This window comes from Thalassophryne amazonica, chromosome 5, assembly GCF_902500255.1.
Source record: "Thalassophryne amazonica chromosome 5, fThaAma1.1, whole genome shotgun sequence".
NCBI classification, from domain to species: domain Eukaryota; kingdom Metazoa; phylum Chordata; class Actinopteri; order Batrachoidiformes; family Batrachoididae; genus Thalassophryne; species Thalassophryne amazonica.
Window position 1 is genome coordinate 56,397,221 of NC_047107.1, and position 251,515 is coordinate 56,648,735.

The following is a 251,515-nucleotide window of genomic DNA, read 5'->3' on the forward strand; positions in this document are numbered from 1 at the left end:
GTAAAATAAAAAAAAAACACATGGCTAACTAACATTTTACACAAAAAAGGTTTACCAACTTTATCTGTGGGTGTATCCTTTATATTATCTTACGCAATCCAATCACTAGCCATGTTCCTCCAAATATCCCAGTCCACAATAAATAACTCATGATCAATTAGCAATCAATTAGCAATTATAATTCAAATGCTGTTATAACTTCATTTCAGTAACAGTTGAAAAAAAGGAACACTTTATAAAAACATGTTTATATTATTCCCTAACCTAACTATAATAAGTTAAATTGCTTGTTCTTAAATAAATCAATATATGAATTCCTTTAGTAATAACCATTAGGACAAAGCCCTACTTGTAAAACCTTAGAGATCAGAACAAAAATAAAGGGTCTATGCTTCTGGAATGTAAACTGTCTTCGAAAAGTCAACTACAAAAACAAATAAACAAAAAATTAAATAATAACTTCTTGCTAACTCACAGACAGAGATCACACATGCCATCAAAGATGTCCGTACAGAGACAAATAGCACCCTGCTTTTAAGAGCTGCAACTTTATTCCAGAGGTGTCCGTGATCCACCAGTGCTCTTGTGACAAATCTGCTCACTCCTCCAGCCACATTTTGGACAGATGTTGGAAGAATCATATTGTGTGAGATAGTTCCCCACAGATAATGTTCATATTTTTCAAGCTTGCGGCGAGTTTCAAACCAGTTTTCCTCTGTTGGCTTTTGAACATCCACCCAAATTGACACACAGGGTAGAGATCCATTCACTTGCTGTGAGCTAAGGGGGTTCACCATCTGAACTTGTTGGGTGAAGTCAACTCCTCTGCCTCTGGAGTAGACAACTAGTCTTTGGACAATTTTGTACACAGTCCTATTCATCCACCAGGACAAAAAAGGGGATAAGAAACGGTGGGGCCTCAGGGAGGATAACTATGCATGGTTACTACAGGTCAAATTTCCGTTCTCCCTGCCCCCTCAGTGCCAAAAGAGGGGCTAAGTGAAGCAGTGGTCTGGGGTAGATTGGGGTGGGTGCTTTGCTACATCGGGGGTACAACCAGGCCCGTCATTGCTGGAGAGAAAAAATACACAAAATCTATGATTCTAATCGATCTGATCTTGCATTATTGTACATCCAGCAATTTTTGTCTTGTTCGGTCAAAGCTTATCGTGTGGTTAGTACAAGGGGTTAGACTGCATTGGTGAGTTCAGAGAGCGGGGTCAGATAGTGAGTTGGATGGCTACCTCTGAAGCTGTTTCCCCCTGAGGCGGGGCAGGCGGGGGAGGGGGAGCCCTGGGGCCTGAGGACAGGAGCAAAAGCGCTCTTCTGTTTAGCAGCAGACGGGAAGGAGGAGAAAGGCAAAAGGGATGAAGAGGAGCTGGAACTTCCCGGTATAGTAGGACTGGACGGCATTACTGTGGAACAGACAGCAATGATCAGCCTTAACATTCATATCATAAATCACCAATGTGAAGCTAATTATTTGTTTCCTAAATGGTGTCATATTCCCTGAGATTATTTTTGCTTCAGCCAAGGAGGATATGTTTTCAGTACTGTTTCTATGTTTGTCTGTTAGCGGGATTATTCAAAAAATAAATACCAATGTTCTTGAAACGTGGTGGAAACGTGGGGTATGGACCAAGGAGGAAACAAGGAGCGGATTTAATGTTTTTTTTAACATTACAAGATAGGATGATTTATTGGATTTTTTGTCAATTTCCCTGATTCAGTTTTTTTCTCTCTGTTTAAGGTGCAGCTCCATCCAGAGATGGGAGTTGTATTTGTGCCGGCAAACCTCCTGTCCTGTGCACCAACAGCATTTCCTGTATATTCATTTTGTGAATTGTTCTGTAATTTATGTCTGAAGCATGGCCCAAGAAGAGGGTCACCCCTTTGAGTCTGGTCTGCGTGAGGTTTCTTCCTCAGAGGGAGTTTTTCCTTACCACTGTTGCTCTGGGGGTTAGTCAGGTTAGACCTTACTTGTGTGAAGCGCCTTGAGGCAACTCTGTTGTGATTTGGCGCTATATAAATGAAAATAAATTGAAATTGAATTGAAAAATTGAAATTGAAATTCAATTTCTTAGAAATTAAGACATAGACGATCGTGGGAAACAAAAATCAGGTATTCACATTATGAGACATTTCAACAATATATTTAATTTCAACAATACGAGGTCTGTTAGAAAAGTATCCGACCTTATTATTTTTTTCAAAAACCATATGGATTTGAATCACGTGCGTTTTTTCATGCCTGTCGGTTGCTTCATTCGCCTGTGAGCAGGCTTTGAGTGAGGTGTGGTCTACCCCTCTCGTCTATTTTTTATTGTGAATAAATGTCTGAACGATTTGGAGCTTTGCTGCATCAATTTTTTTTCCAGAAACTGTGAGAGACCTTCAGGTGGACACCGTTCGAAAAATTAATATGGCTTTCAGGGACGATTTTATGGGGATTAAACAGATTACGGGGTGTTACTGCCCCTTTAAGGCCGGCCCACAAATGCGCGCTCCCAGCGCCATTGGACAGGCTGACACCCCGCACAAACAACCAGATCATTTCCAACGTGAAAGCTTTGTTGATGCAGGACCTCGTCTGACTTTCACAAAAAGGCAGAACATGTGGACATCAGCACTTTTTCCGGCACATTCCACCGTTACAGGAGGTTTTTTTTCATGGAAAAAGAAGCCAAGGGACGCGCCATGGAGCCGTTCATTACGCGGGACAAAACCACCTCGGTGTTGGTCTCACAGGACGGCTTTCAGGTGGATTTCAGATGGATTCCGGTTGCTTTCCAGTCGTGTGAATATCCGATTGTGATTGTGCATGAGCTGGACATGCCAGAACATGTCCTGTGAGGCTTCATCACGGCGTTTCTTTTCACCATGCAGCTCCGCCGCGACACGCGGAATTCCTCCGCCTTGTTCCTCTTTCCATGACAAAAACTCCTGTAACAGTGAAATGTGCCGTTCATTTCTAAACTGGACGCTGTCTTGATCTGGTATGTCCTCTGACTAGCACAGGAATTGTGAAAAGACGTGGACGTCGCGGCGGAGCTGCATGGTGAAAAGAAACGCCGTGATGAAGCCTCACAGGACATGTTCTGGCATGTCCAGCTCATGCACAATCACAATCGGATATTCACACGACTGGAAAGCAACCGGAATCCGTCTGAAATCCACCTGAAAGCCGTCCTGTGAGACCAACACCGAGGTGGTTTTGTCCCGCGTAATGAGCGGCTCCGTGGCGCGTCCCTCCGCTTCTTTTTCCTTGAAAAAAAAACTCCTGTAACGGTGGAATGTGCTGGAAAAAGTGCTGATGTCCACATGTTCTGCCTTTTTGTGAAAGTCAGACGAGGTCCCGGATCAACAAAGCTTTCACGTTGGAAATGATCTGGTTGTTTGTACGGGGTGTCAGCCTGTCCATCGGCGCTGGGAGCGCGCTGCGCTCTCAACAGTTGTGGGCCGTCCTTAAAGGGGCAGTAACACCCCATAATATGTTTAATCCCCATAAAATCGTCCCTGAAAGCCATATTCATTTTTCGAACGGTGTCCACCTGGAGGTCTCTCACAGTTTCTGGAAAAAAATTGATGCAGCAAAGCTCCAAGTCGTTCAGACATTTATTCGCAATAAAAATCCGACGAGAGGGGTGGACCACACCTCACTCAAAGCCTGCTCACAGGCGAATGAAGCAACCGACATGCGTGAAAAAACTCACGCATGCGCACGAAGGTTCAAGCTTGGCTGACGCAATCACACGTGATTCAAATCCATATGGTTTTTGAAAAAAATAATAAGGTCGGATACTTTTCTAACAGACCTCGTATATTTAATTTGGTGAAGATGCCTATCAAGATCCAGATTTTATGAATCAAAATATGAATTTTAATGGAATGCATTTCTATTAGGTGTGTGTAATTCAACAAACTGTTCAAGAAACCTGCAACTCTGTTTTTTCATATATTCTGTGTGCATGCAAACATAATATTTATTTCTGATGGAGGGACCACAACAAAGTAATTACGTAAACCTTAATGATATTTCATGCCCTGTATCCTCAGAGAATATTTGACAGAAATAGTGTTGTAGGTTTCTTGCCCAGTTTGTTTTTAATCTGTGCACTCACCCAATATAAGTGAGGTTTAGTCACTTTCAGATCAATGTCCTCATTGCACCAAGAAATTCCAGCATGAGATTCCTACAGTTTTACTCTCCCTCAGAATTCTCTTTAGGGAACCTGTTGTTAAAATTTGTACTTCAGTGTTGGTGAAGTTATGTGCTCTCCGGGCACTTCATGCTGCCTATGTACCTGTTAAATGAATGGTTTATCACAGCTGTTTTTATTTATTTATTTGTTTGCTTTTAAGGATACATCATCTCAGGGTCTGTGGAACATTTTTCATTACAAACTTCAATATAAGTTTTTAAAACAACAGTTTATCTGCTGATAATTGCTAAAAATGTGTGTAATATGATTTAATTTAATTTAATTTCAAAAACATTAGAATTTAAACAATATAAGATCTTACTGTATGGAGATCCTGTGGGAGATGCACTGCTGAAACCAGGAGAGCCAGGAACTCCTAGGCTTGTCATAGGAACTGTCCCATAACCTCCAGTCATCCCTCCGCCACCGCCGTAGCTTGACTGTTGAGGAGTTGAGGCTGAAGGGTAACCCCTAGGAGACAAACTGCTGGAATTCCGTATGTAACCTGCAAAAGAAAACATCTGATCACATCTGATCTCCAAATCCCGAAGAAGCTATGCTTCTTGAGTCTTTTCGCTCACCTTGGCTGCTCTGTCCTGGCTCCCCAATGCTGACACCTAACTGCGACGGGTAGGAGCCCAGGCCCATGACACTGCCGTGGGCTGGTGAACTGGGCAGCGCCTGCAGCTGACTGTGAGGACGAGGAACGCTGTACAGCGCCTCAGCAATGTCAGCAGCACGTTTCAGCAACATGTCCTGCAGGAGATACAACATGAACATTAACAGGTCTTCCAATGTAGAAGACCAGCTGAGGTTGCATATAAGTCTATGAACTGTGGTTTGATAGAAATGTAAAGATGAGAATATGTTTCCATAATGTTCTGTAGTGGTTGCCAAAGGGTTTTTTAGAACCTTCACATTCCAAGAACTGACAATAGGCTAGAATAGATCATAGAGGTGATAAAAAGACTAGAGTGGGCAGCATCATTAGCTGCATCAGCACCACACTGCTCAGCGTGGCACTCTCATTGGAGCAGCATCGCTGCTATTTTGGCATTGTGGGATAGCTCCCTGGATTACTTTCGCCATACTGTGACGCATGCCACTAGCTCAGCAAGAGTGCCACGCTGAGCAGTGTGCCTGTGGGCAACATGCAGAATGTGTCTCTTCCCAGATAGATCTCTTTCAGTGCAGCTTCTTGTTCTGACTTTAACACGAAGTTAACACCCAAGAGATGATGAGATATACTCATTATCTCACAGAAATATATCACAATTATCTGGGAACTACTTTTTGTGCAGGAATGCATCAAGCACATCGGCCACGGGCATGTACTAACACAGAATCCCCAGAAACTGTATATCGTTGTTTGGCCAAAACAAGAGCGTCCACTGCCTGAGCTAGTGGTGCGCATGAGAGTATGCATCAGCAGAAGTAGCTGCCATCTTGTTACAGATATTGAATAACTTTACACAACATAAACAAATCAAATCAAATCAATTTTATTTATATAGCACCAAATCACAACAAACAGTTGCCCCAAGGCGCTTTATATTGTAAGGCAAAGCCATACAATAATTACAGAAAAACCCCAACGGTCAAAACGACCCCCTGTGAGCAAGCACTTGGCGACAGTGGGAAGGAAAAACTCCCTTTTAACAGGAAGAAACCTCCAGCAGAACCAGGCTCAGGGAGGGGCAGTCTTCTGCTGGGACTGGTTGGGGCTGAGGGAGAGAACCAGGAAAAAGACATGCTGTGGAGGGGAGCAGAGATCAATCACTAATGATTAAATGCAGAGTGGTGCATACAGAGCAAAAAGAGAAAGAAACACTCAGTGCATCATGGGAACCCCCCAGCAGTCTAACTCTATAGCAGCATAACTAAGGGATGGTTCAGGGTCACCTGATCCAGCCCTAACTATAAGCTTTAGCAAAAAGGAAAGTTTTAAGCCTAATCTTAAAAGTAGAGAGGGTGTCTGTCTCCCTGATCCGAACTGGGAGCTGGTTCCACAGGAGAGGAGCCTGAAAGCTGAAGGCTCTGCCTCCCATTCTGCTCTTACAAATCCTAGGAACTACAAGTAAGCCTGCAGTCTGAGAGCGAAGCACTCTATTGGGGTGATATGGTACTATGAGGTCCCTAAGATAAGAAGGGACCTGATTCTGTTCTAGAATTAACAGGAAGCCAATGAAGAGAGCCCAATATGGGTGAGATATGCTCTCTCCTTCTAGTCCCTGTCAGTACTCTAGCTGCAGCATTTTGAATTAACTGAAGGCTTTTCAGGGAACTTTTAGGACAACCTGATAATAATGAATTACAATAGTCCAGCCTAGAGGAAATAAATGCATGAATTAGTTTTTCAGCATCACTCTGAGACAAGACCTTTCTAAGTTTAGAGATATTGCGCAAATGCAAAAAAGCAGTCCTACATATTTGTTTAATATGCGCATTGAATGACATATCCTCATCAAAAATGACTCCAAGATTTCTCACAGTATTACTAGAGGTCAGGGTAATGCCATCCAGAGTAAGGATCTGGTTAGACACCATGTTTCTAAGATTTGTGGGGCCATGTACAATAACTTCAGTTTTATCTGAGTTTAAAAGCAGGAAATTAGAGGTCATCCATGTCTTTCTGTGTGTAATGTTGTGTGGGCCGCTGAAGAGGAGGTACTGCTGGCCCACCACCACCAGAGGGCGCCCTGCTTGGAGTGCGGGCTCCAAGCACGAGAGGGCGCCAGACCTAGAAGAAGTGACAGCTGTCATTCATCCCCTGCACCAGCTGTCACTCGTTCATCATCATCACCACCATAAAAGCCGGACTGCAACTCCACCTCCTCGCCGAGAAATCGACTACCAGTACCAAGGTAATTTCTCTGCTGACTAACACTGTGTGTGTAATAACTTGAACTTCTATTGCAGCCGTTTTCCTGGAGTGTTGCCTTATCTGGAGGATTGGCGTTTGGTGTGACAGCGACGGCTTCGCCTCACACCCCATCTCAGATAAGTGGTTGACCAGGAGCTGCACGAGTGTGTGTCATTTGGAGGTGGAGGTGCTCCCTCCCAACTGTGTTTGGACTGTGAATTACTGAGTGTGCGGACTCACACTCACACATCATATCTCTGCTTTCTGCCAGCAGTACCAGGAGGAGACGTCGTCCCCATGCTTCACTGCCAGAGAGCTCCGTGTGGCTACAGCTCCCCCTGCTGAGGAGGCTATGGACACGAGCAGGGCCAAATTAAAATCAAATATCAGACAAAGGAGGCTGGCCCGTGGGGAGTGTTTTGTCTGCGGCTCTTACGAGCACATGCAGAAGGACTGCCCTAAAACGGTCAAACTACAACGCCCGTCCTTAGAAACTGGGCTAAGGGTGGGCCATAACACACACGCGGGAAAACCCCGCAAATCGGCACGAATCCCAGTAACAATCCTTTGTGGGGATTTAACCCTTCACGCCCCAGCACTGGTAGACACGGGGTCGGAAGGGAATCTGCTGGACAGCAGATGGGCAATGGAAGTAGGGCTCCCCCTGGTGGCTCTGCCGGCACCCTTGCAGGTGCGAGCACTAGATGGCACCCTGCTTCCATTAATCCTACATCAGACACAACCAGTGCCTTTGGTTGTGTCTGGGAATCACAGGGAGGAGATGGTGTTCCATGTAACACCATCTACCTCCCGAGTGATTTTGGGCTTTCCATGGATGGTGAAGCACAATCCCCGGATAGATTGGCCGTCCGGGGTTGTCACGCAGTGGAGCGAAACCTGCCACCGGGAGTGTTTAGGATCCTCGGTTCCTCCCGGCATTACGGCTAATGAGGAGGTCAAAGTTCCCCCCAATCTATCGGCGGTGCCAAAGGAGTACCATGATCTTGCTGACGTTTTCAGCAAAGATCTGGCGCTCACTCTTCCCCCGCACCGACCGTATGATTGCGCCATCGATTTGGTCCCGGGCGCTGAGTACCCGTCCAGTAGGTTGTACAACCTCTCACGTCCGGAACGCGAATCAATGGAGACCTACATCCGGGACTCCTTAGCTGCCGGGCTGATCCGGAACTCCACCTCCCCGATGGGTGCTGGTTTCTTTTTTGTGGGTAAAAAGGACGGCGGACTCCGTCCATGCATTGATTACAGAGGGCTGAACGAGATCACGGTTCGCAACCAATACCCGTTACCTCTGTTGGATTCAGTGTTCACGCCCCTGCATGGAGCCCAAATCTTTACGAAATTGGATCTTAGAAACGCGTACCACCTGGTTCGGATCCGGAAGGGAGACGAATGGAAGACGGCATTCAACACCCCGTTAGGTCATTTTGAGTACCTGGTCATGCCGTTCGGCCTCACTAACGCCCCCGCGACGTTCCAAGCTTTGGTAAATGACGTCTTGCGGGACTTCCTGCATCGGTTCATCTTCGTATATCTGGACGATATACTCATCTTTTCCCTGGACCCTGAGACCCATGTCCAGCATGTACGTCAGGTCCTACAGCGGTTGTTGGAGAACCGGCTGTTTGTGAAGGGCGAGAAGTGCGAGTTCCACCGCACTTCTTTGTCCTTCCTGGGGTTCATCATCTCCTCCAACTCCGTCGCCCCTGATCCGGCTAAGGTTGCGGCGGTGAGAGATTGGCCCCAACCAACAAGCCGCAGGAAACTACAGCAGTTCCTCGGCTTTGCAAATTTCTACAGGAGGTTCATTAAAGGTTACAGTCAGGTAGTTAGCCCCCTGACTGCCCTGACCTCCACCAAGGTCCCCTTCGCCTGGTCGGATCGGTGCGAAGCCGCATTCCAGGAGTTGAAACGCCGGTTCTCGACTGCACCAGTTCTGGTGCAGCCTGATCCTGATCGCCAGTACATAGTAGAAGTGGACGCCTCTGACTCAGGGATAGGAGCCGTGCTGTCCCAGAGCGTGGAGGCTGATAAAGTTCTCCATCCTTGTGCCTTTTATTCCCGCAGGTTGACCCCAGCTGAACGGAACTATGACGTCGGCAATCGGGAACTTCTTGCGGTGAAGGAGGCTCTTGAAGAGTGGAGACACCTGCTGGAGGGGGCATCGTTGCCCTTCACGGTTTTCACGGACCATCAGAACCTGGAGTACATCCGGACCGCCAAGCGGCTGAACCCCAGGCAAGCCCGCTGGTCTCTGTTCTTCGGGCGCTTTGACTTCCAGATCACGTATCGCCCCGGGACCAAGAACCAAAAATCAGATGCATTGTCCTGGGTGCACGAAGAAGAAGCCAAAGTGGGGCTGTCGAACCCCACCGAGACCATCATCCCCGAGTCCACTGTCGTGGCCACCCTCACCTGGGACGTGGAGAAGACCGTCCGGGAGGCCCTGACAAGAAGCCCGGACCCGGGGACTGGCCCCAAGAACAGACTGTACGTCCCACCAGAGGCAAGAGCTGCCGTATTGGACTTCTGTCACGGGTCCAAGCTCTCTTGTCATCCCGGAGTGCGTAGGACCGTGGCAGTAGTCCAGCAGCGCTTCTGGTGGGCGTCCCTGGAAACCGACGTCCGGGACTACGTCCAGGCCTGTACCATCTGCGCCAGGGGCAAGGCAGACCATCGGAGGACGACGGGACTCCTCCAACCCCTGCCAGTGCCTCATCGCCCCTGGTCGCACATCGGCCTGGATTTCATCACGGGCCTCCCGCCGTCCCAGGGCAACACCGTGATTCTCACGATAGTGGACCGGTTCTCCAAGGTGGCCCACTTCGTGGCCCTCCCGAAGCTCCCGACGGCCCAGGAGACGGCAGACCTCCTGGTCCACCACGTCATGCGGCTGCATGGGATACCATCGGACATCGTTTCAGATCGTGGTCCCCAGTTCTCTTCACAGGTGTGGAAGAGTTTCTGCAAGGAGCTGGGGGCCACCGTGAGTCTCTCGTCCGGGTACCACCCCCAGACAAACGGCCAGGCAGAGCGGGCCAACCAGGAGTTGGAGCAGGCCCTCCGATGTGTCACCTCCGCGCATCCGGCAGCCTGGAGTCACCATCTGGCCTGGATCGAGTATGCCCATAACAGCCAAGTTTCGTCTGCTACCGGTCTCTCCCCTTTTGAGGCTTGTCTGGGGTACCAGCCCCCATTGTTCCCGCTGGTGGAGGGAGAGGTCGGTGTGCCCTCGGTCCAGGCCCACCTCAGGAGGTGCCGCCGGGTGTGGCGGACCGCCCGCTCTGCCCTGTTAAAGGCCCGGACGAGGGCCAAGGCCCATGCGGACCGCCGGCGTTCCCCGGCCCCCACGTACCAGCCCGGGCAGGAGGTGTGGCTCTCGACCAAGGACCTCCCTTTGTGTGTCGACTCCCCAAAATTGAAAGACAGATTCATTGGACCCTTTAAGATCCTCAAGATCGTCAACCCGGCCGCAGTGAAGCTTCAACTCCCGGCTTCACTGCGGATTCACCCTGTCTTTCATGTTTCCCGTCTCAAGCCTCACCACACCTCGCCCCTCTGTACTCCGGGACCTATGCCGCCTCCTGCCCGGCTCATTGACGGGGAGCCTGCCTGGACAGTCCGCAGGCTCCTGAACGTCCGTCGTATGGGCCGGGGTTTCCAATATCTGGTGGACTGGGAGGGGTATGGACCTGAAGAACGCTCCTGGGTGAAGAGGAGCTTCATCCTGGACCCGGCCCTCCTGGCCGATTTCTACGCAAGACATCCGGATAAGCCTGGTCGGACGCCAGGAGGCGCCCGTTGAGGGGGGGGTCCTGTTGTGTGGGCCGCTGAAGAGGAGGTACTGCTGGCCCACCACCACCAGAGGGCGCCCTGCTTGGAGTGCGGGCTCCAAGCACGAGAGGGCGCCAGACCTAGAAGAAGTGACAGCTGTCATTTATCCCCTGCACCAGCTGTCACTCGTTCATCATCATCACCACCATAAAAGCCGGACTGCAACTCCACCTCCTCGCCGAGAAATCGACTACCAGTACCAAGGTAATTTCTCTGCTGACTAACACTGTGTGTGTAATAACTTGAACTTCTATTGCAGCTGTTTTCCTGGAGTGTTGCCTTATCTGGAGGATTGGCGTTTGGTGTGACAGCCACGGCTTCGCCTCACACCCCATCTCAGATAAGTGGTTGACCAGGAGCTGCACGAGTGTGTGTGATTTGGAGGTGGAGGTGCTCCCTCCCAACTGTGTTTGGACTGTGAATTACTGAGTGTGCGGACTCACACTCACACATCATATCTCTGCTTTCTGCCAGCAGTACCAGGGTCGACAGCCGAAGACAGAGGCCACCTGGGGACTCGGGACTTGGCGGCTCCGGTGTTCTTCAGACCGTTGGTGGTGGAGGCCGTGTGGGACGCGGCTTCTCTCTCGTCGGGGGTCTTCTATCTTCGAGCCTGCCCACACGTCACCTGGTGTTTATTGACTGTGAAGATTCCTGCACGTTTCGTTGTGTAACAACATTAAATTGTTACCTTTTGGCTTACTCATTGTCCGTTCATTTGCGCCCCCTGTTGTGGGTCCGTGCTACGACACCTTCCCAACATGTAAGACAATCCTGCAGTTTAGCTAATTGTTGTGTGTCCTCTGGCTTCATGGATAGATAAAGCTGGGTATCATCTGCATAATAATGAAAATTTAAGCAATTCTGTCTAATAATACTGCCTAAGGGAAGCATGTATAAAGTGAATAAAATTGGTCCTAGCACAGAACCTTGTGGAACTCCATAATTAACCTTAGTCTGTGAAGAAGATTCCCCATTTACATGAACAAATTGTAATCTATTAGATAAATATGATTCAAACCACCGCAGAGCAGTGCCTTTAATACCCATGGCATGCTCTAATCTCTGTAATAAAATTTTATGGTCAACAGTATCAAAAGCAGCACTGAGGTCTAACAGAACAAGCACAGAGATGAGTCCACTGTCTGAGGCCATAAGAAGATCATTTGTAACCTTCACTAATGCTGTTTCTGTACTATGATGAATTCTAAACCCTGACTGAAACTCTTCAAATAGACCATTCCTCTGCAGATGATCAGTTAGCTGTTTTACAACTACCCTTTCAAGAATTTTTGAGAGAAAAGGAAGGTTGGAGATTGGCCTATAATTAGCTAAGATAGCTGGGTCAAGTGATGGCTTTTTAAGTAATGGTTTAATTACTGCCACCTTAAAAGCCTGTGGTACATAGCTAACTAATAAAGATAGATTGATCATATTTAAGATCGAAGCTTTAATTAATGGTAGGGCTTCCTTGAGCAGCCTGGTAGGAATGGGGTCTAAAAGACATGTTGATGGTTTGGAGGAAGTAACTAATGAAAATAACTCAGACAGAACAATCGGAGAGAAACAGTCTAACCAAATACCGGCATCACTGAAAGCAGCCAAAGAGAACGATATGTCTTTGGGATGGTTATGAGTAATTTTTTCTCTAATAGTTAAAATTTTATTAGCAAAGAAAGTCATGAAGTCATTACTAGTTTAAGTTAAAGGAATACTTGGCTCAATAGAGCTCTGACTCTTTGTCAGCCTGGCTACAGTGCTGAAAAGAAACCTGGGGTTGTTCTTATTTTCTTCAATTAGTGATGAGTAGTAAGATGTCCTAGCTTTACGGAGGGCTTTTTTTTTTATAGAGCAACAGACTCTTTTTCCAGGCTAAGTGAAGCTCTTCTAAATTAGTGAGACACCATTTCCTCTCCAACTTACGGGTTATCTGCTTTAAGCTGCGAGTTTGTGTGTTATACCATGGAGTCAGGCACTTCTGATTTAAGGCTCTCTTTTTCAGAGGAGCTACAGCATCCAGAGTTGTCCTCAATGAGGATATAAAACTATTGACGAGATAATCTATCTCACTCACAGAGTTTAGGTAGCTACTCTGCCCTGTGTTGGTATATGGCATTGGAGAACATAAAGAAGGAATCATATCCTTAAACCTAGTTACAGCACTTTCTGAAAGACTTCTACTGTAATGAAACTTATTCCCCACTGCTGGGTAGTCCATCAGAGTAAATGTAAATGTTATTTAGAAATGATCAGACAGAAGGGGGTTTTCAGGGAATACTGTTAAGTCTTCAATTCCCATACCATAAGTCAGAACAAGATCTAAGGTATGATTAAAGTGGTGGATGGACTCATTTACATTTTGAGCAAAGCCAATCGAGTCTAACAATAGATTAAATGCAGTGTTGAGGCTGTCATTCTCAGAATCTGTGTGGATGTTAAAATCGCCCACTATAATTATTTTATCTGAGCTAAGCACTAAGTCAGACAAAAGGTCCAAAAATTCACAGAGAAACTCACAGTAACGACCAGGTGGACAATAGATAACAACAAATAAAAGTGATTTTTGGGACTTCCAATTTGGATGGACAAGACTAAGAGTCAAGCTTTCAAATTAATTAAAGCTCTGTCTGGGTTTTTGATTAATTAATAAGCTGGAGTGGAAGACTGCTGCTAATCCTCCGCCTCGGCCCGTGCTACGAGCGTTCTGGCAGTTAGTGTGACTCGGGGGTGTTGACTCATTTAAACTAACATATTCATCCTGCTGTAACCAGGTTTCTGTAAGGCAGAATAAATCAATATGTTGATCAATTATTATATCATTTACTAACAGGGACTTAGAAGAGAGAGATCTAATGTTTAATAGACCACATTTAACTGTGGTGCAGTTGAAGGTGCTATATTATTTTTTCTTTTTGAATTTTTATGCTTAAATAGATTTTTGCTGGTTATTGGTGGTCTGGGAGCAGACACCGTCTCTACGGGGATGGGGTAATGAGGGGATGGCAGGGGGAGAGAAGCTGCAGAGAGGTGTGTAAGACTACAACTCTGCTTCCTGGTCCCAACCCTGGATAGTCACGGTTTGGAGGATTTAAGAAAATTGGCCAGATTTCTAGAAATGAGAGCTGCTCCATCCAAAGTGGGATGGATGCCGTCTCTCCTAACAAGACCAGGTTTTCCCCAGAAGCTTTGCCAATTATCTATGAAGCCCACCTCATTTTTTGACAAACAAAACAAAACTGCTTCCTACTTAATACCAGATACCTTTGGGGATGGCAACAGACTGTCATCCAGCCTACAGGCTAACTACTGAATGCTTTAGATTCAGAATCAGAATCATAACAGGTACGGTCGGACATCCGGGTCCCTGATGCATGCGCACATAGCAACACGCATAGTAACCAGTGAGCCGCTGAAAACAAACCGCTGTTGCACTCATTTCCTATTTGACGTCCATCACGCTCACATCGTTCTGCCATGTTTTTTTTCTACTTAATATACATCAGTTTTCACAGAGAATGCCATGATCGTGTGTTGCAGTTGGCTGTACCAACCAAGATAATTTAAAAGATCGAAAAGTGCGTTTTTTTTTTGTTTGTTTTTTTTTAGCTCCCAAGGCACCACAAAAGTCCAGACAGAAGGGATAAATGGCTGGCTGCTACCAGCCAAGTAAACAAGGATGGTCATGGGAATAACGCCGCCGGCTCGCTAGTTGGCATCATTTATGGTTGGAACTACGATGGTATCTGATCGTCTTTGAACCTCCGACTTTCATTCTTGATTAATTAAAATATTCTTGGCAAATGCTTTTGCTTTCGTCCGTCTTGCGCCGGTCCAAGAATTTCACCTCTAGTGGCACATGATTAAGAGGGACGGCCCCGGCCGCCCCTCTTGATCATGGCCCCAGTTCAGAGGAAGAAAACCGACAAAATAGAACCGTTATCCTATTCCATTATTCCTAGCTGGGGTATTCAGGCGACTGGCCTTCTTTGAACACTGATTTTTTCAAAGTAAACACTTCGGACCCTGCGGGATACTCAGCTAAGAGCATCGAGAGGCAGGGGCTGGGACAGACGGCAGCTCGCCTCATGGTGGGGCGTCAGCTCAATCTCGAGAGCCAACTACGAGCTTTTAAACTTCAGCAACTTTAACTTTAACTGCAGCAACTTTTGCACACCTATCAAGGCTCTACACATCGGTAGGCCTTTGCGAATAAACAGTGGTAAAGACGACTATATCAACAATGGTTGTGAGTGTGCGTACAGTTTTCAGCAGTGATCTAAAATGGCGGCCAAAGTGACGTGGGCCGACCGTACCTATACCAAAGCCATTGTCTGGGTGACAGCAGAGACAACTAAAGGTTTGAAGCAATCAGTGATAAATGTCCAAGTTCAATGAAGTAGAACACTGTTATCAAAATCATATACCTTATGTAGAGTTATTTAACGTGAAAGCTACGGGATTCCATTGACATTCAATGTTCACCCATAAACCAAATGCAAACCAGAAATTGTGGAAATCTCTTATACAAGATGGCAGACAAATGTATTATGGAAATTAGCTGACTGTCTGCTCTAGTCTTTTGTCACCTCTATGCCACAAACTGACAAAGTATTTGCTCCTTTATGTATTCTCCACTCTTTTCTGAAAGCAGTAACAACCAAATGTCATGCATCTTGGTAGATTATATGAAACCCAGAGCTTCATGGACTGGACCAACACAAGAGGATTTATACTTATAAAGTACTTACAACTGCTTTACTACAAGTTTTAATTTTATATAAAGAAAAACACCCACTAAATGTTTGTTGTGATGAATACCTGACTCAAGCAAGCTTCAAATGTCTGCATTTTAATTTTCAGACTACACAGGAATTAATTGTAAAAAGAGATACCTGAATTATAGAGAGGCTATAACTGCAGTAATATAAAATACTCAGTTTTCCAGAGGGGCTCAAACATGCTTATGCTTTTATAAACAAGTAACACACATGCACACACTAACCCTGTGCTGACTGCTGCCTTTAAATACAAAATTTAATATTTGATATAGATGCACATTCCTGAACTGTCCAGCAGGTGCCAGTGTTCAGTAGCTGGCAGCACAACATGTGATATGTTACTTTTCATGCAGCCAGCAGATAACATTAGAAACATGGGTGTTTTAAAGGTTTAAAAACATTCTGGAGCTTTTTTTTCTACCAAGTTAGCCATCACTAATTTACAGTATCTATGAAAAGTTGCTATATCATCTCCAGCCACACATTCCATTATTTAATTCCAGTTTTAGTTTTGCCTTCTGCTGTGTATTTTTCCCATATTTGTCCACGTAGTGAGCATGATGTTTCTCCCTGTGGCTGTTAAGTTAACATGTTAGCTAATGCTGATATAAAGGTTGGAGATGAACAAACAAGTCCAGTTTTATAGGCGGGGGCAGACAAACTGTCTACTGAACCACAGTTGTTCATAATTTTCCATAATCCATACAACATCCCCTCACAGTCCAGCAGGTGGCAGACACATATGTGGGATATTACACAGGCAAAAAATAGTTTCTTATTTGATTGAGCTTGTGCATCAAAGTTCACCACAAACTAGTTGAGCCATCCTCATTATATCTTCTTTTTAATTTGGTAAGTTACAAAATCACAGCAGTTTTTGTTTGTTTGATTGTTTAACCCGCTCACCCACTCATCTACTATTACCAGCTCACAGAACATGTGCATGTGCTATTTATGCTTCTATGCAGATTAATCAAAGCACAGTTTTTTGAGATATTTACCTGATTACTGTGTGGATTTCCATACAGAGCCTCCACAAGATCTGCTGCTCTCTTTAAGAGGATCTCCTACACAGAGATATACACTTGTGAGTTTAATATCTTAGTAATACTGCTGCAGGCAGAATGTAACAATACATCAACATGTACATATGTAGAGTAATTGAAGATTGAGGAGGTTTTTTTGTTTTTTGTAATTACCTTTGCTAACTTCTCTGGGTCACCAGGATGTCGAGGAATGACCTTCTGGAGCCGCTGAAACCCATAGTCTATAGTTGGCTCATTCAGGGCTAAAATTAACAAACATCATACATAGATCACTGGTACATAAAAGAGCCCACAATTTAAAAAAGCTCTGGGAAATTTGGATGCAATTATAATGTTTATAAAAAGGTGGTCATCACCTGTGTAGATGAAGCGTCCAGGTGCTCCCTTGCAGAACTGCTTCGACTTATAAGACAGGGTGACCTCTACGACCCCAGGGATGTGGCGAGGAGGAGTTTGGACACGGATAGCATGGGGCGTGATCAGCTGAGGGGAACAGCACAGACATCATCTTACAAACAACAACAAAAAACATAGTTCACCTGTGTTCTGTGCTACTGAGTAAAAAATAAGATGTTTTTATAATAATAAAAAAGATGGTAAAGATTCTAAACTTTTATGTACGGATTCATATATGCAGACCACACATCAATACCATGTCAATAATCAAACAAGCCATAAGACAGAGCCACTGTTCTCCATGCGTCCAGCATGACGTCTACACCAGTCATCTGAGTGAGTGTCTCCACGTTCTTTCAAATACACTAACTCTAAAATTAATAATGCTTGCATCTTATTAGTCACTGTGTCACATGTTAGTATGTAAGAGATGATGTGATTAACCTTTTATCAATATACAATGAGGAAAATAAGTATTTGAACACCCTGCGATTTTGCAAGTTCTCCCACTTAGAAATCATGGAGGGGTCTGAAATTTTCATCTTAGGTGCATGTCCACTGTGAGAGACATAATCTAAAAAAAAAAAAATCCAGAAATCACAATGTATGTTTTTTAATAATTTATTTGTATGTTACTGCCGTAAATAAGTATTTGAACACCTGTGAAAATCAATGTTAATATTTGGTACAGTAGCCTTTGTTTGCAATTACAGAGGTCAAACGTTTCCTGTAGTTCTTGACCAAGTTTGCACACACTGCAGCAGGGATTTTGGTCCACTCCTTCATACAGATCTTCTCTAGATCTTTCAGGTTTGGAGTTTCAGCTCCCTCCAAAGATTTTCTATTGAGTTCAGGTCTGGAGACTGGCCAGGCCACTCCAGGACCTTGAAATGCTTCTTACGGAGCCCCCCCCCCCCCCCCCCCCCCCCCTTTAGTTGCCCTGGCTGTGTGTTTGGGGTCATTGTCATGCTGGAAGACCCAGCCATGACCCATCTTCAATGCTCTTACTGAGGGAAGGAGGTTGTTTGCCAAAATCTCACAATACATGAACCCATCCATCCTCCCTTCAATACAGTGCAGTCGTCCTGTCCCCTTTGCAGAAGAGCACCCCCAGAGTATGATGTTTCCACCCCCATGCTTCACGGATGGGATGGTTTTCTTGGGGTTGTTCTCATCCTCTAAACATGGTAAGTGGAGTTGATTCCAAAAAGCTCTATTCTGGTCTCATCTGACCACATGACCTTCTCCCATGCCTCCTCTGGATCATCCAGATGGTCACTGGTGAACTTCAAATGGGCCTGGACATGTGCTGGCTTGAGCAGGGGGACCTTGCTGCCCTGCAGGATTTTAAACCATGACAGCATCATGTGTTACTAATGTAATCTTTGTGACTGTGGTCCCAGCTCTCTTCAGGTCATTGACCAGGTTCTCCTGTGTAGTTCTGAGCTTTCTCAGAATCATCCTTACCCCACAAAGTGAGATCTTGTATGGAATCCCAGACTGAGGGAGATTGACAGTCATCTTGTGTTTCTTCCACTTTCTAATAAATAATCATAACAGTTGTTGTCTTCTACCAAGCTGCTTGCCTGTTGTCCTGTAGTCCATTCCAGCCTTGTGCAGGTCTACAGTTTGGTCTTGGCTATGGTGGACAGGTTGGAGTGTGATTGATTGAGTGTGTGAACAGGTGTCTTTTATACAGGTAACAAATTCAAACAGGTGCAGTTAATACAGGTAAAGAGTGCAGAATAAGAGGGCTTCTTAAAGAAAAATTAACAGGTCTGTGTGAGCCAGAATTCTTGCTGGTTGGTAGGGGTTGAAATACTTATTTGCAGCAGTAACATACAAATAAATTATTAAAAAAATCATACAGTGTGATTTCCGGATTTTTTTTTTTTAGATTATGTCTCTCACAGTGGACATGCACCTAAGATGAAAATTTCAGACCCCTCCATGATTTCTAAGTGGGAGAACTTGCAAAATTGCAGGGTTTTCAAATACTTATTTTCCTCACTGTAGGTGCTGGGTAATATGTTCAAATATTGATAGACTGAATTTATAACCACCTATTATGAATGTTGCTGGTAATGGAAGTACAAGATGCTGCCTGCTAGTCTTCACCAAGATTTGGAAATACTGGCTAATACCTTATTTTCCAATCTATCATACAAGTCCTCCATAGGGGTGTGCTAAAGGTTACAAAGGGTGCCTGCGGTTTTGTCAGCGCTGAGTTTATCACAGTTCAAAATTCCTGTATTAAATAAAGTCATAATGACACACCTACTTGACACGCAAAACTATTTAAAATATCTTCTTTGGATGAACCAAAGAAAAAAGTGGTGGAAACCTCTCCTGTCGATTTTTATTTTCACCAAATACAGTAAAGAATAAATAAATATTACAGTCAAACAGGGAGCTTCCCTTGCTGTCCAAACCATGATGCAATATTTGCACTGAGTGAAATTCTCATCTTATGTAATGTTGTATGCTAATGGTGGGCAGCATAGTGTGTTAGTGGGTAGCACTGTTGCCTCACAACAAGAAGGTCGTGGGCTCAATTCCCACGTGGGACCTTTCTGTGTGGAGTTTGCGTGTTCTCCCCATGTTTGTGTGGGTTCTCTCCAGGTGCTGTGGCTTCCTCCCACATCCAAAGACATGCAGGTTGTGAATGTGTTTGTGTATGTGGCCCTGTGACAGACCGGTGTCCTGTCCAGTGTGTATGGTGCCTCACACCCTATGATTGGTTTGATAGCCTCCAGCCCCCGTGATTCTTAATTGAAGTAAGCAGGAATAGCAGATGGATGGATGCTAATGGCATTAGCACATTTAGCAACTATTGGTAGCCTGCTCTGTTAAGCTCATTAATGTACGACTATTGAGAAAATAAGCAACTCGTAGCTTTTAATATCCACACCAAAGCTAATCATGAGAACCGCTGCACAGTCCACAAAAAAAGAACCCTGTTTGATTTAATAAACACCTGAACTGGGGTTAGCCTGTTAGCTTAGTTGGTTGAGATTAGAAGAGAGGGGCGTGTTCAGGTTTCTTTAATGACACGTGAATTAGCGTGGCAGGGGCTGCCAACATGGTGACACCCAGATAGGAGCTTCATATCAACTGTTCCGGTGTCGCCAACTGAACGGTCCCCTCTAAAAATTGGTCCACCTTGCCTTCACTGCACATGCGTCTGAGACTGACTCTGAGTCTGACTCTCTACACCCAAAGCAAACAAAGGGGATAATGTGGTTATTAACCATCAGATTACAAAGTAAAACCTCTTAAATCATTCTGAAGTCAGTTTTAAGCAGAAATGAGGCGATAATCTGTGAATCGCTGCTGAAGCTCCAAAATGACGTAGGTGCAGCAGCACGACAGACTCAGACGTGCTGCTGCACCTACAGTACTGGTCCCACAGTATAAAAATGTCACATGACTCCCAAAAGCAGTCTAAGACTAGTCAAAAACAATCAAACCAGTTCAGCTGCCAGCTACATAGGCCCACATTAGTGAACAATCCAGAATTACAATGAGGAAAAAAGACATGATCTGTGCAGCCGACAGGCCTGTACATCACGAGTTTAACTATACCTCTTTGGAAATGTTGAAAAATTCCCTACCTCACTCCAGACCAGCATGCTGCCAAACACCACCTGCAGCCCGTCAAAGAAGTTCTCCCCAATGACGATGACCATAGCTCCGCCGGTTGTCCAGCCCTCACTGGGACTGATGGCTTTGATACATGGTGTAGCTGACAGCAAAGAAAAGCAAGATTTACACTGATGGTTTCAACACAGGATGTTCGACACAGAAGCACAGAACGTGCTTCTCGTTATCTGCCTCTGTGGTAATGTGGTGAAGATGGCCTTTAGTTCAGGGGGGTGATTATTAATGACTGACACACACACACACACACACACACACACACACACACACACACACACACACACACACACACACACACACACACACACACACAGAGAGAGAGAGAGAGAGAGAGATTAAATAGAATGTTGCAAGTAAAACTGTTGAAGAACAGTTTTTCCAAGTACTTTAATGATATATCCTTGAAATTATTTATGGTCATGAGGAGCGTAAAGTGTGTGCTGGTAATATACACCTTAAAAAGACCCTGGATCAAAAAATTTGTTTTTACATCAGGACATAGCAGTAATATACACAATAAAAATACACATTATCTCTATATTATGCATCCTTAATAACAGAGGTCTCAAACTGGTTCCAGAAAGGGCAGAGAGAGTGCAGGTTTTCTTTGCGCCCACCCACTCCACCAGGTGATTTCACTGATTAACATCACTTTGAGCAGGTGGAATCAGTTAATCCACTGATAAGTGGATTAACTGATTCAGTTAAGCAACTAATAATATGCGATGACTGCGATGACTCTTGAACTCAGACGCAAATTGGATGACATCTTGGAGCAGATGCGTGTCTTGCAGTTGAAGTTGAAGATTTCAGAGGCCTGTGAATATTCTTAATTCATAATTGGGAATATTCTTAATTCATAATTGGGATTTGGTTGTTCAAGTGGAACTGTTAAAAAGTGTTTTTCACTGCTCAAACCATAACATTACAGGCTTATCAAGCCTGAAGGTTTGCCCGACTGTTTTCCTCCAGAGGAATTTCTTCGGCCTGGGGATCATTTGGCTGTTTCTTATCTCAGCTCACAAAGACAATAAACTGCTTTTCACAGGACTGAAGCATGCTCCATTCCCTCCCCCCCCCACCCCCTCCTATCCCCCATCAACACTTCCCACACCGGCGCCTGCTCACGTCACTCCTTTCCCCTTCTGCGGGGGCTGGTGCAGTTTTAGCTGCAGCCCTTGTTACTCCCCCCAAGCCGATGGCAGCGCATCTGAGGGTTGCTGCGTGGCCTTCACCCACTTGCCTCAATTCGGATAATGGACTTCTTCAAACTTAGTGCACATAGACAATGTCAAATGTGTATGTGCTGTCTTTAATTCTGATGTGTGCCATTATTATGGTAAACAAGTAATAATTGTTTACTAATTGCTGTCTGAGGTAACTGGAGTGTAAACATAATTTCTCCACTGTGAGATCAATAAAGTATATCTCAACTCATCTCATCTCATCTCGATTAAATTAGGAATACATAGGACATGAAATTTTGTATATAATATTTTCAATCAAGTTTTATTCACCTACACCGTCTTTGATTGTAATGTGGTTTTAATAGTTCAGGGGCCCATCTCTACTATAATAATAATAATAATAATAATAATAATAATAATAATAATAATAATAATAATAATAATAATAATAATAATAATAATAAACAATATTATTATTATTATTATTATTATTATTATTGTTATTATTGTTATTATTATTATTATAATGAATTTATATATATTAATATTTCCATGTGCTACATGTACTTGTAGCTGACAATTTCATGTGACTCTGACCTGAACCCTAAACTATAATTTGGTCTCTGCTGCTTGTGAAATGATATGATAATAAGAACACAAAATGTCATTGGAATTTTGCTGTATCTGTTTCAGGTCAGGTTTTGGGACCATGTGATGCCGCATCCACCACACTATGGAACCTTCCTGGGTCCTGGATGGCAACCACCCAGGCAAACAAACAGTCCATCTCTACCTCTCAAAGGAAACATCTATTTGTCAAAATCAGGTAAAACTTGGGCTTGGGAAATATGCAGTGCAAAGTTGCTATAATAATAACAACAACAACAACAAATATTTGAAAGAAAGGTCAGCAGAGTGTGCATTGTAATGTTGGCCTTACCATATTCCATTGTGTTCTCAACCGACTCCCCTGGTTCCAGCCTGCGGGCTCTCCGACCATGTTTTGAGTTGTTGTGCACAAACATATTGTCAGATACTGCGAGGATGTGGCCGTCTACACTCACCGTGCTGGACAACACCACCTGATTACAAGGAGAGACATAAGACACTCTTATTAGTGAATAAGATACATCCATCCATTTTCTAAACCTGCTTACTCCAATTGAGGGTTGTGGGGTGGGGGGGTGGAGCCTATCCCAGCAGTCATAGGGCGTGAGGCTGGGTACACCCTAGAGAGGAGAAAGGACGCCAGTCTGTTGCAGGGCCACATACCTGTATAAACAGACAAGCACATTCACACACCTACGGACAATTTAAAGTTTCCAATTCAGTGTCTTTGGATGTGGGAGGAATCCGGAGCACCCAGAGAGAACCCTTGCAAACACGGGGAGAACATGCAAATGCCACACAGAAAAGGCCATAGGTTGGAATCAATCCCATGACCTTCTTGCTGTGAGGCAGCAGTGCTAACCACTAATCCACCGTGCTGCCCTGAATAAGATGCAGTTCTTACACAAAAAATCAATACATAAATAACAAGTTCAACATAACTTAAAACTGATGTGGCTTGATTACAAAAGCCAAAAGCCCCCCCTCCCCCCCAAAAAAGGAATGGAGAATGATGCATGAGTGCAGGACAACATACTGCCAGTCACAGTGTTTGGTTACAGTGCTGCAGTCCCTGAGCTGCCGTTTGTTTCAGCATACAGGTGATAGTCGTATTTCTCAATAGGTAATGTGACGTCTGTGGATTCCTGTTATATGTCTGTGGTGATGACACTCCTTCACTCCTCCATCAGGTCTCCATTTGGGCTCTCCACAGCCTCTTGCTTAACTTTTTGATTCATGCAGTGGGATGATAGTTGCCTCCTCCTGGTCCTTCAATGACACCAAACATATGGACCAAATCTCCCATTTTAGCCGCCTGTTAAAGGAGTGGATGATATATGGTGGCTGTAAGTTGATGTTCTGGGCACAGCACATGCACTCCACATCTGCTGTGCATAGACGGCAAGTACAGAGTTAATAAGAGGGTTTTTTGTTTATTATTTTTCGATGTTTTTAGTCACCTTGAAAGAGAAGGTAGAGTGCCTTTAACCTTTGTAACTCATAAGAGATATGAAATTTCCAGCCCAGTCTTTTTTTTTCTGTGTGCTCCAGTCATGAATAGCTGACTCATTGCATGTTTTTTTTTAACTCACTATTACTAACCCTACTCCTTCCCCCAACCCTAACTTTAACCACCCAACCCCCCTCTTCACTTTTAATTTCGTGCAACAATCATGGAATATATTACAATGAATTCTTGCTGCTGTGATGAAAATGAGGCGCTTTTCATCACAATATCACAAACCATTAGATTAATGTATATTTCATGCTGCTGAATCACGACTTGCAGTGAGACCAGGTTGGAAATTTCATGTCAGAAATCACTTCATTTGACCATTTTAAAAGAGGCTGCCATGAACCACGGCAATACACAGCACCATGTTTTCACCAGTGTCAGCCTCAGCCCTACTGTTCGATCCAGCAGTTAGCACAGTTCAGCTAATCAGCTAACAGCTAATTAGTACAACTAGTGTTTTGGTTTTCAGCTAACATTTCCAACCATTATTGGGCCAATTAGCTTCCACTAAATTTAGTTTCACTAACTTTATGTCAGCTAACATTGGTTTGAATAAATCTTAACGGCCAAAAACATATGTAAATCCTATACTTATGCTTGAAGCTTATCCGCTAATTAAACTGGACACATCGCATGAAGGCAATGAGCATCGCCTCAAGGATATGGAGGAACAGGAGGGCAAGCCAGAGGAAACGCATTCATTCCATTATTAAAATTATCTTTGATGTGTATTTTTATTTTGTAATATTTCTTATTGATCTAATACATTTCTGTACTATGAATAACGATGGTGAATGTAAACTACTGTTTCATTTAATTTGTTTATTTAATTATTTATGCACATTTTGGTCATCTGATCTAGCTAGCATGCTGAACCGTTTGCGGCAACCTCCATGTTTACTCTAAAACGTATTAAAATTTCCGCTCTTTAGGGTTTTTAAGGGAAAAAATAAATAAAAATACCGAAGCCACAACTAATTCATACAATAAAAGTTAGTAGTTAATGGTTAGCAGTTAGTAATGATGTTCATCAGTTTAGCATTATCACACTTAACTTTGCAGTTAGCGGATTAGCAGTTATCAAAGCTAACTTTGCCCACCACTGGCTGGATCTGAAAATAAAGTGATTCAGTCATTTCAACAGAAACTGCCTCACTGTGCAATGGGAAAATAATTATTTTTCTGAATTAAAGTATATTCACATGTGTTACATTAAGTTAGATCACCTTGGAATGGATACATGAAATAGACTCCATTTTAATTAACCTGTAATGTGTAAATTATTCAAAATATGCAGTTTCATCAAAGCAGACAGCTAAGATAAAACCTGTGCACCCTTCAAAATAAACACATGGTAGTAATTTTCAGGTGAAGAAAACAGGAGAATGCATATGTGTTATAGGTGATGCAGCAAGAGTGGAATCTGAAGGAAAATAACTGTAAATTATCAATCATGCAGCTGACTGCTGTTCAGCGCTGACCACCTTTTAACCCAGAGATGAGAGTGTTGGACCGCCAGCGTGCCCATAAGTTCTCCGCATGTGTCACACTGCAGGAGTTAAAGCAAACACGGTGGAAACGACTGGAGCAAGTTGAAGGGAAAGGAAGATGACAGAGAGAGAAAATGCCAGACAGGGCCACTGGTGCTGAAAGACAGCAGAGGAAGTGAGGCGGGAGTGTCCCCTGTGACCACTTCCTGGGTCACGGAGCATGACCTCCTCCATCTGGAGCCAATCACTCAATTCTTGACAACTTCCTGAAACACCTCAACCTATTTCCTGCACCATCACTGTGTCTCCCACACATATAATTCTGTTTATCTCTGTCAGTCCTTATTGGTTTTAACTTTACTTTTAAACATCCATTTCCATATCTCCTATTAATTTGGACTGCACAAGTAATGGTTGAGAGTTGTTAAAACACTTTTTATTCAGCTTTTGTTTTGTTTTGGGGTTTTTTGTTGTTGTTGTTGTCGTCATTGTTATTTATTTATTTATTTTGTTTTAAGAAAACAACACTCCCTCTCCAAATACTCAGTATGTACTAATATGTACTGTCAGCTGGAACCTACTACCCAATCTTTACTGTCGCATGTATTAGAAGTAAGTTAGCAGTAGGGACACAATTAAGACATATTACAGCTCTGCCATCTGACCTGTCCTTTGACCCAGAAGTTTACAGATGATGCGCATATTCACATATGTTGCAAAAATTTATATTTTGCAACAGCAGCCTTCTTTAAGCAAATCCTGATGTATATTTGTGCAATACCACAGCCCCTTGGACATAGTAACCACTTTTCATGTCCATTATCTTTGAATTTTCCCAGAAAGTTCTTCTCCAGCTGACTCATGAGATAATATAGTGTCATCCCTTTGCGCATCATAGACATAGTTAATCATCCGAGTATCATTTCAGTAGTACTAAATGCGTACTGAGTATCCGGATACCCTACAAATTATGATGTACTGCATTTTACCTGAGACGTGGCGACACACTGCATACATGGAAGGATACTGTAACTAAGAGGCCAGAATAGCAGAAGTGCAGGTACAATATATGCAAAAAGATAGACATGAAAAGAAAGGAAGATGATAAAACATGAAACGTCAAGTGTTGTGAGAAGAGAGTTTTGATAGGAAATAACACCAAGTGAATCATTTGACAAAAGTGTTTGTCACTGATAGATTACTTGACTTTCATCACGATTACATATCTATAGCTGTTATATACATAACTAGTTACTACATCTCTTGACATTCCTCTTGCAATTAGTAAAAAGTAAATAAGTCCCTTCAGCTGCTCCCTTGTTTGCACTCGGGGTTGCCACAGCAAATCTAAGGTGGATCTGCATGTTGAATTGGCGCAAGTTTTACGCCGGATGCCCTTCCTGACGCAACTCCACATTACATGGAGAAACGTGGCAGGGGTGGGATTTGAACCCAGAACCTTCTAAACTGAAACCAAGTGCATTAACCACTTGGCCACCACCCCTGATCTTGCAATTAGTATTTAGTCATATTAAGTCATAGGCATATATGTATATTTTGCCTACTGTGCAGTAAGCTGCAATGAGTATTTGAATGTGGACTGGGAAGAGAAGTAATGTAGTGACTGAACAGTCATCTGCTGCTTCCCATAAACTGTCTGAACACGTCACGCATAGCAAAAACCTAAAACAAGCCATGTCAGGACCAGAGTTTGGTACGGCGCCGTAGTTTCCACATGCAGACATACTGTAGAACTATGGAAGTGTAGCTGTTTAAACATTTGAACTAAGTGGTCCTTAAACAGAAAGCCTGTAAATACCAAAACATGTCTTAATGCAAAGCTTCTTATTCTCATTAGATCACACGACCTTCCAAAACTATAATAACCAAATATGCGTTTGACTGGAACATATGTCTCGAGTCTTGACATATGTTCCATTCAAACACATACTTGGCAAATTCACTCAGCTGACCACCGACAAAATGGCCAATTTCCACCAGTTAGCGTTACATCATATTAAATGCATTTGTGACATGTGGCTCCATTTGCCCTATTGACGTTTCAAATCCCGCAAAACTTCGAAGAGGTCGCCACGCTGCGAGATCTCAGTAACATTGAGAACTGCATTGAGACGCTCTGATCAAGCTGCACTTTAACCGCTGCACATGGACAACAGCATTAACATCGCAACATAAAACTATTTTTATATTGTGCCTAAAACTCTCATGAATATATTCTCTGGGTTTATAGACGTTATTGTGTTTGTTTTATGTAAACATGCGAGAATCACAAGCTGTCTGTTATTTTCAGTGGGAGCTGCTGTGAGCTACGCTTGCTTCCCGATCATGTCATTCTGGGGGAAAGTGAAGTTTGCTCTTTAACGTCTTTATTATTATTCTTTACAACACTGTTTGTCCTCTTTGTTCCAGACTACTATATATAATATGTCTGAAATTCGGTTGCGTTTATTAAATTCCATGCAGATTAAACGTAACAGACACGGATTATTTGTTATAATTGTTTTAGCACGTTTTCAGGGTATCATGCATGCAGTCTCTTATTAACGTGATGAAAAGCATAAAAAAATTACATTTTTGTAGTATAATATTCATTTACAATTGTCATCATGTGGATTCTCTATGTTTGACTGCAGCGTCTCTTTGGTGTGCAAGGGATTATGGGATACGTCAATAGGGTGAATTAATTCTTTCTGAGCCATTTCTGTGGTTGAACCATATTTTCTGGAGTATAACTCACATTTTTTGTTTGTTTTGTTTTTGTGAGAGTTTGAGTTTTGCTAGTTTTGTATTATTGGGGTTTTGGTTTGTTTATTCTCTTGTTGTGATTTTTCTGCTTGGGTCTGTCTGTCTCTGTTTCTCTTGTCTCTCTCTTGGTTCTTGGTGATGGTTGTTTCTCTCTCTCTCTGGCCACACCATGCTTCTGGTGCTTTCCATGCACACCTGTTCCTGATTTACTGATTACCACCTGGGGTTTTATAAACTCACTGGGTGGTTTTGTTCCTCACCAGTTTGTTGTGCCTTGTGCCTTCATTCCAGCTCTGTACCAGTGTTCTTGTTCCTGCCTGCCTCATAGCGTGTACCTGACCTGCCTGTTGCTTTGACCACGCCATATTGCCTGATAATTTCTGTACTGCTGTTTTAGTTGGACTGCCTACTCATGTACCGACCTCTGCTATCCACTTCAGTAAAGCCTTCTAAAAATCACAGCTGCCTGCTGGAGCTGTGCATTTGTGTCCTACCATTCCTGAACATCCCGCCTGACAGTTTTTACTAGTTTGGGAGATCCTGCGACGTATATTCCAAAGTGATGTATAGAGGTTTCGGCTGAAAAGCCTTCATTGTGGTTATTTCAGTAATAAGCAAGATACTGAAGTGAAACTGGTTTGAGAATAATCCTTTACTTATGGACTATCGCTACACCAAATGGTTTTCACTTGCAATTTCAGCCGTGCAGAATCATCTTCAGTGTAACACATGTGCATAACAGTCTGTAAACAAGAACAGTCAGAGATTTGTGACGTCTGCCAATCCCGATCCGGTTCACCTCCAAAAGTCAGTGGAGTCTTCCATGCCCTAATATGTATATGGAATGAAAGTTTGGTGACAATCCATGAAGTAGTTTTGATGTAATTCTTCAAAGCTTATACAACCCCTGGCAAAAATTATGGAATCACCGGCCTCAGAGGATGTTCATTCAGTTGTTTAATTTTGTAGAAAAAAAGCAGATCACAGACATGACACAAAGCTAAAGTCATTTCAAATGGCAACTTTCTGGCTTTAAGAAACACTATAAGAAATCAAGAAAAAAAGATTGTGGCAGTCAGTAACGGTTACGTTTTTAGACCAAGCAGAGGAAAAAAATATGGAATCACTCAATTCTGAGGAAAAAATTATGGAATCACCCTGTAAATTTTCATCCCCCAAACTAACACCTGCATCATATCAGATCTGCTCGATAGTCTGCATCTAAAAAGGAGTGAACACACCTTGGAGAGCTGTTGCACCAAGTGGACTGACATGAATCATGGCTCCAACACGAGAGATGTCAATTGAAACAAAGGAGAGGATTATCAAACTCTTAAAAGAGAGTAAATCATCATGCAATGTTGTAAAAGATGTTGGTTATTCACAGTCAGCTGTGTCTAAACTCTGGACCAAATACAAACAACATGGGAAGGTTGTTAAAGGCAAACATACTGGTAGACCAAGGAAGACATCAAAGCGTCAAGACAGAAAACTTAAAACAATGTCTCAAAAATCGAAAAATGCACAACAAAACAAATGAGGAACGAATGGGAGGAAACTGGAGTCAACGTCTGTGACCGAACTGTAAGAAACCGCCTAAAGCAAATGGGATTTACATACAGAAAAGCTAAATGAAAGCCATCATTAACACCTAAACAGAAAAAAAACAAGGTTACAATGGGCTAAGGAAAAGCATTCGTGGACTGTGGATGACTGGATGAAAGTCATATTCAGTGATGAATCTCGAATCTGCATTGGGCAAGGTGATGATGCTGGAACTTTTGTTTGGTGCCGTTCCAATGAGATTTATAAAGATCAATCAATCAATCAATTTTTTTTATATAGCGCCAAATCACAACAAACAGTTGCCCCAAGGCGCTTTATATTGTAAGGCAAGGCCATACAATAATTATGTAAAACCCCAACGGTCAAAACGACCCCCTGTGAGCAAGCACTTGGCTACAGTGGGAAGGAAAAACTCCCTTTTAACAGGAAGAAACCTCCAGCAGAACCAGGCTCAGGGAGGGGCAGTCTTCTGCTGGGACTGGTTGGGGCTGTGGAGGGGAGCAGAGATCGATCACTAATGATTAAATGCAGAGTGGTGCATACAGAGCAAAAAGAGAAAGAAACAGTGCATCATGGGAACCCCCCAGCAGTCTACGCCTATAGCAGCATAACTAAGGGATGGTTCAGGGTCACCTGATCCAGCCCTAACTATAAGCTTTAGCAAAAAGGAAAGTTTTAAGCCTAATCTTAAAAGTAGAGAGGGTGTCTGTCTCCCTGATCTGAATTGGGAGCTGGTTCCACAGGAGAGGAGCCTGAAAGCTGAAGGCTCTGCCTCCCATTCTACTCTTACAAACCCTAGGAACTACAAGTAAGCCTGCAGTCTGAGAGCGAAGCGCTCTATTGGGGTGATATGGCACTACGAGGTCCCTAAGATAAGATGGGACCTGATTATTCAAAACCTTATAAGTAAGAAGAAGAATTTTAAATTCTATTCTAGAATTAACAGGAAGCCAATGAAGAGAGGCCAATATGGGTGAGATATGCTCTCTCCTTCTAGTCCCCGTCAGTACTCTAGCTGCAGCATTTTGAATTAACTGAAGGCTTTTTAGGGAACTTTTAGGACAACCTGATAATAATGAATTACAATAGTCCAGCCTAGAGGAAATAAATGCATGAATTAGTTTTTCAGCATCACTCTGAGACAAGACCTTTCTAATTTTAGAGATATTGCGTAAATGCAAAAAAGCAGTCCTACATATTTGTTTAATATGCGCTTTGAATGACATATCCTGATCAAAAATGACTCCAAGATTTCTCACAGTATTACTAGAGGTCAGGGTAATGCCATCCAGAGTAAGGATCTGGTTAGACACTGCCTGAAGAGAACATCTAAATTTCCACAGTCATTGATGATATGGGGCTGCATGTCAGGTAAAGGCACTGGGGAGATGGCTGTCATTACATCATCAATAAATGCACAAGTTTACGTTGATATTTTGGACAATTGAAAGGATGTTTGGGGATGTTTCAAGATGATAATGCATCTTGCCATAGAGCAAAAACTGCGAAAACATTCCTTTTAAAAAGACACATAGGGTCAATATCATGGCATAGGGTCAATGTCAACGAGTAGATCTGATTTGATGCAGGTGTTAGTTTGGGGGATGAAAATTTACAGGGCGATTCCATAATTTTTTCCTCAGAATTGAGTGATTCCATATTTTTTTCCTTTGCTTGGTCTAAAAAAGTAACCGTTACTGACTGCCACAATCTTTTTTTCTTGATTTCTTATAGTGTTTCTTAAAGCCAGAAAGTTGTCACTTGAAATGACTTTAGTTTTGGGTCATGTCTGTGATCTGCTTTTTTTCTACAAAATTAAACAACTGAATGAACATCCTCCGAGGCCGGTGATTCCATAATTTTTGCCAGGGGTTGTATACGTAAAGTGAAATATTAATCCATAATCTGGATCCGGATCACCATCAGTGGAGTATGCCTTGATATCTATCAAATTTGGTGAGAATCTGTGAAGTATTTTTGATGTAGTCCTTCAAAGCCTATATAAACTGAAATCTTGATCCAGAATCCGGATCTGGATCACCTCCAAAATGTCCTGGTGTCTTTCATGGCCTAATATCTATCTGTGGTGAGACGTTTGTCAAAATCTGTGGAGTAGTTTTGACATAATCCTTCAAAACCTACATAAAGTGAAATCCTGATCCAGAATCCGGTTCCGGATCACCTCCAAAATTTAATCTCACGCCCTCTGACTTATTACTTTTTTCCCAAGCTGAAAGAACACCTGAAGGCACACAATACACTAGTGATGCAGAGGTGCAAGCAGCTGTGCATAACCGATGCTGAGAGAAGACACTCGATTTCTTCCCCCAGAAACCTGTTTGCCGTTGGTGTGTGTGGAAAGCGCAGGTGACTAGGAAAAGTAATGACAATGCCTGATAGACAACATTAAAAGCTTTAAGCAGATTTGTGATTCATGTATCTTGCTTCTTATTGAAATATCCATGCAGGAGGCAGAATTTTTCAGCCGTCCCTCGTAATAATAGCTGAGTTCGCCACAGGCTTTTGAAAAAAATAAGTGCAATAATTCTTTACTGGGAAAGAAAATCATGAGATAGAATCATGATTTCAAGGAAGAAAATCATCATTCTCATTTCATCCAGAACCAGGATGAAGCACAATGCAGAAATACACTAATGTAGACATGTTAAAGTCAAGGATCACAATTCTGTGTGTGTCTGGCAAGACTGCCACCAGTGACTCTGTTCATTTACAATCTGGAATTTCAAAGCATCCAATGCTCAGGTTAGGATAAGCTTACCTTGAATCAAAGGGCTGTCAAGTTGGATTTAGGACCAGGTCAAGTTTGCTCAAAACAGTTTCACTGGACATTTTTGGACCAAACCATACTCAGCCAAAACTAAATCCCTGTAGTGTTATGGTGTTTTCACACTGAAAGTCCAAAACAAGAACTGCACCAAGGTTGATGTTGTCATGCGTTTGTTCCGGTTAGCTTGGTTCCACATTGCAATTTTGTGTTCACACTAAAGAACTTTCCACGACATACTTGCATCCTGCTGTCATCATCTCTAAATTGGCTCGCTGTCAATTTGATGGGCAGTTTAGTTTGAAAACGTCATCTCCTCCCCTCCCCATGTGCTTCCATTGTTAAATTTTTCAACTTTTGCGTTTTTTCTTCTACTGTCTAATGGAGTGTTATTTCTTCTGTTTCTTATCTTCTTCTGCTGATAAATATGGATGGGACAAGACCTCCTATATCGAGTCTGATCAAGACTAAGACCTGAAAGAGTTGATTGGAAGTCAAGACCAAGACCTTTGGGACACTGGAGTGGTCAACAACAAGTTAAGAATAAGTCTTTAGAGGAGGTGAGAGCAAGTCAACAAAAAAAGTATACAACTGACAGCTCACATTAGAGTGTGTGAATAATTGTTTATATAATAATTATTATTCTAATTTTTAATTAATGTATATACTTATTCTAGTCTGAGACAGCGTCAAGCTCAAGTAGAATAAATTCCTGGACAAGACAGAGTCGGTGAAAAGACCAGACTTGAGTACTACAAAACAGGGTAATAACTTGTCGCAGTTTCCTTAAGTTATCTAAGAGTTCAACCTATCCAAAAATGTTTTCACACAGAAAATGAACCAGGTCATGATTTGGTTTGATCTGGACCGAGACCAACTCTTTTGACCAAATTTTGGTCTGTTGGGCTGGACCGTGGTCTGAAGAACCTTTCACACCTGCTATTTTGGTTCACAGTAAACTGAAAAGTCCTAAATTTGGGCCAAACAGTAGGTGGGTCGGTATGAAAGCACCACAAAAAGAAGCTACAATGTGAGTGTGCCACACAGAACAAAGACAGGCTCAGTGGCTCTCCTGACAAGGATTATTTGTTTGTTTGTTTGTTTTTACATACATAATGGAAGTGTACAATGGGGTGATTCAGGCCAAAATTTTATGTTTCTACAATCCAAAAAAATGAGTCATTGGATTTCAATATGTGTAGGATTTCCATCCAATTAATATATGTGTCCCCAAATCATTTAAAGTAAATGTTCATTGTTTGAGTTGGGGTTACGTATAACAATTGGATTTTGGATGAAAATAAATATTCTTTTTCTTGTTTTTAATTTTAATTAAATTTTATTTATTTATTATTTTGTGAGTGTAGCAGTGAAGCACAGTCACAAAATTGTGGGATTTTAAAGATGTTTCAAAGGAAACTCCAGCCACATGTTCCTGTCAAAAGGAACCAATTTTGTGACCCCTCAGTAAAACTGTTTAACTTGTGTCTATGAAACATGTGCCTGTTTGACACATAATATTACATCTTGTAAATATACAACTTTAATTCAAAATAATCACAAATAGTGCAAGTACAGCATTTAAGAATTTCCCCATTTGTGTATCCAGAATTGTATTATTGTGGTACTGTTTGGTATAAAACACTTGGAATATGCCAGATAAAGAATAATTTTTCACTCATTAAGGGCCCTGAAGGTGGAAAAGTAAGTTTTTATACAACTACTTTGTGTGATTGTGTGTGTGTGTGTGTGTGTGTGTGTGTGTGTGTGTGTGTGTGTGTGTGTGTGTGTGTGTGTGTGTGTGTGTGTGTGTGTGTGTGTGTGTAACATATTCAGTCCCATGTGTCATTATTCTTCCCACTCACACACACACACACACACACTGTATATTCATACCTGAAATCTCCTCATGTCCCTCGGGTTTCCGGCTGTCTTCAAACAATTCTGGTTGCACTTCAGGAAAAACTTCAAGAAAAATCTGCAAAGATAAATAAGAGGACACACATTTGTACATCAGTGAGTCAGAATCAAAGATTTTTGTATGAATGTTAGTACTCTAAGGAGGATATTCATTCATTCACAGGGAGTTGGGTTTTACATGTACAACTGTGATATCAGCCACAGCTGTTGAGGTCGATACAGTCAGGTCCAGGAGTATTTAGACAGATAATTTTTAAAAAATATATATTGTCTGAGTGTTTTAGTGACTTCCGTCATTAGTCTCCTTCTTGCCTACTTCTGATGGATTCACCATACAGTATCTCTCTCTTTCTGTGTGTTTGCAATAGGGCACTGCAGTCTTGTTTGAACCCTGCGTGATATTGCGGGATTTGACCACTAATGGGGACCTCAGCTCCGTTGCACAATATATACACAACATAACTTCACATAGACAAATGGTGTACTGTTTTGTTTTCGGGTGCAATCACTGAAGCAGTCGCGAAAAAGTTTTTTTCCGGTTCTTAGTGGAGAAGAAAAGACAAGGCAGATGGAAGACGTCGTGTAAGTGCTAGCCTACACAGCCAACCAAAGTAGTTGCATTCTCTCTCCTACAAAACCGCCTCGACACGTTTGTGCTCCGGGTCATAAACATACCACAACACATGTCCACTTTTCCACCACATCGTCACTTTTTCTTGGCATTTTCACTTTTTTTGCATGTAATTTGCCCATTGAAAATGCTGTGGTTTGTCCCCCGGAAGTAGATAAATTAGCGCCCGGCCTCAAACGAGACTGAGGTGCCCAATTGGGGTACATGGAGTATAAAAGATACTCAGTGACTTAGAAATGTTCTTATATCCAACCTCTAACTTGTCTAAAGAAAAACTGTCTGCAAAAGCGATGATGCGACAAAATAATCCTCATTAAATTACTCGTGGCCTCTAAAAATGGAGGCACTGGGTATAGAAATGACCATGATTCCTTAATGGTCAATGTGATACTTTTCTTCAACCCCATAAATTAAACCTGAAAGTCTACACTACAAGTACATCTTGGTTATTTCATAGCAACTCCATTGTGTGGGTGTACAGAGGTAAAATGACAAAAAGTGTGTCAGTATCTTAATACTTATGGACCTGACTTTAAGTCAATGTTATTTCACTTTAAATGAAGTGATGAGAATTTGAAGCACAGTCCAGTGAAATGTGTTGCCGTGTTTCAAAGCAAAGTGGAGACAGTGATGTATGCCAGGAGGCTCGAGAGACTGTAGTATCCCACAATGCCGCATTTGAAGTCCCACATGGGAATGGAGAACGAAACAAAGTCGAGGTAGTGTAACTACTCCAGAGGAAGTGAAATGAAGAGGTAAAAAAGGAAAGTAGCAATGGAGACAGAGCGCTGGTATGGACATGAATTTCGTTTTCAAGTCTATGTGTCTCATTATATATGTGAGTTTTCTTTTGAGGGCGATAGACCGAGCAGACAGAAAGATGGAGAGAACAGAGGGAAAGAGGTGCTGATAGCCTGCGCTGCACCAAAGAAAGCCTGGGAGAAAGGTGGAATAAATAGGAGAGCTGGAGACTATGGAGAGAGACTTCAAATCCCAGGTGTACACAGTTCGGCAACACAGCACGCTGCCATGGCAACACAGCTCTGCCGCAATCCCAAAGTCCCCATGCTGAGAGGCGAAGGTGGCAATGGGAAGGAGGAGGCAACAACAAGAACACATTCCATCACTAAAATACAGAGGGGAGGGAGAAGAGTGAGAGTTAGGAAGGTGAGATGAAAACGAAATAAAGAGGGCAGGTGTAAATGAAGCTGGAAGAGCTCCACGAGCTCACGGCGAAGAAAACTGGGCACAAATAATGCACGCAAGTGAAAAAAGAACAAGAACAATGTGCAGTTTTCATAAATTGGTCAACCAATCAGTCTCAAAGTTTAGAAGAAGGAACAGAACTGTGTTTTAGGAATAAACACAACCAACAAAGCTCAAGTTCAACAAACAACAACAACAATAGAGAAGACAAATGCTACAGAGGGAAGCTGCATTTTGGGGCTACATGGGTAGTTCCAATCCCACCCACGCTGTGCTCTCTGCAAATATAACTCATCCTAATGGGGAGATGGTATTTGGAGAGCAAATTCATATTGGCCCCTCAGCCCTCCCATTGAATCTGTCCCTAAGTGTCAGTTTTTACTCGTGATCATTCCATCACTCTCTCTCCAGCTTCCTCCCTTGTGAACAGGGCCTGGCTTACTACAGGCTCTTGGTCCAAAGACTGTATCCAATTTTTCATGATTTCAGCTATTCCACTGGAGGACAATCAATATTGTTGTTGGCAGAGGGCGATTATAATTTATCGGTGAGAGCTCGAACCTCCAACCTCAAAGCTGTGTTGGACTTCATGTCATGCTGGAAACATGCAAAAGGGCACTTCTGCACCTCTCCCACTTCCTCCTACCATTCCTCTGGCTGATTTTGTCATCTTGCTTTACAATCTGTGCAGAGATATAACATTGGTTGCTGACGATGGAGAGTATCATCTTCACAGTGTTCTAGTTCATTTTACTAGGTCATACAATATCCATATTTTATTGTTGACAATATATCTGACATTATGACTTATTTCAATGTTTGGGGCCATATAGAATCCCCAGCAAATCCCCTAGCCCTCACTCCAAATCAGGTCATTCATTTAATATGCACCAACAGTTTATGTTTGTGAATATATTTTATTCCTTGTCACACTTTCCGCTCTTTGGTACCATGGTGTTTGGTTTGGTTGGATGCACTATGGTCGGCCTTGGACACAAACAAACACATCAGCAACCAAATGGATGCTTCAAGATGTTTTTTAAACTTTTCACAAATGGCAGAAGGTTTCTGACGTGGTTTTATCAAACAGTGCATTTAAATTTCATATGTGGTTGTGGAAAATTTCTCCAACTTGGCATTAAATCCACTCATTCATATACACACCTCTCCCTCTCTACCTCCTCTCTGGGCTGCTCTGTCTTTCGATCGCTCCCCCTTTCAGTTTCTATCAATTTCGTCAATACACTGCCCAGCAGCCAGCCATCAACTGTGGATTAATAATGAGAATAGCCAAGACAATTTGAAACACTGACAGCACAGTGGATGATGTGATTACTCCTGCAACTCATAAAAACAATTCCTGAACTTGACTATTACCACCCACAACAGATACACAGACACATTTATTTTATTTTATTTATTTTGTTTTTTATGTTTTGCTCTGAGACCAGCTATGTTGTACAACTTAGAGACAGTGGTACTAAGAAAAAGACAGGAGGCAGAGATGGAGGTGGCAGAGCTGAAGATGTTGAGATTCTCTTTGGGAGTGATGAGAATGGACAAGATTAGGAATGAACATATCAGAGGGACAGCTCAGGTGGGACGGTTTGGAGACAAAGTCAGAGAGGCGAGACTGAGATGGTTTGGACATGTGCAGAGGAGGGACCCAGGGTATATAGGGAGAAGGATGCTGAGGATGGACCCACCAGGCAGGACAAGAAGAAGGAGGACAAAGAGGAAGTTTATAGATGTGCTGAGGGAGGACATGCAGGAGGTTGGTGTGACAGAGGAAGATACAGAGGACAGGGTGAGATGGAAACGATTGATCTACTGTGGTGACCCCTAACAGGAGCAGCCGAAAGAAGACAGACAGACAGAAGAAGAAGAAGCAGCAGCTTATCCCAGCAGCCATAGGGTGTGAGGCAGGGTACACCCTGGACAGGACTCCAGTCTGTCACACGGTCACATATAGACAAACAAACACATACACACCTGCAGTTATTTTCAAAAAAATTTAAACTCTGCTCAGTAGCAAGGTAGCTTTTTCAAGGCAGAAAGGCTTGAAAAAAATTAGGGTGTATCATAGTCAAATGTTCTATCAAACAACAAAGTTTGGTGATGATCAGATCCGGATTCCGGATCTGGTGATCCAGAATATGCAAAAATATAGGGAACATAGAAAATGTGTCAGTGTGAGGTGACAAATGAAGCTAGAGATGCACAACTAACACCAAATTGTAGCTGAATCTGTACTGATTCAGTAAGGTGTCATCAGATTTGATGTAGCTTCAAATGTTATGGAGCTAGATCCAGAAGAAAACCGAAACATTATACAATAATGTTTGAACTAATAAAGACATAAAAGTGATTCCAAGTTCTAGTGGTATGTTTTCATGGTCAAGGATGTCAAATATAAAGGAAAGAAAAGTGTATGTATCATAGTTTTGGTTGTAACACTGAATTGTTGAATAGATCACTGTGCCAAGGAGGGAATCTCTTTAGGGTCAGTGACCCTATGGCCTTGGCGGAGGTTTGCACTCTCTGAGTGCTTCTAGTTCATAATAAAATACTAGAAAAGTGCAAACCTCAGTCAAGACAGCACAACTCCTTTTAATTTAAATGAAGTTCCAAATCAAATTTCAAGCCTTAGTCCTCTCCACCACCCCCGGCCAAACATACATTTTTGTCTGACAGTTACGGCGCATTATTTGCATCTGGAGTGAGCACTCCCCTTGATCCTGATTGTTGGCCATTGTTCCTGACCCTTTTATACTGGTTACGGATTTGATTCTCATCACTCACGTATGCTCCTGATCTTTGATCATGATCGCTCATTTTTGTTCCTGATCATGGAACGTTTGTCACAATTGCTGATTTTTCATGCTGACCTAGGAGCCTAATCACTGAGATTTGATACTGACTGATGATTGCTTTGATTCCTCTCTATAGGTTATGTATGTGTTTGTCTGTCTGCCAGTTTGTCTGTCTGTCCGTTTTTGCTGGCTGACTTTGATCTGGGAAGGGATTAGCATTAAGAGGCAGATCCTAACATTTGCTCTTTCTCACTAAATAAATCACTGATCCTGAATAAAGAATTCAAGGAATCTGTTCAAGTTTAAAGATCAAAGGCAGGATAAGAATGACAGATCAAAGACCATGGACCCTATCTTTGCTTTATCATTGTTAGTTTTCACCCAACACAGCTATCATTTTCACATCCAGCACCCATGTTCTTTATATAGCAAGTCCACTAGCACTCATGTGTGCACCCATGGCGCCAATCTAAGGCGTTGTCAGGGACCGTGTCGGTTCAATCCCTACATGTGGCAGCAGAAAGACCAACATCAACCTGGAAATGTTCTACAGTTTATACAGCACACTGTTTACATAAATAGGTGAGTCCATGATGTGTGTGCATTCTGCTTATACACACACAGGAAATCTACAATGAAAATGAATTGAAAACAAATCCAAAAAAAGAAAAGAAAATATTGAAAATGAAGTAAAAGAAAAAATGAACAGAAAAATACAAATCTTTAAAAACTTTGTACCACATTTTTTTTTTTGTGTAGTTTTCTTTCACCCAAAACAGTGCTGGCCATGGGATGGTGCAGGTCTGGTGTTTGGGTGGTGGTGGTGGTGGTGGTGGGGGCATGTATTACTTTCTTTGCTAGGTATGTCACGTAGGACATCACTTGGCTGGAGAAGGAGGAGGTGTTGCAGTGCAGTAATGATTCACTTCAGGATGTATCCTGTGGATGACTGCACCTTCATCCACTGGGTGCAAAAGCCTTTCCTTGAAAATGTGTCATTGCTGAGTTCTCCATCGAAATAGCAATTCACCAGCTGCTTGTGCATTTGCCTCTTAAAGACAATGACAGTTTACAATTAAGCCTAGACCTCCTTCAGAGTTGTCTAGAGTGTTTCCTTGCAAGGTCTTTCAGTTTTTGAGAACTGCTTACTCCAGACAGATTTACCATCCAGTGCAACACAGATCACATTTCTCATTATGATAGTACGTGCACTCTAATTGGCTACTTTCCGGTCTGATATTTCCCATATCAGACCGTTACCATGACAAATTGTCCGGATCGCGTATCACATTTGCGGCTTTGTTTACAATTTTCACAGCTCAAAATAAAACAAAACATAAAGCAAACAAAGAAATTATGAGCAAAGAAGAGGACCATTCTCCGAACGAATTTTATTACACTGATGAGTTTAAATTGAAGGAATTAATAGCAAACAAGCTCAGAGAGGACGTGCAAAGTGAAGAACAACAAGATGAAAACACAGCTCCGAACAGCCATATAATAAACAAATTATTAACCTGATATACGGGGATATCTGACCTATATGGGAATATCAGACCTCGGTCTTTTTGTAGGGATTGAGCACAGCGACCTCAATCTGATACTTTCCCATACAGATCTCGCACTCGGTTAATAATTCTTTAATATTTGATGTAAATCAGGGATGTACAATTTTTTGGCCCAAGAGCAATGCTTGGCCTGTGATTTATTTCTGCGCCAGCAGTTGTCTTCTGTGATAGTCCTTGTATTTCATTTTCTTTAGAACTCTTATTTGAATGAACACTGCCATCTAATGGCCTCAGGAAAAAACATCTAATTCTTCATAAGGCCTGTTTAGCCAATACGTCATTGAAAAAAAATGTTATGCAAGGTTTGTCTGCGCCATTTTGTGATGTGTCACTATTTGTTACTGTGCATTGCCATTTAAGCCATTTTTCAACATTAAGTGAAATTTTAATTTTTTGAAATTAAGGCAGACATCATAATTGTTTTTAACTTCATTTTCCAAAGAACTTTGTATGCACATTCTGCCAGGAAGATGTCTTTCCTTTGAAATATCTTATTTAAAAATAAGCATATGGATGTTTTATCATCATTGCAATCAGCACATTAATAAAATCCTGCAAAGAGATTACGTAGACCTTTATGTTATACTGAAATTTAGTTTTAGATTTCAAATGTTAATTTTGTAGAAAACATAATGTACTTATATGTAATATTAAAATTTATTTTTGGCATGTGGCCCTCAACCCAGGCTCATTTTTGTCCCTTCATTGGAAAGAATTTTGGACCCCCTGATGTAAAAGAAGTCTGAAGTGTATTCAGTGAACAGTTCATGTATCTATCCCATGACTTGTTTGAAGAAAACTATCAATTAAAAAAAAAAAATCCTCATGTTTAGTTTGTCTGATTAATTAGGTCATCTGAAAATGGAAAAAAAAAGTGTATAAAAATGGTTGTAATTCCTAAATGGTTAATATAATAGTTTTGTTGAACCCTCTGAATTAAAGCTGAAAGTCTACACTACACACACACACATCTTGAATGTGTAATTCAAGAATTCAACACTCTAATACGATGATGTACAAAGGCAAAATGAATGACTTATGAGCCTCATGCCATTTGCTCATTGTCCATTTAAAGATAATCTGATGAGCAGTCGTCACTCTTTCGACTGACTGACATGATAAACTGCAATGATGCAAAAGATAGTTAAACTACAGTCCTAATTGATCGGTTGTCTACATCCATTTGAGGCTTTGTACAGTTTTTGACGTTTCTTGACCTTGTTTGTTGACTTTGTCTCATCATTCCCTGCGTATGTGACACCAGATGCCACACACACACACACACACACACTGACACCCCCCACCACCACCCCCACCTTTGCCCCCTCCAAAAAACTCCCCCCCCAAAAAAACCATTGAGTCAACTTTTCGCCCCCCCCCCCCCCCCCCCCCCCAACCCCCAGTTCGGACGCACACAGCTGCAAATGCTGAAATTAAAGCGAGACATTGACGCATATATTAGCATGTATTAGCCGCTTCCCCCTGCCCACTTAACATGCAAATCTCCCAGCCCCATCGCCTCGCACCTTCTGCCACACATTCATTTGCTGAATTATAATTAGACTAATCTTGCATAATTAATAAGAAGTCGAGGACCCTCTGTTTTTTATCCCCTCCTTTATTGTGGTTGCAAAAGTTTAATATTGCTGTTGTTTGTTTTTGTTTTTGTAATGTAATACACCCACACAGCTCCCCGTCCACAGGGGGAGAGATAAGAAGAACTGAAGAAGGAGCTGGAGGTGGTCTACATGTTACACAAAAGAGCTACTTTCAAAAAATTTGGCTCCATATATTATGCTTATATTTCATCTGAGCCATGTACATTACAGAATATTCTGTCCCATAAAAATGATAAATTTGTTGGATTAAAACAGCAGTATCACAGTGCAAACTAGACACATAGAGCACAAACCTCCACCAACACCAGTTTCCAATTTCACAAATTTTTACCTTGGAAAAATTTTTCAAGGATAAAGTTCTGTAGACGTGGCTTTTCATAAGCCTAAATATAACACAAAATATAGCTCAGAAGGGCTTTTTCGATGTGAAAATCAAATATCCGCTAAATCCGCAGATGCGGATCACACTTAGCCCATTCATTGAGAGTCACAGTTTGCACCTTATTGTGACAAATGAGAGTGATTGAGGCACTTTTGATTGAGATAAAATGCCAAATGTACAACAAATGGACTTTTCAATATTAAATTCAGATGTCCACAAAATCCACAATCCAGATCAGATCCGCTGTTGCAGACTGAACAGTCCCCCCCCTAAAAATTGGTCTGCTCTGCCTCCACTGCACATGCATCATTTGTGACCACAGCAGCTCGTCTGAGACAGTCTCTTCACCCAAAGCGATCAAATAGATTAAGATGATGTTAACCATCAAATGACAAGATACAACCTCTTAAATCATTCTGAAGTCAGTTTTAAGCAGAAACAAGGCCATTTTAAGCAGAAATGAGGTGAGAATCTGTGACACTTTAAAATGCTGGGGGTGCAGTGAACGTAGCAGCTAGCAGCTCATGGTGCACACTGCTCAGCGTGCCGCTCTCGTTGGAGTGACATCTCTGCTATTTTGGCATTGTGGCATAACTTGCCAAACTACTTTTGCCTGACCCAGCACTGAATTTGCCGACATGAAAAGATGCTGCTGGATGAGTGTGAGTATTGACTTATGATCATTTAGGGGTAAAAACACATGAGATACACAAGTTCTTGTGCCAAATATGGGTTGCCGTGGATACTTCAGATTGGTCACTTTTGGTGAAGTGGCCAATCCGAAGGCGAGAATTCGTACATCTGCGACTGGCTGCCCGATGAAAACAAACTGGTTTTGTTTTGTCTCTAGCTTGCTTCTAACAGCCAGCTGACAGCTCTCACTGCCTAGAAGGACAAGATTTATACACCAAGCTGAGCTGAAATGAACCATTGTACATTAAATTGACTTTATTGACAAGTCTGACTAGTGCTGGGTATCGAGAACCTTTTCGGGTATCGTTAAGAAATGATTCGATCCACCGATATCAACAGTCTTTTTGCTTAATGATTCCCTTATCAGTCTTTCAGAGTTTTTGAGGGTGTTTGTCGGCAAAATTATCATTTCTCTACATTGATTACAGACCCTGCAGTGGCTTTGTAATCAACTGCATCTGCAGCGCGACTCCACTTTGAAGTGTGAACCAATGAAGCAATGCTTTGATCCACTGGCTCATTGGTTCTTTGATATGCTGCTCTTCAGAAGCAGCAAGTCCACTTCTTAACCCCTCTCAACGTAGCGGCTGCACTCTGCGTTGTGTTGTTATGACTCCGCCCATTCGCGCCCCTCGGGATGCGAACTCACGATCCTCGGCATGGGAGTTGGACCTCTAACCAGAAGGCTAAAACCCAGGGCTCTGGCCTTGTGACCAGAGAATCCTTTTGAGCTGTTGAGAGTGAGGTTTACTAACTACATCTGCACAGCGACACCTGCTGGCCTCCATTACATCAAAGCCATTAAAATATGTTAATCGTGAGTCACTTTTGTGTGGATTAAAGTCACTAACTGGGACTCTTGTCTTGCTGAACTCAAGAAACGAGAATCGTCCTCCGTTCCGTTGGCACAGCTCCAAATGCTGCGCGGATCTCTGTCGAGACAGAGTCCGGTTGGAAATAATAACTTCAAAACGAATTGCTGCTTTAAATAAAATGACAATTCCAAAAGCTGGAATACAGATAATAAACTGCAATCAACTAAAATGTTTTTTTACTCCCAAAATGAAATGTCCTGCATTCTTTATGAATTACATCCTGATGTGCAGCACAGCCAGCTGCAAGAGGTCAGCTCAGATGTATGGAAAGACATTCATGCCAATAATGTCTGAAAGGCGTCATAATTTCGGTCGGATCTGGGCTTTGATTCAGGTTTTCCTTCTTTCTTTTGTCCCCTTCACGTGCCCCAGCCTTGATTTACTAATTATTTTATTTTCATCATGTGGTTATTGTTGTGTGGGCCGCTGAAGAGGACGTACTGCTGGCCCACCACCACCAGATGGCGCCCTGCTTGGAGTGTGGGCTTCAAGCACGAGAGGGCGCCGGAGCCACTGGGAGTGACAGCTGTCACTCTTCATCAACACCAGCTGTCACCCAGCCAACTCATCACCATCTCCATAAAGGCCGGACTGCGACTCCACCTCCTCGCCGAGAAATCAACTACCAATCAGGTAATTTTCTCTGCTGAACAAAACATTGTGTAATAGTCTGAACTTCTTTTGCAGCCGTTATCCTGTGGTGTTTGCCTTATCTGTGGGATTGGCGTTTGGTGTGATCAGCGACGGCTTCGCTTCACACTCCAACCAGATAAGTGGTTAGACAGGAGCTGCACGAGTGTGTGATTGGAGGTGGAGGTGCTCCCTCCTAACTGAATACAGACTGTGGGATTACTGAGTGTGCGACCTCACACTCATCAGGACTGTCTCTGTTCTCTGCCAGCAGTACCGGATCTGACTGCTGAAGACAGTGGCCACCTGGGGCGCAGGGCTTGGCGGCTCCGGTGTTCTTCAGCTCCGTTGGCAGTGGAAGCTGTGTGGATCTGGCTCTTCTCTCGCCAGGCGTCTTCTATCGTCGAGCCTGCCCACACGTCACCTGGTGTATGATTGACAGTCACTATATTGTTATTGTCTGTACGTCGTTGTGTGATTCACAACATTAAATTGTTACTTTTGGCTTATCCATTTTCCGTTCATTTACGCCCCCTGTTGTGGGTCCGTGTCACGACACTTTCACAACAGTTATTCTCTGTTCTATTTTGATTTGTCACTTTGTTTCTTTGTTACTTTTGTTACTTTGGTCATGGTTTGGTTCTTGTTTTATTCAGTCAGTCTGTGTTGTCATTGTTTATCATTTGTTTTTTGTTGTTCCCATTGCTTATATGATCTTTTGTGCTTTAATATCAGGTTTTGTTTATCACTTAGTCTTAGTCTTATTTTCTGATCTGTTTAGTCATTTTTGTTTTCTTAGTCAGTTCCTGTTCAGTTTTGTCTTAGTGTTTATTTTGTTATCAGTTCTCATGTAGTTTCTTCAAGTTCTTATGTTCATGTCTGATTTTAGTTCCCGTTCATAGTTATATTCTGTCCTAGGTTTCTGTTCTGATCTCTGTTCTCAGTTTCTCCTTGAGCCCATCTTATTATGTTCACTCCATGCACTGCACCTGCCATTATGTCTTTGTCCCTCACTTATATCTGATTTAATTAAATTAAATTTAATTAGCTTATAATGCGCCAAATCACAGCAAAAGCCGTCTCAAGGCGCCTTACATAAAACAAGTCAACATAAAATTGAATAAATAATTAAAAATGAATAAAAAAATTAAAATGCATAAATAAAAACAGAAGTAAAAGAATACAACAAATAAAAATTGATCAACTGATTGTGTTGTCACTTCATACCACTTCACTCATGCTCTTGGCACCTGTTCACGTATCTTTGTCTTTTCTTCACTCCACCTTGTGTTGTCCTCCCTCACTGTCTTGTACCACATTTAATCTTCCTTCACTGGCCACACCCTTTTCTAGATTGTTCCTCACATGCACCTCATTAACACCAACTGTCCCTCGTTTCACACAAATTAGTCCACCACCATTTAAACCCTCACAGTCTCACAGTCCCTTACTAGTTTGTCATTGACTCCAGCACACATTTCAGCCTTCTTGTATTGGGTACTGATTTGTCTTGCCGTGTACCAGTATCTTGCTCTGTGTTTCTCGACCGCACCTTTTGCCTCAGCCCTGATGTCATTGTTTGCTCGTGCCTCCAACCCCTGCCTGGATTTGACTGTGTTTTTGCCAAACCCTGTCTGTACCTCTGCTCTGCTGCCTGACAACCTGTGTACCGAATCCCAGCCTGGAATAAACACAACAGCTACTTTTACTCCAAAGTCTGGTCTGGGAGTTTGTACTATGGGTCCACCCTCTCCAGGTGCCGGGCTCCCGCCCGCCCTGACAAAAGGAAATGCTTTTGACAGTAACTACAGATTTTGTTTATTTCTATTTATGTCCAGAGATCAAGGATCCACCATGTAGAGTTTTTTATGTCCAGAGTTTAAGGATCCAGTGACCAATTTCATATTTATTTACTTTAAGACTCAATAAAATGTTGCTGACATAGAAAACCTGCAAGGCCTACTTTTAGTACACAGAAAATTTACAAGAGGTATCGATAAGGGAATCGATAAGGAATTGGATCGATAAGCGGAATCAATAATGGTATCGATAGCAATTAAATCTTATCAGTCCCCATCCCTAAGTCTGACCCCTTTGAAAAGTGACCAAATTACATGTATTTGTATTGAGCTCAGCGATGTTTTCATCGACCAAAAATGGCCACAAGAAGGCGCTTGGTGTAAAATCTGCAGCAAACCATACTCCTGATGTTTTTGTTACCCATGAAAACACAATGGCATCGCAGGTCTGGGAACTACTTTTTCCACAGGAATTTATCAAGCACATCGGCCGTGGATGCGTACTAGCACAGAATATACAAAACTGCATAGTTGTTCGGCCAAAACGAGAGCAAACATTTTTAGCTTGCCATAATCTAAACTAGTGGTGCGTGTGAGCGTATGCTCGTCCTGCTGTGGCACTCTGATTGCTTTCTTCATCTTTTATGATGAAATAATGCTGAATTTATGTGGAAATGATTGTTGTACAAAAGCTTCAGATATCTGTTGCCGAGATAGATGTTGACTGGAGTGCAGTTTGAAGCAGAAACGAGGCGATAATCGGTGAACTAATGACGCATGTGCAGTGAAGGCAGGGCGGACCGATTTTTAGGGAGGCCTGTTCAGTGGGCCACACAGGATCAAATTTTTTTTCAGGTGCTAGTGGGTGCCAGTCTGCACCTCACTTTCAAATATGAGAGTGATCGGGGCATGTTTGATTAAGATATAATGTAAAATATACATTAAATGGGGTTTCAATGTTAAATTTAAATGGCCTCAAAATCTGTAATATGGATCAGATCCGGATCAAACTTTGTCAGGTGATAGTGAGTGCCAGTCTGCACCTCACTTTCAAATATGAGAGTGATTGGAGTACGTTTCATTAAGATATATTGTAAAATATACAGTAGTGTTCAGAATAATAGTAGTGCTATGTGACTAAAAAGATTAATCCAGGTTTTGAGTATATTTGTTATTGTTACATGGGAAACAAGGTACCAGTAGATTCAGTAGATTCTCACAAATCCAACAAGACCAAGCATTCATGATATGCACACTCTTAAGGCTATGAAATTGGGCTATTAGTAAAAAAAAGTAGAAAAGGGTATGTTCACAATAATAGTAGCATCTGCTGTTGACGCTACAAACTCAAAACTATTATGTTCAAACTGCTTTTTTAGCAATCCTAGTGAATCACTAAACTAGTATTTAGTTGTATAACCACAGTTTTTCATGATTTCTTCACATCTGCGAGGCATTAATTTTGTTGGTTTGGAACCAAGATTTTGCTCATTTACTAGTGTGCTTGGGGTCATTGTCTTGTTGAAACACCCATTTCAAGGGCATGTCCTCTTCAGCACAAGGCAACATGACCTCTTCAAGTATTTTGACATATCCAAACTGATCCATGATACCTGGTATGTGATATATAGGCCCAACACCATAGTAGGAGAAACATGCCCATATCATGATGCTTGCACCATCATGCTTCACTGTCTTCACTGTGAACTGTGGCTTGAATTCAGAGTTTGGGGGTCGTCTCACAAACTGTCTGTGGCCCTTGGACCCAAAAAGAACAATTCTACTCTCATCAGTCCACAAAATATTCCTCCATTTCTCTTTAGGCCAGTTGATGTGTTCTTTGGCAAATTGTAACCTCTTCTGCACGTCTTTTATTTAACAGAGGGACTTTCTGGTTATTCTTCTATCCATTTTGATGGTTGTTTTCCGTTTTCTTCCACGCGTCTGTTTTTTTTTTTTTTTTTTTTTTTTTTGTACATTTTAAAGCATTGGAGATCATTGTAGATGAACAGCCTATAATTTTTTGCACCTGCGTATAAGTTTTCCCCTCTCCAATCAACTTTTTAATCAAACTACACTGTTCTTTTGAACAATTTCTTGAACGTCCCATTTTCCTCAGGCTTTCAAAGAGAAAAGCATGTTCAACAGGTGCTGGCTTCATCCTTACATAGGGGACACCTGATTCACACCTGTTTGTTCCACAAAATTGACAAACTCACTGACTGAATGCCACACTACTATTATTGTGAACACCCCCTTTTCTACTTGTTTTTACTAATAGCCCAATTTCATAGCCTTAAGAGTGTGCATATCATGAATGCTTGGTCTTGTTGGATTTGTGAGAATCTACTGAATCTACTGGTACCTTGTTTCCCATGTAACAATAAGAAATATACTCAAAACCTGGATTAATGTTTTTAGTCACATAGCACTACTATTATTCTGAACACTACTGTACATTAAATGGGGTTTTCAATGTTAAATTTAAATGGCAAGAAAGTCTGTAATCTGGATCAGATCAGGATCAAACTTTGTCAGTCGATAAAGGATACCATCATACATAACACTCTCAAATATGAAATAATTTTTTTGACAGAATTATGAATTTTCGAATATTCATTCAGTGTTAAAGAAAGGGATTTTTCCAGTTTTCCAAGATTTTTCCTGACTTGATCCATGTCCTGGAACATTGAGTCAGTTGTTGTCTATCAGGATATGAATCTTCAGGAAAAATTTCATAATGATGGATGAAAAATTGTGGGCTCCAGGCTGTACAGAAACAGACAAACAAACAAACAAATGGGTGAAAACATAACTTCCACCGAGCTTTATTGGCGGAGGTAACAAAGCTAATGAGGAGCACATTTCAATTTTAAAATGCTCATACAGTACATCTCAGGAACATAGTTGAATGTTGAAAAACAACTTATGAGTAAATTTTAAAAATAGACATATTTCAAGTGAAATGAGATTGCTGATTCATGTGCCTTTAAAGCTACAGTATGTAAGATTTTGGGATGGCATACATAGAATTTATAATATCTGTTCTTCCGTGTATAATTACCAGCAACAATGAGTCAGTGTTTTCATAGGTTTAAAAGGAGCCCTTCATGTCTACATGGGAGCTGGCCCCCTCGCGGAGGCCGCCATATTGCACCGCCATGTTGATACAGTATCCCAAAAGGGACATACTTATTCTACGTTTTGCACTTTGCAGTGTGGCCTTAAGGCTGAAGAAAAACAAAGAGTAATCAGTGGTTTCTCCCCTATACATGCCCACTGGTTGCTAGTGCAGGCTAAGGCTAACAAGTTTGATAATGCTCATTTTTGTGAAATGGGGCCTCATAATTATAACATGAGAAGGCAAAGGAGCATGAATTCCCATTGCCATAGAAGTGAAAACATGAAGGGAAACAAAATTGTGAGTGGTGACAGCATACTGCAGTTTGCAACCTCTCCAGTAGATGCCATTAAATCCAGCACACTGCAGCTTTAAAAGCTGATACAATTAAAGCCTGTATAATCACGAGCTGTAACACACGGTGACATCTACCCTCCACTGACACACTTATAGCAGGAAAGACAAACAGAGTCGATTCTTAAACCCACAGGATCATTTTCCACACTGGCTCCACGGGGAATCTGTTTTCTCTTCTCTGTCTTCACTTCTCCATCTAAGTCAGCGCCTCCAATCCCTTTTGTCTGCATCTGCTCCACTTCCCAAGACTAAACACAGACCTCACAGCATGAGGGAGCTTTCCCAGTGGTGACAACTTGCTTAACTAAAACTAGTTCAGTATCCAGCAAGCAAGTGGCCACACCAACAACAACTGCAAAGAAGATGGTTTTGTTAATCAACCCGGTCTCACGGCAAGTCGTGATTCAGCAGCATGAAATATACATTAATCTATTGGTTCATGATACTGTGATGAAAAGCGCCTCATTTCCATCACGGAAGCACAAATTCATTCTAATTCATTCCGTGATGGGTGCAAGAAATTAAAAGTGAAGTGGCGGGGGGGGGGGGAGTTAAGGTTAGGGTTGGGGGTAGGAGTAGGGTTAGTAATAGTGAGTTTACAAAAAAACCCGTCACGAAAATTTGACTTATTTCGTCACAGGAGCATGGAAAAAAAAACAAACAAAACAAAAAAAAAACGTGAGACTGGGCTGTTCACTTCTCAGTGTGGAAATCCAGTTTCACATTTCTCACGTTAGGCATCTGTTACAAATAAGTGATAAACGATGCTTTACATGTGGAATTAATCATGGAAGCAAGCACATCAGCAACACAGGATCCCCAACAAAAAAATCATAGGCATTCATCAGCACTAATCACTGCTGACATAAACTGCCGTTTCACATAGACGTAAAACACATCACTCTCTGTGCTCATTGGACAAGAAGGCAGCAGCTTCCAATGCATGTGATGTAGTTTGGAAGTTATTTAACAAAGCATGGCTACTCTTCCTTACAAATGTGTGCAGATATTTTAATGGAAAATCTGATTTTGTTCAGAAGATATCCAGATCCCCTCCTGCTGTTAGTCAAACAAGAGAGGTAAAGAGATCAGAACAAAATGATATTTGTAGGCCACTTTCAAATTGCCACGGTATGCCTTCATATTGCGGTGTCATGTTTGAAAAAACAACATTTCTGTAAAAGTAATACCACCACTTTGCATGTCTGAACACACCTGTCAAAACCTTCACAGCACAAGTCAGAGTCAAAATACACATGATTTAAAGGGGTCAAATGATAAACTTTTCAGAAACCCAATATAAGTCACCTGGGTCCTGATTTATACAAGGTTGGTGTTTTAAAAAATGTTGCAAGCACCATAGCAAAAAAAAAAAAAAAAAAAAAAGAAACAAAAAAGGAGCACATTGAGGATTAAGTCTTTCAAATGTGCAAAACAGCATGTATTGCCTTCATAAATATGCAGGGTTTGTCCACCTGACTGCGCAAAGTTGTTGGAGGGAACCTGCAAATAAATGGAGTTTGCACACACAACACGATTTATCAAGTCTCAGGATGCACAGCACAGGAACATGCTCAGTTATGTGACAGAGCTCATGCATAACAAAGCACAAAGCGCATATTCCTGCAAGTGGCTGATTAAATTTCATTTTGCACTTGCATTTTGCACAAAATCTTCATTTACATACTACTGTCTATGTCATGTTATCAGGTGCGATAAACTGCATAATTTATTTTAGTAAGTCTATCTCCATCCCAGTGTGCAAAGTTTGGATTGCCCACACAATTTTGGACTTGTTATCGGGCTCTTATTGCATCACACCCACCAGTTATGGCTCTTGCTTCTCATGAAGAAGGCCACTAGTTCTATCCCACCCATGCCCCATTCTCCTTCTACATCTACAGTTGCATCAGGAATTCCAGTTGGCATGAAAATTGTGTGAAATCAACATGCAGCTCTAGGGATGGGTATTGAGAACCGGTTCCTTTCGGGTATTGTTAAGAAATGATTCGATCCACCGACATCAATAAACTTTGTGCTTAACGATTCTGTTATTGGTCCTTCAGAGTGGCCATTGTTTTGGGGGGTGTTTGTCAGTTAAATGATCATTTCTCTACATTGATTACAGACTCTGTAGCGGGTCCGTAATCAACTTTTCTGCAGCTTTTTCTGCAGCTTTTCTGAACCTTGAACCAATCGAAGCAGTGGTTCGCAGATTGAAGCAATGCTTCGATCTATTGCTTCGTTTATTCTTTCTTTCTTTCGCTTAATTTTCCCCCGCTAAAACCCTAAAGAGCATACATGTGTGAGTATTATTTACCTTTTCTATGTTAAACCGACCTGTTATGGTCTTCTGAAACAGTTGATAGATGTATTTTATAACTTAAAAGCGGGAGTGATGCTAACGCGTTAGCATGTCTATGGCATTTTCAATGTTAAAAGTTAGCATTAAGCAGTTGCAGCTGTCATCAAGTTCGGGTGCATTTGTTTTCAAATTGTAATATTTCTTAAATTTATTTTGATTTATATATTAATAATCTAATGATTATTATATACAATTTTAGAGAAAGAGACAAAAAGAACCTGAATAGAAACACAACAGAAAATATAAAACCAACTAACAATGAACATAAATAAATAAATAAATACATACATACAGAAATAAATAAGTGTTTCCTGTGAACACCTAGTGACTCTCACACCTCCATTTCATCCCTGTCCTATTTAAGTTTAATGACAGTTTGTTTCGGTCAAACCATATTTTCAGTTTGTTAATTTATTCAGTGATTTCCTCCAGAACTATCTGCCAAACTAGAAAACTGCTGCATCCTAGTAAGAGCAGAATACTACTGGAATGAATTTGAATAAGGAAAGTTGTATTTTTTTTTCTCACCTAAATGGATTCAGCACTCACTCCAGTTTATTGTCTGGAATAGTCCCAGATTGCATTTCAGAGCTTCTAGAATTGAAACATTTTCGTGCAGGTGGTGTTGGGAGGTAATTTTGGGTTTCAGCTTTTTTTTGTTTTTCACCACTTTCATCCCTGAATATGAGTTGTGATTCACTTTTGTGCGGATTAAAGTTACTAACTGGGACTCCTGTCTTGTTGCGAGAAAGAAACGAGAATCATCCTCCGTTCTGTTCACACAGCTCCAAACGCTGCGCGGCTCTCTGACAAGTCAAGATAGAACGATAGAATTCAGTCTGAATTAATAACTTCAAAGTGAAACACAGTTTTGTTTATTTTTATTTATGTCCAGAGATCAAGGATACAGTGACCAATTTCATATTTATTTACTTCAAGACTCAATGAAATACATAGAAAACCTGTAAAGCCAACTTTTAGTACAAAATTCACGAGGTATCGATAAGGGAATCGATAAGGAGTCGGATCGATAAGCAGAATCGATAATGGCATCGATATCAATAAAATCTTATCAATACCCATCCCTATGCAGCTCTATGTCAGATTTGCTGTGGTGACCCCAACCCCAGCACTTTCCAGGAATGAAGCACAGCAGTCAAATCTTTCGCAACTCAAGTCAAAGTCAAAATTTGTATAGCTTAAATGGGTCATATTATAAACTTTTCAGCACAAGTTATCTGTTTTTTTTATTAAATCAAATTAAAATTTGTAGCAAAATCCATTACAACCACGCACTATGGTAATGCAAGTGGTCAGAATGCTTGCTTAGCTCAACAGTTCATGTCTATCCCAAAGGCCAAGTGGGCATGCCACAGAGTGTCAATATGAACATCTGTGACATATGTTATGGAAATAAAAAATGGGCTATTTCAGGCCTAAATATTACTTAAAGTAGGCCCACACACAGAATTGTGGGATTTTAAGGATGCCTGATCTGAAACATGACCCCAACCATATTTAGCTGTAAAACTCCATAATGCACTATTGAACCTCTTTAATCCAACCTTACACCTCTGATTGTTTTCATACATTCCCTGCACTCCATTGCTTGTGTGTCTGAAGAAACATGAATTGTGCCATAGTGAATGAATTAATGAATGACAGTTCTTTTTGTATATTGTTTATTTCATCTTTGTTATTTTTAGTATGACCTAAGCAGTTGGTCACCCCACTGAGTCTGGTCTGCTTGAGGTTTCTTCCTCAAAAATGCCCGAGGGACATTTTCCTTACCACTGTTGCTTGATGAACTGGGTTGGTAAGGTTAGTCCACAGCCTTGTGAAGCACATTGGGGCGACACATGTTGTGTTTGGTCCGTATACACTCACCAGCCACTTTATTAGGTACACTTGTTCAATTGCTTGTTAACACAAATAGCTAATCAGTCAATCACATGGCAGCAACTCAGTGCAGTTAGGCATCTAGATGCAGTGAAGATGACTTGCTGAAGTTCAAACAGAGCATCAGAATGGAGAAGAAAGGGGATTTTAGTGACTTTGAAAGTGGGACGGTTGTTGGTGCCAGATGGGCTGGTCTGAGTATTTCAGAAACTGCTGATCTACTGGGATTGTCATGAACAAACATCTCTATGGTTTACAGAGAATGGTCCAAAAAAGAGAAGATATCCAGTGAGCGACAGTTGTGTGGACAAAAATGCCTTGTTGATGTCAGAGGTCAAAGGAGAATGGGCACATTGGTTGAATGGGTGACTGCGTGATGCTGTCATGTCAGTATGGACCAACATCTCTGAGGACTGTTTCCAGCACATTGTCGCATCTATGCCACAAAGAATTAAGGCTGTTCTGAAGGCAAAAGGGGGTGTAACCTGGTACTAGCAAGGTGTACCTAATAAAGTGGCTGGTGAGTGTATAAATAAATTCAATTAAATTGAATGAATGTCTATGAATAGAACACATTTGTTTGCTTTATATGACACCTAAATAGATCCTAGTCATATGATATTTTACGTGTTTCTTTTTGGAGCAGGAAGTCAAAAGCAGTAGTTCATGTGAGCCGCTGACACACTGCTGAGCTCAGCAAAAGCTGGTGAGGACCAAAGTGGAGTCTGGGGAAGCACACGTCTGCTTTCCTCATATCTAGCAAAAAATCTCAATCGGTAATTTTCCCATTCTTCATCTGGTAGCACTTCTATGATGAATAAAAGTGTCCCCAAGAACACTGGGTAAGTTTTTAATTGGCTATAGAATACTGGATTTAGCCTTCTCATATCATAGACACATTTTTACAAGAAGGTAGTGGAGACGTTCAGTGGAGCGAAACGTATGGAACCAAACTGCACGTAAAATTATGTCAGCCATATAAAGGACAGCTTTTCTATACAATGGAACAAATAATCAATGACATACAATCCACCAACCAAATGACAAGACTCTAATTAGGTTTTATATAAACTTGAGGAAATGTTTTCAGACAAGGAAATAGCCCGTAGTTACTGCTGTAGATTACTGAAAAAGAACCATTCAACATGACAAGAGAAAGAAGAAAGGATGCAGGGAGACAGAGAGAAAGAAAGAGAATGTTGTTGCCCTGTGTTCAGAGCCATTGCTCATCAGACGTCCCCCCCCTGAAAAAACAAAACAGTGTCCTGACATAGTGGTGAAGGGAAGTTATGGGGAGGGCAGGGAGAGAAGGAAGAAAATTAGGAAACCAGATGTGAAGCATTAAAACATACTGACATGCTGAGGGCCTTCCTCTGCCACACTCTGAGAGCATTAACTCATACAGCAGGCCCAAACACACGCAGCATATTCATGCAGAAGTCACAAGTGTTACACATATGCATGTAAAATACACAATCACTGATTTGCAAGCAAAAGAATGAAGTGTGTGTCGCTAATCATTCCAAAGAGACATTTGCCAGCTTTTGAAAAAAAATGACTCCTCAAACACAAAAAGTACATGCTTGTAGGTGCAAGATGAATTTCACTGAAATACTTAAGTCATGGATAAAGTACATGCTGCAGCTCTGGTCTGGATACACCAGTGTTGACCTAAGAATGTTTCACAAATCTACACATGGGTCATCATGCATCAGTGTGTGGATATGCATCCAATTAGTACATGTACTCAAGACGAGGAAGGGATGGGGTGGGGGGAGGTGTTTTGTTTTCCTCCATGGGGAGAGCTGCAGTTGGGGGGGGGGGGGGGGGGGGGATAGTAATAAATACCCCTGGACCAGGGTCCCCTGGTAGACTGGAAGCTAGACTGGTCACTGGGGTTAACACCCGGGGCACATGACCTTTGACACTGCTAATGGGGCACAGAAAACCCTTCACGAACTGATACTGCCTCTGTCACATACCACCAGAGGACCTTTCACACCAGCCTCCCAGTCCACCCCCTTCTAAAATATACATGGACGTCTCTGGTATCGGCTTCACTGTTCACTATTTCTTGATGCAAAATTTGTTTTACATGTCATCAGTTAACCAGGTTACACATGGCAGCTGTCTTCAGTTGGGAAGACGCTGTTACAGCTGTTATAGATCAACACTTTAACCTGACGTTTAAAGATCTGTCAAGGGAATATATTTGTTATAGGTGTAGTGCGATATCTAACCGCACAAGATTAATAGAAGTTGGACTCTTTTATAAATTTGCCTGGTGGATTGTGGCCCTCTGGCCTCTTTGCCTCCCAGGCTGGTTTCACCCCTGCAACCTCAGCTCCAGCCCACCCCGCCTCAGAACCTGAGACCTGTGACAAAGCCAAACATTTAAACCACTAGCAGTGATTTATAGAGCTTGGACGCCCTGTAAAACCGTCAGTTTTGCCACCTCAAGAGTGACACAGGCCCGACCGTACTGTGAGGAAAAGAGGCTGGAAATGAGTGGAGTACTTGAAAAGACACACATCAAGCACTCAGGGGTTTAAACACGGTTTCTCCTGGGTGGTAAAGACATTATTTTAATGAAATAATGTTTCAAGGAGTGATATTGTACAAAATCTGTGTATACCTACCTTATTGTAATTAATAACAAGAGGGGCACAAGTACAGCAGCCTGTTCAAACCAGCACAGTCTCACACGATTAGATTCTGATACCGTCACAAAATGTAAAAGACTTTCGTGATGGGGTTATCTAACCCTAACAAAACCTATAAGCCAAATGCACGTCAGCAACCCAACCCCCACCCCCTGTGGTCTATTATTTCATGATACCATCAACAAATTCCTTTGTGATAGCATCACGGAGATCTGTTACATTTTGGAATAGCATCATGAAATAGCGTGAGATATGATTGGTCAAACATACACTCAACAAAAATATAAACGCAACACTTTTGGTTTTGCTCCCATTTTGTATGAGATGAACTCAAAGATCTAAAACTTTTTCCACATACACAATATCACCATTTCCCTCAAATATTGTTCACAAACCAGTCTAAATCTGTGATAGTGAGCACTTCTCCTTTGCTGAGATAATCCATCCCACCTCACAGGTGTGCCATATCAAGATGCTGATTAGACACCATGATTAGTGCACAGGTGTGCCTTAGACTGCCCACAATAAAAGGCCACTCTGAAAGGTGCAGTTTTATCACACAGCACAATGCCACAGATGTCGCAAGATTTGAGGGAGCGTGCAATTGGCATGCTGACAGCAGGAATGTCAACCAGAGCTGTTTGCTCGTGTATTGAATGTTCATTTCTCTACCATAAGCCGTCTCCAAAGGCGTTTCAGAGAATTTGGCAGTACATCCAACCAGCCTCACAACCGCAGACCACGTGTAACCACACCAGCCCAGGACCTCCACATCCAGCATGTTCACCTCCAAGATCGTCTGAGACCAGCCACTCGGACAGCTGCTGAAACAATCGGTTTGCATAACCAAAGAATTTCTGCACAAACTGTCAGAAACCGTCTCAGGGAAGCTCATCTGCATGCTCGTCGTCCTCATTGGGGTCTCGACCTGACTCCAGTTCGTCATCGTAACCGACTTGAGTGGGCAAATGCTCACATTCGCTGGCATTTGGCACGTTGGAGAGGTGTTCTCTTCACGGATGAATCCCGGTTCACACTGTTCAGGGCAGATGGCAGACAGCGTGTGTGGCGTCGTGTGGGTGAGCAGCTTTCTGATGTCAATGTTGTTGATCGAGTGGCTCATGGTGGCGGTGGGGTTATGGTATGGGCAGGCGTCTGTTATGGACGAAGAACACAGGTGCATTTTATTGATTGCATTTTGAATGCACAGAGATACCGTGACGAGATCCTGAGACCCATTGTTGTGCCAACATCCAAGAACATCACCTCATGATGCAGCAGGATAATGCACGGCCCCATGTTGCAAGGATCTGTACACAATTCTTGGAAGCTGAAAATGTCCCAGTTCTTGCATGGCCGGCATACTCACTGGACATGTCACCCATTGAGCATGTTTGGGATGCTCTGGACCGGCGTATACGACAGCGTGTACCAGTTCCTGCCAATATCCAGCAACTTCGCACAGCCATTGAAGTGGAGTGGACCAACATTCCACAGGCCACAATTGACAACCTGATCAACTCTATGCGAAGGAGATGTGTTGCACTGCATGAAGCAAATGGTGGTCACACCAGATACTGACTGGTATCCCCCCCAATAAAACAAAACTGCACCTTTCAGAGTGGCCTTTTATTGTGGACAGTCTAAAGCACACCTGTGCACTAATCATGGTGTCTAATCAGCATCTTGGTATGGCACACCTGTGAGGTGGGATGGATTATCTCAGCAAAGGAGAGGTGCTCACTATTACAGATTTAGTCTGGTTTGTGAACAATATTTGAGGGAAATGGTGATATTGTGTATGTGGAAAAAGTTTTAGATCTTTGAGTTCATCTTATACAAAATGGGAGCAAAACCAAAAGTGTTGCGTTTATATTTTTGTTGAGTGTATAAACTCCACCTAACCCACTCCAGATTAAAGCTGCAAGAGACCAAGTGGAAGGGAAGTAAGAGCAGGAGCATCGGCGGTGGGTTCAAGTTGTTGTACCATGGTGAGGACAGGAAGAGAAATGCTGTTGGGGTCATTTTAAAGGAAGAGTATGTTAAAAGTGTGTTGGAGGTTAAGCGAGTGTGTGACAGGGTGATGAGTGTGAAGTTGGAAATTGAAGGGGTGATGATGAATATCATCAGTGCATATGCCCCACGGGTAGCTTGTGAGATGAAGGAGAAAGAAGATTTCTGGACTGTGTTAGATGAGGTGGTGGAGAGTGTGCCCAAGCATGAAAGAGTGGTCATAGGAGCAGACTTCAATGGGCATGTTGGTGAAGGGAACAGGGGTGATGAGGAAGTAATGGGTAGATATGGTATCAAGGATAGGAATGGGGAAGGACAGGTGGTAGTTAATACTGCAAAAAGGATGGAAATGGCTGTGGTGAATACCTACTTTAAGAAAAGGGAGGAGCCCAGGGTAACATATAAGAGTGGAGGAAGGTGCACACAGGTGGACTACATTCTTTATAGGAGATGCAAGCTAAAAGAAATCAGAGACTGTAAGGTGGTAAGGTGGTGGCAGGAGAGAGCATCGTTAGACAGCACAGGATGGCTGTTTGTAGGATGACTTTAGAGGTAAAGAAGAAGAAGAGAGTGAGAGCTCAACAAAGGATCAGATGGTGGAAGCTGAAGGAGGAAGACTGTTGTGTGAAATTTAGCGAGCAGGTGAGAGAAGCACTGGGTGGAGGGGAAGCAATTTTGGACAACTGGAAAAGTACTGCAGATGTGGTGAAGGAGACAGCTAGGACAGTACTGGGTGTGACATCTGGACAGTGGAAGGAAGACAAGGAGACTTGGTGGTGGAATGAAGAGGTCCAGGAAAGCATAAGGAGAAAGAGGTTGGTGAAAAAGTTTTGGGATAGTCGGAGAGATGAAGAAAGTAGACAGGAGTACAAGGAGATGCGGCGTAAGGCAAAAGGAGAAGTGGCAAAAGCGAAGGAAAAGTCATATTGTACAGCTGTACAAGAAGTTGAATAGTAAGGAAGGAGAAAAGGACTTGTACTGATTGGCCAGACAAAGGGACAGAGCTGGAAAGGATGTGCAGTAGGTTAGGGTGGTAAAAGATGCACATGGTAATGTGCTGACAAGTGAGAAGTGTGTGCTGAGAAGGTGTAGGGAATATTTTGAAGAGCTGATGAGTGAAGAAAATGAGTGAGAGAAAAGGCTGGATGATATGGTGAGAGTAAGTCAGGAAGTACAAGAGATTAGTAAGGAAGAAGTGAGGGCTGCTATGAAGAGGATGAAGAGTGGAAAGGCAGTTGGTCCAGATGACATTCCAGTGGAGGCATGGAAATTTCTAGGAGAGATTGCAGTGGAGTTTCTAACCAGATTGTTTAATAAAATCTTGGAAAGGGAAAGGATGCCTGAGGAGTGGAGACGAAGTGTGCTGGTTCCTATTTTCAAGAACAAGGGTGATGTGCAGAGCTGCAGTAACTACAGAGGCATATAGTTGATCAGCCACAGCATGAAGTTATGGGAAAGAGTAGTAGAAGCTAGGCTTAGAAAACAGGTGAAGATCTGTGAGCAGCAATATGGTTTCATGCGGAGATAGAGCACTACAGATGCAATGTTTGCTCTGAGAATACTGTTGGAGAAGTACAGAGAAGGTCAGAAAGAGTTACATTGTGTGTTTGTGGACTTAGAAAAAGCTTATGACAGGGTGCCAAGAGAAGAGCTGTCGTATTGTATGAGGAAGTATGTGAGGGTAGTGCAGGACATGTACAAGAATAGCGTGACAGCAGTGAGATGCGCAGTAGGAATAAAAGACTCATTCAAGGTGGAGGTGGGATTACACCAAGGATCAGCTCTGAGTCCTTTCTTGTTTGCAGTGGTGATGGACAGGTTGATGGATGAGATCAGACAGGAGTCTCCATGGACTATGATGTTTGCAGATAACATTGTGATTTGTAGTGAGAGTAGAGAGCAAGTTGAGTCTAGTCTGGAGAGGTGGAGATATGCTCTGGAGAGCAGGGGAATGAAAGTCAGTAGGAGCAAGACAAAGTACATGTGTGTGAATGGGAGGGAGCTCAGTGGAATAGTGCAGTTACAAGGAGTAGAAGTGGTGAAAGTAGATGAGTTTAAATATTTGGGGTCAACTGTTCAAAGTAATGGAGTGTGGTAGAGAGGTGAAGAAGAGAGTGCAGGCAAAGTGGAGTGGGTGGAGAAATGTGGCAGGATTGATTTGTGACAGAAGAATATCAGCAAGAGTGAAGGGGAAAGTTTACAAGACAGTAGTGAGACCAGCTATGTTGTACGGTTTAGAGACGGTGGCACTAACAAAAAGACAGGAGGCAGAGCTGGAGGTGGCAGAGCTGAAGATGTTGAGATTCTCTTTGGGAGTGACAAGAATGGACAAGATTAGGAATGAACATATCAGAGAGACAGCTCAGGTGGGACGGTTTGGAGACAAGGTCAGAGAGGCGAGATTGAGATGGTTTGGACATGTGCAGAGGAGGGACCCAGGGTATACAGGGAAAAGGATGCTGAGGATGGAGCCACCAGGCAGGAGGAGAAGAGGGAGACCAAAGAGGAGGTTCATGGATGTGCTGAGTGAGGACATGCAGGTGGTTGGTGTGACAAAGGAAGATACAGAGGACAGGGTGAGATGGAAACGATTGATCTGCTGTGGCGACCCCTAACGGGAACAGCCGAAAGACAAAGAAGAAGAAGAATTATCATTTTTTATTACTTCTGTTTTTTTTTACTGACATTTCATGTACATAATCATATCTTGTAAAATTCCTGAACCAACAAATTTTATCCAGTTGTCTCCAAAAATGATTACTTTCTTCCTAGACCCATGCCCCACCTTTCCACCGAATTTCATTCAAATCAGTTGTTCAGTTTTTCCTGTAATCCTGCAATTTCACAAATAAATAAAGAACACAACAGATATGGATTCCAAAAAAAGCCTGAATGATGGAGGAATCACTGAATATTTATTCAACAGAATACTGTTAAGTTGTTTTACACAATAGAGAAAATAGCCACATGGATGTACAGCCAGTGCAAATGGAGTGCTGGTCTCATGCCCAGAAATTGAGGAGAGAAGAAATAAGCATACTCGATACATTTTATCAAATTTCAGCCACATTGGGTGCACAAGCCAGTGCATTCAGAGTGTCAGTTCCAAACCTGAATAAAGTAAGTCCCTTCAGCTGCTCCCTTGTTTGCAATCATGGTTCCCATAGCAAAGCCGAAGTCGATCTGCATGTTGAATTGGAACAAATTTTACACATGGCATCCTTCCTGACACAACTCCACATTACATGGAAAAATGTGGCAGGGGTGGGGTTTGAACCAGGAACCTTCCACACTGAAACCAAGTGCACTAACCACTTGGTCATCACCCAGCCTGAATAACTGATCAGAAATCAAGTTTCCATAGTCTATAACAGGATACCATGAAAATTGGACTATAGTTGGAAGAAGAAGAGGCAGGAAACATGTCTGGAAGCATCTGGAGAGGAGAAAAGTTAGACGTGTGAACGTGAGAATTGGGACTTTGAATGCTGTCAGTATGACTGGTAAAGGTAGAGAGATGGCTGATATGATGGTGAACACAAAGGTAGATATTTTGTGTGGACAACAGACCAAGTGGAAGGGCAGTAAAGGTCAGGAGCACTGATGTGTCATGGTGTGGATCGGAGAAGGAAAAATATTGGTGTATAATTCTTAAGCAAGAGCATATTAAGAGTGCTTTGGAGGTTACGCGGGTGTCTGAGAGGGTAACGATTGTTAAGTTAGAAACTGACAATGCAGGTTGGGTGATGATGAATGTCATCAGTACATATGCCCTACAGGGGGGATGTATGATGGAGGGTGACTTAGATTGCGTGGTTGTGAGTGTACCCAACTATGAAAGAGTGGTGATTGGAGCAAACTTCAATTGGCATGTTGGTGAAGGGAACAGATGTGATAAGGAAGTAATGGTGAGATATGATATCAAGGTGATGTAGAAGAATTTTTAGGTCCATATTTGAACTGTGATGAACTATCAAGTGTCCTGATCCGAACTGTATGTCCTCTGGTTGAACTAGCAGGTGTTCAACCCAAAAAAAGGGCTCTATTAGTCATTTAGTCTGTCAGGGGCTTTCCAAGGCCTTTTAGGTGCTTTCCCGCAGGCCGCGTGCAGGGGCCTCAGGCCAGCTGTACGTGTGGCTGAGGCCACGTGCGGAGGGGGCCTCAGGCCAGCTGCACCTGTGGCTGAAGGTCTTTTAAAAAAATCAGTTGTAAATCCTTCATGTTTTAATGGGAGCGTTTGTCACATTGAAATAATGGTCTAACACCTGCTTAGGGTTCACTAGAGGACGCTTCCAATAGAAAACCATGTCTTGGGAATGAAATAAATAAAAAAGTTGAAGGAGGAGCGATGCCCGCGGGTCTCCAATAAATAGACGAGCGCGGTTGTCATAGTCAGTCTCTCTAGAGGACTCAGTTTGTCTAAGCTTTGTGTCGAAGGCTTAAATAAACTTAAAAACTCTGTGCATTTTATCTTGCTTAAGGCTGAATTATTATAAAGTGTTGTGTCATTTTCTAGCATATCACTTGCAATTAGTTTGTGTTATCTAAAAGACGACATCCTGAGAAGACTAAAGACGAGCCGCGACAGAACTTGGCGAGCCAGCCAGGAGGGTCCAGGGGCATTCCGGCAGCCTGGGGCAGTCCAGCTCATCCCTCCAGACCGTAAATAACAGTGATCACGACTAAAAGGTAAGCAGAAACCTTTTATAATTTCTGCACGATCTGGAGGAGTGAGTCGGGATTTCCGCCCAAGTTGACAGGTGATATTTTTTAATTGCCTCTTACCCAAAAGAACCTGGACTAAGAAAATTGATAAGAGACTAAAAAAGATAAGATTGAAAATTATCAGGCCTTGTAGATAAAATGCTCAGAAGGTGTGTGTGTTCCCGGGAAAAAGAATGTCTGTGTGAGTGAAAGGTCAGGAATGTTCATGAACTCTGGTGTGGAAAAAGAGTGCGTGAAGAACTAACCTGAATGCTTGGAGAATAATTGGTGTTGAAATTCGTTACTAACGTGCCGGCTGATAGCATGCGCTGTAGGGGTTAATTTAGGGGAGTATACTGACAAATAGATACAAGGTAATACAAGGTTATTTAAAGAGTTTAACAGAGACTGAAGTGAAATAAGTGAGAAAAAGAGTTTAACAGAGAATACGTGCAGAGGAAGCACAAGATAAGCGCCTGAGGGGGCGCAGTAGAAATACCGTACGAGATAAAGAGATTTAAAAGTGCAAAGTGGCACAGCTGACAGTAAGTAAAAGAGCTCAATAAAGGACGTCATTTTTTAAGAAAAGAGAAAAACTATAAAAAAAAAAATAAAAAAATAAATGAAGAGTTAGTGCAGAATACATGAGAATTAATGAAGCAGAAAATAGTGCAGTAAGGCACCAGATACACGCTTGTGGGGCGTGGGAGAAGAATAAGTAATTAAGTACACAGTAATATGAGTTTTTTTATAAGAAAAGAAAAAGAGAATATTTTCAGTGCAAAGGCACATTAAGCTCACGAGGAGCTCAGTAAGTGAAAAAAAAAAGGTAGAAGAAAGTGCAGAAAGGCACAGGATACGCACGCGAGGCGCGGTAAGGCGTAGAAATAAATGAAATATTGTATGCTCAGAAAGGAGCTTGTGAAAATAATATAGTAGGCACAGGATACGCACGCGAGGCGCGGTAAGGCGTAGAAATAAATGAAATATTGTATGCTCAGAAAGGAGCTGGTGAAAAATAATATATTAAGCACAGGATACGCACGCGAGGCGCGGTAAGGCGTAGAAGTAAATGAAATATTGTACGCTCAAAGAGGGCTTGTAAAAAAGTAATATATGAAGTTGCTGACAGCGCCGGAGAAGCTGTCTAACGTGAAGAAGAGATACATGCTTAAACAGAACACATTGGTGTTAAGTGAATAAAAAGGTTGTTTAAAGCCGCGGAGTGAAAAGTGGCAGAAGTCTAGATAGGGATATATAGAAAGTTGTTTTTAATAATTTTTGTGTATAAAGCTGTTGAAAATTGTGTGTGGGAGAGTGGAGAGTAAGCGGGGAGGTGCAAGCAAAAAGCTGTGAGGGCTTGCAAGCTGGCTGACATACAAGATTAATGTGAAAGAGTACGAGGGGGAGGTATTTAGACCCAACAGGAGGACTTGGGAGGTGCATGACAGGCAGAGAGGAAAGTGTGAAACAGAGACAGTGAAGAAAAAGACAGGAGAAGAGTGCTATGTAAATACAGAGAAGGTAGATATTATTTCAAAGAGAGAAAACTAATAAACAAACATAGCAGAAAAAGACGAGAAGCAGAAAGTTAAAAAAAAAAAATTAGAAGGGAAATAGAAAGTCGGGAGCAAAGACATTAGGAGGTGTTAGGGTTGTAAGAGGATTAAATAAATAAAGTTGGTTATAAATCAAAAGAGTTAAAGCTTAGATTATAGTGAAAAAGCTGACAGACTGATCAATGCTTGGGACAGTCATTGATGGGAGACTTAAGTGATGATGAAATAATACTCCCAGAACATTACTTGACTGACGGAGACATCGAAACCCAGGGAATCAGGACACATTTTTGGCTGGAAAGGACCTATTTTGACAGGGTAGGAGCAGAACATTGGCAGGACGAACAAGAGATCAATCAGAAATTATGACAGATTACTAAGGTAATCAATCTGAAGCAAAAGAAAGAACAATTCCCTCTAATTAATTGGGAGCTGCTGATAAGACGTCTGTGGCATCAGGGTTTAACCCCGTGGCTGGAGCTGCTTTGTGCTGACCCTAATAAAGAACTTAGCATACCATTAAATCATTTAGTAACACTACCAACCGATCCAGGTGAAGAACTGTTTCCTAGGTTGACTCTGACTGTGGTCCCAAGGAGGGTTCGGTGGGAAACAGGTAAATTTTCATATTTAGTTAAAGAAAAAGAAGACGGGCATAGCAGTTGGAAATTTAATCCTTTTAAGGGTTTAAAATACAAAACAGGTGTTACAGCCAGCAAGTTATTGGTCTGGATCAGGACAGCCCCTGAGGGACTACCAGAACACCATAGAAACACCTCACATAGCGTTTGTCAGGGTTACATGGGTAACTCTCAAGGTCAAGGTCGGGAAAGTACCCCGCTAGACTTAGTACTAAGAAAATATCCAGGAAAACGCACTAAGGCCAACCAATGTATGAGAAAGTGGCACAAAAGGTCACATGGGGGCAGGCAATGGCCTTTGGAGAGATCATTTGATCCGGTGATGTGTGAAGCAGTTGCGGTAGAAATACAGAAAAAAGAAATTAAAGATCAGCAGAAGAACGGAAAAAACAACAAAAAACGCACTGAAGAAAAAGAAGTTTTGGCCTTGTTCAAGCAGGAAGCACAGAGGCTACAGCAGAAAAGAGAAAAAATGACAGAGGAAAGATCCAAAGAGACTAAAGCCAGTGCACCGAGCTGGGAAGCAGAGCCACCCCCATATAAACGTCATGATATGGGAAAGACAGCTGGACAATTTGTATTAGGAACTCGTGAAGAGGACCAAGACATGGATGTGGAGGGCAAATTCACACTGACACTAAAAGCTCGAGAGCCACAAGGAGACAGGTCCTCAGTCTGTCAAATGGATCATACAAGGTCTCCAAGTCCGAAAGTAAGTGGTCGCACACCACGACCAGCAGGGGGGGCCACAAATAACAGTGACACGGAGGCAGACGAGGATAAAGAGAGAGACCTGAAGGCTCCGCCTGCACATCGAGGTCCACTGAAAACCGTCCCCTCCCACCATAAGTCAGCCGACTGGACCTTCACAGGCTATAGAGGCTCCGAAGAGTGGCACAAGAGCTTCTGTGACACACTGGATCTGGCCAGAAGAGATAATGAAGAACTAGCTGAGCAACTTCGGCTAGCGAAGGAAAGAATACAAAGACATAGGGACGCCGAGGAAAGAAGAATATTACAACAATCGACGCCCAATCAAGGGAATCACATTATAGAGCCACCCACCCGAAAAATTTCTGGTGAGATCATCATTGAGAGTGCAAAAGAGGCCCGACTCAGGCAAAGACAACAATGTGTAGCCAAAGACATAGCGGCTTTAGAACAGAATATAACCGACTGGATGGACTGCCTGGAACCAGTCAGTCGCACTCGATCTGGAAGACAGTATGGAGCCCGCACAGAAGAAGAGGAGGACGAAGACCTCATATGCCCATTGGTGGTTAGAAATGGTCATCATGTGTATACCCCATGGAGCTGGACAGACATGGTGGGGCTGGCCAACAGACTGCCAGACATCACCCAAGGAGCTGGGAGATGGATAACTGCCTTAGAAGAAGGCACTGCAGGGGTAACCTTGTCTTTAGGTGACATAAAAGCCTTGCTAATGCATGTCATGGGAAAACATGACACTGAAGAATTAGCAGGAAAGGTTGGACTAACACAAATGATGGGCACTAATCAACATGATGAAGTCCCCTTTAATCGCTATAGAAACTCCATGTGGGAAGGACTGAGAAGAAAGTACGCTGAGGTCTTGGATCCCTCTAAATTGGATGATGAGGAGTGGACACCTGAAGAGTGCCCAAAGAAGTTCCTGCACCGATTCCAGAAGAGATGGGCGGAGGAAACAGGAAATGCATGGAACTATTCTCCAGCAACTGAAATCCTGTTTAAAATAACTGTAAAAAAAGCTCTACCAGATGAGGTTCAGAAAGCCCTAGATGGAGTCGTGGGACTATCAAAAATGAATTGGGCTTTATACTCTGAGCATATTTGTCACCATCTTGAAATCTACAAGAAAGAAAAACAAAAAGAAGAAGATGCAGCAAAATCCCTGACGAAAAAATTGGTGCAGATGCAGTTGGGAGAGCTAACCAAAGTCAAGAAAGAAAAAACAAAGACCCAGGCACCAATGATGACCCCTGTTCCTTCTGAGTCGGCAAGCCTAGGCCCTACGGCAAACACTGCTGCCACCATACAGGCACCTGTGGTAACAGCCACACAGAGCCCCCAAGGAGCAGCAGGAAGCACTCCTACAGGAGAAGTCTCAGCACCAGTGGAGCATCACTATCACTACCATAGCACTGGCACACCCGGAAATGGACCCACCTACAGTCATGGGTGGAGAGGAGAGTCACGGAACTTTCAAGGTCAAAGAGGAGGGTGGTGAAGAGGATCTCGCCAACCTTCATTTGGAAGCAGATTCCAAAACTCAGCTCCCAGGAACAGTCAAGCGGGACCGCCTATGGGACCAACACCCCCAATAGGGGATCAACCCTCTAATGAGTGTTGGAGCTGTGGACAACCTGGACATCGAATGAGAAATTGTCCGGCCCGACCTTGGGTTGGACCCTCTGCCTATTGGCAATAGGGAGGCCTAGAGAAGACAGAGGGGGAAACGGTGGCATTGGCTATTTCGATGATACCTAAGGAAGAGCCAACCATCACTGTTAATATACAAAACAGAGATTTCCCTTTCATGGTGGATACAGGGGCAACATACTCTTGCATAGGGAAAATGGGCGCTCATCTCCCCCTCTCTGGGTCTGTAATTAAGACCATCGGCTTCTCTGGGAAGACTCAAATAATACCGTTTACACGCCCACTTCCTGTAACGATTGTAGGAAAAACAATTGAAGCACCCCTGTTATACTCACAAAATACACCTGTGAATTTGCTGGGAAGAGACATTTTATGTAAGCTACAAACCCAGATAGTGTGTACCCATCAAGGACTGCAAATACACTTTCCTGACGAAGCACTCGCCAACATTATGGTGCTTATGGACATGGAAAACAAGGGCCGACCTGTGCAACCCATGGTATACTGGCTGAAGTTACAACCAGAAAATTCAAATCTCCAACTGGAATGGGAAAAATGGAAGCCCTGGGCAGAATAACACTATGAAGCAGTATGTACACCTAGTTTACCTTTACATGTCACCCTGATGTTCGACGCCAAACAAGAACAAACTGACTATGCATGCTGCTGGGATGCATTGATGAATCAACGGCTGTTTCACATAACCACCACAGAAATTTATTTAGGCCCCCAAGGGGCCGCAGCTTCTGTCAAGCTAACTTCAGCTGAACAACAATGGTATCAAGTGCCGAATGCCACACCTCATGTGACCCTTTTAGTCTCAGAAAAGTACGAATCCCATGACCTAGGTCCAATGGTAAAGACAGCCTCAGAAGTTGAAGAATGGCAAAACATGGAAAGTCCACAAGTACATCTGTCAAAAGACCAGCAGTTTATACGAATTAATTTAAAAGTAAATGATGAGGCTATAGCTCAAAAAGTGGAGCTCAATCCTAGACCAGAGGGACAGATGGTGTTATCGGCCCAACAAGAGAAATTGTTAGAGCAAATACCACCAGTGGTGTGGTCCAAAAGCAAAACGGATGTAGGACTAGTAAAAACAGCCTTACCAGTAAAAATAAAAGTAAAACCGGGAGCAAAACTGCCTCACCAAAGGCAGTATCCATTAAAACCTCAGGCTATTGAAGGCATAAAACCAGTAATTAAGGGACTAATGGCAGCTGGAGTTCTAATAAAAACTGCAAGCCCATGCAATACTCCTATCTATCCTATCCCTAAAAACAATACCAAAGAGTATCGGCTGGTACATGATTTGCGTCCTATCAATGCAATAATAGAAATGGATGCACCTATAGTACCTGATCCGCATACTATACTATCAAGCATCCCTGCTGGAGCAAAATGGTACACAGTAATTGATCTGTGTTCAGCCTATTTCAGTGTGCCTGTGCACCCAGACTCACAACATTTGTTTGCATTCACATTTCTGGGACAACAGCTAACGTATACACGGCTACCTCAGGGACTGAACCTGTCCCCAGCCATCTTTAACAAAGTCCTGGCTGAAGATTTACAACACCTTGATATACCCAGTACATTGGTGCAATATATGGATGATCTCCTTATTGCATCAGAGACTCAAGAACAGTGTGAAAAAGATTAATTAATTGTATTGCATGCATTGGCAGATGGAGGTCATAAAGTAAGTAAGGACAAATTGCAGTTCTGCAAACAACAAGTAGAATACTTGGGAAGACAGTTGTGTGGGACCACGCGATGTATAGCCCCAAGCCAAGTGGAGGCTATAATCAAGGCTCCCAAACCCCAAACAGTGGGACAGATGCTTTCATTCCTTGGGATGGCAGGGTACAGTCGGCCGTGGATTTGTGATTATGCTATAAAAACTGCACCTTTGCGTGCCATGATTAGAGCAGTGGGGCAAACAAGCAATGCAGCTCTCCTCGTCTGGACAGATCAGGCAACGGGAGCTTTTGAGGCCCTAAAAACAGACATGCAATCTGCTCCCGCGTTAGGTAACCCAGATTATGGGAAACCTTTCCATTTGTATGTTACTGAAAAAGCTGGTTATGCTTGTGCTGTACTAATGCAGGAAACACATGAAGGAAAACAACCATTGGCCTATTATAGTACAAAGCTTGACAACATTGAAACAGGATTGCCACCATGCTATCAGGGTCTAGCAGCAGCTGCCTTTGCATTTCAAAAAGCATCATCCATAATCATGGGACATGCAGTAACGTTGTACACGTCGCATCAGTTACATGCCCTGCTAACCAGTCAACGTTTTGTCTTAACACAAGCTAGACGCACTGGATATGAAGTTGTGTTGTCCGCCCCAGAAATAACAATACAACGTTGTCACACGGTGAATCCCGCCACCAAATTGACCACACCGTTAGATGGTACTCCACATAACTGTGTGGCAGAGACAGAGAAATTTTTGAGAGCCAGAGAACATTTGTATAATCACGCCATAGATGCAGATCTAACCCTGTTCGTGGATGGCTCATGCTTTCGGGATGCCGCGGGATTGCATGCGGGTATGGGGATTGTTAAACTAAACACGGATGGCGAGACCTTTGAATTACTGGAGTCCCAAGGAATTGATCAGCCTTGTTCAGCCCAACTGGCAGAAATCAAAGCCTTAACTATGGCTTGCCAGATAGCTAAAGATCAACGTGTTAATATCTACACACTCAGCCTACGCTTATGGCGTATGTCATGTACATGCAAACATTTGGAAACAAAGGGGATTCCTGAGAGCAGATGGCACCCCTGTCACTCATGGAGAAGCGATTTCCCAACTGTTACAAGCTCTCCAATTACCGTCTGAGGTAGCCATCATTAAATGTGCAGGTCATCAAAAGAATAATAACATCATAGCTCAAGGTAACAACCTAGCAGATGACGCAGCGCGCAAAGGAGCACAAGGAGAAAATGTGTTTCCCCTGCTAACCATCCAAGATTGTGCCCCACTGGTTTCACTTGACGCACTGATAGTGGCTCAAAGTAGGGCCAGTGGAGAAGAAAAACGAATGTGGGTTAAACGAGGCGCTATTGAGACACGCAGTCAGGGGCCAGCAGACAAGCTGTGGCGCAGTAGTCATGGACATTTTGTGTTACCCACCAATTTATTACGACATGCAATCATTTGGGCCCACGGACCCGATCATTGTTCGCGAGTCCAAATTATGAACAAACTAAAAGCTGTCTGGTGGTCACCATATATGGCAGCTACAGTGGACCGTTTGTTGAATGAGTGTGAGGTATGTGCACAGTACAATGTCCGGAAATCATTCACAGCCCCTTTAGCCCACATTCCGGTCCCTGATGGGCCATTCAGACATCTTATGATGGATTTCATAGACATGGGAGCTGAAAATCGAGTTAAACGAATGAGATATGTTTTGGTAGTGATATGCAGATTCAGCCGATGGATTGAGGCAGTAGCCTCTGCAAATCAAGACCATAAAACGGTAGCCAAATTCTTGTGCCGAGATGTCTTTCCAAGATTTGGCATTCCAGATACTATCTCATCTGACAACGGTAGGGCTTTTGTAGCCAAGGTTACACAAGAAACATTCAAACAATTGGGTATCAAACAGAAGTTTGGGTGTGTTTATCACCCTCAATCAAATGGGGCAGTGGAACGGGCTAATGGCATTTTAAAGAACAAACTAGCAAAAATCATAGCAGACAGCAATGGCAAACTAACCTGGCTGGATGCGTTGCCGCTTGCTTTATTGTCAATGCGCTCACAAACTAACTGACTAACCCATTTGACACCATTTGAAGCTCTTACAGGTCGGCCGATGCCTATTCCATACCTGAGAGGACCCTACGAAGGACCATCGCTGGAGCAGCTACAAGACGAATGGCATAATTATCTGAGACAGTTAACCCAAATACACAAAACTATCTTTTTGCAGGTCAAAGGTGCTACAGAGAGAAGCAGAGATTCCACTTGAAAATCAGAGCATCCAGCCTGGTGATCTGGTTTACGTCAAGGTGTTCAAAAAGAAGTGGGACAGGCCCCGCCGAGAAGGTCCTTTCAAAGTTATTCTTGCCTCACGTACAGCAGTCAAAGTAGACGGTAAGGACACTTGGTTTCATTTAAACCACTGCTGTAGGGTTGGTGGCCCAGCGCCCCTGCGGCCTCGGCAAGCTCGTCTTGGCAGAGCCGCCGGGCCAAGGGGGGAAGCAGGAGAAGCCAGAGACCCTACAGCAGCACCGAGGGACGGCCACGCCTCCCTGCAGCCAGAAGAAGCACCGAGGGAAGGCCACGCCTCCCTGCAGCCAGGCGAACACTGGCCAAGGCGCTCACAGAGACTGATTGAACAAAGACGACGCACAGCTTCAGAGAGTAGTGGATCCCTGCCAGATAGAGCAGCGACAGACTCAGATGCAGACTCAGAGACAACTGGAGACGCAGGCCAACAGACAGACAGAAATACAGACCGACAGATAGACAGGCCACAGGAGACATCAGACTCGGACAGCAACTCAGTAGATTTACCGACAGAAGAACCGCAGGAAGTACAACCCAGACAAAGCACAGATACACCACACATCCCTAGTGACAGCTCATCTAGTGACGGCTCACTTAGTAGCACATCTAGTAGCACATCTCAACAGTCATCAGAGCAATGATTAAGGAATTATTCAAGGGATTGACAATACTACTGGTGGTCAGTATGGGAGAAAATAGACATCCAAAACATACAACGGACTGTGCCGTGGCCATGGCCGCAATAGCAGCTAAACAAGGCATTCTAAACACAGGAAAAACATATAATTTGGTATACATTAAATCAAAAGCCTACAAGAACATAGGAATACAGGGAAAGCTGGGGGATTACATATTAGGCGAAGCCATTAGCATCAAATGTGAAGAGGAGGGAACACTCAACATAGAGGTAATTTGTGATAAAAGAGGATGCAGGGAAACCAAGCAAGACGTAACTGTTACAGTACATGAAGCCACAAAATGGGTAAAAATCAAACCAAGGAAAAATAGGACAATTAGAAGCCTAGAAACAAGCAGTCACTTAGGGAGATGGGATCCCAGTACAGACCTAGCCCGCACACAAGGGTTGAAGACCAATTTATTTTACCAATGGTTGAAATTTTCGGCTAGGCAGATCAGTGAAAAGCCTTGCATAGCCTGTCACCGGAAAGGTGTGATACCTCAGGCTAAACCCCTACCTGATATCAACAACTGTTATAGGAGTCCCCAACATAACTCAGACCAAGCAGAATGCTATACACAATGTGTTATGAAAATGGCAGTAGGTGATGAAAAATATGCTGCCGACAGTAAACTTTGTCCAGTGCCCCTAAGTACAGAAGGAACCGTTCCACCTATGATTAAAATAGAGAAAGGGATGATACACCCATTCTGTATAGCTAAAGGCTTAGTAGCACAATACATAAGCGATTGGCAGGTAGGGACGACCCAGCCAAAACACCACATACAGTGTATGCAAAAGCAGCAAGAATACAAACCGGCCAAAACAGCATGGAACATTACCGTCTGTCACACCCTGCCAGCAGCAGGCATACAGTGTGAACAAATAGTACCGGCCACAGGGGGGTCTGTAATTGGACTGAATCTCACCCATGCTTCATGGGTATCTACTCCAAATTTAGCTAAGGGAACGGTACCCTTAGCTGACATCTTTTGGATATGCGGACAAAAAAGGAAACTCCTGTCATCGCTGTCCCCGAATTGGAAAGGCCTTTGTGCTCCTGTGATGCTCACAGGAGCAATAACAGTAATTGAAATGCCAAATTCAATACAACCCATGCCACAGAAACTTCGTAAGAAAAGAGGAATAATGACGTTTAAAACAGACTACAACATCACAGTAAGAAACGGGATACCAGAAGGGATACCCCGACAGTTAGAAGCCATAGACAGTAGCAGAGTTAAAGCAGATGAAGATGCGGATAAATGGGGATGGGCATTGGCTCTGTTTGGGGTTACTCCAAAAATCCGTTCTAGGTTCCAGGAGGTGCAGTGGATTAATTACTTGTGGTATAATCAGCAAAGATACCTGAACTGGACATTGGCAGCAGTAGGAGCCTTAACCGAACAACTGCACGCCACCTCGCTAATGACAATGCAAAATAGATTAGCTATCGAGATGATGATGGCTGATGAACAAGGAGTTTGTATTATGATCAAAGCCACCGAATGTTGCACAGCTATTCCCATGCATACAGGGGAAGACGGAAATTTGACAGAGCTCTTAATCACACTTGAAGAGATGCAACAGGAACTGTTAAGTAACTCCATAGGAGGGAGAAATGAAACTGACGATTCTGGATACATTGTAGGGAATGGAATGAATATTGGCCCACTGTTTTCACTGTTTGGGACTCTAAGGAGAGGGTGGATATCATGGAAAGACTGGTTATACCAGATAGGTGTAATCTTGGCACTAACAGGGGTGGCGGTCTTGCTGGTAATATGTTGTGGTATTCCCTTGATAAAATTTCTGGTCAATAAATTGATTTCATCCACAGTAGGACAGCTCCCACTGTTAGCCATCCGAGCCCTGGAAGAAAGCACAAACGAAACAGACAGAGAACCAGAATATATGGAAATGGATGAAATACCAATTATCCTCCCCGACAGCCCCCAGCTCCCTAATATTGTGGCGTACACCCCAGATAGGGAGGACTGGGACGGACCGTGCTTGGTGATATTGTAGACGAGGAAGAAGACATGCACGCACATTTACATTCACACACATGCACCCACAAAAATGAGGGATAGGATAGACAATATCTGAAAGAATGACATGGAGCTGTAATAATGAACGTATATGTATATTACTAGGACACAGGAGTATGGCTGAGAGACCAGACTCCCCTGATCAGGGACCTATGCCTGATCTGCCTCTATCAAGTCTGATTGGACTCTCAGAACTGTTTGGAGAAGAGGATATGCAGGAGGGATGGTCGAGACATGATTGGTCGCCACAGCCGCCTTCCATCCAGCAGCTAAACCAGTTGGCAACAGAAGGATCTTCATCGTTCCAGCACCTGGCGATGACGGCTTCACAGAATCTGCCTGCAGCAAGAGTCGGCCCGAGGACTCCACCATCACCTGAAGGACCCTTTGGACTCAGGAACACACCCCTTCCGCAGATGCCATGGAGACAGTCACATGTGCCAGTGGCAACGATACCCTCCAGGGGAGGCAGCCAAGGTCGGCCATATGCAGCAACCGCCCGAGTGCATCCTAGACCCAATTCACTGCTAGGACCTGTCCCCAGCTTTCCACCCCCAAGGCAGGAGAGATATTCTGATCAGCCCAGTACCTCTGGAGGAGGATCAGCAGGAGTAGACCTTAGCCGAACTCACCCACCAGGACAGAGGGGAGCTTTGTACAGGCTGCTAAATGCCCAGAGTGTCCCACCCACTTGCCTGTGCGACATCAACAATACTCCCCCCACACACGAAATGCCTTCCCCCTTGTACTTCCTGTCCCCTGGACTGCACAACCTTAATCTGGTCATGGTCACCCCACAGGACATGGCAATCTTGGTTCGAGAGCTTCGTCTTCCACAAGAGTCTGTTCCAAAAACCTTGGAGCAGCTCCTGCCCCTCACAAATCACATTCCCCATGAGCTATTTGAGGAAATCATGCCACAACTAAGTCAGACAGCTGCATACCTGTTCAGGATACACCGTGACAATGCCAACATCTCTTGTGCTCAGGAGGGCCTCCATACTCAATTGTGTGGTCTTCAGTCTAGTATGGACATGCTAGCCAGCATGATGGAGCATATGGAAAGGGAGCAGCTAGGACTGGCCACCACCACCCTGAATGTGGGCAAGAATTCTCTGGGGGCCCTGTACAACCTGGCCAAGCAGCACAAGGAGCTGGAAAGATCCATCAGAGAACTGCACGACTGTCTGAAAGCCAGAATTCCTGATCCTTCCCCCACTACCCCTGAAAGGCCAACCTCCCCATGTTCCCCAACTTCTCCCAAAACTTCAGATGCTGAGTAAATGCTGAGGAGCGCGGACTGACGTAATGGCACTGAACACGGACTATGATCTTGGTTCTTGAGTTTGAATTGCGGACTGGTTTCAGAAATCTGAGTGTAAATAAAACAAAGAAGGATATATGTTAGTAAGGAAGGTTGGGTAAATGTCTGTCCTTACCATCATCTGCGTAACACAGATAAAGCTAAATGCATACACATAGATATCACATTGCAAAGTTATAAAAAGGGGACCCTTACACGGCGTGTTTGTAGATTTAGTAGTAAAGATGCACCATAGGGACCCTTTTTTTTCTTAAATTATAGCATGCCTCAAGAGACATGCATTGCCTAAATTTGGTGTCTGGCCAAAACGGGCATTAGAAAACAAGCTGAAAAAGAAGAAAAACAAAGTGGAGAATGTTGAGAAATGGCCTATAATGAAAACCATTATACGATTGACTAAGGCAAATGACTTAAGGACGGACATGAAGGGAAACCATTTATTGTGTTTATCATTTAACTAGACATAGCTGCGCTAACCTTAGAATAGTTACTTGATTGGTTGACTAAATAGTGGTAACGTAGGGGTTATTTGATGCATTTAAATAATAAATGTGTGACGCTTTAACAAAATAATATGTAGAACCAAGTATAATGGGTTGGAGCCTCTGGTTGAGTGAGTCAATAGATGCCAGAAGATGATTGGTTGCACTGATGTCAATGTGAAGCCTTTACTTTGCCATGATTAAGAGGTTGATGTAACTTGTTTTATGTGGCCATTTTAAGTGCCTTGAATTACACCAAAACTCAATGTTTGAATGTAACCTTGTGTTGATATAATCCAGCTAATTGCTCACCTTGTGCCTTAGTATGTAGGTTCACCTGCACTGCAATATATTTACCGTGTGAAGTATCACTGATATTCATATCCGCACCAGAGTTATCAGTAAGTCGAGTGCTGTGTTTTTCTTTTTTATTGCGATGCACAAATGAGGATGTCTTGTCAGTAAACAACCCAAGAGTATAGTTGATGTAATGGGACTCTTTCGAGTCCCAGAGGAGGGACTGTAGAAGAATTTTTAGGTCCATATTTGAACTGTGATGAACTATCAAGTGTCCTGATCCGAACTGTATGTCCTCTGGTTGAACTAGCAGGTGTTCAACCCAAAAAAAGGGCTCTATTAGTCATTTAGTCTGTCAGGGGCTTTCCAAGGCCTTTTAGGTGCTTTCCCGCAGGCCGCGTGCAGGGGCCTCAGGCCAGCTGCACGTGTGGCTGAGGCCACGTGCGGAGGGGGCCTCAGGCCAGCTGCACCTGTGGCTGAAGGTCTTTTAAAAAAATCAGTTGTAAATCCTTCATGTTTTAATGGGAGCGTTTGTCACATTGAAATAATGGCCTAACACCTGCTTAGGGTTCACTAGAGGACGCTTCCAATAGAAAACCATGTCTTGGGAATGAAATAAATAAAAAAGTCGAAGGAGGAGCGATGCCCGCGGGTCTCCAATAAATAGACGAGCGCGGTTGTCATAGTCAGTCTCTCTAGAGGACTCAGTTTGTCTAAGCTTTGTGTCGAAGGCTTAAATAAACTTAAAAACTCTGTGCATTTTATCTTGCTTAAGGCTGAATTATTCTAAAGTGTTGTGTCATTTTCTAGCATATCACTTGCAATTAGTTTGTGTTATCTAAAAGACGACATCCTGAGAAGACTAAAGACGAGCCGCGACAGTGAGAAATGTGGAAGGGAAGATGATGGCAGATTTTGGGGGAAAAAAAATTTAAATAACTGTTGTGAATAATTATTTCAAGAAGAAGGAAGCAAGACTCACAACGCAAGAGCTGTGTTTGGGTTCTCGGCAATAAGTCAGACTTCTTTCCTGTGGGGGTTGGCCTCCGCCAGGGTTGCGCCTTGTCACCAATCCTGTTTGTGATATTTATGAATAGAATATCGAGGTGTGGTCGGGGGGAGCAGGGACTTCAGTTTGGTGGAATCAGGGTCTCATCACTGCTTTTTGCAGATGATGTGGTCTTGTTGGCTTCCTCAGCCTGTGACCTCCAACACTCACTGGATCAGTTTGCAGCCGAGTGTGAAGCAGCTGGGATGAGAATCAGCACCTCTAGATCTTAGGTCCCTGTCCCACTGGCGTTTAGGAAGATTTGCATATGGATTGCGCACAAAATTGGCCCATATTCGCCAAACATCCGCAATATCCGTGTAACATTCCTGTATGAGTCGGCCGTCAACCGAACATGCCCGTGATCATCCGCAGAGGCACACATGTCCGCAGCCAGGATTTTTGAGCTGTTCAAAAATCTGAATGCGGATGACATCCGCCTTACATACTCCATATATACGCAATTCATACACAATACATACTCACTCTATGCGCTGTATATCTGCCGTTAACCGCTGATATCCGCAACTGACGGGGATTTGCGGCTTGACAGCGGACCGGGACAGTGTGTAAAACAGATATATATCATGCTCATCATGTCCACATCACAAACTAAAATATGTTGTAGCGAATGCATACAAATTGGCCATGAATAAAGAGTTTTTATTACATCTGCTTTGCAGACAATTTGTGAATGCATAACAAACACGTCACGTAAGCCCAAAGTACTATATGTGGCAGAAAGCGACATACCTGCCAGTCAGTGACAGTCCGACTGTGTATATCCACAAAGACGTAGCTTCTGCAATCCAGAACTTTTATTTAACACCAACAAAAGCAAGAGTTGCTGTTTAGCCACAACTCAAGCTGAAGTCTGTTTTCTGTAACACTCTCAAAAAAAAAAAAAAAAACACTGTCTCACACCCGAGCGGCTTCCCCCCTCCCACTCCCCAAACTCATGAACACTTAGCCCTCGCATGACAAAATGAACATTGACTCTGTGATCAACTTGTCCAAGTCCAGCAAATGCTCCAGAGGCTGTATTGCTGGTGTGAATAGTGATGCTGATGGCCCGAGTGCGCTTATTTTATGACCGCAATGCAGATGCAACACGTGCACGATGCATTCATAATAACTGGAAATAACTGGAAAACTACTGCAGATGTGGTGAGGGAGACAGCAATCAGGGTATTAGGTGTGACACCTGGTCAGAGGAAGGAAGACAAGGAGAAAATAGATAAGAGTTCAAGAAGATGCAATGTCAGGTTAAAAGAGAAGTGGTAAATGCTAAGGAAAGACCATATAGTGAGCTGTACATGAAGTTAAACACTAAGGAAGAAAAAAAGAAAAAGGACTTGTACCGATTGGTCAGACAAAGGGATAGAGCTGGAAAGGATTTGCAGCAGGTTAAGGTAGTAAAGCCTGCAGATGGAAATGTGCTGACAAGCCAGGAGAGTGTGTTGAGAAGGTAGAGGGAGTGTTTAGAGGAGTTGATGGAGGAAGAAAATGAGAGAGAGAGAGAGAGAGAGAGAGAGAGAGAGAGAGAGAGAGAGAGAGAGAGAGAGAGAGAGAGAGAGAGAGAGAGAGAGAGAGTGACAAGTGACAAGTGACAAAGTTTTTATTCGGCACACAAATATTCAAATAGAAAAAAATGAACAATTCCACAAACAAACACAGACAAAACTAGTGAGTCCGAAAGGGTGTGGGCTGAAGCAGAGAGAGAGAGAGAGAGAGAGAGAGAGAGAGAGAGAGAGAGAGAGAGAAGGTTGGATGATGTGGAGAGAGTAAATCAAGAAGTGCTGGGGATTAATAAGGATGAAGTGAGGACAGCTATGAAGAGGATGAAGAGTGGAAAGGCAGCTAGTCCAGATGACATTCCAGTGGAGGCATGGAAATTTTATGAGCGATGGCAGTGGGGCTTTTTACAAATTGTTCCATAAAATTATGGTAACTGAGAGGATACCTGAGGAGTGGAGAAGTGTACTCTTTCCAATGTTTAAGAACAACGGCGATGTGTAGAACTGCAATAACTACAGAGGCACCCACGTTTGCTGCTGTATAGGTGCTATATAGGTGCTGTATAGGTGCTATGCTATGCTAAGGAGATCAGTGCTGTTGTTAGAACAGGTTTCTTCCAACTCCTCTCCTAGCCAAGTGCAAGCCATATTTCTCTAGGACTGACCTTGAGAAGGTTATCCATGCCTTCATCACAAGTAGACTAGATTATTGTAACTCTCTGTACGTTGACTTGGACCAGACCTCTCTAAACTGCCTTCAGCTTATTCAGAACACTGCTGCTCATCTTCTTTTGCGAAAGAAAATGTCTGACCACATTATGTCGGTCTTGGCTACTCTTCACTAGCTTCCAGTCTGTTACCGTGTTGATTTTAATCTTCTTTTAATTGTTTTTAAAGCCCTCAATGGCCTGGCCCCAGTGTATCTTTCGGAGCTTCTTTTTCCTCACACCCCAACCAGAGCCTTAAAGTCTTCTGACCAACTGTTGTTGGAGATGCCTAAAACCAGATTAAAGACTAGAGATGACAGAGCCTTTGCAGTGGCTGCCCCCAGGCTCCCCTATAATATCAGATCATCCCTGTCCATAGAGACTTTTAAATCCTCTTTAAAAACCTATTTCTTTTCTCTGGCATTTCCTAAATGAGCGATTACGTCTCTGTTTCAGATGAGTATTTCTGTTTTTCCTGTTGCTTAACGCTGACAAATTATACTGTATTTGTTGTCTTTCTGCCGCCTGATTCAATTTTTTGTCTTTGTTTGAAGTGCAGCTCCATCCAGAGGTAGGAGTGGGTGTCTTCTTCTGCAGGCCTCCCATCCTGGACACCAGCAAGGACTCCCAAAATTTCCTGTATATTTGTCTAGTGTGTCGGTAACATGGCCCAAGCAGAGTGTCGCCCCTTTGAGTCTGGTCTGCTTGAGGTTTCTTCCTCAAATCATCAAAAGGAGTTTTCCTTACTACTGTTGCCTATGTGCTTGCTCGAGGGGTTGGTAAGGTTAGATCTTACTTATGCGATTCGCCTTGAGGCAGCTGTGTTGTGATTTGGAGCTATGTAAATGAAATAAATGAAATTTAATTATTTCCTACTATGTGACAGACTGGCGTCCTGTCCTGGGTGTACCCCGCCTCATGCTCTATGACTGCTGGGATAGGCTCCAGCCCCCCGTGACTCTTGATTGGACTAAGCGGTTGAAGATGAGTGTGTGTGTGTATTTCCTACTATTTTTTCTCTTTATTTCACTTTGTCTTTTATTTATTTTATTGCCTGTTGCAATTCTATTATTTTTTATTCATTTATTTACGAGCTCTATTAGAAAAGTATCCGACCTTATTATTTTTTTCAAAAACCATATGGATTTGAATCACGTGTGATTACATCAGACATGCTTGAGCCCTCGTGGGCATGCGAGAGTTTTTTCACGCCTGTCGGTTACGTCATTCGCCTGTGGGCAGTCTTTGAGTGAGGAGTCGTCCACCCGCTCGTCGATTTTTTTCATTGTTTAGGAATGGCTCAGAGACTGTTGCTTTGTTTGATAAAAAAATGTTCAAAACTGTAAGGCACAACTGAGTGGACACCATTCAATAAATTCAGCTGGTTTTCGGTAAAAATTTTAATGGCTGATGAGAGATTTTGGTCTGGTAGTGTCGCTTTAAGGACGGTCCACGGCGCCTGACGGCGATCTGCGCTTCGAGGCGGCAGCGTCTCGCCGTTTCAAGTTGAAAACTTCCACATTTCAGGCTCTGTTGACCCAGTAAGTCGTCAGAGAACAGAGAACTTTCAGAAGAAGTCGGCATGAGGAGTTTATTCGGACATTCCGTTGTTAACGGTCATTTTGTAATGAAAGAACGTGCGGGCAGAGTCGCATGTCGGGCTGGACCCGACCGCGGGGGGTCGCGGCAGGAAAAACACCTCCGTTGGAAATCTTAACGGGCAAGTTGGAACATGCCCAAGCTGTTAAACAATTTCTCGGTTACTCACTTGTTGAAAGCCATTAAAAGCCGCCTGAATTCTACAAATGGTTTTCAACACGGAGGTGTTTTTCCTGTCGCGGCGCACACAGATTTGCCGAGTCGTCACGGAAACGACTCGGCGAATTTGCGCGTACGTCTTTCATTAAAAAAATGTCCTTAAACAGTGGAATGTCCGCATAAATTCCTCATGCCGGCCTCTTCTGAATCTTCTCTGTTCTCTCACGATGTCCTGGGTGAATTAAGCCTTAAATTAGGATGTTTTCAGCTCGAAACAGGCCGACGACAGCGCCTGGAAGCGCTGCAGGACGTCCCGCTCCGTGGGAAGTCCTTACACCGACAGAAACACCCCATAATCTCTCATCAGCCGTTAAACTTTTCACAGAAAACCAGCTTAATTTCTCGAATAGTGTCCACTCGGATATTCCTCACAGGTCCAGAAAAAATTTTGATAAAGCAACGCGCGCCGTCTCGAGCAGCGTGTGAAACAAAGGAATTCAGCCGAGAGGGCGGGACCACATCTCACTCAAGGCCTGCCCACAGGGAAATGACGTCACCGACACGCGTGAAAAAACTCACGCATGCGCACGAGGGTTCAAGCATGATTGGTGTAATCGCATGTCATTCAAATCCATATAGTTAAAAAAAAAATAAAAGGGTCGGTTTATTATCTAAGAGACCTCGTATTTACGGTTGGGGGTAACTTGGTTCCCATTTTAAAATTATTTAGAGCACTTTAGTTGACTGCTGTTGTTTTAAACGTGCTTTAGAAGTAAAGGTTGAGTTGAGTTGCTATGTAGCGGCTATAGCAGAGCTTGAGATGGCAGAGTTGAAGATGTTGCAATTTTCTTTGGGAGTGACAAGGATGGGCAGGATGAGGAATGAACATATCAGAGGGACACAACAAGTAGGATGATTTGGAGACAGAAAGGCGATGTTTAGGTGATTTGGACATGTGGAGGAACGCAGTGTATATAGTGAGAAGGATTCTGAGGATGGAGCCACCAGGCAGGAAGATAAGAGAGACGCCAAATAGGAGATTTATGGATGTACTGATGGAGGACATACAAGTGGTTTCTGTGACAGAGGAAGATGCAGAAGACAGGGTGAGATGGAAACCGTTGAGCTGCTATAGTGACCCTTAACAGGAGCAGCCAAAAGAAGAAGAAGAAGAATGAAAAAAATGCTGTTGAGAAAATACTTTAACAAATACTTTGAATTGTAACATAATGATCTATTCCTGCCATTAATTCAGCCTACATATGGGGTGTCAAGGAGAGTAAAAAAATAGTTTCATATATATATAGTTTTATATACGAGGTCTGTTAGAAAACTATTTCTTTTAAAAACTATATGGATTTGAATCATGTGCGCTTGCATCAGCCAAGCTTGAACCTTCGTGCGCATGCGTGACTTTTTTCACGCCTGTCGGTTGCGTCATTCGCCTGTGGGCAGGCTTTGAGTGAGCACTGGTCCACCCCCCTCGTCGGATTTTCATTGTCAGGGAAATGGCTGAGCGATTGGAGCAGCGCCGAATCAAATTTTTCCAGAAACTGTGAGAGACAGCCAGGTGGAAACCATTTGGAAGATTCAGACGGCTTTCGGTGAGGATACTCTGCGCGTCACACAGATTAAGGAGCATTACAACCGGATTAAAGACGGCCCACAGCAGCGGAGGGCGCGCCGCGCTCCGAGCGGCCATCGACAGGCTGAAACGACCAGATCATTTCCAAAGTGAAGGCTGTGTTGATCCGGGACGTCGTGTGACTACCAGAGAAATTGCAGAAGAGTTGGACATAAGCACTTTTGCAGCACATTCCACTGTTACAGGAGATTTTGTAATGAAAGACGTGCGGAGGAATTCGCGCGTCGGGACGGAGCCGCAATGGCGCACAACAAAAAGCACGTCCGTGTTGGAAACCATTCGGAAGATTCAAACGGCTTTCGGTGGCTTTTCAGTCGAGTGAGTATCCGAGAAATTGTGTAACAGCTGGGCATGTCACAACTTGTCCTGTGAGATTTCCGACACGGACGTCTGAATCTTCCGAATGGTTTCCACCTGGCTGTCTCTCACAGTTTCTGGAAAAATTTGATTCAGCGCTGCTCCAATCGCTCAGCCATTTCCCTGACAATGAAAATCCGACAAGGGGGGTGGACCAGTGCTCACTCAAAGCCTGCCCACAGGCGAATGACGCAACCGACAGGTGTGAAAAAACTCACACATGCGCACGAAGGTTCAAGCTTGGCTGATGCAAGCGCACATGATTCAAATCCATATAGTTTAAAAAAATTAAAAGGTTGGATAGTTTTCTAACAGACCTCGTATATATATCTATATATATATATATAGATGTATATATATAGCAATTAAGTGATTCATATTTATTATGTCCGCCAAGAATGTAATAAAATCATTGGCGTTTATTTATTTATTTTGACAAACTTTCACCACAGATAGATGTTAGACCAAGTAAAAATCCATTAAATTTTGGAGGTGATCTGAATCCGGATCTGGATTCTGGATCAAGTTTCACTTTATATAGGCTTTGAAGGATTACTGTTAGCAGGATTACGTAAAATATCCACACTATATGTATAGAACACACAGTACCATACCATTTTTGTTTATAAAGCACTTTACTACAACCAAAGCTGACACAAAGTGCTGTACACTAAAACATACAGTTAAAACATTAAGACATATATTTAAAAATGTTAATAAATATAGCTCACGCACACACAAACACATACACACAGACACAATAGTATGCAAAGAAACATATGTTTAAGAAACATAATGAAAATGAGGGGCCTATAATGTCTGCCACCTTTCTCAAATCTCTTTTGTACAAACTAGGACATAAATATAAAGAGTGGCAGATAGGAATCAACAAAATAATATAAATGTAGCATGAAATTGATAAATATGATTATTTGAAACAGTGTGATTCTCACAGGACGAGCAGCTCGGCAGGGAAAGAATTAATAAAAATGTGTTCAAATCATTTTTATTGGCTAAATATTACAGCAAAGTGGTTTCAGGTTTTAGTAGCATGAAGAATGAGTCAAAATTTAGAGTCCCAACTGGTGCTGAACTATATGGCAATTGACCCAACAATAATGTTGTGTGGGCCGCTGAAGAGGAGGTACTGCTGGCTCACCACCACCGGATGGCGCCCTGCTTGGAGTGCGGGCTTCAAGCACAAGAGGGCGCCAGAACCACTGGGAGTGACAACCGTCAATCATCCTCAACACCAGCTGTCACTCATTCATCTCATCATCATCATCACCATAAAGGCCGGGCGGCGACTCCACCTCCTCGCCGAGAAATCTCCTACGATTCAAGGTAAACCTCTTGCTGTAATTATTGCGAATAATAATCTGATCTGTTTTGCAGCTGTTTTTCCTGGTGATATTCCTTATCTGGAATTTTTGGTGTTTTGGTGTGACTGCGACGACTTCGCCTCACATCCCAAAACCAATAAGTGGTAAACCGGAGCTGCACGTGTGTATGATTGGAGGTGGAGGTTCTCCCTCCAAGAAGAATCATTAATCAAGGTTGCTGGGTGTGAGGATTCACACTCACCACCTTCTGTTTCTGTCTGCCAGCAGTACCAGGGCCGACAACGGAGGACAGAGACCACCTGGGGACTCAGGGCTTGGCGGCTTCGGTGTTCTTCAGGCCGTTGGTGGTAGAAGCGGTGTGGGTCCCGGCTCTTTGTTCATCCGAGGTCTCCTATCTTCGAGCCTGCCCACAGTCCTCTTGTGTATGATTGGCAGTACCCTTGTTTATATTACGTTGTGTTCTTGTGCAACATTAAATTGTTACTCCTTCCCTTATCCATTGTCCGTTCATTAGCGCCCCCTGTTGTGGGTCCGTGTTACGACACCTTCCCAACAAATAAGTGAAGATCAAATGTATTCAAAAGAACAATGACCCTGGAACAGATCTTTCTCTACCTTGCAAAAATCACTTTACTTCTTATTATACTGACAGTATGATAATAAGCAAAGAATACATTTATGTTCGTTTTTCAACACCCAGTATGATAGCAATAGTTTGCTGTAATGAACATTTTACTTCTAATTAAAGTTTTATCTGTTTGTAATCATATAGCTATATTCTGCTAGTACTAATGTAATCATAAAATATTATTAATTTGGTGTGTTAGACGACATAATTTACTGTAATCTGAAGTTTGACCTCATTTAGGTGACATTTGACCTTAAGCAAAACCCTGAAGGTCAAGGTCAATCACTTATCCCAGGTAAAGGCTTATAAGCAAGGCCTATCACTATGTGCATGCCAAATTTGGAGGCAAAATTTCAAAAATTGTGATCAGGAAAATTGTTTTGTTGAATTTAGTGTTTGACCTTCCTGTGACCTTGACCTTTGACCTTGAGCTTGGTCGGTCCTTTTGTGCACTGAACGGTATCTCCATAGGACTGCTATATATGAGCTTACAAGAGCCTGCAATCATGATTTCCATGCTTTGTCACACCCTTAAAAAAATCTCAATTGTGCATGTTTTTTTCATGATGTCATCAAATGGCACCATAACTTAAAACCTTTGCTATATTCTGGATTCTCTCATCAAGCCCTTTAATGTGATGTATTACACAACATGTTTTACTGTAATCTGAAGTTTGACCTAATTTAGGTGACATTTGACCTCAAGTGAAACCCTGAAGGTCAAGGTCAATCACTTATCTCAGGTAATGGCTTAAGGCCTGTGACTATGTTCATGGCAAACTTGGAGGCAAAATTTCAAAAATTGCGACCAGGAAAGTTGTTTAGTTGAATTTAGTGTTTGACCTTCCTGTGACCTTTGACCTTGAGCTTGATCTTTTGTGTACGGAAAGGTACCTTACTAGGGCTGCTATATGTGAAGTTGCAAGAGTCTGCGATGTAAACTGTGTGCTGCACAGTGAGTTAAAGGTGAAAAATGCAATGATTACAAACACACAAACATACTGCACATACTGACAAACATATCCTGCCAAAACCAAGTTTTGGCAAGATATTGGGGGAAGATATCCAGGGTGGGGGGTACGATATCCTAGGGCAGGGGTGGCCAAGTTCAGTCCTCGAGAGCCACATTCCTGACACTCTTAGTTGTCTCGCTGCTCCAACACACCTGAATCCAATGAAAGGCTCATTAAAAGTCTGCTAACAAGTCTTTCATTGGATTCAGGTGTGTTGGAGCAGGGAGACAACGAAGAGTGTCAGGAATGTGGCTCTCGAGGACCGAATTTGGCCACCCCTGTCCTAGGGCAACTCTCCCCACCTCCCCCCTGGGGTGTGGGAGAGAGTTATCCAGGGGTGCAGGTAAACTGTTACACTGGATTCTGAATCAAATTTCACTTTATATAGGCTTTGAAGGATTATGTCAAAACTACTGTAGACTCTAAAATTTGCACCACAGATAGATATGAGGGCATGGAAGACTCCACTGAATTTTGGAGGTGTTTCATATTCAGATCTGGATTCTGGCTCAGGATTTCACTTTATATAGGCTTTGAAGGATTATGTCAAAACTACTTCACGGATTCTCACCAAATTTGCACCACAGATAGATATTAGGGCATGAAAAATTCCACTGAATTTTGGAGGTGAGCCGGGTCCGGATTGGCAGACGTCAGAAATCTCCGATTGCTCTTGTTTTACTTTGCACACAAAAACAAAATGATTTCGCAAAAGCCAAAAACTGCCAGGGTCAAAATTATTAGCCCCCTTAAGAACTGACCTTTTTATTGAACCATAGCACAAATCACTGTTGTGCAATTACTTTTTAAGTTTAACTTTTTAATGCTCAAAGCTTATAGCATCAAGTTAAAACTGAGGGTTATCTTCCAATGTACACACAGTATGAACCTTCGGTAAGGGCCCCTTCACACATAGTACTAATAAGTACAAATCAGGGCGAATCACGGCAAAAGAGCTCGTATGAGCAAACCACGAAAACATCAAGCCAACATTGGGAAGGACACGTGGTCGTGCAAGTGTGAACGATCCCGCTTCGACGGTTTCATTCATGCTCCTTCATGAAACCGTCACAGCGGGAACAAAGTGTGAGCAGCTGGAGTATGTGTAACCACATCACACAGCTGCTGTGAAAAAAAATACATGCCACCCACGGGATTCGAACCTGCAGTTTACAAAAGCTCTGATTGCCAGCCAGAAACTTTACCACTGCACTACCATCACTGTCCTATAAAAGGTGTGGGAAAATGGCTGAAATCAACTAGGACATAGACGTATTTAAAAAAAACACACCATAAAAATAACACTGCATTTTACTGAATCCCTCTTATAGAGCGAACAATACAAGTATGAACCATCTGTTCCTCTGTAAATGACCCATGTTCACAGACATACAGTCAAGAAATGACATGAATGATACAGTGCGCTCTTATCATGTACACATCTACTGGCGGAGTGTCCAGCCGGCTGCGTGCAACACATGCGCAATTCACATGTGTGTTGCGGGGGGAGCCGACACTCTGGCATGCCACATGTGCATTGTTGTTTGCAATGCCACACTCGTGGAGGCACTTAGACAAATTTTTCAGCACATTGCATGTAGCAAAATTGTGAATTCCCAAGAGAACAGAGTAAAATAAAAATGAAATAGTCCTACCTCATTGCCACGAAGTCTAATCAAGTCTGTTCTGGTTTCCATGTTGCTTATCCAGCTGCAGTGCCTCATATTTCTGACCCTTCCCTGTCACATGACTGCCTGCCATTGTCTTTTCATGGTACCATTAGCAGCTACTCTTCAATGTCCTGTTAACACCCCCCCACCACCACCACCACCAGGCAGCCATTTTGCTATTTTGGCCAGTGTCGGCTTATCCTTTTTCTACACCACTCCCGGACGTGTTTCCTATCAACTAGGAAAATATGAGCAGCATGGTGCTTCCCCTTCTCTTGTTCAAGTTATCATGTGTACATGATAACTTGAACGCTGCCAAGTAGCAATGTTTGCTCTGAGCCATTTTATATAATTGTGTACCAGCTACTACATGCAGAAAAACATTTGTTTCGAGTCTGCGCTGCTTCTCTTGCATGCAGTACACATCCGTATGTACCATAAGCATGCATGCAAGCACGTACACGCAAACGATTGTCAATAAACACCCCCTTTTCAAAAATTGCAGGTCCCTGGGGTGTTTAATAGAGTAAATATGGCATGTCCTTTTGAGCTACTGCATCAACACAGTGCTGCAACATGCCAGCCTCCATGAGGGGACCCTCTCCGGTTCATTCTAAGCTTACTATGAAAACACATCAGCTTGTTTTTGCAGGAAATGATGTACTAATGAACAGGTGCACCATACTCCATTTCTGCTAATAAACGCCCCTAACTCATACACACTGTAGCTTTAACTAAAGGCACAGATTACAAAGAAAGTGGTAGTGGCATAGGACCATGGTCAGTCTGCCAAAGAGAGGGATGCAGACAGATATTCAGAGTCTGAGGAACATAAATTCACAACCATGAAAGGGAATAGAAGTCTCATCAGTGGCCTGACCTCTCTCAGCATGCACAGCGTTTCCTAAGGAACAAGGATTCAACATATTCTCTCGTAACAAACAGAGCCTTATGGGTCACTTGTTATATGCAAAACACAAATCAAACAAACTATAGTACACTTTAGATCTACTAATCATGCTTTCTGAATACTCTTTCAACCAATCAGCCACTAATCAGATTTACCAATAACATGCATATCAACGCATTACCCAAACCCTCTTATGAGAAGAACAATGAATCTGGGATGGATGCCACCGAGAGGGAGAGGAGAGGAACAAGAAGCAACAACAGAAGGAGAAGAGATGTCTTCTTAATTAGCCAGTAATGATAAGATCTGACAAACAACATCTGTTTCCAGAAAAAGAGGGGGGGGGGGGACAAGAAGGAAGGAGGAGGAGAGGATGGGAGTGAGAGACAGAAGAAGACAGAGAGCAAGAGAGAGAAGTGGCAAAGAAACTGTGAAGCCTAGACAACAGGGACCTGCTTGTAAAAAAGTAACAGGGGAGTGGAGGGGATGCATCTGAGAGGGAATGCTGTGTAGCGTGACACAACAGAAGAACAGCGGATGAGAAGTATAACAGAAGTGAGAGAAATCTGACAGGGTTGAGAGAGTCGAAGACTCAGGATAAGTATGACAGACAGACAGAGGAAAACAGACCAGAAATGAGAGAAAGGAGGAAGATAAGCACGGACAAGGTGAGCTGGATAATGGGACTGAAAGGAAGGAGGGAGAGGAGAACGTGTGAAGAGATGGGAATGGAACCATTCAGAGGTCCAGGGCTCTGTAATTTACTGTGCGTGGATAATACACTGCAAATGTGTGGAGGCGAGGACTTTTCGGAGAGGAGAAGGGGAGCTGGATGGTGGTCGGGGGGCTGAAGGGAGGGCAGGCAGACTGTTGGGGTTCTCAGCATGCATGCTGGGAGTCTGTCAGCAGTCAAATCACCCCCTGCCCTCGGCCCTGACAGATTCATCAGGACCATTACACACAACACACATTACAGAACCAGTTAAACTGCTGCTCCTGTTTGCTTTCAAATGTCATCAAAGAAACCACGTGTTACATAAAATGATCCTGACATACAGTAGACAGCAGAAAGAAAGAAAGAAAGAAAGAAAGAAACTCCAATTTCTTTACATCATTTTCTACTCCAATTAATGGTCACTGGGGGCTATCCCAGCAGTCCTAGGGCATGAGGAGGGGCACACCCTGGACAGAACGCCAGTCTGTCGCAGTGCAAAAGAAAGACTGAAAGAAGAAAATCTGGAGTTAAAGCTATGACTCAAATTTAAATCTTTCACAAGCCACACCATCTATTCCTTTAAGTAACAGTTTGAGTTAACTAATGTGTTTAATAATCATTTAATAATGGTGTTAATTGTATGTAGAATTTAGTGTCATCTGCAGGCAGTGATGCCGATAATGCGTTACTTAGTAATGCATTACTCTAATCTGACCACTTTTTTAGTAACAAGTAATCTAACGCGTTAATCTTTCCAAATCAGTAATCAGATTAAAGTTACTTCTCCAAGTCACTGTGCGCTACTATTATTTTTGCATTGTGGGTCGATAGCAGCATTAAACGTGGTCCGTGGGCAGGGGGTCGGGGTTTGGCTGAACTGCCCACTTTAAGCGAGCTGTGAGCTTTTCATCTGCGGTTTTCTGCAGCAGCTACAACTCGTCCTCACCTCTTAAAGCGCGGTGACAACAGCACACCTGCACTGAGCTTTACAAAGACATTTTTATGCTTTTTTTCTCCTTTATTTAGAATTCTGACCTGAGCCGCTCCGTATCTGCTCGCTAAAAACAGCTGATCCTCCGTGGCGCGTCAACAACTAACACTATTTTCCACTCAAATGCACCTAAACATTCTTTCTGAGGAGCACATGATGTGAAAATGCAATAAAACTTTCTTACCTGTAAATCTGGTCCTGTTTTCTGCATAAATAAATGTTATCCATTCTTTGTGCTCAAACGCCAAAGCAGGGGCAAATCCAGATGGAATGTGGTCGTGGGGCAGGGATGTGCCCCCCCACAACACCCCTAGATTAAAGGTCTGCAGTTTTGAAGCCTTTTTTACTACAACTACTAATACTACTTATAATAATAATTTTGACAAGTAAAATGTTTAGAGAGAATTTAAATGTTAGAAAAATGTTAGAATTTAATAGTGACATTTATAAACAATGTAGGTTAGAAATTGCAAGTTTTACTGTTACAGTGCTGTCAACAGTTAAATATGAGGTCAAGAGAGAGGTCTATTATTTTACTTTTTATAAAACAAGTATTTATTTTCATTGAAGTCAAGAAAGGGTGACTATAAAGTGAGTTTTGGCAAAACAGATATTGTCATGTTGAGGTGGCAGAGGGTTGTTGTTGGCAGCTGGGAAAAGTAACTAAAAAAGTAACTAGTAATCTAACTTAGTTACTTTTACAATTGAGTAATCAGTAAAGTAACTAAGTTACTTTATCAAGGAGTAATCAGTAATCAGTAATTGGATTACTTTTTCAAAGAAACTGTGGCAACACTGTCTGCTGGTGAAGTTGCAGATTGCATTATACCATTGTCAGTACACATTTTCGCTTCTTTTGTGATTCATCCTCCCTTCCCTTCTCTTGTGATAAGCACCATGTGTGATACTCCGTTTCCGTTGCCAGTGTTTTAACTGTATTTTCAAACCTAAAAGCCTGCAGTAGCAACTAGTAGACAGTGTACAGGGGAGTAACCACTGAGTCCTCTTCTTTTTTTTTCTTTAGTCTTCTGGCTGCACTGTGAAATGCAGATTATGGAGTAAACATGTCCCTTTTGGGCTACTGGATCAACATGATGATGCAACATGGCAGCCTCCATGAGGGGATCTGACACACTCATTCTTAGCTCATGAAAACAGATCACTTCATTGTTGCATGTAATTGGCGAACCAGAGTGAAACAAGGGAGAAACTGAAGTGACTTAACTTTATAGTAAAGTGTTACAAATAAATTCAATTCTATTCACTTCAATTTTACTTATGAACCCAAAATCACTCAGTGGGCTTTACATTGTCCAAATAAATCAGAGGAGTAGTCCCCCTAAAAATCGGTCCCCCTCAATGACAGTTCACAGATTAACACGTCGTTTCTGCTTGAAATGGCACTCTAGTCATCATCTATCTCAGAAACAGATATCTGAAGCTTTTGTACAACAATCATTTCCACATAAATTCAGCATTATTTCATCATAAAAGGCGGCAGAAACTATCAGAGCTCTGCGGTTAAATGAGCTGCTAGCAGATGCGTTCACTGCACGTCAGACATTTCAAAGCGTCACGGAATTTCACCTCGTTTCTGCTTAAAACTGACTTTAGAATGATTTAAGAAGTTTTCCCTTGTCATCTGTTCATAATCCCATTAATCCATTTGATTGCTTTGGGTGAAGAGACTCCATCTCAGACGTGCTGCTGTGGTCCGAAATGAAGCATGTGTAGATACAAAAGGCGGACCAATTTTTAGGGGCAGACCGTTGATCTGATCCAGATTACATATTTTGTGGCCATTTAAATTAAACATTGAAAACCCCATTTAATTTATATTTTATTTTTAGATTGTATATATTGTATTTTTATATCTTAATCAAACGTGCCCTAATCACTCTCATATTTGAAAGTGAGGTGCAGACTGGCACTCACTATCACCTGACAACATTTGATCTGGATCTGATCTGGATTGTGGATTTTGTGTACATTTGAATTTCATATTGAATGGCCCATTTGGTGAACATTTTGCATTATATTTCAGTCAAAGGTGCCTCAGTCACTCTCATTTAGTTAAACAGAGGTTCCAATTTTATGCCTGTTTGTCTATCTTCAGAATCCAGGTGCCAAAAAGCAATAAGAAATTGTGCCTAGCACAGACAACCAATGTTGTGTGAAAATTATCTGAAAAAGAATTCCCAAACCAAAAAAAGTAAAAAAAAAAAAACAAACAAACAAAAAAAAAACAAAACCAAAAAAAACTTTGATTCAAGTCCATGAACTAAATACGTACTCCAAACATTTGATCACATCTAATTTAGCTTATGAAAAGCCACTTACAGGACTTTGACCTTAAAACTTTTTCCAAGGTAAGAATTTGTGGAATTGGAAATTAGCGTTGGTGGAGGTTTTGTACGCTACAAGCACAGTGCTCTAGTTTTAAGATGTATTCTGGCAAAGTCTAACCTTCCTGTTTCTTGAGTGTTGATTTTTTTGGACATCAACTTCTAACAGAGTATTTTTAATTTAGCTTGATGTTGTGAAAGGGATTTTTTCATCATCGGGGAAAGACTTTTATAAACCTCTGCCATAGTTATCATCCATAGACTGCCAAGCCTTTTAGTGTTGCTTAGCTCATCTGTGCATTTATCCACTTTACAAATGTACCAAATTGTTGATTGTTGGTGTTGCACACTTTTTTGTTTTTTGTTTTGCTTTGTTTTTCTTGTATTTATGTATTTTATTTCTTTGGGCCTCATATTGAAAGTTCCAGTGAACAGCTACCAAATGCAAATGCAACGCTTGGAATCAACATCTTTTATCTGCTGAATTTGAAATAAGGGAACAGGCCATGCCACACAATGAAAATGCCAATTAGCCAATTGTCCAAACAATTATGGCTTCAGAAAATGAAGGGACTATATATAAAAATAATTTCTTGTCAGATATAGCTAGATCATGAATTGCACATTTTTTCCAGGTCCTCATCTTTGAGAGACAGATTGCGTGTCCTCAACTTGCTGTTTACCCCACTTCAAAGAGACTTTTACCAAGTATATTTGTCTAATTAGGTCTTGGTCCAGATGCCAGAAAGCGAGTGTGTCACTACCACCTAGTGTCATGAAATGTACCACTCATAATTTACGAGGCATATATATGTCTACCTTATATTTATGCATGATAGCCATCCCAGGGTGGTAACTGTAGCCGGGTAGTAGTCAATGAAGGATTGCACAGGGGTCAAAATTGAAAAATGCTCCATTCATATTGAAAAGTATACCACTTTAGTTGTCTGATCACAGGGATTCCAAAAAGGTATACTTTGGAATATATATGACTGAATGCTATGGAGTTATTTGGTAATAACTGGAAAAATGGTGATAACGGTCAATTTCACTTTCTACAGGGGTCAAAAGTTAAAGTTGCTCCAATTTTGGTAAACGTGATGCAAATAAATGCTTGAGTTAATAGGATTCTAAAACAGAATAGTCTGTGCCATGTGTCATGCTTAGTTAGGCCTATCACATTATAAGTGATATATGCTGTAGACTCCAATGGATGTTAACTTTGTTTGACCATTACTTTGGAGATCAAGCATTCAGCACAGTCAAACCTATTCCATTTATTACTCCTGTTTGCTCAACCAGTAATTAGCATTCCTTTATAACAAATTTGAAGCAAACAAATTATCACCCTGGGTGGTATTGACCAACCTAAGTGGCCCACAGGCTAAATTTCTCATCAAAATATCTAATCTACAATTAATATGACACTTCAGGAAAATTTTAGCAAGATATAAATGCTTGTTTATGGCTATTACATCTTAAAAATCTAAAGTGAAAGGCTCTTGGAAAGATCAAAACATCTTTTTTTCACTCACCATAATATCACATCAGTATCATCCACAAACTGGAGCACATGATCCAGTTTTTATATACTAACACTGCAAAGGTGTAAAGATTACTGTTACAAGTGGTTTTCCAAAAAGTGAAAGTGAGGAAATATCAGATAAATCTAACTTCTATCAAATGTAGCCGTCTAACCCTGTCAGATAAGAAGAGAAACAAAGTGGTTTGCTGGACCAGCCTGGCACCAGAGGGCATTTTTAAGTCATTAGTGAAATGTAAGAGCTCACCCGTGGCAGCTGAAACCACAGATCTGGATTATACTCACTGCAAGATCACCTTACTACATAAATCCAAGTGCTGTTTTTTCACATTTTTCTTTCAAAATTAAGTCACCATGCTCTTGCGACCCTCTAAATCACATTACTCTGCCCCCTTCTGATGTGCTGAGTTGCCCTACTTATTTTCAATACTGCTCAACGGTGAGCTGTATTAGTTGCCAGACAAACGAGAGGGTTTGCCCCAGCTTTTTGTCCTCATCCCCGCTGTATCCTACCTCTCCGAAATCCCCCACTGCTTGTCCATATGAGCCCGGTGGCAGCCCATTCCTATGTCCTGTCAAAACATTACCCTGATTTCGACTGCACCCCCCTCTGTTAGTCTTCTCAGAGAAAACAAACCAGGTCTTCTCCTTATGTCAAGGTTCAAGCCATAACATCCAGCATGGGCCAAAACAGAGCAAAGGTGACAAAACAAAAGCTTGCTTCCTAACCTGCCACTCATAATACACTTCCTGTGCGAAGTCGAGTCTGTGGTTTTCACATGAGACCGCATCACAATAGGTACGAGCGCCATGAAAGGTCCCTGAAGTCATTTTCACCAGTCTAACTCTGAGTGAGCTTCAAGCAGAACCTGTCAGTGAATTTGATATTCCAGACATTGCAATGTCTCTCACTGTCTGTCTTTGTGTCAGTCTCCCCGCTGCTTTGCCCCAAGGGAGGAGCCATCCCCACAGTCTTGTGCCAGCTGCTCAGTGGTCCAGCCTGCATGCCACACCGTGGAGTGAGGCAGTGTGCACTGGAGCCTCAGGGCCCTGTCGCCGGGCTGCCCTCCAGCACGCCCCCCCCCCCCCCCCAACCCCGCCTGAGGGGTTCGCTGACAGGGGGTCTGAAGGGACTGTCCAGTAGTAGCCACCAGAGAGACCTGTGACAGCAGACTGAAAGGACCAGGGGGTCTATGTCTGGGCCAATGTGAGACAGTTAATGCACATGTCATACATGATTACCTTTATATCTACATGTATGTGTGATGTTTGACTGACCTGCTACATTAAAACGTAATCACACTCTGTGGTAAGTTACCGCATAGTAACCATACAGCAAACTGTGCTTATACTGTGGCCAGTATACCAACAGGGTTAGGTAGTAATGGATTACATGCAATCAGATGACAAAACATAAGTAACTATAATCAGAATAGATTTCTTTGGAAAAATGTGTAATCATTAATTTTCTATACCTGCTTATTCCAATTAAGGGTTGCGGGGGAGCTGGGGCCCATCCCAGCAGTCACTGAGGGAGAGGTGGGGCAGAGTACACCCTGGACGTGACGCCAGTCTGTCACAGAGCCACATGTAGACGGACAAACAAATTCACACTCGCATCTACGGTCTATTTAGATTCACCAGTTCACCTAACCTGCATGTCTTTGGAAGTGGGAGGAACCCACACAGACACGGGGAGAACATGCAAACTCCATACAGAAAGAACCAGGCGGGACACGATCCCAGGACCTTCTTGCAATGAGGGAACAGTGCTAACCACTAATCTACTATGCCATCTAAATGTGTAATCAGATTACAGTTACACTGTCAAGGATTACTTGATTGCATTTTGATTATTAAAATATGGTCATTTTAAAATGATGAAACTTTTTTCAGTGATACAATTAACTCATCAAATAGAAGTGAACTAGTATGAGCTCCACCGGTGTAGCCACTAGATGTCAATATTCAACTAATTGTTTGTCTAGTTGTTTTTATTTATTTTTTAAAGGCAGTGAGAGGCTTGCGTAGAAGAAAAAAATCTATGCAAGATGGAAGACTCAAGCAGCAGCAGTCCGTCTGTCATCTGTGCCACTTGAAAATCAAGTTATGAAATTAAGACAACAAAGAATATTTATGGTTGTGGTTGTTTTTAGCATGATGCACATTGTATTTATTTTATAATCCACTGGATTAGTCTCCAAATTACAAAACATGGCGTGTAATTTGTTTTCAGTAACTGTTTACATTTCAAAATAATCTGACCAAACAGCAATGAGGGATATTTGTAGTATTTGTATTTTCTGCAGTTCAGATATTTGTAATAAAATGCTGAGAAAGAACAAAGAGTCAACTCAACTAGGTCAAATCCACAGCGCTAGCAACCTCTGTTAGTGGGACCCTGATTCTGGCACACAGCTGTCACTCAAAATGCCCACGCTTGTAATTCTTCATAACTTTATGGCTCCAACTGATGAGTTGGAACCCCCATACAGCTGTCATGAAGAGGGAAACTAAAAAAACTTTTGTTTGTTTTTTGTACCAGACTGTAAACATGTTTATTTCTGCTGTAAAGTAGGGGATTTCAACATGGGCTTCTACGTGGAGTGACTCACTTTTGGAGACAGACTCAAGCCTTCAGGGAATTGCAACGTTCACCACTTCCTTGTTGATTTCATTTTCCAGAGCTGGAGGTCACTGTTTGCGCTCAAGGTCAGACAGTACATTTTGGTTTTAGATTACATAAGGCCCCAAAGTTTTGCTTTGCTTAACTTTTCACTGAAAATGATTCAAAATCCAATCTTTGGGTCTTATCACTGATTAAACGTGCTTCACTATTAGGTCACCAAAACTGCTGTGCTGAAGAGATAAAGTTCAGACTATGTAAAGGATCACAGTTGAATACTGATCCTTCAGCACAGTCTGGTGACATCATGGAAACAGTAAAGTAAGTCCCTTTTCACTTGGGGTTACCACAGCGGATCCAAACTGGATCTGCTTGCTGATTTGGCACAAGTTTTACATCAGATGCCCTTTCTGACACAACTCCACATTATATAGAGAAACATGACAGGGTGGGCATTGGAAATTCCAATTTCCAAATACCAAGGAGATGGCGCATCAACAAAAATGAGTCACGGGTCACGACTGAGGCACGCAAATGTTTTAGGATCCACCACACCTGTAACAATTAAGACTGTGGAACATTTCACACCCTTCCTGGCCAGGAATTTCAGGTTTTAATTGTTGGGCTGTACCACATACACAAAAGCAAATTATCATAAATCATTATTTCACCAGAGCAAAGGTTACTTCTTTGTTCTGGCACACCTGTGTTGAAGAATGCAGATAGTCTAGGGAATATACCGCTGGCATAACTTGGCTGTTCATTTAAGGGTGAGTTTACAACAATTGCGCCAGTGTCACCCACAGCTCTGTCTGTGGACGAAGGCTAAAGCACTGAAAGTATGTGGTGTGACAACGTTAAAGGGGTTGTATTTTATCTCTATTCCATAACAAGTTCACTATTTCAATTTTTGTTGTGTTAAAATATTGTTAGTAATCACACTTCTGAGTGCTCTCCTCATCTTTGACAAGTGGGTCGTATGAGAGAAATGCTGCCTTTTTTGTTGTTTTGTTTGTTTATGATTGCTATTAAAGGAAAAGCTAATGGATTATTAACTGAGCGGGAGATCTGTACGGGAAAATATCAGCCTGGGGTCTTGACTGTATACATGCATGCGTGCGAAAAACACTGAGGTGTGATATTCCCATACACACCAAGGAAGCGAGGATAAGAATTCATTTATTATATGGTTATTATATATGAAAACACTCAAACGTACGGTATTGCCTGAATATGAAAGCTGCTGACGGTTTGGGGCTCATAGTCAGACCTGTTCGCTGCACCTCCGTGAAGAACTTGCTAACAGATGGTCCTGTCGTTAGCTGGTAAGCTTTCAATCTGTGTGTTTTTACAGATGTTCTTTAGATATTTATGGAGTATGTTCATGTCCGACTTAGTTTTTTAATCGTGTTTTTAGCTTTCTGGTTCGTAACGAATCTGATACGTGATCCAGACCGATTGTCATGGTAATAGTCTGATATGGGAAAATATCAGACCGGAAATCAGCCAATCACAACATGCATAGCATAGTAGCCATATAATAAAAGGGCATCATCAACAAGACAGACTGTGGATACACAGCCAACAAAAAAATGTTGATGTTTTGTGAATTACACACATAAAATTACATTACAATTAAATGTATAAAGATATTAAGTCTACACAAAAATGTTAAATTCATAAAATTCTCCTCTTTAATCTAGTTAAAAGTATTTTTTTTTCATTAGCAAAAAACTTAATTGCCATTATAGACCCCATGCAAAGAGAGTGTCAAACAAATGAGGCTCACAAGCCCAAATTTGGCAGAACTGCATCAAAGAAACTCAATTCTCAAAGGAAAGACTTGTTTCTGTACCTATTGCTTGAAAGGGAAATGAAGCCACGCCTCCTCTTCCTTCAGAGAAGGGTATTTTTCTGTCTTTCTCCCATAGAGTGTGTAAAGACAGGTACTTAGTACTGAGTACAGGCAGACTCAGTGGGTGTGTCACACAGAGCAAGCTGAATTCAAGCTATGGACATTTGTGACATATGTTACAGCAGTCTAAAACAACACATTTTAAGCTATTTTGGCTCTTACCAAGGGTGGTTTCTACATGTACAATCACAGAAATGTGAAAATTTGAGGATGATTAAAATGAAACCCCAATGACATTCAACTGTACAATTTAGATCCAATACATTTTGCACAATAAGTCCTCTTTAAACACACCCTATGTTATTTGTCCAAGTATTGACTTTTTTTTTTCTTTTTTGCATTTTTGTCCCACTAATTCACAGCATTGTGTTTCAGGCAGGAATACATAACCCTCCAGATGACATAAAATGACTTGAGCAGAGGGATTTTTTTTATACATGATTTAATTTCTTAGCCACCAGACAAAATGCCTGTTTAATTTAAACTACAATCATGGCACTGACCGTTATTCCTTCACTCAGCTTCAATAAAAGTGTGCAACGAAAGCTAACAGCAGTGCAAATACAGCATGTCAGAGAGAGTTAGGAGTTCCATTTTGTGTAACAGAGAATGATATTCTGAGGGTGGAAGACACATTCTTCTAAAATGACATTGTTGTCTCAAACATAAAACTCTCAAGTGTGCACTGATGACCGAACAGGGCAACTTGACAGCAGTATTGAGTGCACATCTGGGAAAGTGGAGGAATTTGACCCCTGACACAGTCCAAAAAACATATTGCAGCATTTATTCTTTGGCTGATAGTTTAGTGTTATTTTCCCAAAGACTTGTAGCTTCTATTTTCTTTTGGGTTAGATCTGAAAAGCAGCGAGGCTGGTGTTCCTCTACGTGTCCCACTGATGAAACAGGTACACAACAGCACAACAACACACACACAAAAAACAACACTCCCCAGATTGGGTCAAGCGGCATCTTGATTTGTCAAATGATTTTAAAATGTGCAGCATAAGCAGGTGGACGGACTCACGCTGAAACAGATGGTGGTGCTTCTCTGAGACACGGCGCTGGTTGAGAGCAGACATTTACATACAACAACAAATGATTTCTGAATAGTTTATTGTCAAAGTGTCCAGACAGTGTTAATCCGTGAAACTCATAAAAGATGGAAGCGGTGTTGTTGCTCAGCTGTGGCTGTGTATGTGTGTGTGTGCATGTTGGCCTGTGTATGCTGTAAGGTGGATTTTCAAAGCAGAATTAGTTTGAGGAATTAAGATCAACATCAGGAACTAACTCATAAAAACTGCAATAATAAACTTTATAGTTTGGTAAGTGAGATCAAACGAAAGCTACATTGATTTGGACGGGAAGAAACACTGCAGAGTAGTTGGGGGAGCTGTGGTACATGCATATGAGTAGAACCTAGACTACAAATAGATCAATACAACCCACAACCTAAGATTAAGCGTAATTGGAAGCGTCTCAGGCCAGCACATGGGACAAGTAATCATTGTTCCTATGGTCAAAAAAAGACCAACCCAGAAAACAAAATTAACCACGTAAGATGGAAACATCACAGAAAGCCTTTGTGTATTCCAGGTGAGACTCTGTATTTATTTACTTTTCAGTACACGCAGCTTGAGGTAAGCATGTTTCAAACATGTGAGCTCATTATGTATGAGGGGGAGGGAACAGCTGTATTGACAACATTGGAAGATTTCCATTGATTATTCTTCTTTTCTCTGAGCCCTCGCTTGTTAAAAAAGACCCCTCTTGGAAACACAATCAATTAGTGAGATAGTGCTCGCCATTGATCAACCCCCCACACACACACCAAGCCACGATGGATCCCTCCAAACACTCCTTATGACCAGCTATTGATCAGAGCTGCTTCTTCTCCGAGTATAAAAGCGGACCCTAACCCTAACCCCACCAATCAAAACCATACAGTCCAGTCCTAATAAAGCTAATAGTAACATCTGCTTGTCACTATTGTAAAACAATGGGTTGCACATAAATGCACAGTCCAGCTTTAGACTAGAACCAGTATAATTTGTCACAGGTCAGAGGTCAGCGTGGCAATAATGCTGCCATTAACAGATCAGCAAGGATTAATGCTGAGAAGTTCTGAGGAATGGAGCACTTTGGAGTGAAAATGTTGTTGAGGACTGGGAAATTCTAGTGCTGTACAAAAGTTCCAGTGCAACATTAAAGCTGTTAAAACTTCAAATAGTTAACGTTTAAAACCAGTACAGCAACAAAAACTAGAAGGGCACTTAGTAGAGAGCACAAAAAATGAAAAGCCTGGCACCAGATTATCATATCATAAATAATAACATTTTTACTACTAATAATGATGATTGCAGGGGTGGTGGCCAAGTGGCTAGTGCACTTGGTTTCACTGCAGAAGGTTCCTGGTTTAACCATTTCGTTTCTCCATGTAATGTGGAGTTGCGTCACGAAGGGCATCCATCGTAAAAAAATAAATAAATAAATAAAACCTATGCCAATTCAACATGCAGATCCACCTTGGATTTGCTGTGGCGACCTCGAGTGCAAACAAGGGTAGTAATAATAATAATGATCGCAAAGATCCTCAAGAGTGTATACTTCCTCGAAACAGTGGACAAGTGTGTTTCTCATTCTGATTCTTTTGCCATCAAGTCAATCAATCAATCAATCAACTTTTTTCTTATATAGCGCCAAATCACAACAAACAGTTGCCCCAAGGCGCTCCATATTGTAAGGCAAGGCCATACAATAATTATGAAAAACCCCAACGGTCAAAACGACCCCCTATGAGCAAGCACTTGGCAACAGTGGGAAGGAAAAACTCCCTTTTAACAGGAAGAAACCTCCAGCAGAACCAGGCTCAGGGAGGGGCAGTCTTCTGCTGAGACTGGTTGGGGCTGAGGGAAAAAACCAGGAAAAAGACATGCCGTGAAGGGGGGCAGAGATCGATCACTAATGATTAAATGCAGAGTGATGCATACGGAGCAAAAAGAGAAAGAAACAGTGCATCATGGGAACCCCCCCACAATCTACGTCTAAAGCAGCATAACCAAGGGATGGTCCAGGGTCACCCGATCCAACCCTAACTATAAGCCTTAGCGAAAAGGAAAGTTTTAAGCCTAATCTTAAAAGTAGAGAGGGTATCTGTCTCCCTGATCTGAATTGGGAGCTGGTTCCACAGGAGAGGAGCCTGAAAGCTGAAGGCTCTGCCTCCCATTCTACTCTTACAAACCCTAGGAACTACAAGTAAGCCCGCAGTCTGAGAGCGAAGCGCTCTAATGGGGTAATATGGTACTACGAGGTCCCTAAGATAAGATGGGACCTGATTATTCAAAACCTTATAAGTAAGAAGAAGAATTTTAAATTCTATTCTAGAATTAACAGGAAGCCAATGAAGAGAGGCCAACACGGGTGAGATATGCTCTCTCCTGCTAGTCCCCGTCAGTACTCTAGCTGCAGCATTCTGAACCAACTGAAGGCTTTTTAGGGAACTTTTAGGACAACCTGATAATAATGAATTACAATAGTCCAGCCTAGAGGAAATAAATGCATGAATTAGTTTTTCAGCATCACTCTGAGACAAGACCTTTCTGATTTTAGAGATATTGCGTAAATGCAAAAAGGCAGTCCTACATATTTGTTTAATATGCGCTTTGAATGACATATCCTGATCAAAAATGACTCCAAGATTTCTCACAGTATTACTAGAGGTCAGGGTAATGCCATCCAGAGTAACGATCTGGTTAGACACCATGCTTCTAAGATTTGTGGGGCCAAGTACAATAACTTCAGTTTTATCTGAGTTTAAAAGCAGGAAATTAGAGGTCATCCATGTCTTTCAAGTCTATCCACATCAACAATACTAATAGATCAGATGTCACAGAGCTTCACATTGTGTTATGTCACAGCCTTATTCCCCCCTCATAATTCTACTCATAACACCCCATAATGTCAACATGAAAAAAGTTGTGTTTTTTTTTTTACATTTTTGCAAATTTATTAAAAATTATCTTGAAAACTGAAAAAATAACCCTAAGAAATCATGTGTACACAAGTATTTACACCCTTTGCTTAACACTTTGTTGATGCACCTTTGGCAGCAATTATAGCCTCGCGTCTTGTTGAATATGATGCCACAAGCTTGGTGCACCTATCTTTGGGCCGTTTTGCACATTCCTCTTAGCAGCACCTTTCAAGCTCCATCAGGATGGATGGGGAGCGTCGGTGCACAGCCATTTTCAGATCTCTCCAGAGATGTTCAATTGGATTCAGGTCTGGGCTCTGGCTGGGCCACTCAAGGACATTCACAGAATTGTCCTGAAGCCACTCCTTTGATATCTTGGCTGTCTGCTTAGGATCATTGTCCTGCTGAAAGATGAACCGTCACCCCAGTCTGAGGTCAAGAGCGCTCTGGAGCAGGTTTTCATCCAGGATGTCTCTGTGCATTGGTGTATTCATTTTTCACTCAATCCTGACTAGTCTCACAGTTCCTGCTGCTGAAAAACATCCCCACAGCATGATGCTGCCACCACCATGCTTCACTGTAGAGATGGTGCCTGGTTTCCTCCAAGCATGGCGCCTGGCATTCACGCCAAAGAGTTCAATCTTTGTCTTATCAGACCAGAGAATTTTGTTTCTCATGGTCTGAGAGTCCTTCAGGTACCTTTTGGCAAACTCCAGGTGGGCTGCCATGTGCCTTTTACTCAGGAGTGGCTTCCTTTTGGCCACTCTACCATATAGGCCTGATTGGTTGATTGCTGCAGAGATGGTTGTCCTTCTGGAAGGTTCTCCTCTCTCCACAGAGGAATGCTGGAGCTCTGACAGAGTGACCATTGTGTTCTTGGTCATCTCCCTGACTCAGGGCCTTCTACCCTGATCGCTCAGTTCAGACTGTCCGTCAGCTCTAGGAAGAGTCCTGGTGGATCTGAACTTCTTCCCTTTATGAATGATGGAGGCCACTGTGCTCATTGGGACCTTCAAAGCTGTAGAAATGTTTCTGTAACCTTCCACAGATATGTGCATGAGACAATCCTGTCTTGCTTGTGCTCTGACATGCACTGTCAACTGTGGGACCTTATGTGTACACAGGTGTGTGTCTTTCCAAATCATGTCCAGTCAACTGAATTTACCCCAGGTGGACTCCATTTAAGCTGTAGAAACAGTAGTAGTAGTTTTTTTGTTTTTTTTGTTTGTTTGTTTGTTTGTTTTTTAATAAATTTGCAAACATCTAAAAAATGTTCACATTTCCATTATGGGGTATTGTGTGTAGAATTTTGAGGAACAAAATAATTTTCATCCATTTTGGAATCATGTGGAAAAAGTGAAGTGCTGTGAATACTTTCCAGATGCACTGTGTAGAAATAAGTTTAACTTTATGACATCATAAGACAAAGAGGTTAGCTTTCTCCTTATAACTTTATAAATAAGCAATGCTAAAATTTTCCTTTAGGACCTTTATTAGGGCATCATAAGGGAAGAGGATTGGGTTATTCTTTTACCTATCAGGATTTACATGATATTTGAAGGCCTTTATGATGTCAGAAAGCAAGAGAACTAGGTTTTAGTTTTAAATGTATTTTAGGAATTTGTAGCTTTAATTTTTGATGCTATACGTAGAAAAATAGTCTGTTGAATTTACGTGATTTAACTATGTACATCATTTGCACATGACCAGAATGTGCCCACGTTTTTCTTATTTTCTTATCTTAAAATTATGTTTTTTGGACACTTTCTGATCATGTGCAACCAATGTAAATGTTCAAATCATTTTCCTTTTTTCATTGTATGGTGAAAGACTGACAGGAAATATGAAAATATGCATCAAATATCACCCAGTCTGGGTCTTCTCTGGGTTACTGCAGACTAGTCCTTACCGCACCTTGTCAACACCTCAACCTCAGCTACCAATGTGGCCTGAGGTTAAACTTTTCTTTATGACCTTATAAGGCAAGAATATCAAGACTTGCCAAAAAATAAGTGTTCTTCTTTCCCAAACACAAGAAGGCCCCTGGCTCAAGGTCACATTCTCCATACGCAGGGCAACCCGCATAAAACTTGTGCCAAATCAACATATACAGTAGGTCCCTACCAGATCCCCTGTGGCAACTCCAAGCAAAATAGGAGCAGCCCAATGACAGTATATTTTGGGCCATGTTACACTCTTCAGAAAATTCCAGGAAAAAATGTTGTATGGCCTTTGAGGTGTTCTGCTAATAAATTAACATGCAAAGAAATACAAATAAATCAAGGTAATTTAAAAAAAGAAAATCCATCCATGACTTTGTGAGTTATCCTCAGGGAGACTTTAAAAGATTTAGGTTAAAAATGCATTTAATAAAGGAAAAGTAGCAAAAAATAAAAACATTATAAATATTGCGAATTAGAGAAGATTTATGATGATGAGTCCCGAGGAACTAATTTATCTCTCCTATTAATAAATCATATAAACCAATGAGTGAACACGATGATCCATCATTCAAAACTAAGTGACATTGTCCAAACACAGACTTCACATCAGGCCTGTGAGTTAAGAAGGCCATGATTAGATGATTGCAAAACTATTGGACACAGCAGGCAGCGGCCCATTAGATAATGCTTTCCCATAGGCAACTTAAGAGTCATCTCTTTGTCAGCGGCTGCCCTTGTCCTCATCCCTCAGTCCCCCCACCCCTTCACCCCTCCCTATGGATCAGATGTGATCTCCTCTCTCTCCTTTCACTCAAATAAGGATTAGGGAGTAGGGTGCAGCAGCAGGAGAAGGGGGAGAGAAAACTGAAACAATATGGAAAGGAGATTAGAAAAGAGGGGGTTTTGGGCCGTTTGGGGAATTGTAACCTCCCTGGTGCTTGGGTAGGTGTCCTAATGACACTGCCTAATTATGGCAAAATTAGACAGGCTAAAGGGAGGGAGGCGATGGTGGAGGAGCTGGTAACACGAAGGGGGAAGAAAAGAGGAGTCAGAAAATTAAGCAATAAGCAGTGAAGGAGTAAGTGAGCACTGTAGGAGCATGTGAGAGGGCAAGGAGCAGGAGAGGAGGTTGTAGAAGTAAAGATAAGCTGAGACTGGGAGAAAGTGGAGCGAGTGAGGGAGGAAGAAAAAAAGGGGTCGAAAGCAAAGCCTGGCCAATAGGAGCCAGTGGGCCCCAGTACGCTGCATGTTAATTAGAGAACAGGTGTTGGGGCTGGAAGCAGGAGACTGAGACTACTGGGACCACAGAAACAGACCGGCACCTACACACACGCACGCACACACACACACACACACACACGCGCGCACACAATTCAGACAACTGCACATATATCCATATACGTACATAAATAAAGGTGGGAGGATCCCCAGATACACAAAATATCATTCTGTCTGTGTCCACGCTCTTTGTATAAAATCAGGTCTATAAGCAGTTTGACACCAAAACTATTTTGGCCATTTTGTCTCTGTGCATCCCAGTGATGGAGGTGAAATGAAGGATTGAAGATGTGGTTGCCATGTAAATGTTCAGCTTTAACTGTAAGTGGGAGAGGGTGAGGGGTAAGAAAATCATCATATTAACTGTTTCAGAATCACAGCCACACACACTACAGAGAGTTCCTCTATTTTCATCAAAATTTAAAAGTTGTCTTTTTTGTGAAATGTTATCATTTTAGGTATGGTTATATATCAGAGTTTCAATATTTCTATTGGTCTCGGTTCAGTCACTGCTAGAAATTATCAGTGCATATATACTATAATGTGCTAGAGCGTAACGCTCGCGACAACAGTTGGAGGTATCTTCTTAAGTCTGCAGAAGCCTGAAACAAAGAAATTCTGTCAGTTAGTTCCTGGTATTATTGAACAAGTGATATAATTATTCTATAGAAGCAGAGTAGGAGATATAGCTAAAGTGCTGACACAAATAAATCAAGGACTTATTGTCAGAGTTACGTTTGCGACAGTTTTACCTTGCTTTAGAAGCATGATGTTTTTTCTAGGAAATGACGTTTCTGTCTTTACAAAAATGTATTACTGTGTGTTAGTATGAAGCACAAACAAAAAAGTGACAAAATACAAGGTTATTTCTTTAACATTCAACTTTAAATGATAATGCTAAATATCAATGTCACACAAAATTGATGAAAAATGTGCCATTTTGGGGGTATATTTCGTGCATATCTCTGGAACCGTGTGGAATTTTTCCATGACATTTTCAGTACCTGTCAAAGAGACTATAGGCAACTCACAGATAAATCTGGATGGTGCTAAATACATGACATGCAATGCAAATCAGCAGTTAGGTTTCATTATTTTTGGACTAGGCCATAAGTAATTGTACAAACTAAATGTGGAGTTGCGTTAGGAAGGGCATCCAGTGTAAAACTTGTGCCAAATCAGAATGCAGATCCACCTTGGTCCTGCTGTGGCAACTCCGACTAAAAGCAGCTGAAGGGACTTACTTTTATTGTTAATACAAATCATCACTTTTACAGCCAGATTTCTTTAAATGATTCAGGGGATGATACATCACAGATAACACTTATCAAAATAAGAATTAGTGCCCACAATTTAAGATTTGAAATAGATATAGGCAGCAGAGCATTTATTTTTGTAATTCTGGGCAGGTCAAAGATGAAGAATCCCAGAGGACTTTGTCAGTCGGCACAAGCTTTGTGTGAAAATCACATATGTAATTTAGAAGTTAAATTTTAGTTATTGAAGATTATCTGCAACTTTACAATGTAATGATTTTAGTGAAAATTGGCCAATCTTTCTCAGGAACTGTCTTTCTAAATTGGATGGCATGTGATTTCTTTGCTGCAAAAGTTTGGACGACCAGATTCTCACACACCTCCAGCCCACATTTCTTCTTCAAAAACAAACCAAACAAAGAAGTCATCACTGTCTACCTTTTAAAAGCATCAGATATCATTCTTGACTCTTCCATCTCCCATCTCCCCCCTGCTCAAAGGCAGCTGCGATTAGTCAAAGGAATCGATTACATTGACATTGAAATGCTTTGACATCATTCTTTTTAATTGGCACATTGTTTTTTTTTTATTATTATTATGAATTTACCTTTTAAATGTCCAGTATGGTTCAATTTGAATAACAAATGTTATTAGTGAATGCCACAACAAGATTTCTGTGTATGTGCGTGCCTGTATATGTGACACGGGTTGTTTTTGGCTACAGTCACGACAGTCACTGCTCAAGTTTTTGGGAAAAAACAAAAAACAAAAACCAATGGCAGCTGGAGCAGAGTCCCACTCAGATGCAAAGGAAGTTGGTAGAAAAAGTTCTCAATTATACCAAAGGTGACAAAGGTATGGTATTAGTTCAAATTAGCTCAAACATGAAAAGGTGATTGGCAGATTGTGCAAGCTTTCCTCTTGTGCACTGGCACTATCCACAAACACCTCAAAAGGAAATATAAAGACACAATTCTGGATGACAGACTGCAAGAAAAAGAAGAAAACCACCATAAGTAATGTCTTTTTATATTTATTAATATTAATTTTACTAATCCCAGCCCGACCGGAAAATCACTAAGGGCCCTTGCGCAAGGTCCTTAATCCCCTCGTTGCTCCCAGTGTGTAGTGAGCGCCTTGCATGGGTGAATATGAGGCATTATTGTAAAGCGCTTTGAGCATCTGATACAAATGGAAAAGTGCTATATAAATGCAGTCCATTTACTGGTTTCAGTAGCTGGTGTCGGCCTCGCCCTTATCAGGCTGCTTTACAAAATGCAACTTAACTTTGTCAGTCCTCCCCTCTGCACCTTTGCTATGCACATAAAGAGATGAAACTTAGAGGAGTTTCGGTCAAGTTTGGGTCACTATTTTTAACAATAACCCTAACCCCCAGTGTCACCACACATTTCATGATACCATCACAAAAATGTAACATTTCGTGATGGTATCACAAACTACTGTGTTAAATCATTTTTTGTGACGCCATAGGGAACTTGGAGTGAGATCAGGTTGGACATACTACATTGTCGATAAAAATACATAAGTGTTGAAATCTTTTTAGCTGCTTTCCAATCTACTTGCTGTAGTAACATTGAGCATAAGCACTTCTGGTTTAAGCCTTATCTTGAATAACCTCATGTCAATCCCAGCACCCTTTGCACACCCCAAAATTGAGAAGTTGCATGTTAACAACATATATGCATTAATCAATGTAAATGTATTTTAATTTATACCATGGTCAGTGAGAATTCCATGTCTAACTGGTGTGCATTATTTTTGTGTATACGCACACGTAGTTCGGCGAGTTAAGTCACTGTAATATCACTCTGCTCTGGTCGTCACCATAGCAATGCGCAAATCAGTTGGTGCAGATCAGCTGTGTTTTGACAGGTGAATGACAGAAACGCGATAAAACGTGGATTTCCAAGTGAATTTTAATATTTTTGGCCAAAATAAAACGTTTGAGAAATGGAAAGAGGAGGAGAGCAAACGAGAAGAACAGCAAAAGCAACGGCATAAAGATTTAACATCGGACGAACTGGACAAGATTGAAGATGGGAAAGAAGAAGAGAACGGTTCTATCCTTGCGGGCTGCCGAGCGCTCCGCATCAAAACAGCGAGCGCAGTTTCTGGACCTGTTGCCAGAGTTTGCCACAGCTCCACACAGCAGAGAGTGGGGCGGTGTGAGTGGCCTGTTGTGGCACGAGCCCACAGACACGGTAAGCGCATCGGAGACAAAACATAAAATAGTCCCTCATAAAATAATACTCACACATTTTTATCAAGTTCTGTTAACTTAAATAAATATTTGTGTGTTAGCTCATTGTGTGGAACCATGGTATAAGCGGATTAAACAACTCGAAGCCGTGAATTATATGGTTTGAATGTTTTAGACTCTGCGTCGTGCATTCAAACTGTATAATGCACGGCTTCTCGTTGTTTAATCCTTACACACACACACACACACACACACACACACACACACACACACACATATATATATATATAATCATGCTCGATAATCATGCTCCCACTCAGCCCACCAATTAACAATAATAAAACTCTAGAGCCGCCACTGGTTGCTATGCCAAATCACACTGGCTTATCAGAAATTAAGTGGCTGTTAATAGGTTTCTCTTTGAGGATGGGATTTCACAGGCCAGCCAAGGTGGCAATGCCCCAACAACATGGGATGTGCCCAGTGTGATTAGACAGTGCAGCAGGTCAATGATTACAATCAAATCAAGCCTCAGAGCCACACAGCAGCCTGCACAAACAGTCACACAGAGATATAGATCGTTCGGTCCAACACGCCTGACCACTTTTACATTTCAGGGGGGTTTGGCCATGTTAGGAGGGGTATAAATGCTTGCAGAGGGGATTACCCTGAGAATAATGTGCTACAGCAAATGAGAAAAACAGCTGGTCTAAGGTATTCTGGGAAAATTCAAAAGACAACAGCCCAGTTTTTCCGTTATATAAAAACTATCTTCAACAGCGATCCTTTGAGACATACTGTCAACAGGCAGCCAGCTCGAACTGAAGAGGGAGAGAAAGAGAGAGTGAAGAAAGAAAGAGGTCCTTGACGTTTATGAAGTGTTTTCTTGACAAACAAAAGCAGAAAGGATAGGAAGGAGAGAGGAGACAAGAAAGAGCAGGAGGAGAGGAGGCTGCTTCAATGACATCACAGAGAAAGCATTTCCCATGCCTTCTGCTCACGAACGCTCATCACACTGGCTGCTGCCTGTGTCACGGCTTTCACACATACTGATTGAGTCGGTCGTCATCCAGTTTTCGTCCATAGTGACCATTTATTGCACTTCCACCTACTTCCGGTCAAAGTGGTACATGTGATAACTGATCAGATCGTAGAAGGATGCAAATCAAATACTGAACACATGCAGCCAAATCCATGAATATTTGGACAGCATCAATTTTTTCATTTTGCTTATGAACACCACCACAGTGATGTTGAAATTCATTCATTTTTGATTCTCACGTACTCCAGTTAAGGATCATGAGCAGTCATAGGGCCAATGGAGGTGTACACCCTGGACCAGTCTATTGCATGGTATGAAGTTGAAATGAAATAATCAAAATGTGCTTGTAGAGTGGACTGTCAGCTTGAATTCAAGCAGTTTAACTCTTTCTCTCTCTCTCTCTCTCTCTCTCTCTCTCTCTATATATATATATATATATACATTTCCAAGTCATTCAACATGTCCTTCATTTACATTGATCATTAAGAAATACAAACAGTATCGTACTGTATGGTAAAACTGAGCAGTCATGTAAGAAGGAGATGAGTGAGGGAAGCCACTAAGACACAGACAAAACTCTGAAGGCAGTATAGACTTCTGTGGATAGGGCAGTGTTTATCTGGTGCATTGCTATTTCCACCTTTATGGTGTAACTGGCGAGAAAAAAAGAAAGATCAGATGGAGGATCAAGTCTGCCATGTACCTTCATATTTAAAGAAAACTGGCTGCAAAAGTGACGATTTGTGTTAGTAATAATCTTTCCTTATCAGTAATAAAACTTTCCTTTTTGCTAAAGCTTATAGTTAGGGCTGGATCAGGTGACCCTGAACCATCCCTTAGTTATGCTGCTATAGATGTAGACTGCCTGGGGGTTCCCATGATGCACTGTTTCTTTCTCTTTTTGCTCTGTATGCACCACTCTGCATTTAATCATTAGTGATCGATCTCTGCTCCCCTCCACAGCATGTCTTTTTCCTGGTTCTCTCCCTCATCCCCAACCAGTCCCAGCAGAAGACTGCCCCTCCCTGAGCCTGGTTCTGCTGGAGGTTTCTTCCTGTTAAAAGGGAGTTTTTCCTTCCCACTGTAGCCAAGTGCTTGCTCACAGGGGGTCGTTTTGACCGTTGGGGTTTTACATAATTATTGTATGGCCTTGCCTTACAATATAAAGCGCCTTGGGGCAACTGTTTGTTGTGATTTGGCGCTATATAAAAAAAATTGATTGATTGATAATAATCATTATATTTAGTTTGTCCATTTACTTACGGGGTCTTAAAATAGAGGGACTATATTTAAAAATGGCTGTAATTCCTAAATTGTTAATAAAATATTCATGTTAAACCCATTTGATTGAAGTTTCACTACAATCGAATCTTTATTATTTCATTTCAACCACATTGTGGTGATGTACAGAAGCAAAACTACAAAAAGCAAAAAGTACTACAAAAAGTACTTATGGAACAGACTGTATACTGCAGCCTGCTTGTACTACATACAGTATGTTGTAAATATTATTTACATGTGAAATAGACATTTTAGGTATGTGATGCAAAAATACGTTTAGCCTGCACTCCATTCATTCATTGTAATCACAGGCAGGAGTGGAGCTGTTGGTGTCTTCAATGGCTGTAAATGCAAAGGAACAACCACAATGCTTCAAAACTGTGCCAGGTCTATGACATTTAAAACATTGTTTTCCACTAGGTTCAGATAATTCGCACTATTAAAAACCATTAAAATCAACATGACACATGAAGCTTTCTCGGGACATGTAATCCATCACACAACCCCTGGCAAAAATTATAGAATCACCGGCCTCGGAGGATGTTCATTCAGTTGTTTAATTTTGTAGAAAAAAAGCAGATCACAGACATGACACTAAACTAAAGTCATTTCAAATGGAAACTTTCTGGCTTTAAGAAACACTATAAGAAATCAGGAAAAAAAAATTGTGGCAGTCAGTAACGGTTACTTTTTTAGACCAAGCAGAGGGAAAAAATATGGAATCACTCAATTCTGAGGAAAAAAATTATGGAATCATGAAAAACAAAAGAACGCTCCAACACATCACTAGTATTTTGTTGCACCACCTCTGGCTTTTATAACAGCTTGCAGTCTCTGAGGCATGGACTTAATGAGTGACAAACAGTACTCTTCATCAATCTGGCTCCAACTTTCTCTGATTGCTGTTGCCAGATCAGCTTTGCAGGTTGGAGCCTTGTCATGGACCATTTTCTTCAACTTCCACCAAAGATTTTCAGTTGGATTAAGATCCGGACTATTTGCAGGCCATGACATTGACCATATGTGTCTTTTTGCAAGGAATGTTTTCACAGTTTTTGCTCTATGGCAAGATGCATTATCATCTTGAAAAATGATTTCATCATCCCGAAACATCCTTTCAATTGATGAGATAAGAAAAGTGTCCAAAATATCAACATAAACTTGTGCATTTATTGATGATGTAATGACAGCCATCTCCCCAGTGCCTTTACCTGACATGCAGCCCCATATCATCAATGACTGTGGAAATTTACATGTTCTCTTCAGGCAGTCATCTTTATAAATCTCATTGGAACGGCACCAAACAAAAGTTCCAGCATCATCACCTTGCCCAATGCAGATTCGAGATTCATCACTGAATATGACTTTCATCCAGTCATCCACAATCCACGACTGAGTTATTTTCATTAGTTACTTCATCCAAACCATCAACATGCTTATTAGACCCCATTCCTGCCAGGCTGCTCAAGGAAGTCCTACCATTATTTAATGCTTCAATCTTAAATATGATCAATCTATCTTTGTTAGTTGGTTATGTACCACAGGCCTTTAAGGTGGCAGTAATTAAACCATTACTTAAAAAGCCATCACTTGACCCAGCTATCTTAGCTAATTATAGGCCAATCTCCAACCTTCCTTTTCTCTCAAAGATTCTTGAGAGGGTAGTTGTAAAACAGCTAACTGATCACCTGCAGAGGAATGGTCTATTTGAAGAGTTTCAGTCAGGTTTTAGAATTCATCATAGTACAGAAACAGCATTAGTGAAGGTTACAAATGATCTTCTTATGGCTTCGGACAGTGGACTTATCTCTGTGCTTGTTCTGTTGGACCTCAGTGCTGCTTTTGATACTGTTGACCATAAAATTTTATTACAGAGATTAGAGCATGTCATAGGTATTAAAGGCATTGCGCTGCGGTGGTTTGAATCATATTTGTCTAATAGATTACAGTTTGTTCATGTAAATGGGGAATCTTCTTCACAGACTAAAGTTAATTATGGAGTTCCACAAGGTTCTGTGCTAGGACCAATTTTATTCACTTTATACATGCTTCCCTTGGGCAGTATTATTAGACGGTATTGCTTAAATTTTCATTGTTACGCAGATGATACCCAGCTTTATCTATCCATGAAGCCAGAGGATACACACCAATTAGCTAAACTGCAGGATTGTCTTACAGACATAAAGACATGGATGACCTCTAATTTCCTGCTTTTAAACTCAGATAAAACTGAAGTTATTGTACTTGGCCCCACAAATCTTAGAAGCATGGTGTCTAACCAGATCGTTACTCTGGATGGCATTTCCCTGATCTCTAGTAATACTGTGAGAAATCTTGGAGTTATTTTTGATCAGGATATGTCATTCAAAGCGCATATTAAACAAATCGGCTCGCAGCCGCCGCGACGCTCCGCCACAGGAAAAACACCTCTGTTGGAAGCCTTAAGGACAAGTTGGAACATGTCCAGCTGTTAAACAATTTCTCATATACTCACTCCACTGAAAGCCATCAAAAGCCGCCTGGATTTTACAAATGGTTATCAACACGGAGGTGTTTTTCCTGTGCCGCCGCTCCGCGCCGGCTGCGTCCCGACGCGCGGACCCGTCCGCATGTCTTTCATTAAAAAAATCTCCTTTAACAGTGGAATATCTGGATAAAATGCTGAAACCGACTTCTTCTGAAACTTCTCTGTTCTCTCACGACGTCCTGGATCAATAGAGCCTGAAATGTGGAGGTTTTCAGCTTGAAACAGGCTGATGACGCCGCCTGAGAGCGCAGCGCGATGTCTCGCACCGTGGGAAGTCCTTAAAGCGACAGTGTCACCTCAAAATCTCTCATCAGCCGTTAAAATTTTCACTGAAAACCAGCTTAATTTTTCGAAACATGTCCACTTCGATGTGTCTCACAGGTTTAGAAAAAATTTTGATCAAACAAAGCACCAGTCTCTCAGCAACTTCTCAGACAAAGGAATTCCGACGAGGGGCTGGACGACTCCTCCCACAAGGAGTGCTCACAGGCAAATGACATCACCGACAGGCGTGGAAAAACTCACGCATGCGCACGAGGGTTCTTGCATGTCTGACGTAAAAACATATGAATGAAATCCATATAGTTTTTGAAAAAAATAAAAAGGACCTATACTTTATGGACAGACCTCGTATTTGTGGATCTCAACTGCAGTTTTGCGCTGAGAATGTCTCAATATTGCGTAACTGAGCAAAGTGATAAATGTGTGTGTTCAGTGATCCACCAATGCTGAAGCACCCTTCACAAACAGAATTTTCAGTTTTGCAAATAAACATTTATTTGTAAAAACCCACACACAAGTTACAAATCAGAAATTTGTGTTTGTGGATCACAAAGCACATGATTCTGAGTGATTTGTGTGTGCATTGATACCACATTTTAGAGGAGCATGGGTGACTAAAACATATAACTTGGTATTTATAAAGCAATTTACTATATATTGTTCATTTTGATGACATTTTGTGGAGCCCCTCCAACTCTTACCCCAGCCCCCCCCCCCCAACAAACATTTCCTGGTGCTGCCACTGCTAATGTGCATATAAAATTACATAAGAAAGCTGTCACTCAACTAATATCACCTAAACAAGCTTCGGAAATTTACATATTTAAAACCTAATCACATTAAAACATTGATAGAAATCAAATCTCCTGATGTCAAATTTCACAATTGATGTTTTGAAAAATGACATAGTTTAAGAAGGAATGATGTGAGCCTGAACAGGACAGCCACTACAGAGTTACAGAAATCCCCTGTATTCTCAAATTAATGCTACTTAATTTGCAGTTGCATTAAAATTTGAAGAAATGTAGACAAAAGGGTATTTATTCTATTACACTGATTTACATGCGCAGGAGTGGTGACCATGTGGTGGTAGTTCCTGAAAACATTTGCGTAGCATAAATACCCCTCGTGTGACTCAGGCGCTTCAGTTGTGACACATTTTTGGGTAGTTTCCATTTTCATGATACGCGGAAATGGGTGGTGGGCAAGTGGTTAGTGTACTTTGTCTCAGTGCGGAAGGTTCCTGGTTCATGTGGAGTTGCATGAGGAAGGGGCAACGGCGTAAAACTTACACCAAATTGAACAGGATAGAATGTCTTTATTTGTCATTGTGCGTGCAAGCACAACCAAATTAAAAGTGCAATCTCACCTCAGGATGCATGTACACATAATAAATAAATACTAAAATGATACTAAAGTAAGTGCAATAATACTATGACTAAAAACACCCATAAATTCATCCTCACACGGTACAGCAATTGCATAAAAAATTACTGTACAGTGGTATTTAGTGCACAAATGGCTCTCAACATGCAGATCCACCCTGGATCAGCTGTGGAGAACCTGAGTGCAAACAAGGGACCAGCCAAAGAGTCTTACTATACTGATTTATATGAACAATGGTACATTAGTCTGAGACGTTAACTGCGGTCACTTTGTTTACTACACATAATAGTGACATCATCAGCCATATATGTTGTAAGTGGATCATAAAATGCAAGAACGGCTTCATTACTACTACTATAATGTTCAGAAAATACAATTTAAGTTCCTTTAGATGTACACTATAGGTGTCCTATTGATATCTCCTGATTTCCTTTACAGTGATTTGGGGAAAACTGGATTTCTCACTTACAACACAATTATCAAAAGTAAGTAGCGCACTCAGTGACCTGATTGGTAACATTTTAACTTGACAAAAGTTGTAAAAATAAAAGTGAACTTTGTTTAGGACTTACACTTGAGATTTCCTTCAAAAGAAGATGTGATGTTTGAAATTCAGTTTGCAAGAAGGCACATAGAAATTAGAGCCTGGAGTTCTTCTTGCACGCTCACTCTGATTTGAGAACTGCCTGTTCCACACAGGCTACATTTACATGTCGTTAATATTCGGGATAAGGTCAATATTCCGGTTTCTGAATCATTAGGAATAACCCGTTTACATGCTTAAGCAGACAGAGTTACTCCTGTATACATGGTCATTGGTATCATTTGGAATATCCCCATCTAAACAGCGACGCATGTCTTCCACCGGTGCTTGATTTACTCTGGCGTTCGTGCAAATCCTGCTTCATGTAACTTTTCGGCCACCTTCTTGTAAATGTCGCTATCTCAGTACTTTCTACCATCAATAAAAGACATTATATTCATGTCTTTCACGATACTAATGAAGTACTCGGTTTCCTCCTCACTTCAAAAGTGTGGTGCTTTGCTGCCACGTCTGGATTTCCCCATGCTTGTTTACCTCTGCTTCTTTGGTGTCTGGTGGGTTGTGCGCACCAGATAAAAACCGGAATATGAGCATATTTGGGTTTTTGCGGGTGTTTAAATGGCCGTGCGCAACTGGGTTATTGCTAATATTCCGGTTATGAAAGGCTTATGAAAGGGTTATTGGCTGCATGCAAACGTAGTCACAGATGTACAACAGCACCATACAGTTTGTGTTTATGAATGACTAAGACATATTCAGTGACTTGGAAATGTTCATGTATCCATCCCTGACTTATCTAAGGGCCCCTTCACACTAAATATGAATAAGTACAAATCGGGGAAAATCACGGCGGAACAGCTCGTATGAGCGATCCACGAAAACAGCCGGTGGGCAGGTGTGAACGATCCTGCTGCAATGGTTTCGTGCATGTGACGGTGTCATGCAAGCAGGAACACAGTGCGAGCAGCTGGGATGTGATGCACCACATTGCACTACTGATGTAGAGAAGAATAAAATAAAAAACAGCTGTATAATTAGTGAATATCACTGGGTTGATATAAATAATAAAGAAAAGGGGACACAATACAGATCCCCGCGGTTAAATAAGCCTGGTTAATTAAAAAATAAATGCCACTCAAGGGATTCGAACATGCAATTTACAAAAGCTCTGATTACCAGACAGAAAGTTTACCACTGCACTACAATCACTGTCTTTTCCAGTTAAGTGTGATGTAAGGCATCATGTGATTTTCAACTTCCAGGTCCAAACAAAAAGGCACACTGTCATTAACACTGAGAACTGCACTGAGACACTCTGAACAGGCTGCACTTAAAACGTTGCACACGGACAACAGCATTAACATCCAAACATAAAACTCTTTGTATATTGTGCCTAAAACTCTCCTGGATATATTAACTGGGTTTTTAGATAATGTTATTGTGTTTGTTATATGTAAAAATGCCAGAAGCTCAGGTTATTTCTTCATTATTTTCAGTGGGTGTTGCTGTGAGCTACGATCGCTTCCTGTTCATGTCATTTTGGGTGAAAGTGAAGTTTGCACTTTAACGTCCTGTTTATTGTCATTTACAACACTGTTTGTCCTCTTTGTTCCAAAGTAATATATATATGTAACATGTCTGAAATTCAATTTGTGTTCATTAAATTCCACGCAGGTTAAGCATAGCAGACACAGATCATTTGGAATATTTGTTTTAGCAAGTTTTCAGGGTCTCATGGATGCAGTCTTTTATTAACATGATGAAAAGCATAAAAAAAATTACATTTTAGTACTACAGTGGAACCTTGATTTACGAGTTTAATTTGTTCTGTGACAAGCTCGTAAGCCAATCTGCTCATATTTCAAATGAATTCCCCCCATTGAAAATAACTAAAATAATTTAAATCTGTTCCAGCCTTGTAAAAGAAAAAAGTTTTATCAAGTGTTCTTTCCTTAGAAACAGACAAATGTGGTTAACGGAGGTGGAGGCAGAGAAGGGAAGGACGGAGGTTTTTGCACACTGCAAACACAAACTAAACTTAAACTGTAGATCCTTAAAAGGATCATACAGACATACAGACTTTAATTGTAAACTTGCAGGTCTTTGGACCCAGAAACAGATTTATCATGATGCGTTACGTCAGAGCTTAACAACCAGATAACGGGAGTGTGAAATGGCTTAAATCAACAAGCAGATAAATGTATTTTTTAAAAAGAGAAAAAAGTGCCTTGATAACTGACCAAACGTTGTTTGTTACGGTGTATTTCTGCTAATACATGACTGAAAGTGGTGCATTTGTCGCACTGTTGGCTTGTCATATGGTTCTGTGTCATGCCGCTCACAAGACACACATGTCCTGTCAGACAGACGTGACATTCAGATCGCCTGATGCATGTCCACATGGACTGACGGTCCATTTCTCCCGTCTGTCACAAAAGCGACATGTTTTTATGTATTTCCACGTGAGGACAGCAAGCACACACACGCTGGTGTCCGTCAAAACATGGTACATGATCTGCAGCTGTGACGTCCAGGACCAGAGATGTCTCAACAGCTGTTGGCTCCAGCCACACCCCCGTCCATTCAGCAGACAGACCAAGGTATCACTTTGTGATCAGATGAGAGGCACCTTGCCTGCGGGGGGAGCATGTGAACCACATGCACGCCATGTGTTGGGGGGAGGCGGGAGACCACGCAAAGCACACGCACACATGTTGTGGGGGGAGCTGACACTCTGGCATGCCACATGCATACTTGGCAACTTCAGAGTTGTGGGGGCACTTAGACAAATTTCACCAACAGCTCGAAAGTGATCCTGCTGACTGTTTTTGTGCTAATAGCGCGAATGGCCGCACATTCTAAGTGCCAAGCGAACAGGGTGTCCGTGTGTGTCACCTGGAATCTGGCCGACACCTTCCGTGAGAGGGATTGAATGGCTCTCACAGGGCACTCTCTGTCTTTCAGCCGCTGGTATGCGCAAATAGTTGTAGCAACAGGTGTACGAGGTGTTGGAGGCAGCTACAATTTTACACATACTGCATATGATTCCTGCTTCATGCGCAGTTTGACCACATTCGTACTATGTACGAAGGGGCCCTAAAGAAAAGTGGTTTATTAAAGTGATTACGTGCATTAACAACATCAAGGTTTTTATTTTAAGCTTATAATGTTGTTAAAATGTTTTACATGAGTCCCTTTACATATTTCCAGGTGGTGCAAACATGTACCTGAGTATTAAAAAAACACTTTGAAGTCAAGCTGCACTGCAGTTATTTTAGGAAGTTAAACACAGAGGATAGATTTTATAAATATTACATTTTTGTTGAATCCATTTTGATTCATTTTTTTTCTAATTACCCAATATTATCCAACAAAGTTACAATGAAAACATTTTAAAGTGAATAGAAGCTTGATAATTATTCTTAGGTTGCTCAATGCTCATAATAGTGGTGGCCACGTGGTTGGCGCACTTGGTTTCAGTGCAAAAGGTTCCTGGTTCAAACCCCACCCCTGCCACATTTCTCCATGTATTGTGGAGTTGCGTTAGAAGCAGCATCCAGTGTAAAATTTTTGCCAATTCAACATGCAGATCCACCTCATATTTGCTGTGGCGACCCTGAGTGCAAACAAGGGAGAAGCTGAAGGGACTTACTCTGATGATTAAAAAAGGGTGGATCATAAGCATCAGCAAACTGACTTTAATGCAGTCATGACCAAAGTTCTTTAGTTTTCTGAATCCATTCTTTCACAAACTATTCACAAAATTGACTCATTCATGTGTTCAATCACATTTCTCAGATTTTCTGCACTCTACCTGGAGTTCACCTCCACTTCCTGAAGAAACAGTGTGCATTTGGTCAGAACTGGCCCAGCTTTGAATTATTCCACACAGTGTGACTTCCTGCTCCTGGGTTCAGTTTATTTTAGTTTGTCCTTCATTCAGACGTCTTGTTCTGGTTTTCTCTTATTTCCATAAGGAGCTGTTATGACTTGTGTTTGATTTACTCCAGCAGAATAAAATCAGTTAGCGTGTTAGACAAATGAAAACTCTTTTTTGTTTGTTTGTTTGTTTACTTGAAAATAATTTCAATGATATTCACTCTGTCACAAACAGTGAATCATTATGTTATTGTCAGGACAAAAATGAAGTGAACTCAGTGGGACTGGGGTAATGGTGGTTTGTAGTGTTTTTGCCTTCTCTCTTCCAGCTGTCTATAAGACATTGTGTGTGCTAATTGTAATCAATCACAAGGGCTCCTTGACGCCAAAAATTTCAATATGGCCTCCAAGATGGCTGCCATTTTCACCATTACCTAATGAGTTCAAGACAATGTCCTTCAAAGGTTGTGTGAATGATATGGTGAAGGCAGAAATCTAATGCTGTGGTCCTAGTAAGTTCAGACATGTGGACATTGATGTGGACATGATTTGTCCAGAATGTGTTTTTGTGGAAACACCTCAGAGAGAGGATTTTGTGAGGTGCTAGTCACTGTGAGGGACGTGGTTTGATCTCATTACCTGTCAATGATGACGGGATCAGAAGGCGTCTCATTCCGGTTACCGCAACTTTTCTTTTCACAACAGCGGCTGCGTGGTCAGTTAAAGAGACAGAAAACACACACCACACACACAAAAAGTCATCAAACAGAAGTCTGCCCGATTTACATGCACAAATCCAGACACCACTCGGCTTTGCAGTCAGCCAAGAGGCAGGAACACACAAAGGAGGCATGAGAGGGGAGGGTAAGAGTAGACAAAGGAAGAAAAGAGAAATAAAAGGTACAACAACACACCCTACAAACACAGAGACCATTCAGAAGTGAAAAGCCAGCCAGGCAATCTGTCACATTTATTTCAAAATCAAACTCACCCCCCCCACACACACACCATCCCATCGCATCCTACCATTCGTCAGCAGTCCTGTCCGAGGAGCCTGCTGGCTGCCACCCCCCCCCAGGTCCCCTTCACTGCATAACAAAAGTGCCCCCACCCCGAACCATCTGCCGCCCCTACACCTCGCCTCACCCCTCTCGTGTCCCAGCTTGGCCCTGCCCTGCCCTGCTCCCCCCCACTCCCCCACCCTGTCAGACGGCCTCACTCCCCAGCTGTGACGCTTGCCCTCTGCCTCCGCGGCTCTGTTATTAGCCAGCTGTGAGTCACATTTGGGCATCTGTTGGCTGCACAATGGCAGAGCCCACTCCTTCTTAGTCCCTCTCGCCATGTCCCAACCCCCTGTCTTCCCTCTGCTGCCCTCAAAACGTGGGTCACTGCATCACTTCCAGATCGGTTCTTCTCACTTTCCATCCCCTTCACCATATTCACCAAATAAAACTCCTCCAACAAGAACCTTTCACTTGTAAACACAACGTGAGCATGGACTTTGCTTTTTCAAACCACCCTGCTAGATTTTTGTTTTTTCAGGCTTTTCTTTTCATTTCTTCTTTTTTTTTTGCCCTGCACTAAATGTTTTAACATACTGTGATGCCTAAATAACTAATGAACAAAAGGTGGATTATTCCATTAAAGAGCACCTGGTGCTGTGACGTTTTGACTGAAAACCTGCAGCCTGTGAGCGGAGCTCCAGGAAGAAACAGGAGCCTGCCGGGGACATGCTGGACTACAGCAGAGAGCAGCAGGGGGCTACCACTGTAACAAGCGTGATGACAGACAGGCTAGACATACTACAGTCCAACCACGGTCTAGTTTTCAAATAGTGGATCCCCAAGCGTTGTCCCAAAACCACATTTCAGGCTCACTGAGACAAAGCGGAGCAATGGAGTGTAATGGATATTTGGATTGTGTCCCTGTGGGTGAAAGCTTGAATAAGCTTGTGTGTGTGTGTGTGTGTGTGTGTGTGTGTGTGTGTGTGTGTGTGTGTGTGTGTGTGTGTGTGTGTGTGTGTGTGTGTGTGTGTGTGTGTGTGTGTGTGTGTGTGTGTGTGTGTGTGTGTGTGTGTGTGTGTGTGTGTGTGAGAGAGAGAGAGACTCACCTGCACATAACCTCATGTGTGAGCAGAACTCTGCACATTTCTGGGTTCTTGTTTTGCCCCTCATAGGATATGGGCTGAAAGAGGTGAAATAAGGTGCAATAAAAGATAGAATTCCATGTGCATTCAATTAAACTTTGATTTGACACAGCTGAAGCAGAATATAAGAGTTTGCCAACCTGTTTGGTGACAGAATCAATAAGTCGTGCATAAAGATCCTGTTCAGTGCGTACACCTGTCAAAGAAATACAGAGACACATGGTCCTTATTGATGATTAAAATGATTTATTCTTGGCATAAAAGTACTTTTATTTAACTGTAAAGAGTGCTTGTCTGGAAGCTTCTGTGATCATTTTTCATTGCACGACTTATAGAAGAGCATGTCAAAATAATATTAAAGGCGACCGACCTACTGTGTCAACTTCACATTTATCAGGTCAAATCTAGGAGCATGTGCTGGTACCTCACTTTGTGGAGACAACAACACCACAAAACTGCCTTGGGTTCTGGATAGCAACCATCCAGATGTGACGGAGGCCAGCAGGAGTCACTGCCCAGACAGCAAATAAAGCCGGGCCGGATGTAGTCTAACATCTGGTACCAATCCTGAAAACAGATCCGGTCCAGACAGTTTTTGCACCCTGGCCCAGATCCGGCACGGCTCCACTTTACAGTTCTGGAACAGATCCGGACCAGATCCGAACTGGATCTGCAAAAGACCAACCGTTTACAGACCATATCTGGCACGGATCTGGGGCAGATGTGGACCACATCACAGCACCGTGGCAGGAACAAGTTTTATAGGGGTAAGTTCCGTGGATCCAAGGAAACTGATTTGTATCTATAACACACAGATCAGTGTCCCTGGACTTATAAAACTTGATTGTCGTAAAGAAACAAACCGCTTTGCAATAAGCATTTTAAAAAGCCTCAGTGACGATCACGATTACAGAGTACAGAGTTTATAACCACTAATGGATAGTTTCTACCGAGTGCAGATAAAATTGCTTATCGTTATGCCCCATGTTCCTGCCACGGTGCTGTGATGCGGACCACATCTGTCCCAGATCCGTGCCAGGTCTGTAAACGGTTGGTCTTTTGTGGATACAGTTCGGATCTGGTCCAGATCTGTTCCAGAACTGTAAAGTGGAGCCGTGCCGGATCTGGGCCAGGGTGGAAAAACTGTCTGGACCGGATCTGTTTTCAGGACTGGTACCAGATGTTGGACTACATCCGGCCCGGATCTATTTGCTGTCTGCATGTGCATGTGCTCGTGAATAGGCCTCATTCCCCCGACAGCCAAATGAGACTCTGGTCACTCAGGCCAGAGCCCAGGTTTTAGGTAGCTTGCCAGAGTGTGCACCTCCCATGCCGGAAACGGTGAGGTCACATCCAGAGTGGGGCAAGTGGGAGGAGTCAAATACGAAAAAATGCAGAAGCTGATTGAGTACTAGCCACTACACAGGCAGACAACCGGTCCATCCCCACATCTCCAAAATTGCTACCCATCTGCCACAGCCAGGTCAAACATAGGTGTGTCCTTGGCCTTCTTCATCACTGGGGTCCTCAACATTCAGACACCTATATGATGGATCATGTACAGAAGCTGATGCTCCTTCACAATGCAAGTGATACTCCTCATCTTAGTCACCCTAATTAACCACTTATTTGGTAAAAAGTCAAACCAGCCATACCCAAGGATTCTCCAAAGATACCCGGTACCAAAGACATCCAGTCATCACCTTAGGTCAATGTTTAACATCCAAGTCTCACAACTATATTGGAAGACAAGTAGCTCCAGGACCCTAAAGACTTGGACCTTTGTTCTCCTGCAAAGATACTGGTATCTCAAAACACCCCTATCCAGCAACTTCATGATTCTATAAGCTCTTCCCAGGTATCTATCACAAAGGCAGAGTGACATGAATGCCAGAGCCAAGATAAGTGAATGTCTCCATAAATGTCTATGCATTTATCTACCTTTAATTTTACACATGGATAAGATTTCATGTTAATAAAAAACCCCAATTCCCCATGTTTGATGAATGTACATGTAGACATTCTCTTGCAATAAGCAAAATTCAAGTTTGAAATGGTTTGTTGTAGACTTCTGAGACATATGGAATGAAAGTTTGTTGCTATTTGAACTGCTGCCTTTTCAGTAGGACATACCCAGTGTATTCTGTAACACAACCACATAGTCTGTGTTAAGAGCTAGAGGTGCACCCTCTGTGAGGGGGAGTGGGTGTGGCAATCAGGAGCTTCTTTCCATAAAGCAACAGCGACGCATTCCTTAGTGCCAGTCTGTGCTGTTTTTGTTCTTGTGGCACACAGTATATTACATCCTGTCCATGATGACTACACCTGGGATTATAGGTGGTTATCCACCCTGCAGATAACTCCTTCTTTGGGGATGTTAGTGGGATAGTGCAAGAGCTATCACAAAACACCTCCCAAAGCTCATCACCAGAAAACAAGCTCTGTTGTTTGTGCACTCTGTGGAAATAACTGAGCTGCTGCGTTCTGTCACTGGACAGTGTGCGTTAGGAAGGAGATGATGAAAAGCCATTTGAATTTTCATCCCTGAAAAAGAAGAAACCACTGAAGAGCAATCAGGCTACTGTCTCTGGAGGGTGGTTTGGCACTGAGGGATCATCTACTGCACAGGCCCTTGAAACAACCTTTCACTCAGCAATGATGAACATCTTTCACTCCCTTAAAAGGAAGCATGGAAAGCTTGGCATTGTAGTGGCATATTTCAGTTTCAAGTTATTTCATTTATATAGCACCAAATCACAACAAAAGTGCCTCAAGGCGCTTCATACAAGTAAGGTCTAACCTTACCAAACCCTAGATCAAGCACACAGGCGACAGTGGTAAGGAAAAACTTCCTCTGATGATTTGAGGAAATAACCTCAAGCAGACCAGACTCAAAGGGGTAACCCTCTGCTTGGGCCATGCTACAGACACAAATTGAAAAACGAATATACAGGAAATTTTGCCGGTGCACAGGATGAGAGGGTTGCAGGGTCCTACTTTTGGTCTGGTTGCTGCAGTGATTGCATATCAAGGGAGTGGCAGCTGCTATGATTGACAGATAGTGTCATATATCAGCCCTGTCAGCAAATGTATAGTGAGGTTCAGACATCGCCACTCTTTGGGTGTCTTGTGTTAAGTGATGTCTTGGTGAAGCAGGCGGTCTCACTCACAGCTTCACTCTTCTTGTCATGGGTGATTTCAGTGTGACCACAGCTACTGGCAGGGCTGGTTACAAAGGCAGTGTCAGTCCTCATGGTTCTTGAAACAGTGGGAAACATGGCTGAATTGTGCTTGCTTTTGAAAAAAGTTCAGGATTATGAGTTGCTATATCTTGGTTTTGTTGTCTAGAGCAGCACCAGTGGACATGGTTCTCCTATATATGAGGTGTAGCTAAGGAGACTGATCATGTTCTCATGGGAAGATGCTGGAGACTCCTGCAAAAATGTGGGGTCTAGTATATATGTGCTCAATTTTTGATGATCTAGTGGTTAAGGTGTTGGGCTTGACAACAGAAGATCCTCGGTTTCAATCCCAGCCTGACTGGAAAATCACTAAGGTCCCTTGGGCAAGGTCCTTAATCCCCAAGTTGCTCCCGGTGTGTAGTGAGCATCTTGTATGGCAGCACCCTCACATCGGGGTGAATGTGAAGCGATTTGAGCGTCTGATGCAGATGGAAAAGCGCTATATAAATGCAGTCCATTTTAAAGGTTGCAGACCCCTGCTCTACGGTGCATTGAGAAGGTATTCACAGCGCTTCACTTTTTTATGTTACAGCCTTATTCCCAGTAAATTCATTTTTTCCTCAAACTTCTACTCACAACAACCCATAATGACAACATAAAAAAGTTGTTTTATTTTATTTTATTTTTTGGTAAATTTATTAAAAATAAAATACAGATAGGTGGCCGTCTATCCACTCTACCATACAGGCCTGATCGATGGATTTTGCTGCAGAGATGGGTGCCATTCTAGAAGGTTCTCCTCTCTCCACAGAGGAATGCTGGAGCTCCAACAGAGTAACCATCAGGTTTTTGGTCACCTCCTTAACTAAGTCCCTTCTCCCCTGATGACACAGTTAAACAGGCAGCCAGCTCTAGGAAGAATCGTGGATCTGAACTTCTTCCGTTTATGGATGATGGAGGCCACTGTGCTCATTGGGACCTTCAAAGCAGCAGAAATGTTTCTGTACCCTTCCCCGGATTTGCGCCTCGAGACAATCCTGTCTTGGAGGTCTACAGACAATTCCTTTGACTTCATGCTTGGTTTGTGCTCTGACTTGCACTGTCAACTGTGGGACCTTATATGTAAACAAATGTGTGTCTTTCCAAATCATGTCCAATCAACTGAATTTACCCCAGATGGACTCCACTTAAGCTGTAGAAACATCTTAGGGATGATCATTGGAAACAGGATGCACATAAGCTCAGTTTTGAGCTTCATTGCAAAGGCTGTGAATACTTATGTACATTTCTTAGTTTTTTATTTTTAATAAATTTGCTAGAATAAAAACAAACAAACAAACAAACAAACGTTTTTTTCACATTGTCATTATGAGGTATTGTGTGTAGAATTTTGAGGGAAAAAATTAATTTCCTCCATTTTGGAATGTGGCTGTAACAAAATGTGGAAAAGTGAAGTGCTCTGAATGCTTTCTGGATGCACTGCAGAGGGAGGATTTGCAAAAACTGACATAAAAACGGTCTAGGCAGTACTAGTGCATGCTCCCAAATCTAACCTCAGCTGGTGACACATATTAAATTGCTGGAAAGATGCATAATTATGGCCCCTTTAAATAAAAACTACTTTGGTTGATGATCTATTCAACTGGATACACTGGATTGAATTAAACTGAATTGATAGTACAAAACAAACATAACAATTCCACTTAAACCAACATGACTAGTTGTTAAAATGAATTTGTGATCAGTATTATTATGATAAAATGTGGGGGGAAACATTTATCTCTTTTTTTTTCCCAAACATTAGAAAAGATTTTTCAAAACGTCAAACATTCAGCCAGCATCGGGGAATAAGTAGTGTGCAGCTCATAGTTTCTCTCTGGTGGTTTCTGAAGACATTGGGAACTATTTTATGTTTGATGATTATTAATAATGTTGTACTTTGAGCCCAGAATTTACAACCAGATTCTTAAATTTACAAGCTGTTTCCTTTATGGTTATTTCTGACTTATTCCCCGCTGACTGGAGATTAGAGCTTTACACCAACATCTGATCAGAACAGGAAACAGAAAAGATGGCCTTTGCTTGGTTTCTCACTTCTCCAATATGTTGCATTGCTGACTGGGATTTTCACACACACCTGTATCGCTAATGACATGTAATGAGCCGCTACTCGACAGACGAACCCATTACACAAGCATTTTTACTTTGGAGAGCATTGCTTTTGAAACACTTTCCCCATCATCAAAGTCTCCATTGAGATGCCTTTGATATCTTTGTGGGAAGACGATGAGAGGAGGGGATGTAGAGGAAGAGCTTGTGCTTGTATGTATGTGCACCAGCACGTGTGTGAGTGCATGTGGAGGGTGTACGAGGGGGTCGCTGTGGAACGTGTCTTTTATCTTCTCTCCCATGGGTGCCTCTGCGCTAGCGGAGTAGGGGCAGCAGTGGCTCATGGGAACCAAGTTTCTCCATGCCGCCACGATCTGATGTAGAAACAGTATGGAGGGGGGTTGGGTGTTGTGAGGGTTTGACAACATGTACCTCATTTCTTTCTCCATACAAGGACCACAAATGGCTCCTCAGAAAGCTGAATGTTGGAAGATACAAACCCAGTGATTGGAGGCGAGGTACATCAGGAGAGGACGTGACTGGGCCGAAAGGTAGCAGGAAGGGAAGATTTTCTTTTTATTATTATGTTTTTAATTTAGGTAGAAAAGGTTTGCACTGTGGTTGTGCAGCCACATGACATTCACCTTCAGATAAATTTTTGTTTCAGTTATATTTCAGTGTTTAGACATTGCCGAGATGAAGAATGTGTGCACAATATAAATTTAAGCAATTAATTCACACTGGGTATCAGTCCCCACCAGATGCAATAATTCAAAGCTTTGAAACAATGACTCGTTCACAAAAGCATAGTGATTAAAACATTTTGAAACAGTGAATCACTTTGAAAAGTAACTAATTCAATTTGTGTTTCAAGTGTTTTGAAACTATGAACTGTTTTCTGAAATAGTTGGTTTGTTTATTGCTTTGAGCATTTCAAAGAAATTAAGAATTTCTCAAGCAATTGCCTAATTTAGTTTGTTGAATAATTAGTGAATTGGTTTCTTACATTTCTGAGTAAGTTAATGTTTTGAGCTTCCTGAAACTGCTTCTGAATGCAACTGGTTTATGTATTACTTTGAGCATATCAAAGAAGTGAATCATTTTCTGAAGTAACTGTTTCATTTAATAATTAGAAAAATTGAATTGTTTCTGATGTAAAAGGCTTACTGTATCATTTTCAAACACTGAATCATTCTGTGAGGTGTTTGATTAAGTTAGTGCCTTGAGTGTCCTAAAACTGGTTCTTAAAGCAATTGTTTCATGTATTACTTTGTGCTCAAAGAAGTGAATTGTTTGCTGAAGTAATTGTTTTATTTAATAATTAGAAAAATAACTGGTTTCTGCTGTATATAAAAGGCTCCTTACTTCCACCAACGAAGTTGGGCAGGGTTATGTTTTTACCCGTTTGTTTGTTAATGAACAGCCTGTAACCCACAATTTTTCATATATCATTCTGAAAATTTTTACAGAGGATTTATATCCTGATAGGCAAGAACTGATTCAATTTTCAAGGTCATAGGCCAAAGGTCAAAGTCAGGAAAAGTCTTAGAAAATTGGAAAAATCCCTCTCATTTAACACTGAACAAATTTTCAAAAAAATCATAACTCCATCAAAAAAAGTTTGACTTTCTTTCATATGTGACAGCATTATGTAGGATGGTATCCTTTATCGGTTGACAAAAGTTTGATCTGAATCTGATCCACATTAGAGATTTTGTGGCCATTTAAATTTGACATTGAAAACCCCATTTAATGACTTTTTTACATTATATCCTAAACAAACATGACCCAATCACTCTCAGATTTGAAAGTGAGGAGCAGACTGGCACCCACTATCACCTGACAAAGTTTGATCTGGATCTGATCCAGATTATAGATTTTGTGGCCATTTAAATTGAACATTGAAAACCCAATTTAATGTATATTTTACATTATATATGAATCAAACGTGACCTCATCACTCTCATATTTGAAAGTGAGGCACAGACTGGAACTCACTGTCACCTGACAAAGTTTAATCTGGATCTGATCTGGACTGTGGATTTTGTGCACATTTAAATTTCATATTGAAAATCTCATTTGGTGCACATTTTACATTACTTCTCAATCAAAAGTGCCTCAGTCACTGTCATTTTTCTGTTCTGGATTTACCTACACCACCAAAATTGGACAGAGGTTCCAATTTTATGGCTGTTTGCTTATCTTCCAGTCATCAATCAGAAAACAAGTGCTTAAAAGCAAAGACAAATTGTGCATAGGCGAGATAATGTTCTTTGAAAATAATCTGAAACAAAAAACCTGACACAAAAAGACAAAAAAAACTTTGATTCAAGTGAATGCACTAAATACATACTCCTGACATTAGATCACATCTAATTTAGCTTATGAAAAGTCACTTCTAACAGGACTTTGACGTTGAAAAATTTTCCAAGGTAAAAATTGGTGAAATTGGAACGCAGTGTTGGCAGACAATTGCGCTCTATGAGCGCAGTGCTCTGAAACATTCTGAAACATTGAATCATTCTGTGAGTGTTTAATTCACTCAGCATTTTGAGTGCTCTGAAAGTGGTTTGTAAAGCAGTTGATTTACTTGTTGCTTTGAAAATTCAAAGATTTGAACCATTATCTGAAACCATTATTTAATTTAATGTGTTGAATAAATGGAAACCATCACCTGGTTTCTGCCATAAAAGGCTTATTTAATGGTTCACTCATTCTGAAACAACAAATCATTTTGTGAGGTGTTTGCTTCTGATAATGTTTTGAGAGTCTTGAAACAGGTTTGTAAAACAGTTGGTTTACTTTTTACTTTGAGCATTTCGAAGACGGGAATCATTATCTAAAGCAGTTGTTTCATTTTTGAGTGTTAAATATTCAGAAACCAATGTATGGTTTCTGACATAAAAGGCTAATTGATTAGTTATATATATATATATATATATATATATATATATATATATATATACACAAGGTCTGTTAGAAAAGTATCCGACCTTTTTATTTTTTTTCAAAAACCACCATTCGGAAGATTCAGACAGCTTTCGGTGGCTTTTCAGTCATGTGACTATCTGAGAAATTGTGGAAGAGGTGAGCATGTTACAACATGTCCTGTGAGGCTTCATCACGGTGGCGCTTTTGTTCCGCCATCAGCTTTGTGCCCAAGCCATCGGCATGAATTTCGTTGCAACTCTTTTCATGGCAAAATCTTCTGTCACAGTGGAATGTGCCGAAAAAGTGCTGATGTCCACCTCTTCCACAATTTTCAGATAGTCACACGACGGTCCCACATCACCACAGCGTACACTTTGGAAATGATCTGGTCATTTCAGCATGTTGATGGCTGACCGGAGCACAGCGCACTCTCCACCGTTGTGCGGGCATCTTTAAACTGGTTGTACCGCTCCTTAATCTGTGTGATGCTCATAGCATCGTCACCGAAAGCCGTCTGAATAATGCGAATGGTTTCCACCTGGCTGTCGCCCAGTTTCTGGCAAAATTTGATGCAGTCGCGCTGCTCCAGTCGTTCCGCCATTTCCTTGCAAAGAAAAACAACGAGAGACTCCACCCATCCTCACACAAAGGCTGCTTACAAGCAAATGATGCAATCGACAGGCGTGAAAAAATTCTCGCATGCGCACGAAGGTTCAAGGTTGGCTCATGCAAGCACACGTGATTCAAATCCATCAGGTTTTTGAAAAAATTAGAAAGGTCAGATACTTTTCTAACAGACCTCGTATATACAATATAAACGCAACACTTTTGGTTTTGCTCCCATTTTGTATGAGATGAACTCAAAGATCTAAAACTTTTTCCACATACACAATATCACCATTTCCCTCAAATATTGTTCACAAACCAGTCTAAATCTGTGATAATGAGCACTTCTCCTTTGCTGAGATAATCCATCCCACCTCACAGGTGTGCCATATCAAGATGCTGATTAGACACCATGATTAGTGCACAGGTGTGCCTTAGACTGCCCACAATAAAAGGCCACTCTGAAAGGTGCAGTTTTATCACACAGCACAATGCCACAGATGTCGCAAGATTTGAGGGAGTGTGCAATTGGCATGCTGACAGCAGGAATGTCAACCAGAGCTGTTGCTCGTGTATTGAATGTTCATTTCTCTACCATAAGCCGTCTCCAAAGGCATTTCACAGAATTTGGCAGTACATCCAACCAGCCTCACAACCGCAGACCATGTGTAACCACACCAGCCCAGGACCTCCATATCCAGCATGTTCACCTCCAAGATTGTCTGAGACCAGCCACTCGGACAGCTGCTGAAACAATTGGTTTGCATAACCAAAGACTTTCTGCACAAACTGTTAGAAACCGTCTCAGGGAAGCTCATCTGCATGCTCGGCGTCCTCATCGGTGTCTCGACCTGACTCCAGTTCGTCGTCGTAACCGACTTGAGTGGGCAAATGCTCACATTCGCTGGCATTTGGCATGTTGGAGAGGTGTTCTCTTCACGGATGATGCGAAGGAGATGTGTTGCACTGCATGAGGCAAATGGTGGTCACACCAGATACTGACTGGTATCCCCCCCCCAATAAAACAAAACTGCACCTTTCAGAGTGGCCTTTTATTGTGGGCAGTCTAAGGCACACCTGTGCACTAATCATGGTGTCTAATCAGCATCTTGGTATGGCACATCTGTGAGGTGGGATGGATTATCTCAGCAAAGGAGAAGTGCTCACTATCACAGATTTCGACTGGTTTGTGAACAATATTTGAGGGAAATGGTGATATTGTGTATGTGGAAAAAGTTTTAGATCTTTGAGTTCATCTCATACAAAATGGGAGCAAAACCAAAAGTGTTGTGTTTATATTTTTGTTGAGTATATATATATACATATATATATATATATATATATATATATATATATATATATATATATACATATATATATATATGTATATATATGTCATCATCATCATCCTGAAGTCCACCTCAGCTATAGTTTGGGTGCACAGTCTGTGTCTTTGCAGTGGTCTCAGGGTTTGCTCTGCTCACCGTTGCTGTAGAGGAGCTGCAGCTTGTAGCGTGTTCCGTTGTTGGTCTTTTCCCCCGTCTGCTCCTTGGAAAGAAAGAACAGATGGACAGAATGCAGGACACGTAGTTAAATCACACTGGGGGCACAGATAATACAGCTGGGCCTCCCTGAGCAGTTTTAAGCACACTCGGTCTCCCCTAATCCACTGGCTTGTCCTCTCCTGCAGATGCAGCGTTTACATCAGTGTTGTAGGCTCAAAGCCCAAGTGGAAGCGCCATGAGCTGACTGCTTAACCTTGAGTTGGATATTCTTTGTGGAGGATGAACTATCATGTCTGATACCAGCTGCTAAAATGAAGATCAAATGCAGAGGTGCTCTGTGCAACACGGTAACGTGTGTGCACGTGCGTGTGCATTTGGTGTTCCTGCATGCATGTGCAGAAAGAGTGAGTGGAAAGTACTGTTTTGTGAGACTGAGCAGCAGTCGACCTTGACAGAAAAACTTCCTTTCCGCTAACCCTCCTTCCCCTAGGCTCTCCACTACCCTCTCCTCTTTGGCTTCCTATGGCTTCGTTTCTCTTTCTCTACCTCTACTGGTCTTTCTAAGTGGTCTCCAAGGAATGCTCTCTGGTCCAATAACCCAGGAGGCCAGCATCACAGAGACAGGAGCAAAAAAAAAAAAAAATAGGCGAGAGAACGAAGAGGGTGTGGGGGAGCAGAGGAACTGGTAGAAGGAGACAGCTCAGGAGGAAAAAGAAGTGTGGAAATTAAGATTCGTGAAGTCGGAAACTCACCAAGAGGAAAACCAGAAGAGAGCATGAAGCTTAAAGGGGTCGTATATAATAGAACTTTTTAGAAAGCATCTATAGATCATCGGGTGTCTTAAAACCTACTTTAATGTTTGTAGCCAGAAATAGTGCACAGATTTGAAGTTTTCGCTTTTTCTTTAAGTGTAATTTTCAGATTTCCATAAAACAATCTGTTCTGTGCTTGTTGCTTTACAAGAAAAGGAGCTGCTGCGTGTCACTCCCCGTGTTTAGGGCCCCTTCACACATAGTACAAATGTGGTCGAATTGCGTATGAATTGCCCATGAAGCAGCATCTGTTGCTACAACTATTTGCGCACACCAGCGGCTGAAAGACAGAGTGTGCCCTGTGATTCATCCCCATTCATTCATTCTGCCAAATTCCAAGTGACACACACAAACATCTAACACTGCTCGCATGGCACTTAGAAAATGTGTGTCCATTTGCACTATCAATCAATCAATCAATCAATTTTATTTATATAGCGCCAAATCACAACAAACAGTTACCCCAAGGCGCTTTATATTGTAAGGCAAAAGCCATACAATAGTTACGTAAAAACCCCAACGGTCAAAACGACCCCCTGTGAGCAAGCACTTGGCGACAGTGGGAAGGAAAAACTCCCTTTTAACAGGAAGAAACCTCCAGCAGAACCAGGCTCAGGGAGGGGCAGTCTTCTGCTGGGACTGGTTGGGGCTGAGGGAGAGAACCAGGAAAAAGACATGCTGTGGAGGGGAGCAGAGATCAATCACTAATGATTAAATGCAGAGTGGTGCATACAGAGCAAAAGGAGAAAGAAACACTCAGTGCATCATGGGAACCCCCCAGCAGTCTAAGTCTATAGCAGCATAACTAAGGGATGGTTCAGGGTCACCTGATCCAGCCCTAACTATAAACTTTAGCAAAAAGTAAGTTTTAAGCCTAATCTTAAAAGTAGAGAGGGTGTCTGTCTCCCTGATCTGAATTGGGAGCTGGTTCCACAGGAGAGGAGCCTGAAAGCTGAAGGCTCTGCCTCCCATTCTACTCTTACAAACCCTAGGAACTGCAAGTAAGCCTGCAGTCTGAGAGCGAAGCGCTCTATTGGGGTGATATGGTACTATGAGGTCCCTAAGATAAGATGGGACCTGATTATTCAAAACCTTATAAGTAAGAAGAAGAATTTTAAATTCTATTCTAGAATTAACAGGAAGCCAATGAAGAGAGGCCAATATGGCTGAGATATGCTCTCTCCTTCTAGTCCCCGTTAGTACTCTAGCTGCAGCATTTTGAATTAACTGAAGGCTTTTCAGGGAACTTTTAGGACAACCTGATAATAATGAATTACAATAGTCCAGCCTAGAGGAAATAAATGCATGAATTAGTTTTTCAGCATCACTCTGAGACAAGACCTTTCTAATTTTAGAGATATTGCGTAAATGCAAAAAAGCAGTCCTACATATTTGTTTAATATGCGCTTTGAATGACATATCCTGATCAAAAATGACTCCAAGATTTCTCACAGTATTACTAGAGGTCAGGGTAATGCCATCCAGAGTAAATCTGCCATCCTATCATGAAAACAGTCTGCAGACAATCACTGTCGAGGCGGATGTGAAATTTGTCTAAGTTCCCCAAGAGTGTGGTTTTGCAAACAGACACAGTGACAGTGCAGCTGTGGAGAGCTGTGGATCTGGACGTCACGGCTGGGGACGGCTGTCCTGCGGCGTGCCATCCACAAGACACATGTGCCGGGCGCGACATGTGCGCGGGGTCGGCTGTACACACTGACAGCAGATGTGAACATAATCAATCAATCAATCAATTTTTTTTTTTTATATGGCGCCAAATCACAACAAACAGTTGCCCCAAGGCGCTTTATATTGTAAGGCAAGGCCATACAATAATTATGTAAAACCCCAACGGTCAAAACGACCCCCTGTGAGCAAGCACTTGGCTACAGTGGGAAGGAAAAACTCCCTTTTAACAGGAAGAAACCTCCAGCAGAACCAGGCTCAGGGAGGGGCAGTCTTCTGCTGGGACTGGTTGGGGCTGATGGAGAGAACCAGGAAAAAGACATGCTGTGGAGGGGAGCAGAGATCGATCACTAATGATTAAATGCAGATTGGTGCATACAGAGCAAAAAGAGAAAGAAACAGTGCATCATGGGAACCCCCCAGCAGTCTACGTCTATAGCAGCATAACTAAGGGATGGTTTAGGGTCACCTGATCCAGCCCTAACTATAAGCTTTAGCAAAAAGGAAAGTTTTAAGCCTAATCTTAAAAGTAGAGAGGGTGTCTGTCTCCCTGATCTGAATTGGGAGCTGGTTCCACAGGAGAGGAGCCTGAAAGCTGAAGGCTCTGCCTCCCATTCTACTCTTACAAACCCTAGGAACTACAAGTAAGCCTGCAGTCTGAGAGCGAAGCGCTCTATTGGGGTGATATGGTACTACGAGGTCCCTAAGATAAGATGGGACCTGATTATTCAAAACCTTATAAGTAAGAAGAAGAATTTTAAATTCTATTCTAGAATTAACAGGAAGCCAATGAAGAGAGGCCAATATGGGTGAGATATGCTCTTTCCTTCTAGTCCCCGTTAGTACTCTAGCTGCAGAATTTTGAATTAACTGAAGGCTTTTTAGGGAACATTTAGGACAACCTGATAATAATGAATTACAATAGTCCAACCTAGAGGAAATAAATGCATGAATTAGTTTTTCAGCATCACTGTGAGACATAAGAGCGCACTGCTTCTCATTCATGTCATTTCATGACTGTATGTCTGTGAGCATGGGTCAGAGGAAAAGACTGATCATATTTGTATTGTCCACTTGATAAGAGGGATTCAATACAATGCAGTGTTTTTATATAATGTGTGGTTTTATTATTTTTTTTAAATACATCCATGTCCTTCCCGATATCAGGCAGTTTCCCGCAGCTTTCACAGGACAGAGATGGTAGTTCAGTGGTAAAGTTTCTGACTGGCATTCAGAGCTTTTGGAAAGCACGATGTGTAACCACATCATGCAGCTGCTGTGAAAAGCTGCTGTGTTCCCGTGTGCACGGAACCGTCACAATAGACATGGGCTGATAACCGGTTTCACAGTATACCGCGGTATGTAAAAGCCACGGTATCAAACCAATAAAATTTTCCGTTATACCGTCTCTACAGTATGAGCGGGTTATGAGAATTCTTGACAGGCAGAGCGGAGGTGGCTACTGCCGCCCTTCCCCCTGGCATGCATCTCTGTCTCTGTTTACAAAACAGGCAGCTAACATTAGCTAGCTCTGCATAATGGCTGAAGGAGCCGAAGCCTGCACTGAACTTTTCCCTTCGTCTAAAAGGACCAAGTCAGCTGTATGGGATTACTTTGGCTACCGTTAAAAGGCAGACTCCAATTAATTGGAGGAAGGAAGTCATCCAACATGCCAAACATGCTGGCGTACAGCGGCAGCCGGAGCACGGTAGCTATGGCCTGTGTCGGACTCGGAGCGATTCAAGATACCCGCAATGGATTACATGGAAGGAGTAAACTTTATCCCATCTGTGAAACCGCTGAGAAGTACAAGCAGTGGACTTGAGTCGTGCTTGTGGTCAACCAAATTTCTCCCACAAATATGTCAAGAAGGACAAATACATCTATTCCAAGCACTTTGTTGGTGAAGCTGGGCCAAGTATTGAGCATCTGAAGTTCCAGACCTTATTCCAGCCACGTTTCTCCCAAGCAAGTAAGTCATGTTTCCCACGGGGCAGATGCTACATGTCTAAAAGAGAGACTGTCATTTTGGTATTTTCTCTAAAGTTATCAGTGATATAGTGCTTGTAGTGGTATACACTGCTTCAATTACTGCGCCATCTAAGACAGCTTGCTCGGCATTTAGAAAATGTGTGGCCATTCGCGCTGTCAGCACGAAAACAGTAGGCAGACGATCACTTTCGAGCTGGCAGTGAAATTTGTCTAAGTGCCCCCATTACTATGAAGTTGCCAAGTATGCATGTGGTGTGCCAGTGTCAGCTCCCCCCACAACACGTGTGTGCATGTGTTTCATGCGCTCCCCCCTCAGACAGGGCTGGTGGCGCTGTGGTAAAGGAGTTACAGTGCCAAGCTATAGACTGGAGGCTCAGTTCTAGATGTGACTCCTACTATGTCCTCAGACAAGACACTCACTCTGCCTTATCCCAGTCCACCAGGATGTAAATGGGTACCACCGGTGGCTGAGTAACCTGCAATGGCCTGATTTCCCATCCAGAGAGAGAGAGAGAGAGAGAGAGACTCTCATCCTCTTCATACTACAGTATCCTGGGATAAATGTTGGTTTGATAGTAGGGCTTACTTTTCCTTTCTCTGATCAAGTCACAGACTCTTGAACATTTCCAAGTCATTTCCAAGAGAACTTTGAAGGTGTTACAAACTTTGGTGACTGCAATGGAGAAACATCACAGCAACTGACAAAACTTTTTAATCTCTGTTGCACCACCAGTCACAGTGCCAAGGTGGAGTGAAACAAAGAAGACACAATAAATCTTCACTCAGCCTTTCATATTTTTCTGACATCCTCTTACTAAAAAAAGCAAAAAACAAAAAAACACCTCCCTAAACCCTAGGATAACAAAGTCCACCATTAAAAAAGTGATTTATACTACCTGAGGACACTTCTTATACTGAATTTTGGCAACCAATAAGTACATAACAAATAAACTGAAATGAAAACTGGATCAGTTCAGATCCGATTGTACAGCAGGTAGCTCAGTAGATAGGGAGCTGGTCTGCCGACATGTACACTTGGATTTGAATGCAACTCGTGTTTCCTGTCAGTGATCTTGGACAAGACATTTAATCCACATTATCTCAGTCCACCCAGCTATAAATGGGGCCCAGCCTTGGCCGGAGAAGTAACCTATGTTGGACTGATGTCTCATCCAGAGGGAGTTCTAGACTCTCATCCACGCTACGGAATATGTAGATAAGCCCAGGCACCAACAGGCCTCAGAGCCTATATGGAGCTTACATCAGATAGAGTTACTATACCACAAGGCTGAAAAATGAATTGTTCACATCAACAGTAATCATTTCCTTTGTCCAATTACTTGTGAGCTCTGAAAATGGAGCTACTGTACTGTGTATAAAACTGGCTGTAATTCCTCAGTGGTTATTGTCATATTCTTATTAAAATCCTTAAATTAAAGATGAGAGTCTACACTGCAAGGGTATCTTGATTATTTCAACTTCAGATGAGTTGTGGTGATGCACAGAGGCAAATTTACAACAACAACAAAAAAAAACTATCTGGTCCAAATACTTGTGTACCTGACTGAAAATTATTGTAAAGTATTGTAGATGACTTCCTCTCTGTGTGTGCTTAATAAAAAGATACCACTTTATAACTGGTACATTATGTGTTTTATTTGCAGTGCCCTCCAAAAGTATTGAAACACCTGGTATTTCATGCATTTTAATGTTTATGCCATTTCACATACAAAAAAGAAAAAACAAAAACTAAAATTTCTAAAATTATCTTCCTTAAACTCAAACTGAAAGCAAATCTCCACAACGTGATATAAATTAATTAAAAATAAAAACCAAGATGATGGGTTGCATAAATAATGGAACACTTTGGTATAACACCTGCAAATAATCAGTTTTATTGTCAGCTGTCCACAGTGTATGTTTTGCATTTGTATCCTCAGTCATACAGCTTCATGATGAAGTGGTATAGAGGAGGATTTTCTTTCACCGAATCATCATATCTAGGCTTGCATCTCAGATGTACCTTCTGGCAGTTTGTAGCTGAACTTTTGGGTCTTCTTTTTAAGAAAGCCCTCCTCTTTACCACTTCATCATGAAGCTGTATAACTGCACTGTGCACAATTTATCCAATCACAGCCACAGAAGCCTGTAAATTCTTCTGGGTTGTCTGGGTGTCTTGGTGGCTTTCATCACTCTTCTCCTTCTTACACAGTCACTCAGTTTTGGAGAGCTGTCTCCTCCACACAGATTTACCATAGAGTGTCATTCTGTTTGTATTTCTTTGTAATTTATGTAAATAAAGTTCAAGACATATTCAGTGACTTGGAATTGTTCATGTATCCATCCCCTGACTTGTCTGAAGAAAACTGGCAATAATGATTATTTACAGGTATTATACCAAAGGGGCTGATGCAACCCATCATCTTTGGTTTTATAGTTGTAGAGATTTGCTTTCAGTTTGAGGGAAATAATTGAATCAATCAATCAATCAATCAATCAATCAACTTTTTTCTTATATAGCGCCAAATCACAACAAACAGTTGCCCCAAGGCGCTCCATATTGTAAGGCAAGGCCATACAATAATTATGAAAAACCCCAACGGTCAAAACGACCCCCTATGAGCAAGCACTTGGCCACAGTGGGAAGGAAAAACTCCCTTTTAACAGGAAGAAACCTCCAGCAGAACCAGGCTCAGGGAGGGGCAGTCTTCTGCTGAGACTGGTTGGGGCTGAGGGAAAGAACCAGGAAAAAGACATGCCGAGAAGGGGGGCAGAGATCGATCACTAATGATTAAATGCAGAGTGATGCATACGGAGCAAAAAGAGAAAGAAACAGTGCAAACAGTGCATTTAAAAGAAATTTAAATTTTTTTGCACTTGAAGTGGCATAAACAAATTAAAATGTGTGAAATACCAAGTGTTCCAATACTTTTGGAGTGCACTGTATGTATTTATTGTTTTCACCTGTGCATGGTAGTACATATAAGGGCACTGTTTTTGGTCTTTTGTGTTCAGGTGACTTGGGCCAGCCTTTGTGGAATGATTAAAGGTTAGCCAAGGACAATGTAATTTGATTTTAAGAAAGATCATTTTAAAAATCAAGGTCACGGGTCAAGGTTGAAATCTGGGCTCAGTGCTTAAGTGTACGGGAAAGCTAGAACTGATTTAAAATACATCTATGGTTACTGTGAAACAGTAATATGAAATCATATTGCTATTGGCCACATGACCTTTGAACTTGTGTGTTCTTAACAGGTCAAACTCAAACTCATAATAATTTAAGTCAAATATTTTGGAGCCAGTATGGTTGTGAGTGAGTGGCCCACCCCTGCCCACTCTCCATATCATGTGGAGTTGTGTCAGGAAGGGCATCCGATGTAAAACGCGCTACCTCGGATCTGCTGTGGTGACCCCCAAGTGAATATAAGGGAGAAGCTGATGGGATTGTTATGTTTGTGAGTGAGTTATGGTTATCGACAACATGGTTGAGTTATAGAGAGAACTGTTAAGATGTCGTGCTGACACAGAACCATCTATTATAGTATCACTAAACCACCAAGAATGAATTTGCATGACTCAGTGCCAAATGTTTAAGACATGAATGTACGCTCAATGTGTTGCCCTTCTTTTGTTTTTTGCACATTGTAATATGAATTCCAGGTGTATTGCTTGTGATGTGTAAACCAGCAAGACTGATTGATGTTGAGTGCTCATGTATTAAATGATAAATTTGAACAAAAAAATAATTTTGATTTAAAATAATAAAAAAAAAAATCTTTCTGTAAAGGTAGCTTGTAACATATGTCACAGAACTCCAAAGTCAGGTATTTCTGCTGTTGCCTGTAGCAGAGTAGATTCTGCATGCAAATACACAGAATTTAGAACTCTGATGATGTTTTAACTTGAAAGTCCAACCATATTTAACCACAAAAATACAAAAATCGATTTGGCGCACTATAATATCTTTAACTTCGGGTGAAAGATTGATGCCACTCTTTTAGGAGTTTTGGAAATGTACACATATGTTGCCAAGCTTTTGTTCTACCTCTGCATAATTATAAAACAAAAACAGATGCCAGGGTAACCATGCAGAAAATGAACTCCTCTGCTGCCATCACATTGCTCTGCACTGGCCTATGTGGCACAAAAAGAGAGAGCCCCCCCGCCTGATATTCACACGAAAACTAAGCTTGAAACCTCAGCTGAGAGGACGATGTCCTCTTGTCTGTCTCACCACAAGGCAAAAACATCCATCAACACTGGGCACAAGGCTGCAGGCGGTCTGCCCTTTCAGTTTCTGTTTTCAGTCACACTGCTGCACCCTTCTTTATTTTGGTCTGATCCAACCTGAGGAATTTGACTCCCCTCTCAGCAGTACTTGGGGTGCATGCAAAAAGTCAGACTTGGATAATTAGTTTGCTGTATAACTTAAGAGGAGCGTCATTTGCATTTTTTTAAAGTAGTGATGTCCTCCTAATGAGGCAAGCTGCTAATTAGTCATTAGATATTCTTTTTCAATCTCACACTCACATCATCAGCTCATTGAGGATGAAGCTTGTGTAAACATGCACCCGTCAGCTTTTAGGGAAGAGCAATACACAAACACCTGCATTTTACAGCAGAAATACTCTATATTATATGTTAAAGCTTTGCAGGATGTGGGGAATTTGTAACATCATGAAGACAGATTCACCTTTTCATGCTCAACAAAGTCCACGAATGCAGTCCTCTCCACTTCCACGGGCTGTCCGTGTCTGTCGTAGAGGGCCAGCACGAAGTGGAAGAAGTTGGACTTGCGTAGATTTGAAGGTGGCTGCTTCTCAAAGTGAGCTCTTGACAGAGCAACTCCACTGAGGACAGAACAGGAGAGCACACCTTCATCAGGTCCACACCCAAAATATAGCTGCTGCTTTTTATGGCCGCAAGTTTTCATCAAATCACCAAAAATGTGTTTAAGTTATTGAAATAAAAATCTAAAAAGGAACTGCAGACACCAGCAGATTTATCACAAAACCAAAGAGCATCTCCTTGTTTTGCTGAAACTTTAGACTCATGATGCACTTTATTTTAGAAAATAAATATAACAAAGAAAAAAGCATGTTTTTCCCCAAGGCCTCCAAGTTAGTCCATTAAAATGAGAAATTCTGGTAATTTATACTGTTTTGTATGTCACAAAATCTACTGTTTAGAAAACTAATAAATACAAGCTTGTTATTCTAATAAAATAAAATAAAATAAAAAGGAAAGAGGCAGTAAAACTTGTTGGTGCTTTAGTCTGAAAGTTTCAAGGTCAACAGAAAACACATCAGCTATTTTATTGTGCTCTTATTTGAAGCATCTTTATTTTAATAATAATAATAATAATAATAATAATAATAATAATAATGACAGATACATTTTAATAAAATTCTGATTCAGACACATTTCACTTTGGAGAAGCAAGAGGAAGATTTTAGCATTTTTGTAAAGAGAGCAGAGAGAGTCTCTGGTGGCTTTAAAAAATTCTTTATTGGGACGACACAACGGGCATAAAGCTGATTTTTCCAACAAAGTTTTTCTGCAATAATTGTTACACACGGGAAAATACAAAATTGAAATTCTTTTGAACTATAATAAATGTATCAGTTATTACAATTTATTAGTAATCCTGAATGCAATCTATACATCTGTCTCACAATATATTTATAATATATTTTTAGAACTGTATTGTGTATACGCCATAATTACATTGCTGTCTGCTGTAAAAGAACAAGTTCATTGTTGTTTTTATAACTCGATTCATTTAATGTTTATGTACTTTGGTAGGTGAAGGAGTTGAACATTGTATTTTTCACGCCAATATGTCACAAAATATGTGCGCGATGAGGAGTGCTAATATTTTAAATAAACTGATTTTATATATAATCAATATATATATATATATATATATATATATATATATATATATATATATATATATATATATATATATATATATATATATATATATATATATATATATATATATATATATATATATATGCAGCTATAATAGGATGCAAAAAGTATATTTTGATTTGTCAGGTCATTGCGCAAACACCGTCAGTAAATTGGCCTTTCAGTTCATTTTTTTCTTCGCTTGTATTTTCCTGCACATTTAACCACGTGTGAAAAGTTTTGGGAGCAGCGATACTGAAAGGTGAACGTGTCATCCTTTGCAACAAGTAGTTTGTGTTCGTTCTTTTGTTCAATTTTAATTCTAATCAACATGAAAACTGCTGCCACCGTTGCTAAAAACGCACATAAATCATATTTCTGCAACAATGAGACATTTTTAATTCGAGGAGAGCTGGGTTTGTACTGTACCTTTGCGCTGCAACGTTCGCATCCACAACCCCGACATTGCGCACCCACGACCGGACCGGATCCATCTCTTCTCCAAGACTTCTCTCTTTTAATCCGCTCGCTTCTCGTATCAGATGCTCCTGTATCCCAAACATTTAAGCCCCGTCCTGACACTTCAGCACAGTTTTCTGTCTAAATAAAAAAGCCAATAATTAAGTGTAAGTGGAGGAGTTGAAGCACTTTGGCAAATAACGGAAAAACCAGAGCGCCGCAACAAGCGCCAGCTTTGACAGGGCTGTGCAAAATAAATATTAAATAATTTATAATGTTTTAGAAGGCGTTTGAGTAAAAATCCACACAGACTTTCTCTTAAGGCTGAGACGATGGTAACAAATGTAATCCCACACTGATTGCAAACATTGTCCACGCGTCAGTTGGAGCGCAAAGGATCACCTGTTCGGTGAGCGCAACTCCTCCAACAGTTTGGTCTGTCTGAAAAATAGTGTCACACGTGCAGAATGTCTTCCTTTGTAAAGGGCCAAATCGGATCAAAACGGTTGAGCTTGTAGTGAAGCGCTGCGTTGGAGCATGAATGAGACCCTCTGCTGGGATAGCGCGTGGAGGAGGGGCCTCAGTGCCATATGGGGGGCCGATTGTTGAAATGGATGCTCTCATAAGTGTGTAAAGTGCATTCGCTGTCTGGACTTCAGCCAGATTCAGCATCAAACCACCAGTCCACGCGCACCTTTTCTACAAGTTTGTGCGCAGCTTCGAATGTAACATTATATTCGTTTAATGTGTGCGTGAACTCAAAGAGCAATTGCGTGTTTTAAATGAAGTATATATATTTCTTTAATATCAAGTTTATGTTTGATTTTTATACTTGTTAAAAACCCACTTGCTCTTTTTTTCATTGAACACATCAGCGCGTGGACTGTGATTGCGCCGAGGACGCGTCACGTCCCGTTGATCCATCAATCTGCGCCAAAAGCGCACACGGCTGCGCGCTGATTGGCACCTGGCCTGCAGGCTGTCTGCTTTCATATTGCACAGAGAAGCTTTGTCGAGGCCCGACTTTAAGGATCTTTGAGGCTTTTTGATAGATTTTGAAATAGTAAGGTATATTTTGTCTGGTTTTGGAGTCGGTGGGCTTTTTGCGTCCGGCCTATCATTACGCTTTGGTGCACTTTTGGCTGATGTGAAAATTTATTTCCGCTCCTGTTCGTCTGGAGTTGAAAAGGAAAGTTTTTTAAATCCCGGTTCCTGCAGAGACTATTGTCTGTGTGCGGAGTTTGTGCTCCTGGACAATGAATGTAAATCTGCCCCCCTTGGCTCTCCGCCTCAACCCACCATCTGCCAGCGCGGGACAAAGTCAGATGTTCTCCCAATTATGAGAGCGGTCTGGGGGAATCCTGCCACCGAGTCCCCGCCCTGTCGGGTCGTCCCTCACAACGTTTTGATTGACAGCTCTAATTAACCCAAAACCACGAAGGGATCTGCGGATGATCATGCAAAGTTTACTGAACATTCCCGTGCAAAGCATGTTGAGCTGTGAAAGGTTGTCTGATCCAGACTTGGTAGCAGACATAGCTGGAAATAGTAAATTAGTGCCTTATTCATAGACTGCTGATTTATTTTTCTTTACATAGTAACCTGTGTGGTGGTGGTGAGGTTCGGGACTGACATCTTATTTTCCTATTAAACATAGAGTTTTGCTTTGAAATTATCAAAAAGAAAAAATAACTAACTAAAACTAAGTTAAACACCTGCTTCTGACAATAAGCCACTGATTTGAAAGAAATTATGTTTGGGGAAAAAAACAGTGTTTCCAAATGTTCCAAATGCTAAGTGAAACAAGTGCTTCAGAAAATGTCAATTGGGGGATTAAATTAAAATACTTTTTTTTTTTTTTTAACAAAAATGCTCACTGTTTCAGAAATTATTACAACAAATATGGTTAATATTTAGACAATGAGGAATCAGTGGTTCACAAAATGATTCACTGTTTCAAAATGCTTCAAAACTCAATGAAACAGTTGCTCCAAAATGATTTACTTATTCAAAAGGATTGAAACACTAAGTGAAACATTTCTACAAATGACTCACTGTTTTAGAAATAGTTGTAACATAATGATGCTACATAGCAAGGATTCACTGATTCACAAGAATTGCTTCAGAAATGTATTAACAGGAATGAAACACCAAATAACACGTTTGTTTCCAAAAATAACTCACTGGTTTAAAGTAGTGGCAACAGTATAATTGTTGCTTATTTTAGCCAGTGAGGATTCACTAGTTCATACAATTATTTTCTGTTTCAAAATGGGAAAATGAGAATGATATTTTCTCATACAAAATTAATCAAATCTAGGCTCAAGTCTCCTATATTCTGTCTGGCAAACTGTAGCTGAAACGTCATGTGTTCTTTTTAAGAAAGTCTGCCTCTGTTCCACTCAGTCATGAGTCTTGTAAGTACTGATTCTTCAATCACATCCATAGAAGTTTCTAAGCCCACAGAGTTATCATGAGTGGTTTCCCTCATTGGTGTCCTTCTTGCCCCATTTCTGTACTTAAAAATTAGAACAAAACTCATCTATCTATCTATCTATCTATCTATCTATCTATCTATCTATCTATCTATCTATCTATCTATCTATCTATCTATCTATCTATCTATCTATCTATCTATCTGTACTCTTGGACTTTATGACATCATAATGCATGCAGAGATTAGTCCGTATTCTACAGTGTATGGATGTTTGTGATGCCATATCTTTTGCCAGTCACTCATTTTTAAACACAATCTGTTGTTTGTGTGTTCATGGCAGTTAAAATGTCACTCTGAGAATCTCCCTCTTATCTTGGTATTTCAGCCCCACAGGTGCGAGGCCCGCCAGTGATTACAGTCTTGCGGGGTTTTTGCAGCCTTTTCACTTTGCTGAAGCGGACAGTGGGCCCAGAATGGGGGATTAGTTAAACCACAAACGTCTTTGTAATCAGTTTAACCCGCTGAGACGGTCAGCCCGTGTGTTTTGAGGAGGAGGTGTGGAGGGGAATCAGTGACTGCAAACCAAACAATGGCCTATCGTGTGCCGCTCGTCCTCTCCAGCATTCCCCAGCTCCCAGGGGACACCCGGAGCCACTCTGTGTGGATGGCACCGGGTCCACAGAGGTCACACAGGGCGTGGTCTGTGCGTGGAAGTGGGGGTGCTGGAGACGCAGCAGCTGGTTCTCGTCCCTCCTCTCCACTGTGCCCAAAACAACAGAGCAAATGGGCCCCGCCACGCCCCCTATTGACCACTTGTTTTTGTTTACTTATAAATGATGTGCTTCTCCTGAGGAGTGCGTGCAACATTTCGTGCACTTTCTGGTGACCACTCAACAGGAACAAAGAATTGTGTACTTAATTCTCTTTATGAAGCATAAATCTATTTATTTAAGGAAACATATCAGAAAAGTATGTTTTAAAAGAAACATTTACCAAGAAATGTGAGGATAAGAGTTTATAAAATACTCAACAAAAATATAAATGCAACACTTTTGGTTTTGCTCCCATTTTGTATGAGATGAACTCAAAGATCTAAAACTTTTTCCACATACACAATATCACCATTTCCCTCAAATATTGTTCACAAACCAGTCTAAATCTGTGATAGTCAGCACTTCTCCTTTGCTGAGATAATCCATCCCACCTCACAGGTGTGCCATATCAAGATGCTGATTAGACACCATGATTAGTGCACAGTTGTGCCTTAGACTGCCCACAATAAAAGGCCACTCTGAAAGGTGCAGTTTTATCACACAGCACATGCCACAGATGTCGCAAGATTTGAGGGAGCGTGCAATTGGCATGCTGACAGCAGGAATGTCAACCAGAGCTGTTGCTTGTGTATTGAATGTTCATTTCTCTACCATAAGCTGTCTCCAAAGGCGTTTCAGAGAATTTGGCAGTACATCCAACCAGCCTCACAACCGCAGACCACGTGTAACCACACCAGTCCAGGACCTCCACATCCAGCATGTTCACCTCCAAGATCGTCTGAGACCAGCCACTCGGACAGCTGCTGAAACAATCGGTTTGCATAACCAAAGAATTTCTGCACAAACTGTCAGAAACCGTCTCAGGGAAGCTCATCTGCATGCTTGTCGTCCTCATCGGGGTCTCGACCTGACTCCAGTTCGTCGTCGTAACCAACTTGAGTGGGCAAATGCTCACATTCGCTGGCGTTTGGCACGTTGGAGAGGTGTTCTCTTCACGGATGAATCCCGGTTCACACTGTTCAGGGCAGATGGCAGACAGCGTGTGTGACGTCATGTGGGTGAGCGGTTTTCTGATGTCAATGTTGTGGATCGAGTGGCCCATGGTGGTGGTGGGGTTATGGTATGGGCAGGCGTCTGTTATGGACGAAGAACACAGGTGCATTTTATTGATGGCATTTTGAATGCACAGAGATACCGTGACGAGATCCTGAGGTCCATTGTTGTGCCATACATCCAAGAACATCACCTCATGTTGCAGCAGGATAATGCACGGCCCCATGTTGCAAGGATCTGTACACAATTCTTGGAAGCTGAAAATGTCCCAGTTCTTGCATGGCCGGCATACTCACCGGACATGTCACCCATTGAGCATGTTTGGGATGCTCTGGACCAGCGTATACGACAGCGTGTACCAGTTCCTGCCAATATCCAGCAACTTCGCACAGCCATTGAAGAGGAGTGGACCAACATTCCACAGGCCACAACTGACAACCTGATCAACTCTATGCGAAGGAGATGTGTTGCACTGCATGAGGCAAATGGTGGTCACACCAGATACTGACTGGTATCCCCCCCCAATAAAACAAAACTGCACCTTTCTGCTTTTTATTGTGGACAGTCTAAGGCACACCTGTGCACTAATCATGGTGTCTAATCAGCATCTTGATATGGCACATCTGTGAGGTGGGATGGATTATCTCAGCAAAGGAGAAGTGCTCACTATCACAGATTTAGACTGGTTTGTGAACAATATTTGAGGGAAATGGTGATATTGTGTATGTGGAAAAAGTTTTAGATCTTTGAGTTCATCTCATACAAAATGGGAGCAAAACCAAAAGTGTTGTGTTTATACGAGGTCTATTAGAAAAGCATCCGACCTTATTATTTTTTTCAAAAACCATATGGATTTGAATCACGTGTGATTACATCAGACATGCTTGAACCCTCGTGGGCATGCAAGAGTTTTTTCACGCCTGTCGGTTACGTCATTCGCCTGTGGGCAGTCTTTGAGTGAGGAGTCGCGCACCCTCTCGTCGATTTTTTCATTGTTTAGGAATGGCTCAGAGACTGCTGCTTTGTTTGATCAAAATTTTTTCAAAACTGTAAGGCACAACTGAGTGGACACAGTTCGATAAATTCAGCTGGTTTTCAGTAAAAATTTTAACGGCTGATGAGAGATTTTAGTCTGTAAGTGTCGCTTTAAGGACGGCCCACGGCGCTTGACGGCGATCTGCGCTTCGAGGCGGCAGCGTCTCGCCGTTTCAAGTTGAAAACATTTTTTGGCTCTGTTGACCCAGTAAGTCGTCAGAGAACAGAGAACTTTCAGAAGAAGTCAGCATGAGGAGTTTATTCGGACATTCCATTGTTAACAGACATTTTGTAATGAAAGAACGTGCGGGCAGAGTCGCATGTCGGGCCGGACCCGACCATGGGGGGTCGCGACAGGAAAAACACCTCCGTTGGAAACCTTAACAGACATGCCCAAGCTGTTAAACAATTTCTCAGATACTCACTTGTTGAAAGCCATCAAAAGCCGCCTGAATTTTACAAATGGTTTTCAACACGGAGGTGTTTTTCCTGTCGCGGCGCACACAGATTCGTTGAGTCGTCACGGAAACGACTCGGCGAATTTGCGCGCACGTCTTTCATTACAAAATGTCCTTAAACAGTGGAATGTCCGCATAAAGTCCTCATGCCGGCTTCTTCTGAATCTTCTCTGTTCTCTCACGACGTCCTGGGTGAATTAAGCCTTAAATTAGGATGTTTTCAGGTCGAAACAGGCCGACGACGGCGCCTGGAAGCGCTGCGCGACGTCCCGCTCCATGGGAAGTCCTTACAGCGACAGAAACACCCCATAATCTCTCATCAGCCGTTAAACTTTTCACCGAAAACCAGCTTAATTTCTCGAATAGTGTCCACTCGGATATTCCTCACAGGTCCAGAAAAATTTTTGATAAAGCAACGCGCGCTGTCTCGAGCAGCGTGTGAAACAAAGGAATTCAGCCGAGAGGGCGGGACCACATCTCACTCAAGGCCTGCCCACAGGGAAATTACGTCACTGATACGCGTGAAAAAACTCACGCATGCGCACGAGGGTTCAAGCATGATTGGTGGAATCGCACGTCATTCAAATCCATATAGTTTAAAAAAAAAAAGTGTCGCTTTCTTATCTAATACACCTCGTATTTTTGTTGAGTGTATTTCAGTTGCAAGCTTCATACAGGAGTAATAATTCTCATGTGTCATTTTGTCACCAGTTTATTTGATAAAGTGGTGACTTTCAGTTCTTTGGTGAATCTGCCCAGTTAAATCAATAACTAGCCATGTCTGTTATAAACTGAGAGATCAGAGCTCAGAGATGAAGGTCATGGGGTCACCTCTTTCTGTTTGTGTCAACGCAAATTATCTCAAAAATTGTACATTTTGAGAAAAAAAATGTGCAAGGAAGTATTGATCATCTTTTGGTGACAATCCAGACCTCCCTCAGAATATTTGCTTTTATTTCCCTCTTTGTCATTATCGTGACATCACAAAGTTCTAAAGCATTAAAAAAATATACATATTTGAAAAGAGTTCTGTAAAGTTTTTCGCACAGAAATCTGAAGTAAATTTATCTGAGTAGATTTACTTTTTTCTTTTCTTTCCTATTCAGTAAATTGGCCATTAGTATAGTCTATTTTAATACAGAGCCACATCTAATTAGACATTTTTTCAAGTGTGTTGTCATCCCACCGCCTGTTCCTAAAATCCTGTGTGGTGATGCCTGATAATTGATTGTCAAACCTGCAGAGAGACTCATGTATGCCAACAGTGACATTTGGCCTTTGTGTCCTTTTTAATTTGAATGCTGATACCTTTGCAGGTGAAGGAAGGTCCACATCTTTAGGGTCCTGGTGCTAATCATTGACCTATGGCATTGACTATGGTCTTTGGTACTCGGACTGTTTAGATGACCTTGGTTCCTTTGGAATGACTTGTGTCAAACAAAGGTTACGTGGGGTGAATCAGGTGAGGAGTGTTATTTGCATTGTGGAGGAACATGAGCTGCAATATTTTGACCATATGGCACGTTTCTCTGGGCATGATCCACCATGATCCCTCAGTATTGAGAACCTGAAATGTGCAAGGGGTGCCCGTATTTTACATGGCTGTGGAAGAAAGATGACTATTTTCAAGCAGTGGTTATGGATCAGTTGTTTGTCTATGTAGTTTCTATCAAACAGTAATCTTTGATGTTGTCAGATGAAGTCTACCCAGAAAAATAAAAAGTTGCAGTTCCTTCACTGGTAGCTTGAGGCTGGCACCAGGTTCACATTCAAGTCCATGATAAAATGTCCATCTTGAGAGCAGAAAGAAATACGTTTACCGTGGGTATAAAAACCAATTTTGGTCTTTATAGGTAGTTTCACGGGGGCTTTTCCTGTCTCTATATAAAACACATGGGTAACGTCTCACAGTGTTTGCCAAGTATATATACAGTCTGTGGTTTCCACCAACCTTTCAAAGATGGTTCAGTAGTGCAGTGGATGCTATTGCAGTCATAGGCATTATGGTTTTATCCCAACCCATTCAACCCATCATGAAATGTAAATTAATCAAAGGTTTGTGATACCGTGAAGAAAATACAGAGCTTTTCATGGCGTTGAGCCCACTGTCTTTACAGATTTACTGGCCTCCTTACAGATTTTTCTGGCTGTACCCTTTGAAAGGTTTGTGGACCTTAAAATATTTTTGACGAATATCATAGAAGGATATTGTTCATTCAAACAAAAATAACATGGCCAAAATGTGGAAAATATTCAAATATTACACTAAGAATATACTGGAGTATCCTGCACAACTGCAAGGTCTGTAGAAGTGCTCAGTTTACAAACTGTGAGTACTAATTTGATGTAGTTTCCTTAAGGATTCATTTCGATGTCTAGCAATTTCTTACTTTTAAATTCAGAGAAGATGAAATGTTGGCCCTTGGTCCTGCAAGGCATCAACATCAGTTTGACCAGCTTATACTTAACTTAGACTCATGTGTCATACATCACTCTAACAATGTGAGAAGTCCCACGCTGTCCTTTGACCTACACATCAGAGATATCACGAGGACTGATTTCTTCCACCTTCATAATATAGCGAAGATTCATCTCATCCTATCTATGTATGATGCAGATGCTGATCCATGCATTTGTCTCTTCTAGACTGGATTCTTGCAATGTTCTATTTTCTGGTTTACCACAGTCCGGAATTAGGGCTCTCCAATTGGTTTAAAATTCTGCTGGCAGAATTTTGACAACAAGCAGAATGTTTGACCACATTACTCTGATTTTGCTATTCCTTCATTGGCTTCTTGTCTCTGTGAGGTCTGATTTTAAGGTTCTGTGACTAACTTATAAAATTACACTGGTCTACAGCTAAAATGCTTCTGAAATGAAGATAGTCAAACTTCACTAATTTTGGACCACAGAGAATGAAAATTGTTTGAAATTGTTGATTGGCTGTAGTTTTAAAAAATGCTACTACTGTGCTACTAAGGGTTAATTATATAACCCTTTTGCTGATTTTTAAAGTGTTATACGAGGGCTGTCCATAAAGTATAGGTCCTTTTTATTTTTTTCAAAAACTATATGGATTTCATTCATATGTTTTTACGTCAGACATGCTTGAACCCTCGTGCGCATGCGTGAGTTTTTTCCACGCCTGTCGGTGACGTCATTCGCCTGTGAGCACTCCTTGTGGGAGGAGTCGTCCAGCCCCTCGTCGGAATTCCTTTGTCTGAGAAGTTGCTGAGAGACTGGCGCTTTGTTTGATCAAAATTTTTTCTAAACCTGTGAGACACATCGAAGTGGACACGGTTCGAAAAATTAAGCTGGTTTTCGGTGAAAATTTTAACGGCTGATGAGAGATTTTGAGGTGATACTGTCGCTTTAAGGACTTCCCACGGAGCGAGACATCGTGCAGCCCTCCCAGGCGCCGTCGTCAGCCTGTTTCAAGCTGAAAAACTCCACATTTCAGGCTTTATTGATCCAGGACATCGTGAGAGAACAGAGAAGTTTCAGAAGAAGTCGGTTTCAGCATTTTATCCGGATATTCCACTGTTAAAGGAGATTTTTTTAATGAAAGACGTGCGGACGGATTGCAGCGTCGGATTGCAGCGTCGGCTCGCAGCCGCCGCAACGCTCCGCCACAGGAAAAACACCTCTGTTGGAAGCCTTAAGGACAAGTTGGAACATGTCCAGCTGTTAAATAATTTCTCATATACTCACTCCACTGAAAGCCATCAAAAGCCACCTGGATTTTACAAATGGTTATCAACACAGAGGTATTTTTCCTGTGCTGCCGCACCGCACTGGCTGCGTCCCGACGCGCGGACCCGTCCGCACGTCTTTCATTAAAAAAATCTCCTTTAACAGTGGAATATCCGGATAAATGCTGAAACCGACTTCTTCTGAAACTTCTCTGTTCTCTCACGACGTCCTGGATCAATAGAGCCTGAAATGTGGAGGTTTTCAGCTTGAAACAGGCTGACGACGGCGCCTGGGAGTGCTGCGCGACGTCTCGCACCGTGGGAAGTCCTTAAAGCGACAGTATCACCTCAAAATCTCTCATCAGCCGTTAAAATTTTCACAGAAAACCAGCTTAATTTTTCGAAACGTGTCCACTTCGATGTGTCTCACAGGTTTAGAAAAAATTTTGATCAAACAAAGCGCCAGTCTCTCAGCAACTTCTCAGACAAAGGAATTCCGACGAGGGGCTGGACGACTCCTCCCACAAGGAGTGCTCACAGGCGAATGACGTCACCGACAGGCGTGGAAAACTCACGCATGCGCACGAGGGTTCAAGCATGTCTGACGTAAAAACATATGAATGAAATCCATATAGTTTTTGAAAAAAATAAAAAGGACCTATACTTTATGGACAGCCCTCATAAAAAGAGAGCAGGTGAAATATTATACAAACAGTCAGAGAAACATAAAAATGACATATTTTTATGATTTTTCATGTTAACTCTACTGTTAACATAATATAATTATGTAGACGCAAAATGTAAAACCTTGTATATCTTGAAAACGGTAGCCAGTTGGCCATTGTTATTGTCATATTTCAATTCAACATGCCAAAATTCAGAATAAATAGCACATTTTATTTCTGAAGCAGACAACTTCTAAATATTTGTATACCAGTGTTATTAATGGATTAGCACCTCTCTACCTAGCTGACCTATACAGCAAATTTTGCTGAGTAAAATGTACTCTGCCAGGATAACATTTGGTCCTAATCTAAATAGAGTAAAATACATTCTATTATAGAGTTAAATCAGCTCTACCAACTTGTCAAATCAAGTGTTTCTACTCTAATAAGAGTTGACTTTACACTGTGACAGAATTAATTGAACTCTATTTGGACTGGAACCAAATTTTATCCCAGTTGAGCAAATTTTACTCTGCAAACTTTACTGTCTAATTAAACCCTACGTACCGGCCTGTGCTCTGCTTTCTTAGTGCGCAGGACTACTTTGTGTTCCTAAGGTGAAAAAAAAAATGTCAGCCTTCCACAGATACTTCTCTTATCATGTGCCTGCCTTGTGGAATGATCTCCCTGCAGAGAAAAACAGTCAGATTCCATGGAAACATTGAAGTCCAGACTAAAGACACATCTGTTCTCCTTCTCATATGGCTAGTGTAGTAATGGAATCATGCTTCCTCTCCTTTTAATTCACACTGTTAGCAATGGAACAGGTCTCTACCTCACTAGATCTAAATTCTGGGTCTGTTAGTGAAGCACAGGCGGCGGCCACTTTAGTAATCTCTCTGCTTCACTGTTGATTGTTTCCTGCTGAACTAATGCCTTCATCTGAAGCGCCTTGAGGCAGCACTGTTGTGATTTGGCACTATACAAATAAAATACATTGAAATTGAAGTCCCACAGCCTGATCTCTGCTCAGTGTCCCAGACTGAATCACACTGGAGTTAAGATCAGACCTTTTGAGGGAGATCACATGCCATGTAGATGGAGGACTTGTAAACTTCAACAAATATGATGATCCAAATGTGGGGGTTCTTTTGTAAGATGATCCTGAAAGTTGCCAGGGATTGTTTTGTAGTCACCAATGTTCACAGGAGGAGGGGTTTGATCTCTAAGAACACACTGAATGTCAAACTGGTGCAAACTGTGCTGTACAGATCGGGAACAAAGTCTCTGATTTCTTCCCAGTGAATCCTGGCGTTTGTCCTGACGCATTCTGTCTCCTACATTGTGCAATGACTGTGTGGACTGTGTGTTGGGTAGAGTTGTGGACACCACTAAATTAGGTGCCTTTGTTGGTGAGTAAAGGTTTACTGACCATGACTCTGAGTGAGAAGAATGAGTGTCTGGATTTGTAGCTGTCCTGGATCAAGACTAAAGGTGCTTTTCCACTACACAAAAGTAGCACTACTCAGCTCGACTCTACTCGTTTTTTTTGTTTTTGGTTTTTTGCTACCTGGTACTTGGTGCTTTTTTTAATTACCTGCTCAGGAGCGGTTTCAAGCGAGCCGAGCCGATACTAAAATGTGACGTCAACAGGCTGCCGGCCACTGATTGGTCAGAGAATGTTGTCACTGGACGATTCAGGTTTTCAGTGACTGCCTGGACTCAGCGATCAGAAATGTATCCACATGCAGTTAAAGTGTTGGATTTGTGGAGACAATAAGTTATCTTAGCATGTCTTTACTACCTCACTCTTTCAGTTTGAGAATGCACCTGGGAAGCGCTTTTGGAATCACAAGGTCCCTGGACAGAGATTTTTGGTGATGCTGATATTTTTGTAAAAGAATGAGTATCTGTATCTGTAGGATCCTCTTGCTTCCTGTTTTACTTTTTGGTTGTGATACACTAACCGGTGCCCTAAAATGACAATGATGCATATTTGGTACTCCGTCTTTCCAGAGGATCCCTGTGTACCAGTCTTGGGGAGTAATGGAATGTATGAATTTAGAATTAAAAAAAAAAAAAGGGTCTCCTACAAAGCATTTCCGAGAATTCCTTGGCTGAAAACTGTTCAAAATACTACATACAGTACACACCACAAAATGCTTGCTAATGGAGTTGTCACACAGTCCGGACTGACATGCATTTCTGTCATGGAAATTCAAGCATTATCTCAACATCACTGTGCAGCGCAATCTCTGCTTACCAGCAAGCAAGTCGCTTTCAGTGTCAAAAGACTCTACTTCATTCCTCCACTCACTTGTCTGCTAATTACTGGTTAGCTTGCCTAACTAGCTAACATGACCAGATAACGACTCAAGATACTAAATTGATAACTACCTCCAAATTTACATTTGCAAACCATTTGACATACTATCTATCGGGACGTCTCAGTCTACTCAAAGCAAGCAATACCGGACATTAAAACTTTTGTTGATTGATCAGAGTCAGCTATGATAACCTGAGTCTTGACCAGACAGGATCATTATATAACCAATGTAGCTAAGGTAATAGCCGCCAGCAATGTGCAGTGTGTTTCAGAAATGTTTAAAAGCACATTTTCCACATGATTACACATTAATGATAACAGGCCCACAGCATTTAAACAGACAACAAAAAAGCATTTAACTATGTAGCGTACTATTGCTAAGCTATAGTAGAAGCACAAAATACATAAAAATTATAAGCTATTGTAGAAGCATAAAAAACATAAAAATGCATTAATTTATTTTTTATACCTGTTTAAGCCAATCAAAAGTAACAGGGGGCTGAAACCTATTGCAACAGTAATGGGGGAGAAGGGGTACACCCTGGACAAGACGCCAGATTATCGCAGGGCCACATATAGACAGACAGACACATTCACTCCTACTGTCAATTTTAACACTTTCAGGCTGCCTAACCTATATACAGTAGTGTTCAGAATAATAGTAGTGCTATGTGACTAAAAAGATTAATCCAGGTTTTGAGTATATTTCTTATTGTTGCCTCTACTGGTGGTTGGCTCTCACTGCGGTATTGTATCGCTTCCTGTTCCGGAGCACAGCGGTGTTTTGCTGTATCTGTTAGCTGTTTAATCTGCGCAGTTAGATTGATCTAGTTAACTAGATAACGATTTGTTTCACAGTTAGGGTTGCCAACCGTCCCTTGAAAAACGGAATCGTCCCTTATTTGGAAATAAAAGTGTGCGTTCCGTATTGACCTGAAACGGGACGCAGTTTGTCCCGCATTTCTGTGAGAATCAAAAAGTCTGTAAAATGTCAATGAAATTGACTGGCGCTTTATATGGAAACTTACGGTAAATTTGATCCCAGCCTCTCTCCTGCTTTTCACCAATGAGCTGACAGACACGAGTTGACAATACAGAATCACTCTTATCTCATTGGTCGAGGGACATTTGCTCCCAAGAAGATACCGACGTCATGAGCCGACGACGGTCGCTGGACGACAATAACAAAGCAGCATGGCTGATATCGATACAGACACCGACAATGGCACTGCAGATATGCCTACGGACAGCAATGTCTGTAACGTCGTTACTACTCCTCCTAAAAAAAAACAAACAAACAAAAAAGAATGCAAAAATACAGGGTCGAATGAGAAAAGGAAAATGGCTGGATGGAAACGGTGCGCGACAACAGCTAGTATTGTAAGAATTGTTTACTTTTCAGACTTTATTTTTTGCACTTTTTATTACACTAAATGTGTAAATGTGCACTGTTACATTGTTTTGGATGATGCAAATTTTCAATTGTTTTTTTGTTAATTTATACAATTTTAAGTTAAGCAATAGCACTACAGAGAGATTTATTTTTTTAAAAAATTTTTATTTTATGCTTTGAAGCAGGACAGAATGCTCATATTGAAATTGTAAGTGAAAATTTATTTTGCACTAAAAATAAATTGCTAAATAATTTGTTTTCCACGTGTTCATATCAGAACAAATGCATGTATGTATCTACTTAAATTCAGGGTCAAGTCAACAGTCAAATGGTTAAAAATCATTTCACACAGACGCTGGGAAGGGTGAAGGCAATGGTCGGTCGGCCCTGGCGGTGAGGTGTCCCTTATTTATTTTTCAGAGAGTTGGCAACCCTATTCACAGTGTAATCTTCACGTGCCTTAACTAAAGCACTCCCTTTGCTGAATCACCTCTAAATTATTTACACATTATTCAGTTTGTGTGTTTGTAGGAATCCGCTAGCTTAGCGCAGCTACTAGCTCTTAGCCGGTTTAGCATGGTGGCTTCTCCTGTCTCTCCTGCACTTTTCTGCTCTGGGTGTGAAATGTTTAGTTATTCCTCAGCCTCCTTTAGCAGTAACGGTACTTGTAATAAGTGTAGCTTATTCGTAGCTTTGGAGGCCAGGCTGGGCGAATTGGAGACTCGGCTCCACACTGTGGAAAATTCTACAGCTAGCCAGGCCCCTGTAGTCGGTGCGGACCAAGGTAGCTTAGCCGCCGTTAGTTCCCCTCTGGCAGATCCCGAGCAGCCGGGAAAGCAGGCCGACTGGGTGACTGTGAGGAGGAAGCGTAGTTCTAAACAGAAGCCCCGTGTACACCGCCAACCCGTTCACATTTCTAACCATTTTTCCCCACTCGACGACACACCCGCCGAGGATCAAACTCTGGTTATTGGCGACTGTTTTGAGAAATGTGAAGTTAGCGACACCAGCAACCATAGTCAATTGTCTTCCGGGGGCCAGAGCAGGCGACATTGAAGGAAATTTGAAACTGCTGGCTAAGGCTAAGCGTAAATTTGGTAAGATTGTAATTCACGTCGGCAGTAATGACACTCGGTTACGCCAATCGGAGGTCACTAAAATTAACATTGAATCGGTGTGTAACTTTGCAAAAACAATGTCGGACTCTGTAGTTTCTCTGGGCCCCTCCCCAATCGGACCGGGAGCGACATGTTTAGCCGCATGTTCTCCTTGAATTGCTGGCTGTCTGAGTGGTGTCCAGAAAATGAGGTGGGCTTCATAGATAATTGGCAAAGCTTCTGGAGAAAACCTGGTCTTGTTAGGAGAGACGGCATCCATCCCACTTTGGATGGAGCAGCTCTCATTTCTAGAAATCTGGCCAATTTTCTTAAATCCTCCAAACCGTGACTATCCAGGGTTGGGACCAGGAAGCAGAGTTGTAGTCTTACACACCTCTCTGCAGCTTCTCTCCCCCTGCCATCCCCTCATTACCCCATCCCTGTAGAGACGGTGCCTGCTCCCAGACCACCAATAACCAGCAAAAATCTATTTAAGCATAAAAATTCAAAAAGAAAAAATAATATAGCACCTTCAACTGCACCACAGACTTAAACAGTTAAATGTGGTCTATTAAACATTAGGTCTCTCTCTTCTAAGTCCCTGTTAGTAAATGATATAATAATTGATCAACATATTGATTTATTCTGCCTTACAGAAACCTGGTTACAGCAGGATGAATATGTTAGTTTAAATGAGTCAACACCCCCGAGTCATACTAACTGCCAGAACGCTCGTGCCGATGAGGAGGATTAGCAGCAATCTTCCATTCCAGCTTATTAATTAATCAAAAACCCAGACAGAGCTTTAATTCATTTGAAAGCTTGACTCTTAGTCTTGTCCATCTAAATTGGAAGTCCCAAAAACCAGTTTTATTTGTTATCTATCGTCCACCTGGTCATTACTGTGAGTTTCTCTGTGAATTTTCAGACCTTTTGTCTGACTTAGTGCTTAGCTCAGATAAGATAATTATAGTGGGCGATTTTAACATCCACACAGATGCTGAGAATGACAGCCTCAACACTGCATTTAATCTATTATTAGACTCAATTGGCTTTGCTCAAAATGTAAATGAGTCCACCCACCACTTTAATCATATCTTAGATCTTGTTCTGACTTATGGTATGGAAATTGAAGACTTAACAGTATTCCCTGAAAACTCCCTTCTGTCTGATCATTTCTTAATAACATTTACATTTACTCTGATGGACTACCCAGCAGTGGGGAATAAGTTTCATTACAGTAGAAGTCTTTCAGAAAGCGCTGTAACTAGGTTTAAGTATATGATTCATTCTTTATGTTCTCTAATGCCATATACCAACACAGTGTAGAGTAGCTACCCAAACTCTGTAAGTGAGATAGAGTATCTTGTCAATAATTTTACATCCTCATTGAAGACAACTTTGGATGCTGTAGCTCCTCTGAAAAAGAGAGCTTTAAATCAGAAGTGCCTGACTCCATGGTATAACTCACAATCTCGCAGCTTAAAGCAGATAAGCCGTAAGTTGGAGAGGAAATGGCGTCTCACTAATTTAGAAGATCTTCACTTAGCCTGGAAAAAGAGTCTGTTGCTCTATTAAAAAGCCCTCCATAAACCTAGGACATCTTACTACTCATCACTAATTGAAGAAAATAAGAACAACCCCAGGTTTCTTTTCAGCACTGTAGGCAGGCTGACAAAGAGTCAGAGCTCTATTGAGCCGAGTATTCCTTTAACTTTAACTAGTAATGACTTCATGACTTTCTTTGCTAATAAAATTTGAACTATTAGAGAAAAAATTACTCATAACCATCCCAAAGACGTATCGTTATCTTTGGCTGCTTTCAGTGATGCCGGTATTTAGTTAGACTCTTTCTCTCAGATTGTTCTGTCTGAGTTATTTTCATTAGTTACTTCATCCAAACCATCAACATGTCTATTAGACCACATTCCTACCAGGCTGCTCAAGGAAGCCCTACCATTATTTAATGCTTCGATCTTAAATATGATCAATCTATCTTTATTAGTTGGCTATGTACCACAGGCTTTTAAGGTGGCAGTAATTAAACCATTACTTAAAAAGCCATCACTTGACCCAGCTATCTTAGCTAATTATAGGCCAATCTCCAACCTTCCTTTTCTCTCAAAAATTCTTGAAAGGGTAGTTGTAAAACAGCTAACTGATCATCTGCAGAGGAATGGTCTATTTGAAGAGTTTCAGTCAGGTTTCAGAATTCATCATCGTACAGAAACAGCATTAGTGAAGGTTACAAATGATCTTCTTATGGCCTCAGACAGTGGACTCATCTCTGTGCTTGTTCTGTTAGACCTCAGTGCTGCTTTTGATACTGTTGACCATAAAATTTTATTACAGAGATTAGAGCATACCATAGGTATTAAAGGCACTGCACTGCGGTGGTTTGAATCATATTTATCTAATAGATTACAATTTGTTCATGTAAATGGGGAGTCTTCTTCACAGACTAAGGTTAATTATGGAGTTCCACAAGGTTCTGTGCTAGGACCAATTTTATTCACTTTATACATGCTTCCCTTAGGCAGTATTATTAGACGGCATTGCTTAAATTTTCATTGTTACGCAGATGATACACAGCTTTATCTATCCATGAAGCCAGAGGACACACACCAATTAGCTAAACTGCAGGATTGTCTTACAGACATAAAGACATGGATGACCTCTAATTTCCTGCTTTTAAACTCAGATAAAACTGAAGTTATTGTACTTGGCCCCACAAATCTTAGAAACATGGTGTCTAACCAGATCCTTACTCTGGATGGCATTACCCTGACCTCTAGTAATACTGTGAGAAGTCATTTTTGATCAGGATATGTCATTCAAAGTGCATATTAAACAAATATGTAGGACTGCTTTTTTGCATTTACGCAATATCGCTAAAATTAGAAAGGTCTTCTCTCAGAGTGATGCTGAAAAACTAATTCATGCATTTATTTTCTAGGCTGGACTACTGTAATTCATTATTATCAGGTTGTCCTAAAAGTTCCCTGAAAAGCCTTCAGTTAATTCAAAATGCTGCAGCTAGAGTACTAGCGGGGACTAGAAGGAGAGAGCATATCTCACCCATATTGGCCTCTCTTCATTGGCTTCCTGTTAATTCTAGAATATAATTTAAAATTATTCTTCTTACTTATAAGGTTTTGAATAATCAGGTCCCATCTTATCTTAGGGACCTCATAGTACCCCAATAGAGCGCTTCGCTCTCAGACTGCAGGCTTACTTGTAGTTCCTAGGGTTTGTAAGAGTAGAATGGGAGGCAGAGCCTTCAGCTTTCAGGCTCCTCTCCTGTGGAACCAGCTCCCAATTCAGATCAGGGAGACAGACACCCTCTCTACTTTTAAGATTAGGCTTAAAACTTTCCTTTTTGCTAAAGCTTATAGTTAGGGCTGGATCAGGTGACCCTGAACCATCCCTTAGTTATGCTGCTATAGACTTAGACTGCTGGGGGGTTCCCATGATGCACTGAGTGTTTCTTTCTCTTTTTGCTCTGTATGCACCACTCTGCATTTATTCATTAGTGATTGATCTTTGCTCCCCTCCACAGCATGTCTTTTTCCTGGTTCTCTCCCTCAGCCCCAACCAGTCCCAGCAGAAGACTGCCCCTCCCTGAGCCTGGTTCTGCTGGAGGTTTCTTCCTGTTAAAAGGGAGTTTTTCCTTCCCACTGTCGCCAAGTGCTTGCTCACAGGGGGTCGTTTTGACCGTTGGGGTTTTTACGTAATTATTGTATGGCCGTGCCTTACAATATAAAGCGCCTTGGGGCAACTGTTTGTTGTGATTTGGCGCTATATAAATAAAATTGATTGATTGATTGATTGTTACATGGGAAACAAGGTACCAGTAGATTCTGTAGATTCTCACAAATCCAACAAGACCAAGCATTCATGATATGCACACTCTTAAGGCTATGAAATTAGTAAAAAATTAGAAGCACTCAGAGAGTGCAAACCTCTGCCAAGGCCATGGGGTCACTGACGCCATAACATCTACACGCCATGGAATCATTGAACCTAAAAAAGTCTAACAATGATGTTTGCTAGTAAAAAAAAGTTTCACCTGCTGTGACTGGATAGCATGTATCCTTAGCGCTTGGCATCACAGTTTATTGCAACTTGCACCTTTCCCAGAAGCTACTGTCATCTGAGCACTGATATTGATATTGCATGTGCTTATAGACAAAAACAAATGAGACAAAATTCAATTTATTATTCAACTAAACTGCAAATATATGAATTTTTTAACATTTATGAAACACCTCTCTAAATAAAGAACAGTAAATTCTGAAATAGAACTATTTTTTAAGTGTTGCAAGTGCTACACAAGGCCATAGGGTCACTGACCCTAAAGAGATTCCCTCCTTGGCACAGTGATCTATTCAACAATTCAGTGTTACAACCAAAACTATGATACATACACTTTTCTTTCCATTATATTTGACATCCTTGACCATGAAAACATACCACTAGAACTTGGAATCACTTTTATGTCTTTATTAGTTCAAAAGTTATTTATAAAAACAATTTTTCGGTAATGGCTGTTTTCTTCTGGATCTAGCTCCATAACATTTGAAGCTACATCAAATCTGATGACACCTTACTGAATCAGTACAGATTCAGCTACAATTTGGTGTTAGTTGTGCATCTCTAGCTTCATTTGTCACCTCACACTGACACATTTTCTATTTTCCCTATATTTTTGCATATTCTGGATCACCAGATCTGGATTCCGGATCCGATCATCACCAAACGTTGTTGTTTGATAGAACATTTGACTATGTTAAACAGACAGACAGACAAACAAACAAACAAAGTCGACTGAAAACATAACCTCCTTGGTGGAGGTAAAAAAGGAAAGAAAAGGGGGTGTTCACAATAATAGTAGCATCTGCTGTTAACGCTACAAACTCAAAACTATTATGTTCAAACTGCTTTTTTAGCAATCCTGTGAATCACTAAACTAGTATTTAGTTGTATAACCACAGTTTTTTCATGATTTCTTCACATCTGTGAGGCATTAATTTTGTTGGTTTGGAACCAAGATTTTGCTCGTCTACTAGTGTGCTTGGGGTCATTGTCTTGTTGAAACACCCATTTCAAGGGCATGTCCTCTTCAGCATAAGGCAACATGACCTCTTCAAGTATTTTGACATATCCAAACTGATCCATGATACCTGGTATGCGATATATAGGCCCAACACCATAGTAGGAGAAACATGCCCATATCATGATGCTTGCACCACCATGCTTCACTGTCTTCACTGTGAACTGTGGCTTGAATTCAGAGTTTGGGGGTTGTCTCACAAACTGTCTGCAGCCCTTGGACCCAAAAAGAACAATTTTACTCTCATCAGTCCACAAAATATTCCTCCATTTCTCTTTAGGCCAGTTGAGGTGTTCTTTGGCAAATTGTAACCTCTTCTGCACATGTCTTTTATTTAACAGAGGGACTTTGCAGGGGATTCTTGCAAATAAATTAGCTTCACACAGGCATCTTCTTACTGTCACAGCACTTACAGATAACTCCAGACTGTCTTTGATCGTCCTGGAGCTGATCAGTGGGTGAGCCTTTGCCATTCTGGTTATTCTTCTATCCATTTTGATGGTTGTTTTCAGTTTTCTTCCACGCGTCTCTGTTTTTTGTTTTTTGTTTTTTTGTCTATTTTAAAGCATTGGAGATCATTGTAGATGAACAGCCTATAATTTATTGCACCTGTGTATAAGTTTTCCCCTCTCCAATCAACTTTTTAATCAAACTACACTGTCCATCCTTAAATAGGGGACACCTGATTCACACCTGTGTGTTCCACAAACTTGACGAACTCACTGACTGAATGCCACACCACTATTATTGTGAACACCCCCTTTTCTACTTTTTTTTACTAATAGCCCAATTTCATAGCCTTAAGAGTGTGCATATCATGAATGCTTGGTCTTGTTGGATTTGTGAGAATCTACTGAATCTACTGGTACCTTGTTTCCCATGTAACAATAAGAAATATACTCAAAACCTGGATTAATCTTTTTAGTCAGATAGCACTACTATTATTCTGAACACTACTGTATCTTTGGAAGCGGGACGAAGCCAGAGCACCTGGAGGGAACGTTCGCAAACAGAGCGAACACGCTAACCCTACACAGAAAGCACCAGGTGAGAAGTGATCACAGTAGTGTCTTGCTGTGAGGCAACAGTACTAACCACGAAGCCACCATACCACCCCAATGAAAAGTCCAAAGTAAAAACCAGCAAGCAACACTAATAACATTCATTCAGTTTGGTTTGTAGGCATGCAGAGGACGGATCAGAAACAGCACGACACTGAGGTTATATGCCACTGAACTGCACCCAGTGTTTGTGGTTTCAAGTGACTTTTTCTTTTCTTGTTCTTCTTTATTTTTTATATTGTTTGTTGTTGTTGTTGTTGTTTACATCAACTGACACACAAACAACAGTAAAATGTATTTATTTGTGTTTTGTAGGATTTGGTCCTGTACAGCAAGTGTTGATATCTTCAGGCTTAATTGCTCAAATGGCCTCAGCCAGTTGACACAACAGAATAGTCAAGAATGCCACATATTGTTACATAAAATGTAATCAAATTTGACAATTTCTCACTGGCTAATTCAATGGAATAGGTTACAAATTCAACCCCATCTTTGATGTATTGTGTAATCTGGAAGTAACCCTCCCAACACTAGCACTGGAATAATTGTGAGGCAACGTCAACGCCAATTTTGACCATTTGTTCATTGTATAATTCACTATTAGCAGAATATTTTTATGTGCCTTTAAGTTAGTTAACTTTTCTGCAACAGATAATGACTGAATATCTGCATAATTATCACTGATGCATAGTTACTGTTATGAGGCAGGTGTTGAAGTCAGAGGTGTGGTAGTGCAAACGCAGCTCAGACTGCTGCTCTTTCAACTCAAACATTTTGTTTTTCAACTTCAGGGCATTCCAGCTGACAGCACTCCGTTCCGCTTTAACAACAAACTGCACTGACTCTTTTCAGTCAACGTGCAGAGCTTCATGAAAAGAAGTTAATAACTGTGATCTTGTTTTCGAAACCATAGTATTTCTGAACTTCCTGACTTTAGTTCTACACATATACTATTTGTTGAGTTCAAATCCAAGTGCACTGTAAACATCAGTACACCAACTTATTTGTATTTTATTTAGTCATGACAGCACTTAAGTGTATTTTGTTGTGTATGACATGAGAGACTGCATTTGTGCACAGATTTTGTGATGGAAACAGGCAAAAAACTATGTTTGGGAAACAAACTCATGAAAAAAATGGCTCTGTATTTATACACAAATTTATCAAAAAAAAGCCCACATTCAGGTTTTAGGACCTGCTCCTCTGTTTTAAAAATTGTGTATTATTGCCACCCAGTGGTCGGATTAAAAGTATCAATAATGGAGAAATATGGGCGCATTCAATGCTTTTCAATTAAAGAAAACCACAAAAAATTAAGCCATCATTTGATAGAACAAGACATCTTTCTGTTATTATGTAATTTTCTTTTTAAATAATGGGTTGCCTAAATAGTAGATGTCAAGCATCTTTGTATATCTTTCCTACTTTTCATTGAATATAAAACAAATGCTTAAATTATGACCCATTTTTGCTGCTAATATAATCATATATTTGGCTACTTTAAGTTAGAATATTTTCTTATGAAAAAATAAATGAATTATCCATGAAATTGCAATGTTTTCAACTTTTACTGCCTATCAAGTATATTCGTCCCTGTTGTTTCACTCTGTTGTGTTTTATCAAACTATACAGAATGGGTGGTTAAATCCTTGCTTACTGTTATTTTATTGAACACATCCCAAACACTATGGCCAAGCATTCTTTTTCCATCTGGGCATAACCCCTTTCAGTGGGAGTCAGCGCTCTGCTTGTAAATGCTGCAGGTTTACCCTAATTGTGTCAAGGCTGCTCCTAGTCCTTTCTCTGAGGCATTGCAGGGTTAACTCCTCAGAGCAATGGCGCATTTGTTATTTTGTCTTTCAGCCTTTTAAAAGTTGTCTCGTGATCCTCAGTCCATTCCCACATGTCCTTGTGTATAAGTTGTCTCAAAACTTCACAGTCATCAGAACGATGGTTACAAATCTTGGAAAGGTAGTTCAAAGTACCTATGTACACCCTTAATGTTTGTAGGCCTCAGCAACTCCCGCACTGCATGTACTTTCTCCGGGTCAATGTAGAGTCCTTCTGCTGTCTGCAAGTGTCTGATGTCAGGTACAGACTCTGTCCTCAGTTTAAACTTGTCTGCACTGAGTTTAAAGTCTCTTTGTCGGCACCTCATTAGAAAACATCTCAAGTTTTTGTCATGATCCTTGTTTGCTTCCTGCTGTGTATCTCCCTCACCTGTAATCAGTATATCGTCAGCAATGATATACACCCCGGTAAGACCTCTAGTGATTGCATGAGTTTCCTTTGGAAGACCTCTGGAGTTGGGTTGTACCCATTGCCATCCTGAGTCAATGTACCATCCGAATGGGGTTGCAAACGTGGTGAGGTAGCTGGACTCTTCATCCAGTTTGACATGCCAAAATCCATGCTTTACATCACAAACAGTGATTTCCTTTGATTTGGTAAGTGCTGGCAGAACATCATCAATAGTAGGAAGTGGAAAATGGTGCCTTTTTAATGCTTTGTTCAGTGGCTTGGGGTCCATACAGATCCTCGGCTTTCCATTTGGTTTTGGTACCAACACCATACTGCTTATCCAGTCACTGCTGTGCTCCACAGCTGCAATGATTTCTTTACTTTCAAGATGTTTAACTTCCTCTTTGAGTGAGGTCATCATAGTGACAGGTACTCTGCATTAAGGCAGTTTCACTGGTGGTATACTTTTGTCTATTTCGATGTTGTACTCACCTTCTAGGTGGCCAACACCTGTGAAAACAACTCTAAACTCAGTCTTTATTTTATCCATATTTAACAGGAAATGTTTCTGTGTCTCCATTTGTGGTCCTAAAAAATGGAATAATCTACCTGAGAAACTCAAGTGATGTCCAGATATCAACTGGTTTAAATATTTATACAAATTTATATATATATATATATATATATATATATATATATATATATATATATATATATATATATATATATATATATATATAAGTGACATCTAATATATAATTTATATATTAGATGTCACTTTCATCTAATAAATAGCACCTTGGGGCAACTGTTTGTTGTGATTTGGCGCTATATAAATAAAATTGATGATGATTGATGATGATGATAATACATATCTGGGTATTCTCCAGTTAAGTAGATGAAAGTGGTTGAGGTGTGTTGTATGAAGGTGTTATACTTGAACCTTTTCTACTGAAATATGTAGGTGGTAACCAGCTTGTATTGGGAGCTGTTTGGGAAATATTTTTCTTTTAATTGTAATTATGAGCTGCTGTTGTTCAGATTTTGTTTAGAAATGAGCGTTTATGAACAGGCACATATGCCTGGTTTGATTTGACTTCATGGAGGGGTGTAGGCCTTGATACAGTAGTGTTCAGAATAATAGAAGACTGCCCCTCCCTGAGCCTGGTTCTGCTGGAGGTTTCTTCCTGTTAAAAGGGAGTTTTTCCTTCCCACTGTAGCCAAGTGCTTGCTCACAGGGGGTCGTTTTGACCGTTGGGGTTTTACATCATTATTGTATGGCCTTGCCTTACAATATAAAGCGCCTTGGGGCAACTGTTTGTTGTGATTTGGCGCTATATAAAAAAAAAATTTGATTTGATTTGATTGATTGAATAGTAGTGCTATGTGACTAAAAAGATTAATCCAGGTTTTGAGTATATTTCTTATTGTTACATGGGAAACAAGGTACCAGTAGATTCAGTAGATTCTCACAAATCCAACAAGACCAAGCATTCATGATATGCACACTCTTAAGGCTATGAAATTGGGCTATTAGTAAAAACAAGTAGAAAACGGGGTGTTCACAATAATAGTAGTGTGGCATTCAGTCAGTGAGTTTGTCAATTTTGTGGAACAGGTGTGAATCAGATGTGTCCTATTTAAGGATGAAGCCAGCACCTGTTGAACATGCTTTTCTCTTTGAAAGCCTGAGGAAAATGGGACATTCAAGACATTGTTCAGAAGAACAGCGTAGTTTGATTAAAAAGTTGATTGGAGAGGGGGGAAACTTATACGCAGGTGCAAATAATTATAGGCAGTTCATCTACAATGATCTCCAGTGCTTTAAAATGGACAAAAAAAAACCAGAGACGTGTGGAAGAAAACTGAAAACAACCATCAAAATGGATAGAAGAATAACCAGAATGGCAAAGGCTCACCCATTGATCAGCTCCAGGATGATCAAAGACAGTCTGGGGTTACCTGTAAGTGCTGTGACATTTAGAAGACGCCTGTGTGAAGCTAATTTATTTGCAAGAATCCCCCGCAAAGTCCCTCTGTTAAATAAAAGACGTGCAGAAGAGGTTACAATTTGCCAAAGAACACATCACCTGACCTAAAGAGAAATGGAGGAATATTTTGTGGACTGATGAGAGTAAAATTGTTCTTTTTGGGTCCAAGGGCTGCAGACAGTTTGTGAGATGACCCCCAAACTCTGAACTCAAGCCACAGTTCACAGTGAAGACAGTGAAGCATGGTGGTGCAAGCATCATGATATGGGCATGTTTCTCCTACTATGGTGTTGGGCCTATATATCACATACCAGGTATCATGGATCAGTTTGGATATGTCAAAATACTTGAAGAGGTCATGTTGCCTTATGCTGAAGAGGACATGCCCTTGAAATGGGTGTTTCAACAAGACAATGACCCCAAGCACACTAGTAAACGAGCAAAATCTTGGTTCCAAACCAAAAAATGAATGCCTCGCAGATGTGAAGAAATCATGAAAAACTGTGGTTATACAACTAAATACTAGTTTAGTGATTCACAGGATTGCTAAAAAAGCAGTTTGAACATAATAGTTTAGAGTTTGTAGAGTCAACAGCAGATGCTACTATTATTGTGAACACCCCCTTTTCCATTTTTTTTTACTAATAGCCCAATTTTATAGCCTTAAGAGTGTGCATATCCTGAATGCTTGGTCTTGTTGGATTTGTGAGAATCTACTGAATCTACTGGTACCTTGTTTCCCATGTAACAGTAAGAAATATACTCAAAACCTGCATTAATCTTTTTAGTCACGTAGCACTACTATTATTCTGAACACTACTGTAAGCTTTGCTTCTGCCTATGCCTTTTGGCACTGTGTACATTGTTTATTTTTTCTTACTGTCTTTTTTCTTTGACTACTTTTTTTTTAGTTTTGTTGTTATATATGAGTGAAATTTTGTTGCGTGGGTGTCTAATAAATTCAGTTCAAATTCAATTCAATTAGTTGATTACAGTTGTCTGGCATTTTGTCTGGACATTGTGTTTTCACTATACTGTCAGTTGCCAGGATGTTCTCATACTGCACTTTTATCAGTTTCATGGCTTCACTAGCATTTCTGCTCAGTAACGGGATTCTGTCGCCCTGGTCCGCCACTTGAAACTCAAGTCTGTACTGTTTATCATTTCTTGGATTTCGAAGTTTGACTTTACATTTTCCATGTGGGCATAACCTGCTTTTGTTGTACATGACAAGTACTTTTTCTGTGTTATCCAGCTGTGTGTTTGGGTTCAACAGTTGTATTGGGATAACACTGCAAGTAGCACCACAGTCTATGTGATAGCTGACAAGTTTTTTATCCAACAACAAACCTGCAAAGAAATGTTGACTTTTTCTGTGTGCCTCTTTCACCTGATTAACTATCTCTTGATTTCCTCTGACGTCTATTATTATTATCATCCTGTCCTCACATGATTCACTCAACTCTGAGATATTGTGAACCAAACTGCCTTTTTGCTTTTCTCAAATTTAAATTTGCATTTCACAGCAAAGTGGTTCTTGTTTCCACATTTCAAACTATACAGAATGGACAGTTAAAGCAGTATCCTTGCTTACTCTTATAATAGTAAGCAAGGATACTGCTTTAACCTGCAGTTATGTAATGCAGTTATGCACGTATTCAGTAAAATAATTATTCCATTGTACACATGCATAACCGCATTACACGTACCATATCCTAGCCCTGCCCCCGGTCTTTGTCTCACACAAAACAGTGCCCCCAGGAACATATCATGCAAATAACATTCCACTCGTTACACCTGCAACATGAGCACTGACGAAGTGACATTGTGTTTTCTTACATGTCATTGCTTTTGTTGTCACATAGACAGTGTCAGGTTCAGTAGTTCTACTCTGTTGTATGAATAAATACTAGTAACAACTGTTTGTAAAAATGTAATGTTTTTGCAAAATGTAACAATTTTTTAAATTTCATTTATTTATTTATTTATTTGGTATCCCAAATGCCATGATATTGTCATCCCATATTATGGATTCATTCCTATTAACCACAAACTTCTACCTTGTGATATTCAACCACGTTACAGTTTTAATAAGTGGTTAAGAAGTGTCACATAAAACATGAACTTTCTTAGTAGACCACTCAGCTGACCCTTCTTAATAAGTCTCACCACTTTTCACTTTGTGCTCCAATAAACGCTAAACAAGCTTTTAGTCAAATTTCTTTCCAGTACGTATTTGTGCTGTATGTTACTCAAAAGGTTGCTGTCTCAGACAATCACCCAAGTATCATTTAGAAAAGCCTTTTAACTGTGAATGTCAAACTATGAGTCAGATCTTATGAGAATAAATCAGTTTATTCATGTCAAAGTGTCTCAAAGTGTTACATTTAAAATGAAAAAGTACATTCCAAGTTGATTGCACATGGGTCTATCAGATCACATTTGGTCATAAGGTGTTTACATTCATCTGCAGTTACAGAAAAGGTGGGAGCATTGCCATACAACGTGAGGCAACATCAAAGGAAAACATACTATTTGTATGAAGAAAGGATATGAAAAAAAAATCACAAAAACAGATGTATTACTGCGTTCACATTTCTTTAGAATACTTTGAAAAAAGTAAACAGAATAATGCCTTTACTTCTTTTCCAATAATGAATCCCAGTTGCATATTATGAACATCTCTTTAATAACAAAATCTTAAGCAGCCAAAATGAAAAAATAAAAATGATTTTAATTAATACATTATCTCATATTGCCAATTGACATCTAACTTTCTTGACACTGTAAAGCAAACAAAGTGCTAATCTCATGGAATTACTAAATTTCTTTTTTGCAGCAGATTAACACGCAGTATTGATATACTTCATTGCTGTACCTGAGTCTTTTACAGTTTTGACACAGTTAAACACCTTCTACGCTGAGAGGGTATTTGCATTTCTACTTTATTATCAGCTCCTAGATTCATGTTTTCATAGCTCTAGAGATGAAAAAGACTAGAGTGACCACAAACTCATTTCTGCAATAGTTTCATTTGTATGAGAAATTGCCACAGTTGACTATGTTATCACCCAGGGAATGCTTTTCGAATTATGATTCTGATCATGAAAGTGAAACATTCAGTAGTTATCCAGTAGACTGGATGACCGGCTGTCCCTCTCTTTGGTGATGTAAACAGTAAGCATATTGATTTGATTTGTTTACACTGTGTAACTTTATTCAATTCCTGAAACAAGATGGTATTCCGAGCTACTCATTACTGGCCAATTGAGCACAGGATTATGTCAGCTATGTTGTGTGTGTGTGTGTGTGTGTGTGTGTGTGTGTGTGTGTGTGTGTGTGTGTGTGTGTGTGTGTGTGTGTGTGTGTGTGTGTGTGTGTGTGTGTGTGTGTGTGTGTGTGTGTGCTCACAGCCCCAGTTTTATGTCAGTGTCTTGTGGCTTGTGTCCATGTAACGTGGAGTTGGGTCAGAAAGGGTATCTGGTGTAAAACGCCTGCCAAATCAACATGTAGGTCCACCTTGGATCTGCTGTGGTGACCCCAAGTGAAAACAAGGGAGCAGCTGAAGGAACGTACTCGTGGTATGTGTCCATTCTCCTGCTTGTCTAGGTTCTTGTCTGTGTTTGGTTCCGTTTGATCTGTCTTTATCAGAATTGTCTCTGTCTGTGGTGCGTCACCATGTTCCGCTGTCTCTGTCTGTCATCTGTGTGTGTCTGCCTGGTGTCTGTTTGGACTGTATGTTCCCCTGTCCGAGTGCTCCATGTCATAGTGTTCCTGGCCCTCAAGTTCCTGCGTAGTGTGCCATATTGATCATGTTTAATGTGTCCCCTGTTTGCAATGTGTTTACTGGTTTCTTGATTACTCTGTACTTTTGTCCCTGGCTTTTGTTTTCAGTTATTTTATCCATAGTAGTATTATTTGGGTATCTATTTTCTTGTGTTAGTCCATGTTAGTTTTGTCTCATGTTCATTTGTACACTTGTTGAGTCCTGCCTTTAGTTCTGCATTTTTGCACTTGGACTTATATGTTGTTTCTATTTATTTTCCTCTGTTGTGTTTTGTTATGGCATTTTTGTTATACGTTTTTGTATTTTCTCTTGAGTTCAGTTTTAGTTTTCTGTCACCGTATGTTCAGTTAGATCTCACATGCATTCTTCCTTCCTCCTTTTCCCTGAGTTGTTGCACCTCTCACTGATTACTTCTTTTTGGGATTTTAGCCCTCACATGTCCGCATCTCCTAGCCAGTTGATTCACTGTGTTCTCTGTGGCTGCAGCTCTGTGAGTATTCCGTGTTTGGCAGTAGCTTCCATCGTTCTGTGGTTATTCCTGTCGTCGTTTTCTTCTCCCAAATTATTCAGTGTTTGGACTCTATTCTTTTATTCTACTTTTTGTCACCCTTTTGAACTATTTGTCACTTTTGGATTTTGTGGAGAATAAATCACCTTGGGTTTGGCATCTAATCCTGTGTATTTGCTGCCTGCATTTTGGGGTTTTACTTTGACTGTTTGTGAACCAAACAGCGGCAGGCTCAAGTCTTTTTTTCATTTCTGTGGTCTTGGCATACCTTCAAAGTGTCAGCGTTGCATCACCCAACTTTATTATAATAACAGGTGTATTCAGCAAAACAAAAACAAGTATGTGGATGTGCAAGGTGACGTGCCTAACTGCTGTACATTTTGTTTCAAGACACAGATATACATTTATATATTTAAAAAAAAAATCCTTCATAATTTTGATTTTACAAATTATGTGACCTACAGCCTGCTGTCACAGAGACATGTTAGGCTGCCTAGCCTGTTTTCTAATATGTATCATCTGTGCTGAAAAGGTAATGGCCAGAGAAGTAACTATCTCTGATTTGCCCAGTGCCACCTTGGTTTGCCACCAACCACACCTTGTCTCCTTCATTCAGTTCAATGAGTGTGGTGCCACTAGCAATTATGTAGCCACTTACTCTGGTTGTGAATGCATGCACGATTATCTTGCCATTATGCATCAGATCTACATTGCCATTATTTTGGTAGATGGTGCAGTGGAAATCAAACTGATAGACCCCCGAGTGTGAGCTTGTAAAAATGCCTGTTGTGGTGTCATATGAGTTTTGTCCATTATAGATGACCTCATGGAAAGGGATAGGCAGGCCTGCGGTTGGGTAGTTCATGCCAAGTCGCACCGCAAATGCTTCTTTAACGGAGTCACCAGGAGGTCCAGGGGGGCCTCTTGGACCAGGTGGCCCTATGGGTCCTGTATGGGGGAAAAATGTATTATACCAACAATATTTCCAGCTCCAGTTTTTCGTTGTAATCATTATGAAGTTTGTGAGTAATAGTTGAGGCAGTATTAGATATACCTTGAGGTCCTTGAGGACCCTGTCCTCCATGTTGTCCATCTCCATTTTCATATACTGAAGAAGATGAAAGGTGAAAAATAAATATATATGATTCTGGAATGTTGGTGCAGATCTCCATTAAAATGGTCATTAATGATTTAATTACACACCCTCCTTCCATGGGCTGAGGTCAAAGGCAGGGATGTCCTCACATCTGGTGTAACCTCTGCCTCGTGGGCGGTACTGGAAGACTGTTTCTGGTACTTCGGTTATACCAGTATTGTCACAGATGATTCGTGAAGATGACGTGTTCATCAGTGACTCTCTTTGTGCCGCAGTGAACACTCCATGATTTTCCCACCAAAGTCTGAAAAATATTATTAATATGTGACCATTAAAACTTCAGTAAATATTATAAATTAATTCAATTTCAGGTCTTCTAATTTCTTACCTGTCACCCCTGCGGATCTTTTGGAACTGTGTGGCAATCAGGCAGGCAAACAAGGGTCCCACTCTTCCACCCCGGACAAAAGGCTCAGCGATTCCGCCCAACCAAACATCAATGTTATCGGGTGTTCCATAGAGATCCATTAACATCTTGGCCAGTTTAGGATTTTTCATCACACCTGAGAGCTCCTGCAGATTTCGTGGTTGTGACAGACCACAGAACTTACGCCACGCGTTGTAACCTGCACCACAGCAAAGAATGTGAACCTGTTGCTTGTTTTTTTTCCAAGAAAATCTGCAAAAACTAAGAATAGAAAAGCAGAATTGCTGAGAACTGAGTAAATCATGGAGATACCAGGCAGTCCATGGTCTCTTCCTCTCTGCATGTTGAGGGATCCAAGATCAAGAGCCAAATGAGCAGTGAACTGAAACAACCGTTCCCTCAGTTCATCATGCATGAGGTGGTCCTGTGTGTTCAGTTTTGCCTGACGACCAATAAGTCCCCTTATGATTGGATCAATACCACCTGAGACAACCAAAAGGAACAATTTAATGATTCAGCAAAATGCCAGCATAGTCAGTGACTATAATTATAGAAGTACTTGCCGTACCTTCTTCAATTACTCTCCATGGGGTAAAGAAAGCTGTATGCAGCAGCGGGCTTGGGTAGTCAGGATGCTCCTTGTACTCCTCATCCAGACGGAATGCAAAAGGCTGAATCATTGTGTGTGCAAACCGGAATGCTGCTGTTGAAAACACGTTGGCGATGCTGGGGTCCACCTTTTCATCATATCCGGGATAGGTGGACAACTGGTTTTTCATGGCATCTGGTCCAACAATGCGAGGCAAAAAGTCTCTGAAAGTGATAATCTGCAAGACAAAATAAAACAAATTCTGAGTTAAGTTCACACCATGAGGGTACCAATGAATCTGAGATATCAGCTTCTGACCTACCTGCATGTATGCACCAATGATCTTGCGCGCTTCCTGGTAAAGCCGCTCTCCATTCCAGGAAGGATTGAGCTTCGCCAGGGCGCGTGCCAGACGGTTGTGCTCACGCACAAAGAGTACATGCAAAGAGGTTAACACGATGTTCTCATCGACTCTGTCATCACCTAACACACACAACAGACTATTTGTGTTTAAACTGCCTTTGATCAACAACAAAACATGCTGTTTGTGTTCAGTCAGTGTGCTTTGATTATTTGGTACCACTCACCAGCAAGAAAACAGGGAACCTCTTCAGCATTGCTGTCATTGGTGATTCGACCTTTAGTGGCACACATGTTCACCCCCATCTTCACGAAGGGCAACAACTCGCGGCCGTTGTCACTGACTAGAGGGTTGACTCTCAACAGGCCCAATTCTGAGCTGAGGTCTCGAAGGCTGTTAGCTTTAGCTTCATCTGAACCATACACCTGACCAGCATCGAGATAAGCTGTGAGAGCATTCATCTGCTGGCGGACAGTGCTGTTTCCAAAGATGTAGCCCGTGTTGCCAGAGCCACAGGCTGGTGCAGAACGGGAAAAGGGCATGCACTTGCTTGAGTTTTGGCCAAAGCGAGGATCTCTTGGTGGAATCTGTTTCAGTGGCAACAAATAGTTATTTTTTGTCTGGATGCTCTTTGTCTTTACTCACGTAGTCTGATATCTGACATAGTGACACTAACCTGAATTGGAAAACAGGGCTCTGAGTTCTCACAGGTCGTTTGACAGTCAATACCGCCATTAAATGAGCGGATGACTGGAGTTTGGGGGGTGAAGGTCAGGTCATGGTCAGTCCATTGCGCAAAGGTTGTTACCATGTGTGTATAAAGTGGGTCACTCTCAATGTCTTCATTGGCCGTCTGTAAAATCCTGTTGGACACTTCTCTCACCTAATATAAAGACCACAGTATTAAATATTTTACTGTAAATTTTAAGGATTTGATCTATCATCATTTTAGCAATTTATTTTCAGTTGGATCTTTCTCTGAGCATGGAAACCATTCAGGAAACATTCAGTAAAAGTATTATTGTGTGACTTACCAGGGGTAGAATGTGTCCATTGATAGTGCGCTGTGGATCCCATCCTTTGGGCAGAACAATGTTGTCCTGGTAATTAGCAGGTAACCAGCGGGCAAAAGGTATGTTGGCAGATCCCCAGCGAGTGTTTTTTCTACAAACAGCAGAAATGCAACTCAGATTTTTCCGAGGTTTAGATGAGGATTTAATCTCTTCATGTTCGCTGAATGGAGCTACACTATATGAGCTACTCATGCATATGGTTTCAGCAACAAATGGTCAGTCAACTATCTTGTCAAGCCTTTTTTTTCAGTGCTGTATCCATCAAATTTGCAGTCTCACATGTTGTTGCAGGCGCTGGTTGGAGTGCGAAAACTGTTAAAACTTGGAACTGTCTGGCAGGAAGGAACTCGATGTCGGGGAGTGCAGCCAGTTAGGTCAGCAATGGTCTGCAAATCCTGCACTGAGATCTGATCTGTTCAAAAGGGACAAAAATAAGAAGAATAAGTAACTCAGGTGTCAATGACGAAAAAAGTTGATTGATTGATTGATTCAAACAAGTTCCTTCAGGGGGGAAAATGAATACACCTGTGGCATCGATAGATCGCTTTTGCTGTCTGTACAGCGATCTCTTTATGATTTTAAGAGTAGCATCCATGTAGTCAGCAGCCCGGACAGCAGTGCGGGTCTGTCCTCGAGGATGTTTCAACAGCCGTAGGATGTCTGCAGAACTTGGAAACCTCCTCCTCACTCGAGAAACAGTCCTTTTGTATAAAAAGTTTGATAAGTACAAAAGCATGAAGGTTCTGATGGTTTACAACATCAAAATCATATTCTGGATCTGCATAGTTTTTGATTAGTGTAAATCCATAAAATGCACCAAATTAATCTGAATTTAACATTTAACATTTCAATTAAATCTTAATCATAAGAATTAAATGTGAGGCCAGAAATGTGTCATCCTGTGTGCTTTCCTGGTTGCTTTTTGACATCAATTTGAAATATTGTGTTTTGGAAGATACTGCACAGATGTTTAGAAGGGTTGTGTACTCACACTCGTCTGGCATACTCATAATCTGCATCAACTCTCTGCTTGGCTTGTTGTACAGCGCTTTCAATGAAGCTTTGGCTCAGACTCAGTTCTACAGCAAAGAACAGACTTCAGTCAGTGATCTGGTCAGTCATCACATTTAAACATAATATATGCACACACACACACACACACACACATATATACAGGGCATGCGGAAAGTACTCACAGTGCTTCACTTTTTTCACATTTTTCTTTTTTTATGTTACAGCTTTATTCCAAAATGGATGAAATTCCTTTTATTCCTCTCGCAAAATTATACCCACAATACCCCATAATGACAATGTAAAAAAAAAAGCTTTTGACGTTTTTGCAAACTTATTAAAAATAAAGAAATGACATGGCAGCATAGTGACTTAGTGGTTAGCCCTGTTGCCTCACAGCGAGAAGGTCATGGGTTCAGTTCTCACCTGTGGCCTTTCTGTGTGGAGTTTGCATGCTCTCTCTGTGTTTGTGTGGGTTCTCTCCAGGTGCTCTGACTTCCTCCCACATCCAAAGACACACAGGTCCAGGTGTGAATGTGTTTGTTTGTGTATGTGGCCCTGTGGCACACTGGCATCCTGTCCAGGGTGTACCCCCCCCCCCCCCTTATGCCCTGTGACAGCTGGGATAAGATCCAGCCCCCCGTGACCTTTAATTGTACTAAGCGGTTGAAGATGAGTGTGAGCAATCTCATGTACATATGTATTCACAGTCTTTGCCATGTAGCTCAATACTGAACTCAGGTGCATCCTGTTTCCACTGATCATCCTTGAGATGTTTCTACAGTTTAATTGGAGTCCACCTGGGGGTAAATTCAGTTGTTTGGACATGATTTGGAAAGACACACACCTGTCTACATATAACGTCCCACAGTTGACAGTGCATGTCAGAGCACAAGCCAAGCACAACCAAGGACTCTACCTAGAGCTGGTCACCCGTCTAAACTGAGCGATCAAGGGAAAAGGGCCTTAGTCAGGGAGGTGATCAAGAACTACATGGTCTCTCTGTCAGAGCTCCAGCATAGCTCTGTGGAGAGAGGAGAACCTTCCAGAAGGAAAAATTCTATGGTCTGATGAGACAAAGATTGAACTCTTTGGCATGTTTGAGTATTGAGTGACAGGCGTCACTTGTGTATATGTGAATTTTATTTTAATACATTTGCAAAAAATTCAAACATGTTTTTTTCATGTTGTCTCTATGGAGTGTTGTGAGTAGAATTTTAAGGGGGAAAAATGATTTACACCATTTTGGAATAAAATTGTAATATAGCAAAATGTGGAAAAAGGGAAGTACTGTGAATACTTTTCAGATGTATATACTCAACAAAAATATAAACGCAACACTTTTGGTTTTGCTCCCATTTTGCATGAGATTAACTCAAAGATCTAAAAGTTTTTCCACATACACAATATCACCATTTCCCTCAAATATTGTTCACAAACCAGTCTAAATCTGTGATAGTCAGCACTTCTCCTTTGTTGAGATAATCCATCCCACCTCACAGGTGTGCCATATCAAGATGCTGATTACACCATGATTAGTGCACAGGTGTGCCTTAGACTGCCCACAATAAAAGGCCACTCTGAAAGGTGCAGTTTTGTTTTACTGGGGGGGGGGAAACCAGTCAGTATCTGGTGTGACCACCATTTGCCTCATGCAGTGCAACACATCTCCTTCGCATCATCCGTGAAGAGGACACCTCTCCAACGTGCCAAACGGCAGCGAATGTGAGCATTTGCCCACTCAAATCGGTTACAATGACGAACTGGAGTCAGGTCGAGACCCAGATGAGGACGACGAGCATGCAGATGAGCTTCCCTGAGACAGTTTCTGACAGTTTGTGCAGAAATTCTTTGGTTATGCAAACCGATTGTTCCAGCAGCTGTCCGAGTGGCTGGTCTCAGACGATCTTGGAGGTGAACATGCTGGATGTGGAGGTCCTGGGCTGGTGTGGTTACACGTGGTCTGCGGTTGTGAGGCTGGTTGGATGTACTGCCAAATTCTCTGAAACGCCTTTGGAGACGGCTTATGGTAGAGAAATGAACATTCAATACACGAGCAACAGCTCTGGTTGACATTCCTGCTGTCAGCATGCCAATTGCACGCTCCCTCAAATCTTGCGACATCTGTGGCATTGTGCTGCGTGATAAAACTGCACCTTTCAGAGTGGCCTTTTATTGTGGGCAGTCTAAGGCACACCTGTGCACTAATCATGGTGTCTAATCAGCATCTTGATATGGCACACCTGTGAGGTGGGATGGATTATCTCAGCAAAGGAGATGTGCTCACTATCACAGATTTAGACTGGTTTGTGAACAATATTTGAGAGAAATGGTGATATTGTATATGTTGAAAAAGTTTTAGATCTTTGAGTTCATCTCATACAAAATGGGAGCAAAACCAAAAGTGTTGCGTTTATATTTTTGTTGAGTATATATAATTTTCATGTATTTATAGTTTAAGTGTTAAAACAAAGCATAACATCATACTTTTCTAATGTGTAAAAATGTTAGAATTAACTGGCCCAAGTCTTATTTAACACTGAAGAAAGAGAGAAAAACATAGGAATATACTCAGTGGACCCCCATACCTTATGGACTACAAGTTTTCCCACTTAATACATTGTCCCCTGTATCTGATTATTGTCCTTCCAACTCAACCACTTTGTTTCAATCAATTTGAACAAATGAATTTAAAAGGGATCAGGTATCACAACATATGATTTAAAAAATACATCAACAACTACTTATTATGAAATGTATAGTACTTACCTCCATTGACGAGGCTTTGCATGTGCAGGTATAATCCTACTCCAAATAGGCAGAAAAACCACTTCATCTCTGAAGAAGACCAAAATTGCATCGTTATGTAAGGTGTTTTAATTCTTCATCTTCTGTCAGCTGCTTTAGTTAGGGGTCACCATAGCAGATCGTCTGTCTCCATCTCACCCTGTCCTCTGCAGCTTTTTTTGTCACACCATCCACTACATCCATAAACCATCTATTTGGGTTCCCTCTTGTCTGGTAGCTCCTTTCTCCCTGTATACCCTGGGTTCCTCCTTGACACATGCTCAAACTATTGAAATCTTACCTCTCTGGCTTTGTCTCCAAATTATCCAACCCGTGCTGTTCATCTGATATGCTCATTCCTTATCCTATCCATCCTTGTCACTCACAAGGAAAACTGCATCATTTTCAGCTCAGCAGCCTTTTTGTTACCACCATTGCTTCCAACCCATACAGCATAACTGGTCTCACTGTTGTCTTGTAAACTTGTTATTTCACTCTTGCAGATACGCTTCTATCACAAATTACTCGTGCCATTCTTTTCCACCCTGCCTGCACTCTCGGCCTCACCGCTCTAGCTCACTCTACTTACTTGAATTACTTTGAACAGTCACACCCAAACATTTAAACTCATGTGCCTTCACAGCCACTACTCCTTGCAACCTCAGTATTTCTCTGTGCTCCCCCTCATTCACATATATGTACTCATCCTTGCTCCTCCAACTGGTTTTCATTGCCCTTCTCTCCAGAGCATATCTCCACCCCTCTGGACTTACTATCTCAACCTGCTCCCTAATCTCACTACAGATCACAATGTCATCTGCAATTATTATAGTCCTTGGAGTCCCCACATCAAGCATCCTCTCACTTTCTAAGATTTTATTGAACAGTCTGGATAAAAACTGCCTTTCCCTCTAAACATTTCCATGCTCAAAACAAGACTTTTATTTCAAACAAATGTTTAAAATATTAAGAAATACAGTATAGTCTTTCCCTATAAATTATTATTTATTAATTGTGTAAATACAAATTAGTGCAATGTTGAAAATTAGAATAGAAACCTGTGCCAGATGTAGCAGTCCTTTGTGTTCCTAAACATCCAACCAGCTCCTCTGCTGTAGTGACAAGTTACGGACGAAACAGGAGTTATTTATAGTTGCCGTGACACAATAAGTGGTTGTCCGCTTGTAAAATGGGTTTCCTTTCCGCCTTCATTCTATTGAGCATCCTTGTTGAACAGGTTTATAAAACCATGTTGTTAACGTACAGGGACAATACAAGTACAAATGAAAATTCACGTCATGACAATTTCAATAAACTTCCTTGTCACTTGTCAGTTTTCTTTGTATGGTACACAAAGCAAGACAACATCATATACATCACCGTTCAGGCGCAATGTCTGTTTTCTCTAATTTTTATCATATTTTATATATATATATATATATATATATATATATATATATATATATATATATATATATATATATATATATATATTATATATATATATATATAGGTTTAATATAAAAAAGAGAATAGAAGCAAATAATCTTTCAATTTTTTTGTTCAAGTATGATTTCCTTCAGTGTTGCACGTTAACATGAGTCATTCTATCTAAGATTAGTGTGTTAGGAAAGCACAGTTCTGGCAGATGATGAGGCACAAAAGAAAAGAACCGCTGAACCTTTTACACATGGTTCTGTTCTCTGGAGCTCAGTAAGCAGGAGCGCCTACAGCTGCAGGGAGGGAGTGCCAATTTGTTAATTCCCCACACAGTGATATGATCACTTCTTTGCAGTGCAGGTGATGATTATTATTATTCTTTTTTTTAAGTGTTTGTGTCGTGTCTGTGTGTCATGAAAAAAATGCGCCCCAGGCAGCTGCCCGCTTCGCCCGCATCAAAAACCGTGTCTGCAAAGTCCCAATATCTATCAACAACAACAGGAAACACATTCATCATCTGTTAGATTAACTTAAAATACAGTGTTGAAAACAGTAAAACCTTTCAACATGATTAAATCCAGTGTGTGGCTTTTCATGTAGTGTGACTGCTCAAGACATCAAGAATGAACAAGCGCATGCAGCATTGTCAACATAATGTGAACACAATCAACAGTAACTGAAGAGTTAAATCCAATACATATGAATGACAGCACCTTTGTAAAAGCATCAATAAATATTTTAATGTAATAAATAATTAAATTTGACAACATAATTTCAAATTCAGGACAGCATATTCAGACAAATAGTCTAGTCTACGTACTTTCCAAAAATGGCTTGAAACTCATTCATTAAAGTGAACTTATAGGGGGCTGATGTAACAACTGTTTTAGGTGAAACCACATCTATGTCAAAAATATAGAATCCAGGTTATGCTAAGAGAGATTATTCAAAAGTGTTTTCCTTTCAAACTTATGATATTTAAAGATCTTGTTCATTCAAGCACAGGCAAGAGTGCCAAAGTCTGGAAAGTAGTTATATTGTATTGTAAAAATTGAAGAAATATTATTGGCATGATTGATTTTGGTAATGATTGGTTCCTGTGCTGCTGATGGCACTGCAGATCTTTCAAGCATTGCTGACTTTAGTCTGGAAACAAATGGCAAGTGCGCACTTGTCCAACAGATGGCAAAGTGCTTCCACCGTACAAGTAAGCCAATAGGAATGTGGAGCTGTAAACACAAAGCTCTTGGATGATTGTGCTTGAGAATTGCACTGGTGTCTCTGCCCGCCTCCTTTTTTTAAAAAAATGTTAACACTATGTTTCCCTGCAATAGACTGATGTCCTGCCAAGGATGTACCCTGCCTCTGTGGCTGCTGAGATAGCCTCCAGCCCCCTTGTGACCCACGACTGGAGCAAGCAGGTATAGAAAATGAATGAATGAACAATACTGATTTTACTCCTGAGGTATGTTTCACTGCGCACTAAGATGCATATACAGAGGTTGTCAATATAGTACAGGGGTATTCAACTCGTTCCAGAAAGCGCTGAGAGGGTGGAGGTTTTCTTTGCAACCACTCACTGCACCAGGTGATTTCACTAACTGATTCCATCTGCTCAAAGTGATGTTACTCAGTGAATTCACCTGGTGCAGTGGGTGGTTGCAAAGAAAACCTGCAACCTCTCGGCTCTTTCTGGAACGAGTTGAATACCCCTGCTATAGTACTTTTTAATAATCCTCTGATCCTCTGATAACATTGTGGATGTCAGCGACTTCAGTATCGATGTAAATAAGCCTTCTGATCCACTCAGCAAATAATTTATGGACTTTATAGAAATGCTGGAATTTCATCAGTGCATTCAGGGGTTGAACTATGGTAGCTGAAACAGCCTGGATTTGGTCCTAGTTCGTGGTATTACCATCTCAGATACTGAAGCAACTTTTGCCAACTAATGAGATTATTTACTCATGAATTTATAGTTTCACTACCCTGTAAAACTGGGATGAGATACTAATTTATCATCCCAGCATCACATCAACTCCTCAGCCACAAATGAATGGACATGCAGAAACTGGAAAACTTTAAATTGACCATAGGTGTGCATGCAGGTATAAATGTGTTTGTTTGTCTGTATGTGGCCCTGTGACAGACTGGCATCCTGTCCAGGTTGTACCTCACCTTACACCCAGTTAGTTGGGATAGGCTCCAGTCCCCCATGACCCTTAATTGCTGTATGGGGGTATAGAAAATGGATGGATGGATGTTGTGCTGATGACACTCAGTTGTACATGCCAATAGCTGCCAATATCACCGGTTATACAGCTTCATGACGAAGTGGTATAGACAGTGTTGTATAAAGTACCGGAAAATCACACTTAAGTAAAATTACAGATACCCATTTAAAAAATTACTTTGGTAGAAGTTTAAGTCACTGATTGAAATGCTACTCAAGTAAAAGTCTTAAAGTATATAGTATTTATTGTATTTAAGTATGACAAGTAACGTACAACTAAATGTACTCAAGTATTGAAAGTAAAAGTACAAGTAAATGTTAATAATCAAAAACGGACTGATTTTTTTAATATTACAAAGTTTATCTAGGCTCGTAAATGACTGGTAGTATTAGTCAAAATACTGAAAAGTGTGCACATCACACAAAAACACTTCAGAAACAAGGTTTCAAAACCTAAATGAGAGTAGGCTACTCACTAGGTGTTCACAGGAAACATTTATAGTTATTTTCATTGTTACATTTAGCTTTTCTGTTGTGTTTTGTTTCATTAGGTTCTTTTTGTCTCTTTCTCTAAAATTGTATTGTAACATTATTGGTCTGTTATTATTAACTATTATTGTCTATTATGTAGACTATTTTTTTTTTTTTTTGCTATTATTATTAATATATGAATAAAATAAATTAAAAAATTACAATTTGACTCTTTTACGACAACGAACGCTGAGCCATTAATTATACAGAAACCAAATAAACACAAACGTGCTGATGCAAACAGCTTAATGCTAACTTTAACATTGAAAACGCCATAGACATGCTAACGCGTTAACATAGGTCCCATTTTTAAGTTATAACATACATCTATCAACTGTTTCAGAAGACCATAACAGGTCCGTTTAACATAAAAATATTAAATATTACTCACAGACATATATATGCTCTTCAGGGTTTTAGCGGGGAAAAACAATGACTCCACGAATCGTAGATCGAAAGCACTGCTTCGATCTGTGAATCACTGCTCGATTGGTTCAAGATTCAAAGCAAAGCCGCGTTGCAGAAAAGTTGATTAGAGACCCGCTGCAGGTCTGTAATCAATGTAGAGAAATTATAATTTTCCTGACAAACACCCCCCAAGTGCGCAACTGCAAAAAAGCCTACCGTACATGCCTCATGACAAATCGGCCTGACTTCGTTGCAGTCACTCGTAATCAGTGGTGTCTCTGGGTGAAAACACCAACTTTTTCGCATACATGTCAACCCCTTTGAGGGTCCACCTGTATAACCAAGTGAGAAAATCCATAAAATCAACATAAAATCCTTATAACCTCCAAATCGCACCAAAATCAGTTTTATTACAGTACACACAACCGCATAGCGGTATCACATAACTGGGTTTTTGTCCACATATTATGAGTTGCCACAATGACATTAAAGTCAGGATCATTAGTATTTCCTCCACAGTTGAATTTCAGACAATAGAGATCTAATATTCATGCGTCAGGCTGAATTTTATAGAACTGAATGTGTCAAATTTAGTTATTTTTACAGAAACAAGAACTGCGTGTCACTAATGGAAATACATTAATAAAATCCTGAAAAATAAATCGAATATAATGAAGAAAATAAAACATACCTCTGAACTTCATCAAGTGTATCAAAAATTGCCTTGCCAGTGCTGATGTTGCAGACTGGCATGTCTCCTCGATTTTCGCCCCTGTGTTTATTAGGGATGGGTATCGATAAGATTTTATTGATAGATACACTGTAAAAAATTCCAAGTAGACTCAACTTAAAATAATTTGTAACCTCGCTAGCAAATTATTTTAGGTCATTTGAACTCACAACTTAGTGTCTCCAACTTTAAAGACCAAGTTCACATGACTTATTGCTTTGTTCTGGGAACTTTCTTTTTTTAGTCAAATAAAGAAATATTTTTGTTCTATCAACAACGATACTCAAGTAATCTCAACTCACTTTTAAATCAGGCTAACAAGTTATGTCAAGTAATTTCAACTCACACCTAAGTGTCTCCAACTTTAAGACCAAGTTCACATGACTTATTGCTTTGTTCAGGGACCTCTTCTTTTTTTAGTCAAATAAACAAATATTTTTGTTCTATCAACAATGATACTCGAGTAATCTCAACTCACTTTTAAATCAGGCTAACCAGCTATATCAAGTAATTTCAACTTAGTTGTGAGTTGAAATTACCTGAAATAATATGCTACGCTTAATCAAAATTTTAAGGCAGCGAGGTTACAAATTATTTAAGTTAAATTTACTTGCGATTTTTTTGTTTTGTTTTTTTTACAGCATGTATCATAAAGGCTTACTCTTAACTGCAGCTGTCGGGGTTTGAATCTGACACAAATCCTGTGTTGAGAAAGGCCATCTTGATCAACTATTTTGGTTGAAAACAATAGGCTACTAAATAGAACATTGGATTAAAGTAAAACTAATTAATTTGTGAAACAGTTTATTCTGCAAACATTCACTTCAGCAGTTATTTTTAAAACATTTTACACTTTAAAACATCGTTTTAAATCAACATAACTAAAAACAACAATATGACAGACTGTTTCTTACCACGTGTCAGTGTGTGGGGGTGGGGATATTTGTGTGTGTGTATGCAGAGAGGGACCGTCACAAGCAGTGAGAGCACTTGGCTGCCATGCATTCTAAATGGACACTGGCATTATAGAGCTCCTTGGCACCCGATGCCCTACGATGCCAGCGTCCATTGAGAATGAATGGCAGCCAACTGCTCTTGCTGCTCATTACGGTCCCTGTCTGCATGTACAGTTACTGAGGCTATGTATGTGTGCCTGTAACTCTTGCATAAAACAAAAGCTTTGCACAAAACTGAACAATTTTTTCTTCCTATGTAAAAACAGGACACTTGAAAGTTCACATTCCTTGCAATTGCTTGAAAATGTACCAGAAACAGGTATGGCTTAACTAATGCAGAAATAGGCGGCTACTTTGTTGTGCAGAACATCCATATGTGTGTGTCTTCCTATGTATAAACAGGACACTTAATACAGTTAACAAATGTGAATTCCTTGCAAATATACAGGAAGCAGTATGTATAGTGTTAGAAGAGAAATGACAAGGCAGCTACGTTGTTGTGAAGAACATCGCTACACTATGCGCTGAAGCAATCTGTTGCGAAGTCCATGAACCCGAACAGAGCAAGTGCTTCCCCCAATGTCCATGTTTACCTTCTGAATGATCTCGAAGGTGTACTTCAGTTCCTTAGGATAGTCAATGTTGATGCAGTAAAGTAGTCCAATCAACATCGCAAAGCTGTTTGGTACATCTCGCAACTCACGCAAAACAATGAGCTCCTCCAGGATTACTGCAACATCCACAATGTTCTGGGCTGTCATCTCCTCATTTTGGTCTGAGATGATCAGTAGGCCAACATCCACTTCTTTTATCACTGGTGCCTCCATGGAGTCAGTGGTCTGAAATATAGCAGAACATACAATGTCTATATTGTATATGCATTCAAAAGGATTCTACTTATTTGTTGATGGTGTAGTTCTGCAGAGTTCCCACCCTCTGAATGTGCCCCTAACTAGGCCTGTCATGATAATAACTATATTGACTTATCGTTCGATATATAAAATGCAACAATAGTTGTTTTCTGGACTCGACATAGCATCGTTTACATGTGAGTTTATTTACATAATTGGACTGACAGGCAGCACAAAATATGGAAAAGCAGCCATTCCAGTTGTGTATTCATTATTTATAATATAAAATAATTTAATACGCAATATTAATGAATTTATTGTTAAAAGTCAGAGTCAATTTTATTTGTTTGATTGTAGTTTATTCATTAATGTTTTAATTATCAAAGATATTGTAATATTTCTTTTCTACATTTTAATTCCAATGTTTAATATTCTTGAGATTAAAAGTTCATTGCTGTGAAAAAGGATGTACTTAGATTATTATTGTTGTGTGGGCCGCCGAAGAGGAGGTACTGCTGGCCAACCACCACAAGATGGCGCCCTGCTTGAAGTGCGGGCTTCAAGCACGAGAGGGCGTCGGAGCGACCAGGAGTGACAGCTGTCACACATCATCCGTACCAGCTGTCACTCATCCACTACTCAATCACCACCACCATAAAGGCCGGACTGCAACTCCACCTCCCCGCCGAGAAATCAGCTACCATTCAGGTAATTTCTCTGCTGACTCAAAACATTAAGTATTAATCTGAACTTCTTTGCAGCCATTTTCCTGGTGTGTCCTTATCTGTGGGATTGGCGTTTGGTGTGATCAGCGACGGCTTCGCCTCACACCCCAAACCAGATAAGTGGTGAAACAGGAGCTGCACGAGTGTGTGATTGGAGGTGGAGGTGCTCCCTCCTAACTAAACACTGACTGTGGGATTACTGAGTGTGCGAACTCACACTCATCAGGACTGTCTCTGTTGCTCTGCCAGCAGTACCCGAGTCTGACTGCTGAAGACAGCGGCCACCTGGGGCGCAGGGCTTGGCGGCTCCGGTGTTCTTCAGCTCCGTTGGTGGTGGAAGCTGTGTGGGGATCCGGCTCTTCTCTCGCCAGGCATCTTCTATCGTCGAGCCTGCCCACACGTCACCTGGTGTATGATTGACAGTCCACTGTATTGTTATTGTCTGTACGTCGTTGTGCGATTCACAACATTAAATTGTTACTTTTGGCTTATCCATTGTCCATTCATTAACGCCCCCTGTTGTGGGTCCGTGTCACGACACTTTCACAACAGGATTTCTCGGCCAGCGTCATGGATCCTGAGGGGCGTCAACCATCGCTTGAACAGCCAATGGAAGAGCGAGGTGCACAGGCGCCAGCAGGAGGCGTGTTGGGTGAGCTGCAGCACATCTTAAACGCCTTTACCACTCGGTTGGACTAAGTTACCGAGCAGAGCAGTGTTCTCAATCGTAGGATGGAGGCTCTCACTGCCCAGGTGGAAGCGCGTGCTCAGGGCGCTGCTGCAGCACCTCCTCCTGCTGACCGTGTGCCAGAAACAGACATTCCGCTGGTCGTTCAACGAACCCCCCCACCTTCCCCTGAAGCATACATAAGCCCTCCGGAGCCGTACGGAGGCTGTGTGGAGACGTGCGCGGACTTCTTGATGCAGTGCTCGCTCGTCTTTTCACAGCGTCCCGTCATGTACGCAGCAGACGCCAGCCGGGTGGCTTACGTTATAAATTTGCTTCGAGGAGAGGCACGCGCCTGGGCTGCGGCGCTTTGGGAGCAGAATTCACGGCTCCTAACGGTTTATACTGAGTTTGTGAGGGAGTTCCGACAGGTGTTCGACCACCCTCATAGAGGCGAGACCGCTTCAAGTGTGCTGCTGCTGATACGGCAGGGGCGTCGGAGCGCAGCGAAGTATGCAGTCGACTTCCGCATCGCGGCAGTGCGAGCCGGCTGGAATGCTGTTGCGCTCTGCGCCGCCTTTGTAAACGGACTGTCTCTGGTCCTTAAGGAGCACCTGGTGGCGAAGGACGAGCCGCGGGATTTAGATGGGCTTATCGACCTGGTTATACGGTTAGACAACCGATTAACGGAACACCGATGGGAGCGAGACGAGGGGCGTGGTCAGGAACAAGCCGTCCCTCTTCCTCCCGGGTCCGAAGGAAGCCGACTTCCCCCACGCTCCACTGCCAGGGGCTCTCCACGTGACAACAGCTCTCCCCCTGCTGACGTTGCTATGGAAATGAGCAGGGCCAAAAAACGATCATATCATAGACAAAGGAGGCTGATCCGTGGAGAGTGTTTTCCTCTGCAGCTCTACCGAGCACACACAGAGAGAATGCCCCAACGGTCAAAACAGCAGCACTCGTCCTTAGAGACTGGGCTAAGGGTGGGTCACAACACCCACGTGGGGAAAACCCGACGATCTGCACGAATCCCAGTCCACGATCCTGAGTGGGGATCTAACCCTTCACGCCCCAGCACTGGTGGACACGGGGTCGGAGGGGAATCTGCTGGATAGCAGATGGGCAAAGGAGGTTGGGCTCCCTCTAGTGGCCTTACCGCCACCATTGTCGGTGCGGGCGCTAGATAGCACGCTTCTTCCACTAATCACACACCAGACACACCCAGTGACATTGGTGGTGCTGGGAATCCAGGGGAGGAGATTGTGTTTTATGTAACACCTTCTACCTCCCGAGTAATTTTGGGTTTTCCATGGGTGTTAAAACACAATCCCCGGATTGATTGGCCGTCTGGGGTTGTGGTTCAGTGGAGCGAAACCTGCCACCGGGAGTGTTTAGGATCCTCGGTTCCACCCGGTGTGACAGCTAAGGAGGAGGTTTTAGTCCCCCCCATCTGGCGGCGGTGCCAGCCGAGTACCACGACCTTGCTGACGTCTTCAGCAAGGATCTGGCACTCACGCTGCCCCCGCACCGTCCGTACGATTGTGCCATTGATTTGATACCGGGCGCTGAGTACCCGTCCAGCAGGCTGTACAACCTCTCACGTCCGGAACGCGAATCAATGGAGACCTACATCCGGGACTCGTTAGCTGCCAGGTTGATCCGGAACTCCACCTCCCCGATGGGTGCTGGTTTCTTTTTTGTAGGTAAGAAGGACGGCAGACTCCGTCCATGCATTGATTACAGAGGGCTGAACGAGATCACGGTTTGCAACCGATACCCGTTACCTCTGTTGGATTCAGTGTTCACGCCCCAGCATGGAGCCCAAATTTTCACGAAATTGGATCTTAGGAATGCTTATCACCTGGTTCGGATCCGGGAGGGAGACGAGTGGAAGACGGCATTTAACACCCCGTTAGGTCACTTTGAGTACCTGGTCATGCCGTTCAGCCTCACCAATGCGCCCGCGACGTTCCAAGCGTTGGTTAATGACGTTTTGCGGGACTTCCTGCATCGGTTTGTCTTCGTATATCTAGACGATATACTCATCTTTTCTCCGGATCCTGAGACCCATGTCAAGCATGTACGTCAGGTCCTACAGCGGTTGTTGGAAAACCGGCTGTTTGTGAAGGGCGAGAAGTGTGAGTTCCACCGCACTTCTTTGTCTTTCCTGGGGTTCATAATCTCCTCCAACTCCGTCGCCCCTGATCCGGCCAAGGTTGCGGCGGTGAGAGATTGGCCCCAACCAACGAACCGTAGGAAACTACAACAGTTCCTCGGTTTTGCAAATTTCTACCGGAGGTTCATCAAGGGCTACAGTCAGGTAGTTAGCCCCCTGACAGCCCTGACCTCCACAAAAGTCCTCTTCACCTGGTCGGATCGGTGCGAAGCCGCGTTTAAGGAGTTGAAACGCCGGTTCTCGACTGCACCACTTCTGGTGCAGCCTGATCCCAAGTGCCAGTTCGTAGTTGAAGTGGACGCCTCTGACTCAGGGATAGGAGCCGTGCTATCCCAGAGCGGGGAGTCCGACAAGGTTCTCCATCCATGTGCCTACTTTTCCCGCAGGTTGACCCCAGCTGAACGGAACTATGACGTCGGCAATCGGGAACTTCTTGCGGTGAAGGAGGCTCTTGAGGAGTGGAGACACCTGTTGGAGGGAGCATCGGTACCATTTACGGTTTTCACAGACCATCGGAACCTGGAGTACATCCGGACCGCGAAGCGTCTGAACCCCAGGCAGCCCGCTGGTCGCTGTTCTTCGGGCGTTTTGACTTCCGGATCACCTACCGCCCCGGGACAAAAAACCAACGATCTGATGCCTTGTCCTGGGTGCATGAAGAGGAGGTCAGGACCGAGCCGTCAGACCCCCCTGACACCATCATCCCAGAGTCCACTGTCGTGGCCACCCTTACCTGGGACGTGGAGAAGACTGTCCGGAGGCCCTGACACGGAGCCCGGCCCCGGGGACAGGTCCGAAGGACAAGTTGTACGTCCCACCAGAGGCCAGGGCTGCGGTCCTTGACTTCTGTCACGGTTCCAAGGTCTCCTGTCATCCAGGGGTGCGAAGGACCGTGGCAGTGGTCCGGCAGCGCTTCTGGTGGGCATCTATGGAAGCCGACGTCCGGGAGTATGTCCAGGCCTGCACCACCTGTGCCAGGGGCAAAGCCGACCACCACAAGGCCCAAGGCCCCCTCCAGCCTCTGCCCGTGCCTCGTCGCCCCGGTCTCATATTGGCCTGGACTTTGTCACGGGCCTCCCGCCGTCCCAGGGCAACACCACCATCTTAACGATGGTGGACCAGTTCTCCAAGGCGGCCCACTTCGTGGCCCTCCCGAAGCTCCCGACAGCCCAGGAGACTGCAGACCTCCTGGTCCACCACGTCGTGCGTCTGCATGGGATTCCATCGGACATTGTCTCGGATCGTGGTCCTCAGTTCTCCTCCCAGGTCTGGAGGAGTTTCTGCAGGGAACTGGGGGCCACCGTCAGTCTCTCGTCTGGGTACCACCCCCAGACGAACGGGCAGGCAGAGCGGATGAACCAGGAACTGGAGCAGGCCCTCCGCTGCGTGACCTCCACACACCCGACGGCCTGGAGCGACCACCTGGCCTGGATCGAGTATGCTCATAATAGCCAAGTCTCATCTGCCACCGGCCTCTCCCCGTTTGAGGTGTGTTTGGGGTACCAGCCCCCATTGTTTCCACTGGTGGAGGGAGAGGTAGGGGTGCCCTCGGTCCAGGCCCATCTGAGGAAGTGCCGTCAGGTGTGGCGTACCGCCCGCTCTGCCCTGCTCAGAGCCCGGACAAGGGCTAAGGCCCATGCAGACCGCCGGCGTTCCCCGGCCCCTGCATACCAGCCCGGGCAGGAGGTCTGGCTATCCACGAAGGACATCCCCCTGCAGGTGGAATCCCACAAACTCAAAGACAGGTACATCGGACCTTTTCCCATCCTCAAAGTCCTCAGTCCGGCCGCAGTGAAGCTGAAGCTGCCAGCTTCACTGCGGATACACCCCGTGTTTCATGTGTCCAGACTCAAACCCTGCCATACCTCACCACTGTGTGCCCCGGGACCAGTGCCACCTCCTGCCCGGATCATTGACGGGGAGCCCGCGTGGACGGTACGCCGGCTCCTGGATGTCCGTCGAAAGGGCCGGGGGTTCCAGTATCTGGTGGACTGGGAGGGTTATGGCCCCGAAGAGCGCTCCGGGGTGAAGAGGAGCTTCATCCTGGACCCGGCCCTCCTGGCCGACTTCTACACCCGTCACCCGGACAAGCCTGGTCGGGCACCAGGAGGCGCCCGTTGAGGGGGGGGGGGGTCCTTTTGTGTGGGACGCCGAAGAGGAGGTACTGCTGGCCCACCACCACAAGATGGCGCCCTGCTTGAAGTGCGGGCTTCAAGCACGAGAGGGCGTCGGAGTGACCAGGAGTGACAGCTGTCACACATCATCCGTACCAGCTGTCACTCATCCACTACTCATCACCACCACCATAAAGGCCGGACTGCAACTCCACCTCCCCGCCGAGAAATCAGCTACCATTCAGGTAATTTTCTCTGCTGACTCAAAACATTAAGTATTAATCTGAACTTCTTTGCAGCCGTTTTCCTGGTGTGTCCTTATCTGTGGGATTGGTGTTTGGTGTGATCAGCGACGGCTTCGCCTCACACCCCAAACCAGATAAGTGGTGAAACAGGAGCTGCACGAGTGTGTGATTGGAGGTGGAGGTGCTCCCTCCTAACTAAACACTGACTGTGGGATTACTGAGTGTGCGAACTCACACTCATCAGGACTGTCTCTGTTCTCTGCCAGCAGTACCGGGTCTGACTGCTGAAGACAGCGGCCACCTGGGGCGCAGGGCTTGGCGGCTCCGGTGTGCTTCAGCTCCGTTGGTGGTGGAAGCTGTGTGGGGATCCGGCTCTTCTCTCGCCAGGCATCTTCTATCGTCGAGCCTGCCCACATGTCACCTGGTGTATGATTGACAGTCCATCGTATTGTTATTGTCTGTACGTCGTTGTGCAATTCACAACATTAAATGGTTACTTTTGGCTTATCCATTGTCTGTTCATTAACGCCCCCTGTTGTGGGTCCGTGTCACGACACTTTCACAACAATTATGCTCTAATATCAATACATCAGTTGCATAAAATGGTCCGAACACGGTACCAGCAATACTATCGTTTATCGTGATAGTTTCTGAGAAAATAAAGTTGTATGCAAAGGTTTGGGCACCCCTGATAATTTTCATGAATTTTCTTTATAAATCATTGGTTGTCTGGATCAGAAATTTCAGTTAAATATATCATATAGCAGACGAACACACTGATATTTGAGAAGTGAAATGAAGTTTCTAGTATTTACAGAAACTGTGGAATAATTATTTAAACAAAATCAGGCAGGTGCATAAATTTGGGCACCCTTGTCATTTTATTGATTTGAATACATTTAGCACTAATTAATGGAACACACAATTGGTTTGGGAAGCTCATTGACCCTTGACCTTGTTACTTCTACCCGGTTCTTTTATGTAAAATTCTGCCCCTTACCAAAAACCAAACCATTGTATTCCTCATTTTGGTGTATTCAAGGTCACATTAGAAACCAGGCCTGGGACCCTCACAGACAGTGCCCATCTTGTGAAAGGCCCCTAAAATGAGTCATACAACACTTATACCTTGTGGGTGTTAACATGGGTGAATCCAATCATGAGAAAGGGTATTTAAGGTGGCCATTTGCAAATCTCTTTGCATCTCTTCTAATGAGTGGCAATATGGGAGCCTCTAAACACCTCTCAAATGACCTGAAAACAAAGATTGTTCAACATCATGGTTTAGGGGAAGGATACAAAAAGCTATCTCAGAGATTTCAGCTGTTTCCACTGTGAGGAACATAGTGACGAAGTGGAAGACCACAGGCACAGTACTAGTTAAGGCCCGAAGTGGCAGGCCAAGAAAAATCTCAGCTAAGCTGAAGCGAAAGATGGTGAGAACAGTCAGTCAACCCACAGACCTGCTCCAAAGACCTACAACATGATACAGATAATAACAGATAATGTCTCTGTGCATCGTTCAACTATACAGCGCACTTTGCACAAAGAGATGCTGTATCATGCAGTAATGCAGACAAAGCCTTTTCTGCGTACATGCCACAAACAGAGTCGCTTGAGATATGCTAAAGCACATTTGGACAAGCCAGCTTCATTTTGGAATAAGGTGCTGTGGACTGATGAAACTAAAATTGAGTTATTTGGACATAACAAGGGGCAGTATGCATGACTGAAAAAGAACACAGCATCCAAGAAAAACTCTTGCTACCTACAGTAAAATTTGGAGGTGGTTCCATCATGCTGTGGGGCTGTGTGTCCAGTGCAGGTACTGGGAATCTTGTTAAAGTTGAGGGTCACATGTGTTGTGGAACAGCCTAGAATGATTCATCTGTTTACAGATAAGCTAAAACATGCTTATTTCTTGATTAGTCTACTCTAGACTGTTCTGTGGCCATCTGGATCTTTCCTGCATGTTCTGTAATGTTGCACTTAGTACTGTGCTTTTCCCCAAAGTTATAGAATATTCCATGGTATTCTAAGTAAACAACTTCAGCACTATATAAGGCAGACGGGCAGGCCTCTGGCAATGTTTTTCTCAGCACTTGTAATTTGAACCTTTCCTGTAAATAGCAAAAGATTTGTTAATAAAGCATTTGTTGAAAGACCATCTTTCTCTGTGGAATACAACAGAGATTTCTGGTGTTGTCAGTAGGATCTTTATTTGCTGCGGTGGTTTGAATCATATTTATCTAATAGATTACAATTTGTTCATGTAAATGGGGAATCTTCTTCACAGACTAAAGTTAATTATGGAGTTCCACAAGGTTCTGTGCTAGGACCAATTTTATTCACTTTATACATGCTTCCCTTAGGTAGTATTATTAGACGGTATTGCTTAAATTTTCATTGTTACGCAGATGATACCCAGCTTTATCTATCCATGAAGCCAGAGGACACACACCAATTAGCTAAACTGCAGGATTGTCTTACAGACTAAAGACATGGATGACCTCTAATTTCCTGCTTTAAACTCAGATAAAACTGAAGTTATGTACTTGGCCCCACAAATCTTAGAAACATGGTGTCTAACCAGATCCTTACTCTGGATGGCATTACCCTGACCTCTAGTAATACTGTGAGAAATCTTGGAGTCATTTTTGATCAGGATATGTCATTCAAAGCGCATATTAAACAAATATGTAGGACTGCTTTTTTGCATTTACGCAGTATCTCTAAAATCAGAAAGGTCTTGTCTCAGAGTGATGCTGAAAAACTAATTCATGCATTTATTTCCTCTAGGCTGGACTATTGTAATTCATTATTATCAGGTTGTCCTAAAAGTTCCCTAAAAAGCCTTCAGTGTAATTCAAAATGCTGCAGCTAGAGTACTGACGGGGACTAGAAGGAGAGAGCATATCTCAACCATATTGGCCTCTCTTCATTGGCTTCCTGTTAATTCTAGAATAGAATTTAAAATTCTTCTTCTTACTTATAAGGTTTTGAATAATCAGGTCCCATCTTATCTTAGGGACCTCGTAGTACCATATCACCCTAATAGAGCGCTTCGCTCTCAGACTGCAGGCTTACTTGTAGTTCCTAGGGTTTGTAAGAGTAGAATGGGAGGCAGAGCCTTCAGCTTTCAGGCTCCTCTCCTGTGGAACCAGCTCCCAATTCAGATCAGGGAGACAGACACCCTCTCTACTTTTAAGATTAGGCTTAAAACTTTCCTTTTTGCTAAAGCTTATAGTTAGGGCTGGATCAGGTGACCCTGAACCATCCCTTAGTTATGCTGCTATAGATGTAGACTGCTGGGGGGTTCCCATGATGCACTGTCTCTCTTTTTGCTCTGTATGCACCACTCTGCATTTAATCATTAGTGATCGATCTCTGCTCCCCTCCACAGCATGTCTTTTTCCTGGTTCTCTCCCTCAGCCCCAACCAGTCCCAGCAGAAGACTGCCCCTCCCTGAGCCTGGTTCTGCTGGAGGTTTCTTCCTGTTAAAAGGGAGTTTTTCCTTCCCACTGTAGCCAAGTGCTTGCTCACAGGGGGTCGTTTTGACCGTTGGGGTTTTACATAATTATTGTATGGCCTTGCCTTACAATATAAAGCGCCTTGGGGCAACTGTTTGTTGTGATTTGGCGCTATATAAAAAAATTGATTGATTGATTGATTTGAGGATACAGTGAATTTAGATGCATCATAATGGATACAGCTATAACTGATCTAATTAAAGTGCTACAGGAGCAGTTGCAAATGCAGCGTGAACAGCACAAGGATGAGATGGAAAATCAGCGGAAGGAAGCGAATCGACAGCTCAAGCTTCAGGCAAGGCAGGATAAGGAAGAACTGGACGTTCTAAAAATGGCGCTCAGCAAAGGATCCACCGCGACCAAAGCAACACCGCCGTTTGCTGGATTCATTCACACAACAGAATTGTGGAACGACTACTACGCAAGATTCAGTACATTCTGCGCCGCTAATTCCATCAATGACATCAAAGCCCAAGTCTTCCTGAACAACCAATCTCCTGCCATATACAAGCAGCTCTCGAACCTCACCGAGCAGATGAAGGTGCCCAGGAAGATCAACGAACTGACCATGGATCAAATCGAGAAGTTCATGGATGATCAGTATGATCCAACAAGGTTCACTGTGCAAGAAAGGTTCAAATTCTGGGGTGACATGCAGCGATGCAGGAGAAACGCTACAAGAATTAGAGGCCCACATTCGCCATGACGCGGCTACCTGTGATTTCACAAGCATCAAAGATCCGCTGGATGAAGCTCTACGTCAATGCTTCTTTGCTCCGTGAACAATGAAGCAGTGGTCAAAGCCTTGTTCAAGATCAAGGATAATGAGCTCACCTTCACCAAGGCTGTCAAGGTCGCTGTTGAGACAGAAGATGCAGCTAAAGTGGCAAAAGAGATTGTCTACGGGATAAAGTCCAAACCACTCCACAAAATCAGGAAGGACTCATCCAAATGATGATCTAGGAAGCCTCCAGACACATTCAAGAAGTCTGGTCCAGATCCACCAACAAGGCCAACATGCTATCACTGTGGCAAGGATCACAAGGCTTCAGAGTGTCTACACAAAGGCACTAAGTGCAATTTTTTTGCAATATCGTCGGACATCTTGAGAGTGTCTGTCGCAATAAGCTTTACCAGAACAAAAAGACGGCAAGCACCAAGATCATTCGACCAGTGGCAATCAACCCAGAACTTAACATCCATTTGGTTACATCTAAGTTAGAAGTGCCCGTCACTATCCAGAAGCAGCAGTTCAATATGGAACTCGACACTGGCAGCCCAGGGAATTTCATCTCTGTGCAAATCTGGCAGCAACTTGGAAAGCCAAACTGACTGGTGTTACATACTGCTACAAGTCAGCAATCAATCACGAACTACCGGTGATTGGGACGTTCACTGCAGTTACAGAAAATTCAGTAACCAGAATCAACACAGACATGGATTATACAGTAATCAAGATGTCAGATCTCAACATTCTTGGAAAAAACACCATCTATATGCTAGGAATCATTCTGGATTCGGCTCTGCAATCGGCCCTGGCTATTAAATCTGTCAAATTGAAGCCAGTTTGGGGAATGTCGCAAGTTCCAGAGATGTTGCAGGTCTTATCTGCTGATTCAGACACGACACTTCACCAGGAGTGCCAGAAACTATGCGATGAATTTCCAGATCTCTTCAAACCAGAACTGGGATACCTCAAGGATTTCGAACTGGATGTGAAATTCAAGCCCAATGCAACAACTCGCCCGGCTCAACGACAGGGGTCTATGCTGTCAGCGAGAGAAATGCACCTTTGCTCAACCCAGTGTTGAATACCTGGGGCATATCTTGTCAAGAGAAGGGATTTCAAAAGGCCCCAAAGTAGATGCCGTCCACAAGATGCCACCACCGACAAATATCTCCACCCTTAGATCTTTCTTGGGGTCAGTACAGTTCTACAGAAAATTCATGCCCAACCTTTCAACACTGGCCGAACCACTTAACCAAGAAAGGATCAACCTGGAAATGGACTGCAGAAGAACAAGGAACATTCCAGGAGCTCAAAGATGTCCTATCTTCGGACCAAGTTCTAGTTCACTTCGATCCGGAGAAACCTCTGGGACTGTCCTGCAATGCATCAGACATTGTGATTGGAGCAGTGCTATGGAACAGGTTCCCTGACGGGAAGCGAGCGCCCAATATCCAACGGTCAAATCCACAAGGAAGCTCTGTCTATCATGTTTGGCTTGCGTAAATTCTATCAGTACCTTTACGGTCAACACTTCACACTTGTTACAGATCACAAGCATCTCATCACACTGTTTGGACCAAAGAAAGGTACACCGTTGCTGGCAGCCAATTGTCTCTTGAGATGGGCTCTCTGGCTACACCAGTTCGACTACACCATCCAGTATCGCCAGACATCAGACCATGGAAATGCTGACACACTCAGTCGTCTGCCTGCAGGTGAGGACAAGATCTTCGATGGGGAGGAGAGTGATGATGACACTGAATGGTGTGTACAATCAGAACACTGAGTTTGCAAATCAGGCCACTCAACAGCAATCTCCTAGCCAAAGAGTCAGAGAAGACAGTGGTGATTCCAGAGTACCTGACACCACAGTTCCTGGAACTCCTACATCTCGGACACTTCGGAATGGAGAAGATGAAACAACTTGCAAGGACTGCTTTGTACTGGCCAGGCATCGATGACGCCATTGAAAGAGCGAGCCGCCATTGCTAGTTGTGTGCAGAACATCAGAACAAGCCGCCACAGCCCACTGTTCATCCCTGGATGCAGCCAGAAAAACCATGGAGCCGGATCCATGTCGATCACACTATCAACTTCATGGGCTCTAACTGGTTGGTAGTCACAGACGCATACTCAAAGTATCCATGTATTCATCCCACCACATAAGTTGGGTCAAGAGCAACAATCGATCTTCTGGAGGAGGACTTTGCTCATTTCGGCTTACCCACACACACTGTTGACTGACAATGCTACAATGTTCGCCTCAGAAGAGTTCCAGAGCTGGTGCAAGGAAGGAGTAATCACGCACCTCACAGGAGCACTCTATCATCCTGCTACCAACAGATCTGCAGAACGCCTAGTGTAAAGCTTCAAACATGCACTACGCAAGTCATCTCTGCCACCAAGGACAGCACTTCAGGACTTCCTGCTACAGTATCGCCGTACACCGACATCCTGTGGATACTCAGCAAGTGAACTCCTCAACGGTCACCAACTCAGAGCACGGATCGACACTCTGCTGCCATCACCTGCGCACATCGGTCAAGGAAAGCAGATACGCCATGCGAACAAATTACAGGTGCAGAAATTACCCATACCCGTGGACAACCTCACCCGAATCTACCAAGTTGGTGACCCAGTCTACGTGGAGTACTTTGGACCTTGTTCTGACCAACAGCCGAGATGGGTTCCTGGCATCATCACAAAATGACTGGGTACCAGATGAGTCAATGTGAAGGTCATTCCTTGAGTACCCACCTGGAGATGTCACTGGGAGCAGCTACATCCCAGATACATCAGTGAGGATGATGTCCATCTACCAGAGGACGTCTCTGCTGACAGAAGCATCAACACAGAAGCGGAAATTGTGATTCCACCTCCAGATCATCCAATGGAGATGGGGGTACACCTGCCTGAGCAAGCTCCACCAGCACCGAGGTTCAAGATTCCAGCATCAGAGTGCGGACCACACAGCCCACGCAGTTCCAAGCGGAGACAAAGCCAAAGAAGAAGATGTCACTCTAGATCATCAGCCTTCAGGGGACACCTTCAGGCTCAGTGGTGAGGTGTTGTGGAACAGCCTAGAATGATTCATCTGTTTACAGATAAGCTAAATCATGCTTATTACTTGAATAGTCTACACTGTTCTGTAGCCTTCTGGAGCTTTCCTGCATGTACTGTAATGTTGCACTTAGTACTGTGCTTTTCCACAAAGTTATAGAATATTCCATGATATTCTAAGTAAACAACTTCAGCAGTATACGTATAAGGCAGACAGGCAGACCTCTGGCACTGTTTTTCTCAGCATTTGTAATTTGAACCTTTCTTGTAAATAGCTAAGGATTTGTTAATAAAGCATTTGTTGTTGAAGACCATCTTTCTATGTGGAATACAACAACATGGATTCCAGTCAATATCAACAGATTCTTCAGAACAATGTTCATGAATCAGTGACGAAGCTGAAGTTGCGCCGGGGCTGGATCTTTCAACAAGACATGCAGGGAACAAGTGCAATGTTCTTGAATGGCCATCTCAGTGTCAAGACCTGAATATTATTGAAAATCTGTGGTGTGATTTTAAGTGGGCTGTCCATGCTCAGAAATCAACAAACCTGACTGGAGATGTTTTGTAAAGAAGAATGGTCCAAAATACCTTCAACCAGAATCCACACTTTCATTAGAAGCTATAGGAAGCGTTGAGGCTGTTATTTCTGCAAAATATTAAATAATATTAAAATGCCTACTAAATATTGATGTATTTTTTTCTGTTGGGGTGCCAAAATTTATGCACCTGCCTACGTTTGTTCAAAGAATTATTGCACACTTTCTGTAAATCCTATAAACTTCATTTCTCTTTTCAAATATCACTGTGTTTGTCTGCTATATGATATATTTAACTGAAATTTCTGATCCAGACAACAAATGATTTATAAAGGAAAATCATTAAAATCATCAGGGGTGCCGAAAACCTTTGTATACAACTGTAAATGAATTAAAAATATAAAATACAGCTTCCTGATGAACTGGATGTAGAGGATGATTTTTTTAAAAAGAAGACCCGATCGTTCAGCTACAGTTTGCCAGAAAGTACATCTGAGATGCTACCCTAGATTTGATGTTTTCGTGAAAGAAACTTTTGCATTTAAATGGACTGCATTTATATAGCATTTTTCCATCTGCATCAGATGCTCAAAATGCTTTACAAATAATGGCTCACATTCACCCCGATGTCAGGGTGCTGCCATAGAAGGCGCTCACTACACACCAGGAGCAATAGGGAATTAAAGACCTTTCCCAAGAGCCCTTATTGATTTTCCAGTCAGGCTGGAATTTGAACTGATTATCTTATGGTCTCACATCCAATGCCTTAACCTCTAGACCATTACCTCCCCCACTATAGACCATCACCTTCCCGCATTTTTTCTTCATAATTGATGTATTGAAATACGATAATTTGGCCATATTGTACACCGCTACTGTCAACTAGCTGAAAACAAATATGAATTTACATCTACATTAAAATAAGAGGGCTGTAATTAGGAGGGGTCTGTGGGGTGGAGCCCCTCCAGAAGCTGAAAGGTTTTAGCCATGCTAATGCTCCCCTGAAGCATTTGCTCAAAAAGTAAAGTCTGAAGGACCTAAATGACATGGTGAGATGCTGAAGAGCTTCGCTCATTCTTGTCTGCAACATATGTATATTAGTGTTATAGATTTGTTGTGTTTTGATAGTTCAAGTAGTGTAATTAGTGTGATGAAGAGTTATGTTGTGACCATGAGTGAAAGTGAGTGCATTTGATATCTTCTGCCATTGTCTGTGTTGTTGCATGTGAAAAGTAAATTTCACTTTTTTTGCAGCAGTATCTGGCAGCTGCCCTGTCCCCTTCTGCTGGGGGAGGGCTGAGCTCCTCACAGACTGTTGCAAAACATGCAACAGACGAGAACTAATATGTACAGTCAGTTGCCCAGTTCTGGATCACTTTTTGGAAAGTCCCGCAATACGGAGCCATAATGCAACTGAATGTCCTTTATTGGGTATTGTTGTATTGGGTATTTGGATGTTATCTAGCTGAAGAAGTCAGGATGGGGTAGCCCTTCAACTTAAAGTGTGAAGCCACATTATGTGTGTGCAAATATTTGCCAGAAATGGATCACTTTGCCCGGTTCTGTCTCATTACACTTTGTGTCACTTTGGGGCATTCCTGGCATCTGGCTGGAGCCCTTCTAATGAAGAATGATACACACTGTGCCTGAGAATGTGTTTTCAACACAAAATGATATAAATTATACTTATTAAATGAGAATTTACTTAGTTTCGAAAGGAACTGTTATACATTTTTATGAGCAAAAAATGAAGTGTTTACTCAAATTGGGTGGCATGCCTTAATAAATGAAGATAAAATAAAATCGGTGGTAATAAACATTCTTGGATTTTGACATCTCCCCCTAAGCTTTCAACTCAATGAAGTGGGTCAGGAGGACAGCACAAGATGCCCCAACTTGCTATCATTTCGTAGCTTATGGAGAGCAAAGGAGGGTTTTAAATGTGTGGAGGTGAGATTTCTCCCGAATTTAAAAGTAAAAACCCCAACATTCGTGATGTTGAGATGACCCCCAAAGTACACATGGCTCACAAGTATTGACACGAGGCTGCTGCTTCAGTGATCCACAACCGGCAAATTTTCGCGTCGGAGATAAATGCGTGCAGCAATTAAACAGCAAGACATAACACGCTGACATTTTCTACCCATGTAAGTAAGTATATTCCCACTCTAGAACCAATGACACTGAATAGCTAACTCACCTTTGCTACTTCTTCGTCACTTTCACACTTGCATGAATGATTGAGTCAGAAAACGCGCGCACACCACGGAGACTGGGATGTTTTGATTCCTCTGCTGATCATAAGGATGGCTGGATCCGGTCGAGCTTGTGGTCGTTTGTAGACAAAATATCAGTCTTTCCATTGGTACCAAGTATTAGCTTATTCGCGCTGATTACGGAAAATGGCGGCGCAAATACTACAGCAGTGATCCGGAACCGGCAATGATTCGGAACTGGGCAAGTGACTGTATGATTTTAGGGTTTACAAATGTTTTTGACTGTTATGCTTTATTCACTATGCCAGCAAAAAATGTTAGCAGACTGAAAGTTAGCAGAACTAAATTTAGTGGAAGCTAATTGGTCCACTGATGGTTTTCAAAGTTAGCTGAAAAGCTAATTGCTAATGAAAAAGTTAGCATGCCCACCACTGCATATGATGTTGTCATTATTGAACATTATAATGTCACTAATTACAAATAAATGTTCAAAATGTTAAGAAATACAATAGTTCCATATGAATTAGTATTTATTTATTGTCTTGGTGCAACATCATACAGCGGTGTTTTGCTGTATCTGTGTTTTGCTGTATCTGTTAGCTGTTTAATCTGCGCAGTTAGATTGATCTAGTTAACTAGATAATGATTTGTTTCACAGTGTAATCTTCACGTGCCTTAACTAAAGCACTCCCTCTGCTGAATCATCTCTAAATTATTTACACATTATTTACTTTGTGTATTTTTAGGAATCCGCTAGCTTAGCGCAGCTACTAGCTCTTAGCCGGTTTAGCATGGCGGCTTCTCCTGTCTCTCCTATCTCTCTAGTTATTCCTCGGCCTCCTTTAGCAGTAATGGTACTTGTAATAAGTGTAGCTTATTCTTAGCTTTGGAGGTCAGGCTGGGCGAATTGGAGACTCGGCTCCGCACCTTGGAAAATCCTACAGCTAGCCAGGCCCCTGTAGTCGGTGCGGACCAAGGTAGCTTAGCCGCCGTTAGTTCCCCTCCGGCAGATCCCGAGCAGCCGGGAAAGCAGGCCGACTGGGTGACTGTGAGGAGGAAGCGTAGTCCTAAACAGAAGCCCCATGTACACGCCAACCCGTTCACATCTCTAACCATTTTTCCCCACTCGGCGACACACCCGCCGAGGAACAAACTCTGGTTATTGGTGACTCTGTTTTGAGAAATGTGAAGTTAGTGACACCAGCAACCATAGTCAATTGTCTTCCGGGGGCCAGAGCAGGCGACATTGAAGGAAATTTGAAACTGCTGGCTAAGGCTAAGCGTAAATTTGGTAAGATTGTAATTCACGTCGGCAGTAATGACACCCGGTTACGCCAATCGGAGGTCACTAAAATTAACATTGAATCGGTGTGTAACTTTGCAAAAACAATGTCGGACTCTGTAGTTTTCTCTGGGCCCCTCCCCAATCGGACCGGGAGTGACATGTTTAGCTGCATGTTCTCCCTGAATTGCTGGCTGTCCAAGTGGTGTCCAAAAAATGAGGTGGGCTTCATAGATAATTGGCAAAGCTTCTGGGGGAAAACCTGGTCTTGTTAGGAGAGACGGCATCCATCCCACTTTGGATGGAGCAGCTGTCATTTCTAGAAATCTGGCTAATTTTCTTAAATCCTCCAAACCGAGACTATCCAGGGTTGGGACCAGGAAGCAGAGTTGTAGTCTTACACACCTCTCTGCAGCTTCTCTCCCCCTGCCATCCCCTCATTATCCCATCCCCGTAGAGACGGTGCCTGCTCCCAGACCACCAATAACCAGCAAAAATCTATTTAAGCATAAAAATTCAAAAAGAAAAAATAATATAGCACCTTCAACTGCACCACAGACTAAAACAGTTAAATGTGGTTTATTAAACATTAGATCTCTCTCTTCAAAGTCCCTGTTGGTAAATGATATAATAATTGATCAAATATTGATTTATTCTGCCTTACAGAAACCTGGTTACAGCAGGATGAATATCAATCAATCAATTCAATCAATTTTTTTTTTTATATAGCGCCAAATCACAACAAACAGTTGCCCCAAGGCGCTTTATATTGTAAGGCAAGGCCATACAATAATTATGTAAAACCCCAACGGTCAAAACGACCCCCTGTGAGCAAGCACTTGGCTACAGTGGGAAGGAAAAACTCCCTTTTAACAGGAAGAAACCTCCAGCAGAACCAGGCTCAGGGAGGGGCAGTCTTCTGCTGGGACTGGTTGGGGCTGAGGGAGAGAACCAGGAAAAAGACATGCTGTGGAGGGGAGCAGAGATCGATCACTAATGATTAAATGCAGAGTGGTGCATACAGAGCAAAAAGAGAAAGAAACAGTGCATCATGGGAACCCCCCAGCAGTCTACGTCTATAGCAGCATAACTAAGGGATGGTTCAGGGTCACCTGATCCAGCCCTAACTATAAGCTTTAGCAAAAAGGAAAGTTTTAAGCCTAATCTTAAAAGTAGAGAGGGTGTCTGTCTCCCTGATCTGAATTGGGAGCTGGTTCCACAGGAGAGGAGCCTGAAAGCTGAAGGCTCTGCCTCCCATTCTACTCTTACAAACCCTAGGAACTACAAGTAAGCCTGCAGTCTGAGAGCGAAGCGCTCTATTGGGGTACTATGAGGTCCCTAAGATAAGATGGGACCTGATTATTCAAAACCTTATAAGTAAGAAGAAGAATTTTAAATTCTATTCTAGAATTAACAGGAAGCCAATGAAGAGAGGCCAATATGGGTGAGATATGCTCTCTCCTTCTAGTCCCCGTTAGTTGTAGAATGTTCATTTGAACATTCTACAAATGTTCATTTAATGTTCTGGTTCAACTGTTCACATTATGTTTGTGAACATTTGTATAATGTTCATTGAATGTTTGCATGCAAACATTACCTGTCCTCATTCTTTGTTCATATGATGTTCATCCAATGTTCATGCCATGTTTGCAAATGTTCTCATGCAAACATTCAATGAACATTCAAAGAATGTTCAGTTTCCGGGTGGGGTGGTCACCTTTGATACTACCAGAAGGGATTGTGGTGTTAAAACTCTGTGGCTGAGTGAACGCTGGCGCGCTTTGGCTGCCGCTGCTCGGTGGATTTTAACGTTTAGAGATAGCACGTCTTCAAACTGGATGCTCAGCGTTATGATCCACATTGCATGGGTCTTCGCGACATTTTACTTTCTGGCATTCCTCATCAGAATCCTCCTGGCTCGACCATGGCCAGAAGGCTCTTCCTCTACGAAGCAATCGCTAGCTTCCACTCAGGATGCCGCTCCAGTACTCCGCATCGACTCTCCGTGGCGTCAACAACCGCTGCCTCCCACTCTGTGCTGCTTCTCTCCAACAGCTCGGACTGCTCCGCACCTCCCGTCCTCCACATTGTGGCTCTGATCGGATGTTTTCTTTTCACATTTCATCTGCAAACGCTATACCTTCATTTTGGTCTCACCGCTCACCCACGTCTGGGTTACATCATCACAACAAACCACACGTGAAGTGGACCAATCTCCGTCCTCTCACTCGCTGCTCCCATCACACAGACTCACGCCACTTGAAACCGTCTCTCCTCAATACCCGCTCTCTCACAAACAAGGGCCTCATCCTAAATTAATTCATCACGGACAATAAACTGGATTTCCTCTGTTTAACTGAAACCTGGCACAAACCCCTGGATTACTTTTCCCTAAATATAGCGACACCCCCTGGATTCACTTACATTGAAAACCCCCGTTCTGAAGGGCGGGGCGGAGGCACGGCAGTTATTTTCAACAAAGACATTAAAGTCACTCCCATATCACTCCCAATTTTTCATTCTTTTGACCATATTGCTTTTAAATTTTCTGGTCCCTCACCTCTGGTCACTGTTGTAATTTACCGTCCCCCAAAGCCCAACCCCTCCTTTCTCTCAGAACTCACTGACCTCCTGACCCAAATAAGTGCCATCTCATCATCCATCCTTCTGCTTGGTGACTTTAATTTTCATGTCGACAATATCAATTCCAAATCTGCCACTGAATTCCTGGACCTTCTCAACTGCTACAACATCACCCAACTACTAAACTTTCCCACTCATTCTCAAGGCCATATCCTGGATCTAGTGTGCTCTACCGGTGTCACAATCCATAACCTTGCAAACCATAACCTGCACATTTCAGATCACCTTGCCATCACATTTAACATTAATATTTCCCTTACTGTCACCAAAACAAAACGTACAATAGTTTTCCGTAATCTCAAATCCATCAACCCTGCTGCTCTTTCCTCTGTCCTCACAACTAAATTATCCACCTCCCCTCCTCCATCATCTGAAAATCCTTCTGAACTGGTCACCCACTATAATAATACTCTTTCCTCCTGCCTTGAAGAACTTGCCCCAACTAAAACCAAAATAGTCTCCTTCACTCACACTGCCCCCTGGTACACCCCTGAGCTCCATAAAATGAAATCCTGCAAGCGCCAGCTTGAGAGACTGTACAAAAAATCTGGTTTGACTGTTCAAACTGCCCCTCCCTGAGCCTGGATATGATTCCTTCTTTATGTTCTCTAATGCCATATAACAACACAGTGCAGAGTAGCTACCTAAACTCTGTAAGTGAGATAGAGTATCTCGTCAATAGTTTTACATCCTCATTGAAGACAACTTTGGATGCTGTAGCTCCTCTGAAAAAGAGAGCTTTAAATCAGAAGTGCCTGACTCCGTGGTATAACTCACAAACTCGTAGTTTAAAGCAGATAACCCGTAAGTTGGAGAGGAAATGGCGTCTCACTAATTTAGAAGATCTTCACTTAGCCTGGAAAAAGAGTCTGTTGCTCTATAAAAAAGCCCTCCGTAAAGCTAGGACATCTTTCTACTCATCACTAATTGAAGAAAATAAGAACAACCCCGGGTTTCTTTTCAGCACTGTAGCCAGGCTGACAAAGAGTCAGAGCTCTATTGAGCTGAGTATTCCATTAACTTTAACTAGTAATGACTTCATGACTTTCTTTGCTAACAAAATTTTAACTATTAGAGAAAAAATTACTCATAACCATCCCAAAGACGTATCGTTATCTTTGGCTGCTTTCAGTGATGCCGGTATTTGGTTAGACTCTTTCTCTCCGATTGTTCTGTCTGAGTTATTTTCATTAGTTACTTCATCCAAACCATCAACATGTTTATTAGACCCCATTCCTACCAGGCTGCTCAAGGAAGCCCTACCATTATACAATGCTTCGATCTTAAATATGATCAATCTATCTTTGTTAGTTGGCTATGTACCACAGGCTTTTAAGGTGGCAGTAATTAAACCATTACTTAAAAAGCCATCACTTGACCCAGCTATCTTAGCTAATTATAGGCCAATCTCCAACCTTCCTTTTCTCTCAAAAATTCTTGAAAGGGTAGTTGTAAAACAGCTAACTGATCATCTGCAGAGGAATGGTCTATTTGAAGAGTTTCAGTCAGGTTTTAGAATTCATCATAGTACAGAAACAGCATTAGTGAAGGTTACAAATGATCTTCTTATGGCCTCGGACAGTGGACTCATCTCTGTGCTTGTTCTGTTAGACCTCAGTGCTGCTTTTGATACTGTTGACCATAAAATTTTATTACAGAGATTAGAGCATGCCATAGGTATTAAAGGCACTGCGATGCGGTGGTTTGAATCATATTTGTCTAATAGATTACAATTTGTTCATGTAAATGGGGAATCTTCTTCACAGACTAAAGTTAATTATGGAGTTCCACAAGGTTCTGTGCTAGGACCAATTTTATTCACTTTATACATGCTTCCCTTAGGCAGTATTATTAGACGGTATTGCTTAAATTTTCATTGTTACGCAGATGATACCCAGCTTTATCTATCCATGAAGCCAGAGGACACACACCAATTAGCTAAACTGCAGGATTGTCTTACAGACATAAAGACATGGATGACCTCTAATTTCCTGCTTTTAAACTCAGATAAAACTGAAGTTATTGTACTTGGCCCCACAAATCTTAGAAACATGGTGTCTAACCAGATCCTTACTCTGGATGGCATTACCCTGACCTATAGTAATACTGTGAGAAATCTTGGAGTCATTTTTGATCAGGATATGTCATTCAAAGCGCATATTAAACAAATATGTAGGACTGCTTTTTTGCATTTACGCAATATCTCTAAAATCAGAAAGGTCTTGTCTCAGAGTGATGCTGAAAAACTAATTCATGCATTTATTTCCTCTAGGCTGGACTATTGTAATTCATTATTATCAGGTTGTCCTAAAAGTTCCCTAAAAAGCCTTCAGTTAATTCAAAATGCTGCAGCTAGAGTACTGACGGGGACTAGAAGGAGAGAGCATATCTCACCCATATTGGCCTCTCTTCATTGGCTTCCTGTTAATTCTAGAATAGAATTTAAAATTCTTCTTCTTACTTATAAGGTTTTGAATAATCAGGTCCCATCTTATCTTAGGGACCTCGTAGTACCATATCACCCCAATAGAGCGCTTCGCTCTCAGACTGCAGGCTTACTTGTAGTTCCTAGGGTTTGTAAGAGTAGAATGGGAGGCAGAGCCTTCAGCTTTCAGGCTCCTCTCCTGTGGAACCAGCTCCCAATTCAGATCAAGGAGACAGACACCCTCTCTACTTTTAAGATTAGGCTTAAAACTTTCCTTTTTGCTAAAGCTTATAGTTAGGGCTGGATCAGGTGACCCTGAACCATCCCTTAGTTATGCTGCTATAGACGTAGACTGCTGGGGGGTTCCCATGATGCATTGTTTCTTTCTCTTTTTGCTCTGTATGCACCACTCTGCATTTAATCATTAGTGATCGATCTCTGCTCCCCTCCACAGCATGTCTTTTTCCTGGTTCTCTCCCTCAGCCCCAACCAGTCCCAGCAGAAGACTGCCCCTCCCTGAGCCTGGTTCTGCTGGAGGTTTCTTCCTGTTAAAAGGGAGTTTTTCCTTCCCACTGTAGCCAAGTGCTTGCTCACAGGGGGTCGTTTTGACCGTTGGGGTTTTACATAATTATTGTATGGCCTTGCCTTACAATATAAAGCGCCTTGGGGCAACTGTTTGTTGTGATTTGGCGCTATATAAAAAAATTGATTGATTGATTGATTGATCTACAAATGTACAAAGATCACCTGCAACAATACAAAGATGCCCTTAATTCTTCCTGGTCTAATTACTACTCCAGTCTCATCCACTCTGGTTCCAATAACCCCAAATCTCTATTCTCTACCATTAACACACTCCTTAAACCCAATAACAACATTTCATCCTTCACTACCACCAAATGTAATAGCTTTCAACCCTTTTTTCAGTCCAAAATTGACTCCATTTACAGTTCCCTCAACCTTTCTTCTGTTTCCACTCCCCCTCCAGACTCTCCTCCCCTCAGTTCCAAACATCAGCTTTCAGATTTCAAACAAATCTCCCCTGTTCAGCTTACAAAAATACTATCTGGCATTAAAACCCCCACTTGCTCCCTGGATCCCATCCCCTCCCCCCTCATTAAAACCTGTCTCCCCATAATTTCTCCACTGATCACAAAGATCATAAACTCCTCACTGTCCTCTGGTTCTGTTCCACAGTCTCTCAAGCTGGCAGCTATCACGCCCATTCTCAAAAAACCTGGTCTTGACCCCGATAACTTCATCATTTTTCGGCCTATATCCAACCTTCCCTTTCTGTCTAAAATCCTAGAACGGGTCATTGCTGATCAGCTTCAAACCTACCTCAGTTCACCAATGATCTCCTCCTCTCCTCTGACTCTGGCCATCTCAATATTCTCATTCTCCTGGACCTCACCGCTGCCTTTGACACCATCAGCCACTCCATCCTCCTGTCTCACCTCAAGACCTCCCTCAACATCACCAGCTCCGCCCCCTCTCCTGGCTTCAATCATACCTCACAAACCGGCAACAGTTCATCCACGTTAACCGCTGCTCTTCCTCCATAGCCCCCCTATCTCAAGGTGTTCCCCAGGGTTCGGTACTTGGTCCTCTCCTCTTCATTCTCTACATCCTCCCTCTCGGAAGTATCATCCGTCATCATGGTCTCCACTTCCACTGTTATGCTGATGACATACAGCTTTACATTTCCACCACATCCATAAACTCTAACATTCACTCCACCCTCACCCACTGCCTGTCTGAGTTAAAAACTTGGATGCAACACAATTTCTTGAAATTAAACACTGACAAAACAGACATCATCATCATCGGCCCTAAAAACATCACAAAATCAACCCATTTTTCACTCTGTTTTGACAACACTACACTCACTCCATCCCCCCTTGTCCGCAATCTTGGAATCCTTCTTGACCCCACCCTCTCATTTGACCCACACATTAAACAAATAACCTGGACTGCATTCTTCCCCTTGAAAAATATCGCACGTCTCCGTTCATCCCTCACTTTCTCCGCTGCTGAAACCCTTATACATGCTTTTATCACATCCAGAATCAACTATTGCAATAGCATCCTCTATGGTTTACCTTCCAAAATACTCAATAAACTACAGTATATACAAAACTCTGCTGCCCATCTCCTCACCCACACCCGCACTCGAGAACACATCACCCCCGTCCTACAAAACCCCCACTGGCTCCCCATCACTCAACGCATTCACTTCAAAATCCTCCTGATCACTTTCAAAGCCCTCCATAACCTGGCCCCCACATATCTCACTGACCTCCTCCACCGCCACACTCCATCGCGCTCTCTCCGCTCCTCCGACACAAACCTTTTGTCCTTTCCCTGTAGGACCAGGCTCCGAACCTGGGGAGACAGAGCCTTCTCCATCGCTGCCCCTACCCTCTGGAACTCTCTGCCCCAACCACTCCATGCTTGCCCCGACCTCCCCTCCTTCAAGAAAGAACTCAAAACCCATCTGTTTAAGTTAGCTTTTAATGTACAGCCCTGATTTTTAATGTGTTTTTTTCTTAGCGTTTTTATCCTTTTCTTTTGGTTTGTAAAGCGTCTTTGAGTGTCCAGAAAAGCGCTATACAAATAAAATGTATTATTATTAAAATTCAAAATCAGCTTGTTAGTAGTTGCAAGTGTACCGGAGACAATACTACTTACACAAACCGGCTGTAACACTCCTTAATCTATGTGATCCCCATAAAATCGGCCCTGAAAGCCATCTGAATTTAGCAAATGGTGTCCACCTGGCTGTCTCTCACAGTTTCTGGAAAAATTTGATGCAGCAAAGCTCCAAATCGTTCAGACATTTCCCTGACAATGAAAATCCAATGAGGGGGGTGGACCAGTGCTCACTCAAAGCCGACAGGCGAATGACGCAACTGACAGGCGTGAAAAAACTCACGCATGCGCATGAAGGTTCAAGCTTGGCTGATGCAATCACACGTGATTCAAATCCATATAGTTTTGGAAAAAAATAAAAAGGTCCGTTACTTTTTGGACAGACCTCGTATAAATGAAAATAAGTTGAAAAATTGAAAAATATGATTTACAAATCCTCTTCAACCTATATTCAACTGACTACACCACAAAGACAAGTTATTTAATGTTCAAACTGATAAACTTTATTGTTTTTGTGCAAATATTTGCTCATTTTGAAATGGATGCCTGCAACACGTTTTAAAAAGCTGGGACAGTGGTATGAATATAGGTTGAAGAGGATTTGCAAATCATTGTTTTCTGTTTTTATTTACATTTTACACAACGTCCCAACTTCATTGGAATTGGGGTTGTATTTCACACTTTTTAATTTGTTTATGCCATTTCAAATACAAATAAATAAATAAATCTAAATTGTCTTTTGGAACTCAAACTGAAAGCAAATGTCTACAACTTGATATAAATTAATAAAAAAAATATAAAATACAGCTTCCTGATGAAGTTGTGTAGAGGAGGATTTTCTTAAAAAGAAGACCTGAACGTTCACCTACAATTTTCCAGAAAGTACATCTGAAATGCAAGCCCAGATTTGATGTTTTGGTGAAAGAAACTTTTGTATTTCTTCCTAATTGATGTAAATGAAGTCCAAGAGATATTAAGTGCCTTGGAAATGTTCATGTTTCCATCCCCTGACTTGTCTGAAGAAAACTGGCACTAAAACTGATTATTTACAGGTATGATCAAGTTTTAGAGATTTGCTTTCAGTTTGAGGAAGATCATTTTAGATATTTTTATTCTTCATATTTTTTGTATTTGGCATTTGAAATGGCATAAACAAATTAAAATGTGTGAAATGCCAAGTGTTCCAATACTTTTGGAGGGCACTGTATCCTAACCTTGGAAAATGAGTGTGGTATTATTACTGTTTAATTTTCACTGTTGCTGCACCTTGTGTGACATCATAGTCATATCGTATATCATATTGATATGACAATATTGAGATACAATAATTTGGCTATCTTATTCAGCCCTACTGTCAACTAGCTGAAAACTTTGAATATTAATTTACATCTACATTTAAGAAAATGCTTAAAGTGGCAGGGGGTTAAGAGGGCTGTAATTAGGGGGTAGTGGAGTGGAGCCCCACCTGTCGTACAGCTACAACACTGTCATCTGTTCAATTTACAAATGTGTTTTTGTATCAAAGCAGAGAGGCACCATACATCTTGTGTAGCATTCTGATGATGTCATGGTCTCTGACTGATGATCCCAACTGTGTTCTACTTCAAGGGTCCATGTTCTTTACTACTTGATTGTGACAGGCAGGCTGGTCAAAAATGGTTGGACACAAATACGATGCTCAAACAAACAGCTCTGATTAGTAAAAGGCTTTACTGGTGTGGATAGCAGAGGTCGGCACATGGGAGGGCAGTCCAAAAAACACAGCAGTACAAAAATCATCAGGTTAAGGCGTGTCCGTTCAAACTGGCAGGAGGTCAGGTACACAACGAGGCAGGCAGGACTATGGTACACGAAAAACAGAGCTAGAGAGAAGGCACAAAGCGCATCAATCTGGCGAGGAACTACTGCACTCAGTGAGCTTATATAACCCGGTAATGAGCAGAAAATCAGGAACAGGTGTGCGTGGAAATCACCAGAACAAGGGCGTGGCCAGAGAGAGGGCAAGACGCCCTCTACCAAGAACCAAGAGAGACAAGAGAAATAGAGACAGACAGACTCAAACTGAAAAATCCAGCAAGAGAATGAACACACAGAAAAGCAATGAACCAAAAAGAAATAACAAAACAGACCAAAAAAATAAAACAGAAAACCAGACAAAATTTCAAACCCTGACAGATTGTTTGGACAGTTGGTTAATATGAACACTAGACTTTATGAGCAAAGTTATGTTGGGGGTTTTTGGGGGGTGGGGGGCTCATCCACTCTGTAAGGCAAGATCAGAGAACATGTTCAAATCAGGTAATTGGCCCTTAAATACCTTTGGTCATGAAGAAAGTGTCAAAACAAACACACAGGAAAAAAGCTTAACCCACATTCGAAAGAAAGAAAGAAATGATTGCATGGTAGCATCTCCCTATTTCGCTGACCTAGTCAAGCCCTACGTACCGGCCCGGGCCCTGCGTTCTCAGGGCGCAGGGCTACTTTGTGTCCCTCGGGTGAATAAAAAGTCTGCGGGTCACAGAGCTTTCTCTTATTGTGCCCCTGTTTTGTGGAATGATCTCCCTATGGAGATAAAACTGTCAGATTCTGTAAAGACTTTCAAGTCCAGACTTAAGACACACTAATTTTCCTTTTTGTATGGCTAGCATACTGGCATAGTATGTTACTATGCTTTTTATCCTTTTAAATTAATTTTATTAGTAAACAGAGCAGGTCTCAGCCTCAACTTTATCTAAAGTCTGGGTCTGTTAGTGAAGCTTAGGGCTAGTGGCCGGCGATCACCTTAGTATTTCTTCTGCTTTCCTGTGGCTTAATGCTGATGAATTATACCTTAAGTGTAGTGTTTCTGGCCGACTGACTGTTTTCTTTTTTCTCTCCATCCGAGATGTGGCTGGATCCAGGTGTTGGATTGGATGATTTCTGTGGCGGACACGGGACGGACCCTGCTGTAGGAACAGATCCAACGAGTGGCTCGATGACCCCCCAAATTACATAAGACTTACATCCGTTTGGATTATATTTAATATAAAATATTAATAAACTTAATGTGAGGTTAATATGTCAGTCCAACAAATGGAATGGGTTAAAATTTTATGCTGTAAGAAATTTTATGTATTTTTTTTTACAGGAAATTCCTGCACTCTAAGAAATAAAATGTTGAATTTAATTGATAAAGTTAAGGTAACTTTTTCCACATAACTTTGTCAATTAAGTGCAACACAATATTGGGATTTAAGTAATAATGTTTCATTTGATTTAATTAATGTCAATGACAATGTTGTTTTGCACTTAATTAACAATGTTATGTGGAAAAAGTTACCTTAACTTTATCAATTAAATTCAACATTTTATGCCTAAGAATGTGGCAAATAACTGCAGTGAATTTATAGCAAGAGATATAGTACATGATTTTTACTGTAAATTCAATACAGTATTCATACAGGTGTCTCCTGTGATATCTTACAGTGAAATGCTGTAATTTGTTATTTATTGTACATTTCCTGCAATTCAGTTGCCAGGAACGTCCTATAATTTCATCCCATCATGACAGAACACTGTCAGGATTCAGGAATGTCCTAATAATTTGACAGGATCAAATTACAGTTTAACATTGTAATTCAATATAGCACTGTAGCCTCATCGCAAGAAGGTTGTGGGATTGTTTCCTGCCTGGTCCTTTCTGTGTCAAGTGGAATTGTTAAATTGACTGTAGGTGGGAATGGGTTTGTCTCTCTGTACTACAACCCCTGGCAAAAATTATGGAATCACCGGCCTCAGAGGATGTTCATTCAGTTGTTTAATTTTGTAGAAAAAAAGCAGATCACAGACATGACACAAAACTAAAGTCATTTCAAATGGCAACTTTCTGGCTTTAAGAAACACTATAAGAAATCAAGAAAAAAGATTGTGGCAGTCAGTAACGGTTACTTTTTTAGACCAAGCAGAGGAAAAAAATATGGAATCACTCAATTCTGAGGGAAAAATTATGGATTCACCCTGTAAATTTTCATCCCCCAAATTAACACCTGCATCAAATCAGATCTGCTCATTGACATTGACCCTATGTGTCTTTTTGCAAGGAATGTTTTTGCAGTTTTTGCTCTATGGCAAGATGCATTATCATCTTGAAAAATGATTTTATCATCCCCAAACATCCTTTCAATTGTCCAAAATATCAACATAAACTTGTGCATTTATTGATGATGTAATGACAGCCATCTCCCCAGTGCCTTTACCTGACATGCAGCCCCATATCATCAATGACTGTGGAAATTTACATGTTCTCTTCAGGGAGTCATCTTTATAAATCTCATTGGAAAGGCACCAAACAAAAGTTCCAGCATCATCACCTTGCCCAATGCAGATTCGAGATTCATCACTGAATATGACTTTCATCCAGTCATCCACAGTCCACAATTGCTTTTCTTTAGCCCATTGTAACCTTGTTTTTTTCTGTTTAGGTGTTAATGATGCCTTTCGTTTAGCTTTTCTGTATGTAAATCCCATTTCCTTTAGGCGGTTTCTTACAGTTCGGTCACAGACGTTGACTCCAGTTTCCTCCCATTCGTTCCTCATTTGTTTTGTTGTACATTTTTCGATTTTTGAGACATATTGCTTTAAGTTTTCTGTCTTGACGCTTTGATGTCTTCCTTGGTCTACCAGTATGTTTGCCTTTAACAACCTTCCCATGTTGTTTGTATTTGGTCCAGAGTTTAGACACAGCTGACTGTGAACAACCAACATCTTTTGCAACATTGCGTGATGATGTACTCTCTTTTAAGAGTTTGATAATCCTCTCCTTTGTTTCAATTGACATCTCTCGTGTTGGAGCCATGATTCATGTCAGTCCACTTGGTGCAACAGCTCTCCAAGGTGTGTTCACTCCTTTTTAGATGCAGACTAACGAGCAGATCTGATATGATGCAGGTGTTAGTTTTGGAGATGAAAATTTACAGGGTGATTCCATAATTTTTTCCTCAGAATTGAGTGATTCCATATTTTTTTTCCTCTGCTTGGTCTAAAAAAGTAACTGTTACTGACTGCCACAATCTTTTTTTCTTGATTTCTTATAGTGTTTCTTAAAGCCAGAAAGTTGCCATTTAAAATGACTTTAGTTTTGTGTCATGTCTGTGATCTGCTTTTTTCTACAAAACTAAACAACTGAATGAACATCCTCTGAGGCCGGTGATTCCATAATTTTTGCCAGGGGCTGTATGTGCTGTTGTGAAAACAGGGAGAACCGGTTAGGGCTCAAATGCAGCGAAGCAAAGAGCTGTTGTAAAAGAAATGCAGACTTATTATCTAAATCAGTGGTGGTGTCCAAAGTATTCCAGAAATGGCTGGGAGGGTGCAGGTTTTCTGTGCAGCCACTGATTCCAGCAGGTGATTTCACTGATGAACTCATCTCACCTGCTCAAAGTGCAGAGCTCTCAAGTCTCACTCATTCAGAGTGAGACTCACATTTTAAAACGGTCCTGTCAGGTCTCACTCACTCGGCATGAGACTCAATATGTTGTCACGCTCTCATGCTAATGCATGACATCCAACCAAAATGACCTGCAAGTCAAGATTTGGTGGAAAATAACTTCTTGAGCGTATCTCAGCTTGAGAGCTCTGAAAGTGATGTTCACGGTCAGATACTGTTTTTGAATAAAAATGATTAGCAACTGGGTCCTGGGTGTGCTTTTTGAGTAGGGTTAGTATGTTCCAACTTTAATGAAGATTCAAAAAAGAAAAGAGACGTCACAGGAGTATTTTACTTGTTAGCTGCTTATTACTTGGAAGAGGCAAAGCAAAAGAACATTATAGCGTGTCATTTCTGCACAACATCAGTGTTTCATAGCAGAAAAAGATTAAGAACAACATGATGTGTTTTTGCTGAAATGCTTGAAACATGACGTAAGGCAAAAAGAGAATACAAGCAAGTACACAGAAACCATGAACAGGATATTATGGGTTTGTTTGTTTGTTTACCACAATTTACTGTATCTTCCAGAGAATAAGGCAAATAAGTATTTGATCCACTGTCGATTTTGCAAGTTTTCCTAACAACAAAGAATGGAGAGGTCTAATTTTTGTCATAGGTACACCTCAACTGTGACAGAATCTACAAAAAAAAAAAAAAAAATCAGAAACTCACATTGTATGATTTTTAAATAATTAATTTGCATTTTGTTGCATGAAATAAGTATTTTATACAACAGAAAACAGACCTTAATACTTGGTACAGAAACCTTTGTTTGCAATTACAGAGGTCTGATGTTTGCTGTAGTTTTTCACCAGGTTTGCACACACTGCAGCAGGGATTTTGGTCCACTCCTCCATACAGATCTTCTCCACATCTTTCAGGTTTTGAGTTTCAGCTCCCTCCAAAGATTTTCTATTGAGTTCAGGTCTGGAAACTGGCCAGGCCACTCCAGGACCTTGAAATGCTTCTTACGGAGCCCCTCCTTAGTTTCCCTGGCTGTGTGTTTGGGGTCAGTGTCATGCTGGAAGACCCAGCCATGACCCATCTTCAATGCTTTACTGAGGGAAGGAGGTTGTTCGCCAAAATCTCGTGATACACAACCCCATTCCTCCTCCCTTAAATACGGTGCAGTCGTCCTGTCCACTTTGCAGAAAAGCACCCCCAAAAATGATGTTTCCACCCCCATGCTTCACGGATGGGATGGTGTTCTTGGGGTTGGTCTCATCCTCCAAACACGGCAAATGGAGTGGCTTGAGCAACTCCACTGACATTGGCAAACCATGGCAGCGTAGTGTGTTAATCATGTAAGCTTTGCGACTGTGGTCCCAGCTCTATTCAGGTCATTGACCAGGTCCTCCCATGTAGTTCTGGGTTTTCTCAGAATCATCCTTACCCCACAAGGTGAAATCTTGAATGGAACCCCAGACCGAGGAAGATTGACAATCATCTTGTGTTTCTTCCATTTTCTAATAATTACACCAACAGTTGATGTCTTCTCACCAAGCTGCTTGTCTGTTGACCTGTAGCCCATCCCAGCCTCGGGCAGCTCTACAGTTGTGTCCCTGGTGTCCTTAGACAGCTCTTTGGTCTTGGCCATGGTGGATAGGTCAGAGTGTGATTGATTGAGTGTGTGGACAGGTGTCTTTTATACAGGTAACAAGTTCAAACAGGTGCAATTAATTCAGGTAAAGAGTGTGGAATAGGAGGACTTCTTATAGAAAACTAGCAGGTCTGTGAGAGACAGAATTGTTGCTGCTTGGTAGGTGATCAAATACTTATTTCATGCAATAAAAAGCCAATTAATTATTTAAAAATCTCAGAATGTGATTTTCTGGATTTTTTTATATATATATATTCTGTCTCTCACAGTTGAAGTGTACCTACGATAAAATTTGCAGACCTCTCTATTCTTTGAAGGTGGGAAAACTTGCAAAATCGACAGTGGATCAAATACTTATTTGGTTCACTGTGTACACGCACACACACACACACACATTTATATATATCATTGCTGAGGTGGCTACTTTCATCTGTTGACAGAAGGTTGTTGGTGCTTGTCATGGCAGCAACCCAAGAACCAGCTGGTGAACACCAGTGGTAAGTAAAGTCTTTCGTGTCTGCTGGACAGGAATCAGTGAACAGGTACATTTTGTGAGCAAATTTTGCATTTTGCATCACCACTCATAGCTTCATAGTGGAGTAGAGTGGAAAAGAATATTCTTTCACCAAAACAGATCAAATCTAGGCTTGCATCTCAGATGTACCTTCTGGAAATTTGTAGCTAAACTTTGAAGTATTCTTTTTAAGAAAATCCTCCTCTATACCACTTCATCATGAAGCTGTATAGGTGACACAAAATGCAAAGCTTCCACTGTGCACAATTTCTCCAATCACAGGCACATAGGCCTGTAACTTCTTGTCTGAGTGTCTTGGTGGCTTTCCTCACTCTTCTCCTTCTTGCAAAGTCACTCAATTTTGAGGACTGTCTACTCCATGCAGATTTACCAGATAGTTGCCATACCGTTTGTATTTCTTCATAACTGATGTAAATAAAGTCCAAGACATATTCAGTGGCAGCTTTACCATCAGAGAGCCTCGTCCACAACTACCACAAAAAGACTCCAAGCCGTCATTGATGTTAAAGGGGGCAAAACATGGTATTAAGAACAGGGGTATGTAAACTTTTGATCAGGGTCATTTGGGTAGTTTCTGTTGCCATTATGATTTAAGAGAGTAAACACAGTTGTTCGAAAGTAAATGGTGTCACCCAACCCCTAATCATGAGTGAAAAAAGGTTTTTGTGTTGTCATTCATATTCTCTGAAAAATGGCCAAAAAATAAAAAATTCTGCCAGGTTATGTAAACTTTGAGCACAACTGTATGTATGATCCTGTATGTATAATTTTGACCCTGTGTGGATTAGAGAAGATCCAAAATAAATTCAAACTTGTGCACCTAATTCTTATTTTTTAAAGTTATTCATGATGTGTGCTGTACTATCACTCCACCCTGGCAAAAAAACAGTTCAGGAACATCACCCAAAATTACCATGACATCCATGCCCACAATGACTGTCTGTAAACGTCACCCCACAACAAGGTGAGTACTTAAAAGTGCAGTAAGTGAATGAGTCCACCCCATCTCCATTGTTAACTTTAAACAAAATGCAGTCATCTTGACAACATGTGTGATTGCACTTAGAAACGTGTGGTTGAAGTTCCATGTAAAAGAGTTTCTGTCTTTGTCTGGTGGCCGCAGAGCAAGCAGTGCTTATCATATGAAACTATAATTAATTCTGGGTGTGTGTGTGTGAGTGTGCATACGCACGTACATGTACATGTTGTGGAAAGGCAGTTCAAAAGCATTGTACCCTTTATATCAGGAGTCTCCAACCCTGTTTCTGGAGAGCACGTTTCCTGCATGTTTTCCACATCTACCTGCTCAAGTCACAACTGGTTGATTGGTTCATCCATTCATTCATTCATTTATTTGTGTTCGCTAGTTCTTGATTGGCTGAGCACACCTGACAGAGTTAATTACCTGGCGTGGAACAGGGAAACTGAGAAAATATGCAGGGCAGGTGCTCTCCAAGAACAGAGCTGGAGACACCTGCTTTATATCCTTGCGTTTTTTTTGGGCGGGGGGGCTCATCCACTCTGTAAGGCAAGATCAGAGAACATGTTCAAATCAGGCTATTGGCCCTTAAATACCTTTGGTCATGAAGAAAGTGTCAAAACAAACACACAGGAATAAAGCTTAACCCACATTCGAAAGAAAGAAAGAAAGAAAGAAAGAAGAAAGAAAGAAAGAAAGAAAGAAAGAAAGAAAGAAAGAAAGAAAGAAAGAAAGAAAGAAAGAAAGAAAGAAAGAAAGAAAGAAATGATTGCATGGTAGCACCTCCCTATTTCGCTGACCTAGTCAAGCCCTACGTACTGGCCCAGGCTCTGCGTTCTCAGGGCGCAGGACTACTTTGTGTTACTCGGGTGAATAAAAAGTCTGCGGGTCACAGAGCTTTTTTTTATCGTGCCCCTGTTTTGTGAAATGATCTCCCTATGGAGATAAAACTGTCAGATTCTGTAAAGACTTTCAAGTCCAGACTTAAGACACACTAATTTTCCCTTTTGTATGGCTAGCATACTGGCATAGTATGTTACTATGCTTTTTATCCTTTTAAATTCATTTTATTAGTAAACAGAGCAGGTCTCAGCCTCAACTTTATCTAAAGTCTGGGTCTGTTAGTGAAGCTTAGGGCTAGTGGCCGGCAATCACCTTAGTATTTCTTCTGCTTTCCTGTGGCTTAATGCTGATGAATTATACCTTAAGTGTAGTGTTTCTGGCCGACTGACTGTTTTCTTTTTTCTCTCCATCCGAGATGTGGCTGGATCCACGTGTTGGATTGGATGATTTCTGTGGCGGACAAAGGGACGGACCCTGCTGTAGGAACAGATCCAACGAGTGGCTCGATGACCCCCCAAATCACATAAGACTTACCTCCGTTTGGATTATATTTAATATAAAATATTAATAAACTTAATGTGAGGTTAATATGTCAGTCCAACAAATGGAATGGGTTAAAATTTTATGCTGTAAGAAATTTTATGTATTTTTTACAGGAAATTCCTGCACTCTAAGAAATAAAATGTTGAATTTAATTGATAAAGTTAAGGTAACTTTTTCCACATAACTTTGTCAATTAAGTGCAACACAATATTGAGATTTAAGTAATAATGTTTCATTTGATTTAATTAATGTCAATGACAATGTTGTTTTTCAACAAATTCAACATGTTATGCCTAAGAATGTGGCAAATAACTGCAGTGAATTTATAGCAAGAGATATAGTACATGATTTTTACTGTAAATTCAATACAGTATTCATACAGGTGTCTCCTGTGATATCTTACAGTGAAATGCTGAATTTCCTGCAATTCAGTTTTCCAGGAACGTCCTATAATTTCATCCCATCTTATGACAGAACACTGTCAGGATTCAGGAATGTCCTAATAATTTGACAGGATCAAATTACAGTTTAACATTGTAATTCAATATAGCACTGTAGCCTCATCGCAAGAAGGTTGTGGGATTGTTTCCTGCCTGGTCCTTTCTGTGTCAAGTGGAATTGTTAAATTGACTGTAGGTGGGAATGGGTTTGTCTCTCTGTACTATGTGCTGTTGTGAAAACAGGGAGAACCGGTTAGGGCTCAAATGCAGCGAAGCAAAGAGCTGTTGTAAAAGAAATGCAGACTTATTATCTAAATCAGTGGTGGTGTCCAAAGTATTCCAGAAATGGCTGGGAGGGTGCAGGTTTTCTGTGCAGCCACTGATTCCAGCAGGTGATTTCACTGATGAACTCATCTCACCTACTCAAAGTGCAGAGTTCTCAAGTCTCACTCATTCAGAGTGAGACTCACATTTTAAAACGGTCCTGTCAGGTCTCACTCACTCGGCATGAGACTCAATATGTTGTCACGCTCTCATGCTAATGCATGACATCCAACCAAAATGACCTGCAAGTCAAGATTTGGTGGAAAATAACTTCTTGAGCGTATCTCAGCTTGAGAGCTCTGAAAGTGATGTTCACGGTCAGATACTGTTTTTGAATAAAAAATGATTAGCAACTGGGTCCTGGGTGTGCTTTTTGAGTAGGGTTAGTATGTTCCAACTTTAATGAAGATTCAAAAAAGAAAAGAGACGTCACAGGAGTATTTTACTTGTTAGCTGCTTATTATTTGGAAGAGGCAAAGCAAAAGAACATTATAGCGTGTCATTTCTGCACAACATCACAGTGTTTCATAGCAGAAAAAGATTAAGAACAACATGATGTGTTTTTGCTGAAATGCTTGAAACATGACGTAAGGCGAAAAGAGAATACAAGCAAGTAAACAGAAACCATGAACAAGATATTATGGGTTTGTTTGTTTACCACAATTTACTGTATCTTCCAGAGAATAAGGCAAATAAGTATTTGATCCACTGTCGATTTTGCAAGTTTTCCTAACAACAAAGAATGGAGAGGTCTAATTTTTGTCATAGGTACACCTCAACTGTGACAGACAGAATCTACAAAAAAAAAAAAAAAAAAAAATCAGAAACTCACATTGTATGATTTTTAAATAATTAATTTGCATTTTATTGCATGAAATAAGTATTTTATACAACAGAAAACAGACCTTAATATTTGGTACAGAAACCTTTGTTTGCAGTTACAGAGGTCTGATGTTTCCTGTAGTTTTTCACCAGGTTTGCACACACTGCAGCAGGGATTTTGGTCCACTCCTCCATACAGATCTTCTCCAGATCTTTCAGGTTTTGAGTTTCAGCTCCCTCCAAAGATTTTCTATTGACTTCAGGTCTGGAGACTGGCCAGGCCACTCCAGGACCTTGAAATGCTTAGCCCCTCCTTTGTTTCCCTGGCTGTGTGTTTGGGGTCAATGTCATGCTGGAAGACCCAGCCATGACCCATCTTCAATGCTCGTACTGAGGGAAGGAGGTTGTTTGCCAAAATCTTGTGATACATGACCCCATCCCTCCTCCCTTACCACTGTTTATCACTGTGTTACATCACCTTACTTCTAACAACACTCGCGTTTGGGAACTGAGGACACAAATTGTTGAAGCTTTCCCATTCTTGCTTGATGTACATCTTCAGTTGTTTCTGTGAAGGCTCTCAGTTGTCCAGGTGGTTTCCATAGTAGAGAAGCTTGAATCTTTGACTGGACTGGGTTGCTTGACGCGAGGACGTTTCGCTTCAAATCGCAGAAGCTTCCTCAGCTAAAATTCTTGCTCTGGTGGTCTGACAAGAGTCCAGACAGAAGTCAGACCATCTTTATACTGGCTCCCTGTCTCTGTGAGAGCAGATCTTACAGTTTTATTATTGACTTATGAGGTTGTTCATAGACTGGCGCCATCTTATCTGGCTGATCTGGTGGAACCCTACATGCCGGACCGGGCTTTGCGGTTGCAGCATGCAGGACTTCTCTATGTTCCCAGGGTGAAGAAGACGTCAGCGGGTCAAATAGCTTTTTCTTATTGTGCACCCGCTCTGTGGAATGGTCTTCCTGAGACCGTGAGGCAGTCTGAGTCCGTGGACATTTTTAAGTCAAAACTTAAAACCTATTTTTATTCTCTCTTATGAATAGTTTTTATAATAGTTTCTGTTTTTTTCTTTTACTTCTGTTTTAAATTATGTACTTGATTTTTTTAATTTTATTTATTTATTTAAATTTTTTATGTTGATCTGTTCTGTGTGAGGCACCTTGACATGGTTTTTATTGTGATTTGGCGCTTTATAAGCTAATTAAATTGAATTGATACAGTGAGGAAAATAAGTATTTGAACACCCTGCAATTTTGCACGTTCTCCCACTTAGAAATCATGGAGGGGTCTGAAATTTTCATCTTAGGTGCATGTCCACTGCGAGAGACATAATCTAAAAAAAAAAAAAAAAAATCCGGAAATCACAATGTATGATTTTTTTTTTTTAATAATTTATTTGTATGTTACTGCTGCAAAAAAGTATTTCAACACCTGCCAAACGTTTCCTGTAGTTTTTCACCAGGTTTGCACACACTGCAGCAGGGATTTTGGCCCATTCCTCCACACACATCTTCTCTAGATCAGCCAGGTTACTGGGCTGTCACTGAGAAACACGGAGTTTGAGCTCCCCCCAAACATTTTCTATTGGGTTTAGGTCTGGAGACTGGCTAGGCCACTCCAGAACCTTGATATGCTTCTTACGGAGCCACTCCTTGGTTATCCTGGCTGTGTGCTTCGGGTCATTGTCATGCTGGAAAACCCATCCATGACCCATCTTCAATGCTCTAACTGAGGGAAGGAGGTTGGTCCCCAAAATCTTGCAATACATGGCCCCGGTCATCCTCTCCTTAATACAGTGCAGTCGTCCTGTCCCATGTGCAGAAAAACACCCCCAAAGCATGATGCTTCCACCCCCATGCTTCACAGTAGGGACGGTGTTTTTGGGATGGTACTCAGCATTCTTCTTCCTCCAAACACGGCGAGTGGAATTAAGACCAAAAAGTTCTATTTTGGTCTCATCTGACCACATAACTTTCTTCCATGACTCCTCTGGATTATCCAAATGGTCATGGGCAAACTTAAGACGGGCCTGGACGTGTGCTGATTTAAGCAGGGGAACCTTCCATGTCATGCATGATTTTAACCCAAGACGTCTTAGTGTATTACCCATAGCAACCTCTGGGCTGATTCCTGGACTTTCTTAGGATCATTGATATGCCACGAGGTGGGATCTTGCATGGAACCCCAGTCCGAGGGAGATTGACAGTTATGTTTAGCTTCTTGCATTTTCTAATAATTGCTCCAACAGTTGATCTTTTTTCACCAAGCTGCTTGGCAATTGCCCCGTAGCCCTTTCCAGCCTTGTGGAGGCCTACAGTTTTGTCTCTGGTGTCTTTGGACAGCTCTTTGGTCTTAGCCATGTCAGTAGTTGGAGTCTTACTGATTGTGTGGGCTGGACAGGTGTCTTTATGCAGCTAACGACCTCAAATAGGTGCTTCTAATTTGGAATAATAAGTGGAGTGGAGGTGGACTTTTTAGAGGCGGACTAACAGGTCTTTGAGGGCCAGAATTTCTGCTGATTGGCAGGTGTTGAAATACTTATTGCAGCAGTAACGTGCAAATAAATTATTAAAAGTTATACATTGTGATTTCCGGATTTTTTTGGGGGGGGGGGATTATGTCTCTCACAGTAGACATGCACCTATGATGAAAATTTCAGACCCCTCCATGATTTCTAAGTGGAACAACTTGCAAAATCGCTTGGTGTTCAAATACTTATTTTCCTCATTATATATATATATATATATATATATATATATATATATATATATATATATATATATATATATATATATAATGAGCCAAATAAGCATTTGATCCACTGTCAATTTTGCTACTTTTCCCACCTTCAAAGAATAGAGAGGTCTGTAATCAAATTTGCACACATTGCAGCAGCAGGGGTTTTGGCCCACTCCTCCATACAGATCTTCAACAGATCTTTCAGGTTTCAAGTTTCAGCTCCCTCCAAAGATTTTCGATTGAGTTCAGGTCTGGAGACTGGCTAGGCCACTCCAAGACCATGAAATGGCTCTTACCGAGCGACTTCTTAGTTGCCCTGGCTGTGTGTTTCGGGTCATTGTCCTGCTGGAAAACCCAGCCATGACCCATCGTCAATGCTCATACTGAGAAATGACGTTGTTTGCCAAAATCTCACAATACATCACCCTGCCCCCTTTGCAGAAAAGAACCCCCCAAAATGATGTTTCCACCCCCATGCTTCACAGTTGGGACAGTGTTCTGAGGGTTGTTCTCATCCTCCAAACATGGCGAATGGAGTCGGAATCAGAAATCAGAAATGAATTAATTGCCAGTTCTCAGAGTACTGGAGAGGAGAATTTGACCAATAGTCGAACCTCGGATTCAGGAGGAGCAGTGTGGTTTTCGTCCTGGTCATGGCACACTGGACCAGCTCCACACGCTCCATCGGGTGCCTGAGGGTTCATGGGAGTTTGCCCAACCAGTCCACATGTGCTTTGTGGATCCGGAGAAGGTGTTCGACCGTGTCCCTTGGGGCACCCTGTGGGGAGTGCTCCGGGAGTACGGGGTCCGGGGTCCTTCACTAAGGGCTATCCGGTCCCTGTACAACTGCAGCAGGAGCTTGGTTTGCATTGCCGGTAGTAAGTCAAACCTGTTTCCAGTGCACGTTGGCCTCTGTCAGGGCTGCCCTTTGTCACCAGTTCTGTTCATTATCTTTATGGACAGAATTTCTAGGCGCAGCCAGGGTGTAGAGGGGTCTGGTATGGGAACCACAGAATCTCGTCTCTGTTGTTTGCGGATGATGTGGTTCTGTTGGCTTCGTCAAATCAGGGCTGTCAGCGTGCACTGGGCGGTTTGCAGCCGGGTGTGAAGCGTCCGGAATGAAAATCAGCACCTCCAAATCCGAGGCCATGGTTCTCAACTGGAAAAAGGTGCTTTGCCCTCTTCAGGTCGGTGGAGTGTCCTTGCCTCAAGTGGAGGAGTTTAAGTATCTCGGGGTCTTGTTCACGAGTGAGGGACGGATGGAGCGTGAGATTGACAGATGGATCGGTGCAGCATCTGCAGTGATGCAGTCGCTGTATCGGACCGTCGTGGTGAAGAGAGAGCTGAGTAGGGGGGCAAAGCTCTCGATTTACCGATCGATCTACGTTCCGATCCTCACCTATGGTCATGAGATTTGGCTCATGACCGAAAGAACGAGATCGCGAGTACAAGCGGCCGAGATGAGTTTCCTCCGCAGGGTGGCTGGGCGCTCCCTTAGAGATAGGGTGAGGAGCTCGGTCACTCTGGAGGAGCTCGGAGTCGAGCCGCTGCTCCTCCACATCAAAAGAAGCCGGTTGAGGTGGCTCAGGCATCTTTTCCGGATGCCCCCTGGACGTCTCGCTGGAGAGGTGTTCCGGGCACGTCCCATCAGGAGGAGGCCCCAGGGAAGACCCAGGACACGCTGGAGGGACTATGTCTCTTGGCTGGCTTGGGAACGCCTTGGGGTTCCCCCGGAGGAGCTGGGGGAGGTGTGTGTGGATCGGGAGGTCTGGGCGGCTTTGCTTGAGCTGCTGCCCCCACGACCCGACTCCGGATAAAGCGGAAGAAAATGGATGGATGGATGGATGGATGGATGGATGAATGGACGGATGGACGGATGGATGGATGGCCAAGTTCTCGCATACAAGGAATTTGATTTGGTGCTGTTGGTGCATAAACAATAGTAATAAAAAAAAGGAAAAAATACCTCTGTAAGAAGCTAAAGAGTCAAATAGGCAAGACCATGTTCACTGTTAAATAAATATAACATGGTGGGATGGGACTGTGCAAAAGCATATGACTGTTGTGTCGATGTACAGTACCTTTCAGTGCAGGGATGACCAATCTGTACTTTGTGTTAGTGGTACTTTGTTCTATCCATCTACTGCTGTAGATGGATAGAAGCTGTTTCTGTGTCTTGAGGTTTTAGTCCTGATGGACCTCAGCCATCTGCCAGAGGGAAGGGTAACAAAACGTTTGTGTCCTGGGTGAGAGGGGTTGGCCACAATCTCCCTTGCTCACTTCAGGGCCCTGGAGCTGTATAGGTCCTGGAGGATGGCAGATTGTAGTCAGTAACCTTCTCTGCTGCATGAATGATACGCTGCAGTCTGCTCCTGTCCTTAGCAGTGGCAGCAGCGTACCAGACGGTGATGGAAGAGATGATGGACTCAATGATGGTTGTGTAGAAGTTCACCATCATTGTTTTTGACAGGTTGAACTTCCTCAGCTACCACACATCCTCTGTTGTGCTCTCTTGATGAGAGAGCTGACATTCAGCTCCCACTTGAGGTCCTGGTGATGGCGATGCCCAGGTTTTAGAAGGACTCCACAATGGCAACTGGGAAGTCACACAGGGTGATGGGCGGCCAGGACTGGGTTCTTTCTAAAGTCAACAACTATCTCCACTGTCTTGGGGCATTGAGCTACAGGCTGTTCTGTTTGTACCAGGACACCAGGTGATCGATCTCCCATCTGTAGGCAGACTCGACCCCATCAGAGATGAGTCCGATAAGGGTTGTATCATCCACGAATTTCAGGAGCTTTATAGACTGGTGACTGGAGGTGCAGCTATTGGAGTACACGGAGAAGTGTGGAGGAGAAAGACACAGCCTTGAGGGGATGCCGTACTGATGGACTGTGTGTTGGAGATGTGCCCTCCAAGCTTCACATGCTGCCTCCTGTTGGACAGGAAGTCAGTGACCCACTGGGAATGGGGATGATGGTGGAGGCTTTGAAGCATGCTGGCACCTGGCATGTCTCCAGTGAGATGTTGAATATGTCTGTGAACACCAGGGACAGTTGGTCGGCACAGTTCTTCAACATGAATGGGGAGACAGGACTCAGGTTTCAACATAGGAGTTAAGTTTCAGATAAAGGGAGGGCTCCCCCTGTCTGTGGGGAACCAGTAAGATTGTGAGACTAAAACACACCCACTGTACTGCCCACTTTGACTTGTATAAAAGTGTTATGCCAGCCATGTTCAAGGTCTTTCACAAGATGGAGTCCGTCTGTGGAGACCCGGCCTGATTTTCAACGTGACTTTCAATAAATTCAAACTGAGGGAATATATCGATATGGTTATTTGTAAGGGGCAGTATATTACATGAAGAACTGGGAGAAATGACATGAATGAAAATTTGCCTTTGTTACAGGAGGCGTGTTTCCATTACCAACCAAACTACACAGTTTTAAGTACTGATTTAAAAAAATATGTTTAATGGAAACAGGTGTATTTTGATTTAAAAAAAAATAAATAAATAAAATTGTGCTTACCTCGGTGCCTTTTCAGGCAATTTGAAAAAGCCTCATTTCGTAAAACTGCTATGGAAACACTTTTTCCACAATTACAGCTCACATGACGTAAAGAGCTGCATGACATGACAACGTGTGGATGAAGTAAAAGTCTGAGAGCTTGTTAAATGTTGTAAGGGATGATATTTTGGCAATATTGGGGGTTTTTTCAAACAGCGAAATGGCAATGTTTAGTGGGAGTTATGGATCCATTGCCATAACTATTGAAATTACAGTTCGTTCAAAATCCTTGCAAGAATGAGTTATCATGAAAGGATAAAACTCAGCAATGGCATTTAGTCACTCAGTAGAAACTCTGTCAATGTGTAACTATTTTTTTATGGACATTCTGAAATTATTGCTGAACTTTTGTAAGGGGCCTCTTACAAATGGAAATCTGTAATGGAAACCCAGTGAGTGACTATTTCTTGTTCTAGGAGCTTGTGTGATCTTTCAGATCCTTCAGGCAATGGTGTGATGCTTCATTCACCCATATGTCTTCCCTATATGTGTTTCAGCTCTGGGTGGGTCTGTTCTTTGGCCACTTTTTCCTTGCAGCAGAAGTCCACACTGGATTTTTCTTGAACCATCCAGCAAAGTTGATTTCCAAACCTTGTGTTCTCAGAATGCAGGATTACAGTGTGTTCCATTTGAATTCTGATTGTATTATTAATGTTTTATGGCATTTCTGCTTGGTTGGTGGTTGTATGAGAGTACGTATTTTCCAAATTGGACAGTCTCGCTTGAGGGCGGGCGCTAAAGGGGTAAAATATGATGCATATGATGTAATTTCTCTACTTCCGGGGACAGAAACATGGCACTTTCTCTGAGTTTTTGGGCAAATTATATGCAAAGAAAAAGTGACGATGCAGTGGGAAAGTGCGCATGTGTTACAGTTTGTTTATGATCCGGAGCACAAACATGTCGAGGCGGTTTTGCAGGCGAGAGAACACAGCTACTCTGGCTAGCTGTGTAGGCTAACACTTGCCAACACAGCCGCTCCCATTTGCCTCGTCTTTGCTTCTCCACTGGGAACCGCAAAAGTCACTTTCGCGACTGCTTTGGTGATTGCAACCAAATACAAAACAGCACACCATTTATCCGTTAGAAGTGATGCTGATTGTGGGAAGAGACTAATCCCCAGGCAGAGTATGGGAGTGTCAGCACAAACCATTCGGAGGATGGGGGTTTCGGCGGAAACCATTTTAAACCAGCACATCTTAAACTGGCAGGTCCGCTAGGTGACAGGGAGTGTGCTTTTCAGTTTACCATGCTGGGCTGAATGGTTTGTACTGAAACTCCCATACGCCACCCAGGGATTCTCTGCCATGTTTGTGCCGGCTGTCCCCAGACATGGTCAAATCCTGTGATATCACGTAGGGATTCAAACGAGACTGCACTGCCCTATTATAAGTCATATTTTCCAACTCAGCCACATGGATTGTGCAGCAGTACATTCTGAGTGCTGGTTCCAATCTCAGATAAATGAGTACAGTTGCATCAGGAAGGACATAAGATAAGATCAACTTTATTTATCCCGAAGGAAATTATTTTGCCAGAGTACAGAAACAGTAAACAATGTTGTTTTGTTGTTTGTTTGAGTTTTTTTTTTTTTTTTTTTTACAATAAGTACAACAAATTTATGCAAAATAACTGGAAGACCTTTGTACAAGATGTTTGACAATATTGCACATAACTCTGAATAACTGTGTTCGTTATGTACTCATCCTGCAGAAGGAGGAGTTATATATCATGTGATTGCCACAAGTAGCAAAGTGTAGTGTTCCTCGGTGCACCTCGGTGGTCTCAGTCTATGGCTAATGGTGCATCATTTACAGATGGTGGAAAAAAAAGCCAAAATAACTATGCAGACCACAAACCAAATTTTCATACCAGACCGGTCAAGGCCCAGGCTGACAATGGCAACCAATAGTGCTGTTGCTCAACAGGGTATCAGTCAGAAGTGTCGAAATGAGATTCAGGACTTTGATTGTTGGCAGTATGACTGGCAAAATGAGAGATTTGGCTGACATTATGGAGAAGAGAAAAGCAGACAAGAGATGAACTGGAAGGGAAGTAAGGCCAGGGCCATCCGATGTGGCTTCAAGTTGTTATTTTATCGTGTGGATGGAAGGTGCAATGATGTTGGGGTCATTTTAAAGAAAGAGTCTATTGTAGAAGTTGTGGCGTCACCAGTGTAGGGGTTGGTATCACCAGTGTACGAGCTGCATGTGTGATCAAGCCGTGATCACCAGCGTGGAAAGGGAAGGTTTGTAGTGAGACCTGAGGAATTTCATTGACTGAACTGGCATCAGTACAATGACTGATCCACTCTTTGCAGTCAATGTTACTGAGACAGTAATCATTGTGCAGCCACACTCCAGTGTCCAGGAACCAACTCCAGGTCAAGAGACATGACTTTGCTCAGTGGCAGTTGAGGAAACATCTTTCCTAATGAGTATATTTTGATGGTGGGAGGCCACCGGAGCACCTGGAAGAAACCCACACAGACATGTAATGAACATGCAAAGTCCATACAAAAAAGAAATGTAGCATCACGCAAGTTCAACCAGGAACACTTAGTTTTCAAAGCTTTCATTCACATTCACCTAATCACTAACAGTCATATCTTTAATCAGAAGCAGGTGGTCCTCATCTTTGTCATTAACTCAGAACCAGTAGGAAAAGTACACATTATTAAAAAAAATGCCAGTTCTAGCTCACCTTCCTGCTATTTGCAGTTGCCAGCCAGAAACATGACCTATTACACCCCCCAACCAACAGTTGATCCCTGTCTGACCCTGGGGAAGGCCTGCCCCTGACTTCCTCTGACGGCAGGATTTCATATCAACGTACCCCTCCACTGTTGTAACTGGGACCACTCCCAACGACTGTTCTAACATTCTATACGATATCACTAAGAATTCAATCTTTAACTGTTTCTATTCTCCTGAGTCTTAATGGTAGTCCCAGACTGTGAGCTGCATGTGGTGTTGATGCTGAAAATATTTTCTGTGTAATTGCTCCCAGTGTGTAGTGAGCACCTTGAATGGCAGCACCCTCACATTGGGGTGAATGTGAGTCATAATTGTAAAGTGCTTTGAGCGTCTGATGCAAATGGAAAAGTGCTATATAAATGCAGTCCATTTAACTACATTTCAATATCCCTTGAATGGGCTGAGGACAACATGTCCTCCTTTGCCTGCTTGTTCTTTCCATTTTCCATTTATTTTAAAATCTTACAAAGCGTATGGCACACATTGTACTTTGAACTAATTGTGCTTAAATAATTAAAGTGAAAAAACTGTATTTAACAAGCATAATTGTTTTGGCAGCATGTTTGTAGTGATCTGTCCATTTTGCGTGACTGTTACGTTTTGCACAGTTGTGCCTACATTGTGCATGTGTCAAACACAAAACAATACAAATGTATTATTGAATTAGCCTGCTTCCAGCATAGGTGATGCACATTATGCCTGCGTTCGGTGGCCATTTTGTAACCTGATATGGTGGGAATTCCCACTGGTCACGCCTTGCAACGCTATGAACGTGAGATGTGACCAAAACAGAAAAACATGGCGGCCTCCTTGTTGGAGGATGGTGCTGTTGATGGGGGGAATGGGGGGAAGCCATAAGTTATAAGTTCATACGTTATGCACCAATCAGAGCTCAGAGCTCTCAACCAGTCACAGTAGGGGAGGAGACCCGCGGTACCTGGCTCTTTTGAGCACTCCAGGCTAGTATTGAATATGCTTCCACACATACATTGAAATGGAAAAAAAATAATTTTCTGATGCTTGTCTGGGTTGTGCTAACAGTCAACCAAACAACTCATTCCACACTTCCCTATCCTTGGACAAGTCTTCACACTCTTCCTGGGGAATCCCAAGGTGTTCCCAAGCCAGCTGGGAGATATAGTCCCTCCAGTATATTCTGGGTCTTCCCGGGGCCTCTTTCCTCTGCGGCGGCACAGGAAAAACACCTCCGTGTTGATAACCATTTGTAAAATCCAGGCGGCTTTTGATGGCTTTCAGTGGAGTGAGTATATGAGAAATTGTTTAACAGCTGGACATGTTCCAACTTGTCCTTAAGGCTTCCAACAGAGGTGTTTGTCCTGTGGCGGAGCGTCGCGGCGGCTGCGAGCCGACGCTGCAATCCGCCCGCACGTCTTTAATTAAAAAAAATCTCCTTTAACAGTGGAATATCCGGATAAAATGCTGAAACCGACTTCTTCTGAAACTTCTCTGTTCTCTCACGACGTCCTGGATCAATAGAGCCTGAAATGTGGAGGTTTTCAGCTTGAAACAGGCTGATGACGCCGCCTGAGAGCGCTGTGCGACGTCTCGCACTGTGAAAAGTCCTTAAAGCAACAGAATCACCTCAAAATCTCTCATCAGCCGTTAAAATTTTCACTGAAAACCAGCTTAATTTTTCGAACCGTGTCCACTTCGATGTGTCTCACAGGTTTAGAAAAAATTTTGATCAAACAAAGCGCCAGTCTCTCAGCAACTTCTCAGACAAAGGAATTCCGACGAGGGGCTGGACGACTCCTCCCACAAGGAGTGCTCACAGGCGAATGACGTCACCGACAGGCGTGGAAAAACTCACGCATGCGCACGAGGGTTCAAGCATGTCTGATGTAAAAACATATGAATGAAATCCATATAGTTTTTGAAAAAAATAAAAAGGACCTATACTTATGGACAGACCTCGTATATACAAGGGCACAATTTAGAACTAGAAATCGGGGGGATAAAGTGCGAGGCCCGCAGGGCCGAAGCCCATAGGCTTAAAATGTATTCATAAATATGAAAGAACAGGCTCTTAATAATTATTAACTATCGCATACTGTATTTTTTTCTCAAGATTTGTTTTTGCATAAGTTTGAAAAAACAACAGATCATAAGTTTAGGATAAATTACTTATCATGAATTTAATTTTCGAAGTGGCACTAATGACAGCACTCATACTGAACATAATTTTGCTTGCATAGACTGATTTTGGAGATCAAGCAGTAATTGCAGATGGGCTTTCTGAGGTCCCAGATAGCTTTTCTGATTTCCTTTTCTAACTTTCAGAATTTAGTAAATTAGCATATGGTCCATTGATACTTATGTGTAGACACTAGTCCCTAGAGGCAACTATTTTTGTTTCAAATCTGGGCAAACGCAGTCCCAGAAAATTCCGAATGTGACAAACAAGAAACAGGTGTTGTAAAGAAGTCAGTGCTGCTAAAAATACAAACTTGAAGAAACAAAGATACTATTCTGACATGGTTTTGCAGATAAGACTGACATAGCATGTTTCTACACACATATATGTCAGAAGGTGGGGGGACATACCATATTTTGTCCCCCCCTGGTTGAAAAGGTGGGGGGGACATGCTCCCCCATCCCCCACCAAATTGCACCCATATATATATATATATATATATATTTTTTTTTTTTTTTTTTTTTTTTTTTTTTTTGTCAACTTCCTGTAAGATCATGTAAAGGTTTTTAAGATTTCTCCAGAAAAAAAATGTAGTCATGTCATTTCTGGCTTGCCTTGTGTGAGCATAAATGGTCTCCTTTTGGTTGAGAATGGTGCCACCAGAGTCCTAACTCAGAGAAGAAAGGCTGAACACATTACTCCAGCTCTTTTCTCCCCTCACTGGCTTCCTGTTCATATGAGGTCTGACTTAAGCTTTTGTTTATTAACGCATAAAATTCTTCACAGACTAGTGCCCTCTTATCTGGCTGACTTACACCATACGAGGTCTGTCAATAAAGTATAGGTCCTTTTTATTTTTTTCAAAAACTATATGGATTTCATTCATATGTTTTTACGTCAGACATGCTTGAAGCCTCGTGCGCATGTGTGAGTTTTTCCACGCCTGTCGGTGACGTCATTCGCCTGTGAGCACTCCTTGTGGGAGGAGTCGTCCAGCCCCTCGTCGGAATTCCTTTGTCTGAGAAGTTGCTGAGACTGACGCTTTGTTTGATCAAACTTTTTTCTAAACCTGTGAGACACATCGAAGTGCACACGGTTCGAAAAATTAAGCTGGTTTTCAGTGAAAATTTTAACGGCTGATGAGAGATTTTGAGGTGATACTGTCGCTTTAAGGACTTCACACGGTGCGAGACGTCGCGCAGCACTCCCACGCGCTGTCGTCAGCCTGTTTCAAGCTGAAAACCTCCACATTTCAGGCTCTATTGATCCAGGACGTCGTGAGAGAACAGAGAAGTTTCAGAAGAAGTCGGTTTCAGCATTTTATCCGGATATTCCACTGTTAAAGGAGATTTTTTTAATGAAAGACGTGCGGACGGGTCCGCGCGTCGGGACGCAGCCGACGCGGTGCGGCGGCACAGGAAAAACACCTCTGTGTTGATAACCATTTGTAAAATCCAGGCGGCTTTTGATGGCTTTCAGTGGAGTGAGTATATGAGAAATTGTTTAACAGCTGGACATGTTCCAACTTGTCCTTAAGGCTTCCAACAGAGGTGTTTGTCCTGTGGCGGAGCGTCGCAGCGGCTGCGAGCCGACGCTGCAATCCGTCCGCACGTCTTTCATTAAAAAAATCTCCTTTAACAGTGGAATATCCGGATAAAATGCTGAAACCGACTTCTTCTGAAACTTCTCTGTTCTCTCATGACGTCCTGGATCAATAGAGCCTGAAATGTGAAGGTTTTCAGCTTGAAACAGGCTGATGACGCCGCCTGAGAGCGCTGTGCGACGTCTCGCACTGTGAAAAGTCCTTAAAGCAACAGAATCACCTCAAAATCTCTCATCAGCCGTTAAAATTTTCACTGAAAACCAGCTTAATTTTTCGAACCGTGTCCACTTCGATGTGTCTCACAGGTTTAGAAAAAATTTTGATCAAACAAAGCGCCAGTCTCTCAGCAACTTCTCAGACAAAGGAATTCCGACGAGGGGCTGGACGACTCCTCCCACAAGGAGTGCTCACAGGCGAATGACGTCACCGACAGGCGTGGAAAAACTCACGCATGCGCACGAGGGTTCAAGCATGTCTGATGTAAAAACATATGAATGAAATCCATATAGTTTTTGAAAAAAATAAAAAGGACCTATACTTTATGGACAGACCTCGTATATACAAGGGCGCAATTTAGAACTAGAAATCGGGGGGATAAAGTGCGAGGCCCGCAGGGCCGAAGCCCATAGGCTTAAAATGTATTCATAAATATGAAAGAACAGGCTCTTAATAATTATTAACTATCGCATACTGTATTTTTTTCTCAAGATTTGTTTTTGCATAAGTTTGAAAAAACAACAGATCATAAGTTTAGGATAAATTACTTATCATGAATTTAATTTTCGAAGTGGCACTAATGACAGCACTCATACTGAACATAATTTTGCTTGCATAGACTGATTTTGGAGATCAAGCAGTAATTGCAGATGGGCTTTCTGAGGTCCCAGATAGCTTTTCTGATTTCCTTTTCTAACTTTCAGAATTTAGTAAATTAGCATATGGTCCATTGATACTTATGTGTAGACACTAGTCCCTAGAGGCAACTATTTTTGTTTCAAATCTGGGCAAACGCAGTCCCAGAAAATTCCGAATGTGACAAACAAGAAACAGGTGTTGTAAAGAAGTCAGTGCTGCTAAAAATACAAACTTGAAGAAACAAAGATACTATTCTGACATGGTTTTGCAGATAAGACTGACATAGCATGTTTCTACACACATATATGTCAGAAGGTGGGGGGACATACCATATTTTGTCCCCCCCTGGTTGAAAAGGTGGGGGGGACATGCTCCCCCCATCCCCCACCAAATTGCACCCATATATATATATATATATATATATTTTTTTTTTTTTTTTTTTTTTTTTTTTTTTTTGTCAACTTCCTGTAAGATCATGTAAAGGTTTTTAAGATTTCTCCAGAAAAAAAATGTAGTCATGTCATTTCTGGCTTGCCTTGTGTGAGCATAAATGGTCTCCTTTTGGTTGAGAATGGTGCCACCAGAGTCCTAACTCAGAGAAGAAAGGCTGAACACATTACTCCAGCTCTTTTCTCCCCTCACTGGCTTCCTGTTCATATGAGGTCTGACTTAAGCTTTTGTTTATTAACGCATAAAATTCTTCACAGACTAGTGCCCTCTTATCTGGCTGACTTACACCATACGAGGTCTGTCAATAAAGTATAGGTCCTTTTTATTTTTTTCAAAAACTATATGGATTTCATTCATATGTTTTTACGTCAGACATGCTTGAAGCCTCGTGCGCATGTGTGAGTTTTTCCACGCCTGTCGGTGACGTCATTCGCCTGTGAGCACTCCTTGTGGGAGGAGTCGTCCAGCCCCTCGTCGGAATTCCTTTGTCTGAGAAGTTGCTGAGACTGACGCTTTGTTTGATCAAACTTTTTTCTAAACCTGTGAGACACATCGAAGTGCACACGGTTCGAAAAATTAAGCTGGTTTTCAGTGAAAATTTTAACGGCTGATGAGAGATTTTGAGGTGATACTGTCGCTTTAAGGACTTCACACGGTGCGAGACGTCGCGCAGCACTCCCACGCGCTGTCGTCAGCCTGTTTCAAGCTGAAAACCTCCACATTTCAGGCTCTATTGATCCAGGACGTCGTGAGAGAACAGAGAAGTTTCAGAAGAAGTCGGTTTCAGCATTTTATCCGGATATTCCACTGTTAAAGGAGATTTTTTTAATGAAAGACGTGCGGACGGGTCCGCGCGTCGGGACGCAGCCGACGCGGTGCGGCGGCACAGGAAAAACACCTCTGTGTTGATAACCATTTGTAAAATCCAGGCGGCTTTTGATGGCTTTCAGTGGAGTGAGTATATGAGAAATTGTTTAACAGCTGGACATGTTCCAACTTGTCCTTAAGGCTTCCAACAGAGGTGTTTGTCCTGTGGCGGAGCGTCGCAGCGGCTGCGAGCCGACGCTGCAATCCGTCCGCACGTCTTTCATTAAAAAAATCTCCTTTAACAGTGGAATATCCGGATAAAATGCTGAAACCGACTTCTTCTGAAACTTCTCTGTTCTCTCATGACGTCCTGGATCAATAGAGCCTGAAATGTGAAGGTTTTCAGCTTGAAACAGGCTGACGACGGCGCCTGAGAGCGCTGCGCAACGTCTCGCACCGTGGGAAGTCCTTAAAGCGACAGTATCACCTCAAAATCTCTCATCAGCCGTTAAAATTTTCACTGAAAACCAGCTTAATTTTTCAAACCGTGTCCACTTCGATGTGTCTCACAGGTTTAGAAAAAATTTTGATCAAACAAAGGGCCAGTCTCTCAGCAACTTCTCAGACAAAGGAATTCCGACGAGGGGCTGGATGACTCCTCCCACAAGGAGTGCTCACAGGCGAATGACGTCACCGACAGGCATGGAAAAACTCACGCATGCGCACGAGGGTTCAAGCATGTCTGACGTAAAAACATATGAATGAAATCCATATAGTTTTTATGAAAAAAATAAAAAGGACCTATATTTTATTGACAGCCCTCGTATGTACCGTCCTGTGATGTCCATTCTGGGGATCAAGGTTTGCTGTGTGTTTTGAGGGTTAAGACAAAGTCAGCTGGTTACAGAACCTTTGTGTGTGTGTGTGTGTGTGTGTGTGTGTGTGTGTGTGTGTGTGTGTGTGTGTGTGTGTGTGTGTGTGTGTGTGTGTGTGTGTGTGTGTGTGTGTGTACTGTTTTTGTGGATGGGTTTCTTGTTGAGATAAGACTATGGCCTCATCTAAATCTGTTTTTCTTTTTGTTTTGTTTTTAAACTGACACTGATTTATTGGTGTCGATTTGTTCTTTTACTCCTTGTTTTATTTGTTTTAATTCTGTTGTTACTGAATTTTAGTGTTTCATCAATTTTATTTGTTATTGCTGTTAACTGCAATTATTTTTGTGTTGATTGCATACTACTAATTTCCTGTACTTTGTATTGCTTTTTTATTGTTTTGTTTTCTGTTGTTGTTGTTCCCAGAATGGATGGTCAACTATCTGAGTTGGGTCCACTATTATTAAGAACCTGCTCTTGTGAAGTGCCTTGAGGTGACCTGCCATAGTGATCTGGAACTATACAAATAAATTAGACATGTCATCGTGTAAACATTTTATTGGCTGCATAAGGTCTCTGTAAGATGGAAAATGCGGTGTGGACAATTTTCGCATGCACACACAGCACACACAATTACTACAAAGTACATGGTAGTATCATCTCACAGAGAACAAAGGTGTTTCTTATGAAATGTATGAACCAGTCTCATCATTATTCTTTGACATCTCTTGTTATCAAAATTTTTTCCTGGGGGCACCAAAGGGGAGGTCACTGGGGCCCTTAGGTTGAAAGCGCACGTGCTCGAACACACACAAACATACATGGACAGCATTATACGAGGGCTGTCAATAAAGTAACGGTCCTTTTTATTTTTTTCAAAAATTATATGGATTTCATTCATATGTTTTTACGTCAGACATGCTTGAACCCTCGTGCGCATGCGTGAGTTTTTCCATGCCTGTTGGTGACGTCATTCGCCTGTGAGCACTCCTTGTGGGAGGAGTCGTCCAGCCCCTCGTCGGAATTCCTTTGTCTGAGAAGTTGCTGAGAGACTGGCGCTTTGTTTGATCAAAATTTTTTCTAAACCTGTGAGACACATCGAAGTGGACACGGTTCGAAAAATTAAGCTGGTTTTCAGTGAAAATTTTAACGGCTGATGAGAGATTTTGAGGTGATTCTGTCGCTTTAAGGACTTCCCACGGTGCGAGACGTCGTGCAGCGCTCTCAGGCGCCGTTGTCAGCCTGTTCAAGCTGAAAACCTCCACATTTCAGGCTCTATTGATCCAGGACGTCGTGAGAGAACAGAGAAGTTTCAGAAGAAGTCGGTTTCAGCATTTTATCCGGATATTCCACTGTTAAGGGAGATTTTTTTAATGAAAGACGTGCGGACGGGCTCGCAGCCGACGCGACGCTCCGCCACAGGAAAAACACCTCTGTTGAAAGCCTTAAGGACAAGTTGGAACATGTCCTGCTGTTAAACAATTTCTCATATACTCACTCCACTGAAAGCCATCAAAAACCGCCTGGATTTTACAAATGGTTATCAACACGGAGGTGTTTTTCCTGTGCCGACGCGCGGACCTGTCCGCACGTCTTTCATTAAAAAAATCTCCTTTAACAGTGGAATATCTGGATAAAATGCTGAAACCGACTTCTTCTGAAACTTCTCTGTTCTCTCACGACATCCTGGATCAATAGAGCCTGAAATGTGGAGGTTTTCAGCTTGAACAGGCTGACGACGGCGGCTGAGAGCGCTGAGCGATGCCTCGCACCGTGGGAAGTCCTTAAAGTGACAGTATCACCTCAAAATCTCTCATCAGCCGTTAAAATTTTCACTGAAAACCAGCTTAATTTTTCGAACCGTGTCCACTTCGATGTGTCTCACAGGTTTAGAAAAAATTTTGATCAAACAACGCGCCAGTCTCTCAGCAACTTCTCAGACAAAGGAATTCCGACGAGGGGCTGGACGACTCCTCCCACAAGGAGTGCTCACAGGCGAATGACGTCACCGACAGGCGTGGAAAAACTCACGCATGCGCACGAGGGTTCAAGCATGTCTGACGTAAAAACATATGAATGAAATCCATATAGTTTTTGAAAAAAATAAAAAGGACCGTTGCTTTATTGACAGACCTCGTATATTAGATCGCGACCCGCTCAATGGAGCCCTTATTTTCACAGTTCACGTGGTACTCAGGTCAAGTAGCAAGCATCACACTTTACTTACTACTTACTTAGTAGTAGTGGCTGGCTAGGGTGCACTTTAATTACAATCCGAACAGGTCAGTGCACAGCGCATGCAAGTTAAGGCACACATTTTTTTTCAGTTATAATGTACCTGCTGTGTACGGCATGCCAGAGCATTGCAGTGATATGACATGTTATCACCTTTTATCATCATTCACTTGACTCTCGTGAATGTCACAAATTGCTGTTGTGTGGGCCGCCAGAAGAGGAGGTACTGCTGGCCCACCACCAGAGGGCGCCCTGCCTGAAGTGCGGGCTTCAGGCACGAGAGGGCGCTGCCGCCACGGACACAGCCGGGAGTGACAGCTGTCACTCATTATTTCCTGACAGCTGTCACTCATTCATACTTCATCATCTCACTCCATAAAACCCAGACATCATCTCCACCTCATCGCCGAGATATCGTACTTCTATGGAGGTAACCTTCTCAGCCTGCAGATTCAGATAAGTGGTGCACAGACGCTGCACGAGTGTGTGTTAGAGGTGGAGGTGGCATTCCCACCGTTGTTGTTACTGGGTGTACACACACCCACACTTGACTGTCTTTGCTCTTCGCCAGCAGTACCAGATCCGACAGTCGGGGACGGTGATCACCTGGGAATTCGGGACTTGGCGGCTCCAGTATTCACCAGGTTCGGTGGCGGCGGAAATCGTGTGGTTCCGGCTCTTCTCAGGACAGACGTCTTCTATCCTCGAGCCTGCCCACACGTCACCTTTGTGGATTGACTGTTATCAGATTCTGAGATTGTCTGTATATTCGTTATGCACCTTCACAACATTAAATTGTTACTTTTTGGCTCATCTATTGACCGTTCATTTGCGCCCCCTGTTGTGGGTCCGTGTCACTACACTTTCACAACAGGATATCTCGGCCAGCGTCATGGATCCCGAGGGGCGTCACCCATCTGTTGGACAGCCAATGGAAAAGCAGGGTGCACAGGCGTCTGCAGGAGGCGTGCTCGGTGAGTTGCAGCAAATCCTCACCGCCTTTACCGCTCGGCTGGATTTGATGTCCGAGCAAAACGTCATCCTTAATCTCAGGATGGAGGCTCTCACCGCACAGGTGGAAGCGCGCGATCAGAGCGCTGCTGCGGCTCCTCCTCCTGCCGACCCAGTGCCGGATATTAACATTCCACTGGTCGTTCAACGAACCCCCCCACCATCTCCTGAAGCATACATAAGTCCCCCAGAGCCGTACGGGGGTTGTGTGGAGACGTGCGCGGACTTTCTGATGCAGTGTTCGCTCGTCTTTGCACAACGACCCGTGATGTGCGCGTCTGACGCCAGCAAGGTGGCTTATGTTATTAACTTGCTTCGGGGTAAGGCACGCGCCTGGGCTACGGCGCTCTGGGAACAGAACTCACGGTTGTTATCAGCATACACTGGGTTTGTGGGGGAGTTCAGAACAGTGTTTGATCACCCTAACAGAGGAGAGACTGCTTCAACAGTGCTGCTGTCAATGCGACAGGGGCGCCGGTGCGCAGCCGAATATGCAGTTGACTTCCACATCGCGGCTGCGAGGTCCGGCTGGAATAACGTTGTGCTCCGCGCCGCCTTCATAAACGGACTGTCATCGGTCCTGAAGGAGCATCTGGTAGCTAAGGAAGAACCGCGGGATTTAGATGGGCTTATCGATCTCGTTATACGGTTAGACAATCGGTTGGAGGAACGCCGTCGGGAGCGAGGCGAAGGACGTGGCCGGGTACGCGCCGTCCCTCTCCCTTCCGGGTTCAAAAAGGGGCCGCCCTCCTCACGCTCCACAGCCGAAGTGCTCCGTGGGGCAACAGCTCCCCCTGCTGACGTTGCTAGGGAAACGCACAGGGCCAAAATGAGAACAGATGACAGAATGAGGAGGCTGGTCTGCGGGGAGTGTTTTCTCTGCAGCTCAAAGGAGCACATACAGAAAAACTGCCCCAAACAGCCACAACGACAACAACCGCCCTTAGAGACTGGGCTAAGGGGGGGGTCATAACATTCACGTGGGACACACACATATTGCCACACGACTCCCAGTTACAATTCTGAGCAGGGATTTAACCCTTCAAGCCCCAGCACTGGTGGACACGGGGTCAGAAGGGAATTTGCTAGACAGCAGATGGGCAAGGGAGGTAGGGCTCCCTCTGGTGGCGCTTCCTTCGCCATTGCAGGTGCGGGCACTAGATTGCACCCTCCTCCCTTTAATCACACACAAGACACAACCAGTAACTCTGATGGTGTCTAGAAACCATCGGGAGGAGATTGAGTTTTTTGTAACTCCTTCTACCTCCCGCGTGATTTTGGGCTTCCCATGGATGTTGAAACACAATCCCCGGATTGATTGGCTGTCTGGGGTAGTGGTTCAGTGGAGCGAAACCTGCCATCGGGTGTGTTTAGGATCCTCGGTTCCTCCCGGTTTACATGCTAAGGAGGAGGTCAAAGTCCCTCCCAATCTGACGGCAGTGCCGGTTGAGTACCACGATCTTGCTGACGTCTTCAGCAAGGATCTGGCACTCACCCTTCCCCCGCACCGTCCGTACGATTGTGCCATTGATTTGGTTCCAGGCGTTGAGTTCCCGTCCAGCAGGCTGTACAACCTCTCACGACCTGAGCGCGAATCAATGGAGACCTACATCCGGGACTCATTAGCTGCCGGGCTGATCCGGAATTCCACCTCCCCGATGGGTGCAGGTTTCTTTTTTGTGGGCAAGAAAGATGGCGGACTCCGTCAATACATTGATTACAGGGGGCTGAATGAGATTACGGTTCGCAACCGATACCCGTTGCCATTGTTAGATTCTGTGTTCACCCCCCTGCATGGAGCCAAAATCTTTACTAAGCTGGATCTTAGAAATGCGTATCACCTGGTTCGGATCCGGAAGGGAGACGAATGGAAGACGGCATTTAACACCCCATTAGGTCACTTTGAGTACCTGGTCATGCTGTTCGGCCTCACCAACGCCCCCGCGACGTTCCAAGCCTTGGTTAACGACGTCTTGCGGGACTTCCTGCACCGATTCATCTTCGTATATCTGGACGATATTCTCATCTTTTCTCCAGATCCTGAGACCCATGTCCAGCACGTATGTCAGGTCCTGCAGCGGTTGTTAGAGAACCGACTGTTTGTGAAGGGCGAGAAGTGCGAGTTTCACCGCACGTCTTTGTCCTTCCTGGGGTTTATCATCTCCTCTAACTCCGTTGCCCCTGATCCGGCCAAGGTTGCGGCGGTGAGAGATTGGCCCCAACCAACAAGCCGTAGGAAGCTGCAACAGTTCCTCGGCTTCGCTAATTTCTATAGGAGGTTCATTAAGGGCTACAGTCAGGTAGTTAGCCCCCTGACAGCCCTGACCTCTCCAAATGTCCCCTTCACCTGGTCGGATCGGTGCGAAGCCGCGTTCAAGGAGTTGAAACGACGGTTCTCTACTGCGCCAGTTTTGGTGCAGCCCGACCCTAGCCGCCAGTTCGTGGTTGAAGTGGACGCCTCTGACTCAGGGATAGGAGCCGTGCTATCCCAGAGTGGAGAGACCGATAAGGTTCTTCACCCGTGTGCCTACTTTTCTCGCAGGTTGACCCCGGCTGAACGGAACTATGACGTCGGCAATCGAGAACTCCTTGCAGTGAAAGAGGCTCTTGAGGAGTGGAGACACCTGTTGGAGGGAGCGTCTGTGCCATTTGCGGTTTTCACTGACCATCGGAACCTGGAGTATATCAGGACCGCCAAGCAGCTGAACCCCAGGCAAGCCCGCTGGTCACTGTTCTTCGGGCGTTTTGACTTCCGGATCACCTATCGCCCCAGGACCAAGAACCAGAGATCGGATGCCTTGTCCCGGGTACACGAAGAGGAGGTCAAAACTGCACTGTCGGATCCACCGGAGCCCATCCTGCCTGAGTCCACTATCGTGGCCACCCTCACCTGGGACGTGGAGAAGATCGTCCGGGAGGCCCTGGCATGAAGCCCGGACCAGGGAACTGGACCAAAAGACAAACTGTACGTCCCACCAGAGGCCAGGGCTGCGGTCCTAGACTTCTGTCATGGTTCCAAGCTCGCCTGTCATCCGGGGGTGCGAAGGACCATGGCAGTTGTCCGGCAGCGCTTCTGGTGGGCGTCTATGGAGGCCGACGTCCGGGAGTACATCCAGGCCTGCACCACCTGTGCCAGGGGCAAGGCTGACCACAGGAAGTCCCAAGGTCTGCTCCAACCGCTTCCTGTGCCTCATCGCCCCTGGTCCCACTCGGCCTGGATTTTGTCACGTGTCTCCCACTGTCCCAGGGCAACACCACCATCCTCACGATAGTGGACCGATTCTCCAAGGCGGCCCACTTCGTGGCCCTCCTGAAGCTCCCTACGGCCCAGGAGACAGCGGACCTCCTGGTCCACCACGTCGTCCGTCTGCATGGGATCCCTACTGACGTAGTCTCGGATCGTGGTCCCCAGTTTTCCTCTCACGTCTGGAGGAGTTTCTGCAGGGAACTAGGGGCCACCGTGAGCCTCTCGTCCGGGTACCATCCACAGACGAACGGACAGGCAGAGCGGGCCAACCAGGAGTTGGAACAGACCCTCCGCTGTGTGACATACGCGCACCCGACGGCCTGGAGCAACCACCTGGCCTGGATCGAGTATGCGCATAACAGCCAGGTGTCTTCTGCTACCGGCCTCTCCCCATTTGAGGTGTGTTTGGGGTACCAGCCCCCATTATTTCCCGTGGTGGAGGGAGAGGTCGGTGTGCCCTCGGTCCGGGCCCACCTTCGGAGGTGCCGTCGGGTGTGGCGCACCGCCCGTTCTGCCTTGTTGAAGGCCCGGACGAGGGCCAAGACCCATGCAGACCGCCGGCGGTCCCCGGCCTCTGCATACCAGCCCGGGCAGGAGGTGTGGTTGTCGACGAAGGACATCCCACTGCAGGTACAGTCACCGAAACTGATGGACAGGTTCATCGGACCCTTTCGCATCCTCAAGGTCCTTAGCCCTGCCGCAGTGAAGCTCCAGCTCCCAGCTTCACTGCGGATCCACCCGGTGTTCCACATCTCCAAAATCAAACCGCACCACACCTCACCCCTCTGTGCTCCCGGTCCGGCGCCGCCTCCTGCCCGGATCATTGACGGGGAGCCGGCTTGGACAGTGCGCCGGCTCCTGGATGTCCGTCGAATGAGCCGGGGGTTCCAATATCTGGTGGACTGGGAGGGGTATGGACCCGAAGAACGCTCCTGGGTGAAGAGGAGCTTCATCCTGGATCCGGCCCTCCTGGCCGATTTCTACCGTCGACACCCCAATAAGCCTGGTCGGGCGCCAGGAGGCGCCCGTTGAGGGGGGGGGGTCCTGTTGTGTGGGCCGCCAGAAGAGGAGGTACTGCTGGCCCACCACCAGAGGGCGCCCTGCCTGAAGTGCGGGCTTCAGGCACGAGAGGGCGCTGCCACCACGGACACAGCCGGGAGTGACAGCTGTCACTCATTATTTCCTGACAGCTGTCACTCATTCATACTTCATCATCTCACTCCATAAAACTCAGACGTCATCTCCACCTCATCGCCGAGATATCGTACTTCTATGGAGGTGTAGAAGAATTTTTAGGTCCATATTTGAACTGTGATGAACTATCAAGTGTCCTGATCCGAACTGTATGTCCTCTGGTTGAACTAGCAGGTGTTCAACCCAAAAAAAGGGCTCTATTAGTCATTTAGTCTGTCAGGGGCTTTCCAAGGCCTTTTAGGTGCTTTCCCGCAGGCCACGTGCGGGGGCCTCAGGCCAGCTGCACGTGTGGCTGAGGCCACGTGCGGAGGGGGCCTCAGGCCAGCTGCACGTGTGGCTGAGGCCACGTGCGGAGGGGGCCTCAGGCCAGCTGCACCTGTGGCTGAAGGTCTTTTAAAAAAAATCAGTTGTAAATCCTTCATGTTTTAATGGGAGCGTTTGTCACATTGAAATAATGGCCTAACACCTGCTTAGGGTTCACTAGAGGACGCTTCCAATAGAAAACCATGTCTTGGGAATGAAATAAATAAAAAAGTCGAAGGAGGAGCGATGCCCGCGGGTCTCCAATAAATAGACGAGCGCGGTTGTCATATTCAGTCTCTCTAGAGGACTCAGTTTGTCTAAGCTTTGTGTCGAAGGCTTAAATAAACTTAAAAACTCTGTGCATTTTATCTTGCTTAAGGCTGAATTATTCTAAAGTGTTGTGTCCTCTTTCTAGCATATCACTTGCAATTAGTTTGTGTTATCTAAAAGACGACATCCTGAGAAGACCAAAAAGACGAGCCGCGACAGAACTTGGCGAGCCAGCTTCAGGAGGGTCCAGGGGCATTCCGGCAGCCTGGGGCAGTCCAGCTCATCCCTCCAGACCGTAAATAACAGTGATCACGACTAAAAGGTAAGCAGAAACCTTTTATAACTTCTGCACGATCTGGAGGAGTGAGTCGGGATTTCCGCCCAAGTTGACAGGTGATATTTTTAATTGCCTCTTACCCAAAAGAACCTGGACTAAGAAAATGGATAAGAGACTAAAAAAAGATAAGATTGAAAATTATCAGGCCTTGTAGATAAAATGCTCAGAAGGTGTGTGTGTTCCCGGGAAAAAGAATGTCTATGTGAGTGAAAGTTCAGGAATGTTCATGAACTCTGGTGCGGAAAGAGTGCGTGGAGAACTAACCTGGATGCTTGGGGAATAATAATTGGTGTTGAAATTCGTTACTAACGTGCCGGCTGATAGCATGCGCTGTAGGGGTTAATTTAGGGGAGTATACTGACAAATAGATACAAGGTAATACAAGGTTATTTAAAGAGTTTAACAGAGACTGAAGTGAAATAAGTGAGAAAAAAGAGTTTAACAAGAGAATACGTGCAGAGAAAGCACAAGATAAGCGCCTGAGGGGGCGCAGTAGAAATACCGTACGTGATAAAGAGATTTAAAGAGAAAAGTGCAAAGAAGCACAGCTGACAGTAAGTAAAAGAGCTCAATAAAGGACGTCATTTTTTAAGAAAAGAGAAAAACTATAAAAAAATAATAAAATAAATAGAGAGTTAGTGCAGAATACATGAGAATTAATGAAGCAGAAAATAGTGCAGTAAGGCACCAAATACACGCTTGTGGGGCGTGGGAGAAGAATAAGTAATTAAGTACACAGTAATATGAGTTTTTTTATAAGAAAAGAAAAAGAGAATATTTTCAGTGCAAAGGCACATTAAGCTCACGAGGAGCTCAGTAAGTGAAAAAAAAAAAGGCAGAAGAAAGTGCAGAAAGGCACAGGATACGCACGCGAGGCGCGGTAAGGCGTAGAAATAAATGAAATATTGTATGCTCAGAAAGGAGCTTGTGAAAATAATATATTAAGCACAGGATACGCACGCGAGGCGCGGTAAGGCGTAGAAGTAAATGAAATATTGTATGCTCAGAAAGGAGCTGGTGGAAAATAATATATTAAGCACAGGATACGCACGCGAGGCGCGGTAAGGCGTAGAAGTAAATGAAATATTGTACGCTCAAAGAGGGCTTGAAAAAAGTAATATATGAAGTTGCTGACAGCGCCGGAGAAGCTGTCTAACGTGAAGAAGAGATACATGCTTAAACAGAACACATTGGTGTTAAGTGAATAAAAAGGTTGTTTAAAGCCGCGGAGTGAAAAGTGGCAGAAGTCTAGATAGAGATATATAGAAAGTTGTTTTTAATAATTTTTGTGTATAAAGCTTTTGAAGATTGGT

The 251,515-nt window shown here is 42.4% G+C and overlaps 2 protein-coding genes and 2 long non-coding RNA genes across 4 annotated transcripts; 1 reads left to right on the top strand and 3 right to left on the bottom strand.

Moving 5' to 3' along the window:
• Window positions 1–448: 448 nt before the first annotated feature.
• On the bottom strand, window positions 449–145,349 carry ebf2 (EBF transcription factor 2). Its single transcript, XM_034170337.1, has 15 exons — window positions 145,077–145,349; window positions 143,425–143,581; window positions 134,221–134,284; window positions 124,049–124,104; window positions 123,873–123,946; window positions 122,402–122,470; window positions 34,613–34,694; window positions 22,925–23,066; window positions 20,752–20,882; window positions 17,098–17,224; window positions 16,895–16,983; window positions 16,697–16,762; window positions 4,784–4,958; window positions 4,525–4,707; window positions 449–1,415 (listed from the first exon to the last, which is right to left on the bottom strand). The coding sequence occupies exons 1-15, from the start codon at window positions 145,208–145,210 to the stop codon at window positions 1,189–1,191; spliced, it is 1,776 nt and encodes a 591-aa protein (XP_034026228.1). The 5' UTR covers window positions 145,211–145,349; the 3' UTR covers window positions 449–1,188.
• Window positions 38,055–50,349, bottom strand: LOC117510565. The gene is made up of 3 exons (XR_004560751.1): window positions 50,338–50,349; window positions 43,764–43,767; window positions 38,055–38,300 (listed from the first exon to the last, which is right to left on the bottom strand). It is a non-coding gene; the product is annotated as an uncharacterized LOC117510565 (long non-coding RNA).
• Window positions 66,415–78,624, top strand: LOC117510566. Its single transcript, XR_004560752.1, has 3 exons — window positions 66,415–66,425; window positions 78,138–78,143; window positions 78,396–78,624. It is a non-coding gene; the product is annotated as an uncharacterized LOC117510566 (long non-coding RNA).
• A 27,806-nt stretch (window positions 145,350–173,155) lies between the features above and the next one.
• On the bottom strand, window positions 173,156–183,229 carry LOC117510567 (eosinophil peroxidase-like). Its single transcript, XM_034170338.1, has 15 exons — window positions 183,139–183,229; window positions 182,063–182,131; window positions 179,274–179,361; window positions 178,808–178,983; window positions 178,562–178,694; window positions 178,244–178,373; window positions 177,886–178,092; window positions 177,436–177,796; window positions 177,171–177,331; window positions 176,828–177,086; window positions 176,572–176,742; window positions 176,221–176,458; window positions 175,940–176,136; window positions 175,791–175,844; window positions 173,156–175,684 (listed from the first exon to the last, which is right to left on the bottom strand). Exons 2-15 carry the CDS (start codon window positions 182,127–182,129, stop codon window positions 175,242–175,244), a joined length of 2,685 nt encoding a protein of 894 aa, XP_034026229.1. The 5' UTR covers window positions 182,130–182,131; window positions 183,139–183,229; the 3' UTR covers window positions 173,156–175,241.
• Window positions 183,230–251,515: the final 68,286 nt, after the last annotated feature.

What these genes read in the sequence shown, in the direction of transcription:
- ebf2 (XM_034170337.1), bottom strand. Translation starts at nt 145,210, where the DNA reads ATGTTTGGGATACAGGAGCATCTGATACGAGAAGCGAGCGGATTAAAA. An exon ending in GATCCCGTCATCATTGACAG is followed by an intron (nt 34,695 to 122,401) that starts GTAATGAGATCA and finishes TTATCTTTGCAG; the next exon opens with ATTTTTCTTGAAGTTTTTCC. An exon ending in GCATGCTGGTCTGGAGTGAG is followed by an intron (nt 17,225 to 20,751) that starts GTAGGGAATTTT and finishes TGTTCCCCTCAG; the next exon opens with CTGATCACGCCCCATGCTAT.
- LOC117510567 (XM_034170338.1), bottom strand. Translation starts at nt 182,129, where the DNA reads ATGAAGTGGTTTTTCTGCCTATTTGGAGTAGGATTATACCTGCACATG. An exon ending in GCAAAGCCTCGTCAATGGAG is followed by an intron (nt 179,362 to 182,062) that starts GTAAGTACTATA and finishes TCTTTGCTGTAG; the next exon opens with AACTGAGTCTGAGCCAAAGC. An exon ending in GCGATCTATCGATGCCACAG is followed by an intron (nt 178,695 to 178,807) that starts GTGTATTCATTT and finishes CCTTTTGAACAG; the next exon opens with ATCAGATCTCAGTGCAGGAT.